The 249,087-nt window shown below is 49.5% G+C and overlaps 7 protein-coding genes, 2 long non-coding RNA genes and 1 pseudogene across 16 annotated transcripts; 6 read left to right on the top strand and 4 right to left on the bottom strand.

Moving 5' to 3' along the window:
• Window positions 1–7,651: 7,651 nt before the first annotated feature.
• TMBIM6 (transmembrane BAX inhibitor motif containing 6) lies at window positions 7,652–34,652 on the top strand. Its single transcript, XM_030939160.1, has 10 exons — window positions 7,652–7,758; window positions 21,517–21,602; window positions 22,351–22,459; window positions 25,261–25,381; window positions 27,939–27,987; window positions 28,099–28,196; window positions 28,402–28,481; window positions 28,948–29,048; window positions 31,415–31,490; window positions 32,589–34,652. The coding sequence occupies exons 2-10, from the start codon at window positions 21,547–21,549 to the stop codon at window positions 32,610–32,612; spliced, it is 714 nt and encodes a 237-aa protein (XP_030795020.1). The 5' UTR covers window positions 7,652–7,758; window positions 21,517–21,546; the 3' UTR covers window positions 32,613–34,652.
• Window positions 34,653–61,242: 26,590 nt separating this feature from the next.
• NCKAP5L (NCK associated protein 5 like) lies at window positions 61,243–100,101 on the bottom strand. Of its 6 annotated transcripts, none has more exons than XM_010385376.2 (13): window positions 99,996–100,101; window positions 76,130–76,191; window positions 74,085–74,243; window positions 73,271–73,339; window positions 73,132–73,170; window positions 71,997–72,116; window positions 68,471–68,584; window positions 64,811–67,440; window positions 63,795–63,957; window positions 63,413–63,494; window positions 62,751–63,059; window positions 62,531–62,673; window positions 61,243–62,133 (listed from the first exon to the last, which is right to left on the bottom strand). In XM_010385376.2, exons 3-13 carry the CDS (start codon window positions 74,205–74,207, stop codon window positions 61,921–61,923), a joined length of 4,005 nt encoding a protein of 1,334 aa, XP_010383678.1. In that variant the 5' UTR covers window positions 74,208–74,243; window positions 76,130–76,191; window positions 99,996–100,101; the 3' UTR covers window positions 61,243–61,920. The 6 variants fall into 6 exon arrangements, with proteins under 6 accessions (XP_010383678.1, XP_010383679.1, XP_030795017.1 ...); XM_010385377.2 differs by having other exon boundaries at window positions 74,085–74,213; XM_030939157.1 differs by having other exon boundaries at window positions 76,166–76,191; window positions 99,996–100,093.
• A 113-nt stretch (window positions 100,102–100,214) lies between these two features.
• LOC104679705 lies at window positions 100,215–112,947 on the top strand. Of its 2 annotated transcripts, none has more exons than XR_004059617.1 (3): window positions 100,215–100,417; window positions 100,607–100,757; window positions 110,192–112,947. It is a non-coding gene; the product is annotated as an uncharacterized LOC104679705 (long non-coding RNA). The 2 variants fall into 2 exon arrangements; XR_750360.2 differs by having other exon boundaries at window positions 100,215–100,421.
• BCDIN3D (BCDIN3 domain containing RNA methyltransferase) lies at window positions 108,112–114,908 on the bottom strand. Its single transcript, XM_010385374.2, has 2 exons — window positions 114,639–114,908; window positions 108,112–110,785 (listed from the first exon to the last, which is right to left on the bottom strand). The coding sequence occupies exons 1-2, from the start codon at window positions 114,870–114,872 to the stop codon at window positions 110,150–110,152; spliced, it is 870 nt and encodes a 289-aa protein (XP_010383676.1). The 5' UTR covers window positions 114,873–114,908; the 3' UTR covers window positions 108,112–110,149.
• Window positions 114,909–126,821: 11,913 nt separating this feature from the next.
• LOC115900074 lies at window positions 126,822–127,158 on the top strand (annotated as a pseudogene).
• Window positions 127,159–134,026: 6,868 nt separating this feature from the next.
• FAIM2 (Fas apoptotic inhibitory molecule 2) lies at window positions 134,027–166,502 on the bottom strand. Its single transcript, XM_010385373.2, has 12 exons — window positions 166,377–166,502; window positions 163,744–163,939; window positions 160,593–160,696; window positions 160,126–160,190; window positions 159,626–159,679; window positions 153,329–153,379; window positions 152,948–152,987; window positions 152,381–152,418; window positions 151,734–151,821; window positions 151,307–151,402; window positions 149,603–149,656; window positions 134,027–134,274 (listed from the first exon to the last, which is right to left on the bottom strand). Exons 1-12 carry the CDS (start codon window positions 166,389–166,391, stop codon window positions 134,125–134,127), a joined length of 951 nt encoding a protein of 316 aa, XP_010383675.1. The 5' UTR covers window positions 166,392–166,502; the 3' UTR covers window positions 134,027–134,124.
• A 3,999-nt stretch (window positions 166,503–170,501) lies between these two features.
• Window positions 170,502–173,433, bottom strand: LOC104679703. The gene is made up of 3 exons (XR_750359.2): window positions 173,384–173,433; window positions 172,782–172,915; window positions 170,502–172,661 (listed from the first exon to the last, which is right to left on the bottom strand). It is a non-coding gene; the product is annotated as an uncharacterized LOC104679703 (long non-coding RNA).
• A 39,931-nt stretch (window positions 173,434–213,364) lies between these two features.
• Window positions 213,365–221,509, top strand: AQP2 (aquaporin 2). The gene is made up of 4 exons (XM_010385371.2): window positions 213,365–213,814; window positions 216,778–216,942; window positions 217,268–217,348; window positions 218,044–221,509. The coding sequence occupies exons 1-4, from the start codon at window positions 213,455–213,457 to the stop codon at window positions 218,251–218,253; spliced, it is 816 nt and encodes a 271-aa protein (XP_010383673.1). The 5' UTR covers window positions 213,365–213,454; the 3' UTR covers window positions 218,254–221,509.
• A 2,466-nt stretch (window positions 221,510–223,975) lies between these two features.
• On the top strand, window positions 223,976–228,212 carry AQP5 (aquaporin 5). The gene is made up of 4 exons (XM_010385370.2): window positions 223,976–224,932; window positions 226,021–226,185; window positions 226,637–226,720; window positions 227,532–228,212. Exons 1-4 carry the CDS (start codon window positions 224,156–224,158, stop codon window positions 227,715–227,717), a joined length of 1,212 nt encoding a protein of 403 aa, XP_010383672.2. The 5' UTR covers window positions 223,976–224,155; the 3' UTR covers window positions 227,718–228,212.
• Window positions 228,213–235,697: 7,485 nt separating this feature from the next.
• Window positions 235,698–240,118, top strand: AQP6 (aquaporin 6). Of its 2 annotated transcripts, none has more exons than XM_010385369.1 (5): window positions 235,698–235,762; window positions 235,852–236,444; window positions 237,239–237,397; window positions 237,661–237,741; window positions 238,438–240,118. In XM_010385369.1, the coding sequence occupies exons 2-5, from the start codon at window positions 236,043–236,045 to the stop codon at window positions 238,648–238,650; spliced, it is 855 nt and encodes a 284-aa protein (XP_010383671.1). In that variant the 5' UTR covers window positions 235,698–235,762; window positions 235,852–236,042; the 3' UTR covers window positions 238,651–240,118. The 2 variants fall into 2 exon arrangements, with proteins under 2 accessions (XP_010383671.1, XP_010383670.1); XM_010385368.2 differs by having other exon boundaries at window positions 237,331–237,397; window positions 238,438–239,295.
• The last annotated feature ends 8,969 nt before the right edge of the window (window positions 240,119–249,087 follow it).

The following is a 249,087-nucleotide window of genomic DNA, read 5'->3' as shown; positions in this document are numbered from 1 at the left end:
ACTCAGGAGGCTGAGGTGGGAGGATCACTTGAGTCCAGGAGTTTGAGACTGCAGTGAGCCATGATTGTACCACTTTACTCTAGCCTGGACAACAAAGTGAGACCCAGTCTCAACAAATGATAGCAATTTTTCAAAAATTAAGTCTAAAATAAAGGCCAGGCGTGGTGGCTCACGCCTGTAATCCCAGCACTTTGTGAGGCTGAGGCGGGTGGATCACGAGGTCAGGAGTTCGAGACCAGCCTGGCCAACATGGTGAAACCCTGTCTCTACTAAAAATACGAAAAATTAGCTGGGCGTGGTGGCGGGTGCCTGTGGTCCCAGCTACTTGGGAGGCTGAGGCAGAAGAATCACTTGAACCTGGGAGGCGGAAGTTGCAGTGAGCCGGGATCGCACCATTGCACTCCAGACCGGGAGACAGTGCGAGACACCATCTCAAAAAATAAATAATAATAATTTTTTTGGCAGAGACAAGAGTTGCCAAGGTGGTCTCGAACTCCTGGCCTCAAGTGATCTCCCTGCCTGGGCCTCCTAAAGCTCTGAGTTTAAAGATGTGAGGCACTGTGCAGGCCTAGAGCATTTTTCATATACGTATTTGCCACCTGTACATCTTTTTTTTTTTTTTTTTTTTTGAGATGGAGTCTCACTCTGTCACCCAGGCTGGAGTGCAGTGGCATGATCTCAGCTCACTGCAACCTCTGCCTCCCGGGTTCAAGGATTCTCTTGCCTCAGACTCCTGAGTAGTTGGGATTACAGGCACGTGCTACCACGCCCGGCTAATTTTTGTATTTTTAGTAGAGACTAGGTTTCACCATGTTGGTCAGGCTGGTCTCAATCTCCTGACCTCGTGATCTGCCCGCCTTGCCTCCCAAAGTGCTGGGATTACAGGCCTCAGCCACCACGCCTGTCCACCATCTGTACATCATCTTTGGTAAGGTGTCTGTTAAGGTATTTGGCCCATTTTAAATTTTTTATTTTATCTTCTTTCAGATCAAGTAAACAAAATGGCCCATTTTTAAAAAATAGGGTAGTTTGTTTCCGTATTGTCGAGTTTTAAGAGTTTTTTGTTTATTTTGGTTAATAGTACTTATGTCTTTTGCAAATATTTTCTCCCAGTCTGTAGCTTAATTTTTCGTTTTCTTGACAGTGTCTTTTGCAAAGCAGAAAATTTTCGTTTTAATGAAGTCAACCTTTGTCAATTATTTCTTTCATAGGATTATATCTTTGGTGTTATATCTAAAAAGGAATCACCAAACCCAATGCCATTTACATTTTCTCCTATGTTATCTTCTAGGAGTTTTATACTTTTGAGCATTTATACCCTTTGCCCACTTTTATGTTTGTTTGTTTTTTTTTTCTTATTGATTTGTAGAAAGAACACTGTTTCAGGCCAGGCATGGTGGCTCACACCTGTAATCCCAGCACTTTGGGAGGCTGAGGTGGGCGGATCACTTGAGGTCAGGAGTTTGAGACCAGCCTGGCCAACATAGTGAAATCCCATCTCTACTAAAAATACAAACAACAACAACAATAAAACAGCCTGGTGCAATAGCTCACACCTGTAATCCCAGCATTTTGGGAGGCTGAGGCAGGTGGATCACCTGAGGTCAGGAGTTCAAGACCAGCCTGGCCAACATGGTGAAACCCTGTCTCTACTAAAAATAAAAAAAAAAAAAAAAAATAGCTGGGCATGGTGGTGGGCGCCTGTAATCCCAGCTACTTAGGAGGCTGAGGTAGGGAGAATCCCATGAACCTGGGAGGTGGAGGTTGCAGTGAGCAGAGAGTGTGCCACTGCACTCCAGCCCAGGCAACAGAACAAGACTCTGTCTCAAAACAAAAATAAATTAGCTGGGCACGGTAGCATGTGCTTCTAATCTCAGCTACTCAGAAGGCTAAGGGAGGAGAATTGCTTGAACCCTATAGGGGGAGGCTGCAGTGAAGTGAACTGAGATGGGGCCACTGCACACCAGCCTGGGCGACAGAGTGAGACTCTGTCTCAAAAAACAAACAAACAAACAAACAAAAACACTAAGAACATGAATAGACAATTCTCAAAAGAAGATACACAAATGGCCAAAAAAAATAAAAATTGTTCAATATCACTATCAGGGAAATGCAAATCAAAACCACTAATTATCAGGGAAATGCAAATCAAATCCACTAATTATCAGGGAAATGCAATACCACCTTACTCCTGCAAGAATGGCCATAATAAAAAAATCAAAAATAACAGATTTGGCATGGATGTGGTAAAATGGGAACACTTTTACATTGTTGGTTGAATACAACCATTATGGAAAACAGTGTGGAGAGTCCTTAAAGTGCTAAAAGTAGATCTATCATTTGATCCAGCAAACCCACTCCTGGGTGTCTACTCAGATGAAGTCATTATATGAAAAAGATACTGACACATACATGTTTATGGCAGCACAATTTGCAATTGCAAATATATGGAACCAGACCAAATGCCCATCGATCAACGAGTGGAAAAAGAAAATAATACACACACACACCATGGAATACTACTCAGCCATAAAAAGGAACTAAATAATTGTATTCGCAGCAACCTGGATGGAGTTGGAGACCGTTATTCTAAGCGAAGTAACTCAGGAATGGAAAATCAAACATCATTATATTCTCCCTCATAAGTGGGAGCTAAGCTTTGAGGATGCAAAGGCAGAAGAATGACACAGTTGGACTTTGTGGACTCGGGAAAGGGTAGGACGGGGTGAGGGATAAACGACTATACAGTGGTTACAATGTACACTGCTCTAGTGATGGGTATACCAAAATCTCAGAAATCACCACTAAAAAACTTATTCATGCAACCAAATACCACCTATTCCCCCAAAACCTATTGAAATAAAAAATAAATAAATACGATTTTTTAAAAAGAGAGTACACTGTTTCAATATCTATGCGACCCCAAACTTGGTGGCATAAAACAACCATTTCATTTGGCTCATAGATTCTATGCAACAGGAATTTGGACTGGGCACAGCAGGGTATCAGCTGGAAGGACTCAGATGACCAGAATAATCTGGAGTCTCTTTCATTCACATGTGTAGCATCTGGGCTAGGATGACTCAAAGCTGGGTTTAGTTGGGATTGTTGACCCGAGCACCTAAAGATGGCCTCTTCAAGTGGCTTGGGCTCACAAGTCAGTGGCTGGGTTCTAAGAGGAAGTATCCCAAGAGCAAGCATGTTCCAAGAGACTTAGGCAGAAACTGAATAGCTTTTTATGACACAACCATGGAAGTCACACAGCATCACTTATTCTGTAGTCTGTTCGTTGAAACAGCCACAAATTACCCACCTTCATGGAGAGAGGATATGGATTCAACTTCTCAATGAAATCTATGTCAAAGCATTGAAGATCATGTTTAAAAAACCATCTTGTTTGCCTGAGGTCAGGAGTTCGAGACAAGTCTGGCCAACATGGTAAAACCCCGTCTTGCCAGGCGCGGTGGCTCATGCCTGTAATCCCAGCACTTTGGGAGGCCAAGGCGGGTGGATCACGAGGTCAGGAGATCGAGACCATCCTGGCTAATACGGTGAAACTCCATCTCTACTAAAAAAATAAAAAATAAAATTAGCCGGACTTGGTGGCAGGCGCCTGTAGTCCCAGCTACTCCGGAGGCTGAGGCAGGAGAATGGTGTGAACCCAAGAAGCGGAGCTTGCAGTGAGCCAAGATGGCGCCACTGCACTCTAGCCTGGGTGACAGAGCGAGACTCCACCTCAAAAAAAAAAAAAAAGAAACCCTGTCTCTACTAAAAATACAAAAATTAGCCAGGCATGGTGGTGGGCACCTGTAATCCCAGCTACTCGGGAGGCTGAAGCAGGGGAATCACTGGAACCTGGGAGGCAGAGGTTGCAGTAAGCCAAGATCACACCACTGCACTCCAACCTGGGTGACAGAGTGAGACTCTGTCTCAAAAAATAAAAATAAAAAAGAAAGAAAGACGATTACAAATGTTGGCGAGGATTTGGATGGAGAAAGAATAATCCACATACTGTTAGTGGGAATGTATGTAAATTGGTATAGCCACTATAGAGAACAGTATGGAGATTACTTAAAAAAATTAAAATAGAGCTACTCCATATGACCCAGCAATTTGAAATCTGCTTTGTCTGATATAAGTATAGCTACTACTGCTGGCTTATACATCCAAAAGAAAAGAAATCAGTGTATTGAAGAGATATCTGCACTCCCATATTTATTGCAGCACTATTCACAATAGCCAAGATATGGAATCAACTTAAGTGTCCATCAATAGAAGAGTGAAAAAAGAAAATGTGGTACTAATACATAATGTAATATTATCACATCATAAAAAGAATGAAATTTTATTATTTGCAACAACATGGATGGAACTAGAGGACATTATGTAAAATGAAATAAACCAGACACAGAAAGACATTAAAAAAAAAAAAAAAAAAAAAAACCATCTCAAATGTGGCTTCTAATTCTACTGCTGAGAGAGTAACCAGGACTGGGAACAACTGAGGTACAGCATTTTGTATGCATAGTCAAAAGATGTTTATTATCTGTAGGACATTGTTTAGAAATTTGCTCTACTATTTAATTTGCGATAAATGATTAGTAAACATGTTTATCACTGTAAAACTCATAGAATGACAAAAACAAAACAAAACAAAACAAAACAAAACAAACTACCTCAAACAGTTTTAATTTCCAGAAGTATGCTTTCCCCCATTTGGGGGAAGCATTAGCCTTCCAAGTATTTTATTTTTTCCGTTTGAAAAATCGGTGTAAAAAACTGCAGTTGATGGCAACTCCATCCTTCTAGGTGCTCAAGTGGTGGCTGTAAATATGTTCTTAGATTCTTTGATACCCCACCTTCAAAAGGTATAGTCTAATTCCCTTCCCTTCAAAAGTAGACAAAACTCAGTAATGGAAACAGGGCCAGTCTTACAGTGTGTGGGTCCCCAGGCAAATTTTTTTTTATGAGATCCTATCTATATAAATAATTTGATTTGAAATGTATTACATTCTTAGATATGACACATAAAGCTCAAGCAGCACAGATTTCATCAAGCAACCAAAGAAAATGGATAAATTGGATTTCATCAATATTAAAAATGTTCTGGCCAGGCTCAGTGGTTCACGCCTGTAATCCCAGCACTTTGGGAGGCCAAGATGAGGGGATCACAGGGTCAGGAGTCAATATGGCGAAACCCCGACTGTATTAAAAATACAAAAAAAAAAAAAGCCGGGCACAGTGGCTCACGCCTGTAATCCCAGCACTGTGGGAGGCCGAGGTGGGTGGATCATGGGGTCAGGAGATCGAGACCATCCTGGCGAACACAGTGAAACCCCATTTCTACTAAAATACAAAAAAAAATTAGTTGGGCGTGGTGGTGGGCGCCTGCAGTCCCAGCTACTTGGGAGGCTGAGGCAGGAGAATTGCTTGAATCTGGGAGGCGGAGGTTGCAGTGAGCCAAGATTGCGCCACTGCACTCCAGCCTGGGTGACAGAGCAAGACTCCATGTCAAAAAAAAAAAAAAAAAAAAAAAAAGGGCCAGGCCCAGTGGCTCACGCCTGTAATACCACCACTTTGGGTGGCTGAGGCAGTTGGATCACGAGGTCAGGAGATCAAGACCATCCTGGCTAACACGGTGAAACCTTGCCTCTACTAAAAATGCAAAAAATTAGCTGGGCATGGTGGCACGTACCTATAGTCCCAGCTACACAGGAGGCTGAGGCAGGAGAATAGCTTGAACCCAGGAGGTGGAGGTTGCAGTGAGCCGAGATTGTGCCACTACACTCCAGCCTGGGCAACAGAGTGAGACTCCGTCTCAAAAAAAAAAAAAAAAAAAAAGTTCTCATTTCAAAGAATCGCTAAGAAGAATTTAAAAAACATCCCATGGAATGGGAGAAAAATATTTGCAAGCTATATATCTGATAAGTATCCAGAATATATAAAGAACTCTTAATGTCTCAACAATAAAAAGACAACCCAAGTAAAAAATAATGGGCAAAAGTCTTGAATAGACATTTCTCCAAAGAAAATATACAATGGCCAAGAAGATACTCAACATCAGCCGGGCACGGTGGCTCACGCCTGTAATCCCAGCACTTTGGGAGGCCAAGACGGGCGGATCACGAGGTCAGGAGTTCGAGACCATCCTGGCTAACACGGTGAAACCCCGTTTCTACTAAAAAAATACAAAAACCTAGCCGGGCGAGGTGGCTGGCGCCTGTAGTCCCAGCTACTCAGGAGGCTGAGGCAGGAGAATGGCGTAAACCCGGGAGGCGGAGCTTGCAGTGAGCTGAGATCCGGCCACTGCACTCCAGCCCGGGCGACAGAGCGAGACTCCGTCTCAAAAAAAAAAAAATTAAAAAAAATAGATTTTAAATAATTGATAGTCTCGAAACTTTATATTATCAGCTTTCCAACTCCTTACTATAATGTCTTGCACAGGTGGTGCTTCTCGCTGAAGAAAGCCCTGGGGAGAATTCCAGCCCTTTGACCTCCCTTGGCTTGGTCTCCAAAGGGGCTGCTAAGACAGCTCCGTCTGGTGGTCACTGCCCTCGTCCCCTAGCCCACCCACCCTAGTCCACCCTCAACTGCCACTTGGCCTGAGAGAGTGACCTCCATGCTGGGGACCAAGGGTCCGATGAAGAACTGGTAATACTTTTCTTTTTTTCCATTCCGGTGGAATGAGGTTCAGAGTATATATTAGGTCGTACTATAGCAAAAATTAGATTGCATTACAGAAAATTAACTTTTTTGGTTTTTTTGAGACGGGGTCTCCCTGTCTCCCAGGCTGTAGGGCAGTGGCACCGTCTCGGCTCACTGCAACCTCCACCTCCCCGGTTCAAGCGATTCTCCTGCCTTAGCCTCCCGAGTTGCTGGGATTACAGGCACACGCCACCATGCCCGGCTAATTTTTTAGATTGTTAATAGAGACGGGGTTTTACCATGTTGGCCAGATTGGTCTCGAATTCCTGGCCTCAAGTGATCTGCCCACCTCAGCCTCCCAAAGTGCTGGGATTACAGGCGTAAACCACCAATCCCGGCCGAAAATTAACTTCTGTTAATTGCATACCTGGGTTTGCGTACTGAGAATCATACCCTGGATATTTGTATTCCTTACTGAAAAGAACTGTTCTATCTTTCCAGAAAGTGGTTTTCTAAATTCTGGCTTTCCTCCTGTTCTCCTGGAATCCTGCTATTTCCTTCTCGCAGACTCTAGAGAAGTGCTTTCAAAGGTGCTCTGAAGCTTACGCTTCACTAGTTTCACAGTAAATCGCCCCCTGTGAGGGCGCTTTTTTTTAATGTGTTCTCTGAATCGCTTTCCCTGTTTAACACTGCATGACAAGACTATAAAGTCAGAATCCCGAAACTGCGGCGCTACCCCTTCAAAAGTCGTGGGGCTGTCCGGGGGGTAGCCTGCCCATTTTCACTTTCTCCACTAGAGGCAGCAGCGCACCGTGACCCTGGCTTACTACGGTAAGAAGGCGGAGACTTTTTGCTTCGACGGCGGTTGGTGGCCAGAGTCTTGATCGACAAGCTCAGGCCTCTGAACTAAGCAGCCGTTGTTTTTGCACGTACAGCCAATGGAAAGGCAGAAGTGCGGTCAACGGCCAATGAGGACTGGTTTTAAGCGGACCACAGGGCGGGGCTTCCCTCGAGAGGCGGACGCCGGATAAAGGATCGGGAGCGGACGTGGGTGAGTCAGAGCACATCCGGTGTTAGAAGCGCCAGTAGGCCTTGGAGTGGCTGGTTAGGAAGGTACGTCTGGAGTTAGTACTGGGCGAACTGGGAGTGAGAAATGGAAAGGGAGTTAGCAGTTACTGTCTGAGCAAGAGTGGGAGTAGCTTCCGTCTGCGGACAGATGGCACCTGAAGGAACGAGGCCCTGCTCGGAGACCAGACTCGGAAAAACTGGGCGGAGAGGGAAGCGAGGGAACTAGTGCTGCGCATGCGCAACAGTGCTGTAGCGGGGGAGGGGGGGGCGGAGGCGAGTCTGCGGGGTTTTGCGGGGGGGCGTCGAGGCTGGCGAAGGACCATTCTCAGCCCGCCTTTTCCTTTCTCCCGCTCCTCCTCCACTAAGTGTAGACACAGGACCCCTTGGCCCAGCTTCTTTCGTTCGAATTCAGACCACGTCCTTCCGAGGTGAAGGAACGCGAAACCCCACCCAACCGATTGCTGTTCGGCTGCTGGCGGGTCCTCGGGTCGGGCTGACCCTGGGTGAGCGACCCGGAGCCTTGTCTCGAGGTGGGGCCTGTCGGGCGGGTGATGTCACACACTGTGACACGCGAGGCTCCTTAGTTACTTCTTAGCCAACGGCAGAGGCGGGAGGTGAGAGGAGGCTGGGGCTGGGGCTGCCTTCCGAGGCCCATGAGGAGGCCCCGCTCTGTACGGATTGGTTACCTTTGGGCAGGTGAGGTGGCTTTGTTTGTTTGGTCTTGAGCTTTTGTGGGCGTCTAAGTCTGCTCAGGAAGGGCGTCGTTGGGCAGTTTTTATCTTGGGCCTATTTGCTGGATCTGTGGTAACAGATAGGCTTTGGTATCTTTGTATATCTACTAAGTGTAGAATTACTATCCCGTGCCAGCCCGGGCTGCTTGGGGTCATCAGCCTTTCGTTGACCACCCCCACAACAAAAATCACTATGAACTTGAGACTGTGTTCTAGCAATTTGTGAATGTGTAACCCAGTAGAAGGGCTGACTGTGCTTGAAACAGACAAGGATTTTAAGGTCAAAGGTAAATAAATGGTAAATGGGCTTTTCTAGTTACTTATTGATATTTACAGTTTCTCTTTTGTCTGTATGTGTGGTTTAAGAATTTAATTCTGGAACGATATCGGAATTGCATAAACACATTTCTTATGGCCTGTGTATACACATTTTTTTCCTGTAATTATTTACACTCTTTGGTGTTTTCTTATTCCTTTTTGTTGTCTAATATTTTTTGTTCTGGCCTAAAGAATATGTTAACGTGTAGATTGTCTGCCACTTTCCTCCAGTAGGGACAGAATAGTTGAACCCTTGAGAAATACAGTCTGTACTTTGGATCCAGAGTTTCCTTCTTCCGTTATTCATCTGGTTGTGGAAACATGGCTTAGTACCTTCCTTCTTTTTTTTTTTTTTTGAGGCAGAGCCTCACTGTCGCCCAGGCTAGAGAGCAGTGGCACAATCATGGCTCACTTGAACCTTGACCTCCCCTGCCTTAGGTGATCCTCCCACCGCAGCCTCCTGAGTAGCTAGGACCACAGGTGGACGTCACCAACTCCAGCTAATTTTTGTATTTTTTGTGGAGTTGGGGTTGCACCATGTTGCCCAGGATGACCAACTCCTGTACTGAAGCGATTTATTTATTGTTATTACTATTATGGTTTTTTGAGACATCTCACTTCCTTACCCAAGCTGGAGTGCAGTGGTGCAATCTCAGCTCACTGCAGCCTCCGCCTCCCGGGTTTTTGCAATTCTCATGCCTCAGCCTCCTAAGTAGCTGAGATTACAGGCGCACCACCACGCCCATCTAATTTTTGTATTTTTAGTAGAGACGGGCTTTTGCCATGTTGTCCAACCTGGTCTCGAACTCCTGACCTCAAGTGATTCGCCTGCCTCGACCTCCCAAAATGTTAGGACTACAAGTGTAATCCTTTCCTAAAGAATAATAGTCATCTCTCCTAAAGAATAAGAAAAGGTAAAATTAATCCAGATACTTAGCATTTTCAAGTTATTTCCCTGATTAAAGATATACTTCATGCTCTTTATACAAACGCTGAAAATGCAGAAAAAATGTCATAGGAATCAATGTATGTTTTGGGAGTTTTTTGTTTTAAAGATTTGTCTTCACCTGTGGCTGAAACTTACTTTTGAAAGCTTATATAAATGAAAACTTATTTTTCTACTGTAGGATGGAATAGTAAAAAGAGCACTAGACTATAGTGGTCAGAAGACCCCAAATCTGGTTCTGACTCTGCTATTTAACTTTCTAATGTTGGTCAAATCAATACTAATGTTTGTTTTAGTACTTTATGTTGATTTCACATAGATTTTCTTATTGGCATTCAGTAGAGCAGGTACTAATCATCATTATCTTACAGATGAGGAAGCTGAGATAACCTTAGGTAAAATGATTTTTCCTAGGTTATGTGGTTGAAAGTGGCAGCACTTGTGACACCAAATCCTGTCCTCTTGCCAGTATTGCATTGCCTTTTTGAACTTAAAAAAGATGTATATTTAAAGTGGGCCTAATCTTGCCCTTTCTTCGTGGGTTGATGTGTGAGGATTAAAAGGCATATGTATATAAGAGCACCTTAAAAGTTCTAAATTTTATATAAATGTAGTCAGGAGTATTAGTATAGAAGGTACTACTGCTGGCCTGACGAGTTTCATTTTATTTCGTAAACTACCCAAGGGTATTAATTTCCTTTAGGGAAACCATTGAATATTCTGATGCTCTAACTAATGTTTTTTCCTTTACTGCTTTGACCTGGTTGTAGAATCTGGTAGAAGTGTCTTCTACCACTCTGTTGTGTTCCCCCAGAGTTTCTAACCAAACTGCATGCAGCCCTTCGTAGTTTTTATACACATTTTGTTTTCCAAAGATGGTGTTCGAGACCAAGGAGAAGCCTATCTCCTTGACTTTAAGGTTACTTGAGTGACCCCTTGAGGTAGGTTCCACTCTGAGCCAGCTGGGGAATGTTGACTTAAGGTTACAGCACTCTTGATCTGCTAATAGGTTCTAAATTTGCTCTAGAGACTCTGTAGTGCTTATATCTTGGGGATAGCTGAGCTGAACCAGATGCAGACTCTGCCCTCAGGGTGAGAAGTTTCTGCACAATTAACTGGAATCCAAAATACTTGAAAAAGGAGCTTCAAGAGTGAGGGTGGGCCGGGCGCGGTGGCTCAAGCCTGTAATCCCAGCACTTTGGGAGGCCGAGACGGGTGGATCACGAGGTCAGGAGATCGAGACCATCCTGGCTAACACGGTGAAACCCCATCTCTACTAAGAATACAAAAAACTAGCTGGGTGAGGTGGCGGGTGCCTGTAGTCCCAGCTACTCGGGAGGCTGAGGCAGGAGAATGGCCTAGACCCGGGAGGCGGAGCTTGCAGTGAGCTGAGATCCCCCACTGCACTCCAGCCTGGGCGACAGAGCGAGACTCCGTCTCAAAAAAAAAAAAAAAAAAAAAAAAAAGAGGGTGAAGTGGGTGTGCTGTTTGTCCTAATCTGTGTGTGCTCCCATTTGGGCTAAATATGGTGTTATTGGGGAGGGATTATTGGTTTATAGTGGAAGAAGATTATTTAGGATTTTGGGGCCTTCTTAGGATTCCGTATCTGTCAAACAGTTGTTAATAGAGAAGGAGATGCAGTAGTGTCAAAGTTTGGTACAAAAAATAATTTACTGAAGGCGGTAGACATTTCATCTCCAGTTACTGTTTTGGTTTTGAGTCAGCCCCCTAGAGAGATGGATTCAGTATTAGCAAATCCAGGGATTTGGGTCCAAGTTAAGGGAGAGTCTCGCTGGGACATCTAAGGTGTCCACCTGGGAAGATGAAAGCTCAGCCTAGTTGAATGAAACACAATTCCTTGGATTGTTCCTAAACTGAACTGACCTACCTCCTGGGAGTGTCAGGGAACGCATCAAGCTATTAAGCATTTACTTCATCAAATCCTTTACCATATCATATTATCACTTAGTGGCTATTAGGCTGTCTCAAAATGCCCATGGCCCTGTGGGAGAAGAGCGGTAGTATAAATGTGCTAGAGGAAAGGTATGCCATTTAAACAAAAGTACAGACAGGCCCCAATTTATGATGATTTGACTTAAAGATTTTTTACTTTATAATGATGCAAAAGTTTTGCTTGTTTGTTAGAAACTGTACTTCAGGCCGGGCACAGTGGCTCATGCCTGTAATCCCAGTACTTTGGGAGGCCGAGGTGGGCAGATCAGTTGAGGTCAGGAGTTCGAGACCAGCCTGGCCAACATGGCAAAACCCTGTCTCTACTTAAAATATAAAAATTAGCTGGTCATGGTGGCACACGCCTGTGATCCCAGCTACTTGGGAGGCTAAGGCATGATAATTGCTTGAATCCGGGAGGCGGAGGTTGCAATGAGCTGAAATCATACCACTGCACTCCAGCCTGGGCGACCGAGCGAGACTGTCTCAAAAAAATAAAAACAAAAGAAACTGTACTTCAAATTTTGAATTTCCTTCTTTTCCCAGACTAGGGATATCTGGTATGATGCTTTTACATGAGATATTCAACACTTTATTATAAAGTAGGCTTTGTGTTAGATAGTTTTGCCCAACTTCAGACTAATGTAAGCGTTTTGGGCACATTTAGGGTAAGGTAGGCTAGGCTTAAGCTATAATGTTTGGTAGGTTGTGTGTAGTAAATGCATAAATTACAATATTTTCAGTTTACAATGGGATTATTGGGATGTAACTTCATTGTAAATCGAGCATCTGTACTTTTAACTAGTAATGAGATTTTTCAAGTGCCTTTACATTTCAGTTTATAATTTTCTTTTCTTTTTTCTTTTTTTTTTTTTTTTGAGATGGAGTCTCACTCTATCATCCAGGCTGGAGTGCAATAGTGCCATCTTGGTTCACTGCAACCTCTGCCTCCCAGGTTCAAGCCATTCTCCTGCCTAAGCCTCCTGAGTTGCTGGGATTACAGGCGCCCACCACAACGCCCAGCTTGTTTTTGTGTTTTTAGTAGAGTTGGGGTTTCACTGTGTTGGCTAGGCTGGCCTCGAACTCCTGACCTTGTGATCCTCCCACCTTGGCCTCCCAAAGTGCTGGGATTACAGGTGTGAGCCACCGTGCCTAGCCTATAATTTTCTACCACCATCCGCCTCTGAAGTTATTATTATTATTATTATTATTTTTTTTTTTTTTTTTGAGACAGGGTCTCACTCCCTCACCCAGGCTGGAGTGCAGCGGCACAGTCTTGGCTCACTGCAACCTCCGCCTCCTGAGTTCACGCAATTCTCTGGTCTCAGCCCCCTGAGTAGCTGGAATTATACAGGCATGTGCCACCACACCCAACTAATTTTTGTATTTTTAGTAGAGATGGGCTTTCGCTGTGTTGGCTAGGCTGGTCTCGAACTCCTGACCTCAAGCAATTTGCCTGCCTCGACTTCCCAAAGTGCTGGGATTATAGGTGTGAGCCACCACACCTGGCCCCTCCAAATTAATTTTACTTAATTTCGGGGTAAATTTTTTTTTTTTTTTTTTTTTTTGAGGCAGAGTCTCACTCTGTCGCCGGGCTGGAGTGCAGTGGCCGGATCTCAGCTCACTGCAAGCTCCGCCTCCCGGGTTTTACGCCATTCTCCTGACTCAGCCTCCCAAGTAGCTGGGACTACGGGCGCCCGCCACCTCACCCTGCTAGTTTTTGTATTTTTAGTAGAGACGGGGTTTCACCGTGTTAGCCAGGATGGTCTCGATCTCCTGACCTCGTGATCCGCCCGTCTCGGCCTCCCAAAGTGCTGGGATTTCAGGCTTGAGCCACCACACCCGGCCAATTTCGGGATACAGCTACCTGTGAGTTAATACAGCTTTCAGGATACAGCCTGAAGGATACATCCTTCAGGATACAGCTACCTGTGAGTTAATGGTTGAGTAATTTTTTAAAAAGTTAATTTACATGACATGTAAATTAGCCTGGGATAAATGTATTCTAAAACTAGACTTTTTTTTCTTTTCTTTTCTTTTCTTTTTTTTTTTTTTGAGACAGAGTCTTACTCTGTCACCCAGGCTGGAGTATAGTGGCGCGATCCCGGCTCACTGCAACCACAGCCTCTTGGGTTCAAGCGATTCTCTTGCTCCAGCCTCCCGAGTAGCTGGGACTACAGGCATACATCACCACACCTGGCTAATTTTTTTGTTTTTAGTAGAGACGGGGTTTCACCATGTTGGCGAGGCTGCTCTTGAACTCCTAACCTCAAGTGATTCGCCTGCCTCAGCCTCCCAAAATGCTGGGATTACAGGCTAGACTTTTAAAAGAGAATAATCTACCGAAGACATTGTAGTAATGAGTATACCAGTAATAACAATGTTAGTACACCAGTAATAACAATGGCTACCATGTATTGAACTCATCCTGTGTACAAAGAGCTATTTTAAGAACTTTATTTGTATTATCTCACCTAATCTTCAGCCTTATGAAGTAAGGAATGTTATATATTAGTGTTTTACAAATGGTAGGCAAAACTGAAGTACAGTGAGGTTGTGTGCCAGAAGCTTGCTGCATGTCCCACTGGTAAGGAAATAACTAGGATTCATAAGTAGCAGGCACTCTCAACCACTATGCAGGGGACATGGTTATACAGTGTATGAACATTACTCAGTAGTAAAAACTAATGAATGGAAAGCTTTCCTGGCCAAAAACACTGAAGAAGAAAGGAAGAGGAAGAAGAGGAAGAGGAGGAAGAACTACCGAAAAATTACTGACAGTTCTTCCCCCTCCTTTTGTTTTTTTGAGACTGAGTCTGGCTGTCTGCCAAACTCTGCCTCATGGGTTGAAACGATTTTCCTTTCCCAGCCTCCTGAGTAGCTGGGATTACAGACGTACACCACCATGTCGGGCTAATTTTTGTGTTTTTTTAGTAGAGACTGGGTTTTAGTTGGCCAGGCTGGTCTCGAACTCCTGATCTCAGGTGATCTACCCACTTAGGCCTCCCAAAGTGCTGGGATTACAGGCACGAGCCACCGTGCCCAGCCCTTTCCCCTCTTTTAAACCATGTGAGATTTTTCTTCTAAGTATCAGTTTGGTCCTTTCTAGATATGTGGGAACAAAGTTCAGGATGGTTGAATTAATACAACAGGAAAAAAGAACCATGTAATTGACAAACTAATTTTTTTTTTTTTAATTTTATAAAACAGTTTTGCTGTGTTGCCCAGGCTGGGATGCAGGGACATTTTTGCTCTGTTACCAGGCTGGAGTGAAGTGACATGATGATGGCTCACTGCAGCCTAAAATTCCTGGGCTCAAGTAATTCTCCTTCCTCAGCCTCCCAAGTAGTTGGGACAACAGGCGCACACCACCACACCAAGCTAATTTTTTAATTTTTTGCAGAGATGAGGTCTTGCTGTGTTGTCCAGGCTGGTCTGGAACTCCTGGGCTCAAGCGACCCTCCCACCTTGGCTTCCGAAACTGCTGGGCTCACAGGTGGGAGACACTGCCTGGCCTAATTTTTTTTTTTTTTTTTTGGGAAGTGAACATAACCTTGAGATTTTGTTGTCTTCATAATAAAACATAAACATATTTAATTAAATGTATGAACAGTGTTTCCTTGACTTGCTGTTTTAATGTTGCTGTACACACTGAGGCTATGTCTGTCCTGCCTCCAGCGTTGCGTAGAATGCATACTGAATCCGTGATAGTTTTGTTTTGCATAGCTTTTGGCTACTTCAGCATGTTTCATGTTGACTGTAGTTCCTAGGTGTGTGGGAATAGGATTGAAGAGAATGGTTGTGTGTGTGTGTGTGTGTGTGTGTATGTGTGTGTATGTTTTTTCTTTTAGAGACGTAGTCTCGCACTGTCTCCTGTGCTGGAGTGCAATGGCGCGATCTCAGTTTATTGCAACCTCCGCTTCCCTGGCTCAAGCGATTCTCCTGCCTCAGCCTCCCAAGTAACTGGGACTACAGGTGCCTGCCACCACACCCAGCTAATTTTTGTTTTTTTTTTGTTTGTTTGTTTGTTTGTTTTTTTGAGAAGGAGTCTCGCTTTGTTGCCCAGGCTGGAGTGCAGTGGCTTCATCTCAGCTCACTGCAAGCTCCGCCTCCCAGGTTCACGCCATTCTCCTGGTTCAGCCTCCCGAGTAGCTGGGGCTACAGGCGCCTGCCACCACTCCCGGCTAATTTTTTGTATTTTTTTTTTTTTTTTAGTAGAGACGGGGTTTCACCGTGTTAGCCAGGATGGTCTCGATCTCCTGACCTTGTGATCTGCCCGTCTCGGCCTCCCAAAGTGCTGGGATTACAGGCTTGAGCCACTGCGCCCAGCCTAATTTTTGTATTTTTAATAGAGACGGGATTTCACCATGTTGGCCAGGCTGCTCTCGAACCCCTGACCTCGTGATCTCACCTTGGCCTCCCAAAGTGCTGGGATTACAGGTGTGAGCCACCGCACCCAGCGTTTTTTTTTTTTTTTTTTAATTTAAGGCTGGACCCTTGATAATAGTCTTTCATTTTGGGACAAGGTAAGGGAGATACCTAGAACAAAACAACAAGGCATTTAACATAACCTAGGTGTCCACTGCTAAGAATACCTGTCTCCTACCAGCCCCTGCTGTCCCTCCCTTCCCAAGGAAAAGCAGACCGCAGGAATATCTAACTCAAAATAATTATGCTTACTTGAGTTTTTTCTTGGGAGAGCTGTGTATTAAACTCTTAGCTTTTTGTTTTTGCGTGGCTCTGGCAGAGGAGGCTGGTCATGGATACCACAGAATGACGACACTTCTGCAAAACTTTAGCAGTCTGTACATGACATGTTGACAGCTTCAGGTTTTCCTCTCCTGGGATGAAGGCATAACAGGAGGCTCTGAATACAATGAGAGGAATTTGGTTATGATTAACACCTGAACATTTACTTCTCATTTACAAATGCAGTATAGGCAAAATTTCCACAACTCCAGGAGGCACTACCCACACTGTATTCTGTGTAAATAACCCCTCTTTATTTTAGGGTTGAATTAGTAAGTAATAGGCTTAGTTAGAGGTGTGAAAGGACTGCTGTATTGAATTTTTTAGCAGCTTGTAATTTACTTTTTTTCTTTATTGTGGTAAAATACACATAACATTTTAATGTGTTTTTTTAGAAACAAAGATTTTCATTTAACTGTGGGTTCATCTGGGAAGTTAGTGAGTTACTTGGTTAATGGTGTTGAATATAATACTTCAAACCCTGTTAAGAGATGATTGCTCCTAGGATGGAAAATACTTGATATGAGAGCTGCTATTTTTTAGTTAAGTGCAACTTAATCTCGTTTGGCTGAGTTTGCACATCGGCCATTGAAAAGTAGGTATCTTTTCTGAGCTTCACTAGTTGAAGCTAAGATTGAAACTTGGTAAGTTTATTTTATCTGGCGAAACTTGTCAGAACAGTTTGATCTCATTACTTATCTGTATATTCTTGTCTGTTTGGAACAGATCTGGAGCAAACTATCCTATTTCTTTGGTTCTAAGACCTATGTATTCCCTCTCACGTTTTAACATTTTTGAAATTGTCATCTGTACATTGTATCATAAACATTAAATGAATACAGATGCTCCTCAAGACAGGGCTGCATCTGGAAAATCCCCATTGTAATTTGAAAATACCCTAAGTCGGCCGGGCGCGGTGGCTCAAACCTGTAATCCCAGCACTTTGGGAGGCCGAGGCAGGCGGATCATGAGGTCAGGAGATCGAGACCATCCTGGCTAACAAGGTGAAACCCCCGTCTCTGCTAAAAATACAAAAAATTAGCCGGGCGTGGTGGCGGGCGCCTGTAGTCCCAGCTACTCGGAGGCTGAGGCGGGAGAATGGCATGAACCCGGGAGGCAGAGCTTGCAGTGAGCCAAGATTGCGCCACTGCACTCCAGCCTGGGCGACACAGCGAGACTCCATCTCATAAAAAAAAAAAAAAACAAAACAAAAAAAGAAAATACCGTAATTCGAAAATGTGGAAAATACTGTAAGTCGAAAATGTAAGTCCTTTTCTTTTTGTAAGTCATTTTTGTTTTTTGAAACGGAGTCTCGCTTTGTTGCCCAGGCTGGAGTACAGTGATGTGATCTTGGCTTATGGCAACCTCCGCCTCCCGGATTCAAGCGATTTTCCTGCCTCAGCCTCCCAAGTAGCTGGGACTACAGGGGCATGCCACCATGCCCAGCTAATTTTTGTATTTTTAATAGAGATAGGGTTTTGCTGTGTTGGCCAGACTGGTCTCAAACTCCTGACGTCAAAGTGAGCCCTGTCTCAGCCTCCCAAAGTACTGGAATTACAGGTGTGAGCCACCGTGCCCAACCTGTAAGTCATTTTTGAGTTAACATATGTTTCATTTACAATGGGTGTATCCAGATGTAACCCATCGCAAATCAAGGAGTGTACTGAATGGGTATCAATTTCTCCCAGTGATAGGTCAACCCTGGTAAGTCAGGGACCATCTGTGCTTTACCAGGTTTCTTTTTTTCTCCATAAAGCTATTAAAATTGCTGTGCACTTTTGCATCTACAATATTTGGTAGTTACATGTTTACTTAAATTTTGAAATAGTGATACTGAAAAACAGAAGCTTTGGTTATTTTTTAATGATTTCAAACCACAAGCTTCTATTAAAGTGAAATTGCTATTTCACATCTCACTCCCGCCGCCCCGCCCCAACCGACACAGCCTTTGATGGTTTTGGATTTTCCATCAACAGTTGTTAAGAGAGAACCAGAAAGAGGCAGTCAGTACCCCCTGGGAAATGTCAGAGCGGTATTTGAGAAAGGGGAGTTTCTGCCATTCTCCCCTCGAACAGATTCCACTGAGCAGAGTCTGGTTACCTGAGCGTTGCCGCTTTCTTAGAATCCCCTGGGTGTTTGAGGATCCACCCCCTCCACCCCCTACCCTTCTTTAATTCTTGTAATTGGAAGCAAGAGGTTCTTTAGCGTTGCTATTGTGAATACTGAGAGAAACTTGGCTCTGAAGGTTACTTCAGTATTGTTGTAAGTGCTGTCTAGGGATGTCATTAGGGATGTTAATGGGAAACCTTAAACAAAGACACTTTCCAGGTGATGAATTCTGCCATCCTGTAAGTGTGCTCTCTAGAGGACATATTCATATTCATCTTGGTTTTGGAAGGCTGTGGGTGGCCTTGTAACAACCTGCAATAATTGCACCATCTAGATCAAGAGGGCCCAGATCCCTGTAACTCAGAGGAGAGAGCAACAACCTTAGTAGGTTCTGCAGCTTCTCACTATATCTGTCCTTAAAAACTGAACTAACAAAAGTTCTGAGATGAGTAGTGATGTTGATGAGAGAAGAAAAGGAGAGATCAGAGAAGGCAAGCCAGCCATTGTGAATGTTTCATTTGTGGGAGAGAGCCTCAGGAAGCAAATGATGTTTATATCTTTCCACTGGCCCAGGATTCCTTAGAAAATTTGTTTGGGACGCCTGTAATCCCAGCACTTTGGGAGGCCGAGACGGGTGGATCACGAGGTTGGGAGATCGAGACCATCCTGGCTAACATGGTGAAACCCCGTCTCTACTAAAAATACAAAAAATTAGCTGGGTGCGATGGCAGGCGCCTGTATTCCCAGCCGTGATCATGCTACTGCACTGCAGCCTGGGCGACAGAGCGAGATTCTGTCTCAAAAAAAAAAAGACAAGAAAATTTGTTTGGGGACTGTAACTTTTATTACCTGGATGAATTGTTCTGAGTGTTGCTCTAGGTGCTCATTGGAGTGCTTCATTCAGTAGGTGGCCTTTCACACAACTTATCTTTTGTGTTTGAATCCCTTCCTCCCTGCCCCTTCTTTTCTGGTAGATTTAAAGTGGATGGGCATTAAGGCCCTGATAAGACTTTGGAGGATTTATATTTAGAAAAGATGAAAGTTCTTGACTCAATCTTTAGCACTGTAGATTGAACATGTTTACTTAGGATTGCATGTGAAATGGGGGAGGGAGCAAAACTTAACTTGACTTTATGGTATTGATATAATCTAACCTGGATATAATTCAGTTTAAAAATACTCTTTTTGACATTGGGACACTTGGCAAAAATCTGAATAAGGTCTGTAGATTAGAAATAATATTGCATTGGTATTAATATCCTGATTTTGATCATTGCTTTCAGGATATACACACTGAAGTTTTTTTTTTTTTTTTTTTTTTGAGACGGAGTCTCGCTCTATCGCCCAGGCTGGAGTGCAGTGTCCGGATCTCAGCTCACTGCAAGCTCCGCCTCCCGGGTTTACGCCATTCTCCTGCCTCAGCCTCCCGAGTAGCTGGGACTACAGGTGCCCGCCACCTCGCCCGGCTAGTTTTTTGTATTTTTTAGTAGAGATGGGGTTTCACGGTGTTAGCCAGGATGGTCTCGATCTCCTGACCTCGTGATCCACCCGTCTCGGCCTCCCAAAGTCTGGGATTACAGGCTTGAGCCACCGCGCCCGGCCCACACTGAAGTATTTAGGAGCACTGTGTCTGTGTGGTTACAGAAAAATATTTTTACATCTCTCTATGTATTGCTATATAGAGAGGGGATGAAGCAAATATGGTGAAATATTAGCATTTAGGAAATCTGGGTGAAGGTTGTACAGGAATTCTTTGTACTGTTCCAGCCTTTCTGTAGGAAAGGTTCTGAAACTGTCAAAAAATACTCCCAAAAAATTCTCCTTTCTGCATAATTCCTTTTTTATGGAGGTAGAAACCTTTCTTTTTTTTAAAATTGTGAATCTTTTTCAGTTCAGTTCTTAAATGTATTAGGTGAGAAATTTTGATATGCATATATTTAAAATGGAAGTCTTAGTGCCAGACCCAGCTTTATAGATTCTTGTTTTGTTCTGTTTTGTTTTTGAGGTGGAGTCTTGCCCTGTTACCCAGGCTGGAGTGCAGTGGCGCGTCTTGGCTCACTGCAATCTCCACTTCCCGGGTTCAAGCAATTCTTCTGTCTTAGCCTCCCGAGTAGCTGGGATTGCAAGTATGCACCAACATACCCGGCTAATTTTTTGTATTTTCAGTAGAGACAGGGTTTCATCATGTTAATCAGTCAGGTCTCGAACTCCTGACCTCAGGTAATCCGCCCACCTCAGCCTCTCAGAAGTGCTGGGATTACAGGCGTGAGCCACTATGCCCGGCCGAGGGAATTCTTTAGTATCTTGAAACAATGACAAAATTGCTTTATGTGCCACTGTCTAGGTGCTTTAACTAGATTGTTTTTGTTTTTGTTTTTGTTTTTTTGAGACGGAGTCTTGCTCTGTCGCCCAGGCTGGAGTGCAGTGGCCGGATCTCAGTTCGCTGCAAGCTCCGCCTCCTGGGTTTACGCCATTCTCCTGCCTCAGCCTCCCGAGTAGCTGGGACTACAGGCGCCCGCCACCTCGCCCGGCTAGTTTTTTGTATTTTTAGTAGAGACGGGGTTTCACCATGTTAGCCAGGATGGTCTCGATCTCCTGACCTCGTGATCCGCCCGTCTCGGCCTCCCAAAGTGCTGGGATTACAGGCTTGAGCCACCGCGCCCATCTTAACTAGATTGTTAATTGAGAATCTCTCTTACAAACTTTCTGCCTTTTAAAGGGTCAAATTGCCTTCTGAAAGAACAGAAATCAAATGATAGTAACAAAATAGTTTGGGGGGAGAAGAGGATGCATTCAATTCCTCTGTCCTCTTTAAAATGGTTGGCTGTGATTGCAAATACATTGTAGGACACATAAAAATAAAAATTGTTGTGTTAGGGCTGTAGAATTTTAGGCAAGTTTTCATCTTTCTGAACTTACATGTTGCTTTTTTTTTTTTTTAATAAGCTGTTCGTGTGACTCCGTGTGACTTAATAACTCTAACCTTTCTTTGTTCTACAGAGTGGAGACTGTTGCACAGACTCTGGAACCATGAACATATTTGATCGAAAGATCAACTTTGATGCGCTTTTTAAATTTTCTCATATGTAAGTGTTTTGACCTTGACTGGTTTTGTACAGCATTTCTTGTCATATCTCTTTTTCCCTTTTTCACGTTTATAACTTCTGTGTGTATAAGCTAATAAATTGGCCAGAATCCAGAGGACCTGATGAAAATGTCCAGATTCTACAGGTTGCTGTGTGGTTATTGGAAAGGCATTTATTCTAGTTTGGGTACTGATTATTCATAATCTTGGGCTTTTGATCTTCCTCAGCATTTAAGATTCTGTTAATCTGTTTTCAAAATATTATTTTTTATTATTATTATTTTTTTTTTTTTTGAGACGGAGTCTCGCTCTGTCGCCGGGGCTGGAGTGCAGTGGCCGGATCTCAGCTCACTGCAAGCTCCACCTCCCGGGTTCCCGCCATTCTCCTGCCTCAGCCTCTCAAGTAGCTGGGACTACAGGCACCTGCCACCTCGCCCGGCTAGATTTTTGTATTTTTTTTAGTAGAGACGGGGCTTCACCGTGTTAGCCAGGATGGTCTCGATCTCCTGACCTCGTGATCTGCCCGTCTTGGCCTCCCAAAGTGCTGGGAGCTGGGATTACAGGCTTGAGCCACCGCACCTGGCCAAAATACTATTTTTTATTATAATATGCTTTCCTAAAAGTATTTCAGACTATTTGTAGCAGAACTTTTACATATTCCCAGAAAGGCAAAGAGATAAGTGATTCTTCTTAGTTTAGATATGAGATTGGTCTGGGAGTGATTGCTCTTACTCACATTCTTTTCGTAGAACCCCCTCAACGCAGCAGCACCTGAAGAAGGTCTATGCAAGTTTTGCCCTTTGTATGTTTGTGGCGGCTGCAGGGTCCTATGTCCATGTGGTCACTCATTTCATTCAGGTAAGAAAGATTTTCTCTCCTGGTTGCTGTGGTACAAATTACATTAGGAAAAACCAGCTCAGCAAGGTGGTCCAGGGACCCTGTTCTTCTCTTTAATCTTTATCAGTAGTTTAGGATTTAAATTCAGCCATTAAATCAGGACATGTAAAGCCATTTTAATTTTCTGGCAACCATGCCCCCTCTAAATACTGAAAACAGAATGCCTTAACCTTGGCACTGAATGGTGTGCTGCTGACGTACAAGACCCCCACCCACTGAGTAGATGCATGACGTGCATGCTGGGATTCTTTTGCACAGAAGCCTTTTTTATCTTTTCCACCATTCTTTAAAAACTCTGATTGTGTGATTATCAGAAGAGGCAGGATTGAGATCCTTTTTTTAAGGAATCGACCCCTTTTATTTTCTAATAACTGTTGTCGGCATGGTTGGGTAAAAACCTTCAACAATTTGTTTTCCTGTATTGAGAGAGAATTTGGGTTTGGTCAACAGGAGTAGAAGGTACAGTTTGAGGAATAACCAGAAAGTTTGAAGACTCCTAACATAGTCCTGTCCCTTTGTAGAATGTTCCTTTTAGCATAAATATATAGGTGGGCCTCTGTTGGCATTTGCCACTGCTGAGAACTATCCTTACGTTCAGGCATCTCCTGGCAGGGATTGTGTGAAAAATTACTCTAGACACTCAAAAGATAGGGCTTTGATCGCTTGAGTTTTAGGCAAGGTTAGCCCTTAAAGTAGTAAAATATAATCAATCCTTGTTATTCACAGATTCTATATTTGTGAATTCACCTACTCATTAAAATTTGTAACCCCAAAATCAATACTCATGGCACTTTTTGCAGACAGGCACAGAGTGGTGGAAAAGTTGAGTCACCCTGCTGTGCAGTGTTTTCAGCTGAGGTTGAACAAGACAGTGTTCTGCCTCCTTGTTTCAATTCTCATACTGTAAACAAATGTTCTTTTCATGGTCATTTAGTGCCACTTTCTTTGTATTTTTGTGCTTTTAATTGGTGATTTTGCTGGGTTTCTTTGAGTGGAGGTCTTGGTGTGTTGTCCTGACTGGTCTTAAACTATTGGGCTCAAGTGATCCTCGCACCTTAGCCTCCCAAGTAGCTGGAATTACAAGCACATGCCACCATGCTTGGCTTAATTTTGCTGTTTAGAATGCAAACAGCATAGTGCTGAAGTGCTGTCTAGTATTCCTGAGTGCAGAAAGACCGTAATGTGCTTTATGAAGAAAATGTGTTTATTAGATAAGCTTCATTCCGGCATGAGTTGTACTGCTGTTGTGACTGTGAGTTCAATGTTAAGGGATAAAAAATAATGTCAAATGAGGTGTCCTTAAACAGAAACACACATAAAACAAGGTATCTATTGATCATTTGATGAAAATGTTGTGACCTTAGGCTTGCAGGAACCTACCTACCTTTTATTTCCCTCAGGAACAAGGGCTTACTAATTCATTGTCCACTGTGACTTTATAACATAAACACTGTGAATAATGAGAATCAACTTCTTCCTTTAAAGGAAGGAAGGAACTTCAGTGTCTACATCCATCCTTAATGATTTCTCTTTTTTCTAATGCCTGTAGCTTGTCCCACTTGAGTTTTTAAAAAAAAGAAACACTTTTTTCTTACTACAAAGCTAATATGTATTCATTTTAGAAAATTCAGAAAACAGACTAGCAATGAGAAGGAAGTATTTTAAAAACTTCCATAATCCCATCATCCAGAAATAACTAATGTTAACATTTTAGTACTTTACAGTCTTCTGTATATGTATGTGTCTTGGTGTTTTGGTTTTGGGGGGGTTTGTTTGTTTGTTTTTGTTTTTTGGAGACGGAGTTTCACTCTTGTTGCCCAGGCTGGGGTGCAATAGCACGATCTTGGCTCACTGCAACCTCCACCTCCCGGGGTTCAAGCAGTTCTACCTCAACCCTCCCAAGTAGCTGGGATTATAGGCATGCGCCACCACGCCCAGCTGATTTTGTATTTTTAGTAGAGATGGGATTTTTCCATGTTGGTCAGGCTGGTCTCGAACTCCTGACCTCAGGTGATTGGCCCACATTGGCCTCCTTTTTTTTTTTTTTTTTTTTTTTTTTTGAGACGGAGTCTCGCTCTGTCGCCCGGGCTGGAGTGCAGTGGCCGGATCTCAGCTCACTGCAAGCTCCGCCTCCCGGATTCACGCCATTCTCCTGCCTCAGCCTCCCGAGTAGCTGGGACTACAGGCGCCCGCCACCTCGCCCGGCTAGTTTTTTGTATTTTTTAGTAGAGACGGGGTTTCACCATTTTAGCCAGGATGGTCTCGATCTCCTGACCTTGTGATCCGCCCGTCTCGGCCTCCCAAAGTGCTGGGATTACAGGCTTGAGCCACCGCGCCCGGCCTCACATTGGCCTCCTAAAGTGCTGGGATTACAGGCGTGAGCCACCATGTTTTTTTTTAAGCGATCAAAAAGGGATCGTTTCTATTTCTTCTACAGATGGAATCTACTTTAAGCACTTGTCACATTGATTCATCCTTTCTGTTTTTTGGGCAGGACTCACTCATAGTTTGACTTGGGTAGTTGTACTGTAGTTGAAGCCAGAAGAGCCTCCAGTATCCACCATGGTCCTGACTCTGTGCTTCAAGGCTTCTGGGTTCTCTCCTCAGCCTCATCCCTGAGAAAACACTACTTTTTCTCCTGCCTCCAGGTTATAAGCAAATGTTAGGAAGTTCAGACGAGTATTTGAACCCAATAAAGAGTCTTGCAAAATAAATTTGAAACTTTCAAGTGTTTAATGACTGATTGATTCTGACTCCGACAGGCTGGCCTGCTGTCTGCCTTGGGCTCCCTGATACTGATGATTTGGCTGATGGCAACACCTCATAGCCATGAAACTGAGCAGAAAAGACTGGGACTTCTTGCTGGATTTGCTTTCCTTACAGGTACATTAAGGGATTTGTCTAATTTTGAGGAGTGAACTATATTTTCAGTATCTCTGAACTCTCCACTCCTTTTTTTTATTTTTATTTTTATTTTTATTTTTATTTTTTTTTTGAGACAGTCTCCCTCTGTCACCCAGGCTAGAGAGTGCAGTGGTGCGATCTCGCCTCACTGCAACCTCCGCCTCCCAGGTTCAAGTGATTCTCCTGCCTCAGCCTCCCAAGTAACTGGGATTACAGGCATGTGCCACCACACCCGGCTAATTTTTGTGTTTTTAGTAGAGACAGGGTTTCACCATGTTGGCCAGGATGGTCATGATCTCCTGACCTCATGATCTGCTTGCCTCGGCCTCCCAAAGTGCTGGGATTACAGACGTGAGCCACCACACCCAGCTTTTATTTATTTATTTATTTTATTTTTTTGAGACTGAGTTTCACTCTTGTTGCCCAGGCTGGAGTGCAGTGGCACAATCTTGGCTCACTGCAACCTCCACCTCTGGGATTCAAGCGATTCTCTTGCCTCAGCCTCCCGAGTAGCTGGGATTACAGGCACCCACCACCACACTCGGCTAATTTTTTGTATTTTTAGTAGAGATGAGGTTTCACTACGTTGGCCAGGCTGATCTCGAACTCCTGACCTCACGATCCGCCCACCTTGGCCTCCCAGAGTGCTGGGATTACAGGCATGAGCCACTGCCCCGGCCCTGATTTTGTATTTTAGTAGAGATGGAGTTTCACCATGTTAGTCAGACTGGTCTCGAACTCCTGACCTCAGTAGTCCACCTGCCTCAGCCTCCCAAAGTGCTGGGATTACAGACGTGATCCACCGTGCCTGGCCTTCCTGGCCTGCTTTCTAATTTCACATAGGTTCATTTTGTTTCCCCATCCATTAGGGGAAACTGTTTGTGAGTAACCACTATAACTCTACTTTTGTGTCCAAAAATAGCCATTGTGTACCTGAATGAATGATGTTCAAGAGCTTAGGTAGCATAACCTGTTAATAGTAGACATAGAACTTTTAATAAACTAGACCTGAGAATCTGACTTAGTTGCACCCACACTGGCAATTATCTTCTGTTCTGAGTCTTACAGACAGTGCGTTAAAGCTATACATTGAGATCCATTGCGCAGGACACTTTGCTGATTCTCAAAAAAAAGAAAGACACAGCTCTTGTAGAATTGTCATAAAGGAAGCAAGACTCAAGCTATGTAATAAAAATACTTGCAAAACAACATTTGAATTGGAACAGCTTGTTCTGAGTGACAGTCTAATATATGTAGTGTTGGAGAAATTTTAGAAAGGAAGAGATTTAGGGATTAAGATTTTTGCATCAGGGCAAGCTAATTTTTGAAGGCATTAAGGGGTGGAATTATCAGAAGGAAAGAGGAAAGTAATTAGAATGAAAGAAATGTTGAAGCTGGAACAGGTTACCCTCCCGTTGGCAGGTGTCCACCTACAGAACCAGTCTGGCCTTTCTTTGCTACAAAGGGGAGTTGGTCCTCCATGACTATAAGGTTGCTGGCCACAAGGCACTGTTTTGCTCTTTATCCTTTTTTTTTTTTTTTTTTTTTTTTTTTTTTTTTTTTTTTTTTTTTGAGGCGGAGTCTCGCTCTGTCGCCCAGGCTGGAGTACAGTGGCCGGATCTCAGCTCACTGCAAGCTCCGCCTCCCGGGTTTACGCCATTCTCCTGCCTCAGCCTCCCGAGTAGCTGGGACTACAGGCGCCTGCCACCTCGCCCGGCTAGTTTTTTGTATTTTTTAGTAGAGACGGGGTTTCACCGTGTTAGCCAGGATGGTCTCGATCTCCTGACCTCGTGATCCGCCCGTCTCGGCCTCCCAAAGTGCTGGGATTACAGGCTTGAGCCACCGCGCCCGGCCTATCCTTTTTTTCTAATTCCTGATCTGGCCTATATTACCATCTCACATCACTCTAGCTCTGAAATGTTTGACATGCCTGCTTTATTTTCTTCTAATTTCTGTTCCCTCCCTGAGGTCATTCATGATTTTCAGCTAAGAGCACAATTTTGCAGCTACTTCTATTTAAAAAAAATAAAAAGCAAAAACAAAAAAACACAGGTATACGTTTATTTTTTTTATTTTTTTATTTTTTTTGAGACGGAGTCTTGCTCTGTCACCCAGGCTGGAGTGCAGTGTCCGGATCTCAGCTCACTGCAAGCTCCACCTCCCGGGTTTACGCCATTCTCCTGCCTCAGCCTCCTGAGTAGCTGGGACTACAGGCGCCCGCCACCTCGCCCGGCTAGTTTTTTTGTATTTTTTAGTAGAAACAGGGTTTCACTGTGTTAGCCAGGATGGTCTCGAACTCCTGACCTCGTGATCTGCCCGTCTCAGCCTCCCAAAGTGCTGGGATTACAGGCTTGAGCCACCGCACCCAGCCAAGTATACATTTTATTGAAAACAATTACAGCAGAGGGGAGAGAGATTTAACTCTTTAGTCCGTGTTAAGAGCATAAGTATGCCTATACTTTGGGATCAGCTTTTGGATGAGGATCCTATTCAAGAATTGATGGTAATACTGTTTTCTGGGTTTTTTGTTTTCTAGGAGTTGGCCTGGGCCCTGCCCTGGAATTTTGTATTGCTGTCAACCCCAGGTAACTCTTTTGGTCATGTCTTACTTGCTTTTATCTTTATGAATATACTGTCATATATATATACCTTCATAATATGTATACCCTTAATCTAATGGTCTTTTTCTCTAACAGCATCCTTCCCACTGCTTTCATGGGCACAGCAATGATCTTCACCTGCTTCACCCTCAGTGCACTCTATGCCAGGCGCCGTAGCTACCTCTTTCTGGGAGGTAAGTGTGAACTGGCAAACAGGGAATGGGGGCTCCTCTTTAGCCAGAATTCTCACTAGTACTCCTTCCTTACCCCTAACTCCTTTGCTACTATTGAGTTGAGGTTGAAAACCTTCATTCTGGGGAAAGTTAAGGAATGGCTTTAATGGGATTGCTTTACTTTGCTTTGGCTTTTCTCAAGACAGCTTTTTGCTGTGTCTTATAGGTATCTTGATGTCAGCCCTGAGCCTGTTGCTTTTGTCTTCCGTGGGGAATGTTTTCTTTGGATCCATTTGGCTTTTCCAGGTAAGACTTTTTGCCTAGAACTTTCTAGCAGCCGTTTGCCTCACACTTCTTTTCTTTTCTCTTTCTTTCTTTCCTTTTCTTTCCACTTTTCTATACTACTTTGGGCAGTGCTCTCTAAGCCTTCTTATTATCCTTCATAGGATGGAGCCTTCTGCCACAAGTGAAAACAGGCTGCACAAGTTTGGGCATTGTTAAGAGAAAATGGTTTGCTCAGACACCATTTTTGTAAGGCCAGTCTGGCAGTGGCTGCTTGTTAAAATGATTGAAACTCTTCCAGTGACCAGTGCAGTATTGTGCCTAGGGAAGTAATGTGGTCTTCCCTAGGCTGCAGTTCTCATGAATGGTAATGTTGATTGGGTTCACATTTGATGTACTTTCAAGTGGCCATGAGCCAGAAAGTATGGCTGTTTTTTTTTTTTCACTGCAACTTCTGCTATATAGTAATTTCATCTCATACATTTGTTAGGCAAACCTGTATGTGGGACTGGTGGTCATGTGTGGCTTTGTCCTTTTTGATACTCAACTCATTATTGAAAAGGCCGAAAATGGAGATCAAGATTATATCTGGTGAGTGTGGGAACTAGTCTTTAACAAGCATGAAGGTTGAGGCATACCGTTCCACAGCTGAACTTAGACATAGGTGGCCAAGCTTTGGGAGTGTATGTGGTAGGAAACCCACGGTTTTGGAACTGTGTACCATGATCTTCCTAAATTCCTGAAAGACTTCACGTTTTTAAAAAATCTGGGCTAATAAGCCCAGTGTGGTGGCGCACACCTATAATCGCCGCACTTTGGGAGGCTGAAGCAGATGGATCGCTTGAGCTCAGAAGTTTGAGACCAGCCTGGGCAACATGGCGAAATCCCATCTCTACTAAAAATATTAAAAAATTAACTGGGCACGGTGGCACATGTATATAATCCCAGCCACTCAGGAGGCTGAGGCACAAGAATCATTTCAACCTAGGAAGTGGAGGTTGAAGTGAGCCAAAATTGCGCCACTGCACTCCAGCCTGGCAACAGAGCAAGACCTGTCTCAAAAAAAAAAAAATACAGTGTGGGGGCCAGGCGCGGTGGCTCACGCCTGTAATCCCAGCAGTTTGGGAGACTGAGGTGGGCAGATCACAAGGTCAGGAGATCAAGACCACCCTGGCTAACACAGTGAAACCCCGTCTCTACTCAAAATACAAAAAATTAGCCAGGTGTGGTGGCGGGCGCCTGTAGTCCCAGCTATTCAGGAGGCTGAGGCAGGAGAATGGTGTGAACCTGGGAGGCCAAGGTTGCAGTGAGTGAAGATCGCGCCACTGCTCTCCAGCCTGGACGACAGAGTGAGACTCCGTCTCAAAAAAAAAAAGTGTTGGGGGGTGGCTGATACATTTACATATCCATAGTGGCTGCCTCCAGACAGAAGCGAGGGAAAGAGATCTTTATCTTTTTCCTTTCTATACTTCTGTATTCTTTAAACAATGAGTAGAAGATACACTCTGTTTTTAGAGGCAGGGTCTCGCTCTGTTGCCTAGGCAGTAAGTAATGTGGTGCTATGAACACAGCTCGCTGCAGCCTGAATTTCCTGTGCTCAAGCAGTCCTTCTGCCTCAGCCTCTTGAGTAGCTGGGACAACAGGCACATGTGACCATGCCAGGGTAATTTATTTTTTGTAGAGATGGGGTCTTACCATGTTGCCCAGATTGTTCTCAAGCAGTCCTCCTGCCTTGGTCTCCCAAGGTGTTGGGATTACAGGCTTGAGCCACCATACCCAGCTACTTTTTTTTTTTTTTTTTTTTAAGACAGAGTCTTGCTCTGTCACCCAGGCTGGAGTGCAGTGGCACAATCTCAGCTCACTGCAACCTCTGCCTCCTGGGTTCAAGCGATTCTCGTGCCTCAGCCTCCCTAGTAGCTGGGATTACAGGTGTGTTCTCCACCACGTCCAGCTAATGTTTGTAATTTTAGTAGAGACGAGGTTTTGCCATGTTGTCCCATGAGGACATGGTCTCAAACTCTTGGCCTCAAGCAGTCTGCCTTCCTCAGCCTCCCAAAGTGGTGGGATTACAGGCATGGGCCACCATGCCCAGCTCACTTTTTTTTTTGAAACAGTTTTGCTCTTGCTGCCCAGGCTGGAGTGCAGTGGTGCGATCTTGGCTCACTGCACCTTTTGCCTCTCGGGTTCAGGTGATTCTCCTGCCTCAGCCTCCTGAGTAGCTGGGATTACAGGCATGCGCCACCATGCCTGGCTAATTTTGTGTTTTTGGTAGAGATGGAGTTTCTCCATGTTGGTCAGGCTGGTCTCGAACTCCGTACTCTGGTGATCCACCCACCTCAGCCTCCCAAAGTGCTGGGATTACAGGTGTAAGCCCCTGCACCTGGCACTTTTTTCTTTTTTAATGTAGGGATTCTCTCAAAGTCTCATGACTAGTGGTAGTTAAAGGTTCAGACTTGGACCTCTGCAGAGTCTAAAGCTCTTGAGACAAGGCTTGCTCTGTCACCCAGGCTACAGTAGGAGAGGCACTGTCATGGCTCACTGCAGACTCAGTCTCCCTGGGTTCAGGTGTTCCTCCCACCTCACCCTCCTCAGTAGCTGGGATTGCAGGCGCATGCCACCATGCCCTGCTAATTTTTGTAGAGACGGGATTTTGCTGTGTTAACCAGGTTGTTGTCGAACTCCTGGGCTCAAGCAATCCACCTCCCTCAGCCTCCCAAGATGTTGGGATTACAGGCATGAGCCACTGTGCCCGGTCCAGTCTCTTTTCTATATGCTGCATGACTTCGATGAGTCTGAAAGGATCTCAGACACCCGAGTTTTACTTCCTTAGTTGGGGGTAAAGTGTGGGAGAAGCTGGCTCGTAGGGGTGGGAGTGGGGTTTATATTCTGCATCTTTGTGAGCTTGTGGATAAAAGAAAGTCTGAAGTACAGATCCTAATCTGGTTCTTGCCTTTCAGGCACTGCATTGATCTCTTCTTAGATTTTGTTACTCTCTTCAGAAAACTCATGATGATCCTGGCCATGAATGAAAAGGTTTGTTAGCCCTCTCACCCAAAGATGAGAGAATAATGGCTCCTGAGCTTAGCATATGTGTATGCTTCAGATTTGAAAACTTGCTCACACACTGTGTTAGGTCCAGGGTAACTGTAAGCAGGCCACTGAGTAAGAGGTAAACTATAAGTCTTCAGTTGTTAGAGAAAAAGCAACAAGTGAAAAAAAAATTTTTTTTAACTAATCCCTGAGCTTAGCATAAAAGGGAAAAAAGCTTCAGTGGCAGTAAACACAACCTACTATATGAATAATTTAAAGGCTATATAGTTGTGACTCAGAAAGGTATTGTGGAGGACACTGTAAATTTCAGAAGTAGACTAATATTATCCATTTGTTAGTCTTAGTTTTTTTTCCAAGGAAGCATTCTATATGGGGCTAATGAGTATCCAACATAGTCTAGTTCAGCAGTGGGGGAAACAACTGAAATGAGCTTTTCTTTACAGACCTTATGGAGCTTAGAGATAGCCCAGTGGTAGTGGGAGCAGCTGACCAGATAGGGTTGCTGGCTCTATCTGGGCTGTGCCATGGTTGGACTGAGCATTAGGCAGATGTGCCAGTTTCAGAACAAGCAAGCCAATTTTTATTCCTTTATACATTGGGCTTCCACCCAAGATTGAACGAAGAATTCTGCTGGACCAAATTATTTCTGAATGTCAGTTTATGCCAAAGAGTCATGCTCACTTTGCAGGGTGGAGCACTTCTCAGGCCTAATGGATGGTTGGTGGTCTTGGCCTCTAGTTTCACTCTTTTAGGATAGAGTGCCATCTACAGTCTTCACTGTTGGGATCTGAGCTGTGGTGGCTGTGAATAGCCTAAAATGGTCAGGCAGCCCACCTAGGCACTCCTGGGGTTGGGGTGGGGACATCTGCTTAACCTTTATTTTCGGTTGGTCTGTTGGCAACTTTGGGAACCACCAGTAAGACGTGGTTAAGATTCAGTTCTTGCTGAGCTAAGGAAGCATTTCTCATTTCTTTTTAATTGTCTGGCTCACTTCTAGTCCCTAAGTACATGCTCACTCAAGAGTTTTAGCTTGAATGTCAAATGTCAAAAATTAATTGGGTGATTTTTCTCTATTTCTAGGATAAGAAGAAAGAGAAGAAATGAAGTGACCATCCAGCCTTTCCCAATTTGACTTCCTCTCCTTCCACCCCTCATTTCCTTCTTGCACACATTACAGGTGGTGTGTTCTGTGATAATGAAAAGCATCAGAAAAGCTTTTGTACTTTGTGGTTTCCTCTATTTTGAATTTTTTGATCAAAAAAACTGATTAGCAGAATATAGTTTGGAGTTTGGCTTCATCTTCCTGGAGTTCTCCTCACTCCCTTTTTTGTCAACCCTGTCTGTAGCCTCTTCCTCTACTTAGGCAGTCGACTTGCTGTGATGAGGAGTGGGACCAGCAGAGGGCGCTAACTTCAGAAGTCGCTTTCCCACCAGGCTTCACCCAGTGGACCTGAACTGTTTGGTAGGGCCACCCGGCCCTTCCTTCCTCATCGCTGTTTGGTATGCGCACAGTTCCTGTGGGACTGGGCCATGAGTTTTCCATTGGAAAGAAATTCAGTGGTCCCATTGTTAACTTAGCCTCATATCTGAACTGTCAGGCCCTACAAAGAAAATGGAGAACCTCTTCTGGTGGATGCTTTGCTTCCTCTGAGCTGCCCATGCTGGTCTGGCAAACACATCTTTCTGCTTTGCCTTCACAAAAGTAATGTGTTCCCTTTCCCATCCCTTGCCTGATCCTCAGGGAGTCAGCCTGCTTCCATCCATGGGTGGGAATACTTCAGCACAAAGGGAAGACTAATTCTTGTCAGGCATTTTTGAAAAGGTTGATTATGTGTATCAAGGTACAGCATCGTAGGGTTCCCCTAAACTTGCCCTGTTTTTGTTTTTTTAGTTGGTTATCCCCTTACTGAGTGACCTCTACTAAGTGGCTGTGATTAAATGTCTGAGCAAGGATAGGGAAGGGGAATGGTTGAGCCTCTGGAGCTCATTGTAACCACTCCTGCCAGACCTGTTTGGGGCAGCAGGGAGCAAACCTAGATAAGGACCTGTTTGGGGCGGTGGGGAGCAAAATCTCCTTTACCAACCAAGCAGTTCCTCGTTCACATGAACAGAATGGGGCTGTGATAACTTAGGAGGCAGCAATGCTAATAGTCCTTCAGTGCATTTTAGTCTGTCCCCAACTGGACACCAGTAGGTAGTATCAAGCCAGAGACTCAGGGCAGTAGATAAATGTTCATTTTACTGATGCACTTTAGTTTTTGGTCTGTTACCTGTTTTCCAGAAATTTGTGGCCTTTTAGGCGGGAGTTAGGTGGCCAAACCAGTGACAGCCCCAATCTCTGCAGTTTTGTGGCTTCAAGTGTGGGTGGACAGTCCTAATGGGGATCTCCAGCTCCTTTCCTGTGGGCTGCCACAGACAGCTGCCCACAGAAGGGCCAGTGTTGGGAGTGGTTGTGGCTCTGAGCTGCTCTACAGAGCCTCAGTGTGAGAGGATTGAGCCATTGAAAGCTCATTACCAATAGGACATAATTTTTGGCCCTCTCTATTCACAACCAGTGCACAAATTGACACGGTGGCCTCAGGTTCACAGTGCACTGTGTTACTGTGCTATCCCATGAAACCATTTCTTCCTAAGTTGTGTTTATGCTTGAAGTGACATGCCACCCGGAAAAGCTCACTTTGAGGATGCTGTCCTCTGATGTAGCTGCTGCCTCCAGCCTCTGCCTTGAGAACTTACTAAAGGGACTTCCTTCCTGTTAAACCCCTGTTAACAACTCTCCATAAATTTGGTGATTCTCTGCCAGGCCTAAAAATTTGAGTTACATCTCCTGAAGCCAAACTCCACCTTCTGTGCTTTTTTGCTTGGGATAATGGAGTTTTTCTTTTAGAAACAGTGCCAAGAATGACAAGATATTAAAAAAAAAAAAAAAAAAAAAAAAAAAAAAAAAAACTACTTTTAAAGAAAATGCCTAACAGATTTTTAATACAGTTATCTCTAATTACCACTTTATTTTCTAGTTCCTTGATTTTCAGCTCAGGCTGCATTCTAACTCATACTGTGAAGACAAAGTTGTTTTTGATTCAGAAATATATGAAATCTACATAGTCTTAATTTGTAAAAAATAAAGAAAATTCCTTAACCTTTCCTGGTGTTTGTGTTAAATCATGGAACTTGCGATACTGCCAGGTTTGCTAGTGGGGGCTGGGAGTGGGACACAATTGAGTTTGTGTCCTAAGTATGAATAGTGACAAAGACCCCCACTTAGACCTCCCACTCTGTAGCCCCAACATGCCACAAATGTTGAGAATTTTCTCTGTCAAATATGTAGGCCAGTTTTGTTTCCAGTCCTCTCCACCCGCTGCCACCTTTGCTGTATGTTGTTTGTGGTGGTATGTGCAGTTGGTTCAGATGTGCAGCCAAGCTTTGGAATTTGAGGATGCGTAATGGAAAAAAAGGCAAATGATACCCACTAATTCTGCAAGTATTTTTGTTGACCCACTGCTGCCAGGCTGTATTTTAAGTGCGTTAGTTAATAAAAGTGTAAAAGTTGGCCAGTCATGGTGGCTCACACCTGTAATCCCAGCACTTTGGGAGGACAAAGTGGGCAGATCTCCTGAGGTCAGGAGTTAAAGACCAGCCTGGCCAACATGATGAAACCCCATCTCTACTAAATACACCAAAAAAAAAAAAAAAAAAAAAAAAAAAAGTGGTGGGCACCTGTAAACCCAGCTACTTGGGAGGCTGAGGCAGGAGAATTACTTGAACCTGGGGAGGTGAAGGTTGCAGTGAGCTGAGATGCACCACTGCATTCCAGCCTGGGTGACAGACTTCGTCTCAAAAAAAAAAAGTTGGCCAGGTGCGATGGCTCACGCCTGTAATCCCAGCATTTTGGGAGGTCGAGGTGGGTGGGTCACCTGAGGTCAGGAGTTTTGAGACCAGCCTGGCCAATATGGTGAAACCCTGTCTCAACTAAAAATACAAAAAAAAAAAAAACCCGGCGTGGTGGCAGGCGCCTTTAGTCTGAGGCAGGGGAATCGCTTATACCTGGGAGGCAGAGATTGCAGTGAGCCGAGATTGTGCCACTGCACTCCAGCCTGAGCGAGACTCCATCTCAAAAAGTCCTTGTCCTCATAGTTTAGATAGGAGATTATCAATTGGGACTTGCATTACAATCAGGTTGCTCAATTCTGTGTGTGTTTTTGTTTTGATTTTTGAAGACAGGGTCATGGTCTTGCCCTGTCACCCAGGCTGTAGTGCAGTGATGCGATCATGGCTCACAGCAACCTCAGTCACCTGAGATCAAGTGATCCACCTCAGCCTCCCGAGTAGCTGGGACCACAGGTGCATGCCACTGCACCCAGCTAATTTAATTTTTGTAGAGATGGGATCTACAACTCCTGTTCCTCACCTTGGCCTCCCAAAGTGCTGGGATTATAGGCTTGAGTCACCATGCCCAGCCTAGTTGCTCAATTTTACCATGCTTGTTCTCTTCTTGGCATATTCATTGTAGACCCAGGCCTTTATGTTAGAATTTCACCATTCTGACTGGTTCATCTAAGTTACTCCCAGTTGACCTGTTGGGACTCCACATGTGCCCTTGCCAACTAAGGATAGCCATTTTCCTTAAGCTTGGGAAATATTTCTTAAGCATCTTTTCTCTCTTGCTGACTTTGAGACACTCTCAAAGACTGGTCTTAAAGACTCTTTAAAGCCCCCATTTTATCTTTCTTGCTGGGGGAGAAGTACAAGGTGCAACACCTTTTAAGTGTTTACAAGGTCAGGCAGTGTACAAAGTGCCTTACATGGATTGCTTAACATCCCCAATAATTTAAGAAGATGGTGTATTTACTACATAACCGCCAGTTATTTCCAGGGTCATGCCGGCAGGGAGTGACTGGCAGATGTGTGTCCAGAAGGAATCTAGGCGCACTGTCTCCAGAGTCCCTACCCTTCACTGTTTACCTATGTAAGCAGCATTAAGGTTAGTCCTGCTGCGCTGGAGTCACCTTTTCCACCCTGACCTGCATCCTGGCTATGGCTCTGGCCAAAGGTGGAAAGGGGCATTGTGAAGGGGTTTGAACAAAATATCCCCACCCCAAATCTTTGAACCAAAGAAACGTAGAAGAGTGAGCGACCTTTAGTCTTTTTTCCCCCAGCCAGCCCACCAATTACCAATTAAATGGAAGAGGGTAATAAAGAGCAGCTCTTTCCATGTATAGCAGACCTGCAGGCCAAAACTAGACCAAGGAAGACCCTAGTGGGTGGCAAAAGTGGAAGGTCCTCTGGGTTGAAAGAAGAAACAGTATGGTTTTTTGTTTTTTTGTTTTTTTGAGATGGAATCTCACTTTGTGGTCCAGGAAGGAGTGCAGTGGCGCGATCTTGGCTCACTGCAACCTCCACCTCCTAGGTTCAAGCAATTCTGCCTCAGCCTGTACAGTAGCTGAGATTACAGTGCATGCCACCAGGCCCAGCTAATTTTTCATATTTTTAGTAGAAAGGGGGTTTCCCCATGTTGCTCAGGCTGGTCTCAAACTCCTGGCCTCAAGTGATCTCCCCTCAAGTGATCTGCCCACTTGGGCCTCCCAAAGTGCTGGGATTACAGGCATGAGCTACCGCGCCTGGCCAAGAAACAGTATGTTCTTTCTAAGCATGGTGAACAGATGAGGGAATCCGTTATGTTCAAGCTGGGGATAAAGATGTAGAAGACAGTTCCTGTTTTGTAGTCCTTCACCACTGAGCGGCGCTGGAGAGCCACATGTGACCATTACATGTGAATAGGAGTTAAGCATAGTGCGTCATGAGACAACAGCAGGAGACACAGCCTGGTCTGATGGGTCAGAGAAAGCGTTTTGGAGATGACACCTCAGCCAAGTCTAAATCTCAAAGTTTGAGTCAAAGTGAGGCAAGTGAAGAGATTAAGAAAGGCAGTGGTAGTGGATGTTTCTGATCAAGGGATTAGCACGAGAAAAGACAGGAGTACGCTCCAGCACGGGGAGTGCAAGGAAGGAGCTGCAAAAACAGATTTTGCTGACTAGGAAACTTGGAGGAAACTAGTAGGAAATGGAGGGGGTAAGTCAACAGTTACTGAAGACCCGGTATGAGGCACTGTTGCATCAAACCACTGATGAAGCTGGGCACAGTGGCTCACACCTGTAATCCCAACAATATGGGAGACCCCAGGCGGGCGGATCACCTGAGGTCGGGAGTTTGAGACCAGTCTGACCAACATGGAGAAACCTAAAAATACAAAATTAGCCAGGCAAGGTGGTGCATGCCTGTAATCCCAGCTACTCCGGAGGCTGAAGCAAGAGAATCGCTTGAACCCGGGAGGTGGAGATTGTGGTGAGCTGAGATCGCGCCATTGCACTCCAGTCTGGGCAACAAGAGCACAACTCTGTCTCAAAAAGAACAAAACAAAACAAACAAACAAAAAACTTTGATAATGAAGGTAGGTAATGATAATATAAGAAGGGACACTAGGCGGGGCGTGTTGGCTCACGCCTGTAATCCCAGCACTTTGGGAGGCCGAGGTGGGGGGATCACGAGGTCAGGCGATCGAGACCATCCTGGCTAACACGGTGAAACCCCATCTCTATTAAAAAATACAAAAAATTAGCCAGGAGTGGTGGCGGGCGCCTGTAGTCCCAGCTACTCGGGAGACTGAGGCAGGAGAATGGCGTGAACCTGGGAGGCAGAGATTGCAGTAAGTGGAGATTGCGCCACTGCACTCCAGCCTGGGCAACAGGGCAAGACTCCTTCTCAAAAAACAAACAAATAAAAATAAAAAATAAAAAAAGAGCCACTAATTCTGGGCATAGCAGCTCAAGCCTGTCATCCCAGCATTTTGGGAGGCAGAGGGGGGGGTGGATCACAAGGTCCAGAGTTCAAGACTAGCCTCACCAACCTGGTGACACCCCATCTACTAAAAATACAAAAATTAGCTGGTCGTGGTGGCACGCCCCTGTAATCCCAGCTACTCAGGAGGCTGAGGCAGGAGGACTGCTTCGACCCAGGAGGCAGAGGTTGCAGTAAGCTGAGATCATGCCACTGCACTTTAGGCGACAGAGTGAGACTTTGTCTCAAAAAAAAAAAAAAAAAATGGCCACTAACATCATATTGAGACAGACAACCTGACATCACATACCTCCTGATGGAAGTAAACACTACCAATGAAGTGTGTTTTTTTTTGTTTCTGTTTTTTTGAGATGTCTCACTCTGTTGTTCAGGCTGGAGTGCAGTGGCATGATCTTGGCTCACTGCAACCTCTGCCTCACAGGTTCAAGTGATTCTCCTGCCTCAGCCTCCCGAGTAGCTGGGATTATAGGCACCTGCCACCACGCCCAGCTAATTTTTTTATTTTTAATAGAGATGGGGTTTCATCATATTGGCCAGGCTGGTCTTGAACTCCTGACCTCAAGTGATCCGCCCACCTCGGCCTCCCAGTGTGCTGGGATTTACAGACGTGAGCCACTGCGCCCAGCCTACTAATGAGGTTTTCTTAACAAAAAAGAAAAAAAAATTGAATCTGGCCTGGGCACAATGGCTCACGCCTGTAAGTCCAGCACTTTGGGAGGCTGAAGTGGGTGAACTGCTTGAGTCCAGGAGTTCCAGACCAGCCTGGGCAACATGGCAAAACCCCATCTCTACAAAAAAAAAAAAAAAAAAAAAAAAAAAAATACAAAAATACACCTGTGGTCTCAGCTACTTGGGAGGCTGAGGTGGGAGAATCAGTTGAGCCTGGGAGGTTGAGGCTGTAAGGAGCCATAAACGCATTGCTGCACTCCAGCCTGGGGAAAAAATTGAATCTGAATCATATTAAGTTCTATGTGAGGTAATAATACATACGTCAGTTCACTAGATTTCATGATGCCACAATGTGTATACACTTTAAAAGATGTTGGACACATACATGGTTTTATCTGTCAATAATAGAAAGAAAACTTTAAGTTCAAACAACTGGTTTCTTTTTTCAAAAAATATGGCAAAGAACAAATCCAAAAAGAGAGGGAAGGAAACCTAGACATTAAGAGACTTATAAGCCATATCAAGAAAATGCAATCAATGATGTGATCTTGTTTGAATCCTGATTCAAATAAACGAAGTGTAGCAGGGTGCAGTGGCTCACGCCTGTAATCCCAGCACTTTGGGTGACTGACTGAGGCCGGTGGATCACTTGAGGTCAGGAGTTCGAGATAAGCCGGATCAACACGGTGAAACTCTGTCTCTACTAAAAATACAAAAATTAGCTGGGCATGGTGGTGGGCACCTGTAATCCTAGCTACTCAGGAGGCAGAGGTGGGAGAATCGCTTGAACCTGGGAGGGGGAGGTTGTAGTGAGCTGAGATTGCACCACTGCACTCCAGCCTGGGCGACAAAGGGAGACTTCGTCTCAAACAAAAACAAAAGTAAACAAAAAACCCAAGTGTGAAAGAAAAGGAAAAAGGGAGACAATTGGAGCAATTTGAACCCCGATTTACATTCTCCAAGATGGCCCCCAAGGATCCTCACCTTGGTGTGCCCTGGTAGAGTTTTCCACATTGAGGCAGGCTGGCACGCATGACCAAAAGAACACCGCAGAAGCCTGTGTGTCTTCTGAGGCCAGATCTTCAGAGGAATTGCAGCTTCCTCCTTGGCTCCTTGAATCACTTGCTCTGAGTGAAACTAAGTACAGGTTCTGAGGCCATTCAAGCCGCCTTGTGTGGAGAGCCTCAAAGTGAAGACTGGAGCCCCCTGCCCACAGCCAGCACCAACTTGCCAGCCAATGGGAAGGAGCCACCATGAAAGCAGATCCTCCAGTTTCAAACTTTCAGGTGACTGCAGTTTCATGAGACACTGAGCTGGAACTGCCTCACCAATCTACCAACCTGTTTCTGAATGCCTGGCCCACAGAAACTGTGAGCAATTTATTGTTGTTTTAAACTACCGTGTTATACAGCAATAGATAACAACTGAAACACTGACTACATGATAAAGAAATATTATTAATGCATAATGCTAATAATGTTATGATTGCATTCTTCAAAAGTTATCTTTTAAAGATGCATACTGCCGGGCACGGTGGTTCAAGCCTGTAATCCCAGCACTTTGGGAGGCCGAGACGGGCGGATCACGAGGTCAGGAGATCGAGACCATCCTGGCTAACATGGTGAAAGCCCGTCTCTACTAAAAAATACAAAAAACTAGCTGGGCGAGGTGGCGGGTGCTTGTAGTACCAGCTACTTGGGAGGCTGAGGCAGAAGAATGGTGTAAACCCAGGAGGCGGAGCTTGCAGTGAGCTGAGATCCGGCCAATGCACTCCAGCCCGGGCGACAGAGCGAGACTCCGTCTCAAAAAAAAAAAAAAAAAAAAAGATGCATACTGGCCGGGCGCGGTGGCTCACGCCTGCAATCCCAGCACTTTGGGAGGCCAAGGCAGGCGGATCACCTGAAGTCAGGAGTTTGAGACCAGCCTGGCCAACATGGTGAAACCTGGTCTGTACTAAAAGTACAAAAATGAGCCAGGCGTGCTGGTGGGCGCCTGTAGTCCCAGCTACTCGGGAGGCTGAGGCAGGAGAATCACTTGAACCTGGAAGCAGTGGTTGCAGCGAGCTGAGATCTCGCCACTACACTCCAGACTGGGCGACAGAGCGAGACTCCATCTCAAAAATAAAAATACAAAATAAAGATGCATACTGAGATATGTATAGATGAATTACTATGAAGTCTGAGATTTGCATCAAAATACTCAGTTGGGCTTGTGGAGCGCCTGGAGTGAGGGTTCTGGATCCCACCCGTGAGATTTAGGATTGTTAAAATGAGTCTTTGGAAGCAAACCCCTAGTGACTCTTTTTTTTTTTTTTTTTTGAGATGGAGTCTCGCTCTGTCACCCAGGCTGGAGTGCAGTGGTGCGATCTCGGCTCACTGCAAGCTCCGCCTCCCGGGTTCACGCCATTCTCCTGCCTCAGCCTCCCGAGTAGCTGGGACTACAGGCGCCCGCCACCTCGCCCGGCTAGTTTTTTTTGTATTTTTTTTTAGTAGAGACGGGGTTTCACCATGTTAGCCAGGATGGTCTCAATCTCCTGACCTCGTGATCCGCCCGTCTCGGCCTCCCAAAGTGCTGGGATTACAGGCTTGAGCCACCGTGCCCGGCCCCCTAGTGACTTCTTAAAGCAAATCATCGGACAACCAATTGTGGTAAAATTAAATTCTAGAGTGGATTATCGAGGGGTCCTGGCTTGCCTGGATGGCTACATGAATATAGCCTTGGCATAGATAGAAGAATGTATAAATGGACAACTAAAGAATAAGTATGGGAGGCTGGGTACAGTGGCTCATGCCTGTAATTCCAGCACTTTGGGAGGCTAAGTTGGGCAGATCACCTGAGGTCAGGAGTTTGAGACCAGCCTGGCCAAGATGGTGAAACCCCTTCTGTACTGAAAAAAAAAAAAAAAAGTACAAAAATGGCCAGGCGCAGTGGTACACACCTGTAGTCCCTGCTATTCAGGAAGCTGAGGCAGGAGAATTGCTTGAACCCGGGAGTGGAGGCTGCAGTGAGCTGAGATCACACCACTACACTCCAGCCTTGGTGACAGAGTAAGACTCTGTCTCAAAAAATAATAATAATAAATAACAAAAAGAATGAGTACAGGGTACATTTATCCAAGAAAAGTACATCAGTACACAGAACAGAAGGATGTGAAGGCACCAAGACGGCCATACTTTTTATAGTTGGATATATTTTTATGTTTTTCTAATTTTTGCTTCTTTGTGATATACTTCATCCTGTTTTTTATAATAGTTGGTGAGTTTTCACTGACATTTAAAATAAATGTATACAATTAATTGTGAAATGTTCTTTCACATTTAAGTTTCAGTCATTTTCTTTTACCACTGTGTCGGTGTACAAAATGCTAAAAGAAATTTTTAAAAAGACAAAAAAAAATTGAATCGTGGCAGGGAGCGAAGGAAGTAGAAGGTATAGATAATATGAATGGTCATGAGTTTATATCGGTTGTGGCTAGGCAATGGACATTCATTGTACGATTCTCTCTCCTTCTGTGTTTGAAATGTTCTATCATGGAAAACTACAGAAATAAAAAAGGTATAATGGTCCAGGCAAGAGAAAAGATGATGTGAAGTAGAGCAGTAGTCATAACAACAGGAGACAATGGACTAAAATATTCTGGAGGTAAAATCTCCAGGCCTTAGTGATTAATTAGACATGGGGAAGTGAGAAAGACAGGAGATCAAGGATGATTCTCAGGGGGTCGGGATGGTCCTACCAGCTACTTGCCAACTGTGCAAGCTTGGGAGAGTTACTCAGCCTTTCTGTGTCTCATTTTCCCATGTGTAAAATGGAAGTAATAACAGTACTTCCTGTATAGAACTATTGTGAGAATTAAATTAATAAAATACAGTCATGTGCCATATGATGATGTTTTGGTCAATGACACACTGCTTATATGATGGTAATCCTATGCTCACGCCTGTAATCCCAGCACTTTGGGAGGCCGAGGCAGGCAGATCACGAGGTCAGGAGTTCAAGACCAGCCTTACCAACATAGTGAAACCCCGTCTCTACTAATAATACAAAAATTAGCTGGGCGTGGTGGCACATGCCTGTAGTCTCAGCTACTTGGGAGGCTGAGGCAGGAAAATAGCTAGAACCCCGGAGGCAGAGGCTGTAGTGAGGTGAGCTGTGATCATGTCATAGCACTCCAGCCTGGGCAACAGAACGAGACTCTGTCTAAAAAAAAAAAATTATCATACTATATTTTTACTGTAGCTTTTCTGTTTGGATACACAAATGCTCATCATGATGTTACTATAATTGCCTATAGTATTCAGTATAGTCAGATGCCGTACAGGTTTGTAGCCTAGGAGCAATAGGCTATACCATAGAGCTTAAGTGTGTAGTAGGCTAAATGATCTAGGTTTGTGTAAGTATATTTTACCATATTCACACAATGACAAGATCCCTGTCTTACTGTATGTAAACAATTTAGAAGTGTGTTCAGCCCATAATAAAATTTCTAAATGTGAGTTCTTCCACTGGGGAGGCCCAGGCCTGCGGGTGAGATGGTAGTTATGGCTCTGACATGCTGAGATTGCAGTGGTGTGGGACACCCTTGCAGATGCCAGGGGACATTGGGATATGAATCTAAAGCTAAGGGAAGAAGTTAGGAATAGACATATGGATGACCTGGCACTTTTTTCTTTTCCTTTTTTTTTTTTTTTTTTTTTTTTTTGAGACAGAGTCTCACTCTGTTGCCCTGGCTGGAGTGCAGTGGCACGATCTCAGCTCACTGCAACCTCTGCCTCCTGGGTTCAAGCAATTCTCCTGCCTCAGCCTCCTGAGTAGTTAGATTACAGGTACCTGCCATCACACCCGGCTAATTTTTTGTATTTTTTTTTTTTTTAGTAGAGACAGTGTTTCACCATGTTGGCCACACTGGTCTCGAACGCCTGACCTCAGATGATCCACCTGCCTTGACCTCCCAAAGTACTGAAATTACAGGCATGACGCACCACACCCAGCCTGACTTGGCACATGTTTAAACCATAAAAATGTCAGCTCCTTGAAGTTCACTACTTCGCCAAAGAAGATACACAAATGGCAATGCACATGAAAATATGTTCAAAATGTAAAAATTAGTTGGGTGTGGTGGCATGGACCTGTAGTTCCAGCTACTCAGGAGGCTGAGTTGGCAGGATCACTTGAGCCCAGGAGGCTGAGCTGCAGGGAGCTGTGACTGCCCTACTGCACCCTTGCCTGGGCCACAGAGCAAGACCCTGTCTCAAAAAAAAAAAAAAAAAAAAAAAAAAGAAAAGAAAAAAGTTGTTTAACATTATTAGACATTAAGGAAACGCAAATTAAAGCAACAATTAAATACTACTACACACCTACTAGAATGGCTAAAATTTTTTTGAAGTGATAATGAGAGGTGACAACGTGCTAGCAGCCCTCCCTCTCGGCGCCTCCTCGGCCTCGGCATCCACTCTGGCGGCGCTTGAGGAGCCCTTCAGCCCGCCACGGCACTGTGGGAGCCCCTCTCTGGGCTGGCCGAGGCCGGAGCCGCCTCCCTCCGCTTGCAGGGAAGTGTGGAGGGAAGACGTGCGGGCGGGAACCGGGCTGCGCGCGGCGCGCGCGCGGGCGCGGGCGCGGGCCCCGCACACGGAGCGGCTGGCCGGCACCGCCGGGCCAGGGCAGTGAGGGGCTTAGCATCCGGGCCAGCAGCAGAAGAGGGTGCGGCGGGTCCCCCAGCAGTGCCGGCCAGCCAGCACTGCGCTCGAGTTCTCGCCGGGCCTCAGCTGCCGCCTGGCGGGGCAGGGCTCGGGACCTGCAGCCCGTCATGCCCCAAACCCCTCCCCTCCGCAGTAGGCTCCCGCGCGGCCCCAGCCTCCCCGACAAGCGCCGCCCCCTGCTCCGCGGTGCTTGGTCCCATCAACCGCCCAGGGGCTGAGGAGTATCGGTGCACGGCGCAGGACTAGCAGGCAGGTCGGCCTGCGGCCCCAGTGCGGAATCCACCAGGTGAAGCCAGCTGGGCTCCTGAGTCTAGTGGGGACTTGGAGAACCTTTATGTCTAGCTAAGGGATTGTAAATACACCAATCAGCACTCTGTGTCTAGCTAGAGGATTGTAAATGCACCAATCAGCACTCTGTGTCTAGCTCAAGGTTTGTAAATACACCAATCTGTACTCTGTATCTAGCTAACCTAGTGGGGACTTGGAGAACTTTTCTGTCTAGCATTCTGTGTCTAGCTAAAGTATTATAAAGGCACCAATCAGCACACTGTCAAAACAGTTCAATCAGCTCTCTGTAAAATGGACCAATCAGCAGGATGTGGGTGGGGCCAGACGACAATAAAACCAGGCTGCCAGCGCTGGCCAGCAGCAACCCGGTTGGGTTGTCTTCCGCACCCTGGAGGCTTTGTTCCTTTGCTCTTTACAAAAAATCTTGCTGCTGCTCGATCTTTGGGTCCAGCTGCCTTTAAGAGCTGTAACACCACGAAGGTCTGTAGCTTCATTCCTGTTAGCAAGTCCACGAACCCACCAGCAAGAAGTTCCAAGCACAAACTACGGACACACTATCTTTAAGAACTGTAACACTCAACGCGAGGGTCTGGGCTTCATTCTTGAAGTCAGCGAGACGAAGAACCCACCAATTCCGGACACAATGATACTGAGTGCTCCTGTGAATGTGGAGCAGCTGGATCTATTGTATGTCCCTGGTGGTAAGATAACATGGTACAGACTTTCTGGAAAACAATTTGGCAGGTTCTTCTTTTAAAATTAAACATATTAACCACACAACCCAGCAATTGTACTGCTGGGTGTTTGCCCTAGAGAAATAAAAATTTGTGTTCATACAGAAACCTCTACATGAGGCCAGGCGCGGCATGCCTGTAATCCCAGCACTTTGGGAGGCCGAGGCGGGCGGGTCACTTGAGGTCAGGAGTTTAAGACCAGCCTGGCCAACAGGGTGAAACCCTGTCTCTAATAAACGCGTAAAAATTAGCCGGATTTGGTGGTGGGTACCTGTAATCCCAGCTACTTGGGAGGCTGAGGCAGGAGAATCACTTGAACCCAGGGGGCGGAGGTTGCAGTGAGTCAAGATTGTGTCACTTCACTCCAGCCTGGGCGACAGAGTGAGATTCCGTCTAAAAGAAAAAGAAACCTGTACATAGAAGTTCAGAGAGGCTTTATTTGTAATAGCCTACAACTAGAACAAACCCAAATATTCTTCAATATGTGAATGAATGAACAAACTGGTATATACCATACAATGGAATACTACTCTGCAATAAAAGGAATGAACCACAGACACATACAACAACTTAGATGGATCTCAAAGGCTCCATCAGGAACCCAGGCACCTCACCACTTGAGTGTGTGGAAACTTATTCCACGGTTCTCCATCTCCTCCACCACTGCCTAGGTTTAGGCCCCACTGAATCTCACCTGGATGATTGTCCCAGCATCCTCACCAGCCTTGGATTTCTGCAGTCCATCTGAGAGGTTTGCAGGCCTGAAATGCCACTCTGTGGCGAGAAGACGAAATATGCAGAGTGCCATTCTTTCACCCTTTGTGAGCAATGCACCAAATCCTGACCGCAGTCCCCCCAACCCACTGCACTACTTCTAGAATGACCTTTCTACGCTGAACTTTTCAATGGCTTATCTTTGCTCTTTAGGCAAAATCCAAACTTCTCATCATACTTCCCAGGCTCTGGTTTACCTCTGTCCTCTCATCTTTCAGTGCCTCAGCCATGAGACTCATTTTTATGCTAGAATATTCCACTAGATCCCTTGCTGTTACACATTGATTGGCGTTTTTCGTTATCTGCCTAGAACTCTCACTCCACTCTCTCTCCCTAGGTCAGTCGTGCCCACCCTGCAGATCTTAGGTTGTTTTGTGGGGTTTTTGTGTTGTATTTTTTTTTTAGACAGTCTCATTCTGTCACCCAGGCTAGAGTGCAGTGGTGCAATCTAGGCTCACTGCAACCACTGCCTCCCGGGTTCAAGCAGTTCTTCTGCCTCAGCCTCCTGAGTAGCTGGTATTACAGGCGTCTGCCACCACGCCTAATTTTTGTATTTTTAGTAGAGACGGAGTTTCACCATGTTGGCCAGGCTGGTCTCGAGCTGCTGACTTCAAGTGATCCACCCGCCTTGGCCTCCCAAAGTCCTGGGATTATAGGTGTGAGTCACCTCACTCGGCCACAGGTCTTAGTTTTGATGTCACCTCATCTAGGAAGTCTCCTGCAAGCCCTCAAGACTGTTAGAGGAGCCTCTTCTGGGGCCTTCCTCCATCACAGCACAGCTGGAATAACCTGGGGGCTGTTGGCATCACCCACTGGAACTGGGAGCCACATTCACCTCTGAATTCCTGCTCTCTGGCTCAGCGTTTCACACCTACTTGGTGTGAAGGTTTGCGGATTAACAACATGGTTGGATGAGAAAATGAAGGCCTGAAAGTGGAGGCACAGCATGGGGAGGGAGGTCACCCGAAGTGCGTCCTGACTTCAGGAAGGCCAGGGTGGGAAAGTCAGACAAGGCTCACCATGCATCCTGCTCCCTTGCCAGTGCTCAGTACCTTGGGGCTGAGTGTAGGATAAGTGTCCCCCGCCCCCCATGCCAGGTTGTGGGAAGGACTGGCAGGGTTACTTCCAGGAGAAACAGATAAGGCCAGGGAAGAGTTTCTTTCCGTCAAGCCCATATATTTGTATTATCTGTACTTTGTCCAAGACCTGCAGTGGGCTAGGGAGACTGTGGTCAGGATTTGGTGCATTGGTCACAAAGGGTGAAACGAAGGTACTCTGGATATTTCCTCTTCCCACCACAGGGTGGCAGTTCAGGCCTGCAAACTTCTCGGATGGGCGCTGCCTCGGTTGCACCATCTGGTGGCTACATGTTTCACCATGTTGCACAGGCTGGTCTCTTGACTCCTGGCCTCAAGTGATCTGCTCACCTCAGCCTCCCAAAGTGCTGGGATTACAGGTGTGAACCACCGCATCTCGCCAACAATATGTATTTTTTTAAGTTGAAGGAATTGAAAACAACATATGTGGCAAACTTATATTTGTTATTTAAAAAAAAATTCCTGGGAACGCTCCCGCCTTAGAGACGGCCCCCAATGCTATCTTCTTGGCTTCCCGAGTCAGCGGGAAAAACCTGATTTCCTGATGGCATTTGCCACCTGACTGGGCCTGCCTGCTCAATCTCTCGCATGAACTGTTCTCTGCATTTATCAGACCTGTATCCAAGTGTCCTCTCCCTCCTCGTTCATGTCACTTGGGATGCCCCAGGGCTCCTGTGGCTGACCCTCCCCCATCCAGCTTCTTGGTCTCCTGCAGTGAGACTCATCTGCCCCAGCCCCATTTCATCATCTGCTCTCCTACTCTCAGGCCACAGCCACGTTATTCAGTTCTCACTTCCTCTGCCCCCTCCTCACCTACACTGGTTGCATTACAAGCCCAGTCCTGCCCCTTAATTCCTCCACTTGACCTTGCTTCCTTTCTTTTTTTTTGAGATGGAGTCTCACTCTGTCACTCAGTTTGGAGTGCAATGGCTGGCATGATCTCAGCTCACTGCAACCTCCATCTCCCGGGTTCAAGTGATTCTCCTGCCTCAGCCTCCCGAGTAGCTGGGATTACAGGCGCCTGCCACCACACTTGGCTAATTTTTATATTTTTAGTAGAGATGGGGTTTTACCATGTTGCACAGGCTAGTCTCAAACTTCTGGGCTCAAGTGATCCTCTTGCCTCGGCCTCCCAAAGTGCTAGGATTTCAGGCATGAGCCACAGCACCTGACTTGTGTTGTGATTTTGAATGCAGACTCTGGGGCTAAGCTGTCTGGGCTTGTCTCACAGCTCTTCCATAGACAAGCTTTGACATTGGGAAAGTTACTTAAGTTCTCTGATCCTCACTTTCTTCTAGTAAAACAAATAACAATAATACCTACCCAAAGACATTGTGGTGAGGATTAATGGACTTAATCTGTATAAAGTGCTTAGCACAGTGCCTGGCACATTGTAAATATTATATATGCGTTTGCGCCTAGATATTATTATTAGTATTACTCGAGCTGGAGGCTCTGGGTCACTCCACTTAGCCTCTCGCCAATTCCCTCATGGGCAAAGCCCGACCTTGGATTAATCCCGCAATCTTCCTTCTCTAGTCCTAGAACCAGGCCTTTGTACCCTGCTGGGAGAAGCAGCAGCAACCACAGAAGTTGGACTTTCCTGCAGTCTGGTGCTAAGGAGATGCCTGGACTTCAGCCTCCACTGGGCTCCAACCTCTTTTGAAAACCCTTGATTTGTCCTTACCCTGGCCCCTCTCCACTGTCTGCAGTGACCATCCCATATCTTCACCACTTCCCCATCCACACGGTGTGAAATTAAAATGGTACAGAGATATAGAATGAAAGTGAGGGCCCCATATGGTAAACTGATAGACAATGGCCATCATATTTTGTAGGTCCTCCATCGATGTGTGATGACCCCTCATCTCACATACTCTAATCCTTAAACTGCTCTGCACATTCCCAAGTCTGTTCCCAACTCCCGAAGCCCTTCCACTGGGCCCTCTGGAATTCATAGCCTTTCATCCCTAAAACTCCCCGTCTGGATCTTCACCCAGTGTTCCCTTTGCCTTCCGAGGCAGCAGGTTCCCGGCTCCCCCTGGAGGACACGGCCCTCCCTGCAATCCCCTCAGGTGGGTGCAGCTTTCCCTGCCTCACCTTTGTGCCTCAAGGCTCCCTCCTTGCTCTTCAGTGCTGTTTTCAGAACCTTCTTCCCTAAAATCCCTCAGCTCTGAGTCTCAGGTTGTTGGACGCTGCCTCCCTCTTTGCACGCACCTACCAATCCCTGGGCTACTTCCGTATTTCTTGAAGGTTTCATTCCTACCTCACTGTCATTCTCCCTGACGTGATTTCTGCCCTAATTCTTAGAGATTTATTTTTGTTTGTTTGGTTAGATTTTGGTTTGTTGTTGTTGTTGTTGTTGTTTTGAAACAGAGTTTTGGTCTTATATCCCAGGCTGCAGTCCAATGGCAGAATCTTGGCTCACTGCAACCTCCGCCTCCTGGGTTCAAGCAGTTCTCCTGCCTCAGCCTCCCCAAAAGCTGGGATTACAGGTGCGCGCCACTACGCCCAGCTACTTTTTGTATTTTTAGTAGAGATGAGGTTTCACCATGTTGGTCAGGCTGGTCTCGAACTCCTGACCTCAGGTAATCCACACGCCCTGGCCTCCCAAAGTGCTGGGATTACAGGCGTGAGCCACCGCACTGGCCTGTTGTTGTTTTTGAGACAGGGTCTCGCTCTGTCTCCCAGGCTGGAGTGCAGCACTGCGATCTCGGCTCACTGCAGCCTCAACCGCCCAGGCTCAAGCAATCCTCCCATCAGCCTCCTGAGTAGTTGGGACTACAGGCATGTGCCACCACGCCAGGCTGACTTTTGTATTTTTTTGTAGAGACAGGGTTTCACCATGTTGCCCAGGCTGGTCTTGAGCTTTTGGGCTCAAGTAATCCTCCCTCTCAGCTTCCAAAAGTGCTGGGATTCCAATCGTGAGCCACTGCACCAGGTCCTTAGAGATTTCAATATTCACGTAGATACATCTTCCCCATACCCTGGCCTCTCACTTCCATGATCTCCTCTCCTCCAATGACCTCTCATGGCCACACCCTGCTCCTTGTCATTACTGATAACTGCAACTCCTCTGTATTAGTTTGCTAGGGCTGTCATCAAAGTACCACAGACTGGATGGCTTAGACAGCAGAAATATATTGTCACAGAAATGTAGCCTTCTTCTGGAGGATGGAAGTCCGAGATCAAGGTGATGTCAGTGTTAGTTCCTTCTGAGGCTGTGAGACAGAACCTGTCTGTGCCTCTCACCCAGCTTCTGGAGGTTGCTGGCAATGCTTGGGTTTGCTGGCAATGCTTGGGGTTCCTTGGCTCATGGATGCATCACCCTGACCTCTGCTTTCATCTTCACATGGTGATACGGTTTGGCCATGTCCCCACCCAGATTTCAACTTTAATTGTAGTTTCCATAATCCCCATGTGTTGTGGGAGGGACCCAGTGGGAGGTAATTTAATTATGGGGGTGGGTAGCCTCATGTTATTCTTGTGACAGTGAGTGAGTTCTCACGAGATCTGATGGTTTTATAAGGGGCATTCCCCACTTTTGCTCAGCACTTCTTCTACCGCCATGTGAAGGACATGTTTGCTTCCCCTTCCACCATGATTGTAAGTTCCCTGAGGCCTCCCCAGCCATGCTTAACTGTGAGTCAATTAAACCTCTTTCCTTGATAAATTACCCAGTCTAGGGCATGTATTTATTAGCAGCATGAGAATGGACTAATGTACATGGTGTCTCCCTGTGTGCTTGTCCATCTGGCTTCAAGTTCCTCCTTTTTATAAGGACACCAGTCAAAATAGGAGTAGGGCCCACCTGAATGACCTCATTTTAACTTGACCCTATTTCCAGATAAGGTCACATTCTGAGATACTGGGGGTAGGCCTTCACATCTTAGGGGGATAGGGACACAATTCAACCCATAACACCCCATTCCCATTCCCATTCTCTCAATGTCATACAGCTCATCCCGTGACCACCACCTCATTTCTTCCCAACATCTTTCCAACTCATGCCCACTAGTACTCTGCCTGCAAAATTCCTTTGATCCCACCAGGACCTACAATCTGCTGTCCCTATTCCCCCATACTTCCCTCTTCTACTGTTCCTTTTTCCCTTTTTATCCAATTGAAAGACCACAGTCACACCTGTAATCCCAGCTACTCAGGAGGCTGAGGCAGGAGGATCCCTTGAGCCCAGGAATTTGAGGCTGCAGTGAGCTGTGATCTCTCCACTGCACTTCAACCTGAGTGACAGAGCAAGACACTGACTCCCCCCGCCCCCTGCAAAAAAAATAGAATCACTCCCCTGCATATACCTTCAATTCCTTTGCTTCTTTCCCTCTCCTTTCTTGCACCCCTGGCTAATTCAACTCACTGCATGGGAAGCATGGACTGGAGAAGAAAACCAATACGTTAATGTTAATCAGTCTCCCTTTAAATTCTTAATTACCTAAGGTGGACCCTTCAAGCTGCCTGGTAATCCCTACTACATTTCCCAGTCCATTCACTCTTTTGAGCTCCCAGATGAATACTCATGTGTTCTCCTGTCTTCTCAAGCCTCCAACATCTTCTCCTGCCATCTTTCTTAGCTGATGATCTTGAATATTTCCTTGAGAAAATAAAAGCACCCAGGAGAGAACTTCTATAGTTAGACACATCACATATACCCAACTACCTGCTTCTGTGCCTTCCTCCTTCCTGTACATATGAATGCTATTGAAAGCCACTTATGCACTGGAGTCCAACAATTCCCTCTTCTCTTTCCTGCGTCATCAGATTTTCTTTCTTTCTTCCTTTCTTTCCTTCCTTTCCCCCACACCTCTCCTCCCCTCCCCCTACGAATACAAGACAACCCCTACTCAGGAAACCGAAGAGAACTCTAAAAAAAGCACACAACCAGCAAAACCCCCCCTCCGCTAAGGTAAACCCACTAAGCAATACCAAAACATCGAAAACCTCAGAAAGAGAAAAATAAGAAAAGAGCAAACTCGGCCTCTCCTCCCCTCCCCTCTCCTCCAACCCCGCCTCATTCTCCTCACTCCCCTCCTCCCCCCCTCTCCTTCTCCTCTCCTCTCCTTTCTTTTGAGGTGGAGTCTCACTCTGTTGCCAGGCTGGAGTGCAGTGGCATGATCTCGGCTCACTGCAACCTCTGCCTCCTGGGTTCAAGCGATTCTCCTGCCTCAGCCTCCCAAGTAGCTGGGACTACAGGCATGTGCCACCACGCCCATCTAATTTTTGTATTTTTAGTAGAGATGGGGTTTCACCATGTTGGCCAGGATGGTCTCAGTCTCTTACCTTGTGATCTGCCCGCCTCGGCCTCCCAAACTGCTGGGATTACAGGCGTGAGCCACTGTACCCGGCCCCAGATTTTCTCTGTTTTATCATTCCGGTAAGTATAAGAATATGCTTTATTTCTTTTTTTTTTTTTAATTTTTAGAGATGGGGGACTCACTATGCAGCCCCGGCTGAACTTGACTCCTAGGCTCAAGTGATCCTCCTGTCTCAGTCTCCCAACTAGCTGGGACTACAAGCATGTGCCACTGGGCCTGTCTGGCTAACTTTTCCTGTGTTGAAGAAACCCACCCTTAGAGCCTGGGAGCAACAACACTCCAACAGCGATGAGCATACCCAGCCTCCAGATCTTTGTTTCTAAATACTCCCCACACAAATAAAACAGAGCTCTTCGGAAAAATGCTTGATTCCAGTGCTGGGTTAGGGAAAATCCAAGATGAATCTCGAGCATGTTATGACAGAAAGTAAGTATCCTTGAAGAATGATGAGGATTTGTCAAAAAGACACAGAAGCCAGTTTGAAGGGGCTCCCACTGGTCAAATCATGGACAGTTTGAGAATATAAACCACCGAACAAAATAATAAACCATAATTCTATACTGGTTTAAATAAATGAACACATAAAAACTTAAATAAAACGTAAATATTTATATAGTTTCAGAGTACCTACCTACAGCGTAATTATTCATTATAAAGGGAAAAGTAGTAAATGTGTGATGGAGAGACCTACCAGACAGCAAGTAATGAAAATGAGCATTCTTCATAATGAGACAAATCAATATCAATGTCTGTAATCTTCCAAAATTTCAAGGTCCTGTAAGTTAGGAAGGACTGAGGAATTGTTCCAGATTGAAGGAGACTAAATAAACATGACAACTGAATGCAATGTGTGACTTTAACTAGAAAGGACATTATTCTGACAATTAGTGAAAGTTGACTGTGGTCTGAGGAGTAGGTAAGTTTTTTATCAATATGAATTTCTGATTTTGATGGTGGTACGGTTTTGGGGAAGATAAGTTTCCTTGTTTGTAGTAAACAAACCTGAAGTGTTTGGGGTGATAAAACATCATGTTAGCAACCTACTCGTAAATAGTTTAGGCAAAAGACCAGGCGTGGTGGCAGGCGCCTGTAATCCCAGCTACTCAAGAGGCTAAGGTAGGAGAATCACTTGAACCCAAGCAGGCGGAGGTTTCAGTGAGCCGAGATCACGCCACTGCACTCCAGCCTAGGTGACAGAGTAAGACTCTGTTAAAAAAATAAATAAATACAGGAGGCTGAGGCAGGAGAATGACGTGAATCCGGGAGGCAGAGCTTGCAGTGAGCTGAGATCGCGCCGTTGCACTCCAGCCTGGGGGACAGAGCGAGACTCCGTCTCAAAAATAAATAAATTAAATAAATAAATAAATAAATAAATAAAGATAGTTTAGGAGAGGAAAAAAAACTTTGTACTGTATTTGAAACATTTGTGTATGGAATAGTTTCAAAAATAAAAACTTTAAAATGTTAAAAGTCTAATTTCTTGACCCAATCTCCTCTCCCATTCTCTTCTACTCATTTTTCCCTAAAGAAGGTGTCTAGGCTGGGCGCAGTGGGTCACGCCTGTAATCCAAGCACCTTGGGAGGCTGAGGCGGATGAATCACCTGAGGTCAGGAGTTCAAGACCAGCCTGGCCAACATGGTGAAACCCCGTCTCTACTAAAAATACAAAAATTAGCCACACGTGGTGGCACGTGCCTGTAATCCCAGCTACTCAGGAGGCTGAGGCACGACAATTGCTTGAACTCAGGAGGTGGAGGTTGCAGTGAGCTGAGATCGTGCCACTGCACTCCAGCCTGGGCAACACAGCGAGGCTCCATCTCAATAAACAAAAGAAGAGAAGAGAAGAGAAGAGAGAAAAGAGAAGAGAAGAGAAGAGAAAAGAAGAAAAGAAAAGAAAAAAGAAAAGAAGAAAAGAGAAAAGAAAATGAAATGACAGTGTCCAGGGAAAACAAGATCAGGATGGCCTCAAACCTCGAACTCTTAAACTCAGGAGATTCTCCCACTTCAGCTTCCTGAGTAGCTGGTGGGGGACTTATAGGCGTGTGCCTTTTTCTTCCCTATATCTTAAAATAATTTTTTTTTTTTTTGAGACAGAGTCTCACTCTGTTGCCCAGGCTGGAGTGCAGTGGCGCGATCTCTGCTCGCTGCAACCTCTGCCTCCCGGGTTCACGCTGTTCTCCTGCCTCAGCCTCCTGAGTAGCTGGGACTACAGGCACCCGCCACCACGCCCAGCTAATTTTTTATATTTTTAGTAGAGACGAGGTTTTACCGCGTTAGCCAGGATGGTCTTGATCTCCTGACCTCGTGATCCTCCTGCCTCGGCCTCCCAAAGTGCTGAGATTATAGGCATGAGCCACTGCACCCGGCCTAGGAATTTTCTATTTCTTAAATTATTTATTTTTCTTTTTTTAGAGACAGAGTCTCGCTTTGTCGCCCAGGCTGGAGAGTGCAGTGGTGCGATCATAGCTCACTGCTGCCTCGAATTCCTGGGCTCAATGATCCTCCCTCCTCAGCCTCCTGAGTAGCTGGGACTATAGGGATGGGCCACAATGCTAAAAAAGAGCTGTCTATACTCCAGTTCTTCCTTTCCCATTTGCTCTTGACCTACTCAAAGCAGCTTTCACTTCCATCACTGTTCCTGTTAAGGTCACCAGTGACCTCTGTGCTGCTAAATCCAAATGGCAATTTTTTTTTTTTTTCTTTGAGACAGGGTGTCACTCTGTCATCCACCCAGGAATGAAGTGGCACAATCATAGCTCCCTGCAGCCTCAACCTCCTGGGCTCAAGTGATCATCCTGCCTCAGCCTCCCAAAGCACTAGAACTAAAAGGTGCATGCCACCATGCCTGGCTCAAAAGGCAATTTTCAATCCTCTTTTTGCCTGCACATCAGCAGAAGTGACAGCTGATTATTTAATCTTTCTTGAAACATTTTCTTCACGTACATGCCAAGACCCCACATTCTCCCAGGATCACCCTGCAGCCTCCTTCACTGTTTCCTCCTCGTTTCCTCTGACCTCTAAAGAATGGAGTATGCAAGGGGTCAGGACCCAGACTTTTCCTCTTCTCACTTCTTTGGTGATCTCATCCAGTCCTCTGGTTTTAAATAACACCCACATGCTGATGACTTACTAATTTATGTCTCCAGCCAGGCCTCTTTTCTAAACTCTGGACTTCTATAACCAACTGCTTACTCCACATTTTCCCTTGGATGTTATCCAACAGGCATCTCAAATTTAACACGGCCAACACTTAACTCCTGACCTTCCTTCCCTCCCCCACATCTGCTCTAGCCAGTCTTCCCCATATCCGTGAATGGCACCCTTCCATTTGCTTCAAAACCCTTAGAGTTATCTTTGACTCTTCTTTCTTCACATCAATTATGTCAGCAAATCCTGTCATCCTGACTGTCTCCGCTTGGTCCAGGTCACCAGCATCTCTCACTGGGATTCCTGAAGAGGCCTCTTTACTGGCTCCTGCTTCTGTACCAGCCCTCTACAGTCTCTTCTCATCAGTCTCCACTGCTTCCCCATTTCACTTTGAGTGAAAGCCAAAGCAGTCCCGACACTGACACAAAATCCCACATGATCTCTTCTACCAAACTGGCTAACAAGAAGTTTGATAATAATGATGGGGAAGAAGTTCAACTTGTATGTGGCTCGTGGGAGTGCAACTTATGAATATCTATTACAAAATAAAGTTAAGGCCGTGTGCGGTGGCTCATGCCTCTAATTCCAACACTTTGGGAGGCCAAGGCGAGTGAATCACTTGAGCCCAGGAGTTCAAGACCAGCCTGGGCAACATAGCAAAACCTGGCTCTACAAAAAATACAAAAGTTAACTGGGTGTGGTGGTACATGCCTAGGTCCCAGCTCCTGGGGAGGCTGAGGTGGGATGGCCAATTGAACCTGGGAGGTGGAGGTTGTAGTGAGCTGAGATGGCACCACTGCATGCAAGCCTGGGTGACAGTGAAACCCTGTCTCAACAAACAAACAACAAAAACCTAAGCATACTGTATGACTCAGCAATTCCATTTATAGAAATTTATTTATTTATTTTACAGACAGGCTCTTACCCTGTTCCTCAGGCTGGAGTGCAGTGGTGGGATCATAGCTTGCTGTAGCCTCAAACTTCCGGGCTGAAGGGATCCTCCTGCCTCAGCCTCCCAAGTAGCTAGGACTACAGGTGTGTGCCACCACATCTGGCTAATTTTTGTAGGTTTTGTAGAGATGGGGTCTCTGTTGCCCAGGCTGGTCTCAAACTCCTGGCCTCAAGCAGTTCTCTCTGCCTCAGCCTTTCAAAGTGCTAAAATTACCAGCATGAGCTACCATACCTGGAGAATATAGGAATTTATTTTATGGAAATATACAAGTGGCCAAAGACACATATGGAATGTTCACTGCAGTGTTGTCATGACAAAACAAATAAATAAGGTATGTCTATACAATGAAGTACAACGTACAAAAGCGGAGATTCATGGGTTTTGGAAAAATCTCCAAGATACATTACTGAGTGCTAAAGAGAAGATCAGTAACTACAAGATAATCTCGTTGTCTAATAAAAGGTAAACATAAATATGCTTGCATATATGTGGATTTTAAAAACATCTGAAAGGGGCCAGGAACAGCGGCTCATGCCTATAACCCCAGCACTTTGGGAGGCCAAGACTGGCAGATCACATGAGGCCAGGAGTTTGAGACCAGCCTGGGCAACATAGTAAAACCCCCGTCTCTACTAAAAATACAAAAATTAGTTGGGTGTGGTGGTGCACATCTGTAATACCAGCTACTTAGGAGGCTGAGGCATGAGAATCACTTGAACCTGGGAGGCAGAGGTTGCACTGAGCCGAGATCCTGCCACTGTACTCCAGCCTGGATGACAGAACGAGACTCTGTGCCAAAAATAAATAAATAAAAATAAATAAAAACATCTGAAAGGATAACCACTTAACTCAGGTTGCCTGTGGAATGAAACTGACGGCACAGTATGAAGGGAATTTTTCCTTTTTTCTGTTTTTTATTATTTTTAATTTTTAGAGACAAGGTCTTGCTTTGTTGCCTAGGCTGAAATGTAGTGGGATTCTAATAGCTCACTACAGCCTCAAATTCCTGGGTTCGTGCAATCATCCCACCTCAGCTTCCCAAGTAGGTAGGACTACAGGCTCACACCACTATGCCTAGCTAATTTTTTACTCTTTATTTTTTGAGACAGGGTCTCACTCTGTTGCCCAGGCTGACTGCAGTGACATGATCATTGCTCACTGCAGCCTCCAATCACTCAGGCTCAAGCCATCCTCCCACCTCAGCCTCTTGAGTAGCTGGGATTACAGGTGTGCACTACCATGCCTGGGTAATTATTTATTTATTTTTGAAACAGAGTCTTGCTCTGTTGCCCAGGCTGGAGTGCAGTGGTGCGATCTCGGCTCACTGCAACCTCCGCCTCCTGGGTTCAAGCGATTCTCTCATCTCTGCCTCCCAAGTAGCTGGGATTACAGGCCTGTGCCCTACACCTGGCTAATTTGTGTATTTTCAGTAGAGACAGGGTTTCACCAGGTTGGCCAGGCTGATCTCAAATTCCTGACCTCAAGTGATCTGCCTACCTTGGCCTCTCAAAGTGCTGGGATTACAGATGTGAGCCACAGCCCCCGGCCTAATTTTTTATTTTTTTGTAGAGACACAGTCTCACTGTGTAGCCCAGGCTGGTCTCAAACTCCTGGGTGCAAGTGATCTTCCTCCCTTGGCTTCCCAAAGTGCTGGGATTACAGGTGTGAGCCACCATGTGCAGCCCCTTTTATTTCCCTCGTATAACATTGTTTCTTTTCCTTTTTTTTTTTTTTTTGAGACCAATATGGAGTCTCACTCTGTTGCCCAGGCTGGAGTGCAGTGGCGTGATCTTGGCTCACTGCAACCTCTGCCTCCAGGTTCAAGTGATTCTTCAGCCTCAGTCTCCTGAGTAGCTGGGATTACAGGCATGTGCCAACACGTCTGGCTAATTTTTTTTTTTTTTTTTTTTTTGTATTTTTAGTAGAGACAGGGTTTCACCATGTTGGTCAGGGTGGTCTCAAACTCCTGACCTCGTGATCCGCCCACCTTGGCCTCCCAAAGTGCTGGGATTACAGGTGTGAGCCACCGCATGTGGCCTAATTTCTTTTCAATTATTTATTTATTTTTATTTTTTGAGGCGGAGTCTCACTCGGTCACCAAGCTGGAGTGCAGTGGCATGATCTCAGCTCACAGCAACCTCTGCCTCCTGGGTTCAAGTGATTCTCCTGCCTCAGCCTCCCAAGTAGCTGGGACTAGAGGTGTGCGTCACTATGCTCAGCTAATTTTTGTATTTTTAGTAGAGATGGGGTTTCACTGTGTTGGCCCGGATGGTCTTGATCTCCTGACCTCGTGATCTGCCCACCTTGGCCTCCCAAAGTGCTGGGATTACAGGTGTAAGCCACAGTGCCCAGCCTCTTTTCAATTTTTTTTTTTTTTTTTTGAGACGGAGTCTTGCTCTGTCATCCAGGCTGGAGTGCAGTGGCGCGGTCTCGGCTCACTGTCAGCTCCGCCTCCCGGGTTCACACCATTCTCCTGAACTTGGAGAGGCCAGGGTGGAGGATCTCTTGAGGCCAGGAGTTTGAGACCAGTCTGGGCAACATAGTGAGACCCCATCTCTAAAAAAAATTTTTTTTTTCTTAAAGAAAACAAAGCACACTATTCGTAGAAAATCTAGAAAAGGGTAAAGAAGAAAAAATAAAAAAACCACTGGCTACCCAGAGAAAACCTGAGTTCACATTTTTGGGACATTTCCTGCAAAGGCAAAGTGCCCAGTGAAATTGAACCTGAAGCTTTGTCATAATCTTTTGCCGATGCCTTGATGCCATTTTGGGGGATGGAGGAGGTGGCCTGGCAGTTTTGTCTCCCTTTGTTTAGAAAACCCAGCAGAATGGGTCTCGCACATTGGAAAGGCAAACATTTACCTGTTCTTGGAGGAAACAGGGAATTCACCTGAGTTCTGCAGGAAGATGTTGCAAACTGAGATATGCAGTGTTCTGCCCTAGTAAGGATCAAATGGTCTTTTAGCCAAACCTTTCTTTGAAGTGCAAGAAATTGATTCCCCAGGAGTGTCTTTAAACTCAACTGCACATCCTCTTCCACAGAATTGAGATAAAATATTGGGTCTGTGTGGAGGGCACACAATTATGTGGGCTGTGGGGTGGCTCATCTGGGCCCAGGGGCCCTTAGCAGAATGCTGAGAGATTTAGGTTTCCCACCATGGAACAGTTGGTAGCCAAGAGCTGCCTCCAGGCGCCAGGTGTGAATGATGCCACCTACCCTGCCCTGGTCAGTCAGCCCACATTGCCCTGGAAACCAAGGTGATGCCCTGCATTTGCAAACACCAGAGAATAGAGCCTGGCGGCAGATGGATCAGACCCTGGTGGCAAGAATGTGGATGGACCCTCTGATCTCAGCTTGAAAGAGGTCCTATGTCAAACCCGCTATGCCAAACTCCTTCCCCAAAAGGAAATAGGAGAAATATCCTGCAGGCAAACAATTCTGTTCTAACTAGGAAATGAGGTAATCTACCAAGTTCAAGCAGAGAAGAGGGCTTGAAAAACCAAGAAATAAAAAGTGGGAAGGAGGTAGACCTCTCGAAGCCCACCTGGCACGAAGCAGAGATTTACAGCTTGGTGATATTATGCTTAAGCCCATAAAAGCAGTGGGATAGGAACCTGGAAGCAGAAGACAGAGGTAAGAAAATGGGATACCGACTTAAAAAAAAAAAAAAAAACCCAGACATCTGACTTGATCCTCTCCATCCTGTTAATTTCTTCAATGATGATATTAACTAAGAGAAGGAGTAGGAAGAGAATGCTGAGAAGAAAATCTGGCTGATGGGACCAGCTCGTCTGGATTAACCTTCTAATCTTCTGTAGAGGAGGAAAACCAAGGTCTGGAGAAGAGATGCAACTCTGCTCAGAGTCTGCATGTCCCATCCCGCCTGGGACACGTGGGGCCTGAATGCATGTCCACAGCCATCTCCCCCAGCTCCTTCTCCAAGGGGCTGCCCAGCCTCACGCCCTGCCCAAGTCCTGGGCCAGGAGAATCTCTCTGAGCCCAGGTACCCTTCCGGACCTAAGCAGGCCCTACCCTCCCAACCCTCTGTTACCTCCTGCGATGGCTCTAGCCAGTTGCCCTGGTTGGGGGGCTGTGTCACAAGGGTGCCTGGGGTCTCTCAACCTGGCACCCATGCAGTATCCTCCTACCTGGCCTGCCTGAGTCCTCCCACACAACAAGCCGAGTCAGGGGCAGGGAGGGGGCCTCCACATTTTATTAGGGATACGGCAGAAGCAGAGGCAGGAAGCAGAGCAGCCGCATTTTAAACAACAGATAAATTAACCGCAGTGCGGGGCTGGGGGCTGGGCCAGACGATTCAATATATAAAAACAACAACAAAAAAGATAGACGAATAGACCCCAAAGGCATGGGGCAGGGGAGGGCAGCACCATCCAGACAGCAGGGAGGACCAGGACAGAGAGAGAAGGCAACTTGTCCCCCGGCCCCCAAACTCCACAAGCACAGGGGCCTCCAGGAGGACCTTGCGAGGGCTTCGGGGCAGAGGAGCAGCCAAGTTGGGCAGAGATGGCACGGCTGGTGGGCAGGAAGCCCAGCACCACAAGATGGCTCAGCCTGAAGTAGGAGCTGGGGGGCTGTGACACAGTGGCCTTAAACCCCCAGTCCCTTCCAGGAAGAGCCTTACTCTGGGTGAGAGAAGGGACCAAGGGCGGGGTCTCTCCCTGAGCTGAGCATGGTCATCTCATCCGCAGTAGCAGTGGGTGGTAAGGTGTGCCAGGGACTCCCTTTTCACCTTCTTATCCACCTGCCTCCTTGGTCCCTTCAGGGAGGGCCCTGGCTCCAGGGGCATGAAGAGAGCAGATCCAGTCTGTGGTCCCCAAATCCAGCGGGGCCGTGGTGTGGCGCAGCCCCTCATCCCTGACTCCCACAGGAGGACAGCGAGTCGTAGAGCGAGTCACTGAGAGACTCCGAGGTCTCCAGCCCTGGGGGGCCTCCGCTGGCCACTCTGCCTTCCTCAGCCATGTCCGAAGTGCTGGGGGTGCGGCTACCCCCAAAAGCTGGGCCCTGGGGCATAGGGGATGGGCGGCTGGACTCCTGGCTTCGCTTCCGGTCCACGGGCAGGGCCTGGGAAAGGAGGGGCAGCTCGGGAGGAAGCTCCTCTCCACCTTTCGGCCCAGCCTCAGAGGCACTGAGCTCTGAGGGGTGTCTGTGCACCCGATGGGGAGCTGCTCCAGAGGGGGCCCCCCAAGGTGGAGTGTACTTCAGAGGAAGCAGGCTGGAGGTACAACTGAGAACAGTCCTACAAGGTTCTGGGGAGGGACAGAAACCCTTTCCCCACGAGAGGAGTGCAACGAGGGTGGGGGGAGGGCCGCTCACAGGGCATCCCGGCAGTCCTCCCCCCAGAGGGTGCAGCGCTGAGACTGTGCGATATACAGGCCATACCTCACTGGAGAAACTGGTCTCCCCACATCACTCCCTCCTGCTCCCGAGTCCTTTCCCTTTCCCCTGCTGCAATTCTCACCATGGGGGTCCTGGGCAGCCCCTCCAATTGTCGGGGTGGGCACATGAAAGGATCCGAGGAGCTGCCAGCTGCCCTAGTATTGGGGAAGGTCCAGTTCTTGGCCAGCTGGACAGGAGGGGTGGGGCCTGGGTCTTCACAGGGATCTGTCCAGGAACAAAGGGAAGGTGGATGGAGCTGCCTGGCTCCCAGGGGCATCCCACCCTCCCACCTGGACACTCACCATCAGGACAGGTCTCATGGCCCCGGTGGCCCGGAGCAGCAGGTAGCAGTGCAGGGAAGGCTGGCATGCTGGGGTGCCGCCCGCTCACCAGCAGCTCCTCTATGCCTGGCACCTCCCGCTCCAGTGTGTGGGCGCGGCGGGGGACTTTGGTAAGGGGTGGGGGCCGAGCTGGGGGTACCCCGGGTGGGGGATCCAGCCGCGCTGGCTTGGTCTTAGGAAGATTCTTGCTGGGGGTCCCACTGCTACCATGGTCTGGGGGTGGGAAGGTCCCAATGCCACTGTCCAAGGTTCGAGTCAAAGAGCCACAGGCTGGGGAGGGGAAGGTCCATCAAGAGCGTGAGGCTGGGCTCAGTAGCCGGCCTGCCTCCACTTCCCGCCCAGCCCAGGCTCCACCCCTACTCCTCCTGGCCCAACAGACTCATTCCACAGCACCTGTCCACCATCCCCACCTGCCCTGGGCTTGGGGAAGGGGTGTAGGTGGGGCAAGTACCCTGAGGGCAGGGAAGAATTTGTTCCTGTGTAGCTCCAGTGCCCACCTGGTGCTTGGCACCAAGATGGCACAAAAAGCCTGGCACCTGCTGCGGGGACAGGAATAAGTAAAGTAGGAAGAAGTGGGTAGAGGGGTTGGGGGCAGGCCCATCCTTAGCCCAGACCCTGCTGACCTGTGAAGTGTGAGGTGGGCACTGGCTCGGCCAGGCTGTCCTCCGAGGGCATCTCTTCCCGCCTCCCTGGCTCACTGCTCGGCTGTGTGGGGTACAGGAGACCTCACAGTCCACTCCTCCCCACTCCACACCCCTCCCCATGCCTCTAGGGGGTGGGAATGTGGCTGTAAATGTATGGGAGTGTGAGGATTAGGGCCCTGGAGTATGGATCTGAGAGCCTCTGCAGACTGGGAAGCCCCTCTCCCCTCTCCAGTCTCCCCTTAGAGGCTGTGAGTGCATCTGGCACTCATGGTCTTGGGGAAGGGGAACCCTCTAGGGGGTAAGAGACCTGGCAGGGCCAGAGAGCCAGGCCCTCTATCCAGTCCCTGTCCCAACAACTTACCTTTCCAGGAGGTTTTCCGCAGCCCTGAAGAGGGCCCACCAGGCCATTACGGGGTCCACAGGCTGGCCAAGGACTCTTGGGGTCAGAAGACACTGGCTGGAAATCCCCATACTCAGGCTTGGGCTCCCGCCAGCTCTTGGGTGGCAGCTCCTTGCCATCCACCCTATGGGCAATAGCACAGATGTAGGTGAGGGCAGCCTGACCTACCCAGACATTCCAGCCTTGCACCCGCCAATGGTGGTGGGTTTAGGGAGGCACTTCCTGCCACCCACCCCTGGGGAAGGAGACATGTCGCTAGTGATTGCTCCCACCAACCCTTCTTGACACTGGCAACAGGAAAGGACCCTAGGGAACCCAAGAGGAACAGAGGGCAGGGGAGAAGATGGGGGAACTCCCCCAAAGTCATCCAGAGTCAAGCCTAGAGACTGCTTGATGGTGATTCCAGGTAGACTAGCAGACCCGGTCACATCCTGGTCCATGAACAACACACTCCACCTGCTCTAGCTGAACTTCTGAGCACACCTGCGGTCCAAACCACACCCCCTACCTGGGGCCCCATTCCTGCAGACTTTCTGCCTCATCTGGCCCAGACAGAGCAACCCCAAGATAGGTGGGTCCCTTCTTTAAACCACAGCTCCTGTTGTGGCAGGTGTCAAAAGGCAAGATGGGAAGGACTCCCCTTGTCCCTTTCCTGAAGGAGACCTTTATCAGCCCATAGGTAGGCTCTAGCCTTCACTTTATGACATGCAGGCTGCCTCATCTGGTATGGAGACCATCCAGGAAGATGCGACTGTTAACTCTTCTCAAATGAGAAGCCAGAAACGAGGCCAAGCCCCTGATCTTTCCTCCAGGCCAAGTCACTGACCCCCCAGCTGCTTTGGTGGCCTTCTATCCCTTTTGAACTCTGGAAAGCCCCAGCTCCCAGGAAAGGCAGGCCTAGTTCCAGACCCAGGTGTGCCTACAAAGGGAAAAGTGCCCCATGCCCAAGCACCTGTTGACTGACCCCAGACCCTCACCTGTTTAGCAGCTGCTGCATGAAGGTGTCTGCACCTTGGTACATGCCAGCCAGTTGACCCTGCACCTGCCCCAACCCTGTGCTAGGCCCTGGGGCTGGGCCACCAGGCCGTGGCCGGGCCCTGCTGCTTAGGTAGGCCTTCTCCTCTTCCAGTGCCCGACGCAGGTCTTCCGCCTTGGCCATCAGCTTGGAGATGTTGAGGCTCTCGGCCTCCAGCTTCCGGGATTCCATCTTGACTTCCCTCCTGAGCGGGGAGCCCCCGCCAGCCCCCTCCTTGCTCTTGGTGGCCTCCGTGCGGCGGTTCAGCGCTGGCAGCTTGCTCTTCTTAAGGCCAAACCAGCTGGCGATGCTGCTGGTGTTGCGGTGCTTGACCTCGGCACCAGGGGCTCGCTCCTGGCCCTGGAGCCGCAGCACATTCTCCTCAATGCCCTTCATCACCTTCTCCTCGATGGCTGAGTGTGGGGCCAGCCCCTCAGGGCCCTGGCTTGGGTCAGTGGGGCCAGGTACTAGGGGTGTGGGCTGGGCCGTGGTACTACCACAGTCTGCCCAGGGAGGGCCCTTCCCTTTGTCAGGTTTGGGGGACTCCTTGGTGACTGGGGGAGCCCCAGGTCGAGGCACCACCTTGGTGGGTGACTTGGAAGGGAGCTTGGTGGGGCTGCTGTGAGGGCTTTTATTGGGCTTGCCCAGGCTTGGGGCTGAGGTTGGCACTTTGGCAGGGGTACGGGGTACCTGGGGGCACAGGGCCCCTGCCAGCCGGCTCTTGGCCAGCTCCACTTTGGTGAGGCAGATCCTTGGTGAGACAGGCTCCAGGTCCACCCTGGCCCCCATGGAGTGAGAGGAGTAGACTCGGGCCCCGGGATCCCCCATGAGTCCGGGTTCCTGCTGCTTCAGGCTGTTCGTGCCCAAGGCCACTGCCCCCCGTATCCCTCCCTTAGCTTCTAGCTGCTCTGGTGGCCTGTGGATGGGAGGCACCATGTCTCCAGCACTCTCCCCTGACTTCCCTGGTCCCCGGGTCTTTTCGGTGCCAGGCCTGGCTGGCACCCCATTCTTCTCTGGGCCCAGGGCCCCCTCAGGGCCTGTCTTCAGCTTCCCCAGGGCCGCCAGTCTGTCCCGCAGAGGTGTGCTGCAAGGATCCCCAGGTCGCCGCCCTGACCCCTGGCTGGGCTTCTTGGATGAGTTGCCTGCGGTCCTGCGGCCAGGATGGGGAGACTCCGAGCCTGCCTTGTCCAAACTCTTCTCCTGGGGGCTCCCATAGGGGTACGATTCTGGGAGGCAAGGGCTGGGGGGGACTCCGGGGCTTCTGAGGACCTCAGGGGCCTGTGGTACCTCCAGAGTTAGCTGTGGGTAGGTGGGCACCTGCAGTGGGGATGGAGGTGGCTCCGGGGAAGGCCCCCTAAAGGTGCTCCTAGAAAGGTCCAGGATGTTCTCATAGCAGGGAGACACCACTGGGCCTGGGGACAGCGTGGTGGACAAGGCTGACTGCGGGGGTCTGAGCTGTGTGGAGTCTGGGGTTGTGTAGCAGGGTGAAGGGCTGGTGGGCAGGCCTTGTGCCCCCTCTGGGGACAGCTCTCCTCCACCCAGACCCCTTCGGGCCAACAGTGGGGAGGGGCTGCCATCTGAGCCACTGTTCCGACAGGGGATTCGCGAGTTCCGGGGGAGCTGGGGACTGAGCTGTGGGCCTCCTGGGCTGGGGCTCTTCTCCGAGGCTGGAGGCAGCTTTAGAAACTTGAGACCCCTAGCTGGAGAGGGCAGAAGTGGTCCCTGGGCTTCCCCAGGAGAAGGGGGACCAATTTGGAGCTTGCTTTTCACCTGAGATGAGGAATGAGGGTGGCCAGGCCGAGAGCCCAGTGGGGCATCCCCAGCACCCATGAACATGCTAAGGAAGGGGAGGGGCCCCTGGCCCTCTGAGGTAGCACCAAAGCCTGGCCTGTGGGCCTCTGGGGTACCCCCACCCCAAGCTGACTTGGGGAGGCCTTTGGATTTGGACAGCTGTGGGGGCCCCTGGTCTGGGGAGGATGGCTGCCCAGGACCTGGGTGGTCCCCATTGAGCGGACCTGCAGCCCCGGCCAGGAAGGCCTGTAGGTAAGACTCTGTATCCTCAAGGAGCTGGCCCAGGTTCAACTGTCTGCGGGCCAGGGCACCGAGCAGGGTGTCAGGGCTGGGTGCCTCATTGGGGTCACCTGCCTCATCAGAAGAGGAGGAGGAGCTGCTGCCTGGGGCACAGTGTGGGCCAGAGCTGGTGCCCTGGGTCTGAGGAGGTCCCCTGCTAGGACCCCAGGGCTGCCCAGTACCCTCTGCCCCTCCCGGGCCCCCCAAGAGGCGCTCCCAGTGCAGCAGGCCTCCCAGGTTGCCAGGGCCTAGCAGCAGGCAGGGCGCCCAGGGTGAGGGTTCAGGCTGAGGCGGGCCACACAGCTCGCCGTTGATGGGCTCTGGGGAGCCAGGCCCCTGGCCTGGAGGCCGCCAGGGGGCGGCAGGTGAGCAGAGAAGCAAGGGGTCAGTCTCTTCCAGGGCTCTCAGCACCTCCAGAATCTGGGCCTTCTTCCGAAGGAACGGGGATAGGGCATCCAGCGCTGGGGGTGGGGTGGCTGGGGGGCCTGGGCCTCCTGGCCTCAGCTGCTGCTCCCAACATACCTTAGGGGAGAGATGACGGCATGAGGAGGAGATCACACACAGCCGGGAACCAGTTCCAGGCCCAGGCCCTGGGCTGGCATAACAGGGAATGCCAGGAACAGAGCTGGCCTGGTTGTGTCTATGTCCCCAAAAGGAATTCACAGCAACTGGGATATGATGGTTCCGCTTCCTCAAGGATTGCTGAGCCCTGGTTACCCCAGTTCTTCTTTCTGGCACACTTGGGGTTGGGTAGGCATCCTACATTCTTTTCTTGGTTGTCCCAGCTCTTACTCCCCACAGCCGTTTGAATCAGCAGGGCTGACCACCTACAACTCTGACCTCTGTGTGTCCCAGAGACACAGAGGGGAGGCAGGCCTGTCCATTTCTCAGGCCCAGAAAGAACACAGACTCCAGAAGGGAGTGTGATGTGGCCAAGTCCTAAGTCAGTCACTATAGGCAAACCGAGCCCTCCTCAGGGAACACAGCTGACCCCGCTGACCTCATCCCCAGCAGAAAGGGGCTGGGGGTGACGCCATGCAAAGCCTTCCCTGCTGTCTCCTAGCCCTTTCTTGGGTGTAGCATAGTGTGGTATAGTGGGCAACCCATAGGCTCTGCAGTGAGCTGGTGTAGGCTCAAGTTCCAGTTCTACCTATCGATAGGGGCTTCAAGTTATTTGAGCGCTAAGCTGCTTCATTGTGTCATCTGTAAAATGGGATAATTATTATGTTAACCTCACTAAAGAAGACAAATGAGATCCAGAGTGTTCTACACAGTGCCTGGCATGCAATAAGAGTTCAGTAAGTGTTAACCATGCCTCTTAATGCATTACTAATGCATTTGTTCACAAGGCCAGTGGCTAGGGTTAGGGATCTGCTTTTCTTGGCATTGGGCTGATAGCAGAGGGCTCACACTTCCAGCCTGGACAAACGTTTGAACACTGGGAAACAGCCCTTCCCCGGGGATTTGCTAGGAAACATCAGTGGAGTACTGACTGATGAGCCTCTAGCCAGTGGGGCCACGGACCACGGACCACAGTACCTAGCCCTCCTACCTCTCTCTGCCCAGCACAGTGCCCCAGAGGCAGCGGGGTGGCCGGTCCCTCAGTGGAGCTGAGGGAGGGGGAGGCTGGTGGCTCTGATGGCAGCTGGAGTGGAGTGAGTGGGATCTGCAGAGGGAGAGGCAGAGTTAGCACAGTAGCTGTCTGGCCCCAGCTCCCTACTCCCTCGCAAAGCCAGGCCTTCCCCTCTGAGTCCGCTCCTTCATGGAGGACTCCCAGACTCGGCCCCAAATGCAGCTCTTCCTGCTGCCCCACCCACTGGTAAGAGAAGCCTCAGGAGACCACAGAACAGGCAGATCTAGGGTCTCAGAGTGAGACTGGTCAGAGGGCTTTGGAGAAACATGAATGTCCTGGGCCCAGAGGGCCACGGCAGGTCTAAGTCAGGGTCCCTTTCTCAGCTCTAGGCCTGCTTTACTTTTCTGTGGGGCTTCCTCTCCTCTCACAAAGAGAGTTACCGCAAAGGTCTCTTCCTGTTCTGACCACCTGGGATCTGAGGATCATAGGGACAGCTGAGATAAATGGTCTTTGATGATCTTAGAAAAGAGATGGCAGGGAGTTATAATATTTCTGTCTTCCCTACCTGGTCTCATGTGGAACATCTACTCTGAGGACTGAAAAGGCAGGATTTAATCATGGGCACTTCTCTCTCAGTCCCTGAGAATGCAATTTCCTTCTCCTGAGCATCTTGTGGCTAGATATTAGTCGGCTTTAACTCCTCCCTCTCCCTCATTCTTCACAGCCTTTAAACCCTGTCTCTGCAGCACCCCTCAGGCCCCCCTGCCCCACAACCTATGGCCAACTACAGCAGCACCTCCAGCCCAGTTCTTCCTGACTCTGGCCTGCACTGTTCAGCATCTCAATCAGTCTCCTTGACCTGGTTTGGTGGTCTTTTAATCTCCTGTGCACAAGACAACCTAAAGCATCTTTTTTTTTTTTCTTTAAACTCTAACAATGAGATGAGTTTTTTGTTTTTTTTTTTTTTGAGACAGGGTTTTGCCTCTGTCACTCAGGCTGGAATGCAGTGGCATGACTGTAGCTCACTGCAGCCTAGATCCCCTGGCTCAAGCAATCCTCCTGCCTCAGCCTCCTGAGTAGCTAGGACTACAGGCACGTGTCACCATGCCTGGCTAATTAAAAAAAAATTTTTTTTTTTTTTTTTTTTTTTTTTTTGTACAGATGGTGTCTTGCTACATTGCCTAGGCTGGCCTTGAACTCCTAGGCCCAAGTCATTCTCCCGCTTCAGCCTCCCAAAATGTTGGGATTATAGGCATGAGCTACCTACCTTGCTTGGCCTCATTTTCTTTTCTAAAGCATTTTTGTACTCAAAAGCCTCCTATGCCTGCCCACTGCCCATGGAAACAAGTGTGAACTTCTCTGCAGGCATTCCGGGCCTGGCTGGCCAGCTCTTCCCATGCCACCGTCTCCACCTTGCTCTCTCCCTCACCGTCCCTTCACACGTCCTTTGCTCCAGCCAAGCTGCAGTTTGCTGCCCTCTGCGCTTCTCTGCCCTGGGATCTTTGCTCATACTATTCTTTCCACAGGGAATCCCTCCTCCCCAGTCCCCATTCCACTCTTAAAATCTCCCATCCGGCCGGACATTAACAGCTCACGCCTGTAATCCCAACACTTTAGAAGGCCGAGGCAGGTGGGTCACCTGAGGTCAGGAGTTCGAGACCAGCCTGACCAACATGGAGAAACCCCGTATCTACTAAAAATACAAAATTAGCTGGATGTGGTGGCACATGCTTATAATCCCAGCTACTCAGGAGGCTGAGGCAGGAGAATTGCTTGAACCTGGGAGGCGGAGGTTGAGATGAGCCGAGATTGTGCCATTGCACTCCAGCCTGGGCAACAAGAATGAAACTGTCTCAAAAAAAATCTCCCATCCATCCATTAAGGCCCAGTTTCAATGTCATTTCCATCCTTCTCTGATGGCCTCCCCTCACTGTCCCCTGGGTTCTTTGACAGCACTGTCACACTCTGCCTTGTGGCATGGCGTCTATACCTCCCTGAGCTCCCAACCAAGCTCCTGGGGTCCTGTTGGCCTGCAGAGGCCTCGGCCTTTAGACATGGCTTCGTGATGCAATCCGATTGCATATGTGTCGTCAAAGGCACTGCTCACGGTAAGAGCTTAATTGGCATTTGTGCGAAGGAGCTTCCACCCTAGCAAAGCACAAGCTGGGAATCACATTATAAACAGCTGCCACTAGCTATCTACTGTGGGCCAAGCGCAACATATCATCTCATTGAATCTTCACGTCAACTGCAATATGGGTATTTTTATCCCTATCCGTAAAGAAAAAACTCTAGTCTGTAAAGCTTAGTAATTTGCCCCAGGTCACACAGCTAAGAAGGAACTAAGTTAGGGATTCAACCCATGTTTATCCAAGGCCAAGCTTCGTGCTCTTTCTATTATGTCATGTGACCTCGGGGGAAGATAAATCTATTGGCCCAAACCCCATGAGGTTCCAGAATTCATTTAGGTAAAACGTAAATGATTTAAGGACACTCAACCCCTCTGTTATCAGCAGTCATTGAGAAGAGTGTGCTGGGGTGGGCTGATTTGGTGTGGTTGGGCCTCCGGGGATTCCAGAGTGAACCCTGCCACAGGGACAGATCTAGGGCAAGGAGAACTGCAGAGTCACTGCTGTGGACTCTGACCCAGCTCTGTGCCAACCTGGCGAGACGGGGGCTCCAGAGTGGCCATGGTGACAAGGGGCCTCCTCTGCAAGGGCCAGGCTTCCAGTGAGTGGAGAGGCTGCCTGCTCAGGGGCTGGGGGCCAAGAGCTGCCTACTTTGCATCAGACAGACACAAACATGTCCAAGCCCCTCCCCAATACACACACACACACGCACACAGAAAAGTGCTTCTATTCTTGTCAAAGTGAGGGGAAGGGGCTGGCTAACTTCAGAAACAATCTGCTGCTCACCTCAGGCATCTGGAGCTGCTCCTGATCCTCCCACCCCCATGTCTCACCCCATCCTTGGGGGTTCCTCACACAGTAACCTCAAGCAACACCTTAACTCAGCCCAGGAGTCACTCTCAATAGCCTCCTGCTTCTCCTGGGGAAGGCAGGTGTCAGGGCTCCCAGCAGAGGTTGTGAACAGTTATCAGACCCAAAATGTCCTTCCTGACCTCTCTGTGACACCACACCCTAGGCTGCCTTACACCCAGCCCTACCCCTGCACCCGGCCAAGAAGAGGCTGTGTCAGTGGCCAAAGAGGCCTCTTGGACACTTGAAATAATTGCATCTGCAGACTCCACCCATCTCCCCACACGAGGCAGGAGCAAGTGCAAAGCTCTGTCAACAAGAAGGGACACCCTCCTGCTGGTGGGGAGCACTGGGAGGAGGGAACAGCCAAATCCAGGGAACTTGGGCAGTTTCCATACCCCCAGAATGGAAGGGGGACAGCTGATGGCCTGCTTCCCTAGGTGCATTTGAGAAGAGAGTGATGGGGCCGATGGAGCTGAGGAGGCAGGAGGCAGTGCGATGGGAGTGAAAGGAGCACAGGTGCCTACCTGAGGGAGTGAGCCTGTTGTGAGCTGAAGTTTCTGCTGAAACAGGGCACTCAGCATCTGGTTCTGCCGTTCCAGGTCAAACACCCTCTTCTTCAGCTTGATGCACTCTTCTCGCAGGTCCTGCCACCCACCCCAGGAGGTGCAGAAAGAAGAGGAGAGGACGGTGGGAGAGTGTCACAATGCTCTTCATCAGAGTAGCGGCATGCACGGATGCTGTCTGAAAGGCCCCAGGACCCTTCTGGGCACACCCTTCCGCTGCAACCTCCTTCTATGAGGAATCTGAGTCTGCTGATGTTGGTAGCTATAGCATCTTCTAGAGATGGTAAATTCTCTAAAGTTTATCACCCCTGATGGGAGGTAAATCCTATTCTCTTTGTTACTTTTCTCATCCTTGGAATCGACCCCTGGACTCTTTTTTTTTTTTTTGAGACAGAGCCTCGCTCTGTCACCAGGCTGGAGTGCAGTGATGCAATCTCAGCTCATTGCAACCTCCACATCCCGGGCTCAAGTGATTCTCCTGCCTCCGCCTTGCTAGTAGCTGGGACTACAGGCACACGCCACCATGCCCAGTTAATTTTGTATTTTTAGTAGAGATGAGGTTTCACTATGTTGGCCAGGCTGGTCTTGATCTCTTGACCTCGTGATCTGCCCACCTCAGCCTCCCAAAGTGCTGGGATTACAGGTGTGAGCCACTACGCCTGGCCCTCTGCCTCTTAGAAACCACACATCAAAAAAGGGCCTATATAAGACAGAGTAAGGCCTTGGAGTCAAAGTGGCCCTGATGTCAAGAAGTTATGCACCATATGTTAGTAAATATTCAGATGCCATTTAGGCTGACAACATCAACACTGCTTTAAGGGCTATCACAACCTGGAAAAGACAGCTGGAGACAGGGTAAGGGAAGGAGTCACGCTCAAGTGACCATTGCTCAGAGACCTGGCCTTACCTAGTCCCACCCCTGCCTCTAGGCAGAACGGTATGGACCTGCACAAGGTGGAAAGATGGGGAATCACCGGAGGGCAACAGCCCATCTCCTCCAAGCCCTTAGTCTCCAGGAAGGGCCTCGTCTGCTGTGCCCAGGGCTTCTCCCCAGGGTGTCTGGGCTTGCGGGTGAATGTCTCCTGTGGCTACTCACCTTCTGGTTCAGCAACGCCTGCACCACGTGGTTGGCAACCTGGGGACAGAAAGCCCCGAGGCAGAGCCATCAGCTGACCCCAGCTTCTGCCAGGAGCAGATGAGCCACATCCCCCCAGTCCCATTGCAGACCCACAGACCTCGTCCAGACAGCGCTCATAAGTCTCCCGCTGGTTTTCGTTGGCCTGGGCAAGTGCCGAGTTCTCTGCCTGCAGGAGTGAGGGAGGAAGACGGCAAAAAGGTGGCTTTGGGGATTATTCTTCCCCCATGGCACATCCTTTTGGGGAGGCAACTACAGGGGTGCTAACTACACCCCACTCCGGCTCTTGGCTGTGAGCAGATTCTCATATGAGGAATCCTGCAGAGGCCAAGGGCAGCAGGAGGGCAGGGCTGACATGGGATGGTTTTCTGTAAACCCTGACCTCAATCAGTGGCACTGGGGGCCCTGGGGAGACACAGTGGCCAGGTAGACCTGAGGTGGGAGGTGCCCACAGTAACCCTCATTTCCCTGGGAGACGGGCAGAGGAGGCTGCAGGGAGGATGACAGGGTGTTAAGAATGTGGTGAGGGGTGTGGCCTGAGGATCCGCACCCTTGTCCCTTAACTCCTGAGCCCTGGGCCATCCAGCCTCTTCCTCCTGTGGCCTCTGACCACCCCCTTTCCTAGAGCCTGCAGAGGCATGAGAGGTAAGGAAGGGAAGTAGGGGTTAGGATGCTCATCCCTGTGCATGCTTCTTGTCCCTGAGCCGTCACTGGGCTAGGGAGCAAAGAGCAAGGAAAGGGCTTCTCAGAGGAGCTTTGCAAAAGAATCTTCTGTTAGCCTCCTGCCTGGCAAAGCAGGCAGAGAGGAAGGTCCATGGCACCCACAAACCCACAGGAAGCTCAGAGGGAGGGGCAGCCCCGCCTCCCCAGGGCTCTGGCTGGCACTGCTTCCCCCACCCTGCCCCATGCCGCACCTCCAGCTCCCGCAGTCGGTGCAGAAGCTCCTGGCAGGTGCCCGGCTCCATGCTGCCATCATCACTCTCTCCTGGTCTTGGGTTTCCAGGACCCCCAGCTGGCTGGTCCATGGCCTCAGACATCTGGCCCTGGGAACAAGGGAGAGAAGCCCCGGCAGGCTACTCCAAGGCACGAGAAGGAAGTGAGGAGGAAGAGGACAAAGATGAAACCCTTCAGTCTCCTTGGAGGTTAGGTCAGTGTGACCCATATGCATGACACTGTAACAACTCAGAGCCAGGCTGGGAATCTCCCGGTCACGGTCACGGGGCAGACACACAGATACTCTCCTCGTCTTAAGAACAGAGACCACTGTTTTAGAAAGCCCCACACTAGCACAAGAAACCTGACTTCTCCACTGGGACTGGCCTCAAGCTGGCGAGTCATTCAGCCTCCCTGGGTCTCAGTCCCTCTATTTGTAAAATAACACCAATATCCTCTAATCTCATTCAGTGTTTGCAAACAAAGATTAGGTCTGTGAAAGTGATTTGAAGACGTTAAAAAAAAAAACTACTTAAGACACAAACTGTTATTACTCATAACACTAACAATAATTTAAACTAATTTAATAAGTAAGACAACTGGGATTTTGTCCTGGGCATTGGTGGTCCCCTGCCTGAAGCAGGAACATGCTTTAGGTAGTGGAGACAATGGATAAAACCCTGGCTTTGTGGCCAAAAGCCTCTGCCTGGCTCTGCCTAGTATGAACTGGGTGAACATATGAAAATTGAGCTCATTCATTCACTTGGTCAACCAGATGATCCTCAGTTTCCTAGTTCTGAGAAATGGGCAGAAGAATTCTTCCTTCCTTACAGGGTCATTGTGAGAGTCAAATGTGACCACCTAGGGAACAGCACCCTGAGAACATGACTCGGCACATGTGGAGAATACAGTTGAGCCTGGGGCCTGGCGCCTGGCACCCTTAGCACTAGTTCGGGCTCCAGTGCTCACTTGTTGGGTCATCCCAGGGCAAGGTCCCGCTCCCTGAGCCTCAGGCTCCTCCTAGACAGAGTGGGAAGTGCCCTCCACCCCTCCAGGGCTCTTCTTTCTAGCTCCAGCCTCACTAGGTACCCACTGCCCTGGCAGGAGCGAGGCCCCAGCAGATCAGGCTCTTTGTGCACACTGGTCCTTCTGCTGCGGTCTCTTGACACCACCTGCTCCTTTCCACTTGGCCATCTCCTCCCCATTCATCCTTCAGGGCTGCCAGGCGACGCTCCTGCAAGATTGTATACCAGCCTCTCCCACCAGTCAACTCTGCATTTGCCTCCCCATCCAAACTCACATGCCTCCTGGTGGGATCCCTGGCATGTGGAGACAGACTGATGACTAGGTGAAGTTCATGACCACACCCAGCACGACCAGGGCTCAGACCTGCGTTGCACCACGGGATCCTCCCACCCCACCAAATCTTTGCCATTGTTGCTAGCTTGAACTGACTAGTCTTCATCTTCCAATTGAATTCCAATGTCTCTGCTAGAGAAAAATGCTGTCTTTTCTTTCATACAAATATTGTGAAGGTTTCCAGTAGATGAGCAACCCTTCCTATTATAAAAGGGTGGAACCTTGGTCCACCACTGACTACTCCTTGTGCCATTGAATCTCCCACAAAAGAAAAATGGGGTTGGGCGTGGTGGCTTATGCCTGTGACCTCAGCACTTTGGAAGGCCAAGGTGGGAGGATGGCTTAAGGCTAGGAGTTTAAGCCCAGCGGGGCAACATACTGAGACCGCATCTACCAAAAGAAAAAAAAAGAAGTGGGAGGATCCCTTGAGCCCTAGAGTTCGAGGCTGCAGTGAGCTATGATGGCCACTGCGCTCAAGCCTGGGCAACAAAGCGAGACCCTGTTTCAAAACAAAAATAAAAAGGGTTGGAGCTTTTGGACTATAGGAGAGAGGGGTCCTCAGCAGCTCACCACCCAGCCATCTGAGCGCTTGCTCCCCTATCCTCCACAGTGGAGCCCAGGGGTGCCTCTCCCACCCCCAGCATGCACAGGCCCCAAAGCCCCTCACCTGTCTCTGCCCCCTTACACAGGTGAGCACACTCACTCTAGCATCCAGAACGGTCACCTCGCCTGTGGAGGAAAAAAAGATGATGTCAGCCACGCACTTACTGGGCTCCTGCTATGCGCCAGGCACTGGGACATGGGATGAACAGCCAGAGAGAGCCCAGCTGCTATGAAGCTTCCATTCCATTGGGTGGGGCAGACAATGTACAGCGTTGGGTTGTGATAAGGCAGAGAGATGACAATTAAGCAGAGACCTGAATGAAGTCCAGATGAAATCCTGGAATGGGAAAGTATTTGGGACAGCAGAAAGAGCCAGTGCAAAGGTCCCCAGCTCTCAGCCAGGAATCATCAGATAACAGAGGAGACTGAACAGTCACACCTGATGCTTTACCACCCGGTTCTACAACATACATTGTCTTGTCTAGTGCTCAACAGTTAACCACAACAATGTTTTTTGGTTTTTTTTTGAGACGGAGTCTCGCTCTGTCGCCCAGGCTGGAGTGCAGTGGCCGGATCTCAGCTCACTGCAAGCTCTGCCTCCCAGGTTTACATCATTCTCCTGCCTCAGCCTCCCGAGTAGCTGGGACTACAGGCGCCCGCCACCTCGCCCGGCTAGTTTTTTGTATTTTTTAGTAGAGGCGGGGTTTCACCGTGTTAGCCAGGATGGTCTCGATCGCCTGACCTCGTGATCCTCCCAAAGTGCTGGGATTACAGGCTTGAGCCACCGCGCCCGGCCAACCACAAACAATGTTAAATGTTATTATCAGTGCCTGTGTTTCAGATGAGGAAGCCGAGGAACAGGAAGTTACACTTGCACACACTGTGTGCACCCAGTGTGATGAACAGCACAGGCACTTTCTTCTACACTATCCCATCCGGTTCTCCTAACAACCCTGGAAGGGGAGCACCCGCCTGTGGGAGGAGGCAGGCTCTGGGGCAGAGGATGTTGCCCAAGTCACATGGCTACTTCACAAAGCACACCAGACAGGCCTAGCTTTTCCCACTCCTCTGCACACACCCAAGCCGCACTGTAAGCTCCACAGTACAACAGACATTGAAGCTCCGTACAGCCCCAGTACTCCCCAGAGGCTAGAAACTTGGGCTAGAAATCTGACACTAAAGAATCTCTTTTCGGCCGGGCGCGGTGGCTCAAGCCTGTAATCCCAGCACTTTGGGAGGCCGAGACGGGTGGATCACGAGGTCAGGAGTTCGAGACCATCCTGGCTAACATGGTGAAACCCCGTCTCTACTAAAAATACAAAAAACTAGCCGGGCTAGGTGGCGGGCGCCTGTAGTCCCAGCTACTCAGGAGGCTGAGGCAGGAGAATGGCGTAAACCCGGGAGGCGGAGCTTGCAGTGAGCTGAGATCCGGCCACTGCACTCCAGCCTGGGCGACAGAGCGAGACTTCGTCTCAAAAAAAAAAAAAAAAAAAAAAATCTCTTTTCTCTTTTTCTCACTTGTAAAACAGGGATAAGAACACTTAGCCCAAAGGATTGTTGGAGGACAAAATGAGATAATATATGTAGAGTGTCTGGCACGAATTCCATAAATGGAGACTTTTCATATCATCACCTGCTGACACAGGCACAGTGCAAAGCTATGCGGTTGTTGTAGAGCCTGCTGCTACCTTGTCTGTTCACACAGAGGCCGACTCCGAGTCCCAGGGCCCTTACCCAGGGGTCTCAGCTACAGGGGTACCTGAAAATCTCAGAGTGCTCCCCGCCCACCCTGACCTCAGAGGCCTCCTCTCCAACTCCTCCCAGCCGGCTCTCCAGCCCCAGGGCCAGCCTCACCTTCCCTCTTCTCTTCTGATACCCCAGAAAGAGAAGCAGCTGGATGTTTGGGGACTGGGATAACAGTGAAAGGGGAGAATGCTTCTGTGTGTGTGTGTGTGTGTGTGTGTGTGTGTGTGTGTGTGGACACAACAGTGGGAAGGGGACTTCTGAAAACACTTGGAGGAAAAGGAAGACCTGTTTAATACTGACTTTTTAATTTTTTTTAAGAGACAGGGTCTCACCCCACTGCCCAGGCTGGAATTCAGTGGCACATTCATAGCTCATTGCATCCTTGGCCTCCTGGGCTCAAATGACCTCCTGCCTTAGCCCCCCAAGTGGCTAGGATGAGAGGCATGAGTCACTGTGCCTGGCCTCTAATGCTTATTGTTAATACTCTATAACAATCTGAAGTTGTTTGTTATTTTAACGTCATAAAAATGTATCATATTTAACTTGGTTTGTTCATAACATTATCATGTTTGATAGACTTAGAAATATACAGGCCTGGAAAAAAATGAAAAAATTTTAAGAATTATCCTCCTTCCCACAAATGTGGTGAAACCCAGACAATGTCTCAGGTCACCTCTAGCATCGGACCAGTGCCACCCTCACCCACAACTCTAGTCTCTGGGCCATTGTCCTCCCACAGCCTGGAGCAACCTGCCTGTAGGTTCCCAGCGTGTCCCTCAATCCCCTCACCATCTACTTCTCTAGTGAAAACTTCCATGGAAGAGAGGCTGGGGTGTGGCTGAGGTATGCTGTGGAGGAGGAGAAAAAAGTTGGGAGGGTGAGGGAAAGGAATGGGATGAAGAAGGCAGCATCCAGGGTCTGGAAAAGGATAATGCTAAGGACCGGGAAACCCTAAGGTTTGTGTTCTTCACAAGAAAGCAACAATGAAACAATGGGTGACAGTGGTTTAGTAGAATATCTTTTCCCAAAATAATAAAAAAGCATCCAGGTTAGGAGCAAGGCCCAGCTGTGAGGACTGGCTGTGGATTCTCTATGTGTGCACACAGTGGTTTTCTGTGCTGAGGAGCATGGAGACCCCACACACTCCACAAAGCCAGGCACGGCCCGGATCCACAGCTGAGCTCCTGTGAATCCCAGGCCGGGAGGCCTGAGTCCCACTGCGAATGGGGGAGACCCTCTGATTTATGAGCCAGCCAGTGGCCACAGTTCTTCTTCTCAGTGTGCCCCAGCTGGAGCAGGGCTGGGACTCAGCCCCACTTTGGGAGAAACACTTTCTGGCCTCACAGCAAGGGGGTCTGGGGTCAGCCCAGGATGAGGGGCCTCCTCTGCATCTGCAGGGCCATGACAGTGGAGGGCAGGAAGCTGTTACGGAGAAGAGACCTGCAGGAAAGCTTGGTGGTGGGGAGGAGCACGGGCCGTGAGAGTCGGCTCAGAGTCTGAGTTCAAGATTTCTAAAGAAAACTTCCTGTGTCCTTACCCTTCTCTAGGGAAGGTCAAGATCCAGAGAGAGACCACCACCACCAGCTCCAAATCAAAGCCAAGTCAGGAATGTGGCCCTGTGGAGTCTGGGCTTTCTGCCTGCATCTCATGAGGGACGCCTACCCAGGCAGGCTTCGTCCTCCTCCCTCAGGACCCACAGCTCTTGCTCACAGCCCTGAGCTCAGCCCGACCTGGGGCAGGGAAAACCCCAGGCTTGGGGTTTTCGGAATGGCTCTGGTTTCAAACATTCCTCTGGTGGCCCCAACACATCTAGGACGTTGGGTCTGGACACACGGTGCTGCCCAGGCAGGGGCTGGGAACTCTAACTTGAACTGGAGGCTTCTCCCGCCGGAATTGCCAGTGGAGGCCCCTCCCTCCACAAAGGCCTGATTCAGAGGGAGGTGACCTCAGTGCAGGGGGAGGGAGAGAAGGAGCGGGGAGAAGAGCAGAGTCCTCTCCGGCTCGTCCTTCAGAGGGGGTGGGGAGGGGCAGTTTTCAGGCAGCCAGGGCTGCGGAAGAGGGAAACTTGCTCAGGGGTCTCTGGGTAACCTGGGCGACTACCATCTCTTCAGCCAAGTCAGTCACAGAGGGCCCCAGCTCTCTCTTCCCCCTTAAAGCCAGGAGGGGACAGAGGCTTTCAGGGCCTCCAAAGAGATCTGACTGTCCTGGTCTTTCAGTTAGCCAGACCAGAGGGGGTCTGTAGCTCCTACCCCCTCTCCAGCAGGGCACAGGCAAGACCCCTCCCTGAACAGAGACCAGGCATGGGAGGAAGGGGCTGGAGAGGCAGGCGGCAGCAAGCCTGTCCTCATTCCCTCACCCCGGCCCTTAGCCAAGGCCTCCTGGCCCCTGGTGAGCCCCTCACTCACCAGCTGTTCCCCCCAGAGTCCTCTAGGGAGAAAAGCCAGGGAGCAGGAGTGGGGGAGGGTGGGCAGCTGTAGGAAGGCAGAGATGGAGAGCTCACTTAATCACAGAATCACCCGTAACGCCAACCGCTTCCCTCTGCGCCCTCCCCAGCTGCTTTCTGGAATCCCTCTTACTCTCCCAGCCCTTTTACCAGTCACACCCAAGAATCCACTTGTAAACAGCAATTTCTGTCCTCACAGCAAACACCCTTTCCAGCCAAGATCAGCCCCGGGCTGCTGAGGAGTGTGGGGAGGGACAGGAGGACTGAGGCCTGGCTCCCAGGGCACTTCTAGCCTGAAAGGGGCCACTAAATCCCTGGCCCAAAGCATCTTTCAGCCCTGAGAATTCCAACTGGTCTCTTCCCGCTTCAGGGTAAGAGGGCAGACAAGAATTTCCTTCCCTCCTCCTGACAACTGGTACTGGAGACACAATAGCCCTTCTGAGAGGCATCTGTCTTGGAAGGGGCCCCCTGCATCCCCCCAACTTCCTTTTCACAGGCATTCTAAGCACCTCAACCACCATGGCGCGGGTTCTTCCAAACCGGCTGCAGGATAGGTCCTCGGCCCTTCCAGGAAGGGAAGAAGGAAGGGCAGTCGTATTATGAGCCCCAAAGGCTTCCAGATTTCAACATCCCTCATCTCCCCTCCCTCAGAGCCCTCCTGCTCCCTGTCCACAGCATAATCCAGCAACAAAAATAGCAGCTGCTGGGGGTGGGGAGAGGGAAGGGGTGCCGACACAATGGGTTTATTTATAGGACCACACACCAGGGGCTCTGCAGCCAAGCAGCCCAGGCCCCACTCCCAAAAGTCCAGACCGTGCTGTCCTAGCCCAGCCGAGGGTACTGGAAACAGCCTCAGACCGGAAGGCAGAAGAGTCTAGCATTCAGTCCCAGTTCTAACTCTGCAATTAACTTACACGCTGTGTGACCAGGCAAATCATTCCGTCTCCCTGGGATGAGTTTCTTCACACCAAGTGGTTGTTGTTCTGCCACAGTGGTTCCCACAGTGGGGCCCAGGCACCCTGTGGCCCTCTCCAGGGGTCTGTAAGGTCAAAGCTGTTTTCCTAATACTACTAAGACACTATCTGCCTATATTACTCTCATTCTCTCCTGAGTGTACCGTGGCATTTTCCAGATACTATGCTGTGTGATACCACAAAAGACTGAATACCAAAGCAGACAGGAGAAGCCAGCTTCCTTCTATTAAGTCAGACATGAGAAATTTGCAAAAATAGAGAACAGTGACATTCTTATTATTTGTGTTTTGGAATATATATAATTATATTTTTAAATAAAATGTTAACATGTGATGGGTTTATTGCTATTTTTAAACAAATTAATTAAATAACTGTAAGTATAACACATATAAACAAAAGTTCTTCGGGGTCTTCAAGTTTTAAGTATATAGAAGTGTCCTCAGACCAAAAAGTTGGAGTTGTTTTTCTACAACAGTGCTGTCCAGTAGAACTTTCTGTGATAATGAACATGCTTAGTCTCTACTATCCAACATGGAAGCTATCTATTAGCTACACGTGGCTGCCGAACACTTGAAATGTGGTTAGTCCAACTGAGGAACTGAATTTTACATTTAATTTTAGATAGCCACATGCAAGCTCAAGAAGCTCCTTGGGATTCCTTGACTTGTGTATTCTAGGACAATGCTTCTTTCCACAAGGTGTGGATGTTGGAAAGGGGCTTCTGTCCCCAGGCTTGTGCTTACGCTCTCTCTCACTCTCTTCCCCACCACAGAAGGCCAGCTCAGCTCCACTGTCAGTCCAGCCTGGCAATCCTGGCCGGCTCGAGTAAGAGAGCTACTCTCTCATTCTCTGCCATGAGTAGTACACACCCTGTCCGCTCTCCTAAAACTTCTGGCCTACCACCCTCCTGTTTCCCCAGAGGATTAAAGCCAGCAGAAGGAAATCCCCTCACACATCCTGCCACCACCATCCCAGCCCCCTCGGAACCCTCCCCACCTCCTCGTCCACTATTATAGCAGATGAGTTGCCTGCTCCCAGCCAAAGCCGGTACCGCTTGTCCCAGACTTACCCCATTTACGTCTTCAGTATCTACCTCCTGAATAGTTTTCCCATCTACCCTTTAAAACTTAAAATCTTTAAATCTTAAGAACAATCTTCTTGCTGGGCACAGTGGCTCACACCTGCAGTCCCAGCTACTTGGGAGGCTGAGGTGGGAGATCACTTGAGGGACTACCAGGCTGCAGCGAGTTATGACCCGGCTACTGCTGCACTCCAGCCTGGGCGACAGAGAGGGACCCTTTTTTTTCTCTTAAACAAACAAAACCAACAATCTTTGCTTGACATTTTCCCAGATACTGCCAAATTTCAAAAAATACTCTAGATACTTCAAAGCCAAACTTCTCAAAAAACAAAAAAGAAAATCCCAAAACCATTTTCTCATTCCTCCCTCAACCTGGTCCAACTTCAGTGGTAACCACCACGATGCTAAATCCAAACAATATTTTTCAGTCCTCATTGCCGTCGCAGGTATAAGACCTCTGTGACCACTTCCTCCTGGACTTTTTTTTTTTTTACGGAGTCTTGCTCTGTCGCCCAGGCTGGAGTGCAGTGGTGCAATTTCGGCTCACTGCAAGCTCCGCCTCCTGGGTTCACGCCATTCTCCTGCCTCAGCCTCACAAGTAGCTGGGACTACAGGCACCCGCTAATTTTTTTGTATTTTTCTTAGTAGAGACGGGGTTTCACCGTGTTAGCCAGGATGGTCTCGATCTCCTGACCATCCTGGTCCCTGTCTCACACAATTCACCAACTTGAAGTATACAATTCAGTGGTTCTTGGTATACTCAAACATATGTGCAGTCATCACCATGGTTAATTTCAGAACACTTTTATTAGCCTTTTTTGTTCCTTTCCTTAACACTGCCCCCTCCCCACCCAGTCACAGGCAACCACTCATCTATTTTCCGTCTCTATGGATTTCCCTATTCTGGACATTTCATGTGAATTCAATCATAATCATTGGTGCCTTCTACGACTGGCTTCTTTCACTTTGTGTGATGTTTTCAAGGTTCATCCACGTTGTTGCATGTTTCAGTACTCCATTCCTTTTGTTTTGTTTTTCTTTTTTTTTTTTTAGACAGAGTTTCACTCTTGTTACTCAGGCTGGAGGGCAATGGTGTGATCTCAGCTCACTGTAACCTCTGCCTCTCAGGTTCAAGCGATTCTCTTGCCTTAGCCTCCTGAGTAGCTGGGACTACAGGCATACGCCACTACGCCTGGCTAATTTTTGTATTTTTTAGTAGAGATGGGGTTTCACCATGTTGGCCAGGCTGATCTCGAACTCCTGACCTCAGGTGATCCTCCCGCCTTGGCCTCCCAAAGTGCTGGAATTACAGGCGTGAGCCACCACACCCAGCCTCCATTCCTTTTTATGGGTGAACAGTGCTCCACTGTATAGGCCAGCCACAGTTTATCCATCCATTCTACTGATGAACATTTGGCTTGTTTTCACTTTTTAGCTATTATGAATATTGCTATGAGCATTTATGTAGTTATCCCTTGGCATCCCCAGGGGATTGGATCTAGGTCTCCTGCAAAAACCAAAATCTGAGAATGCTCAAGTCCCTTATATAAAAAAATGGTGCAGTATTTGCATATAACCTAAATACTTCATCTGGTATACTTTACAAATCATCTCTAGGTTTCTTATCATACCTAAACAGTGTAAATGCTATGTAAATAGTTGTTAGACTATATATATAAACAATATATGTATTGTTTTAAGCTTTGCATTATTTTTATTTTATTTTATTTTTTTTTTTCTTCCAAATATTTTTGGCCCACAGCTGGTTGGACCCTCCCTGCAAATGTGGAGCACCAACTACACAAGTTTTTGTATAGATGTATGTTTTCCTTTCTCTTGGGTATATATACTTAGGAGTAGAATTGCTGGGTTATATAATAACTGCAGGTTTAATCATTTGAGGAACTGTCAGATTGTTGTCCAGAGCAGATGTACCATTTTATAATCCCACCAGCAGTGTATGAGGGTTCCAATTTCTCCATACGGTCATCATTTATTATTTGATCTGCTGATTCCAGCCACCCAGTGAGTATGAAGTGAGATTTTATTGTGGTTTGAGTTTGTATCTCCCTGATGACTAATGATGTTAAGCATCTCTGCATGTGCTTATTGGCCATGTGTATCTCTTCCTTGGAGAAATGTTTTTCAAATTTTTGCTGATTTTTAAACTGGGGATTGTGTCTTTTTATTATTTAATTGTGAGAATTCTTTAAAAAAAAATTTTTTTTTTGAGATAGAGTCTTACTCTGTAGCCCAGGCTGGAATGCAGTGGCATGATCTCAGCTCACTGCCACCTCTGCATCCTGGGTCAAGCAATTCTCCTGTCTCAGCCTCCCAAGTACCTGGGATTACAGGCATGCGCTATCACACCTGACTAATTTTTGTATTTTTAGTAGAGATGGGGTTTCACCATGTTGGCCAAGCTGGTCTCAAACTCCTAGCCTCAAGTGATCTGCCCGCCTCGGCCCCGCAAAGTGCTGGGATTACATGCGTGAGACACTGTTCCCAGCCTACTTTTTTTTTTTTTTTTTTAAGAGACAAGATTTGGCTTGGCTCTGTCACTCAGGCTGGAGTGCAGTGCCACAGTCATAGCTTACTGCAACTTCAGACTCCTAGGCTCAAGTGGTCCTCCCACTTCAGCCTCCCAAGTAATCAGGACTACCACAGCTGGCTAATTTTAAAATTTTTTGTAGAGACAGGGTCTTGCCATACTGCCCAGGCTGATCTTGAACTCCTCCTAGTGATCCTCCTGCCTTGGCCTCCCAAAGCACTGGGATTACAGGGATGAGCAACTTTGCCCAGCCTAGTCTTCAGAACTCTTTATATATTCTAGATACAAGTCCTTTTATATATATATGTGTGTGTCTGTGTACGTATATATATGTGTATATATATGCATATATATGTATATACATGATTTGAAAATATTTTCTTCCATTCTGTGGGCTGTCTTCTCACTTTCTTGAGGGTATCCACTTCTTCCTGGATGACTTTTCCCTTTCCTATTACATTCCCGTGCTTCTCCCACCCCTCTTCCACCTCTTCTTCTATGTGCCTATGTGTTACTTTATGTATAAATACATACTTAAAAAAATACATAGTAGCACATTCTCATGGTTCCACATCTTTCTTTAGCAGAACAATTTTTAGAAAATGAAACTATAGCCTTTATATGGATCTTATCAGTTTTTGTACCAATATTCTGCTCCAAGATCCAATCCAGGATTCCACAGGGTACTTGGTCACCCAGTCTCCTTAGCATTTACAATTCATGACAATCCTTCGACATTTCTTTACCTTTCATCATCTTAACACTTCTGAAGGGACTAGTCAACATTTTGGAGAACGTCCTCCAATTTGGGTTGTTTGACATTCTCACTGATTAGACTGAGGTTATATGTTTTGACAAGAATACCACGGAGGTGATATGCCTTCCCCAGGGCATTATATCTGAGGACACACATGATACCAAGTTTTCTTGTTTCTGGTGATGTTTTAACCTCATCACTTGGTTAGGCAGTATCTATTAATTGGTTTCTCCATTGTAAAGTCACTGTTTTTCCTTCTGTAATTAGTATTTTGGGGGGCAATACTTTGTGACTATGCAAATATCCTATTTCTCCTTAAATTTTCACCTGGCAATTTTTAACCAAAATCAGTGGATCTTGCTTGTAGCAATTACTATGGTGTTCTAAAACATAATTTTCAATTTCCTATCTTCCTTCTATATTTATTAATTGCAAGTTTTCTATAAGGAAGAACTGTCCCTTCATCCCATTTAATCATGTATTTATATTGGTATGGACGAACTGGAGAGAGAGAGAGAGAGAGAGAGAGAGAGATACACACACACACACACACACACACATACACAATTATTATTTTTTTTTTTTTTGAGACGGAGGCTCGCTCTGTCACCCAGGCTGGAGTGCAGTGGCCGGATCTCAGCTCATTGCAAGCTCCGCCTCCCAGGTTTATGCCATTCTCCTGCCTCAGCCTCCCGAGTAGCTGGGACTACATTAGCTGGGACTACAGGCGCCCGCCACCTCGCCCGGCTAGTTTTTTGTATTTTTTAGTAGAGACGGGGTTTCACTGTGTTAGCCAGGATGGTCTTGATCTCCTGACCTCGTGATCCGCCTGTCTCGGCCTCCCAAAGTGCTGGGATTACAGGCTTGAGCCACCGCACCCGGCTATTATTTTTTAATTTAATTTTTTTTTTTTGAGAGGGAGTCTCGCTCTGTCGCCCAGACTGGAGTGCAGTGGCACAACCTCAGCTCACTGCAAGCTCTGCCTCCCGGGTTCACATCATTCTCTGGCCTCAGCCTCCCGAGTAGCTGGGACAACAGGCGCCCGCCACCACGCCCGGCTAATTGTTTTGTATTTTTAGTAGAGACGGGGTTTCACCGTGCTAGCCAGGATGGTCTCGATCTCCTGACCTCATGATCCGCCCGCCTTGGCCTCCCAAAGTGCTGGGATTACAGGTGTGAGCCACCACGCCCGGCCTGGATATTTATTTAATCTTTGGGCTATAATCCAATACTATTATCACATTTCATTGCTCAAATTCCAGCTATGGCCACTGGCCATTGAGAATCTTTCAGGCTGGGTCCTCCTTCCAACATGCTTCCTTTTTTTTCTTTCTTTTTTTTTTTAGACAAGTCTTGCCCTGTCGCCCATGCTGGAGGGCAGTGGCGTAATCTCGGCTCAAGCGATTCTCATGCCTCAGCTTCCTGAGTAGCTGGGACCACAGGTGTGTGCCACTACACCTGACTAATTTTTATGTTTTTAGTAGAGATGGGGTTTCATCATGTTGGCCAGGCTGGTCTCGAACTCCTGACCTCAAGTGCTCCACCCACCTGGTCCTCCCAAAGTGCTGGGATTACAGGCATAAGTCACCACACCCAGCCAGTGCTTCCTTTTTTTTTTTTTCTTTTTTTTTCAAGCACTCTCTTGCCGTAAGATGTTCCTGGCTTATCTTGTATTTTCCTTGCCACAACCACTTTTCCAAGGAGCTCCACCATAGCAACCTTCTAAAACTATAAATCTGATTGTGTTCTTCCCACTTCAAATCTTCCCACAACCTCCCACTGCTTTTGGGACCAACCAAAGCCCTCAACACAACCCTCGAAGCCCTGCCTTTGTCTGGCCCCTGAGCAACTCTTTGGACAAGCTTTCCTGGACTCATGCAGCCTCATTGTTCTATCTTCTTCAAGTGCCTCCTGCAGGATCAGTATTTCCAAATGCAATGCATCCTGTTATTGAACATTCCCTGTGAAGAGGAGGGGACTCCCCATACTGTTAAAAGGGGAGCTCCCCCAGGAGAGGCTCTTGCTTGTATTTCTGCACTCCCTGCCACACCCTCTGCCAGTGTACCACTCCTACCAACCAGACCAGGCCCTGAGCCACCCTGCCCCCTGCAGAACTGGTGATCTCCTTTCATTCTCACCAGAAAAAAAGGTTAGAAAGAAGGGACAGTAGACCATCCTGGCTAACACGGTGAAACCCCATTTCTACTAAAAAAAATACAAAAAACTAGCTGGGCGAGGTGGCGGGCGCCTACAGTCCCAGCTGCTCGGGAGGCTGAGGCAGGAGAATGGCGTGAACCCGGGAGGCGGAGCTTGCAGTGAGCTGAGATCCGGTCACTGCACTCCAGCCTGGGCGATAGAGCGAGACTCCGTCTCAAAAAAAAAAAAGAAAGAAAGAAGGGACAGCTAAGAACATACCTGGGCTCATCAGGTTCCCCGAAAGACCCCTAACTATCCTCCACCAAATGGCCCTTAAGGCCCACAGGACAAACTATACTGAGGGGTGAGGAAGAGACATTTTCAGATTTGTCCCTGACCCTTTCAAAGTCCTCAATCCTCTCAAAAAAAGGAAAAAAAAAAAAAAAAAAAAAAGCCAGAAGCGGTGGCTCACGCCTGTAATCCCAACACTTTGGGAGGCCAAGGTGGGCAGATTAAGAGGTCAGGAGTTTGAGTCCAGCCTGACCAACATGGTGAAACCCTGTCTTTACTAAAAATACAAACATTAGCTAGGCATGGTGGTGAGCGCCTGTGGTCCCAGCTACTCAGGAGGCTGAGGCAGGAGAATTGCTTGAACCCGGGAGGCAGAGGTTGTGATGAGCCAAAATCGCACCACTGCACTCCAGCCTGGGTGACAGTGAGAGTCCGTCTCAAAAAAAAAAAAGTTCTCAACCCACTCTTAGGCCTCAGTGACTCTCTCTGGCAAATAGTACTAACCTATTCATTCTACAGATATTTCTGGACTGACAAACTCACTAGGAAACGCATTGCTTAGGTATATAGCTGGGGGCAATTCAGAGAAGGGTCAGCTCTTGGGCTTCTGGGAGCTTTCAGTCTATAGGGGACATAAGACATGCAAGAAAAAAAATCAGTAGTCTTTCTGTATGTTAACAATGAACCACCTAAAAAATTACAAAATAATAAAATATTCCAGAATAAGTTTAACCAAGGAGGTGAATGATCTCTACACTAAAAACTATAAAACACTGATAAAAGAAATTGACATGAATAACTGGAAAGATGTCCCATGTCTGGGATTGGAATAATTAATATTTTTAAAATGTCCATAAATACCCAAAGCAATCTACAGATTCAATGCAATCCCTATCAAGATATCAATTATATTTTTCACAGAAATAGGAAAAAAATCCTAAAACTCATATGGAACCGTAAAAGACCCCAAATAGCCAAAGCAATATATCTGACAAAAGAATTACTTTGATAGAGTAAATAACAGAGGTTAAAATCCTCTTATTTCTAGAACATAGGAATTGAACCAACCCCTGAGAATCCAAAATTCTCCGTGCTACCTATCACACCACATCCTAGAGTAAAGCCAGGTAAATAAGCTGAGCAAAAGTTTGTTCTTGAGCAAAAGAACAAACTTGGAGACATTACACTACCTGATTTGAAGAACCTACTACAAAGCTATAGTAATCAAAATAGCATGGTACTGGCATAAAAACAGACACTAGATGAATGGTTCAGAATAGAGAGACCAGAAATAAATCCACGTTTACAGTTAATTGACGGCTGACAAAGATGCCAAGAACACACAACAGGGAAAGGACAGTCTCCTTAGTAATCAGTATTGAGAAAACTGGATATTCACATGCAGAAGAGTAAAATTAGATTAGACCCTCATCTCACACCATATACAAAAATCAACTAAAAATCTATTAAAAACTTAAACCTGGCCGGTCACAGTGCTCATGCCTATCATCCTAGCACTATGGGAGGCCAAGGCAGGCAGATCACTTGAGGTCAGGAGTTTGAGACCAGCCTGGGCAACGGAGTGAAACCTCCTCTCTACTAAAAATACAAAAATTAGCTGGGTGTGGTGGCTCATGCCTGTAATTCCAGCTACTTGGGAGGCAGAGGCACAGGAATCTCTTGAACCCAGGAGGTAGTGGAGGTTGTAGTAAGCTGAAATCTCACTGCTGCACTCTGGCCTGGGTTACAGAGCGAGACTCTGTCTTGAAAAAAAAAAAAAAAAAAAAAACAACAACCTTAAACCTGACCAGAAACTGTAAAACTACTAGAATAAAATAAAATACAGGGGAAAAACTCCATGACATTGGTCTGGGCAATGACTTTTTGGATATGACCCCAAAAGCACAGGCAAAAAGGAGATTACATCAAACTAAAAAGCTTCTGCAGAGCAAAGGAAACAGCAGATTAAAGAGACAATCAACAAAATAGTAGAAAATATTCGTAAACCACACTTCTCATTCACTCAGGCTGGAGTGCAGGTTGGTTGCAGTGGTACAATTATGGCTTACTGTAACCTCAAACTCCTGGGCTCAGCTGATCCTCCCACCTCAGCCTCCCGAGTAGCTGGGACTACAGGCATGCATCACCATGTCCAACTAATTTTTTGGATTTTTTTTTTTGTAGAGACAGGGTTTGACCATGTTGCCCAGGCTAGTCTCGAACTCCTGGGCTCAAGCAATCTGCCTGCCTCAGCCTCCCAAAATGCTGGGATTATAGGCATGAGCCACCATGCAGAACCTGACATTTCTTAAAAGACATACAAATGGCCAGTGGGTATATGAAAAAATGCTCAATATCACGAATCATCAGGAAAATGTAAATTTAACCACAATGAGATATTACTTCACACCTTTAGAATATTATAAAAAAGACAAAATAATAAGTGTTGACAAGGATGTGGAGAAAAGGGAACCCTTGTACACCATTGGAGGGAATATAAATTAGTATAGCCACTATGGTAAATGGTATGGAAGTTTCTCAAAAAACTTAAAATAGGCCAGACCCAGTGGCTCACACCTATAATCTTAACACTTTGGGAGGCCAAGGCAGGAGGATCACTTGAGTCCAGGAGTTCAAGACCAGCCTAGACAACACAAGACCCTGTATTTAAAAAAAAAAAAAAAAAAAAGGCTGGGCGTGGTGGCTCACGCCTGTAATCCCAGCACTTTGGGAGGCCGAGGTGGGCGGATCACAAAGTCAGGAGATGGAGACCATTCTGGCTACATGGTGAAACCCCGTCTCTACTAAAACTACAAAAAATTAGCCGGGCATGGTGGCGGGCGCCTGTAGTCCCAGCCACTTGGGAGGCTGAGGCAGGAGAATTGCTTGAACCCCGGAGGCAGAGCTTGCAGTGAGCTGAGATTGCCCACTGCACTCCAGTCCGGGCGACAGGGCAAGACTCCATCTCAAAAAAAAAAAAAAAATTAAAAACCCTTAAATGGAACTACCATTAAATCAGGATGTTGAAGAGATATCTGCACTCCCATGTTTATTCATTGTAGTCAAGATATGGAACCACCCTAAGTATCCATCAGTAGATGAATGGATAAGGAAAAGATGCTATATATACATAATAGGACACTATTCAGCCCTAAGAAAGGAGGAAATCCTGTCATTTGTAACAACGTGGATGAATTCGGAGAACACTATGTTACATGAAATAAGCCAGGCACAGAAAAATACCACATGATCTCACTTATATATGGATTCTAAAAAGTTGAATGCGTAGAAGCAGAGGATTGCTTGAGCCCAGGAGTTCAGGACCGGTCTGGGCAACATAGCAAGACTCTGCCTCAAGGGAAAAAAAGAAAACAGACATGTGGATAGATAGCTGTACTATGAAGGAAGTTCCATAAGAGGAGTCTGTTGAAGAACTTTAAAAATCAGGAAAGAAATATTGGAGTTTTTCAGATTTGGAGACATCAAGTGAACAGAAGGTAAAGACAGGTGGGGTTTACATACAATGAAAAGGGAAGGGTGTCATTCCACACAGAAGGAAGGGCAGAAACAGAAGTGAGGAGGCAGAAACCTCTGGGTGTATATGGAACCAGAATGACTCAGTGCTGCTGGATCTAAGGACATTTGAAGGTGATTGTTTCCTGCTCCCCGGCCCATGCCAATAACTAACTCCTCTCCTATCCCCTGGCAGAATTAGGGAGTTGCATCTTTTCAATATCCTGGGCATAACCAGAGACACATGCTGGGTCCCACAGGAGGAACCAAGGCAGAGAGGCTCCTGGAGGTGATGGCGAAGGTGATGGCAGAGCTGACCACTGAAATATCAGCTATTAGTATTTTCTTCCAGGTCTGAGATAATAGGGCCTAGGAGGCTGCACCTGCAGGTGGGGGAGAGCTGGGCAGATACCCTTCCAGCTCCTAGTACCCATCCCCTAAACTTTATCTCCTGGCTTTTTTTTTTTTTTGAGATGGAGTTTTGCTGTGTCACCCAGGCTGGAAGGCAGTGGCGTGATCTTGGCTCACTGCAACCTCCACCTCCCGGGTTCAAGCGATTCTCCTGCCTCAGCCTCCCAAGTGGCTGGGACTACAGGCGCGTGCCACCACGCCTGGCTAATTTTTGTATTTTGAGTAGAGACCGTGTTTCACCGTATTAGTCAGGATTATCTCGATCTCCTAACCTTGTGATCCACCCACCTCAGCCTCCCAAAGTGCTGGGATTACAGGCATAAGCCACTGCGCCCAGCCTCCCAATCTCCTGGCTTCTTTCTACAACAAGAATAGGCTCTGGCCAGCCAATATGCTTTCTGCATTCAAGCAACTCCAGTGCTCAGCTAGTGGGCACCATCCAGCCAGAGCCCAGAGGTGACACCCCAAGCTACCAGCTCTGCGCTGGGAGGAGAAAACAGCTCTGGTTTGCCCACAAGCCCCCACTGGGCTCTGCTCTTGTTTGTGATCACAAACAGGAGGCAGGCTTTTGGGATTCTGCTCCTGAGATTCATGCAGCCAAACCACATGACCCTAGGTGAAGCTGGCACCCCACTGGGCCTCAGTTTCCTTCCTGTAAAATGGGGGTCAGCCCTCTGACTCCTCTCCCCTGCAGGGCACAGGAGAGAAGAATATCCCATCTAGAAAAGGACTGCAGCTGAGGAGCCAGGTCCCTTGTGTGGGACAGGGGTGGGGTAAGGAGCTCCGCAGGGCCTTCAGGGATAAACTGCTGGCTTTGATGCTGCCTTGCTCCTTCAAGGCCTGCAGGCTTCCCAGGAAAGCAGTGGGGGAGGAGAGAGGAAGGGGCGGCAAAGCCAAGAGTTTTAGCCTTCTTCTAGCCTGGAGGACAGGAAGTGAGGTGCTGTCTACAGAGGAAGTGAGAAGCAAACCCCCATCCCCACCCCCCAACTTCCCCTCAGCCTGGAGTGGAAAGAAAGGCTCCAGCTTCAGGAGCCTGCAGGCTCACAGCTGGGGAAATAGAAGGTGATGCAATGCGGGTAGGGGAAAAGGAATGATCAGCACCATCTGGAAGAGAAGGGGGTCTCCTGTCTTAGACACAGTAAAACTCTAGGGACCCAGGACATCCCACAGACTGGGGGAGTGGTGAGAAGAGAAGCCACTCAAGCCAAGTTGAGAAAGCCAGTATTCCAGGCCACGTGGTACCCACATCTGCAGTCCTGGCCTGACTCCTGCTCCCAGCATGTGTGCCATGTCATGCGCCTCAGCACGGGCCACCCCCAGCACTAGGTGGGGCAAGTCCTCGGAGCACTTGCTCTTACAGCACGTGTCCTTTCTTTGCAACCCTTATCACGGCTATAATTATAGAACTGTTTAATTACTTGATTAACGTGGACTTTTTTGATCACCACTTATCCCTAGAGATTAGCACAGCACCCGGCACACAGTAAATTCTAAATAATCTGTTGGCTGAATAAATAGGCCGCTCATATGGCTTGAGAATTCCTCAGAGGCCAGTTTGGCCTGAATCCTGACATCTGAATGAAGTTCGGTATACAAAGGTGAATGAACACTGCTCATGACTTGGGGCCAACTGGGGAACCCTGGGATGAGTGGTCAAGGCCAGTGCTATGGTCTGAATGCTTGTATCCCCGCAAATCCACATGTTGAAATCCTAACACCCAAGGTAATGCTATTGCGGGGTGGTGGGGCAGTGGTGCTTTGGGACGTAAATAGGTCATGGAGGTGGAGCCCTCATGAAGGGGATTAGTGCTCTTATAAAAAGGGGCCTGGTGAGATTCCTCACCCCTTCTACCACGTGAGGACACAATAAGAAGCCTCTGTCCAGGAATCAGAAAGCTGGCCCTCACCAGACACCAAATCTGCCCTTGCCTTCACCTTGGACTTCCCAGCCTCTAGAGCTGTGAGAAATAAATTTCTGTTGTTTCTAAGCTGCCTAGCTTATGGTATGTTGTTATAGCAGCTCAAACAGACTAAGACAGCCAGAAACGGGAGAGCTGACATAGGTGGTAGGAGAAATCCAGGCACACCCGGTACTGCTAATAGGTAAGGCAACAAATACAGTAGACATGCTACGCTGTATTTTTGGGTAAGAATGAAAAAAAAGAATATATATTTGTGTGTGTTTGGTATTGTGTAAGGAAACTCAAGGGATATATAAGAAACTAATAAATGATTATGGGGGAAAAGGGGATGGAGGTGGGCGCGAGATTTTTTTTTTTTTTTGAGACACGGTCTCACTGTTGCCTAGGCTGGAATGTGGTAGCTCAATCTCTGCTCACTGCAACCTCTGCTTCCTGGGTTCAAGTGATCCTCCCACCTCAGTCTCCCCAGTAGTTGGGACTACAGGTGCACACCACCACGCCTGGCTAATTTTTATATTTTTTGGTAGAGACGAGGTTTCACCGTCTTAGTTAGGCTGGTCTTGAACTCCTAACCTCAAGTGACCCACCCACCTTGGCCTCCCACAGTGCTGGGCATGAGCCACAGTGCCCAGCAGAGATTTCAATTTTCAAACTAAATTTATAAAACCTGGTGAAAAAAGAAAACAAAACTGCAAAAAATATTAGAAGGAATCAAACTATTCAACAAGTTGATTTCTAAAGCTCCTCCCAGCTGTGGCATCGACCCTCTTCCAGGCCCCTAGGACAAGGGAGCAGGAGAGGCGGCCAGTCAGATGAATGTGGGGCCTCTAACCCATGGTTGCTGATGCCTTCACATCCTTTCTTCTCCAGCCATCTTGCCCTGGGTTAGCAGAGAGGCCCTCCTAACCCCAAGCTGTGGTGTGGGCATGGTAACACCACTATTCAGAAGTTGGTCATGGGCACTTCCACCTGGGTAAGAGTTGGGTTTATTCTAGGTCCTTCAGAAGGGGGACAGTCTGGTCAGGGGCAGAGGCAGAGGGCAGGGGAAAGTTTGGGGCCAGTGGGGTAAATGACTCCTGGAAGTGCCTGGTGCTGCTGTGGGCAGGTTCTGGAGGTGTCTCAACACATCCTTGTATAGAAGGGCCGATTATAGCCCCCACATCAAGCCAGCTGGGAGTGAGGTAAATCAGCCCCTGGGAATTGCAACTGTTGAGAACCCCAGAGACACACCCCAGGAGTTCCAGGGCCCCTCACAGCCCTGCCTAGAAAAACCTTGATCACTGGCCTACCAGAGTGTCTATGGGCAGGGACAATTTCAGGCTGAACTACATGAGAGTGAGGAGACATGCAGACCACAGGTTCTAAGCAGCACCTGTCACTCAAGCCCTGCAGGCAACAACAGGAGCAGCAGAATGGGGTCTTCTCTCCTTTAAGACATCTATACTTGAAAAAAAAAAAAAGCATAGTGAATATTGGAGAATTCCCAGAGTTCAAGGACCAGCATAAGGTACAGGGTGCTGTGTCTGACTGGGTTCTTCTCAGCAGTTGCTGGGTTTTAGAAATTGGTAATAACAGCAACAATAATTCACCTTAATAACAGCCTGGCCTCCTCTTTCATCTGCGTAACTCCCAGAGCTGGGAAAATGGTAATTATCGACCAGGTGCCACACCCCAATGGTGATGCATAATTAATACAGGAACACTGGCTGGGAAACTGAGGCCCAAGGAGAAGGATTTCCCCTCACAGAGAGCTACAGACACAGGTGCCGAGGGTTGCTGGGCGGAGGGGGGTGAGGGTGCCAGTTCCACACCTGTAGTGTTTTGGGAAGGTGCTGAAGACAGGGGCACTCATTCCAGAGTCCTCCAGACTTGGGTTTGGGGAGAAGGTGAAGAAAGACCCAGGTATGTGTCCCAAGCCCCCTCCTAGGCTGCGGCAGGGCCTGGGAGGCCCTCCCAAGCCCTGGCTGGGTTGAGTCAAGGCCTCTGTTCTTGAGCCCATGCCCTACCCTCCCAGAGTATCACAAAGCAGGCTGGCAGCTGCCTCAGGCACCTCCACATCTCTATAGTATGCCCAGGCGCCACAGGGTAAGTGAGCGCTCAGCCCTCCGAACAGCCCCACGCCACAGGCATAGTCCATGAAGTGGGAGTGGGGAACACCTTACAGCCAGGTAGGTGGATCAGATCAAGAAGAGTGAAGAAATGGGGGAGACTGCTTCTTGGGAACCCCAGTCCATCTCTGAAGCCCCCTTGCATCCTTGGTACTGATCCTAAAATAAAGAGATCCTTCCTACAGCAAGGCCTGTCTGGCTAGTGCTGTAGAAACCTGCCGGGGAGGTCCAGTTGGCGTATGCCCTCTAAGAAGGCAGAGGACGGTGGGCAAAGCATCCTAAGAGACCAAAGACCTTTTCCCACTGTGTCCACAGAGGGAACCAGTAGAGACTCAAACCAGGAGGGAAGGGTAAACAAAGATGGAGGCATTGCATATGTAGGTCCTTCCACAGCCTGCTGCGTGCCTGGTACTGTGACAGATGCCAGGACAGAAAAAATCTAAGTTCCCGAGAAACTACAAGAGCCAAGACAGGCAGCAACCAATGACCTTGTCCTCCAACCCTCCAGGTCAGTGTCTGGGGGAAAATATTATGGGTCTTGTTCTTAGGGATTTGAAGTTGTTTTTCCTCAGCATGTTACAAAGCTGACCAGAGCCCCTGGGGGGTCCTGCGATAACACTCTGACTCTCCAAGGGCCCAGCTTTCTGCTATCTCAGGTTCAAGAACTGGCCCTCTCTGCTTTAAATCTAGCCAGGCTACCTCATGCATCAAACATTAAGGCAGAATGGGACCACGTGAAACTACAGAGCAGAATCAGGAGGCCTGCCTCTGACACTCACCACCGCATGAATCACTTCCCGCTCTGGACTTCAGTTTCCCCATTTTTAACACGAGGGCGTTAGACTAGACTGTCTCTAGGATTCCTTCCAACCTATGCTCTGTATTGTTTTGATGTAGTGGCAGATCCCAGATTGATTTACATAAATTTGCATGTTCAGAAACCCCAAACTCCAAGTATAGAAAATCCAATCAGTCCATTAATGCAGCCAGACTGGGGCTCGGGGAACCTGCCAGGTTTGGGTGAGGGTTGTCGAAGGAGACGGTGGGAGCAGTGTTGAATTGGGGGAGGGGCTGAGAAGCAGGGGCTAGAAAGGGCACTTGTTTTGAGAAATGCAGCTCTGGTGACTCAGGCATGATGGGGTCAGGGACCCCACTTTGGCTGTCAGGCAAGGGCCCTTTCTCCTCCTGCTTCTAACGGGGCCTCTGGCTGGCCAGCCTCAGAGCCACACCCCAAGAGGGAACAGCAGCCTCTGCCTAGTAACAGCTGCATCCTTCAGTCTGACAGGGACTCCAGCATTAGCCACTTTCTGGGAAACTGACCTCCCTGGGAGCTTCCATTATCCATTCCAAGGGCTCACAGCAGTAAGGAAGGCTTCCCTGGGGTTTAACCTAAACACCTCCTGCGGCAGCTTCACCCTCATAGGCAGCAGGGCCCAGGGCAGAGGGCTTTCCAGTCCCAGGAGAGCCAGCAGAGGGAAAAGCAACGCAGGGAGAATGTGCCCCTACATGAGCAAACCCAGGGCTTCCTTAACCACCACCTCTCCTTCAACATTCCCCTTCAACTGGGAGACCGAGGATGAAAACAAACAAGAACTTCAAGACCTCTGGCTCTTGGGCTGGAAAGCAAGTCCCAACCTGGAGAGCCCAACTCCTGACGAAGTCCTACCCCGGGAGGGAAGGGGCTGGGAAAGGTGGGGTGGGTGCAGTTTCTCCTCACTGCTGCCACTGGCTGGTTTGGCAGGGCCTGGGAGGCTGGCTGGGCTGCATGAGGGCAGTGGGGAAGATTCCTTAGCCCCTTGCCTGGGACCTGGGGATGTGAGTACAGCAGTGAGGTGGGCAGGGCTGGGGATGGGATGGGCAAAAGCAGTGGGGCCCTCCTTGCCCTCCTCCTATAAGAGGGCGGGTGGGTGAGTGTGTTGTGCTCCCTGGCCCAGATCCTAAAACAAGTCCCAACAGCTGAGACTTAAACTGTCTCCTGGGAATCTGCTTACCCTGCTGGCCCTTGGCTGCCTCCTCCTCTCTCAGCTCCTCTTCAAAGGGCCAGGATGTCTCACCACAGGCGTGATGGGTGGGCCAAACCCAAGCCAGCAGGAGTTCATATCCCAAGGCACCAGGGGTGTGTGGGACAAGGTCTACTCTCAGGCACAGAATAAGGGAATCTGTTCTCTCTACACAGGGTTCTAATCCTAAGTAATTGCAATTTAAAGCACATCCAACACTTTAGCTCCCTCTAAATGGAACCATTCTGCCAGAGGACCTTTCTCCCCTATAGATTCACCCATCAGTGAAACCATTCAATGTCAAAAGTGGAAGGGAATATTAGAGCTATCTAGTCCAACTACTGAATTTTAAAGATGGGGAAACTGAGCCCCAGAGAGTAAACTGCCTCGGCCAAGGTCATACAGCAAGCTAGGAAAAGTAGGGACCAGAGCTTCTGACTCTGTCTTTATTGATACCAGCACTTACACTGGTCCCCAAACACTTAGGTCTTCACCGGCCTATCATGAAGATCCTTCTTCCCTGCCAACCACACGGCACCTGCCCCTCCAGGTCCTCACTCTTTTCGTGAGGGCCAGAGCTGGAGAAAGATGCCACCTCATGCATAGACCATAGCCTTTGAAAACAAGCTTGAACTTGGGAATATCTCCCCGGACAGGAATACATACGGTTTCTTTGGGATAGGAAACCCACTAACCCCAGGTTGTTTTTAGGAAGATGGGGGGACCAACTTGAGAAGTGAATTCCTGTCACACAAGGAGTCTGAGAGGGCCAGATGGCGTAATGTGTGCAAGGGAGGGTCTGCAACAAGGCAAATGGGCTATGTTCATTTTCCCCAAAAGTACTGACCATAAACCGGTTAGGCATTGACACCCTTTCTACCGCTCCCCAGGACCACCCCTGCCCGGGCTACTTCCTCTGGCTGACCACTGTGCTTAAGAAGGAGGACCCATGAAAGAGCGGGAGAAGTGGGAGGGAGGGATTGCCTCTACAGCCAGAGAACTACTTAGCCCAAGATCCCTAGCTCCTCAGCAAGGCAGGCCTTTAAGAAGTAGCAGCTGGACAGACTAGGTAGACTGGGCTGATCCAGCCCTAGGATGCCTAGAAAACTAGGCCTGTGGGAGGCGAGGGCCCTCTGTGCCCTTGGGGCCATGCCAGGACTGGAGACAACGTGGGGCCTTGGGCCCAGGACAAGGAGAGGGGAGCTAGGATCCGGGCAGCCGCTTTCTTAGTTGGGCTAAGCCAGGGGAGCGTCGGGCACAGATGAATTCTCTGCATTCTTCTGGCACCGCAGCCAGCACCCGGAGGGCCTTTTCTGCAGGCGCTGCCCTGTCCCTGCTCCCTGCCCAACCAACCCTCCTCCCTCCCTTAGCTTCTCTTCAGCGTGCAGCCCGCCAGGTCCTTCCTCCTTCCCGCAGCCCCTCAAAGCCTCTGAAGGGCTGTTCTCTAGGAGACCCGCTCTTTCCGCCTCTCCCCGCCTTCCCCAGGCCCTACCGCCCCAGGCCACGGGGACTGGAAGGAGTGCGAAAGGGAGCCCGAGGCTCGTCTCCGCGCCTGCGCTTTGGGGAGAGAGCCCCTCCCCCCGCAATAACCCGGCACCGCTAAGCGGCACCCGGACGGTGGGATGCGGGTTGGGTGGGGTGGGCAGCTGGGGCAAGGTCAGTGCTTTCAAAGAGGGAGGGGAGCTCGGCCCCCGGAACATCCCCCACTCCCGAAAGTTTCCCTTCCGGGGCCACTGAGTATGCGCGAGGATGGCGCGGGGGGCGGGAGGGGGTGGGGTGGGGGTGCACAGAGTCTCAGCCGGACCCCCGAGGAGGGTGCAGCTGGAGGGAGGGACGGAGGGGCGGGCAGTATGGTTTGGGCAGGAAGCCGAGACGCCCTCTCCGACCCTGTACTGCCACGAGAGCCTTACCCTCTACACCCCACTTCCCCCGGCACGGAGCTACAGATCCCCCCCGCACTCGCCGCTCTTTCAATTCCAAGTAGACCCAGAACTCACCGAAATCAGGTGTTGAGCTGGGCCAGGGCAGGCCGGATCCGCCAGGTCCATGGCCGCGGTTGGGGCGGGGGGCAGAGAAAGGGGGGTGCCGGAGCCGCCTCCTGATGTCAAGGCTTTAAAGGGGCCGGAGAGCCCCGCCCCTGGCTCTGACCCCGCCTCCCTCCTCCCTAGCAGCCAATCCACATTCACCCTGGATGCGCGCCCCTCCCAGCCCCCTCCAGATGTTCCCAGGACGCCAGCTAAGTCCGCCCGGCCGGCGCGCGCCGCTTCCGCTGTGGTGGGAAGGACCTCCCTTCCCCCTCTGTAGAAACACTTTCTCCAGGCCCGGCCGGGCTTGGTAAACCTCAGCCGTGCCTGGGTAGAGGACGCCGGGCTGGGCCGAGCGGGGGTGGAATGAGGGCGTCTAGAACAGAGAAAACTAAGTAGGTGCGCGCGGACCCACAGGCATGCGCGTTTGCTTCTGTGGGGCTGGGCGTGCACGTGTATGTGTGGTTGTGAGCGTCGGTGTTTGTCATTTGCCTTTCTGCGTATGTGTTGGGTGTAAATCCATAGGGAAAGTCTTGAGTGCCTCTTTGGCCTTAAATGCTCCCGCCTCTCTCTTCCTTATCCAGGATAGGGTCGTCCCCCCAGTAATCTGGAACACAGTGATAGGAACAGGCTCCGCTCATCAGACAAGCAGTGCTGGCCGTTTCCTCACTGGTTTGGGAGGGAAGGCTGGGCAGAAAATGGATACAACCTTGTTCTCAACCACTTGCTATCTCGGTGGGGATGAGGAAAAGCAAACAGCCCATCCAGGCCCCTGCAGAGCCTCAGAGCTTTCAATATCATTCCCATTAGTCCTTAATTAAACACTTACTTGCCCTCGCTTAAATACCCTATAAACTCACAACCTGCATTGTAGTGACTGCCCGAGAAATGTAGGTTCTCAACTGGGTTCTGCAGGGAAATACGAAGGAATCCCTAGGCACAGTCTCTGCCTATTCATTAAAATTTCTTTTGTTGTGAGTATACAAAGGAGGCAGCTTAGAGTATCATATTAGTCCAATAAAGGAACATAAAAAGTAAGGGAATTTAGGGTGCTCAGACTGGCTAGGATTAGGAGTTCTTTCCTGAAGGAGGCTTATTTAAACACGGGATTTGAAGGGCAGAGAGAACTTCAGTAGGGTCCAGGCAGGGTAAAGGCCACAAAGAGACTCAGATAGGAAAGAACAAATTATCTGCATAGGACCGTGAGCAGATCACCGTGGTACGTTGGGAAGTGGGAGAAGTTAATGGAAGAGGTTTCCTTCGGAGGAGAGCGGAATAAGGATACGGATGTGACAAGGCATAAGATAAGTCATTTTGGGTTCTTGAGCATAGAGGTAGCTTGATGAAAAAAGTGCCCAAGGACAGCTATTACTGGAACCTAAAAGATGTCTTGATGGTTACTCCCACCAACTTTCTCATTTATTTTTGCTTAAAAAATATTTTATTCTGGTTGGGCATGGTGGCTCACGCCTGTAATCCCAGCACTTTGGGAGGCCAAGGCAGGCGGATCACAAGGTCAGGAGGTAGAAACCATCCTGGCTAACACGGTGAAACCCCATCTCTACTAAAAATACAAAAAATTAGCTGGGCATGGTGGTGGGCTCCTGTAGTCCCAGCTAATTGGGAGGCTGAGGCAGGAGAATGGCATGAACCCGGTAGGTGGAGCTTGCAGTGAGCCAAGATCGTGCCACTGCACTCCAGCCTGGATGACAGAGTGAGACTCTTTTCTCTGAGATGGAGTCTCACTCTGTCCCAGGTTGGATGGAGTGCAGTGGCACAATCTCTGCTCACTGCAACCTCTGCCTTCTGATTTCAGGTGATTCTCCTGCCTCAGCCTCCCAAGTAGCTGGTATTACAAGTGTGCGCAACCACACCTTGCTAATTTTTGTATTTTTAGTAGAGACGGGAGTTTCACCATGTTGGCCAGGCTGGTCTCGGACTCCTGACCTCAGGTGATTTGCCCACCTCGGCCTTCAAAGTGCTAGGATTACAGATATGAGCCACCGTGCCCAGCCCTTAAACAATTCATAACATGCAATAAAATGCACACATCTTAGGTGCTTTGTTTGGTGAATTTCAAAATATACACCTATGTAATTAACACCCAAAACAAGAGACTGAACCATCACCCTAGAAAGTTCCCTCATGCCCCTTTATAGTTGATCACCCCACACCCACCACCACCCTCCCCTGGCAACTTCCTGAATTATAGCACCATAGATTTGTCTGCATTTGTATTTCACATATATGGAACTTTACGGTATATACTTGTGTCTGTATGCTTTAGCTTAGTAATGTTTTTGAGATCCATCCATGTGTATCAGTAATCTGTTCTTTTTTATTGCTGAGTAATATTCCATCACATGAATATATCACAATGTGTTTATCCATTCTTCAATTGATGGATATTTGGGTATTTCCAGTTGGGGTTATGATGAATATGGCTGCTATTAACATTCGGGTGCAAATATTTTCATAGACATGTTTTCATTTCTTCTTTTCACCTTGTTTCTTGATGATAATGGCATCTTCAGAAGCCTACAGCGTTGTGAACTCTTATTCAATCATCTAACATTTATTGAATAGGGATCAGTGGGATAGTTCTGGGATTACAACACAAAGTAGACATGGTCCTTTCCCCAAAGGGCTTGAAAGTCCAATAAAACTCCATGTACCTGTTGTATCCCTAATATTGCCTTGTATTCCTAATTCTGCATTGAGGTAGAAAACCTTAAAAGTCTGCCAGGCATTTCTGACTGCTTTTGGATGTTTCCAAATAACTGAATTATTGGAAGTAAACAGAACATCAAGATGATAATTTACTTTTTTTTTTTTTTTTTCTTTTTTGAGACAGAGTCTCACTCTGTCACCCAGGCTGGAGTGCAGTGGCACAATCTCGGCTCACTGAAGTTCTGCCTCCCAGGAGGCAATTCTCTTGCCTCTTGCAATTCTCAAGCAATTCTTCTGCCTCAGCCTCCCAAGTAGCTGAGATTACAGGTGGGCGCCACCACACCCAGCTAATTTTTGTATTTTTAGTAGAAATGAGGTTTCACCAAGTTGTCCAGGCTGGTTTTGAACTACTGACCTCAAGTGATCTGCCCGCTTCAGCCTCCCAAAGTGCTGGGATTACAGGCGTGAGCCTCCGCGCCCAGCCAATATTTTACTTTTCATTTAGATGTTTACCTTTGTTTAGTAAATACAGCCAGAACATCTGTATTTGTCAGAGCAAGCACCTGTGCTCCTTCCTTAAAGGCTATTGTGCATTTGATAATTTTGGCATTCAGATTTTGGCAGATTCTCTATGCTTCACAAACCTTCATCCTCACTGACAGGGGTTGAAAGAAGTATAACTACTATTGCTCCAAGATCCCTTTCAGTCTTTTGATGAGACTTAAGACTCTTTCATTCCTTAGTGCTATTATTTGCATAAATTAAAAATTACACAGAAGTCCCAAAGTTTGTTCTTCACTCTTATATCACTAATCATATATTGTTATTTACTTGAGTCGTCTGTGTAACACAACAGGCTAGGCCTCTTAGGTCTCTGGTAGCTGCAGGCTGTTACTACTGGTTTAGTAACAAACCAGTTTGGTGGTATTGTCTAACTATGCATGTAGTGCTGATGCCTGACAGATGGATTGTCAGAGAGAACCACCCTGTCACTGCTAACATCAGTACTTTGAATGGGGTTCCCTGCTTTAATACTGTGTGGTCATTCATTTAATGTTGGAGCATCTTCAATTCTCAGAGGTTGAAACTGTAGCCATTTAGCCATTGGTTGATAAACTGACTCTAGTTTAGAACTCCTGGCAACAGGAGATAGTCAGGTTGGTAACTAGCCTCTCAAAACATTTTTTCTTTTTTTTTTCTCTAGATTGGGTCTTGCTGTGTCACCCAGATTGGAGTGCAGTGCTGTGATCACAGCTCACTGCAGCCTTGACTTCTAGGCTCAAGTGAGCCCCCACCAACTAGCTGGGACTACAAGTGCACTCCACCATACCCAGCTAATTTTTTCATTTTTTGTAGAGACAGGGTCTCACTGTATGCTCAGGCTGGTCTTGAACTCCTGAGATCAAGCGATCCTCCCACTGTGGCCTCCCAAAGTGCTGGGATTATAGATGTGAGCTACCATGCCTAACCTCAAAACATTTTTGTAATATGGCTGTTTTCCAGACAGATGAACTCTGAGTGCAATCTCAATGTCTTTCCTGATCAGTAAGAGGAAGAAAGGAGCTGTTGTATAATGTTTGGTCCACTTGCTGTATAGGAATAGATCTTTACTGCTACATGTACATAATTCTGTACAGAACAGTCATGTTCCTTGGATTCTGACAGCATTGCCGGTATGTGCTTTGAAACCTCCTACCTGGCACAGATATGATGAATCTGCTCATATCCTTGAACCTCTTTTTCATCACTTTTCATCATTCAAACATTTTTATTGAATCTATATGCTAAGCACTGTACATAAAGTATTAGATAACTTGTACAGAGTTCATGTGGGGTATGATAAAAAATGAGACTGGAAAGGAAAGCACTGGGTAGATCATCCTTTATCCTAAGAGCAGTGTAGACTTTGAATGGTTTTAAGCAGGAGGGTAGCATAGTCAGATTTGCATTTTAGATCAGTGTGGTTGCAGTGTGGAGGATAGAGAGAGCAAGACTGAAGTCAGGGGGGCCAGGCAAGGTTTTTGTAGTACCTGAGGAGAAAAACGAGAAATGACATGGTCTGGACTAGGAAAGTGATAGTGGTGATGGGGAGGACGTTGAAATCCTCAGGGGGCATCCGAGTAGAAACATCTCTCCAACTCCTCAGAACTTCCCAACTGTGTGCCTCAGGAAGAGGTTAAGGTGGTGCTGCATATTGGGCTTCACAATTCTCAGGGCAGCACAAGCTTCCTGAGTCAGAGAGCAATCTTGGTTATGCCAGATTGCATCATCCAGCATATAAAACACCATTGTTTTCTATGTGTGTACTGACATGGAAAAGGTTGGGAAGCACTGATGTAGGCTGTGGGATAAATAATTCTGAAGCTCAGGAGAGGAATCGGGATGATAGATAAGAGATTTGTGAGTCTTCAGAATGTTGGTGGTTACTGAAGTCATGGAGTTGAGGAGATCATGCAAGTAAAGAAAAGAAAGGCTGGAGCAGAACCCCAAGGAACATCAACATTAGACGGGGGTCTCCAGAGAAGGAGAAAGAAAACTGAATGAACGTTGTCACCAGAACACAAGAAAGGGATTTCCAAAAAAAAAAAGACCAAATACAATCGGTCCTTCTTATTGGTGACTTCCACATCCATGCACTCAATCAACCTCAGATCAGAAAAACAAAAACAAAACAAAACAAAAAAAAAAAACTACATCTCTCTGAAGACTAGGTCAGAAAAAAAAAAAATACAGCAATAAAAATGCAAAATTTTAAAAATTTAGGCTGGGCACGGTGGCTCACGCCTGTAATCCCAGCTCTTTAGGAGGCCAAGGCGGGTGGATCATGAAGGCAGGAGATCGAGACCATCCTGGCTAATACGGTGAAACACCGCCTCTACTAAAAATACAAAAAATTAGCCGGGTGAGGTGGTGGGCACCTGTAGTCCAGCTACTCGGGAGGCTGAGGCAGGAGAATGGCATGCACCCAGGAGGCGGCGCTTGCAGTGAGCCGAGGTCGCGCCACTGCACTCCAGCCTGGGCGACAGAGCGAGACTCCGTCTTAAAAAAAAAAAAATTAGTGTTAACAATTTACATAGTATTTACATGATATTACATATTATAAGTAATCTAGAGATGATTTAAAGTATATAGGAGAATACCCCTAGGTCATTTGCAAATACTACACCATTTTATGTAAGGGACTTAAGCATCCTTTGATTTTTGTATCCTTGTGGGTCCTGGAACCAATTCCCCATGAATAAGAAGAGATGATTTTTTTTTTTTTTTTTTTTTGAGATGGAGTCTCGCTCTGTCACCCAGGCTGGAGTGCAGTGGCCGGATCTCAGCTCACTGCAAGCTCCACCTCCCGGGTTTACGCCATACTCCTGCCTCAGCCTCCCGAGTAGCTGGGACTATAGGTGCCCGCCACCTCACCCAGCTAGTTTTTTGTATTTTTTTAGTAGAGATGGGGTTTCACCATGTTAGCCAGATGGTCTCGATCTCCTGACCTCGTAATCCTCCCGTCTCGGCCTCCCAAAGTGCTGGGATTACAGGCTTGAGCCACCGCGCCCGGCCGGAAGAGATGATTTTTTTGGCCCCGACGTTGCTGAGTCAAGTTAGATCAGGACAGAGACATCCCTACTGACTCTGGCCACATGTCATTGGAGACTTTGATAAAACCAGATTTTATTTGTTTATTTAAAACAGAGATGGGGTCTCACTCCATTGCCCAGGCTGTTCTCAAACTCCTGGGCTCAAGCAGTCCTCCCATCTTGGCCTTCCAAAGTGCTGGGATTACAGGCGTGAGCCACCCCGCCCAACCTGGCAAAACCAGATTCTGAAGGATTGAGAAAAATGTACAAAGTAAGGAATGGAGACAGGAGGTGTTTAAAACTTTTCGGCTGGGTGCAGTGGCTCACACCTGTAATTCCAGCACTTTGGGGAGGACAAGGTGGGTGGATCACCTGAGGTCAGGAATTCAAGACCAGCCTGGCCAACATGGTGAAACCCCGTCTCTACTAAAAATACAAAAATTAGCTGTGCGCAGTGGCACATGCCTGTAATCCCAGCTACTCAGGAGGCTGAGGCAGGAGAATCGCTTGAGCCTGGGAGGCAATTGCCGTGAGCCAATTGTGCCATTACACTCCAGCCTGGGTAACAGAGTGAGACTCTGTCTCAAAAACAAAACAAAAACACAAACAACAACAAAAAACTTTTCTAAGATTTTGGCTATGCTGTGAAGGAAAAATTAGGCAGATAGATGGGTGGTACAGTGAGTTATTTTAGAAAACACTCACTAATTTAAAAAATTATTCATTTAAGATTCGTTTGTATAAAAAGTAATATGTCCATATGGTTTAATAATCAAATAATACAGAAGCAATTATTTGCTGCATTTCTTACCCCCAGCAATGAGCCATTTTAACTTTTTGGCTGATTCTTCTATATGACTAAATATGCTTATACTGCCATTCCTTTTTTTTTTTTTTTTTTTTTTGAGATAGAGTCTCACTCTGCTGTTCAGGCTGGAGTGCAGTGGCATGATCTCGGCTCACTGCAGCCTTGCTTTTCAGGCTCAAGCAATCCTCCCACCTCGGCCTCCCGAGTAGCTAGGACTATAGGCGCATGCCACTATGTTCAGCTAATTTTTAAATTTTTAAATTTTTTTGTAGAGATGAAGTCTTATTGTATTACCCAGGCTGGTCTTTAACTCCTGGGCTCAAGTGATTCTCCCGCCTTGGCCTCCCAAAGTGTTGGGATTACAGAGGTGAGCCACCGCACCCGACCTGAGGACCTCATTTTTATGGGCAGTAATTACACATCCTTTTTGAAACCAACTGCCACAGATGTGAAATACAGTGGTTCCTCCCAACAGGTCACGTAACTGCTCAGCCAATCTTTTACTAGGGAACAGGTCAGGTTCGGATGCTGAAGCATCTCCCAAAGCTTTTAGTTATTGAGGATTTCTTTTTTTAAGACAGTATCACTCTGTTATCCAGGCTGGAGTGCAGTGGCATGATCTTGACTCACTGCAACCTCAGACTCCTGAGCTCAAGTGATCCTGCACCTCAGCCTCCCAAGTTACCAGACTACAGGTCTGTGCCACCACTTCCAGCTAATTTTTTTTTTTTGTATTTTTTGCAGATTCAGGGTTTTGCCATGTTGCCCAGGCTGGTCTCAAACTGCCGAGCTCAAGTGATCCACCTGCCTCAGCCTCCCAGTGTTGGGATTACAGGCGTGAGCCACTGCACCTGGCTATTTCTTAATTAGCCATGTTGGACAAAGACCCTGTGTATCCTTCTGGTCACTGAGGTTATTTTCTGTTATCAAGGAGTTATCCGGGAAAGGTGCCACTTGGCTTTGTAAGCCAGTCTCACTGTAGTCAGAGCCCATTTATTAGTTTTGTAGTGCTGCTGTAAGAAATCACCACAAAACTTAGTGGTTTAAAATACTGATTTATTCTCTTACAGCTCTGGAGATCAGAAATCTAAAATCAAGGTGTTGGCAGGGCTGTTCCTTCTGGAGGCTTCAGGGGAGAGTACATTTCCTTGCTTTTGCTAACTTCTTGAAGTCACCTGCATTCCTTGACTTGTGGCCCTTCTTCACATCACTCCAACCTCTTGCTTTTGTCATTACATCTCCTTCTGTGGTCAGCTCTCCCTCTGCCTCCCTATTATAAGAACACTGATGATTGCACTTAGGGTCTATTCTGATCATCCAGGTTAATCTACCGATCTCAAGATCCTCAATCTCATTTGCAAAGCCCCTTTTGCTATCTAAGGTAACATTCACTGGTTTCAGGGATTAGGTGGACATCTTGGGGGACCATTATTCATCCTACCATAGCGCCACGTAGTATGTTTTTGTGCACTGCCTTGGTGGAGTGAGAGGAGAGAGCACCCAGCAGGGTTACAAGGTTTCAAAGTGTTCCTAAATTAAGATCTTGTGCGTAAACTCAGCTCTGTAACTACTGTGGTAACTGAGACCATCATAAACTGGCCTCATTTCCATTAGCTCCATATCCCTCCCTGCCAACACTGCTTCCTTTAAAATGTTCTGTAGCACTGAGGCTGGACTCCTTATTACTTCATTATCCTGAACAACAAGTTATCCGAGATAGTAAGATGCATGTTTTCTACAAGGGAGATGTTTTTCTCATAAGCCTCTGGTCTAACAAGTGCAATTGTGGTCTGCAGCATGCTCACACAGTGTAATAGCACCTTATTTTTCTTTATCACTCTATATTCTGCAAAATACCTTCACATCCTTAGGATATTTGGGCATAGGAAAAGGAAAGGGGTGTTATTTCAGTTGTACCGATGAGTAAACTGTGGCTGTAAGGCAGAGAATGGATTAGAAGGTAGATGACTTTAATATAGGAACCCCCCACCAGGCACTGGACACATGGATGGAATGAAACGTACATGTAATTGATAGAATTTGCTGCTGGACTTTGTGAGCATTTCAATGTGGGGAATGTAAGTGAGAAAATCAACTGAGGTTTCTAGCTTAAGCAATGAAGACTATCAAATGAGATAGGACTAGGTTTTCAATGAGGGTAATGAGCTTGCTTTTGAGATATGTTGAATCTGATGTACCTAAGAACTAAGGGATATAATGACAAAACAGGAAAAATGCTAGTCCGGGACTGTGGATGTAGGGCTACCAATATATTTGGGGACCATAAGCATGTAGGTAGTTGTTAAAGTCACAGGGAAGAATTCATACCAGGAAAAATACATAGAGGAGGGCTAAATGGAACCGTAAGCACTCAAAGTATGGTCTGCCTCTGCTTGCCTCAGAATCATCTGGGGGAGCTGTTAAAAACAGATGCCTCATTGTTAATGTACTTAATGTCACAAAAATTGTATACTTTTTAAAAAATTATTTATCTTTTAATTTTTAATCCAGTTTTTGATGGGATTTCCCCATGTTCTGAAAAACTATACTTAAAAACGGTTAAAATGGTAAATTTTATGTATATATTACTATAATAGAAGAATGCACAAACAAACAAAAAACAGAAAACAGATTCCTAAGCCACATTCCAAACCTGAATTACTAAGGTTTTGCCCAAAGTCAGGCCTAGCAAGTCCGAAAGCCTGAAGAAACCAGGTAAGATTCAGAGAGCCCAGGAACTGATATATTTTAAGACTGGCCTAGTTTTATCTTTATAAATAATCCCCCAAAGCAGCCCCCTCCATAACTCATAACCAGGACCACTTTTCCTAGGCCATCCCAATCCAGCTATCCTAGCTCACCACTCCACAGATTCATTCTCCACAAGATTTGTTCCAAACAATGGGGAACAGATACCGATTCTTTCAATTATATGCCTTGGACATTTTACCAAAAGCTCCTGCCAGGTTTTGAGGCTGCCTGATTGTTAAGGAGTTAAGGAGAATGAACATAATTCTCAATATAAAACTCTTTCAATATATCTTTCTTGGTCTTCTTGCCCTTCCATCTCACTGCTTCTAGAATCTTAATCTGTTCTTTTCTTTCCCTCTTTCTATCAGTGATTCAGGGATTGGATGAGTCTCTATGGTTTGTTTTGCCCTGAAGAACAGAAGGCTTCTGTCCCAACTGGTGTTGCCGAAGCAACATATTAATTCCATGCCATGATCCTGGGTCAAGATCTGCACAATCTGATTGGTCATATCACCTCGGATGGCAAGGGAGTGGAAGTGGTCAAAATCATGGAGTCCCAGCTTTCGGAGACGCCTTGCAGCTGCCCGGTAACACTTCCAGGGTTGGGGCTCCACAAGGAGGTAGTGGCAGAGGGAGGAAAGATGGGCCAGGAACTCCCACAGGCCATGGTCTCCGTGGTTCAGATGAATCCACATGGTTATTGACATACAGAAGCCAATGTCAAAAACTGAACGTCCAAATTGGCTTAAGAAAGAGCTCAAGAGAACCTTCCGTTTCCTTTGATTCATGAAGTCCAGGGTGATAAAGGTCAAGGCATCAGGAAAAGGACATTCTTTTTCGGCTCGCTTCACCAGGACTGGATCTATGTCACAGCAGAGAAGCCGAAGTTCTCTTGAGGCATCTGAGCAGGTCTCCCCGTCAGGTAGGGAGAGGAAGTGTTTGTATAGAGCCACACTCAGATCCTAGAGGAATCCAAAAGAGCTTTGTCACTGCAGTTCTCAACCAATGAATGGAAGAGAAATCTGTATCATTCTTCCACTGAGAATGCCACTTACCTCTGGCTGTATAGGATGTGAGGTTCCTAAACTGTAACCTAGAGGTTGTGCAAAAAGTTTTCCACAGAATAGGCTCTCAGTGCCCTCCAGGGGTCACATGCTGTAATGCATCATCCCCATATTTTCCTGACACTGATGATAGATTGGGTTGTAGTTCAAAGTTACAGCCAAATGGATGCAGCAAAGGAGCCTACAGCAGTATTTCCCAGCTTAAGTAATATGCTGATAAACTCACTCTTTTTCTGGGTATCTGAAGACCCCAGGGAGGAGGAAAGGGGTCCAGAGGCATAACCGTGTCTCTTACGAAGGAAGTGAGGAATACAGCAAGCACCATCTTATAAAAACCTGCTTCTCAGACCTGTGGTGGGGGAAGTCTGGATTCCAAAGTCCTCATTTAGCTTCAATTCACTACAGCTTCAATTTTACTGTCTTAGGATTCATCACCTCCTTCTGAGACATTCTGATTCTATAACCATCATTGCTAAAAGTCACTGCTAACAACCTTCTAGACAAGTCTAATGATTTATGATTTTTACCACATTAGCACCTTTTTACTCTTAAGTCACCATCTCCTTTCTCTAACTTTGAATTCCTTTTTTTTTTTGTTGGAGACAAAGTCTGGTTCTGTCACCCAGGCTCGAGTGCAATGGCGTGATCTCGGTACACTGCAATCTCTGCCTCCCAGGTTCAAGCGATTCTCCTGCCTCAGCCTCCTAAGTAGCTGGGATTACAGGCACACATCACCACACCCAGCTAATTTTTGTTTTTAGTAGAGACAGGGTTTTGTCATGTTGGCCAGGCTGGTCTTTAACTGACCTCAAGTGATCCACCTGCCTTGGCCTCCCAAAGTGCTGGGACTAGAGGAATGAGCCACTGCACCTGGCCTCTTTGATTTCTATAACCATTATAACTATAACTCAAATTTGTGTTTTTCCACATAGTATTTTCAAGGCATTTTTCTGTTTACTACTTTATTTGCTTGGTGTAACAAGCATGTGAGGAAAATATTTATTTATGCCTTTTGTGCAGGTGAAGAAAATGCACAATGGAAGCCACCCAGATGTCCAATGATAGTGGCATAGACAAATCAATGTGGTATAATCATGAAGATAGAATACTAAGTAGCAGTTAAAAATGAAGACACTCAGCTTGGTGCACAGCATGGACGATTCTCACAAATACATAATGTTGAGAAGAAAAAGCAAGCCATAACAGAAAATTTATGACAAGCATCCACTTACATGAAGCTCAAAAATGGGTAAAATTAAACTACATCATTCAGGGAAGAAAAACAGTACACTACAAAGAAAAGCAAGGAAACAACAGAAGGCTCACTGTTACCTCTGGATAGAGAATAGAGGTTTACGAACAGGAAAAGGCATATAGGGGAACTTGCAGGGTGCTGAAAATGTTTATTCTTTTTTTTTTTTTTTTTTTTTTTGAGACACGGTCTTACTCTGTTTCCCAGGCTGGAGAGTGCAGTGGCGTGAGATCACTGCAGCCTTGATTTCCCAGGCTCCAGAGATCCTCCTACTTCAGCCTCATGAGTAGCTGGAACCACAGGTGCACACCACGATGCCCAGTTAATTTTTGTGTTTTTGGTAGGGATGAGAGTTTGCCATGTTGCCCAGGCTGACCTCGAACTCCTGAGCTTAAGCAATCCACCAGCATCAGCCTCTGAAAATGTTGGGATTACAGGCGTCAGCCACTGCGCCTAGCAGTTTTTTGGGTTTTCTGTTGTTGTTCTATTTGAGACAGGGTCTCACTTTGTCACCCAGGCTGGGGTATGTGGCACAATCAAGGCCCATTGCAGCCTCGACCTCCTGGGTTCAAGCGATCCTCCTCCCTCAGCCTCCCTAAGTAGATGGGAGTACAGACGCCCACCACCACACCTGGCTAATTTTTTTTAGAGATGGGGTTTTGCCATGTTGCCCAGGCTGGGGAAAGAGTTTTTAAAATTGAAAAAAAAAAAAAAAAAGCACCCATAAATTATGGTACATCTATCCAATGAAACATTAGGACGCTGCTAAAAAAAGAATGCGGTTATATAATCTCAGAATTAAAAGCTACTAATAGTGTGTTACCATTTATAAAACTAAAAGGGGGGTATTTATACATACATAAATGCTGGTATACACACAGGACTGATACCTAAGAAATTATAAACAGTGGTGCCACTGTGTGGGGGAAAAGGAGGATTTAGGGTTGGGAGTAGAGACTTTTTACTATTTACCCCTTTGTAGTTTGAATTTTTTTGTTTTATCAAGCGCAAGCATTTTTTTTTCCCTTTTCTGACTACAAAGATCCAGAAGAGAAAGCATTTTTTAAAAAGTGCAAAACAGAAAGCTCCATAAACGTACAGCCAGGTTTGGGAACCACTACCCTAGTTAGCTGCCAACTATGTCTTTACCTCTCCTGTGTATACTACTCTTAACTTTAAAATCTCTGGTGGTTTCCTAATGCCTTTCGTGAAATCCCAAGCCTTAACCTCAGTCTCTCTTTTCCACTGTTTTCACCCTCTGACTTCCTGTATCATCACAGAGAAGAAATTTTGCAGGGGACACCGGACATCAACCCATCTCCTCATTCCAGTCTTTAAGACTGTATCCAAATGTCCTCCTCCTACTTATCAACTGAGTCCCACAAGGTCTGCAATCGTCCCCCAAAGTCTCTTCTGTGAAAGGACAGCAACCCAACAAAACTGTCCCCCGCCCTCCAGATGCTGGACTGGAGTGACGGAGGGAGCAGAGAGAGGGTACTAACTTTGGAAGCATTTGCCATGCTAAGTTCAGACTGCCTGCTAGTGTAGGATATCCCAGTGGCTATAAATAGGTGTGGGAGAGACATTTCCTTATTTTGCATGTGGTTTGATTATAATCATTATATTCCTAAGAATAGTTTGCAGCAAGAAGAGTGGCAGTGCCACCCTTCTCCATTCCCTCGGGCAAAATGCTCTGTTTCTTCGATCCTCTCCACTGTACTTTGTCAACTCACTGTTTTTGTTTTGCTTTGTTTTTGTGATGGAGTGTCGCTCTGTCACCCAGGCTGGAGTGCAGTGGGACCATCTCGGCTCACTCCAGGCTCCGCCTCCCGGGTTCACACCATTCTCCTGCCTCAGCCTCCCGAGTAGCTGGGACAACAGGCGCCCGCCACCATGCCTGGCTAATTGTTTGTATTTTTAGTAGAGACGGGGTTTCACTGTGTTAGCCAGGATGGTCTCGATCTCCTGACCTTGTGATCTGCCCGCCTCGGCCTCCCAAAGTGCTGTGATTACAGACGTGAGCCACCGCCCCGGCCGACCCACTTTTTTTGAAATAAACATGCAGGTCCTAGGGTCTGTCCTGTACTGCACACATGAGTCTCAATATCAGGCATTATTCTGTCACCTTTGGCTCTTCTCTCTCAGTAACCCAAACCTAACCCCATGTTCCCAAACGTGTGTCTCTGGAAGCCCCCTCTCCCCAGTCAAAGCGCCAGACACTCTGGACAGAAGCCACCCTAGATACAGGGACCGTCCCCATCAGGCCCTTAAAGAGAAGTGGGAACGTAGTCGACAAGGACTCCTCTCCAAGAGAGATTCCTAAGACAGATGGTGGAACCCTGGCGGACAGGCAGCAGCAGCACTGGCAAGGTCAACGCCACGCTTTATACTCGATTTGGGAAAGTTTTGATAGGTGTGAGCCCAGGCCAGAACCACAGTGGATGTGTAGGCAACCAACCGCTTGGTTCCGGATGCTCCAATCCCTCCCCTGTCACTCACCCCGGAGTTACACCCCACGTCGAGCCCCAGAATCGGCCCGTTCTCGGGACTCTGAGGAAAGAGCTGTCGAAGCAGCTCCGGGGGCAGGAGGCGGAGCCGTTGCTCCGGAGGGTGGAAGCGAGAATAATGAGGAAAATTTCCGAACGGGGCGGCGCCGGGTTCCAGAACTCGCGGTTCCTCTTCCGCTGCGGTCTCCTTAACACTCCCTCCATCCAGTTCCGTGGGCACCGCCATTAGCCTCAACACCGCCTCTGGGCCCTGGCGGAACCGGAAGTCGGGAACCTGCGGTTGGCGGGGGCGGGGGCGGGGCGGTGTCAGCGCGCGTGCGCTGAACGGCGAGGGCGGGTGGATCGAATTCTGCGGTGAATCAAAAAGCCTGGCCTGGCCGGGCGCGGTGGCTCAAGCCTGTAATCCCAGCACTTTGGGAGGCCGAGACGGGCGGATCACGAGGTCAGGAGATCAAGACCATCCTGGCTAACACAGTGAAACCCCGTCTCTACTAAAAATACAAAAAACTAGCCGGGCGAGGTGGCGGGCGCCTGTAGTCCCAGCTACTCGGAGGCTGAGGCAGGAGAATGGTGTAAACCCGGGAGGCGGAGCTTGCAGTGAGCTGAGATCCGGCCACTGCACTCCAGCCTGGGAGACAGAGCCAGACTCCGTCTCAAAAAAAAAAAAAAAAAAAAAGCCTGGCCTGACTTCCTCTCGCTGTGTGCCTGTAGCCGGCGACCGCGTGGGGCTTACCTTGTATTATTAAACCCTCATCACAACACTGGGAGGGGATTAGCAATATCATCCACGTTTTACAGGGATGAAACTTAGCCCTCTGAGGGCTAAGTGTCTTGGCCAAACTGACATAGTTTGAAACTTGGGCTGCTTGACCCAGAGCAAGTATAATAGTTTGTTGGGATCTTGGAAATCAATTTTAGTCCAATTTCCTTTCTTTATAAGTGCAAAAAGTGAGACCCGGAGAGAACTTACTTGTCTGGGGTCATACAGTGAATCTGTGACTAAAGAACTTCCACCCGGTTCAGGAAAGGGTAGTCAGGAGCTGCAGGTCACTTGCGAAGCCGGCCGACTCAGTCCTGTCCCCCAGGGGGAACTGTAGACCATGAACTCCTTGAGAGGCAAGGACCGCGCCTTAAGAGCCAGCACTTAAAGAGTGCTTACCGGGCACCAGACACCCTTCTAAGCTACTTAGTCCTCCCACTAACCCCATGATAAAATGACCGTATTATTATTCTTTTTATATAGATGAGGACACTGGAGTACAACAAAGTAACTTGCCCAAGATCCTGCAGTTAGAAATGATGGTACTAGGATTCGAACCCAGGTAGTTTGGATCCAGAGGATGTACTTGCAACGCTGTGTTATTCTCAACCTTGAGTCTTCTGTACTTACCATGGGCCTGGCACAAAGACGCTCAACAAATGTTGTTGAATGAAAACTCAATAGAGGATACAAGTAGGTGACGAAGGTCAGATCTGTTTGGGGAAAATTTAAATGGAAGGGAGAAAGGATGCAAACTGAAACACAGTGGAATGGAGTTGGGCAAGATGTGAGCTAGAGATTGGAAATAACAGAGCTGATAAGGAGAGGAACTGAAGGGTCAACCTAGGTAGCAGGTTCCAGTCAAAAGCCAGCATGGCCCAGAATATCTGTCAGGGTCAACCAAGCATCAACAGAGTTGTGCAGGAACTCCCATCCCCACCCCTGCACCTGGCCCACCCATCTTAAAGAGGTCTCCTGCTCCATGAGGCTGGCAGTTTGGTAAACTTCTTACAAGGCACTGAAGCATGACTCCTGCAAATAGTGCCATCAGGAGTTAAAATAAGCGCTGTTTTCCCCTCAGTTTTTACTTTCTATTTTCTTTTTTTTTCCCCCTTTTTTGAGACAGAGTCTCACACCGTTGCCTGGGCTAGAGTGCAATGGCACGATCTCGGCTCACTGCAACCTTTGCCTCCCAGGTTCAAGTCAGGTGATGGTTATATGGGTGTTTGCCATAAAATTATTTCAACTTGTCTATGTGTTTGGAAACTTTCATAACAAAATATTGGGAAAAAGGAACATTTAATGCACAAAAAAACCCTCTTGAAAATTAACAATATAATAGCAGAAATGAAACACTCCATAGAACAGTTGGAAAATAAGCTAGAGGCAATCTTCCACAAAGTAGAGCAAAAAAAGCCAAAAGATGGAAAATGGAAAACAGTAGACATAAGACAAGGTCCAGCCTAGGAGGTCTCACATAATAGGAGTTCCAGAAAGGGAAAGCAGACAGAACTATCTAATTATCCATCAAAGAACTACTATCAAGGAAGCAATTCAGTAAAATTTCCTAGAACTGAAGGGCCCATCAAGTGTCAAGTATAATGGATGAAAATAGTTTCACAAATGACAAAACATGGTGAATTTTCACAACACTGAGGACAGAGAGGAAATCCTCCTACATGTTTTCAGAAAGATTAAAAACAAACAAAAAGACAGATTTCATACAAAGGATCAGGAATCACGACAGCGGTGGATCTCTCACCAGTCACGGTGACAGCAGGAAGGCAATGGAACAATGCCTTGAATGTTCTGAAGGAAAATGATTTCTAATTTTCCCTTCTATACACAGCCAAATGATTAAATTAGTGTGAAGACAGAATGAAGGCATTTCCAGACATGCAAGAAACCAAATCCATTGTCTTCTATGAGCTCTTTCTCAGGAAGCTACTGGAGAAAATCTTCCACCAAAATGAGGTAGAAAAACCAGAAGTGCAAGTGTATGGAACCTAGAAAGCAGGTTTTTAACAGAGGAGAGTTGAAGGAAATCCCCAGGATGGAGATGGAAGGTTATGGAACAGCTAGCTGCTGGGCAGCAGATCTTCAGAGTGACCAGTGCAGGCTACAGCAGTCAGAAGATTCCAACAGAGAAGATGGCATCAACAAGATGAAATTGATAAAACATTTAATGGCCCAGGTGCAGTGGCTCACACCTGTAATCCCAGCACTTTGGTAGGCTGAGACAGGAGGATCACTTGAGGCCAGGAATTTGAGACCAGCCTGGCCAACATGGTGAAACCCCATCTCCACTAAAAGCATAAAAATTACCCGGGCCATGGTGGCACGCACCTGTAATCCCAGCTACTCGGGAGGTTAAGGCACGAGAATTGCTTGAACTTTGCAGGCGGAGGTTGCAGTGAGCTGGGATTGCGCCACTGCACTCCAGCCTGGGGGACAGAGTAAGACCCTGTCTCAAAGAAACAAACAAACAAACAACAACAAACCATTTAATGTATCTGAATATATTCAGAGAATATTTACCCACTTAGGGAAGAGTTAGAAGCTACTAATAGGCTGGAGGCGGTGGCTCACGCCTATAATCCCAGCACTTTGGGAGGCTGAGGCGGGCAGATCACCTGAGGTCGGGACCAGCCTGACCAACATGGAGAAACCCTGTCTCTACTAAAAATATAAAATCTGCCAGGCGTGGTGCCACATGCCTGTAATCCCAGCTACTCGGGAGGTTGAGGCAGGAGAATCGCTTGAACCCAGGAGGCGGAGGTTGTGGTGAGCCAAGATTGTGCCATTTGCACTCCAGCCTGGGCAACAAGAGCGAAACTTCGTCTCAAAAGAAAGAAAGAAAGAAAGAAATTATCAATAAGGACATGAAAAAACTAATCAATTGAACATATAACTAACAACAATGATCAGCTCCCAGAAAAGCAAAATGTTGCGCAAGGAAGAAGTAATCATTGTATACTACATAGTTCAGTGGTCAACAGGTTTACAGTCTTGATAATGTAAACATTGAATATTGATCAATCTGCAATCTTAGTTATAACCAAATCAGAAGGACAGGGTAGGAGTGGCGGGAGGTGGGAAGAATATGTGTGTGTGTGTGTATGTGTGTGTGTGTGCGTGCATGCACGCATGCATGCCCTTGATTTCCTTCTCTTTTTTTTTTTTTTTTTTTTTTTTTTTTTTTTTTTTTTTGAGACGGAGTCTCCCTCTGTGGCCCGGGTTGGAGTGCAGTGGCCGGATCTCAGCTCACTGCAACCTCCGCCTCTCCAGTTCACGCCATTCTCCTGCCTCAGCCTCCCGAGTAGCTGGGACTACAGGCTCCCGCCGCCTCGCCTGGCTAGTTTTTTGTATTTTTTTGTAGAGACGGGGTTTCACCATGTTAGCCAGGATAGTCTCGATCTCCTGACCTCGTGATCCGCCCGCCTCGGCCTCCCAAAGTGCTGGGATTACAGGCTTGAGCCACCGTGCCCAGCCCCTTCTCTTTGTTTTTAATCCCTTCTGATTTTTTCTCTGACTGACCTTTTGTTTTCTTGTTCAAACTAATGTATTTCCAGCTTTCTAATGCACATATATTAGTTTTATAGTCAGAAAAAAACCAATATAGGTTATTACCAAGAAAAGGCTAGGGACCACATCTCTGCATCCTGTTTCCCTTCTTAACTCACCATGGACTTACATCTGTGAATCTTTCTCTGTGTTTTTTGAGCCTACTTATGTTTTCAGCATGTGCCACTGCTTGGGCATAATGAATTCCACAAGGTCACCCTGCTGTGCAAAGTATTTCATAGAATCATAGAATCTTACATTTTCATTTATCATTGTTCAAACCCAAGGGATTCCTTGCACTCAAGAATTACACAAGGTGTGTTCAGGGCAGTGAGGCTGAGTAAAAGTCTGTGAAGACAGGTAGTGGATGGAGGACTGGAGTGTTTGGGGTTAGTGGTGGCAGAGGGGCTGATGAAGAAACAGGGAAGGAGAGGACTGGGAAGAGGATATGAAGAACCAAACCCTGCTGCGGACACCAAGGAAGGTGGACCGAACAACTGTGTCCTGCCCCTGCTGAAAGCCCTCAAAGGCTCCCCAGTGCCCATACAATAAAGTTTGAAGGTGTTAAATCAGAGCAGAGCTTCTTGAACTTGAATGCACAAAGGAATCACCTGAACCTCTTATTAAAATGTAGATTCTGGTTTTTTGTTGTTGTTTGAGACAGAGTTTCGCTCTTGTTGCCCAGGCTGGAGTGCAATGGCATGATCTTGACTCACCACAACCTCTGCCTCCCGAGTTCAAGCAATTCTCCTGCCTCAGCCTCCTGAGTAGCTGGGATTACAGGCATGTACCACCACGCCCGGCTAATTTTAGTAGAGACAGGGTTTCTCCTTGTTGGTCAGGCTGGTCTCAAACTCCTGACCTCAGGTGATTCACTTGCCTTGGCCTTCCAAAGTGCTGGGATTACAGGCATGAGCCACTGCACCTGGCCTAAAATGTAGATTCTGGCTGGGCACGGAGGCTCATGCCTGTAATCCCAGCATTTTAGGAAGCTGGGGCAGGAGGACCCCTTGAACCCAAAAATTCAAGACCAGCCTGGGCAGCATAGTGAGACCCTGTCTCCACAAAAAATTTTAAAAATTAGCCAAGCATGGAGGTGCATGCCTATATTCCTAGCTACTCAGGAGGCTGAGGTGGGAGGATCACCTAAGCCATGATTACACCACTGCACTTCAGCCTGGGCAATAGAGTGAGACCCTGTCTCTAAATAACTAAATACATGTAGATTCTGATTCAGAAGGCCTGTGGTGGGCCTGAGGGTCTGCATTTCTGACAAGCACACAGGTAATGTACTCTCTTTGAGCAGTGAGGCCTCAGAGGACTCAAAAGCTCCTCTGAGACTGACTTCCTGTCTATTCCTTCATCTTCCCCTGCACTCCCCACCCCATCCCAACATCTCTGTTCCAGCTGTACTGAACCACTCACAGTGCCCTGAGTGTGCTGGGTGGGAACTCCGTGTCCTCGCATGTACTGTTCCCTGTGCCTGGAATCTACCCTCCACGCACAACTCCCACTTTCCTCAAGACCCAGCTCATGTGTGTCCTCTTTTGTGAAGACTTCACCAGTTACTCTCCTTCAAAGAGAGTGAATATTTTCCTTCCTCTATCTACATGAATGTCTGTTACTGCATTTGTCACACAATACTGCAATGTTTGATTTACTGTGAACTCATGGAAAAGAGTGACCACATCTAGCCTTTGTATCCCCAGCATCTGGCACGATGCCGGGCAGCTAAAGGAATGCTACCTTAATGGGTGGAGGCTCTTTACACATAAAGAAGGAACAGGTTCTCAGTAATGCACAGTTTTACAAAGGGAAGAAAAATAATTCTCAGGAAAGGACATCTGATGTCTCAAGTAGGTGATACATGGTGAGTATCACTAATTACCTGTATTCCTTCCATCATCCTTCCCTCCTTCTTTCTTCCTTCCCTCCTTTCCTTTATATCTGTTTATTTTTTGAGTTTCTCTTTACAGTATATTTTAATACCCAAGTTATAGAATTCTTTCAGTATACAAAAATTAGTAAACCTAGATAAGCTACAAGAAAAGACTTACTTATTCTTATCCAAACTCTGGAGATAATAATTAACCTTAAAATTTAAAAAAATTTGTAGGTACATAGTAGGTGAATGTATTTATGGGGTACATGAGATATTTTGATACAGGCAATAATGATCACATCAGAGTAAATGGAGTATCCATCAATTTAAGCATTCATCCTTTGTATTTCAAACAATCCAATTTTAGTTATTTTAAAATATACAATAAATTATTGTTTTAGTTATTTGTAAGTGTACAATAAATTTTTGTCGACTACAGTCACCCTGTTGTGCTATCAAATACTAGACCTTGGTCATTCTAACTATATTTTTGTACTAATGAGTACCATCCCCACTTCCACATCCCCACTACCCTTCCCAGCCTCTCATAATCATCCTTCTACTCTATATCTCTATGAGTTCAATTGTTTTAATTCTCAGCTCCCAGAAATAAGTGAGAACATGCAAAGTTTGTCTTTCTGTGCTTGGCTTATTTCCCTTAACATAATAACCTCCAGTTCCATCCATGTTGCTGCAAATGACAGGATCTCATTCTTTTTTACAGCTGAATGGTACTCCATTGTGTATATGTACCACATTTTCTTTATCCATTCATCTGTTGACGGACACTTACTTGGCTTCCAAATCTTTTTTTTTTTTTTTTTAGACAGAGTCTTGCTTTGCTTTGTCGCCAGGTTGGAGTGCAGTGGTCTGATCTTGGCTCATTGCCTCCACCTCCTGAGTTCAAGCGATTCTCCTGGTTCAGCCTCTCGAGTAGCTGGGACTACAGACAAGCGCCACCATGCCTGGCTAATTTTTTGTATTTTAGTAGAGATGGGGTTTCACCATGTTGGTCAGGCTGATCTGGAACTCCTGACCTCAGGTGATTAGCCTGCCTTGGCCTCCCAAAGTGCTAGGATTACTGGCATAAGCCACTGCACCCGGCCCCAAATCTTGGCTATTGTGAAAAGTGCTGCAATCAACATGGGAGTGCAGATGCCTCTTTGATATAACGATGTCCTTTCTTTTGGGTATATACGTAGTAGTGGGATGGGTGAATCATATAGTAGCTCTATTTTTAGTTTTTTGAGGACCCTCCAGACTGTTCTCCACAGTGGTTGTAGTAATTTACATTCCCATCCACAGAGTATGAGGGTTCCCTTTTCTCCACATCCTTGCCAGCATGTGTTACTGCCTATCTTTCGGATGAAAGCCATTTTAACTAGGATGAGATGATATCTCATTGTAGTTTTTGATTTGTGTGTCTCTGATGATCAATGATGTTGAGCGCCTTTTCATATACCTGTTTGCCAGTGTATGTTTTCTTTTGAGAAATGTCTATTCAGATCTTTTGTCCATTTTTAATTGGATTACTAGATTTTTTTCCTGTTGAGTTATTTGAGCTCCTTATATATTCTGGTTATTAATCCCTTGTCAGATGGATAGTCTGCAACTATTTTTTCTCCCATTCTGTGGGTTGTCTCTTCACTTTGTTCATTGTTCCATTTGCTGTGCAGAAGCTTTTTAACTTGATGTGATCCCATTTTTCCCATTTTTGCTTTGGTTGCCTGTGCTTGTGGGGTATTACTCAAGAAATCTTTGCCCAGCCCAATGTGCCGGGGAGTTTCCCCAATGTTTTCTTTTAGTAGTTTCATAGTTTGAGTCTTAGATTTAAGACTTCAATCAATTTTGACTTGATTTTTGTATATGGTGAGAGATGGAGGCCGTTTCATTGTTCTGCATATAGATATCCAGTTTCCCAGCACCATTTATTGAAGAGAATGTCCATTCCCTAATGTATGTTCTAGGCAACTTTGTTGAAAATGAGTTCACTGTAGATGTATGGATTTATTTCTGGGTTTTCTTTTCTGTTCCATTGGTCTATGTATCTGTTTTTATGCCAGTACCATGCTGTTTTGGTTACTATAGTGGCTCTGTAGTATAATTTGAAGTCAGATAATGTGATTCCTCCAGTCTTGTTTTTTGATCAGGATAGCTTTGCCTAACTAACATTTTAATGTATATCCATCTAGAGGTTTTTTCTATTCATAAATAAACATAAAATATGTGTGCATATATATATATTTAGTCAACATTAAACTAATTAAGTAGTTTTAATATTACTCACTCAAATATTACAACTGTGAGGATAGCCTCCTTTGGAGGTACCATCAGAAACCTACATTTCAGAACATTTTTGAGGAATACAGGCCATTTAGTTTGCCGAATATCCTTCAGTTTGGTTTTTTTTTCTTGTTATTGTTTTTTTTTTTTTTTTTTTTTTGAGACAGAGTCTTGCTCTGTTGCCCAGTGGTGTGATCTGAGCTCACTGCAACCTCTGCCTCCCAGGTTCAAGCAATTCTCATGTTTCAACCTCCCAAGGAGCTGGGACTGCAGGCGTGCGCCACCATGCCCAGCTAATTTTTGTATTTTTAGTAGAGATGGGGTTTCACCATGTTGACCAGGCTGGTCTCGAGCTCCTGACCTCGAGCTCCTGACCTCAAGTGATCCACCCACCTCAGCCTCCCAAAATGCTGGTATTACAGGTGTGAGCCACTGCACCCACCCTCAATTTGGTTTTGTCTAATATTTCTTCATGATAAGACTCACGCTTTGCTGCTGCTTTTCTTTTCTTTCTTTCTTTCTTTTTTTTTTCTTTTTAGTCACTCTGTCGCCCAGGCTGGAGTGCAGTGGCATAGACTTGGCTCACTGCAGCCTTCACTGCCTGGGCTCAAGCAATCCTCCTGCCTTGGCCTCCCAAAGTGCTAGGATTACAGATGCGAGACATCCTGCCAGCTGGCTTTGCATTTTTTTGGCAGAAGTGTTATAAAGTATATTTTTGTCCTTCTCAGCATATCATATGAGAAAACACATAGTGTCAATTTGTGCCATTATTTGTGATTCATGATTAAGTTGGAACCTAACAGTTTTCTCTACTGTAGTGTTACCATTTTTTCCTTTGTAACTTTTTTTTTAGACAGGGTCTCGTTCTGCCCAGGCTGGAGTAGAGTGGCACAATCTCGGCTCACTGCAACTTCTGCCTCCCAGGCTCCAATAATCCTCCCACCTCAGCCACCCAAGTAGCTAGGACTACAGGCACGTGCTACTCAGCTAATTTTTGTATTTTTAATAGAGACAGGATTTCGCTATGTTGCCTAGGCTGGTCTTGAATTCCTGGACTTCAGTCTTCCAAAGTGCTGGGATTACAGGTGTGAGCCACCGTGCCAGACCTCTCCTTTGTAATTTAAAAGTAATCTGTGAACAAAAAGCAATCTGTGCACATGAAAAGATACTAAGCATCACTACTCGTTAGGGAATGCAAACCTAAACCATAATGAGGTACCAATTCACATCCGCAAATAGGGCTACAATTTAAAAGACAGACATCAACAAGTTGGCAAGGATGTGGGGAAACTGGAACTCTCATCCATTGCTGATGGGATATAAAATGGTGCAGTACCTTCGAAAAACAACTTGGCAGTTCCTCAAAAAGTTAAACATAGGTACCTATGACACAGCAATGCTTCTCCTGGGTATACACCCGAAAGAACTGAAAACACATCCCCACAAAAATCAGGAATGTTTATAGCAGTATTACTCATATAGACAAGTGAAAACAAATGTCCATTGATTGATGAATGGATACATAAAATGTCGTATATCCATACAATAGAATATTATTTGGCAATAAAAAGGAATAAAGTGGCCAGGCACAGTGGCTCACACCTGTAATCCCAGCACTTTGAGAGGCAGAGGTGGGTGGATTGCTTGAGTCCAGGAGTTCGAGAACAGCCTGGGTAACATGGTGAAACCCCATCTCTACAAAAAATTAAAAATACAAAATACAAAAATTAGGCTGGGTGCAGCGGCAGATGCCTATAATCCCAGCACTCTGAGAGGCTGAGGCGGGCAGATCACTTGAGTCCAGGAGTTCAAGACCAGCCCGAACAACATGGCAAAACCCTGTCTCTACAAAAAACACAAAAATTAGCTGGGCATGGTGGTGCATGCCTGTAGTCCCAGCTACTCAAGAGGCTGAAGGGGAAGGATGGCTTGAGCTCAGGAGGTGGAGGTTGCAGTGAGCAAAGATTGTGCCACTGCACTCCAGCCTGAGTGACAGAACCAGACCCTGTCTCAAAACAAAAACAAAAACAAAAATTAGCTGGGCACGGTGGTGTGCACTTGTAGTCCCAGGTGCTCAGGAGGCTGAGGCAGGAGGATTGCTTGAGCCCAGGAGGTGGAGGTTGCAGTGAGCTGAGACTGTGCCACTGCACTCCAACCTGGGCGACAGAGTGAAACCCTACCTCCAAAAAGAAAACGGAATGAACTACTAATAAATGCTACAACTTAGAGAACGCCGGAAAACATTATACTAAGTGAAAGAAGCCAGTTACGGAAGACTGTATTGTATGATTCCATTTATGTGAAGTGTTCAAAATAGGTACATTTCTAGAAACAGAAAGTAGATTTGTGGTTGCCAAGGCATAGGGGAAGGAAGGGAATAGGGACTAATACTAATGGGAGAGAGAGACAAAAACATTCTAAAATTAGATTGTAGTGATAGCTGCACAGCCCTTTGAATATACTAAGAAAACATTGAATTGCACATTTTAAATGGTAAGTTATACAGTATTTGGATTATATCTCAATAAAGCTGTTTAAACACAAAGAAAGGCCGGGCACAGTGGCTCACACCTGTAATCCCAGCACTTTGGGAGGCCGAGGCAAGTGGATCACCTGAGGTCAGGAGTTTGATACCAGCCTAACCATCATCATGAAATCTCATCTCTACTAAAAACACAAAAATTAACTGGGCTTGGTGGCGGATGCCTGTAGTCCCAACTATTCGGGAGGCTGAGATGGGAGAATTGCTTGAACCCGGGAGGTGGAGGTTGCAGTGAGCCGAGGTCGTGCCAGGGCACTCCAGCCTGGGCAACAGAGCGAGACCGAGTTTCAAAAAAACAAAAATAAAAACAAAAAACATGCACACAAAGAAAAAATTCTGTGTGGAGGTAAGTTTAAACTATATCAATATTCCGTTTCCTATCAAACTTGCACCTAAAAGTTTTAGCATTCACTGATGATTCTTGACTGAATCATTACTGTATTGCAAAATGGTGATTTTTCTATCATTGCTTCTTCATTTACTAGTTGGCATTTTACTATAAGGCAGAGCCATCAAATATATTTTTAATAATAAAAAATAGGATTATACTCAACATTAATGCTTCATAATTTGCTAATTTAATATTACTCAGTTCTGTGATTCTGTGTGTAAATATTTACCAATGTCATCATTTTTAGTGCTTGCTAAGTTTTTTGTTTTTTGAGATAGGGTCTTGCTCTGTCACCCAGGCTGGAGTGCAATGGCGTGATCTTAGCTCACTGCAACCTCTGCCTCCTGGGTTCAAGCGATTCTCCTGCCTCAGCCTCCTGAGTAGCTGGGATTACGGGCATGTGTCACGAAGCCTGCATAATTTTTGTATTTTTTAGTAGAGACAGGGTCTCGCCATGTTGACCAGGCTGCTCTCAAACTCCTGACCTCAGGAGATCCTCCTGTCTCAGCTTCTGAAAGTGCTGGGATTACAGGCGTGAGCCACTGTGCCTGGACTCTATGAATCTTACTGGAGAATTATTCCTATAGACAAAAATCACACTGATAAGTCTCTTTAAGATAAGGCCTTCTCTATCTTGGGTACCCCATGAGGCTGTGGAGGAATAATATCCTTAAGATCCTTAGAAGGTCTTTCTCTTCCTGCCATCTTGGATCCTGTGGAGGCCTGCTGGGAATAGGACTTCTAAAAGGAAATATGTCCGGAAGGCTGTGGTCCAAGGCCATTTTTGCTGGCTATAAGCGGAGTCTCTGGAACCAAAGGGAGCACACAGCAGTTCTTCTTAAAATTGAAGGTGATTTATGCCTGAGATGAAACAGAATTCTATTTGGGCAAGAGATGTGCTTCTGTATACAAAGCAAAGGACACCACAGTGACTCCTGGTGGCAAACCAAACAAAACCAGAGTAATCTGGGGAAACGTAACTCGGGCCTACGGAAACAGTGGCAAGGTTCATGCCTAATTCCAAAGCAATCTTCCTGCTAAGCCCACTGGACACAGAATCTGAGTGATGCTGTACCCCTCAAGGGTTTAAACTGATGAAAAGTCAATAAATAAAAGTGGATTTGTGGGGGGAAAGATCCTTAGAAGTCCTACTGTTTAACACAGTAGGTCTGCAACAAATGCCTGTAGGATCCTTAGGACTACTTCTGCCTGTCTGAAGGATGCTGAGGCACCCACTTAGGTCTTTCTGATGCTTAATGACTCTGCTTTTACAGTCCCAGCTTTGGCTTCATCTTTGCGTAGAGACTGTGTGTTCCTGACAGTGCTCTGGAGTTGATCTTTGCCCCGAGGCTTTTTTATTACTTTGACAATTCTTTCCTGGCTGGAAAGATTATCCTGGGCTTTTTATATCTCCTCCAAATTCTGCCTAAAAAAACAGATTAATTCTTTCTTTAGCTTTTCTCTCACTATCTGTATCTTAGGATGCAAGGCTCAAAAAAGTCAAACGTAACTTCCAACACTCTGCCTGAAAATCCTAGCCAGAGTCATCAGTTAATTAGACCTTTTTTATTTTTCACATTAGTACAGATGAAAGTTTCAGTCAACTGTCCACCACTATATCAGAGTCTCTGTTCCTCCAGATTCCAATAGTGTTTCCCTCACCTTTCCCTTGAGCCTTCGCCTGCAGTCTCCTCAAGGCCCTGCCAGCTTTCCCGCACAGTCTCACTGAGGCTGTCAGGTGCCTCCCACACGTTAGGTTCTGCTATGGCAGTGCCTTGCTTCCAGGTACCAAATCCTGTCCCAGGTGTCTGTTGCTGCACAGCAAATGACTTCAAGCTTAGTGGCATAAAACTACAACTATTTTATTATTCTCATGGATTCTGTGGATTAGGAATTCGGATAGGGCATGGAAGAGATGGATTTTCAATGCTCCATGAGGTCTTGGACCTCAACCAGGAAGACTCGGTGCACAGGAGCTGGAACAGCTGAAGTTGGAGAATCCACTTCCAAGATGGTTCTTCCTGCCTATAGCTGCCAGCCTGGCGGGCGTGGCTGGGAGGCTGGCTCAGCTGGGTCTCTTGGCTGGAGCACTACGCATGGCCTCTCTGGCATGGCGGCCTCGGGAAATTGGACTTCTTACATAGTGGCTCAGGAGAAAAAGAAGCCAACAGAGGGGTACAGCAGTGATGCAGGACAGGCAAGGCTGACTCCTTTTGGCAGGGTTTTCCCAGATAAAGCAAGCAGAGAGTGTGGAGAGGAGTGGAGGATGAGAAGCTGGGAAGAAAGCATCTTAGCCATCTATGCATGCACACTCACACACACACACACACAAAATCTATGAGGGCAAACAGGTTTGCTGGGAGTAGCCAGACTTGAGTAAAGACAGATGGTGTAAGTGAGCTGGATGAGGTTGCTCAGCTCTGGAATTTCTCCAGTCTCACTGGAGGCTGGGTATTGTATGTGAAGACTTTCCCATGAGTGGGGGATACATACAGAGGCCACCATGGGGCAGTAGCAGCCAGAAGAGAATGAATGGTGTAAAGGGTTGAATAGTGGCCCCCTTGAGAGAGATGTCCAAGTTCTAAACCCCTATACCTGTGAATGTGACCTTTTTGGAAATAGGATCTTTTTCCAAATAAAGATCTTAAGAAGAGATCATCCTAGATTAATGGTGAGCCTTAAATCCAGAGACAGGTATCCTTCTAGGAGGAAGGAGAGGGAATTTCAAGACACAGAGACACAGAGGAGAAGGCCATGTGAAGATGGAGGCAAAGACTGGAGGCGCCACTGCCAAGCAACACTGCAGATCGCCTGCAGCTGCCAGAGGCTTGGAGAGACCTTGCCACAGGCCCTCCCTCAGAGCCTCCAGCAGGAACCCACCCTGCTGACACCTCGATTTCAGGTTTCCAGCCTCCACAACTGTGGTGGAATGAATCACTGTTGTTTTGAGCCACCCAGTTTGTTGCAATTTGTACAGCAGTCCTAGGAAAGCTAACAGGCAGTCCAGGTAGGAATGGGTGGTGAGGCAGAAGGGATCTGGAGACAGGGGGTGGCAAGGGGACCCAGTGTGTACCCCAACCTAGACCACCCAGCCCTTCCGTCACACCGGCCCCTGCCCCTCAATGTTTTGCACACTTTGAGGCCTGATCCAGGGATTTTCCCTTTCCCTGGTGCCACGGCTCAGCACTGCTTCCCCCTCAGGGCTGCATCTTCTCAGGACCCACGACTGCACGGTCTTGAGCAGCGGTGCCTGGTTTCTCTCTTGCACCACCGTTGGTATCTTCTCCCTCCCCTATCTCTCACCATCTGAGGAAGTGCTTTGTATACAGTGAGTGCTTAATAAAAGTCACTTTTCTCTCCTCAGAGTCCCCTAACTCTTGCCCCAGCCACTTTCCCTGCTCCAACTGAATTTGTGCCCTAACCTTGTCAGAGACAAGGATAACGTCCCCATGGCTCCAGTGTGATGGCGTTCCCTCCCCTCCCACACAGCACCCCGGCCCCATGTTCCCCACAGGAGCTTGTGGGGTGATCATTAGCCCATGTGCCTCCTGACCCCACTCCCAGTCACTAATTTGTGTGTAAACTTGGACAAGTCGCTGCACCCTCTGCTCCTTAGTTTCCTCTCAGGTAAAATAAGAGGGTTGGAGGAGACACATTCACCCATGCATTCCTCCACTCGCTGTTGTTTACTAAGACTGTGCGCCATAACTCTGCCTTCTGAAAGGAGCTCTGGTTCTGTAGGGTTTTTGTTTTGTTTTGTTTTTTTGAGATGGAGTCTCGCTCTGTCACCCAGGCTGGAGTGAAGTGGTGTGATCTCCGCTCACGGCAACCTCCGCCTCCCGGGTTCAAGCGATTCTCCTGCCTCAGCCTCCTGAGTAGCTGGGATTACAGGTGTGTGCCACCACGCCCGGCTAATTTTTGTGTTTTTAGTACAGACAGGGTTTCACCATGTTGGCCAAGCTGGTCTCGAACTCCTGACCTCAGGTGATCCATCCACCTCAGCTTCCTAAAGTGCTGGGATTACAGGCCTGAGCCACTGTGCCCAGCCAAGGTTCTGCAGTTTTAAAGCTGCCACTTTGGAGAATCCGTCCAGGTGCAACGCAGGCATTCCTTCCTTCTGTGTACCCTTTAGGAAGCAGATTTTGGCTCAAAATAAGAAAGACCCTTCTACCAGAAAGGCTCACAAACGGACAGGCTTCCACAGAAAGGGGTGAGCCCCTGGTGCAGAGGAGTCTCTGGGATTGCTTCCAACTCTGGGATCCTGAGAGCCTCCGTAAAAGGTTTATTGAGCAGGAGAACCAATTTAACTCTGTTCCCATGAAAATAAACGTGGAGATTTACTTCAAATTCAGCAGCTCTGGTGAGAAGGCTCTCACACAGGTCCAGGTTAGACCCACACAGACTCCACGACCCTCTAAGGCAACTAGCACACAGCAGACGAAGGAAACGATTCAGGTGTCAGAATTGCTTTTATTTTTATCTCCAGTCAGTCACAGACCCCAGGAAGGTGAGGCCAGGGAAGGGAACAGGCACGGACACTGGGGAACTTGCAGGAGCTGAGGCCAGTGGACAACAGGAGTGTCTGGGGTATGGCAGCCAGGCTGCGTCCCTGGAGCTGTCTGCCGTCAGGGACTCAGGAGAACAGCTTAGGGAGGGCTCGGGATGGGGGTACACTGTGTCCAAGAGATGCAATCATCGTTCAGCAAAAGTGAATAGTGGCGGCTGATGAGCAGATAGGCCTGGGGGGGGGGGGTCTGAGGAGATATGGGGGCCAGATCCTGCCCCCAACCTCCAGCCACATGGGCCTTCGGTGACTCTCCCAAACCAGGCCCTGCGTTTCCTCAAACAGCCACCGGAGGGCAGCAAAGTGCTTGTGCAAAATTCCAACCCGTCCAGGAGAGCAGCCAGGACACCTGGGACTTGGCCTCAGGTGGGCCAGGGAGGGAGGCACGGAGCCTGTTGGAAAATGGGTGTCTGTCCCATCCTGACTCCCTTGGAAGGAAGAGTAGGGAATGGAAGAACTAAGATTCCGGAGCTTCCCCAGGTGATACAGAAGGAACCATGTGTGTGCCCAGGAATGAGTCCCAGACTCACATGTGCCTCCCTGGCCCCCATCTGCAGCTGCCAGCAGAGGACTTCAGGGGGGAGACCCCTCACCTCGCATTCCAGATGGTCAGATTCCTAGCTGCCTCCAGCTTTACAAAATCCAGCCCACCCCTTCCTGGGCCCAGCCCCACCCAGTCCAAAAATGTGAGGGGCCTTCAGGCTCCCTTCCTCCTTTACAGCTTGCAACACCTGCTCAGCTGCGGTTTCCTTAATCCTGCATTCCTGTTCCCCCACCCTTCCTCCTTCTGACGTCTCTCCTGGTGTTTCAGGGATCCTCACTGCCTGGATTGGAGATGGAACACACAGTCTTTGGCCCTGACGCTGCTGCCGACACTGTGGTACCCGGGACCCCCCCCTCAGGACCCAGAGTAGGAGGCTGCAGCATCTTCTGCCTGGCCTCCCCAGCTCTGCAAAGAAGCCATTTCTCAAATGGCTGTGATGCGTGTGTGATATCGTTTATAGCCGAGGGCCTGTCCCTCCTCCCCCAAGCTTTTGGCACTCAGCCCTGAATAAGCTTTTAAATCCCCAGTTTTTCTGCAATAACTTATCCCAGGGAGAGGAGAACTTGGACAAGTAGATTCTAGGAAGCATGACCAAGGCTATCTGACAGTGGCAGGAGAGTGGGGTGCTGGGGCTAACCCCTCTGGAACTGAGGCCAGAGATGAGGAGAGGAAACTGAGTGGCTTGGAGGAGAGGAGGTGGAGGAGGGTGGGAACCGGGTGAGGAAGTCAGTGGAGAGAAGTGTTCTGGTGCCTCTCCCGCCCTATCCTGGCTATGAACTTCCACGTGGCAGATAGAAAAACTGAATCCCAGACAGCAAGAAACCCTCACCTAACACCAGGAGCCCACTGGCGGTGAGGTTAGGAACCAGAAACCAGAAATCTTGCCTCCCAGTTCATGTCTGGAGGATAAAAACCTCAGAGTGCAAAACCTGGTGAGGGGTTTCAGGAGAGACGGGAGGCCGGGTGGCACTGAGGACAAGAAATCCCCAGGATATCAGGGCCTGACTACCCACCTCTCTGTGCCCTCATGTGGTCTCATTCCAGCCCCCATCCAGGCCAATGGACAAGAGTGATACCCCGTTTGCGTGAGGCAGCTGTGGGTCTGAACCCCAGGCCCACCACTCGCTAGCCATATGACCTGGGACTCATTACTGAGCCTTTCTGAGCACCTCGGCTTTTCCCTCTGTGACGGACATGAGCAGAGTGCTGTCTCTGGAGGATCACTGCAATGGATTAATTTAGACCAGCACACAGTGGGCATCTCACCCGTGCCCCCAGTGCCTTTGCTGCACACACACCACCCGCCAGTTCTTGGCTCCTTTTCTCTTCAAATATCCAAGATGGAACAAAACTTCAAATGCTTCTGCAATATTTCTTGAAAGCTGGGAGTAGGAAGGGTGGGGAGGGATGGGGTTGGGAAGGAACAGCACACCTCGTTACCCTTCCCAGGGCAGATGGAGCTCCCAGCACAGGGGAGAGAGAAGAGGAGGAGGGCGAAGCCAAGGGAGGGTTCTGCTATCCACTCAGAGCTTTCCTGTCTCCACACAGTAACTTTCCACTGGCCTCGAGCTGGCCACTGCACATGCTGGCTGCACGCTCCCCCAGTGTGGCCTCCTGGTTCCCTCCCCACAGGCGCCCCCCTGGGGGTTGGAAGGCTGACGCACACCCTGCCTGAGATCCCAGCCGCCTGGAAGCTGATAAGCAGCCCTGGCCTCCTTACATGGGACCAGCTGGAGGGACTGGCCCTGGCTGTTAGCATCAGCTGGATGGCTTCCAAATTGGAGAGATGCAGAGATAAGTGGGGGGGCACGTAGGGACTCTGGGCTGAGTGAGCGGCCAGTGAAGCTAGAAGAGATGTGGACTCTGCCAACTACGAAGGCCTCAGGAGGCCTGGCTGGGGACAAGCCAGCAAACAGCAGCTGACGGGAAGGGTTTAGGAAATAAGAGGTGCAGAAGGGACTCCCACACAGCCTCGGGTTAGGGCTGGGACAGAGCAGGGACTTCTTCCAGATGGGGCTGGCCTGGCAGCTAGAATGATTGCCTCCTCCCCCAGAACATCCAGCCAGAGGGCCCAACCACACCTCACTCAGCCTCAGGCCTGTGGCAGTAGCCTGGTGGGTGGAGAGAAGTGAGTGAGAGGATGTGGATCTTGGTTCTGCAACCCCAAATGCCTCCCAGGTGGACACGGGTCTGGGTGGATTGGCTCCCCGGCTCCCACTTCCCTGGGAGCCCCAGGACAGGCCCTCACTGAGGAGCAGGGCCCCCTGCTCTCACTCCTGCCCCAACAGTGCTCTGTCATGACCCGGGAGGGCCATTCACAGTGAGCAGCAGACAGCACAGGCTTCATGGCCCTTGGCCTTGGGGTCCAAATCCCTAGAACAAGCTGCTGGTCCCAGAATCAAGAGAAGATGGGCAGCCTGGGACAGCCATCCTGCCCACCCACTCCACCTGCCCAGCTATGTCCCCCACCCCCTTTCTTACAAAGTGTCAATGCCTGTCCTGCACGAGAAAGACAGGAGGACACAGACTGGACACAGGACAGTGTGCCCCAAGGCCACATGGTTGTGCAGCCCTAGGAGGAATTGTGGTGGGGGGTCAGGGCTCCCCTGGGCTTCCTGGGTCTCACTCCCGCATTTGAAATCCTGCTAGGCTTCTCCCCCTTGTCCCTTGGGCCCTCAAACCCAGAGGAGCCTTCAGCCTTGACCGTCCCAGTTTGGAAGATGTAACGGGGGGAACGGGGCGGCACAGGGACTGACATGGCCTCGGTTCCTCAGGGTCCCCATGGCGTATGTACAAGCGGCAGAGGGCTGGGCTGGGCTGGGGTAGACAGTGGCCTGGCCACAGCCTGGGTTGGCAGCTAGTTTTATATCTGGTCTTGTAGCACAGGGGAGGGACAGAGAACCAAGAGGGGTGCATTCTCTGGAGGATGGTGGGGTGGGGAGGGCTCCTCATTCCCGGTTAGTGCCAAAAAGCTGCAGGAAGAAGGTGAAGATATAGATGATGTCTAGGTAAATGTTGAGGGCTCCAAAAATATACTCCTCAGGGCTCAGCGAGTGGCGTCGGTTACCCATCAGCAACTGGGTGTCAAGTGCCAGGAACTGGGAGAAGTGAGGAGAGAGAGAGGGGTCAGAGGCCCAGGCAGTGTGACACTGACTATGGCAGCCCTGGTGCCCCCCTCAGCCCCGCCCCCAATTTTATTACCCTCACCTGCTGCCTGGCTGCCCAGTGGCCCTCCTGCGACACCTTCTATCCCTAATTCTGTTCAGCAGCTATTTACTGAGCCCCTGCTATGTGCCAGGCACAGGGATACAGCAGAGAACAAGACAGCCAAGGTCCCTGTCCCCACAGAGCTTAGAGTCTAGAGGAATTGTTAGGATGAGCATAACAAGGTTCCAGGCAGCGGTGGGGCTAATAACAAGGAGCCTCACCTATGTGAGTGTGGCAGGGAGTTAGGGAAGGCTTCCTGGGGGAGGGGACATTCAAGCTGAGGCCTAGACTTCTTGCCATTCCCTCAGGACTCTGCTCTCAGAGGAAGGCGAATGCTTCAGGTACAAGCAGGGCCCAAGCACTTGTGCTGTGCTGACATCAGCCCATCAGTGCTATACCGACATCCCCATCCAGTAAGAATCAGATTCTTCCTACAGGAAGTGAGGCCCAGAGACCTTAAATATTAGCCAAAGGTTACACAGCTGGAAAGTGGCAAAGCCCAGATTTGAACCCGAGCAGTCCAGCTCCAGAGCCTCAGGTGTAACCATTCTGCCCTGCTACTAACAGCACCCGGGGTTAATGCCTTTCCTCCCAGGAAGCAGGCTCTTCCCTGGGGACCTGCTTGGCCTAATGGACTAGGAACAGATTCCCTTTGAGACAGCACTGTGCCACCCTACTACCCCTGCCAGGTCTTCCCACTGTATACAGTGGCTCCTACCCCTCCCCATGTAGCTTTCCTCTGGGCTCCAAGCCTAGGGAGCAGAACCCTTGAGAAGCAGAATATGAAATTTGGCAGGCGTGGTGCGCTTTTCTGGAGGAGGCCAAAATGTCCACCTGTATCTCAAAGGTGATGAAGCACTGATCCACGTAGGATTGGAATTTTTTTTGTTTTGTTTTTTGGGGTTTTTTTGAGACAGAGTTTCACTCTTGTTGCCCAGGCTGGAGTGCAATGGTGAGATCTTGGCTCACTGCAACCTCCGCCTCCCCGGCTCAAGCGATTCTCCTGCCTCAGCCTCCCAAGGAGCTAGGATTACAGGCATGCACCACCACACCCGGCTAATTTTGTATTTTTAGTAGAGACAGGGTTTCTCCATGTTGGCCAGGCTGGTCCCGAACTCCTGACCTCAGGTGATCTGCCCACCTCGGCCTCCCAAAGTGCTGGGATTACAGGCATGAGCCACCATGCCCGGCCCGGGATTGGAATTCTTTTACATTGATTCACATTCTTGTTAACTGGGCTCTTCGGTCACTTATGTATGAAAGGCATGTTCCCTGGGTCCTCTGAAGCTCATTCATTATACAATAACTATGTATGGGGCGACAGCTGCATGACAGGGACTTGCTGAGAGTGGAAGAGACAAGAAACACAAAGCCATGCCTGCCTTGGGGAAGATCACAGCATCACGGGGGACACTTACAGGTCATTACAAGAAAATCCACGAAATGCACAATTAGGACTATGAAGGAAGGAGCTACTGATTGGGCCAGAGGAAGGTGACCCAGGAGAGGTGGCATTTCACCTGAGGCTTAAGTAGGAGTTTGCTAGCTAGGAAGGCCTAGGGAAGCCTGGGAGGCCTGACTGGTGTTGTGTGAAGAGCGGAGAACTCGGCCAGGCAGGAACTATGGGAGAGGTAGATAGAGGAGGAAGGGGTTGGGGCCTGCCCTTGCAGCTTGCACTCTGCGCGGTAGGCACGGGTCATGCCCAGTTCCCTTTCCTTTACCCGCCATGGACTCCTTGACTCCTAAGACCCAGACTTTAGAGTTGCTATAGATGCAGCCCTGTAGAATCCTAGTTGAATCCCAGCCCCGGTGCAATGCCCCCCATGCCCAAGAGGCCAGGGCTCCAACAGGGATTAATTCCAGCACACAGGACATTGAGGCAGGGCCACCCTCAAAGCTGGGGAGGTGGGGGCAATTATGAGCACAGGCTTGAAAGTCAGATCCACTTGGACTGCAGGCTCTGCTCTACCACTCATTAGCTGTAGGACCTGGCTGGGCAGAGCATTTAATCTCTTTGGGCCTGTGAGTCCCTATGTGTAAAAAGGAGATAAGCGTGCCTGCCTCCTGAGGTTGTTGTGAGAATGAGATAATGCATGCAAGGGGCCTGGCACGGTGCCTGACACATGGTAAGCACTTAATGAATGCTTGCTATTATATTAATGTGGTTTCATTGTTATTATCTGCAGAAGGAGAGGTGCCCTCTTGAGGACGTGCACATGCTGCTGATGAGACTCAGGTGTCTCTTGCATCTCATCAGGGAGGCAGCACTGTTCCTCGGGGAGCTCAGTGGCCTTAACAGAGCGAACATGGGGAGCCATGGCCAGAGCTGAGAGGAGCCCTGTGCAGGGTGTGTCAGGCTCCTGAGCTCAGTGGCACTGAGGAAAGGGCACTCCAGACAGGAACAGGAGTTGAAATGCCTGGGTTTGAGACCCGGCTCCAGTGCTCAGTAGCCAAGTCATCCACTTGACCTCAGTGTCCTCGTCTACAAAATGGGATAGTAGCAATGCCCACACCACGGTGTGGTTTTGAGGGTAGATTTATGACAGTGTATGTGGCATCCACTATTTGTATTTTTGAGTATGATTTCTCTCCATTCCGCTCTGCTCCTTCTGTGTTTGATTTGGATTCCCAAGCACATTTTCCTTCTGCAGAGAGAATGAGCAGGCAGAAGGCCCAGTGCAAAGGCTTTGGCCACTTGGCGGTCACAGCTGCCGGCATCAGTTCATAAACTGCTGACCTGGCTGATCCATCAGTAGCTTGCTTGGTTGATTTCCCAGAGCCTGGTCACCCCTGGGTGAGCTAATGAAATTGAGTCTCTTAATTTGGAAGGCTTGGATCTGTCCAGCTCTGGGGGTGGCCCTTTTGAGAAGCACCCATGCAGGAGACCCCCTAGAGCAGCCAGCTGGCTTTTCTCTTGGAGAGAAGAGGAATGAAATGATTTCTGCCCCAGCCCTTGGTCCATGCACACAGATGCTTATCTATGTGGCGTTCTCTGGGATGGCCTGCTTCAAATTCCAACCCCACTGCCCAGTATGACCCATCACTGCCACCTCATGCCTGGGAGTCAACCAAAGTCTTTTCATTCATTTATTCCCAACAATATTTGCTGAGCACCTACTATGTTCCAGAGAACTTGCCCTCATAGAACTGACAGTCTAACGAGGGCAAAAGACATGATCAGAGATTCTGCATGGCAATGCATTCATTTACAGGGGAAAGTCATCTGCTGCTATCTCCTTGGAGATGGAAAGCATTGTTAACTAATGTCTTGGTTATAGTTAACATCTTAGTGGGTTGCTAGGATCTTGGCTGAGAGCTAGCAACTGAGTTGACTGCAAACCCCTAAAAGGAGGGCAGGTACTTGAGTTAGTGGCCAGCTGAACAGGAGACTCTGCAGGAGGAGCACTTGGGATGGGGCAGGAGGCCCCCAGGGACAAGGACGCTATTAATGTACATCTGAAGAGTCCTTCCCTAGACCAACACTTGATCTCATCTCCCTCTCCCCATTTGCCCTGGGAGGTGGGCGTCCTCATGGTCTTACACATGAGGAAAGGAGTCTGAGAGCTGAGTGATTTGCTGATGGCTGCTTATCAAGTGTCATCTCCTACACTGGTGGAGATGGGGGAAGAGTGGGCTTGCAGGGAGGGAGGGAGCATGTGCAGAGGGCAAACTTCCCCGCCTCACCTTACTGGCCAGCGCTAAACCTCGCCGGGGCCCCCAGCCACACATTTGGCCTGACCCTGCCGTATCTGGGGCCCAGGCTTATGTCTGTTGTCCTCCCTGAATGTGGCCCCAGAGGTGACACTGAGGGGCTCTGGGCAGTGCATGCCATGGAAAGGCCAGCTCAGAGCCACCCGCAGGCAGGCACTGAATACAAAAAGCTGGGGTTGCAATGTGTTGAATCAGCTTAAACAGTGACACGTGGACTGTGTCTGTCCTGCAGAAATGCCAGTGTGACGGCGTGTAGAGGCAACCCCCAGGCTGTTGTTTGCAGTGAGATGCTGGAACAACCCAAACTCTACCAACACGGGGTTAAATAAACTCTGGGCAGCAGCGCTGGGGTGGAAACATCTGTGACAGACGCTACTGTGAGAAAAAAGCAAGTTGCGAAAAATCCGTATCGTATGATCCCATAAAACTATACATGTCAGAGGAGCCAACATAGCAAATATCTATGAAATGCATAAAGAAAGGTCTGGAAGGAGAGATAATTCATGGTTCCTGCTGGGGAAAGAAGTGAGGGACACGATCAAAATGACATTTGCTTTTTTCTATATTTAAGGTTTTCCAAAAGTGAAATATGTGAATAAATGTATATTATATAATTAGAAGTTTAAAATAGAAGGGTAAAATAGCACAAAAGAAGAGTTCATGAACTCTTTCACTGAATTCTCACCGTAAGCCTCTGCAGCAGGTGTCTCACTATCAGCTCCACCATTTGCTGAGGACACTGAGGCAGAGACAGTGTAAGTGACTTGCCCATGTCACACAGCCCAGGGACAGCTAGAGGGTGAGCTTGGGCTTTGGGGAGTCTTTGGAGAAGAGACTACCAGCCATATGTCCAGGTGCACCGGCTGGGCTGCAGGAGAGGGTGAGGGGGTGAGGGAGGGAAGAGAGACCACTGAGTGGAGATCTGGGGCCCATTTCTTGCCTGATACCAATAGAAGATATTTCTCTCCATTGACCTGGGTGTCAAAAATTTAGATGGCACAGACAACATTTGCACCCCCAGGAGGGCCACCAAAAGAACAAGGTCTGGCAGGCATTTGAATCAGAAAGCCTGGCCCAGGGTGAAAGGGGGGTAGTGTATGAAAGTGCATTAATGACACACGATTATCTATCAACTTTTTAAAAAGTAGGCCAGGTGCGGTGGTTCATGCCAGTAATCCCAGCACTTTGGGAAGCCAAGGTGGGCAGATCGCCTGAGGGCAGGAGTTCGAGACTAGCCTGGCCAACATGAGGAAACCCCGTCTCTACTAAAAATACAAAAATTAGCCGGGCGTGGTGGTGGGCACCTGTAATCCCAGCTACTTGGGAGGCTGAGGGAGGAGAATCGCTTGAACTCGGGGAGGTGGAGGTTGCAGTGAGCCAAGATCATGCCACTGCACTCCAGCCTGGGCAACAGAGTGAGACTCCGTCTCAAAAAAAAAAAAAAGCCAGGAGACAAAGTAGGCTTCAATAGCCTGTCGCAGTAAGTGGAATAAAATATTTTGTATGAAAGAACCATATGTGGTCATACGATAAAGGGCATGAGTCCAGTATAATACAGTGCTTAAGATCATAGGCTGGGGAGTCCCACAAACCTGGGTTCAAATCTTGGCTCAGACCTTAGGTAACTTACTAACAGGTAAGAGTTACTGATCACTGACCACACACCAGGCACTGAGTGTTTTACATATATGAATGCATCCAAGTCACAGCCACCTATGAGGGAGGTACTGTTCTTGTCCCCATTTTACAGCTAAAGAAACTGAAGCACAAAGACATTAAATAACTTGGTGAGTCCACACAGCTAGAATGTGGCGGAGAAGGGCTTTGAGATTTATAGTGAATGATAACCTTGCCATTTAGATCACCAGATTTTGAAGCCAGGCTAAATCTGGTGATCTAAATGATAAGGTTATCATTTACCATAAGAGTAAAAGCTGTCATCGACTGAGAATTGCCATGTGCCAAATGTGAGGAGGCTGTTTTCCCTTCATTTGTTACCCTATTCATCCATTACAATAGCCTGTTGAGACAGGCAGGTGAGCCCTATTTTAAAGATGAGGCCAGTGAGGCAGAGCGGTCAAGTCGTTTTGCCAAGGTCACAGAGTGGTAAGAGGAGCAGGGAGGCCTTGAATGTGACTTGGTGGGGGGCACTGGCCAGCTGCAGAGCCCCCTCCCCACTCCACACACCTACTGGCCCTGCCAGTGCCTCTTCCTGGCTCTGCTCTGAAGAACCGGGTCCTGGATATGGAAGCAGAAGTTCCTTTCTGCCCCCAGGCAGGTGTGGAGCTGCCTCTGCCTTCCCTCCCTCAGTCCGCCACCCCAGGGCTTTTCCACCTCCTCCTGTCAGGTTTGAGCAGAGTGTGGGCTGGGGGATGAGTGCCTCAGGAGTGAGACAGGCAGGCCTCAGGAGGGGCCTGCACATTCTCCCCTGAAGGAGCAATCACTGATCAGTCCGCCCACCCCAGGAGGAACCCACGCCATTTCCAGGTTGTCTGGGTGAGGCGTGGGGAGCGGGGGTGCGAGGAGGCCCCAGGGTAGGCATTGGGGCTGTTTCAGCGGCAGAGGGTGGGTGACCTAACAGAGAAGGTTCTCACTGGCTCCTTCAGCTTCACGTAATGCATTGAGGGAAAAGGGCCTCTAGGCTCTGAATGGAACGAAGATAAGTCTAAAAGTCATGCTTCAGCCTTGGATTTGTGTGGCCATTTTAACTTTTCGAAGTGTTTTCCTAATTGTGAGGAAGGGAGGGCATATATTGCTGTCCCACTAGAAAAGCAGGGTGAGGGGTTGGGGTAGACGGGCGTATTTTTCTTAAATCCCTTGGACACTGTGGGTCTAGCCCAGACTGGTCATGGTGTGTGTATGTGTGTGCACGTGTGTGGGTATGTGTGTGCCTGTGTATATACGTGTGTATGTGTGTATGTATGTGTATGTGTGCGTATTTGTATATATGTGTGTGTGTGTACGTGTGCGCATGTGTGTGAGTGTATGTATATAAGTGTATGTGGGTATATGTGTGTGTATGTGTGCATGTGAGTGTATGCATGTGCATGTGTGTATATGTGTATGTGTGCATGTGTGTATATGAGTGTATGTGCAAGTGTGTATGTGTATGTGTGTATGTGTATATGTGTATGTCTATGTGCATGCGAGTGAATGTGTGTATGTGCATGTGTATATGTGCGTGTGTGCGTGTATGAGTGTATGTATGTACATGTGTGTATACGTGCGTGTCTGTGTGCATGTGAGCACGTGTGTGCATGTGTATGTGTTTGTATATGTGTGCATATGAGTGTGTATATGAGTGTATGTTCACGTGTATATATGTGCGTATGTGTATATGTGTGCATATGTGTGTATGTGCATGTGTATGTGTGTATGTGAGTGCATGTGCGTACGTGTATATGTGTGCATATGTGTATGTGCATGTGTATGTGTGTATGTGTATGCATGTGAGTGCATATGTGTGCATGTGTGTATATGTGTGCATGTGTGTACGAGTGTATGTGCATAAGTATATATGTGCATATGTGTGTATATGTGTACATACGAATGTGTGTGCATGTGTGTATGTGTGTTTGTGTGTATGTGTGCATATGTGTATATGAGTGTATGTATGTACATGTGTATATATGTGCGTATGTGTATATGTGTGCATATGTGTGTGCATGTGTATGTGTGCATGTGAGTGCATGTGCGTATGTGTATATGTGTGCATGTGTGTATGTGCATGTGAGTGCATATGTGTGCATGTGTGTATATGTGTGCATGTGAGTGTGTACAAGTGTATGTGCATGTGTATATATGTGCGTATGTGTGTATATGTGTACATACGAATGTGTGCGTGTGTGTACGTGTGCATGTTCGTGCATATATGTGTGCATATGAGTGTATGTGCATGTGTGTATATGTGTGGTGAGTGTATGTGTGTATATTGTGTATGTGCATGTGTGTATATGTGCATGTATGTGTGTATGTGTGCATGTGAGTGTGTGTGCATGTGTGCATGTGAGTGTGTGTATAGGTGAGTGTATGTGTGTATCTGCATGTGTGTATAGGTGCGTGTATTTGTGTGCATGTGTGCATGTGTATATGTGTATGTGTGTATGCATGTGAGTGCATGTGTATATGTGTATGTGTGTATGCATGTGAGTGCATGTGTGTATGTGTGTATATGTGTATATGCATGTGTGTATATGTGTGCATGTGCACATGTGTATGTGCATGTGTGTATGTGTATATGTGTGCATGTATGTACGAGTGTGTATGTGCATGTGTGTATGTGCGTATATGCACGTGTATATGTGTGCAAGTGTGTGTGAGTGTATGTGCATGTGTGTATATGTGCGTATATGGGTGCATGAGTGTATGTGTGTATATGTGTCCATGTGTGTATGTGTGTACGTGCATGTGTCTGTGTGCATGTGAATGTGTGTATGTGCATGTGTGCATGAGTGCATGTGTGTGCATGTGTATATGTGTATGTGTATATGTGTGCATGTGTATGTATGTGCATGTGTGCATGTGTGTATGTGCATGTGTGTGTATGTGCATGTGTGCATATGTGTGCATGTGACTATGTGTATATGCGAGTGTGTATGTGTGCATGTATGTTTATGTGTGCATGTATGGGAATGTGTATATGCGCATGTGTCTGTGTGCATGTGAGTGTATGTGCATGCATGCATGTCTGTGTGCCTGTGAGTGCATGTGCGTGTGTATGTGTGTATATGTGGATGTGCATGTCTGCTTGCCTGTGAGTGCATGTGTGTGTATGTGCATGTATGTATATGTGCATGTGTATGTGTCTGTGTATATGTGTATGTGCATGTGCGTATATGTGTATGTGTATATGTGTATAAGTATCCATGTGACTGTATGTGCATGTGGATAGATGTGTGTATATGAGTGTGTATGTGTGCATGTGGGTATGTGCGTGTGTATATGTGAGTTTATGTGAGAGTGTGTATATGTGTGTATATGCGTGAATGTGTGTGTCTCTCTGGAAGTGCTGTCTTGGCTTCAGCGCATGCTCAGCTTCAGCAGCAGCTGCGTCAGGCAGGTCCCTGCCAGCTCTGAGGTCTCAGCCCTGCTTTCCTTCCAGCGACTGAGGACAGATAGCTCTATGTCTCTCCATAGTGGTCAACATCAGAACTGGAGGTCCAGCACCCCTACTGAGCATCTTCCTATTCCAGCTCTGTTCATCCAAATGCCATTAGGCTTGCAGCATCCAGTACTGACCATGCACAGTCTCCCTGCCCCCACCCCACTCCAGCTCTGGGACACTGCAGTGACCTCCTAAATGGTCTCCCAGCCTCTGGTCTGTCCACTCAGCTTCTCCCTAATCTTCCTTAAAGCACGACAACTGTGATGTTTCTTAGCAACTGTCAGTGCCAAGGTCCTCAAATCGGCCAGGCTGGGCAGGGAGTGAAGAGGTCTATTCTCACTGGGCCCATCACCTAATTTCTAATGTCTTATGCCTCATTACTTTCCGAGGACTCTGGGACTTGGGCTCTCGATTTAGGGGGCTCAGAGACCTTAGCTTCCCCAAGGAAGGACCAACTCCGAGATGCGGCAACCTGTCTCAAGTCCCGTGGGCCCTGGAGTCTCAGCTGCGGCTAGAAGCCAGCTGCAGGCATGTGCCCCCACCTCATTCCCTGCCCCATCACACCAGCCCTGCCTGACCCTCATGCTCCCTGTGTGACTTTCCATGAGTTTCTACAGAAAAGCACTCAAAGAGAGGGCACTAGGGGGAATGAGAGGATTCGGCCACTCTGAGGTCAGGGCTGTTCAGCTGGCTCACCCACTTCTCCTGGCACATTTGGGTTCTGGCATCCAGTGAGGGGTCTGGGGTAGGGGTGAGGCCAAAATCCCAAGGCTCCCTGAGAATGTACTAAGGCTGACATGGGTGAGGCCTTGGAGGGGCCTGTTCCTCAAAGCTGGACCAGAGCCCTGAGAAACCTTGCCTCCCATCGCCTCAGGTGCTGCCCCCTCCACTGGGCGGCCCTGCCCTCAAAGATGGCAGAATCTCAAGGGAGGTGCTGATGTTTCCGGGAGAGAAGCTGGATTCTCGAAGCTGGATTCTCACAGCGCTTCCAAAGCTCAGGTTGGTGGGAGTTGAGGGGAGGGTCTCCCTCGGGGTCTGGGGCCTCCTCCTCCACTTCTTTTCACCCCACTCTTGCACAGCCTCCTCAAGGCGGCACACATGGCAGGGACGCCTGCATGCAGTGTGCAGTGTGCAGCTCTGCTCGGCTACAGGGCTGGGAGTGGCCCCCACTGTGCTGAGAATTCCCCAAAGGGTATGGTGGGAGACAGCAGAATGGGGAGATGAGAGACTAGGGGGTGCTGGGTGCTGGTTATGGGATACACTGGAGCTAGGGGACCACAGAGTCTGCAGGCCTGAGGGTCAGGACGAGGTCAGCATGTTTCTGAGTTCGAGTTAATGGGAGGGTAAAGGGATTTAGTTATGGGGCTGGGCCTCTGAGGGCCTTCATCTACCTGAAACTGAGAGGAGGGAAAGGGAATGAGTCTCGAAGCCCCTCTCATCAACATTCCCCTGCCCCACGGGCCCCAGGGGAGCTGCAGATGAACATGGGCAGGGGATGGAGCCGGGGGAACTGGCCCTGTGCTCTCCATTGTTGTTTCTATAACCTGCAGGATGATCCCGACTAGGGCCCTTTGAAGTGTTGATCTCCTAATAAGATAATTGGCACTGCAGTTCCCCTTACCCTGTGACTCACAGAAGACTGATGGGCAGTGCTGAATTCAACCACACAGCCTGTGTGTTCTCTGCCTTGCTCTGATTGTACCTCTGTGGGCCTGGCCCTGGCCCCTGCCACACCTCTTGGGGATCCGTTCATGCCACAAACATCTCCTGGGCACGTACTATGTACCAGGCCCTGTTCTGGGCACGGGGGCTGCAGTGATGAACAAGCCAGACTACAATCCCTGCCCTTAAGGAACTTAGATTCTGCTGGAGGGAGACAGACAATGAGCAATACATCAAGAAAAATAGACAGTGTGTCAGAATGAGATGCGCTACAGAGAGAGGGAAATAGAGTAGGGAGGAAGAGGGAGGGACAGAACTGCACACACTTGAAGGATGGGAGAGAGGGCTATGAGCAGTCCCTAAGAACAGACAGAGGCAGGTGCAGAGTCCCTGGGTTTGGAGAGAGCCTGCCATGATCACACAGCACGAGGCCAGTGTGGCTACAGCAGAGGAGAGTGGGGAGGTCAGAGAGGGCCTGCAGGCTGTGGGAAGCGATTGCGGGATGCTCAACAGAGGAACAAGGGTACCTAACACTCCAGCTGCTGTGCCCCGCATAGACACAGGGCATAGGGGCAGCCTGCAGGAGGCCATGGCAACAATCAACCCAGGCTGGAGGCTACGGGGGCTGGGACAGGGAGTAGCCATGAGGGTAGAGATAAGTTGTCAGATTCTGGATAGGAGTAGGGGCCACAGCATTGATCTGGGGTGTGATGTGGGGGGTGAGGAGACGGGAGGAGTGGAAGGTGTCACCAAGGCATTTGTTCTGAGTTACAGGAAGATGGGGAAGGCTTTGGGAAAAGCAGGCATCCCGGGGAAGGGGCAGGAGCTTGGTTTTATACATGTGAAGTCCGAGGTGCCTATGAGACTTCCTCATGCAGACCCTCATTAGGCAACCGGAAATTCTAGTCTGGAATTCAAGAGAGATCCAGGCTAAAGATGTAAATGTTAGAGTAATCATCATAAAATATCGCATTCAAAGCTTTGAGGCTGCCTGAGGACCTGAGGGAGCAGGGTAGAAAGAGAAGAGTCAGCCCTTTGCAGGATCAAGAAGGCTGTAGAAACGCCTGATCAAGAAGACTGTAGAAAAGCCTGGGCCGTTGGTGGCCTGGACACCAAGGGACGAAGATGCTCTGGGGAGGGTGGTGGAGGGAAGGAACGGTTGTATCCAGTATTTCTGGGAGTCCATCAATATTAGGACTGAGACTGGGTCCCTGGATTTAGCTACACGGAGGTCCCTGAAACCTGGATGAGAGTGTGTTTAAGAGGATCAAGAGAGAATGGTCAGGCGCCGTGGCTCACGCCTGTTATCCCAGCACTTTGGGAGGCTGAGGTGGGCAGACCATCTGAGGTCAGGAGTTCAAGACCAGACTGGCCAAGACGGCAAGAACCCATCCCTAATAAAAACACACAAAAAATTAGCTGGGCGTGGTGGTGCCTGCCTGTAGTCCCAGCTACTCAGGAGGCTGAGGCGGGAGAATCACCTGAACCCAGGAGGCAGAGGTTGCAGTGAGTGGAAATTGTGCCACTGCACTCTAAACTGGGTGACAGAGCGAGACTCTGTCTCAAAAAAAAAAAAAAAAAAAAAAAGAATGGGTGGGAAAGGAATTGCGAGGAGAGTAGGGAAGAAGAAGAGAGGGAGGAGAGCCATTGGAGAAAGTCAGTGGAGGTTCTCTTAAAAGGAGTTTTGCTGTATATGGGGAGCAGGGAATGGGACAGGAGTGAGAAGGGAGATGTGGGTCAAGAGTGTTTTGTGGGTTTTTTTCAGGTGGGAGAAATTGCAGAGTGTTCCTATGTTAATGGAACTACTCCAGTAGAGAGGGCAATGCTGATGACTGACAGAGAGAGAGAGAGAGAGGAAAATTCCTGGAGAGACCTCCTCAGCCTCTCCCCAACTCCAAGCCAGCAGAACCACAGAAGGTGTCCTCTTTGAAGGGAACCACAGGGGCACTGGAAATGGCACCAGGCTGGGCACAGGACACCTGGGCGCTGGTCCTCAATCTGCCTGTTACTGGCCATAAGACTGTGCCGGGCGTGGTGGCTCACGCCTGTAATCCCAGCACTTTGGGAGGCTGAGGAGGGTGGATTACAAGGTCAGGAGATCAAGACCATCCTGGCTAACACAGTGAAACCCCGTCTCTACTAAAAATACAAAAAATTAGCTGGGCGAGGTGGTGGGCGCCTGTAGTCCCAGTTACTTGGGAGGCTGAGGCAGGAGAATGGCATGAACCCGGGAGGCAGAGCTTGCAGTGAGCTGAGATCGCGCCGCTGCACTCCAGCCTGGGCAACAGAGCAAGACTTCGTTTAAAAAAAAAAAAAAAAAAAAAAAAGACTCTGTGCCAGCCCCTTAACACCTAGGGCTTCAGATGTGGAAAGTGAGTCTTACAGCATCAGGGCTGCCTGCCCCCACTCCCTGGCCAGACTGTGGTGGAGATGCAGGGAAGTAACAGGTGTGAAAGTGCTTTGTAAAACATCAAGGGTGGAATAGAGGGTGGGGACTATTGCTATTATTTTAATAGCACTAGGGCTTATCAAACAAATATAAGGGATTACTATTCACCCAGCCTTACTTGCATGCATGGCTCCCTCAGGTGGTTCACACACTCACTGCGACCTGATCCACGGGAAGCCAAGTAAACTCCCCGGCCGGCCCCCATGGGTGCTCACTGCCTCCAACATCACCAGCCTGTCTGCCCTGGCTTGACCCCTCTTCTCTCCCCTGCAAATGCCTCCCTCTAGGGCGTCCAGGTGCTGTTGCCCAGACTAGCTCTCCCGAATGTGGCCCTCCTCTTTCTCACCTAATTCAATTCCCCACCATCCTTTGAAATCTTTCTTTAGGAAGTATTGCCTGGAGGGAAGAGCATGGTGCAGGGTCTGAGAAAAGTTAGTCTCTTCGGGTGACCAGGCTCCCAGTTTGCTCAGGATTTAAGGGCTCCTCAAGAAGTGAGGCTTTCAGTGCTGAAACTGGGGAAGTTCTAGGTAGCCTGGAATAAGCTGACACTTTAGTCTTGATCAAGGCCACATCGACCCATTATCTTGCCAGGAAACCATGGACAAATCATTCCATTTCTCTGGAGGTCAGTTTTCTCATCTGTAAGAAGAAGGCTGGGAGTTTCACTAGATCCCAGCCCTCCAGTTCCAAGCCTGGAGGTCATTTATTCATTCTACAATACTGGCTGTGTGCTACTCTGCACCATGCACTGCTCTCTCCCTGCTGACCAGGCATCTGGGCAGCCACGCTGCACATCACACACAGTATGTGCTCTATAAAGACCTGTGGAAAGGACACATGAATGAACCTGCCACACCCCCACTCAGGCTTGATCCCTATCCAAATCCCCCAAAACCTCTGCTCACTGCTCTCTTCCCATCCCGTGCCCCAATTCAGCCCCGCCAGCCTGTTGCCCACAAGCCTCCGGAATCTGGACTAAGCTGCAACTCTGGCCACTTGTATTGAGCTGAACGTTCCAGCTAGGGAGGGGAGAGTCTGGTCACTGCTTCCATTGTCAATAAATGTTGACCTTGAATGCCTTCCCAAGAGGACGTCACCAGTACAAGCTTGCCCACCTGGGTGGGTCCTGGAACACGATCACATTCGGGTGCGTGGAGCCCACCTGAGCAGAAGGCTTGTGTTGGGCAGCTCCAGGCAGGTGTCTGTCCCTGGTCATCTCATCTCCTGGGCATCTGCTTCCAGTCACTCCCCACTTAGCCTCAGACCCCAAGGGGGACTCACACCAGACAGTCCAGGTTCCCAGATTGGCCCTGTCACTTCCTAGGATGCTGTGTGACCTTGGGCATGTTATTTGATATCTCTGAGCTTCAGTTTCCCCATCTTAATTAATTAATTAATTAATTTTGAGAGGGAGTCTTGCTCTCTCACCCAGGCTGGAGTGCAGTGGTGCGATCTCAGCTCACTGCAAGCTCTGCCTCCTGGGTTCACACCATTCTCCTGCCTCAGCCTCCCGAGTAGCTGGGACTACAGGCACCTGCCACCATGCCTGGTTACTTTTTTGTATTTTTAGTAGAGACGGGGTTTCACTGTGTTAGCCAGGATGGTCTCGATCTCCTGACCTTGTGATCCGCCCTCCTCAGCCTCCCAAAGTGCGGGGATTACAGGCGTGAGCCACCATGACCGGCCTCCCCATCTTAATTTATTAACAGTAGAACCTATCTTATAGACTTAAGACGACGATTAAATGCATATGGAGAGCTGGCTGGGGGGAAGCAAGTGTTCAATAAATATTAGCTGTTACTGTTATCCCAACCATAATCATCATTATCAACATTCTGTTTCGTGAGAAGAGCAAAGAACATGCTCAATCTAACAGTGTCTCTCTCTCAGGGTGCTTAGAATCCCCCTAGCTCCAAGAAGTCTTTCCCAGTTGCCTCTAGGAGGGTAACTACTAACTTGGTCCACATGGCCAGGATACACCCACTCTCCTGCGTCCTCAAGCACTGCTGCCTCTCCCCTGAAGGAAAGGGTGCCTCTTCCCAGCTCTGCCTCTGTCTACAGCTTCCAACCTGCTGTTACAATCTTCTCTCCTGCCCAGGTCAGCTGGTCTGTCCTGGAAACCAGGTTGAATTCCCCGAACAAACAAACAAATGCAGCGCTGGACCTAGCCCTACCCGCAGGTGCTCCCAAGGATCCAGGGAGGAGGGCCGTGGGGAAGATGGGAGGAGAAGGGGACTGGGGTGATGGTCAGGATGCTGGGAAGGCGTCTGCCAAGGAGCCAGACCACACTCACCAATGTAAACACACCCGCTCCCAGTGCTGCATAGACTGCATGGAGCCAGGGCACCTGCGGCAGAGGAAAAATGGGCTTAGGGATGACAAGAAGGGGCAGCAGTCAGAGGGGCAGGGAGGAGGGCTCAGTCTAGAGAATGGAGCACATGGGGTAGCCCCGCCCAGTGCTCCCTAAGGAGCCCCAGGACTGACAGTGGACCCTGAATCTCTGTGTGCCCAGGGTGGGTGAAGTGCGGCATGGGATAAGAGTGATCCTGGTGGGACTGGTGGGAGAACTCCCCGCCAGCCTGGTCCTTCTTCCCACAGCACATAGCCCCGGGCTCAGGGCTGATGAAGATGACTCTCGGTGGGCCCTGTTCTCCCTCTAGCCTGGGACTGCTTGAGGCTGCTCCCACCTCCCAGGGTGCGTTCATCCCTGTCCAGCATAGGATCTGTCTGTCCTTGTGTCAGGGCGCTCCTGGGCTGTGCCTTGGAGGCAAAGAACTCAGGACGAAGGGGACAAAGACTTGACCTCAGGGGTGTGTGTGGGGGCATCTGGAGTCTCTGCCAGCTGTGATGGTGGGCTTGCCTGCATAGGCTGGAACAGCACCTCCCCACCCTCTGCCCCCTGAGTCTCCCTCCAGGTCTGGAGTAGCCAGCTGTGGGGAAAACTCTGCTGGAGGCACCGCACTAGGGCCCTCCATGGGGCCCTCCTCCAGAAGACTCGGAAACAAAGGCATCCCATCAACCAGACCAGGATCAATAAAGGGTTCTTTGAAGTTCTGTGGCCCCTTCCTGTAACACTCCTCCCCATCCTAGACACACAGAGGGCCCCCAGGCCAGCTCTGGCCCCTCCCTTCGTCAACAGGATCCTGGGAAGAGCCAAGGAAATGCCAGCACCAATCCTGACATCCTGGAATGGACGCCAAGTGCCCGGAGGCTGGGGCTGGGCAGGATGGAGGTGGGGAGGGGGAAGTGAGGACTACTGCTCACAGCCCTGCTAGAAAAGGGCAGTGGGGAACCATGCACCACGTGTGGCTATAGGGGTGAGGGGTGTAAGCACTGGGCCCCTAGCAGCAGTCCAACAGCTCATCTCCTGGGTTCCCAGGATTCAGATCTCAGGGCCTTCCTGCGATGCCCCCAATCTGCCCCTTCTCCACATGTAGGGGCCCGGGTGCCTGCAGAGTCTCAGTTTAAGTCCCCAGGGCAGGCTGGACACCTCTAAAAGAGCCGAGATTTGGCCACCAGCTGGTGGACGTTCTAAGGATGTGGGTATGCCCTACTGCCCCACCTCCCGCCTACCTGGCCAGCTAGATTCTACCTCTTTGGACTTGGCTGATCCCACAGGAGCCCCCAGAAGACCCTTCCTCAGGCCCTTCTGGGTCTGGTGGGCCTCATGGAGCCCCGGTACTCCCTTCCCTGCCCAGGGTTTAAATGCTCCACACCCTACCCTCAATCTCACCTCCACCCCACAGAGGAGGATGGGAAAAGTGAAGCCGGATGTGGCTTGTGGAGCCAGGCAGGTACCCAGGCCTGACAAGAAAAGCCTCCTTGTTTGCTTACACTGCCAGCACGCCTGTGACAGGTGCCAGGAGGGGCCGCACAGGATGGTAGGCTGTGGGGCCTTGGCTCCTGGACTTCCCTGGTGGGCAGGGGAGGGAACGGCACCTTGGGCCAGTGGGGCCCCTTCCTCCCTGTGGGGCCTGCCGGGGACCCAGAGACTCACATATTGGAAGGGTAGGAGAATGGCCAGGATGAGTCCGCTGAAGAAAAGAGTCATGAGAAGCACGAAGAGCACGCCCTGGCAGGAGGTGAAGTCGAACTGCGGGGACAGGATGGGGTCAGCTGCCAGAGCGGCCTGACCTTCCTGGGACCCCAACTACAGCCAAGCCTGTATGGGCCAAGCTGTATGGGCATACAGGCATACAGGCATACAGGCATACAGCAGGCCACAGTCTTGTGCTCACTCCAAGAACCTGGCATTCCTTCCCCTCCTCGCCCTCACCAGGTTGTCTCCCTCTCCCCAGACCCAACTCACCCCTTTACTTCTCTCCCCAGCCCTGGGTCCCAGCTCTGAGCCCCCCCACACCCTATCTGCCTTCCCCTGCTCAGCCTCAGGCCGGGGGTCCCTGCCTGCAAGCCCCAAAGCTGACCTTGGTCTGGAAGCTGAAGACGGTGACTGAGAGGCAGACAAGGGCTGTGATGCCCAGGCACAGCAGCACGGAGGTGGTGTTGTAGTAGCTGAGGACCGTCAGGCCAAGGGGTCAGCTCCCAGGCAGGGCGTCTGGTCTCCCCCACCCTCCTAGCAGGGCCCCCTCTTCTGCCAGGACCTGGTCTTGGGGTCCCTGGCCCTAATCTGGTGCCCTTTCCCCAGATCCCTCTGTCTGCCTCCCCAGCCTTTCTGCTGGGCCCTGCCCCTCCCAACAGGCTGACTCCAAATCAAATTAGAAGGATCTTGAGGAGGTGGGAGTGGGAGTGGGAGTGGGGAGGGATTTGTGCCGGACCCAGAGGTGGTTTACAAGTAACTGCAGGTCATGAGTCTGGGGGCTTGTAAGCTACAGTTTGGGAGAAGCCACCTTGCTCCCCTCCCCCTATCCACCAGGCCAGGTCTTGGGGTCACTGTCCAGCTGAGTGCTCAAGGAGAGGACCCTAGGCCAAAGCCTCCTGCATGCCTGAGCCCGGGCCCCATCCACATGCTCCCAGGAAGTATGGCGTGTGGGGCAGCGCCCCTTGGGTGTGGCCAGTGCCTGGCTCCAAGCCTGGCCTACGGTCCTCCTCTCCTTCCACCTGCTCCCTTTACCTGGACAACATCCCAGTGAGGTAGGCCATGGACAGGGTCTGAAAGGAGAAGCAAGGTAAAGGAATGCTCCAAACTCAGACTGCGGGGGCCCAGGCACCCTCAAGGTCCAGCCCAGGTCCCTGTCCCTTGCAGGTACCCCTCAACTCTTTGTCTCTGTCACCCCCACACATACTGACTTTCAGGAGTCAGGCCTGGCTAAGGAGTGTCCCCACTGCCAGCTTCAGGCTCTGCGCCAGCTGTGCCTTTCTTCTGCAGCCCTGCTCCCTGCTTCTAAGACCCTCCACTCTTCTTCATTACCATAGCTCTAGAATGCCTCAGGCAAACGCCTTAAAAAAATTCACAATGAAAAGAGACAGTGGATGGGGAGCGGGGCGAGATTAAGCCCATTTGGAAAGAGAAGATGGAATATGTTTGTGGAAGAAGTGGGGTGAAAACACCCCTGCCCCATGCCAGGGACCTCACATTGGACATCCCCAGCCCAGTCTTCCTGGTCCTCAGTCCACCCTGCTTCCCTTCTTTCTCCATCTCCACTCAGCATCTGTCCTCAGCACACCCCAGATCACTTACAAAGACGGTCAGGAGAATCAGGTTCCAGGGGAAATGCCTCCTGCAAGGCAAGCCACAGAGTTCAGGGGAGAGTGGGGGGTGGGGGCAGTGGGAGCAGGCTGTGTCACTGCTGCAGGGAGGGGGTCTCTGACCAACCCCCTCCACACTCCTCAGAGCCTCTTCCTTCAGCCACATCCCCATTTGCTCCCTTCTCCATCCCCCTTCTCCCTACCTCAGAGACACAAAGTAAAGGAGGGAGGGGCCGCCTGCTCAACAGAGGCCCAGAGAGGGATGGGGCCCTCTCAGGGGTGCACAGCTCGCTGGTGGCAGGCAAGGCTGGGGCCAGAACTTTCATGATCCTGCTCATATTCCCACAAATTCTTCCTCAAGCCATTAGCATACCTGGGTCCAGAACAGCAAGCCAGGGTCAGGTAGGTTGCAAAGAACACAGCACTGGAGAGACAGACGGATGGGTGAATTAGCCAGCCTCTCTTGGGCTCTCCCCCGAGACCCCTTGTTTATGCCACTCTCTGCCACCCCCACCCACAGGGCAGCCAGACGGGAAGGGATGGGGAGGCCACGGTCATCCTAGAACCTAACAGTGGGCAGGGTGGTGGTTCAGTTCCAAAAGAGAGCAAAACGATGGGACGAGCCTGCTTCTAGAAACAGGGAATGAGATAGAAACAGGTCACATGAGATAGCTGTTGCTGACCACTCAATCCAAAGTGGCCTCCCCAGATGCTCTTGTTATTTTAAAAGCACATATACAGCATTTTCCACGTGCTAGGCAGTTTAAAGTGTTTTATGAGTATCAATGAACGTAATCCTCACATCTTTACTTTACAGCTGAGGCACGGGGAGGTCAGGCAACTTGTCCAAGGCCATCCAGCTACCATGCTGCAGAAGCAGGATGAGAACCCAGGCACTCTGGCTCCAGAGTCCCTGCTCATAACCACTGCCCCACACAGGCCCTTCTCAGCCCTTATCATTTACCTGGAGAGATCTTGTTAGTTATTTTACTGTTGGTCTAGCCTATTAAATTGTAAACTCAGCAAGGGTAAGGCCCTCGTCTGTCCTGCCAGCACCTGGCACAATCAGGAAGTGGCACCTGTTGGATGAATTTTTATATCAGGTGGCCATGTCCAGTGAGAGGCTAGCAGGCAGCTTGAGGGCAATCCAGAGATAGGGATGGAGGATTGAGATTTTCTGAGTAGTGGAGGCAGAGGCCAGTCCAGGAGGTGGGAGATGATGGCTGGGGACCCAAGGGTGGAGCTTTCCCCTGCCTACCTAGGTTAGCGGTGCCACCAATGCATAGTTTCCAACCCCCAATGGGCCTTGAACATGGCACTGCCATCCTTTCCCCATATCCTTCCTCAGTTCTCTCACCCACAATTTCAAGCTTCCTCCTCCATCCACAAACCTCCCAGGCCCCCTCACTCTTCATGCACAGTCTGCCTCCGGTGTTCCAGAAAGACTGGAAATGAGGTGAGCTCCCTTGGCTCCCTGCCTGCCACCTGCAAATATCATGTGGTGCTACTTGCCCTCCTGTCCCTCCTGTCCCTCCTCCCATCCCAGGCCAATCCTCCCACCCCCTTAATTGCCTGGGGATCTCCATTACTTAAATCTTTCCACTGGTACCTCTCCTCCCACACAAGCCTCCTCAGCTGTTTTCCATCTTTAACCAACACCTTCCCTGGCTCCAGCTACTGCCACTTCATCCTCTCTTGCAGCCAGGCTTCTTGAAAAAGTGGTCTCCATTCACCATGCCCCCTCCTCCATCTTCCCAACCCAACAAACACAGTTTCAGCACTACTCAACAGGAGCTGGCTTTGCCACATCACTAGGACCTTATTGAGTCCAGTGGATACTTGTCAGTCCTTATCTTGCCTGGCTTCTCAACATCTGGTCACTATCATTGTTTCCCTAGTTCCTCATGACCCCGGGTCCCTCCTACCTCCCTCACACTCCTCAGTTCCTCCAGGGTCTCTCTCAGTCTGCGTGGTTCCCTCGATGTGGGGTCCTCTCCAGCTCTTCCCCCATGCTCTCCCTAGGCGGGCTCACTCAACCACATGACTTGCTCACCCATATTTCTGATCTATATTTTCCTTTTCAACCCTAGTTTCTAATTTCCAACTGCCTACTGGGCAGACGTGACTATTCAGACACAAGTAATGCTCAACATTACTTGTTGAGCATTACTCAACAAGAGGGGAACTCAGCAAGAGGGGAACTCCCTGTCTCCCCTTCTTCGTCTCCTGCATTCCCTCCTGCAGAGGATGTCATGCATCCTCTAAATCACCCAATCAGAGACCTCAGCATCATCCTTAACTCTCACTCTGCTACACCCAATTAACCACCTGGACTTGCTGATTTTTCTACCCAGGCAGTTAGCAAAGTTGCCCTCTTCCCTCCACCCACTATCACTCTTTGCGGTCAGGGCACCTCTTTCTCTCTCTGGCTTGGAGTATTGCAGGAGCCCCCCTGCCTTCCACCCTCCATGCTGCAGGCAGATCCAATCATGTGACTTCCCTGTGTAAAATTCCCAAAGACCTGGCAATGCCCTGTCTGAGCAATCAGGCAATGCATTCCCACCCACCCCTCCAGCCCTTCTCTCACTGCACTCCGCCCCTCCACTACACCCCTCTCATCACAACCTGCTCTGCTGCCTGGAAACGTGCCTGCCACACTCTACTCCTGCTGGAAGGGACTGACTGGCAAGGACACTTGAGGCCTTGGTTAGAGGGGGGCACCTTCTGTGCACCGCAGGCATACCTCAACCAAAGCCTGAGCCGCCGCACCCTTCGGGCCAGCTCCTGTGACTTCCCACCCAGGTATAGCATCTGGGGGCCAGCCTGCAACTTATCAATGTTCTATTCCCACCATCTGACCCAGAGCTTGGTGCCTGGTACATGCTCTTCAAATATTTCTGGATGAAATGCAAAACAAAACAAAACAAAACAAAAAACTCAAAAAACAAGAGATGCAGGAGTTGAGACAAGCACATTGGATTTGGTGAGTAGGACCCCTTCAATTTAACCCTTTCCTGGTCTTCAGTGGTTTTCAAATAATGAGGAACTGTTGTCACAGTGACTGGAGGGCTCTTCTGGTAGTTAGTGCCAGGGGCTGCTGAGCATCCTGCTCCGTGCAGAATGGCAGAGCCATCCTGCCCAACTTAGGAAACACTCGGAACCTGCCCTCTTTCAGTCTCACTTGAGTCACTGGTCAGCCACCTCAGCAATAATGCTAATAATAATACCCTTGTCCATGTGGGTGTGGGTTCTATCTCCCCAGCCAGAGTGGAAGCTTCCTGAGGGCAAGAGCCCAGTCTCCTTTTCTCTCTGGTTCATAGCTCTCTAACTTTCAAGACAAGGGGTCCAGAGGAAGGGCAGAGGGGCCAAAGACCCTGGGATTGTGGTACAGCTTGGGAGCCTGACACCCTGAATTCACATCCCAGCTCTGCCACTACTGTTGTGTGACCTTGGACGATAGCCAAGACCCAGTTTCCACTTTAGCGAAACAGAAATACTGGTACCAACTCACTGGACTGTTGGGAGGACTGATGAGACAACAGTTCAAGCGCTTCGCGTGGGCCTGGCACAGGGGTGGGACTCCCCACTAGAGTTATGATAATTAGAGGCTGGCTGATGGACGGCTTCCTGGAAAGGCTCTGACCCACCTCCACCCAGCTCTGGTCTCACACTTTTCCTCCTCTGCCTGGATTTCTCCTGGCCCACCAGTTTTCCACCACCGCAGACACAGTGGCTCAGTGGGCGCAATCAGACAGTAAGGTGAGAACCGATGGAGGGAGGCAACGAGGGCCTTGAGAAGCTGGGCTGTGGGTCGGGGAGGGGGAGGCTGGCAGCCCAGGGGGCAGGGAATGAGTCACTTAAGAAGTGAGAGAGAGAGAGCCAATGATTTATGTATCAGAGCCCCAGCCCCAGGGCCTGGGCAGGAACCACAGTCTGTTTACAGAATGTCAGGACAGGGAAGTAAGGCTCAGGTTCAGGCCAGCATCCAAACCTAATGCCTTCCCCCAGCTTGTCCTGCTCTAAGACAAAGGAGGAAGCAGAGCACAGAGGGCAAGTACATGGGTTTCACCATCAGAAAGACCTGGATTTCTACCCTGGTTATGTTACTCTGAGCCTCACTTTCCTCATCTGTAAAATGAGGATAATAGTAGTGTCTGCCTGGCAAGGCTATTGAAAGATCAAGTGAAAAATACATGTAAAGTGCTTAGCACGGTGCCCTCCATACAGAAAAAGAGCTGTCTGCTTCTCAGTGCTCCTATTGTTATTCTAAAAGGAAGAGACCCGGATGGAGTCCTCAGGGAGCACAGGATGTGTTGCACGAGGTGAGACCCACCAGGACTCAGACAGGAGGCCGACTTAGGGGGCAGGATGGAGAGAGTTGAGGGGTGTGAGGGGGCAGGGCAGGACCCCAGGCAGGGTTTCTGGAGGAAAAGGGCAGCATCCCAGTGGTGAAACTCCCAAGCACCTTTCACACTTTGGGACACCCTATGAAAAGCGCCCAGTTCATGCCCACCTCACCTCCCACTTTTGCCAGCACCCACCCTGGTAGAAGCCAGAGAAAGCATCTCTGTTTTCTGCCCAGAGACGTTGAAGAGGAGGGACTCCAAATCTCACCATTCAGAGGTCAGATTCTCACACTCCACCCTCCCAATCCCCCCATCCCACCCAATGGAGTAGACTCTGCCCCCACTTCCTGGGCCTACTCCCTCCTGGGCTGTCTCCCTGCCACCACCTGCTCAGAGCATGGAATCCCACAGACCCTCCCCCAGAAGGCTCAGAGAGGGGCCTAAGAATCTCTTCCCAAGTTCTCAGGGGCCCAAAGCTGCCAGGACATGCTGACGTGCCAGAAGCCATGCCAACCTGCCACATGGGCTGGCCCAGGTGGTAGACTCTGGGGCCTCATTAGTTTTACTGTACAGTGCCTCCCAGTCCCCCAAGACACATGCCTCCCCACCTGCCTGCAGACAGGACCTCTGTCCTCTGCTCTAGGAAAGACTCTGGAACCCCCAGAGGCCAGGCTAGGGTCCTTACCGTCAGCCTCTGGTGGGCCTCTGTGAACTCCAGGCCCATCTCTGAGGCTACTCTGGGCTCGACGTGGTGCACGGGGCTCTGGGCTGAGCCCACCTCCCCACCAGAGCCCTATCCAGGAACAGACTTGGGACTGCCACAGTGTGTAAGCTCCTTGGCCAGGCAGTCAGAGCCTTGACCCCACAAGGCCCCACTGCTCTCCAAGATGCCTGGAATTCCCCTGCATGGAGCCTTCCACCTCTCTGTCAGAGAAGTCCCAGTTTAGAAAATGCACCATGTGGCCGGGCGCAGTGGCTCAAGCCTGTAATCCCAGCACTTTGGGAGGCCGAGACGGGCGGATCACGAGGTCAGGAGATCGAGACCATCCTGGCTAACATGGTGAAACCCCGTCTCTACTAAAAAAACACAAAAGCTAGCCGGGCGAGGTGGCTGGCGCCTGTAGTCCCAGCTACTCGGGAGGCTGAGGCAGGAGAATGGCGTAAACCCGGGAGGCGGAGCTTGCAGCGAGCTGAGATCCGGCCACTGCACTCCAGCCTGGGCGACAGAGCGAGACTCCGTCTCAAAAAAAAAAAAAAAGAAAATGCACCATGTGCATTCTTGCCCCACGCTTTTGCTTAAGCCACTTCTCTCCTGAGAACGCTGTCTCCAGTCTTCATGGCCCATCCTTTGGGGGGCGCCCCTGATGTGGGCTGCATGCGCTGGTGTACAGGCTCACTCCTTCCCTCCTCCCCTCTCTGAATGCTGCACCTGTTCATGCTACCTTGGGCCACCAATAACTTTCCCTGCAGAGGCCTCCTCTCCTGCAGCCCCTGTACGGGGCTGGGCTCACAGTGAGTGCAAGAGCAGTTCTGCTCTGAGCCCCACGATGGTTCTGGTGTGGAGATATCCAGGATGACTCCTTAATTACCCAGAAAGGAGGATCAGAATCATCTACACCTTCAAACCTTCTCTCCCAAGTTACCAGCTGGTTTCCTCAAAGAATATAGGACAAGCAGGAGCCAAGTGGCTCGAGGGCTGCAGGGAGCCTGCCAAGTAGATGGATTAAGAACACAAGCCTTAACCGGAATTCTGGGTTTGAATCCCAGTTCTACCACTGACTAGCTGTGTGACCTTGGGCAAATTCCTCATTTCTCTGAACCTTAATTTTCTGAAGTAGTCATACCCAGTAGATGTGAGGACCGAATGCAATACTACACATCAAGCACACAGAACAATGCCCAGCCCTAATTAAGCACTCTTTAAGTGGTAGCTATTATGATTAATATTTCATAAGCATTACTAACAACATTAATAAGAGTAGCAACATTATCATTAGTGTGGGCCAAAGTGTTCCAGCCTCACTGCCTCTTAAGACCGAGGTCTGGGTCTCTCCAGCTACAGCCCTGGCCCAACCCTTCCCAATTTGTGCAGGCAGCAGAACCTACCCCCATCTCCTTTGTGCTCCACCAGATTTAACACCCCAGATAGGTCCTTCTGGCCATGCTCTGAAGCCGGCAGAATGGGGCAGGGCTGGAAGGGATCTGTGAGGACAGTCCCTATGGGGGTGGGGGAAGCTATGGGCTCAGATTAGGTCAAGAAAGACACAGAGATTCCCTCTTCTGGCCACTAAGCCTTCTCTGGAAGGGGACTGGGATATACTCACTAGGATGCCCAGTACCAGGCTGGGTTGGCCTGGACGTAGTCCTTGACAGGGTCACTGTAGAGAAGAGAGAGGGGGAGAGAGAGTCAGAAAGTACCCTAGGTCTCCATTTCTGGTTCAGCATCTGCATCTGTCCCACACAGTTCACAGGACTTGATAGGAAGCCGAAGGAATGCAGCCCCTGGAGGCTCGGGGAGTCCCAGCCCACAGTCCCTAGCTGGGACCTGCAAGTGCCTGGGCATGCAGTTAGTGGTTCGGATCAGAAGGACTGCCACACAGACACCCAGAAGGCACCCCGGGTCCACCCCACACTGGACAGACAACCCCTCGCCTGGTGCACTGTCTAAGGCTCTGTCCCAGCAGGAGGAGGCCCACTGGCATCTCTCCAGGCCCACTGGCATCTCTCCAGGCAGCATTCCAGCAGGAGTCTGATCATGGGTTCCCCGGTTTCAGGCCTGGCCATAGCCACCCCTGGAAGGTGCTGGTCCATGCTGCCAACTCACCAGAAAGTAAAGAGAGCCACGACAGCCAAGGTCACCAGCAGCTGAATCAGCAGGATGGTGTAGACCTGAGGGTGGGAGGAGATTCTACTCAGCTTGGGGAGCCCTGTTAGGGACCTGTCAGCCCCTCAGCGACTCGTTCACCTCTCCAGGTCCCCATCCTGTGCACTCCACCCTCCTTCTTGGGGGTCATTGGAGTGAATCCAGGACAAGGTGAAAGGAAAGCAAAGATGCTGCAGAGCCAAGCGCACCCCCCTAGCATTGGGAGAAAAGAGGGGACAGTGTGTTTAGGTGTAGCAGGGGGCACTGGAGTGACACCTAAGGAAGCAATTCCTAGTGCGTGCCATCAGCTGGGATCACAAGAGAAGCGGGTAGAGATGGCTTCTGCAGGCAGAGGGTTGGGCCAGGGGCCTCTACAGGGGCTCCCCCACTGAGCCTCCCAGTCCCAGAGGGCTAGAGAGGGGCATTACCTTTCTGATGAAGACTCGACGAACTTTCTGGTCGTCCCAGCTGAAAGTGGTGAAGAGCTCATGGTCTCCGGTGGGGAAACCGTTGTCATAGCTGGAGCTGCTGCCTGTGTGGCATGTGGAGGAGGAGGACATGAGGGTTCCCCCTACATGGAATTACTGTCCCCAACAGCCCCCAACTCAAAGCTGCCTCTTTGTCAACCTGGCTTTCTGGACCCTGAAGTCTCTTTGCAGCCCCATTATCAAACACCCAGCCCTGGCCCGGCCCAGCCCCACTCCAACCCCCAGCCCTGGCCCAGCCCAGCCCCACTCCAACCCCTAGATCTCTCTCCCTGGTCAATTCTCCCTTTTCCTGCTCTGAGTCCTGGGAAGAAACTGTCATCCCCTACTTCTCCCTCCACCCCGGTTGGGGCTCCCCAGGGACCAAGCTATGCCATACAAATGTGAACCTCCCATCTTCTTCCCCCCACCCTCCTCCTTGGACATTCTGGCTCCCTTGCAGTCAAGGATCACAGAGGGCCAGTCACTCTCTCTGGGCCACCCAGCAGCAAAGATCCTGACCCTGGCTCATTCTTTTTGTTTCTGTTTTGTTTTGTTTTGTTTTTTTGAGATAGGGTCTCACTCCTGTCACTCAGGCTAGAGTGCAGTGGCATGAATGCGGCTCACTGCAGCCTTGACTTCCCCTGGCTCAGGCAATCCTCCTACCTCAGCCTCCCGAGTAGCTGGGACTACAGGTGCGCACACCACCATGCTTGGCTAATTTTTCGTATTTTTAGTAGGGATGGGATTTCACTATGTTGCCCAGGCTGGTCTTGAACTCCTGGGCTCAAGCAATCCACCTGCCTCAGCCTCCAAAAGTGCTGGGATTACAGGTATGAGCCACCGTGCCCAGCTCTGACTCTGGCTTGTGCTGAGGCCCTTGGGCTGGGAGCTGGGGACTGGTTGGCTGTGGTGGACTGCTGGTGCTCCAGCTGGAAATCAGGGCTTCAGTGGGGTCAGGTGATGGAGGGGAAATAAAGCCAGGACATGGGCAAGAAGTGGGGGTGAGGATGACAGTTCCAGGCCTAGTCCCAGAACTGAGTCTTTTGGAAGAGCATGGACTCCGCAGTCAAACAGACCCAGGGGTGGATCCCTCACCTAGAACGTACTAGATGTGTGACCCTGATAAAGTTACTGGCCTTCCCTGAGCCTCTTCTGATACTGGTTAGTGATACCCACCTCCTGGGGTCCAAATGAGATAAACATGAAAGCCTCCAGGTCTGTGAAATGAAAGCCTACGCTCTCTGGTGGGAACTACACTGCCCCCCCTCCTTGTGTCCCTCATCGTGGCCATTTCCAAGTCCTCCACTGTGTTCATTCTGTCCCTCCACTGTCACCACTAGGTTTCCATGATCTCCTTTGCCCCGAGCAGTAGCCTCTGACTTGGTCTTTCAAAGCTGACCATGGCATTGCCCTGCTTTGAGCTCTTCAATGGCTCCCCACTGCCCTTCACTCAAGTTCAAGTTTCTTAAGAAAGCCTCCACGGCCTCCCTGAGCAGCGCCCTCCAGCTCCACTACACATTCCTCCCCCCGACCCTGTTCTCAACCTGAGTATATATTTTCGACCATGTATTCTCTTGCCTGTGGGCCCCTGCACATTCTATTCTTTCAGCCTTAAACACTTATTTTCCTGCCTTTTCACCAGGCTAACTCATGCCTATCCTTTGGGACTCAGTGTGGATACCCCTCCTTCCAGGAAGCCTTCCCTGACTGTCAGGTGGGTTAGGTAAGGTGCTCAGGCACCTGTCACTGTGTTTGTGTCACTGTGTGGTAGTTGTCCAATCACTTGTCTATACAGTCAGCTCTCCAAGGACAGAGATCCCAGCAGGTCTTGCAAATCAGTGCATTCTCCGAAACAAACCCAGACGCAGACCCTGTGCCCTGGCACACACTTAGTCAATGTCTGTCATAGCTGCCTTCCTGCCTCGACAGTTCCTCAGAAAACATTCCTTAAAGCGGCAGTCCTAGCAACCAGGATATGGGAAATGAGGAATGGGGAGAGAGGTAGACCCACTGCTAACCTGAGGACCAGAGACCCTTGCCCTCTTGACTTTCGCTTCTCCCTCGTGTCCTGTCTACATCCTCTGCCAAAGCCCACGTGGCCAGGACACAGAGAGAAGGGAAAAAGAGAGGGAAAGTGGGCCAGTGGGCGTGTAGGGAGGGGAGGAGGACACCCACAAACACCAGACCTTCATTGACCCTCCAGTAGGTCACGGTGGGGTGAGTCTTCAGGGGTCTGCGCCCAGGGGGTTTGTAGTGGGAGGTGTAGACCATGGTGGCTACTCCCTGTGAGCAGAGGCTCTGTCTGGGGCATTGTCTCTGGGATCTCTTCTAGAATCCTGCTGGGGGTGGGGTGATAAAGTAGGGGAGGGGAAGGGGCTGCTGAGGGCAGCCGAAGGGGCTGAGGAGGATTTTCTCAGAGCTTTTGGGAAGCTGTACGTTCCTGGCCCCAAGGTAAAGCTCCCACAGGCTGCTCGACCCAACAGAGCAGCTCCTACCCACTGAGATTCTCGGTCTGCAGGAATCTGGCATCCACCTGGGTGAGTGTGCCTGGCTGTGGGGGACACTGAGGCTGGCAACCACACTCCCTCGCCGTGTCATGCCCCCCTGCCCCAGCACGGGCCTGGGGAAGGGAACACAGATGAGGAGAGTGATTGGTGAGGTGGATTCCCAGACCCCTATCCCCCAACAGCCCTGGGCCTCCATGGGGACCTGTCCCCACTGAGCCAGGCCCAGTGAAGGCTGTGGCCAGTGGCAGTTTCATACACCCACTCCTTCTCTGTATCTCTTTCTTCTAGGAGGTCTTTCTTCACTAGCCCTTAGCTTTTCTCCCTCATCTGTCCCCTCCATTTACTCTAGCATGGTGACTTGAAAAAAAAATGCCCTCTTCCCTATTGAGAGCACCCTGATGCAGACATTGTGTCTCTTTCCGTTTTCATGGAGTCGTCTCTGACCTATCCTCAGAACAGTTCTCCAAATCCTAAGCATCTAACAAGACAGCTTCATACAACCACACAGTGTACCTCTTTCTGGACAACTTCCTCCTACTCAGGTTTTCTCTCCGGGTCAACCCCCACCCCATGATGCTCCAGGTTCCAGGAGCTGAAAGACTTACTGGGGTCCACATAGGCCCAGCTTGGGTGGAGAGGCACCGCCGTGGGGGCTGGGGAGAAGACCCCTGCCTTCATCCCCTCCCCAGAGGTGGCTTCCTCATAGGAGGGTGGGGCTGAGGGCACTGCTGGAGCCTCCTTCTTCTCGACGTGCACCTGCTGCTGCCCCTCGGTCCCAGGGGCCTTGTTAGCCACGGAGAGCTGTGGAGTAGAGGCAGAGAGAGAGACAGTCGCCAGGGAAAGGGAGCCTTCCAAATCCTCCTCACCAACTCCTCAATTCCTGGAACTTTCACGGGTCCTTCCTTATCTGCACTCGGAAGCCAGGAGTGCAGACGAGAATGTCTCTATTTTATAGACAAGAGAACTAAGCTCCAGAGGGGTCAGAGCTAGCTGGGGCACATGGTGGAGCTGGGATAGGAACAGAGGAGAGAAAATTCTTAGGAGTGCCCACCATTGGTTGTCACTGTCACTATCCCTGGGGTAGGGGCAGGGCCTCTACGGTTCCAGAAAAGGGCCTGGCACATAGTAGACTGTTACAAATAAAAGGTCCTGTCATTTAATCTTCCTGAGACTTGCTAGTTGTATTTTGACTCCTGCTTTAAAATGAGAATGAGGATCAGAGAGGAAGAGCGATTCATCCAAGGGCACAGAGCTGCATGTGGGCCCACTGAGAGGCAGGGCCTAGGCACCATCCACTGGGATTGGTCTCCTTCTGTTGGGCTGGAAGTGATGCAAGGAGGATGGAGATTAGGGAGAGAAGGGTAACAGAAAGGGAAGAGGAGAGGGAGAAAACAGAAAAGAGGAAGGGCCTTCAGGATGGAGGAAGGGCAAGAGGATCCTGGCTAAAGGTCTGTTCTGGCCTCATCCTGTAGGAATCTCAGCCTCTCCCCTAAACCAGAACAGACTCACAGAGTGACCCAGTGGAAGGGGCCTCAGAAGACATCCAGTTGAATCTCTTCCTTCACTGAACAGATGAGGAAACTGAGGCTCAAAGGGAAATGTCCCCATGGCAGTTTGGAAACGCGAGCCCATTTACACTCAGATGTGCCCCCTGCCCCCCACCCGTGGACATGTTTAACTTTGGTGGGAGGATTTGAGCTGGGAAGTGAATGAGGCAGCCAGAGAAGATTGGGGTGGAGGGGGTGGTGTGAAATTGAAACATCAACAAAAGGTCCGGCTCTCAGAAAATGGGATTTAGGTCTGGTTCCCAGAAGACTGTGTTAGACCCAAAGGGCCACTGAGGAAGACTGCGGACTTCCTTCTTTGCAGGGGGCGTCTGGCTGAGGCAGCCTGGTGATGGGCACGCCAGAAGACTTCTGGTTCCATCCAGGCCCAAGGACCACTGATCTGGAGCGGTCTCCTCCGTCACCCAGCAAGCCTGCGAGTGAACTGGGGACAAGGGGCAGAGAAGGCAGAGAAGGCAGAGGTCCCCCTCATGCCAGGAAGGGAACAGCACCACTAAAGGGCCTGGTGGAGGTGGGGTGGGGGTGGAAGGAGACTCAGCAGAAGGGATGGGTTCTCCATGTTTACCAAACTGAACACTCCCCAGGCCTCCCACTCCCTCCCACTCCCCAGCCCCCGTCATCACCCGGATCTGAAGGATCATGCCCACCAAAATCGAGTTCAGCCCCCACCCTGCCACTCCGCCCCTCAGAGCCTCCTGAACCCTGATGTCCAGCCCCCCCGACACACATACGGCACTCCCAAGTGAGGTGTGATCAATGGCAGGAGGTGGTATCATCCAATGACATCATTTGAGGCCCAAAGAGCTTGCACACAGGGAGAGGAGGGTCTGAGGGTCCAGGGAAGGATGCCATTGGCTCTGAAGCTCCTCTCAAAGAGAAGAAGGGGGAGTGTAGGGTAGGTCCTTGCCCTGTTTTCTCTGCCCAATCCTTAGCAACCCAAACAGAGGGCCAGAGGACCCTCCCCCTTAGCCCCAGGCCCTAGTGGTTGTATAATTCCACAGGCTATTGATGTTACATAAGCCTACTAGGCCAGCCAAGTCTCTGCCCCAGCCCCTCCCCTACAATTCAGGCCTAAAACTGGAGAAGAAGAGATGCTTCATCCGGACCCATCCATGCCTGGCCAGAACCAAAACAATTACAGCATCCCGATGCAGGGTTGTCATAGCAAGCCCAAAGCACAGGGATGGAGCCAAGATGCCCAGATGCGGAATAATGGCAGGGAGCGGGGCGGGGGTTGTTTCTGTGGAGGGTGGAAAAGATAAGCATAAAGTGGTTGGGTCTGGGATTGGAGGGCTGGGCCAGAGGGGGTTGCCCTATAGGCACTGCCCCTCAGGACTCAGCCTGGCACACACATACCCATGCACACACATACAGTCACACTGGACGCCTGGGCTGACTCCTCACAGGGGGCCTGGGTATCCGGGAGGAGCCTTGTGATGCCAAAGCAGGGGTGGGAGGGAGACGGGGAGGAGAGGCGCGCCTGCGGGCTGGAAGAGGCCTGGTCCATTCCTTGACACAGGCCTTTCGGTCCTCTGACTTCAGCAAGGACCACTGAGGACCTTCAACCTAGGGCCAGGGGAGGACGCTTTCGTGGTCCAGAGGGTTTGCTGAGGATGACAGGGAGCCGGGAGCCGGAGGATGGAGGATGGTGCAGGCGGGGGAGATGGCGGTACCTTTCCCTGGGTCATGGTGCCGTCTCTCGGGGAAGGGGTCTCTGAGGCCGGGGCGGCCGCTTGGGTAGCCGCAGCCTGCTTGCGTCTCTTCCTTCCTCCGCGTGGGTTCTAGCAACATCCACTGCAGCCGGGCCGGGCCGGCGCGTACCATCGGCGCGGGGGGAGGAGGGGGCCGGGCCTGGGAAGATGCTGCGGAGGACGCTGCGGATTTGCAAGCCCTGGAGGAGGCGATCGCGCACCGCCCCCTCCCGCCGCTCTCCCCACTGCGCCCCCCACCGCCGCCCTTAGCCCTCCCCCGGGATGAGAGAGCGTCGCGCTGTGGAGCAACCTCAGTGGATGGATCCGCGGGGGCTGAGCGGGCGGGGGACGCGGGAACTCCGTGACACCGACCAGCTGACGCTGCCCGCGTGAAACCAGAGCCGGGCGCCAGGGCCTCATCTCTCCACCGTATCTGCACCTCTCTGCAGCTCCAGCTGCGCCTCTGCCCTTTCCCCCTCCCTCTTTGAATGCGGCCCTGATTTCTGTCTCCATCTCCACCTCCCCTCTCATCATCTATTTCATCATCCACAGTGGAGGGGAAGGTCTGGAAGTCTCGCTTGTGCTACCCGCTGCTAACAGGGCCCCTGGGCCCTGCGCTTCTGTGGGTCTGGGGCAAGCCAATAGCCACCTCTCCTTGCTCCTTTTTCTCGCCTGTGAAATGCACACAGTAGGTCCCTCCCTGCCTTGGTTCACAGAGACATGGGGTGGGAGGACACCTCTTATGTTTCCTTCAACCCTGCTGGGACATTTCATGGGGTCTTTCTGGAGACACCGCTAGTTCTGTCTCAAAGCCTCTATAACCCCTGCCAGAGCTCTCTTCCTGCCTCCACGCTTAGCTTCCATCACCCCGTCTCCATCTTCCCCACGGTTCCCTTCCTCCCATGCCAGAGTTCATTCTCCTCGCTTCCCCAGACGTGTCCTTGGGACCCAGCCATCATTAGGCCCCGTTTTCTGTAGCTGCCGCAGTGTCACTGTGGGGTTTGCAATCTCAAGAGCTGGGATCAAGTCCCAGTTTAGTCACCCACTGGCCACGTGGCCTTGGCAAGGCCCTTAACCTCTCTGAGCTGCAGCATCTCCTATGAAAAAGAGGCTTAGAACAGAGCTCTGTCCATCCTAGACTGACTGTCAGACGCACAGATTATGGCAGTAAAAGCACATAAAAGTCCACGAAGTGCTGGAAGTATGTGAGGTATTATTAACTGAGGAGTCTCCTACCAGAATGTCTTGGGTTGCCCCAGAGCGAGGACCCACAGATCTGCCTAAAAGAAGGATCTGAACCTGCTATGATAGGATGAGAAACTAAGACCTGGGACAGGTGGGGGTGGCCACTTACCTTCTGCTTCCCTCTCACTGCCCAGGGACCCACCTAAAGACTTTGAGAAAGCAGGGCCCGGGTGGGCAGACAAATTATAAGCCTTTTTTATTTTTATTTTTTCTGAGACAGAGTCTTGCTCTGTTGCTCAGGCTGGAGTGCAGCGGCACAATCTCAGCTCACTGCAACCTCTGTCTTCAGGGTTCAAGTGATTCTCCTGCCTCAGCCTTCCGAGCAGCTAGGATTACAGGTATGCACCACCACGCCCGGCTAATTTTTGTATTTTTAGTAGAGACAGGGTTTTACCATGTGAAATGCACTGGACCAGGCTGGTCTCCAACTCCTGACCTCAAGTGATCCGCCCACCTCAGCCTCCCAAAGGGCTGGGATTACAGGCATGAGCCACTACGCCTGGCCTAATTATCAAAGTCTTTATCCCATCCCTTTTTGCCCTTTGTCCCCCACTCCATAACCACCAATTTTGTACAAACACACTTAAGCCTGGGCCTCCATGTCCAGAGGCTCTCTCAACTCTGCAAACCTGAGCTCTTCTTCCAGCAAGCTATGCCCTGGTCCCCAGCACTGCTCCTGGAGCTCTGGCCAGCTGGTCCAGGTTCTGGCCTTCCTTCCCTCTCTGCATCTGCATCCTGGAAGTGTTTTCCTTCTCCTGCTTGACAGCTTGAATACCACCTCCTCCAGGAAGCCTCCTTCCCCCCAGTTGGAGTTAGATGCTCCTCTTCTGTAGTTCCCTAGCCTGTCACGTGGCGCTGTGAAGTTTCTTTGACTGACTCCCTCTTACACTCTAAGCTCCTGTAGCAGTTTTGGTGTGAGTTGGACTGAATGCAGTGCCAGGTGTGTGGAATGCACTCCATCAATTGTAGCTATTAATATTTCCCAGACGTGGCACTACGCAGAGCCTGACTTTCATCAGCCTCAGCACTTTCATGTTTGTGAATCCCTCCTATTCCTTCTCTCGTGCTCACTCTGCTCCAGTCACACAGGCGTCTTGGCCATTCCTTAGACTGGGCTAAGCATGCCCTTAGCTGAGGGCCTTTGCACTGGCTGTGTCTTGTTTGGAAATTCTACAGATCACTGCGTGGTTCCCTCCCTAACTAACTTCACTACTCTGCTCAGACATCGTCTCAGGGGTGGTCTTCCTGATCTTATACAAAGTAGCAATGCCACCCACATACCCCCATCCAGTACATTGGACAGTACCTTTTTTCTGATTAAGCTTTATGTTTTCTGTGTCAATTGTCACCTCTGACATGTTTTTTGTTTGTTGGTTTGTTTGTTTAGTTCTCTCTCTCTTGCTCATGAGAATGTCAGCTACAGAAGAGGAGGAGTTTTGGGGTGTTGTGTCATTGCCCTATACCTGTGGGTTAAAATAGTGCCTGACATGGATGTAGTGGGTTGATAAGTATTTGGTTGAGTAAAGTACAGCATTATACAAAATCATTATATTCCTCAGACATGTTGACATTGTCAGTGCTATGATGTTTCTCAGATGTTGGACTCTATTACCTTGATATTGCTTATATGTTCCCCCAACTATTTTTTGGAGACAGGGTCTCTCTCTGTTGCCTAAGCTGGAGTGCAGTGGTATGATCATGGCTTATTACAGTCTGAATTTCTGGGCTCAAGCATCTTCCTGCCTCAGCCTCTCAAGTAACTAGGGTATATGCTCCCATGAGGTGGTCTTTGGACATTACTAAAAAAAAATTTTTGTTTTGAGGTGTAGTTTTGCTCTTGTTGCCCAGGCTGGTGTGCAGTGGCACAATCTCAGCTCACTGCAACCTCCGCCTCCCAGGTTCAAGCGATTCTCCTGCCTCAGCTTCCTGAGTAGCTGGGACTACAGGCTCACGCCACCACTCCTGGGTACTTTTTGTATTTTTGGTAGAGACAGAGCTTCACCACGTTGGCCAGTCTGGTCTTGAACTCCTGAACTCAGGTGATCTGCCCGCCTCAGCCTCCCAAAGTGCTGGGATTATAGGCATGAGCCACCGTGCCCAGCCAACATTACTCAAATATTAAACATTCATGTAACATTCCTCTGGGATCTGGTGATAGTTAGGTGTGGTAGTTGAAAGCCCAGGCTACAGAGTCAAGCCGCTGTGCTCCAGATCCCGGCTCCTCTATCTAAAAGCTGTATGAGAGCTTGTGAGAGATGAGTTGTGAGAGTGGTGAGAATGACAAGAGGTAGGATTTGCAAGACACTTAGAACAGAGCCAGGCATCTAACACGTGCTCTATGCATGTTTGATGGCCATAAGCACACAGTAAGCTCTTGGTGTTAGCTATTAGTGTTAGCCTTAAGTGTTCCACAAATATTGTTTAATGAAGTAATTTCCACCACATAAGGCAGCTCAGTTCCACAGTTACTCATTTGTTCATTCATGTGTCATGTCTGTCATCTCTGTCCCTGTTGACACATTTGGTAGAAGCCATTCTTTTTGAGGTGAACTCTCACTCTGTCACCCAGGCTGGAGTGCAGTGGTATGATCTCTGCTGACTGCAACCTCTGTCTCCTGGGTTCAAGCGATTCTCCTGTCTCAGCCTCCCAAGTTGCTGAGATTACAGGCACCCACCACGACGCCCAGCTAATTTTTGTATTTTTAGTAGAGACGGGGTTTCACGATGTTTGCCAGGCTGATCTCGAACTCCTGACCTCAGGTGATCCACCTGCCTCCGCCTCCCAAAGTGCTGGGATTACAGGTGTAAGCCACCGCACCCGGTCTAATTTTTCTATTGTTAATAGACACAAGGTTTGCCTTGTTTGCCCTGCTGGTCGTTATATTGTTTTCTTGAATCAGAAAGGAAGAAGATTTCATCTGTGAACATATGGGAGGGATGGAGAGAGGAAGAGATTGAAGGTGCAGGGGTAAGTGAAACTTTAATGATGGCTCTTGTGGAGGGTCAGAGCCCAGCTCTAGAGCAGGCTGCTTGGGTCCCAATCCTGGCCCTGCACAAGATGCTTGACTTCTCTGTGCCTCAGTTTCCTCATCTGTAAACTGAAGGTTATGAGAATGAGGAGAGCTAGGATTTGTAAGGCACTAAGAACAGAGCCAGCCATCTAACTCATGCTCTATGCGTGTTTGATCACTAGAAAATAAGACAAGTGATCCAGGGGCAGAAAAGATGGAAAAAAGGGACAGCATGGGACAGGACCGATGGAACTTGGGAAGAGAGTAGAGGTGAGAGAAAGGCAGAAGGGACATCAGAAAGGGCAAAGGTGTGAACACTGAGTCCCTGGGAGAAAGGTCCCATTATGAAAAGGGAAAGGAGCTGAGGTGCTCGGGGGTCAGGTTGAATTTGAGGGCCTGTAGGACATCCAGGTGGAGATGTCCTGTAGGCAGTCGGCCAGAGGTTCCTGGTGCCCAGGAGAGAGGTCTGGGCAAGGCCTCCTCCCTGTGCAGCCCCAGGAGGCACCATGTGCTGTGTTCAGGGGGAGGACCACATCCCTTCCCACCCTGGTGCCCAGCCGTGGCTGGGCACCCCGCTGGGCTGGTGGTGGAGGTTTGGGACTCCTTAGCTCATTAGCAGGTGGACAGTGGCTGAACCCTGGAGTGAGTGAGCCCCCCACTGCAGAGTGAGGCCAAGGAGAGAAGAAGGGGATGAGTGGATCCCAGGCAGCAGCTGGGGCAGGAGAAGATGGAAGAAAGTTCTGTCCTCCCTGTACAATCCGCCTGCCATCTTCATCACGAGGCTGCTGTGAGTGTGGAGAGGCAAAGACCAGCTGGGAATATTTTCAGGGCTGCTCTGGTGGGGAGCGAAGATCTGGCTGCAGGCTTTGCCTCTCTCCTCCTTCCAGGCCCATGCTATGGCAGGCCCTCCCACTCCACACTCTGCTCTTGTTGCCAGCTCTGTCTGGGACAAGTATGGGTTGGCGGCGGGGAGGGGCAAATGTGTGGACGGAGGCGACTTCTCATTTTACAGACGTGGAAGCACAAGGCCAAAGAGATTGAGTGACTAACAAGGTTACATGACACGTTGGGACCAAGGCCGGTGAGAAGAATGCATTTGGCCCCGTGTAGGCACAATCAGCTCGAGGGTTTCAGCGACAACACTGAGGTTGGAAGTTGGGGAGGAGCTGGGAGGGCCTCAGATCTCTTAGGTGGGTAGAATCAAAGCTATCTAGGCACCTCTCCCCAGATCCTCACCAATACCCCCTGACACACAGACCCACACACCCAGCCTGGACCATTCTCTGCCTCCCCAGAGTGTAGGTAAAGAGAGAACCTGTGCTTTTGAGGCCAGTGATGGGGGTGCAGAGGCAGGGGCTAGACAGGGCCCAGCTCACCCACAGCAAGAAGGTTCTCAGGGTGGGCCACAAGAGGCTAATGGGCCAGGCCAGCTCAGGCATCAGGCTGCTTGCTCCCTTCTGAGTATAGCTGGGCCTCAGCTGCGGCAGCCCTCCACACACTTCAAAGCCTGCCATCACCCTGCAAGCCCCTGGCTCATACCCTTCTCACTGTTCTTCACAGGGGTTCTTCCTGCCTCTCTCATCCCCAGCAGCCCCACAGCAAAGAACCTGACACTCCTGTGCTGACCAGCCAGAGGCTGGTTGCAAAACCCCTCTCTGCTGCGGTCCCATTCCTGCCTCCCGATGCCCCTCACACTATGCCTCTCCAGATACAGTCTCCAAAATGCAGGCCATGAAGCCGCAGCCTCTGGCAGGCGTTGGCATCCTGAGTCGCCGTGCTTTCCAGTGGCAGGAATTGCTGGGCCAGGTGTGAAACCACATTTCTGTCCCTCCTCGTCTCTGTCTCACCTCCCCTGCTCCCCACACCTGGGCTTTGCTGAGAGTTGGGGCTGAGGCTGGAGCAATCCTCACTGAGCGCAAAAGAGCCAGGCTCCAGGCTTGTCATCCCAGCCTCACATTCCAAAACTCTCAGCCACATCAGCTCACTCCTTAGTAGGCCTGGTACAGGCCCTCTGCACATTAGAATAACACACAAAAAAATCAAGTTTTCAGGAAACTAGTGTTCTAGGCCAGGCTTATCCCCTCCCTTGCAGCAGGCTCTTGAAAAGTCATTTCTTTCCCCAGGGTCTCACAGGTTCTGTTGCCATCGCATGTGCCGCTGTGTGCGTACATTTCTGTTTCTCTACCAGATGGAAAGTGCCTTAGATGGAAAGTGCCTTAAATATATGGATTGTGTATCTCAAGCCTTCCTGCTCCATCTCTTGACCTGGTAGAGTCCAGTATTGAAGAATACAGGGTTTGGGGTCAGATCAATCTGGGTGCCAATTCTGACTCTCCCGGTTACTAGATGATACACCTTAGGTAAATCTGAGCCTCAGTTTCCTCATCTATACAATGGATACCCATTAACTGACTTACTTATTCACACAATATTTATGAGGGCCAGCTCCATGTCAAGCACTGATATGTGTACAACAGTGATCACAACAGACACAAATCCCGGCCCTGTGGAGTTACTTCTTAGTGGAGACAATTGGTGCCTGACCCAGAGAGTGACTGTGAAAACTCAGTGAGATGACATTTGGACAGGGCTCATATTGTGAACATCCATTCTGAACCACAGAACCTTTTGTTGAGAATTTACTGTGTGCCGGCACCATGCTAGGTTCTAGGGAGACAAAGACGTGGAACTCTCCTCCACACCCTCGAGGAACTTACAGTCGAATGCACCTACTGAATGTCAAATGGCACCATCCTCATCATTGTTCAGAAGCTTATAACCAGCACCAACTTGTATTACATGCAACAAAGAACCATAACATTCTAGAATGTCAGGTACAACACAGACAGCTTTTGTCCCCCAAAATCCTTCAGACAAAGCCATACATGATTGATGGTTATCAGCACTGTGCTTTTGGAGGATTCAGAAGAAGGAGACGTTATATCTGATTGGGAGATCCAAAAGGATTGGCTTAAAGGAGAGGTGGCTTTTGAACTGCATCTTAAAGAAAAGGGTAGGTTTCGACAGACAAGAGACAGTGGTGTTGGGGGAGGAGAAGGAGGCCCTGCAGGGGACCAGAACAGCATGCAAATGAAGGCATGGAGGAAGAAAAATGTGAGGTACCAACTTGGAGCTGAATCCAGGAGGAAGGTGGCCTAGCCCAGAGGGAGGCTGGAGGCTGATCCAGGCAAAGCAGCTGTATTCACAGGGACAAGAAGCAACTGCCCAAGAGGTGAGGTTTGAGGGACCCCCTTCCCAGCTGTCTACCCTTGGCCGAGACTATAACAGGTTCAATATTCCACCACTAAAAATTCATTTCCTTGGGTAAGCCTCTGGTAGGATACAGACCATTCCCAGAGGAATAACGTGAAAGGATGGGTCTGGGCCAAGGAGGGAGTGATGGGGAAAAGACACTTGGGAACAGTGGAGAGCCAGGCGGGGCCAGGGGCCAGAGCCCTTGACATGCCAGGCCTCTTGCTTGACCCCAGCTGTCCAGGCTATCCATACTGATGGAGCCCTGCTTGGCTGTGGGAGGCAGGACTGGGTCACTGGGAAGGGGTGGGCAGGTGTCGGTGCTGTGTCCATGAACTCCCCTTGCCTGGCCAGGGCTCCTCAGCCCTACCTGCTGTGCCTGTTGGAGGTGGGCAGGGCCACGTCCACACAGCAATGCCATTTTTCAGTGCAGTTTGGCCCGGCAGCAGTGTGGGTCACTCTTTGCGTGCTTGGGTGGGGACCAGAATTCATTTATTCAACAAAGTGTTTCCAGCCCAGCCTGAGAGGCATGCAGTGAGCTAGGAGAGCAGAAGCAAGCAAGAGATCCCCTCCCCACCCTCCAGGAGCTCACGTTCTAGAGGGGGAAGCAGGTCTTAAGTAAATAGCCACATGCTGGAATGCAGAATCCCACATGGTGAGTCCCTCAAAGCAAAAGCCCAAGCTGCCTTATGGAAGAATAACAGAGCAGTAATGTAGATGGGTGGAGAAGCGCGTCCAGGGGAGGCCTCCAGGAGCCCTGAATGATGAGGTGGGGTTGGTGAGAGGAAGAGTGTTCTAAACAGAGGGAACCCCTGTGCAAAGGCTGTGAGATGGGGAAGTACCTGGGGCATCAGGCAGATCATGCCAGCCTTGTGGACAGGGGAGGGCTTTGGGAAGTCACAGAGTAAGGGAGGTTGAAGGGGTGGGCACCCACACCGAGTGGCCATTTAATTAATTTATTTATTTATTTTTATTTATTTATTTTGAAACAGCCTCACTCTGTCGCCCATGCTGGAGCTGGAGTGCAGTGGTACGATCTCAGCTCAGTGCAACCTCCGCCTCCTGGGTTCAAGCGATTCTTGTGCCTCATCCTCCCGAGTACCTAGGATTACAGGCATTCACCACCATGCCCAGCTAATTTTTGTACTTTTAGTAAAGACAGAGTTTCACCATGTTGCCCAGGCTGGTCTCGAACTCCTGACCTTAAGTGATCCACCTGCCTCAGCCTCCCAAAGTGCTGAGATTACAGGTGTGAGCCACCATGTCCAGCCCAGATTGGCCATTTTAGAATTCCCCCTGGCTGCAGGACAGAGAAGAGACACGAGGAAGCTACCACTGCCGTTGTGGGAGAGGTGACGGTGGCCTGGGCTTGCGGGGGGCAGTGAAGGTGGAGAAAATTCACAGATTCAGGGGCTATTTAAGGGGGGATCTGGTGAAGGGCTGCGTGGCGGTAGAAGGTGAGAGAGAGGGAGAGGTTCCAGCTTGAGTGGACATGAGGAAGACAGAGGAGGGTCCAGCCCATTCCTGGAGGGTTGCCATTGCTAGTGAGTGGCCTTGGCTCCTTCCCAAGCCCTTTCACTCTTGTTTGACTGGGCTGATAATGATAAGAATTGCTGACATTTATGGAGCACTTAACATGTGCTAGGTCCCAAGCTAAGAATGCTACATTGATTGTTTTGTTTAATCCTCCCAACAGTGGCAGCTCCTCTTTCTCATTTCCATTTTATAGACAGGAAACTGGGACTTGGAGAGGTTAAGTAACTTGCCCAAGGTTGCCCACAACTGGCAGGTGATGGGGCCAGCTGCCCAGCCCTGCAGTCAGCCCCCAGAGCCCAGCTCTCAGCCTCTATGCCGTCCGGCTTCAGGGACTTGGGGTCTCAGCCTGCCAGTGAGGTTAGATGAGGTTAATGGCAGCTCCTTCACTGAGCCGGGAGGCTCCCTGCACGGTGTGAGGCATGACACGTCCAGGTACTTAACAAGCGCCACATCGCTTCCCTTTCTCCCCAGCCAAAGCTGTTTCACAAGCCAGCAGCCTCGTAAATATTTCAGCGGTGTCTGTGTAGTCGAGGCTGTGAAGCCTGTCCTCTGCAGCACTTGTGACAGCAAGATCTGGGAGATGTCTCAGGGCCTGTTGCAAGTGTTTGATCAGTTGCATTTTCAAAAAGACCTTTCCCTGAGCAGCTGACAGTCTCTGGGGTGAGAGAGATTTGCAGACTTTTTCTGGAGAGAGGCCAGAGCATGAGTTGGCCCAGGGGCCCAGTTGGAGCCTTTTGACTGTAGCTGGCCTCAGTCATTCAGTCCACAACACAGAGAGAGCCCCTACTGGGTGGCTGACACTGTGCCGGGCCCCACCCTCAAGACACTGGAGAAGAGATAGGACAGGCCCAGGTTAAACTCAGTACCAGGCAGGCTGTGGAGTAAAGAAGGACCACAGCAGAGTAAAGCAATGCAGACCGAGGTCCCAGAAACCCTCAGGGGAGTTGGCATTTTAACTGGTCTTTGAAGACCACGTAAGGCTTTTAAAAATATATATTAAACAAATTAATTTTTCCAGTTATATATGGGCTGAGGCTGGGCCAAGGGTGTGACTCACTAACCAATCAGAGAGCTAAGAGGTGGGGGGTCTGGGAAGCTCAAGGGTCCCACCTGAGCTTCGTCCAGAAGTGAGTTCCGTCACTTCTGATTTGGGTTGGTAAAGAGCTTGTAGATGCCACACCCTTGCTCTGCTGTCTCCTCCATTCTGAATGCCTTTCCACCCCTTCCTTCAACTGCATCTGCCAACATGTCATCCTTCAAAATGCTTAAGCTACAAAATTTAGTGAACAAAGAAAGAAGTGTAACACAGAGAAAAGACCAGAAGAAAACACCTATGTTTTAGCCATGGTTTTCTCCGGGTGTTGGAACTAGGTAGCTTTTTTTTTTTTTTTTACTTTTTCTTTTCCTTCCTTCCTTCCTTCCTTCCTTCCTTCCTTCCTTCCTTCCTTCCTTCCTTCCTTCCTTCCTTCCTTCCTTCCTTCTTTTCTTTTCTTTTCATGTAGTTAAGACATGTTCATAATTTTTTTTTTTTTTTGACAGTCTCGCTCTGTCACCCAGGCTGGAGTGCAGTGGCTCAATCTTGACTCACTGCAAGCTCCGCCTCGTGGGTTCACTCCATTCTCCTGCCTCCGCCTCCCGAGTAGCTGGGACCACAGGCGCCCGCCACCACGCCTGGCTAATTTTTTGTATTTTTAGTAGAGATGGGGTTTCAGCGTGTTAGCCAGGATGGTCTCGATCTCCTGACCTCATGATCTGCCCACCTCGGCCTCCCAAAGTGCTGGGATTACAAGTGTGAGCAACCGTGCTCGGCTGACATGTTCATAATTTTAAAAAATTTAAAGAAGCCTGGGCGCAGTGGCTCACACCTGTAATCCCAACACTTTGGGAGGCTGAGGTGGGCAGACCACGAGGTTAGGAGCTCGAGACCAGCCTGGTCAACATAGTGAAACCCCATCTCTACGAAAAATACAAAAATTAGCTGGGTGTAGTGGCATGCACCTGTAATCCCAGCTACTTGGGAGGCTGAGGCAGGAGAATCATTTGAACCCAGGAGGCAGAGGTTGTGATGAGCCAAGATCATGCCACTGCACTCCAGCCTGGGCAACAGAGCAAGACTCCGTCTCAAAAAAACAATTTTTTTTTTAAGAAAATGTAGAAAAGTAAAAAGAAGAGGGACTGGGCACAGTGGCTTAAGCCTGTAATCCCAGCACTTTGGGAGGCCAGGACAGGAGGATCACTGGAGCCCAGGAGTTTGAGACCAGCCTAGACAACACAGATAGACCCCGTCTCTACAAAAAATAAAACAAAAAATTAGCTGGGTGTGGTGGTACACGCCGGTGGTCCTAGTTACTCAGGAGGCTGAGGTGGGAGGATTGCTTGAGCCCAGGAGGTCGAGGCAGCAGTGAGCTATGATTGTGCCACTGCACTCCAGCCTGGGTGACAGAGGGAGATCCTTTCTCCAAAAAAAAAAAAAAAAGAAAGAAAGAAAAAAAGAAAAGAAAGAAGGAAGGAAGGAAAAGAAAAAGTAAAAAGAAAATAGTTATCTAGTTCCAAAACCCGGAGAAAACCATGGCTAAAACGTAGGTGTTTTCTTCTGGTCTTTTCTCTGTGTTACACTTCTTTCTTTGTTCACTAAATTTTGTAGCTTAAGCATTCTGAAGGATAACATTTTGGCAGATGCAGTTGAAGAAAGGGGTGGAAAGGCATTCAGAATGGAGGAGACAGCAGAGCAAGGGTGTGGCATCTACAAGCTCTTTACCAACCCAAATCAGAAGTGACGGAACTCACTTCTGGACGAAGCTCAGGTGGGACCCTTGAGCTTCCCAGACCCCCCACCTCTTAGCTCTCTGATTGGTAAATGGGCCACAGCTTTGGCCCAGCCTCAGCCCATATTCCTGCCTGGCACCCCAGGCTGGAGTTATGGGCAGGGAGAGTTATGGGCAGGGACACAAAGCCGCAGCCTCCCTTCCTCCTGGCAAATTCTCCCAGGGAGGTGGAGCCTGTTGCTTGGAAAATGGAGTTGTGTTTCCAGCTCCGAAACTAGGTAAAGAGGACCAGATCCCAGAATTGATAATCCAGATCTGTTCTGTCCAATGTGGTAGTCACTAGCCAGGTGTGGTTAGTTAGCACTTAATATTCAGCTAGTCCAAGTTGAGATGTGCTATCAATGTGAAATGCACACTGGATTTCAAAGACAGTATGAAAAGCAGACACAAAATATCTTATTTGTAATTTTTATATTGATTACATGTTTAAGTGATCACATTTTAGGTATATTGGGTTAAATAAAATGTTATTAAAATTAACTTTACCTGTTCTTTATGTATTTTCTTATGTGACTATTAAAATTATTTATTTATTTATTTATGGAGATGGCCTTGCTCTGTCACCCAGGCTGGAGTGCACTGGCATGGTCACGGCTCACTGCAGCCTTGACCTCTCTGGCTCCAGTGATCCTCCTACTACAGTCTCCTGAGTGAGTAGTTGGGACTACAGGCATATGCCACCATGTCCAGCTAATTTTTTTTTTTTTTTTGTATTTTTTGTAGAGGCAGGATCTCTCCATGTTGCCCAGGCTGGTCTCGAACTCCTGGGCTTAAGTGACCTGCCCACCTCAGCCTCCCGAATTACTAGGATTATAGGCCTCAGCCACCACGCCCAGCCCAAAACAATTTAAATTATGCGTGTAACTCACATTTATGTCTCACGTTATTTTTCTTTCTGTTGAACTATGCTGATCTAGATTGAACCATTCCCCGCTCTCCAGAGGGCAAACCCACAGGAAGATGTTATGGGGAGACTCAGATGGGGAGGGATTGTGACATGTGGGAGAAGGATCAATCCAGACCAGGCTGCAGACAGAAGGAATGTGAGGGGGCTGCACAACTAAGCCTGACCAGGCTCCTGGGAAGAGGGGCGCATGAAGCAGGTATTTTCTCCTTCACCCTCATATTTCCCTGTTAATAGACTGTGAGCAATGTGAGGGAAATGAGACTGTGCTTTCTTCATCGCCACGCCCTCAGGGCCAAGCGCAGTGCCTGCCATAGAACGAGTGCTTGCGAACATGCACTGAATTAATGAGTGAGTGAGGGATAGAAAGGGGACAGAATCCAGACAGCAAAGAACTGCTGAGACGGTGCCAGGTCTGCCTGGATGGTTCCAGGGCGCAGGGGGTTTGGAGACTTTTTGTTGCTGTTGTTGAGACAGAGTCTTGCTCTGTCGCCCAGGCTGGAGTGCAGTGGCACGATCTCGGCTCACTGCAAGCTCCACCTCCCATTCTCGTGCCTCAGCCTCCCAAGTAGCTGGGACTACAGGTGCCTGCCACCACACTCGGCTAATTTTTTGTATTTTTTTTTTTTTAGTAGAGATGGGGTTTCACCGTGTTAGCCAGGATGGTCTCGATCTCCTGACCTGTGATCTGCCCGCCTTGGCCTCCCAAAGTGCTGGAATTACAGGTTTGAGCCACCATGCCCGGCTGGAGATTTTAATCCTTAAATCCTTTAGGCTATAATCTCCCAAAGAGCAGGGTGGCCACACTGTTTACCCACATGTGCACTTCCCAGTAGCTAGAGACAGCTGGGAACAGGCAGTGAGGACACCTGGGATCATCACATCCAGGCTCCTGCCCCTCTGAGCCCCTTCAAAGGAGTAGATTCTTCTCCCTCCTACAAGCAGCCTTGGAGCTTCAGCCTGCTCCTTCCCCAGCACACACACACACCCCTGGGAGAAAGTTCAGTGGGTTTCTCCGTACTCAGGCCAGGATGGTAAAGGCTCCCCAGGCAGCCCGGGGAAGGAGGTAAAACATGCAGCTGCCTCCACCTGGCCCGGTTCTGCCCGCACATCAAGCTGGGACCCTACCCTTGCCTAAGTCATGGGTCAGCAACTCTCAGGAAACCTTCCTCACCCACGTTGACTCAAGGTGAGGTACCACAGGCAAGCTCCCACAGTCCTCACCCTTAGCAAGCCTCTTCTGGCCCAGCAGTGGGCAAGGTAGGGATGTGGCAGGATGGAGAGGACCTGTGAATGCAGAAAAGGCACCACAGTGGCTCATATGGACGCACGGTTAGCTCTGCACTCCAAGAGGCAGCCTATTGTACAACATTAGCACCAGGGCTCTGGAGTTCTGGCCAAGTTAATCAGCTTCTTTTTTTTTTTTTTTTTTTTTTTTTTTTTTTTTTTTTTTTTAGAGATGGGGTCTTGCTTTGTTGCCCAGGCTGGAATGCAGTGGCATGATCATGACTCACTGCAGCCTTGACCAACTGGCCTCAAACAATCCTCCTACCTCAGCTTCCCAAGTAGCTGGGACCACAGTATGCACCACCACACCTGGTTAGTTATTTTTATTTTATTTTTTTGTAAAGGGCAGGTCTCTCTACATGGGCCAGGCTGGTCTCAAACTCATGGGTTCAAGGGATCTTCCCACCTGGGCCTCCCAAAGTGCTAGGATTACAGGTGTAAGCCACCACACCCAGCCCACCACTAACTTCTTTAGACCTTGGTTTCCTCAAAAATGGGCGCAATACAAGTCCCCTGCCCATAGTGTGGTTCAGAGATTGACTGAAAACAAATCAAGTTCTTGAAACAGTGCCTGGCACCCAGTGAGCATTGGGCATTGGCGATCACCATGAGACAGTTTAGTTCCCTTTGCAGTTGGGGAAATGAGGCTCCAAAGGGATCAATTCCTAGAAGCAGTTATAAAGACAAAATGGTTTTACATCATTCAGATTTTTCTTTAACTTTTTATTATGGAAGTTTTCCAACATATACGAAAGTGGAGAGAGTAATATAATAACCCCATGTGCTCATCACCCCACTTCAATGTTTACCACCTCATGGCCAGCTGAGCTTCATCTCTAGCCCAGCCATGCCCCTGGGTTCTTTTGAAGCAAATCTCAGACATCACACCATCTCATCTGTAACTAGTTCAGATGTGTCTCTAAGAGAAGAGGACTTTAACAAATAGCTACACTACTATTATTATGCCTAAAAAACTAACAATAATTTAATATTAAATACTTAGTCACTGTTCCAATTCTCCAGTTTTCTCATTTATAAAATTGTTCAAATTAGGATCCAAATAAAGTCCATATACTGTATTGCAAATGATTAACGATTCTTCAGTCTCTCTCTCTCTCTCTCTTTTATTTCTTTTCATGCCTAGCTAAATTTTTTAATTTTTTGTAGAGACGAGGTCTTGCTATGTTGCCCAGGCTGGTCTCAAACCCCTGGCCTCAAGTGATCCTCCCACCTTGGCCTCCCAAAGCACTGGGATTACAGGCATGAGCCACTGTGCCTTAAGTCTTATTTATATATTTATTTATTTTTGAGATAGGATCTCACTCTGTCACCTGGGCTGGAGTGCAGTGGCGTAATCTTGGCTCACTGCAACCTCTGCCTCCCGGGTTCAAGCAATTCTTGCGCCTCAGCCTCCTGAGTAGCTGGGATCATGGATGCGCACCACCAAGTCCAGCTAATTTTTGTATTTTTAGTAGAGACGGAGTTTCACCATGTTTGCCAGGTTGGTCTCAAACTTCTGACATCATGTGATCTGCCTGCCTCAGGCCCCCAAAGTGCTGGGATCACAGGCATGAGCCACCAAACACGGCCTTAAGTCTCTTTTAAATTATAGGTCTCCCTTTTTCTCTTTTTCCATCCTTACAATTTATTTGTTGAGGAAACCAGGTCATTTCTGCTGTAAAATTTCCCACAGTCTGGAGTTTCATTGCATCCCTAGATCTAGAGGCTTGAAAATCCTGTAGTTTTCAAAATAATGAGCAAGTTCCTTAGCATCTCTGAAAGTGATCATTAATTTTTATCATGAACTCATGGATTTACATATATTTGAGATGTTTCAACCCATTGCCATTATAGTTAGGGTATTTTGTTTTTCTTTTTTCTCTAGATGGTGTCTTGCTCTGTCATCCAGGCTGGATGGCGATGGCGCGATTTCAGCTCACTGCAACCTCCGCCTCCTAGGTTCAAGCGATTCTCCTGCCTCAGCCTCCCGAGTAGCTGAGATTACAGGCGCCTGCCACCACGCCCGGCTAACTTTTCGTATTTTTGGTAAAGACGGGCTTTCACCATGTTGCCCAGGCTGGTCTCGAACTCCTGACTTCATGATCTGTCCTCCTCAGCCTCCTAGAGTGCTGGGATTACAGGTGTGAGCCACTGCGCCCAGCCAGTTAGGGCATTTTTTTAAAATTGCTTTTCCAGCTTAAATTTAGGGAGTGAGGGTGATTTCAAGGGACAACATAGAAAAATGGACAGAACTCTGGCTTTGGAGGCAAACAATCCTGGCTCCACCACTTACAAGCTGGATGGCTTTGGTCAAGTTACTTAATTTCTGTTTCCTTCTATTTCCCCATCCCCCAAATAGGGAAATGATTAATAATAGCTAACATTTCCTGAGTGCTTACTATCTTCCAGGCATTGTGCTCAGCGTCTTAAAGACATGATGGCAATTTAATCCTCCTATCAGTTCAGTGAAGCGGGAGTTGTTATTATTGTCCCCACTTTAGAGATGAGGAAGAAACTGAAGCACAGGCGGTTGAGCAATTTGTCCAAGGTTATACACCTAGAAAGGGGCGCGGCAGGGACCTGAACCAGGAGCGTCTGACTCCACAGCCCACTGTCCTCTAGCGGTTGTTGTGGAGAAGAGATAGGGTGATGATGATGCCCTCCTGTAGGCCCTGACAGATGGGAAGACTATGCCAGAAGGTGAGCAGGGTCCTCCCTGGCACTTCCTCTCAGGAATGGAGTACAGTCAAGCCTCACGTGTGGAGAGTGCAACCCCTACTGCAGCTGCAGTCTCTCCCCTTCCCCAGACTCCCCCCTCACCTGCTGTGACCCAGACCCTTGCATAAGAACACAGCTGTTCTTGGTGAGTTCTGTTTCCATTGCCATTATGGTTCTCCTCCTAATTGTTTCATTAATCAGAAAGGGCTGATTGATGCTGGGAGGCCAAGGTGGGAGGATCGCTTGAGGCCAGGAGTTCAACCTGGGCTACATAGTGAGACACCTCACTCCCCTCCCTGCCTCTACAAAACATTAAATAAATACAATTAGCTGGGCACGGTGGCACGTGCCTATGGTTCCAGCTACCCAGGATGCTGAGGCGGGAGGATTGCTTGAGCCCAGGAGGTCAGAGCTGCAGTGAGCTGTGTTCACACCACTGCACTCCAGCCTGGGTGACAGAGCAAAATCCGGTTGTAGTTGGGGGTAGGGGCGTGGGGGCAGGATGCAGGGAAAGAGAGAGAGAAGGAAGGAAGGAAGGAAGGAAGGAAGGAAGGAAGGAAGGAAGGAAGGAAGGAAGGAAGGAAGGAAGGAAGGAAGGAAGGAAGGAAAGAAGGAAGGAAAGAAGGGAGGGAGCAAAAGAGAGAGAGAAAGGGCTGACTACAGGAAAGCTCCCCATCCCCATGCTTCTCCACAATCAGCTGGCCTGGGTGGTCCTTGGGTCATCTCAGAGGGCAGAAATTCTGAGTGCAGCTGGGCAAACTGAGGTACTGATAGGAACAGTGCAGCACTAATAGTTATCATTTATACCTCGTGTGTGCCAGGAAGGGGCCAGGTCCCACATGATCTCAGTTCATCCTTACAATATCCTGAAGGATGGTCTTGTTATCTTCTCCATTTTGCAGATGAGGAAACTGAGGCTAAGAGGGTAGAGAATTTTGCCTGAGGTCACTCAGCAGGTAGGTGGTGGAGCCAGGGGTGTAACCCAGGCTGCGGGCCTCCACATCAGATACAGACAGACCAGGAAGAAGGTGTTGCAGAGGTTGGTGATGCTGCGATTCTCTGGGTAGCAAAGGGAGGGGACATTCCCAGCAGAAGGAACGGTTTGTGTAAAGGTGTGGAGGTGTGATATGGTGTGGCCTGTTCAGGGTGGTGACTAACTGTGGCCGGAGTGAAGGGTGTGTAGAGAGGAGTGGCAGCAGATGAGGCAAGGGGCTGGGGACTGGGGCCAAGGTGGAAGAACTTCAGGTTCCAGGCCAAGAAAATGAACTTTGTCCTTGGGTGGGGAGGGGGGGTGCCACAGGAGGCATTGACCAGGAGTGCAAGGTTTGTATGATGAGCCTCCAGCAATACCTTAGCAGGTGGGATCCTCATGTCCACCCCGGGTACCAGCCACATTTTACAGGCTGAGAAACAGAATGGTTATGAGACCAGCTCAGGCCACACAGCAATAGACAACTGGCCCCAAGCCAGTTCTCTCACTGTCACAGGACGTTGCTTCAAAACTCAGGTCATAGTGAGAGAGGCAGGGGCATCCTTCTATTCCTCAATTCTCCAGCCCTGTGCCTACTCAGCTCACTGGAGAACGTGAGATGAAAATCAACTGGACTGAGGCCCAAGCATATCTGCTCACCAAGAATAAGACAGAAAACAATAAAAGCAAACATTCAAGGAACTGCAGCTATGTGCTAGGCACTAGGCTGGGAGAAAACTAGACACAGAACAATAGTACCAGGCACTCTCTCTGACAATGAGTGTTCTGGACTGAGGGTCCCCCAGATTGGCCTAGGAAGTGCTGTTCAATCCGCCTGAAGAGCTGGAATGGGCTCCAAGTGGAGAGAACTATGGGATTGCTGGCTCAGCCCCCAACTACGCAGTGGCCTTGGAGAGAACGGGCCCTCTGGGAGCCTTGGCAAGCCAGTTGCTAAGAGGGGAGACTGCACCAGAGAAGGGATTTTAATATCTGAAACCTTGGGGAGCTCCTCAAGCTGACTTGGGAGGTCTGGGGTAGGAACTCTGGTTGGGGTGTTTTGAGAAGTTCCACCGGAAACGTGGAAAGCACACCTGGTTAGAAATAACTAGATGATCAAGGTCCTTCCAGATTCAGTTCAACAAATTTAACACAACACATGTTTGCTGAGCACCCACCATCCAGGTGCCATTCTGCCATGTCAGGATACATCAGTGAGCAAAATAACAAATAACTTCTAGAAGTTAGAGATGCTATGGACAGGGGAAAGCAGTGCTAGGCAAGGGGGTGAGGAGGGCAGGGATGGGGCAGTTCCAGGAGTCAGCAGGATGTCTTTGTTGAGATAGGGCTCAACAAAGCAGGACTGGCTTTGTTGAGAAGGGGACTGGAAAGAGCAAGGGAGCCAACTGAGTGACATCTGGGGGAAGAGCGTTCCAAGCAGTTAACGGCAAGAGCAAAGGCCCTGATGGGGAACATGCAGACAAGGTGGCCAGCGTGGCTGGAGCGGAGTGGCCAAGGGCTGGGGTGGGGTGAGGGACAGGGGCCAGCTGTAGAATGCTGCTCCTACGTGCTGGTGTTCTAAGACTCATTCAGCACTGCCCTGAGTATCTTGACTCTGAACCTGTCCCTGCCCTGACCCCTTCCCCAATCAACTTTAATTTTAGGGATCCACCCATCACAGTAAATGCCAGCACTGCTGATGCCAAAACCATGTTATTTGTGTAGGTATGCGTTTTGTATTTTACCACCTTAATCCTGTCTTCAACCTCTCCTCTTCTGTCCCACCCAAGTATCTGCCCTTCCCTTCTTGACTCCTTCCACAGGCCCTTGGCATTTGTGACCTGAAGGAAGAAGAGCAGGGCCGTGGAAAGTATGTAACCAGTGTCACGCCCCTGTTCCCAAGGAAGTAGTGGCTCAGTAAAGATGGGACCCCTGTCAGTAACTCCTTGTGATTACTGGGCACCCACTCTGAGCTCCTCAGTGGAATCCAAAGGTTAATAAGACTGTCTCTAGCCACTGGGGCTCCCAGCCTGGAGTGAGGTGAGAGGAGTGGAGCCAGCTGCAGAGGAAGACGAACACATACGCAGAAGATTCAGACACACCTGCAATGTATTGTTGGGGATTCTCCAACATTGGCATGATGGAGAGGGCAGAGAAGCATTTGACTGCCTCTGCCTAGGATTGCAGAGTTGGGCTGGCCACCATCCACCAGCCAGGGGACTCTGTGCACATCAGTTAACCTCTCCTCTCAGACCTTGAAAAACACCAGGCTTAGTACATGTTTGTTAAATGAATACACTTCAGTTTTTTTGCTTGTTGAATGCAGGTAATAATAACGATATTGCTGTAAGAGCTCCCATCCACTCCCAGTGAGCCCGCTGCCCCCCACCCTCCTCAGCAGCTCCTGCACGTCCCCTCGCCACAATGTCATGTGCCACCTCTTCAAAGGAGGGAGGTACCAGCTGGTGAATGTAACCTTGACTGCAAAGGGCGGCATGCAGCTGATGTAATGGTCGCTTAAGTGTTCACAAACGTAAGTCGCTACTATTATAAGTGGTGGGTGATCAAGTGGCTGGGGTGCCATCTTTAGCAAATAAAAATACAGGATACACAGTTAAATTTGAATTTCAGATAAGAATTTCTTAGTATAAGTATGCCCTATGCAATATTTGGGACACATTTATACTAAAAAAACATGTGATATTTATCTGAAATTCAAATGTAACTGTGTGTCCTAGATTTTATCTGGCGGCCTTATTGATGGCAGCTTATTGACTGGCTGGGAATGACAGGGGTGTAGGCCAGGAAATGGCTCTGTGAAGGCTGTCTAGAACTGAATTGAACATGAGGATGAGTCAGTGTCAAGGCTCCCAGTGAGGCCGTTGGATCATTACTGCGTGATCGTCTTAAGCCTTTATTTGTTAGTGAATCCCTCAGACTCAGGCCTTCCTCCCTCCAGGCCTGAACACCCTGTCCTTCCTGATCCTGCCTGGATGCTGGCCTCATCATTTGAAAATGAACCTAGCAGTAGTATTTACACCACTTATTGTGTGCCCACTGTGGGCCCGGCACCATGCCGATTGCTCTATGGATGTGAGCTAATGAAGCTGCATGGGTGGGATTCGAATGCAGGGTGGTCTGACCCCAAAGCCAAGATCTTTTTCTATTGCACCATGCTATGGCCTGATCAAAGACTCAAGCATCTAAGACAGAGAAAGAGGGAGCAGGAGTGGACGTGGGGTATCCTGAAGTGGCCTCCTACTGTGTCCCAGGCACTGTTAGGATTCAGAGTTGTCACAAAAATCCTGCGAAGTTCATTCACAAGGACGCTCTGGAAGTTAAATACCTTGCCAAGGTCACACAGATTAAGTGGTGGAGCAGGGATTTGAACTGAGGTCTGTCTCACCACAAAGCCTAAGTAATTTTGCCCCCCTTTGTGTGTATGCATCCTGGGATGATGTGTGCATGTGTGTGTGTGTGTGTATGCATGTGTCCGTGTGTGTATGTGTGCATGTATGCATGCATGTGTGCGTGCATGCATGCATGTGTGCGCATGTGCGTGTATGCGTGCATGTGTGTGTATGCATGCATGTGTGTGTGTGTGTGTGTGCATGTGTGCATGCATGTGTATGTTCCTACAGTCACATCCCACCTTCAGAGTGGCGCTTTCTGGTCCTACCCAGCCCTTCCTCTCTTGGGATGGGTCTAGGGCCTTGGAGGTGGTTAGACCCTAGTGGTGCTGGTACAGCGCTGGCTTTCTCAGCCTTTTTCAGGGGCCTGTGTCCTCTGCCTGCTGTCCCCCAGTCAGTAGCTTCTCTTGGGTCTTGCCCTCCCCTGCCAGGGCTAAGGTCTGGTTGGTTCCCAGGCCCCTGGGCCTTGGACAGGGGAGCTGGGAGGTGAGGGGTGGTGGATGGTGGGAGAGGGTAGGACCGGCAAAGAAGAGACTGACAAATACCATGGATGCCTCGATTTTCAGTTCCTGCTCTCTCACTCCCGCACACTTGCTCTCTGCAATCTCTAAAATCAAACAGTGTTCAAACTGGAAGAGGCCTTAGAAAACAACTAGTCTTCTCTACAGAGAGAGAAACAGAGGCCTAGGAAGCAGAAATGATGTGTTAAGATCACTCATCAAGGTGATGGTACAGAAGGGTTGGAGCCTCTGCTCCCTGCTCTACCTCTTTCCCTTACTCCACATCCATGCCTGTCTCTTCCCATGGGTCGGCATCCATCCTGACACATTACAGCCAAAAGGAACCTTAAGCTAGGGAAAGCGCTCCGGAACTTCAGTGAAAGATTCAAACATGTCCATTCAACTCAATGGAGAAAATAGAATATTCAGTCGATGGTGTTGGGATGCCTGGATTATTGTTAGAGAGGAATCATAAAAATGGAACCAAAACAATTCCATTTGGATTAAAGATTTAAGTGTTATAAAGCCTTGTAAATTCTATAAGGAAGTATGGGTAAATTGATTTACATTTTGGAATAGGAAAGCCTTTCTTTTTTCCCAACTTTTACTTTAGATTTAGGGGGTATATGTTCAGGTTTGTTATAAGGATATATTGCAGGATGCTGAGGTTTGGGGTACAATCAAACCCATCACCCACATAGCATAGTGGGAAGGCTTTTCTAATCAGAATGGAAAACCCAGAGTCACACAGGAAAAGACTGATACATTCAACCACATAAAAAAATTTTAAACTTCTGTATGGAAAACCATCATAGAAATGTTTTTCCAATAACTGAGAAAAATATGACATGGGGATATTTCCTTAATTTACAAAGAAACTCATACTAATGAATACAAAAAAAAAAAACAATTGTTTTAATTGCTAATACTTAATGATCATTTACTATGTGCTAGACACTATTTTAAGTATATGGATTATTTCATTTAATTCTTACAGTAAGTAACCCTATAAGGTAGGTGCTATTATTACCATCTCCATTTTATAGATGAGGACACCAAAGCCGTTTTTTAAAAAATAGCTGCCGGGTGCGGTGGCGCACATCTGTAGTCCCAGAACTTTGGGAGGCCAAGGCAGGAGGATCACTTGAGGCCAGGAGTTCAAGACCAGCATGGCCAACATGGTAAAACCCCATCCCTACTAAAAATACAAAAATTAGCTGGGCGTGGTGGCACACACCTGTAATCCCAACTACTCAGGAGACTGAGGCAGGAGAATTGCTTGAACCCAGAGGCGGAGGCTGCAGTGAGTCAGGAGCACGCTACTGCACTCCAGCCTGAGCAACAGAGCAAGACTCCGTCTCAGGGGAAAAAAAAAAATACAAAAATTAGCCAGGCATGGTAGTGGACACCTGTAATCCCAGCTACTTGGGGGGCTGAGGCAGAAGAATCGCTTGAACCTGGGACGCATAGGTTGCAGTGAGCCAAGATTGCGATTGCACCACCGCACTCCAGCCTGAGTGACAGAGCAAGACTTCACTCCCCTCCAAAAAAAAAAGTCAAAGAATATATATTAGGTTGGTGCAAAAGTGTTTTTGCCAATACAAGTAGTTTACAGAAAGAGAAATATCAGTGGCCCATAAACATAAAGAAAGATGTTTAATACCACTCATAATTCAAGAAATGCAAAATAAAACTAAAATTAAACATTACTTTTTCACCTTTCTGCTTGGCAGAAATGAAAACATTTGCCAATACTCAGGGATGGTGATGGTGTGAGAAAAACTACTTATATAACTGTTCCTCTGTAGATTCTGAGTTCTATCCTAGTAACAGTTCATGTCACTAAAAAACTACACATTAGAACCACCTTAGCTTAGCTGCCCAGGAGAAATGCCTTCAGCCAAGTTCCATTTTAATGTTATATGCTTGGCGTCTCTTGATGTATGGCAGAAGAAATGACCACATGAAAACCTGCATTTTTTTGTCCTGGAAAAACCACCACTAAAGGCATTATAATCTACGTTAAATATATAAGGAAGGACCCACAAAGTAAATTATCTTCGGTGTTTACTACCAGGAAAGATTTATTTTCTCCTGAAGACCTGATGTTTTATTTTGCCATACGATGGTAATCATATAAACCCTCTGTTTCTCTTTTCTCCTTGGCTGCCAAGAAGCTCAAAAATCACATCTGATGATCCACTAGAGTGATAACGTAGCCAGGGCGGTTGGCATCTGACTTCTCAACCCAACCTGACCTCATATTAGCTTTTTTCTTTTGTCACCTCTCCCCTTCCATTGGTATCTCTTCTTCCACTTGCTGTTTAGTTTTCTAATTCTAGTTTAACAAAATTATTATAAATGTGTGTTTTTGGAAGCTATTTCAAAGTCTTTTGGAAGTAGATAGGATATGTTACAAATAGTCAAACTCCCTTAGTTTATAGATGAGAAAACTCAAGTTCTTTGGAAGTTAAATGACTTATTCCTGTGTTAATCAGTTCATATCTGTGTGCACACGTGACTCTCACTTTACTGTAAGTGTCTTAGAATTATATTTATCTCTGAGACTCTGGTGGCCAGCTTTGAGCCAAGTACATGGTAAATTGTCAATGCATATATATTGGTTGAAAAAATTGTAAGTGCTGTGAGGAGAGGGACATTTTGCAGGGAATAAGGTCGTAGTAGGTGTTCATGAGAACTGAATTCACAACAGGGCATGGCCTGAGCCCCTGACTTCACCCCACCACACCCTAGCATCTCCACCACCCAGGACTCTCAGGGCTGGGCCTTGTGCAACCCATCTGCCCTGCACCCTTACCTCTGCCTTTGTCTCCACTATTCCACCTTGGCCCTCCCTCTTGCCTTGTCCAGTGAGTTTCCAAATATTTCTCTTTTCTTTTCTTTTCTTTTTTTTTTTTTTTTTGGGACAGAGTCTCGCTCTGTCACCCAGGCTGGAGTACAGTGGCATGATCTCAGCTCACTGCAAGCTCCGCCTCCCGGGTTCACGCCATTCTCCTGCCTCAGCCTCCCGAGTAGCTGGGACTACAGGCGACCGGCACCACGCCCGGCTAATTTTTTTGGTATTTTTAGTAGAGACGAGGTTTCACCGTGTTAACCACGATGGTCTCGATCTCCTGACCTCGTGATCTGCCCGCCTCAGCCTCTGAAAGTGCTGGGATTAGAGGTGTGAGCCACCGTGCCCAGCCGAGTTTCCAAATATTTCTGATTTCACCCAGGTGAAGACCGGCAGGCACCTATATCCTTGAGGTATCCTGCCATGAGATGCCTGCAGAGTGGAGAATGGCATCACCTTTCTAACCCTGTGCAGCACCCAGTGTGAGCTGATTAGTGGGAACTGGAGAGGAAGAACCGGAAAAGGAGGACCCATGGCCATGGCTCTTTCTGTCCTTGTAACCCTCAACTGATGTGTGTCCCATACTCCTGGTTGGGCAGAGGGGAAAGCAGAGGTTGACAGGTCACATTTCCCTCAGTTTTCCATCCTTCCTTCTGTGCTGGGAGAGAAAAGCATACGACACAGACAGGGAGGTCAAGCTCCACCACACAGATGAGGTGCAGGGGACCGGGCTTCCTCTACCACATCTCCTTCTGCAAAGGCAAACCTGCACCACCTTCCTATTGGCTGCCACCCTGCATCCTCTACCCATGGCTCTCTAGGTTGCTCTTCACCTGAGCAGCCTGTAGAAAGACAGCTGAGGTCTGGGCAAAGCCTGCTGACAGGTTTTCTTGGGCAGGGGAGTTGGGGCAGGGGATGAATGGTGGGAGGGAGAAGGACCAGATATCCTGGCCTGACAGGCAGCCTGTGCTGAGAAACCATGACTGGGCAAGTCGAGCTTTGTTGGCCGAACCTGTCAAGCCACAGGGTGCCTCAGGCTTGGAGCATCCCGGAGCCAGTTACAACCCGAGACTTCAGCCCTCTAGAAGGTGTTAGGTCAGCCACCCTGAAGGACGATCCTGCTCAAGTGACTCGCCTTGCTCTTCCTTCTCACCCAGGACTTCACATTCACCCTTGCAATCCATGTGGGGACACTGTTGGATAGGAGGCGTGGTCCCAGTGTGGTCTCCCTGTCTGGGCCTCTGCATATGCCAAATGTTTGCCTTACACTGCACACTCAAGAGGTTCCATGTAAACAGATGGGAATTCCAGAGCTACAGAAAAGGCAGCAAGCACCATGATTCAAGCTGATCAGTGTGGATTCACACCTTCCTGTCTCTTTCTCCGTGGCAGAACTACCAGCTAGAGTAAGAAGTGGTTGGTCCAGGATCTGAACATTCTGGAAACTCTTGCCCACTTCTGGGAGAAATGACCCGATCCATAGTAGTAGGCACACCTTAACTTTCATAGGACCCAGGCAGGTTGTCATACTATGTGACTAAATATTGAAAAATGATCCACTGGGCTAATAAAGTGTTAAATAAAATATGTCCTGACTGTACTTTGACAACATACTTTCATAATGACAAAACTTAAAAATGTATAAAGCTATGGTTTTTATATAGCTGAAAATTGACAAAACATCAGAAGACTAAATTTAGTTATTTTGCACATGATGGGCAGGCTATGTTTGGTTGAGTAATAAATATATACATACTTCATAAATTTGTACATGTTTACTCAACAAAATCTATTTTTCTTGCCTTTGTCATAGCAACGCCACCAATTATGCAGTTATAATCACAATTTTATATAATTTGTGTTCTGTTGACAGTCATACTGAATTAGATAACTTTTCTTGAGTCATTATTGTTTTTAGTTTTTTATCAATTTCACGCTGGAAAAATTGTGAATTACACTATTCTAAGGCTGGAAATTATCATATAATTCTCAAAGCAATACTTGGATACAGAACTAAACCATGGATTTTATATGCCACGTACAAACTAAATAATGGGATGATGTATGTTAAATTATCACTGTCACAACAAAATTACAAAAACGTTTTTATTTCATCTTATAAAGTGCTATCCCGTACATCATGAAAATTTCTTAAAGCAATATCAAGCAAGTCTCAAGTTTTCTGAGGTTGGAACTCCTTTATGCTCTTAAAAGTTATTGAGGACCCCAAAGACCCTGTTGAGGACCCTTTTGTTTATATAAATTATAATTATCAATTTTTGCCAAATTAAAAATTAAAACGGATAACTTTTAAAACCCAGCACACAAGCACACATCCCATTAGTCATCAGAGTGATGATGACATCACACACTGAGTAGCTTCTGGAAAACTCCACTGTATACTCATGAGAGAATTAGCCTGAAAAGGGCAAATGGTATCTTAGCATTACAGATTAAGTATCCCTTATCCAAAATGCTTGGGACCAGAAATGTTTTGGTTTTCAGATTTGTTGTTGTTGTTGTTGTTGTTGTTGTTGTTGAGACGGAGTCTCGCTCTGTCGCCCAAGCTGGAGTGCAGTGGCCGGATCTCAGCTCACTGCAAGCTCCACCTCCCAGGTTTACGCCATTCTCCTGTCTCAGCCTCCTGAGTAGCTGGGACTACAGGCGCCCGCCACCTCACCCGGCTGGGTTTTTTTGTATTTTTTAGTAGAGACGGGGTTTCACCGTGTTAGCCAGGATGGTCTCGATCTCCTGACCTCGTGATCCACCCGTCTCAGCCCCCCAAAGTGCTGGGATTACAGGCTTGAGCCACTGCGCCCAGCCCAGATTTTTAAAAAATATTTGCATATATATCACGAGATATCTTGGGATGGGACCCAAGTCTAAACACAGAATTCACTTAGGCTTCATATACACCTAATACACATGGCCCAAAGGTAATTTTATAAAATATTTTTGATAATTTTGAGCATGAAACAGTTTTGTCTGGATTGTGACTATGACCTGTCACAGGGGGTCCTGTGTAGAATTTTCTACTTGTAGGGTCATGTTGAGTCTCAAACAGTTTCAGAACTTGGAGCATTTCAGATTTTGGATTCTCCGGTGAGGGCTGCACAACCTGTATTAGGAAAATGATTTTGACCCCCACAGACTCCTTAGAAGAGCTCAAGAACTCCCAGGAATCCTTAGACCATACTTTGAGCACTGCTGCTATAGAGTGATGGAAAGAACTGGTAGCATGCTGCTACATGTTATGTCTAGACCTATAAATGTGCAAATATATAAGAGTTATGAGAATCAGTCTTACAAAGCATTCCTCAAATGCCACATATAAGTTTTGTGAATACTGCAACTAACTCATGAGTATGTCCAGGACCATGAATTGGAACAGGAAGACATACAAGAATAGGGACACTCAGCATTTCTGGGAAAGGATACTTTGTTAGGTAGGAGTCTATTACATTCATTGGATTTGAGAAGAAAGCTTGGATGAGCTAATCCTGAATGCTTCCTGTGCCCTGCCCTGAAAGCAGAGTTGTCTCCCATGTGGCAGTTGTACAACCTACAAACCTCCCCAGCATTAGGGTTCCAGAACTTTTGGCTTTGAGAACATGAGGTAAGAGGTGTGAAGAAGCATTTCCCTGGGGCCTGACTGATGTCGGTCACGAGGGTGGATGTTTGGGTTCCAGGCAGTGCTGTGTCCTGAGAGTCACTGGTCTTTCAGATGTCTCTGCTGTGGATATACATGATATGGCAGAACCCTCTAAAGCACTAGGCCAGAGCAGGAGCCCCCTGGCCTGCTTCTAAGTGCAGTGCTCCTGCATAGACTTTAGGACACAGAATCACAAAATCTCAGTCTCCTAAGGGACCTCGGTGGCCAGCCAGCCAGCCCGCCATGCGGGTAGCAAATCTTCCACATGTGGTAGCAGAAGTGGTCTTGCCACGGAGGTAAGAAAGCTTAAGCTTCAGGGCCCAGCTTGTATGAGCTCTTCTAGGACTCTGGAATAGGCCCTAGCCATGCATTCATATGGCTATATATTTTTGTATATTTTATAATGTTTATTTTTCTTAAAGAGCTTGCCACAAGTTGTGTAAGCTTCAGGAACCACACAACCCAAACTCACCTCTGCATAGCCAGGCTCTTCCTTGCCGGGCACTTCTCTTGAAGGAACATTGAGTTTTGAACCAGAAGAGCTGGATTTGATCCACAGCTTTGTACAGACTAGCTGTGTGACTTTGGAAATAATAACAACAGCTGACATTTATCAAGCTTTACTACATGTCAGGCATTGTGCTAAGCTTTTGCATGCTTCATTGCGTGTCAGAAATGCCTCTCGACCTCTCAAAGTGTCAGTTTTCTCTTTTGTGCAATGAAAAGAACAGCATCCATGTGTATTTCCCACCTCAGTTCTGTGCATGACCTGAAGGTGGGCCCTGCCTTAGTCACCACTGTGTCCCCATCGCCCAGCCCAGTGTCTGGCCCACAACTAAGTGATGTCGAGGAGGTATGCAAGTGCCTCATGGCCGTGCTGACAAAGGCAGTCATCATGTGCACTTTGGAGGCTGGCAGCTTAGTAGTATGAGCTTGAAGGTCTTTTCTCCTGGGGTCAGAATCTCTACCATTTCCAAATCTAGAAACCTGGGTAAGTTGCTAACCTGTATAAGGGAGTAATAACACTGGTAACTACATCCTAGGACTGTTCGGAGGATGCAATAGGTAATCTACCTAAAGCACCTAACACATGACACATAGAAAGTATTTAACACAGGGTAACTATTACTTACTAGGCAGGCAACTTCACTTTTGGACAGACAGATTTATTATAAATCACCTCCTCCTAACTTGGCCATGGCAAGGGCAATGGCAAGGGCAAGGACTGTCTTGTCCAACTTCGTTTTTTTTTTTTTTTTTTTTTTTTGAAACAGAGTCCTGCTCTGTCGCCCAGGCTGGAGTACAGTGGCACTATCTTGGCTCCCTGCAACTTGTGCCCCCTGAGCTCAAGTGATCCCTCAGCCTCAGCCTCCTGAGTAGCTGGGGCTATTGACTCACACCACCATGCCCAGCTAATTTTTCTAATTTCTTTTTCTTTTGCAGAGACAGGGCTTTCGCCATGTTGCCCAGGATGGTCTTGAACTCCTGAGTTCAAGTGATCCAGCCGCCTCAGCCTCCCAAAGTGCTGCAATTACAGGTGTGAGCCACCGTGCCCAGCCAATTTCTCTTCTTTTTTAAAATATTTGTTTCCAAATTTACCATGGTAACCATGAATTACTTTTTTATTGCATGTCTTAGTCCATTTTGTGTTGCTATAAAGGAATACCTGAGGCTGGGTAATTTATAAAGAAAAGAGGTTAATTTGGCTCATGGTTCTACAGGTGTACAAGAATCATGGCGCCAGCATCTACTTCTGGTGAGGGCCTCAGCCTGCTTCCACTCATGCGGGAAGGCAAACGGGAGCTGGTGTATCTGGAGACCGCATGCGGAGAGAGCAACTGAGAGGAGAGAACCAGGCCCTTTTTAACAACCAGCTCTCGTAGGAACTGACAGAGGAAGAACTCCCCGCTTTACCGCACCAAGCCGTTCATGAGGGATCTGCCCCCACGACTCAAACATCTCCCATTAGGCCTCACCTCCAACATTGGAGATCAAATTTCTTAAAAAAAAAAAAAAATTTTTTTTTTCTTTTTAGTATCTTTTCTTCAGACCAGAGGGGACTGAATTTCAGCATGAGATTTGGAAGGGTCAAATATCCAAACCATCGCACTGGGACAAAATTCATATAATGTAAAATTTACTCCTTTTTCTTTTTTTTTGAGACAATCTTACTCTTGTCACCCAGGCTGGAGTGCAGTGGCACGATCTTGGCTCACTGCAACCTCCGCCTCCTGGGTTCAAGTGAATCTCCTGCCTCAGCCTCCTGAGTAGCTGGGATTTACAGGCGTGTGTCACCACGCCTGGCTAATTTTTGTATTTTTGATAGGAACAGGGTTTCACCGTGTTGGCCAGGCTGGTCTCGAACTCCTGACCTCAGGTGATCCACCCACCTCGGTCTCCCAAAGTGCTGGGATTACAGGCATGAGCCACTGCGCCTGACCACAAATGCACCCTTTTAAAGTGTAATTCGGTGGTCTTTAGTATATTCACAAAATTGTGCAACTATCACCACTACCTAATTCCAGAATATTTTCATCACCTCCAAAACAAACCCCACACCCATTAGTAATTATTTCCTGTGATTCCTCTCCCTGGCCCCTGCAACCACAACTCTACTTACTATCTCTGTGTATTTGCCTACTCAGGATATTTCATATAAATGGAAACATTAAATATGTGACCTTTGGTGATTGGCTTATTTCACTTAGCATAATGTCTTCAAGGTTCTTCTACGTTATAACATGTGTCAGAATTTCCTCCTTCTTAAAGCTAAATAATATTCCATTGTATGGACATACCACACTGCTTATCCATTCTTCTGTTGGTGGACACTTGAGTTGCTTCTCCCTTTTGGCCACCGTGAATAGTGCTGCTATGAAAACTGGCATACAGTGATCTGCTTGAGAATCTGTTTTCAGTTCTTTGGGGTGGGTACCCTAGTACTGGAAGTGCAATATAGCAATTCTATATTTAGCTTTTTGGGAAAATACCACATTGCTTTCCACAGCAGCTGCACAATTTTACATCTCCACCAGCAATATATGAGGGTTGCGATTTCTTCACATCCCTGTCAACATTTGTTAGTGTCTGTTTTCGTTATAGTCATGATAGTGGGTGTGAAGTAGTATCCTATTGTGGTTCTTATTTGCATTTTCCTAATGACTAATGATGTTGAGCATCTTTTTATATGCTTATTATTATTAGCTATTTGTATCTATATTTTGGAAAAATATCTATTCACATCTTTTGCCCATTTTTAAATTGAGTTGCCTTTTATTTTTGAGTTGTATGAGTTCCTTAGATATTTTGGAAACTAGATCTTTATCAGACATATGACTTGCTAATATTGTCTCCCATTCTATCAGTTGTTTTTTCATTTTCTTGATGGTGTCTTCTGAAGCACAAAAGTTTTAAATTTTGACGAAGTCCAATTTATCTTTTTTAACTTGGGCTTTGGATGTCTGAATTGCCTAATTTGCCTAATTAAAGGTAAAATATACTTACCTCTATGTTTTCTGAGAGTTTTATTATTTTTATTTATTTAATTTTTGTAGAGATGGCGTCTCACTATGTTGCCCAGGTTGGTCCTGAACTCTTGGCCTCAAGTGATCCTCCTGCCTCAGCCTCCTAAAGCGTAGGGATTACAGGCATGAGTCAGCAAGTTTGGCTGTGTTTTCAGAGAGTTTTAAGTTTTGCCTCTTACATTTAGGTCTTTGATCATTTTTAGTTAATTTTTGTTTAGGGGTCCAGATTCACTGTCATGTAGATATGCAGTTTTCCAGGATCATTTGTTGAAAAGACTACTATTTCTCTTTTCTCCCATTGCCCTGGCACCTTTGTTGAAAACCAATTGCCCATAAATATATTGGTTTATTTCTAGACTATCAATTCTATTCCATTGATCTATGATATCTATCCTTATGCCAGTTACACACAGTCTTGATGCTTGATACAGAGTATGAATATAGCTTTGTAGTAAGTTTTAAAATCAGGAGCCGGTGTAGTGGTGCACATCTCTAATCTCAGCTACTTAGGAGGCTGAGGTGGGAGGATCTCTCGAGCCCAGGAGTTTGAGACCAGCCTGAGCAACATAGCAAGACCCTGTCTCAAAAAATTAAATTAAAAATAAAAATAAATTCACATAGTTGGAAAGTGGCAGAACCAGGTGTGACCCCAGGACCCTGCTATAAAAAAAGTTTTAAAATCAAAAAGTGTGATTCCTACAACTTCATTCTCCTTTTTCAAGATTGCTTTGGTCATTCTAAAGCACGAATTCCTTTCATAGAAGGGAAAAAATATGTTGCTATTAACAAAATCCTGCATATTCAAGTCATTCCAAGCCAATTGCTATGTCCTCTAGGGAACTTTCCCCAGGCTCACCATTTGGAATATGCCTTCCTCTGGACATTTTGTTAGTATTCCTCTTAGAGTGTCTTGTATTCAAATGAGGCTGCTGGGATCTCCAATCTTATTGGAAGGTAAGCTCGTTAAGGGCAGGGGTCTTGTTCACTTGAAAGTATTCCCCAGGCCAGGTGCGGTGGCTCACACCTGTAACCCCAGCACTTTGGGAGGCTGAAGTGGGTGGATCACCTGAGGTCAGGGGTTCGAGACTAGCCTGGCCAACATGGTGAAACCCCATCTCTACTAAAAATACAAAATTAGCCAGGCATGGTGGTGCATACCTGTAGTCCCAGCTACTCGAGAGGCTGAGCCAGGAGAATCACCTGAACCCAGGAGGTGGAGGTTGTAGTGAGCCAAGATTACACCATTGCACTCTACCCTGGGGGACAGCCTGAGTGACAAGAGCGAAACTCCATCAAAAAAAAAAAAAAAAAAAAAAGAAAGAGAAAGAAAGAAAGAATTTCCTATGGCCCCTGGCATGAAGCCTAGGACTATGGTGGGGCTGAGGATTTGGTAAATGAATGAATGAGTGGATAACTAAATGAATGCTATTGCATCATTCACACCATTTCTATTCTGGTCAGAACCTAGGCAAACATCCTTAACAAAGAAGCACTTGGGAAATGCATTCATTAAATTAATGGTTACACCTTTATTGACAAGCATAGTCATGTGTTGTTTCACCGGAGGTTTCTTTGGTTTATTATAGTCATTATAACACTCGTCAATAAGAGAAAAATGTGCCCAAATCACTTGAGGAATTATGTGTGAATTGCATACTCAGGCATTCCATAGCTAAGGCTCAGCCTCAATCAATACGGTAACCCAGTGACAGGTCTTATCAAACATTGGATCCTGCTTAAGTTAAAAGATTTTTAGCCTTTGAATTAGCACTCTGAACAGGACTCTTAATTAATCTGCTAATGATTTTCTTTGTTTAGAGGGATAGTCCTAATTGATTCTAATATGTGCTCCTAGAGATATATGCACTTATATATTCCCTTAAACAATCCCGACAAGAGAGCTGGAGTGTCGTAACCCCTGTCCTCAGGGACGGCACAGTCCAGAATCGGAGGCAGCACACCCTACTATTCTGATTGGTGGGGTGAGTGCTAGGTCATATGGTGGGTCCAGAGAAGGAGTAAAGGATTCATTCTGCCTGGGAGGCAAGGAGGTGTCAGGCCTCAGACCACATCACACATTTGAACTGAGCCTTGAAGCATGCCTAGGATTTGACCAGGTAGAGACAAGGCTGGAGGGTTTCAGGCAGTTGGATAAAGTGTTCCAGGCAGAAGGAACAGCTAGAATGAAGGCATGTTCACAGGCACATACTTGTACCAATACACACTCATACACTCAGCTGCATTCTTCACCCAAGAACTGGGCCAGTACGAAACTGTCTGAAAGATGTCATTGTGTCCACCTGAGTCAGCTCACAGTTCCAAGGTCCACCAGGCCCTGGGTTGCAGCTGTTCTTTGCCCAGGAGGGCATTTAATATCTGCTGTCTCCTGCCTGCCTTACTACCAGTGCAGGCCCTCTCCCTGTCACCAGGTTGGACATTCCCCTCAGGGTCCTTACTCACTGCAACTGCAGCTTAAATCCCAGGAGGCTCCATGTGACTGGGCCAGAGATTACTGGTCCTGATGAGGCTTGGGTATTGCAAGATGCAGAATTTTCCACCTCCCTGTGCTGGGGCCTTTGACTGACTGGCCAAGCTGCAGCTGTGGGGAGGGAGGGCCTCCACGGCACTGTGGACGGCTGATGGTGGTGTAATTCCGTCCAATAGTCAACACATTGCTTAGAAACAGGCCCAAGGTGCTGTCTTCCATCATTTAAGATGAGTATTTATTGATCGTTTAAATTTAACTTTTTAAAAATTTTAATTGAAGTATACAAACATACTTTAAAACGCACATGTCATTAGTGTGCAACCTGATGCATTTCCACCCACTGAACATATCTGTGTAACCAGAACCCTGGTCCAGAAACAGAGCTTGGCCAACACCCACACTCTACTTCCCCTTCCAGGTGCCACCTTCTCCAAGGGTGACCACTGTCCTGGCTTGTGACAGCATAGATCAATTTCTTCTGGTTTTGTACTTTATACAAATGGAATCATATAGTATGGACTCTTTTGGCACTTACTCTTGAACAAACAGGTTGGTCAAAGACTCTGGAGAGAGAAGGCAAGGGGATATTGAAAGACCGCTCTCATGAGGAATAGGAAACTACAAATGTGGAACGGAGTAAATCACATGTATGAGGGTCTCTGTGGTCCCCGGGAGAGTGGGGAAGGCAGGTGGCCTGGTAGAAAGTGCTCTGGTCCAGGAGTCAGGGACTTGTGCTCACATTTAGTATGTATCCATGGTTTGCTGTGCAGCCTTGGGAAAACTTATTTCCCTCTCTGGACCCCAGGTACATCCCCTGCAGGGTTGGGGTGAATCAGTTCCTATCTTTTCACCAGAAGAGACACTGTCTTTTATCTATCTCCACCTCCATTGCTGCTGTGGATGTCATGCTTTGAAAAATGTTTCTAGGCCAGGCACGGTGGCTCACGCCTGTAACCCTAGCACTTTGTGAGGCCGAGATGGGTAGATCACGAGGTCAGTAGTTCGAGACCAGCCTGGCCAACATGGTGAAACTCTGTCTCTACTAAAACTACAAAACTCAGCCAGGCATGGTGGTGCATGCCTGTAATCCCAGCTACTCAGGAGACTGAGGCAGGAGAATCATTTTAACCTGGGAGGCAGAGGTTGTAGTGAACCAAGATTTCAAAAAAAAAAAAAAAAGAAAGAAAGAAAGAGAAAGAAAAGAAAGAAGAAAGAAAGAAAGAGAGAGAGAGAAAGGAAGGAAGGAAGGAAGGAAGGAAGGAAGGAAGGAAGGAAGGAAGGAAGGAAGGAAGGAAGGAAAGAAAGAGAGAAAGAAAGAGAGAGAGAGAGAAAGAAAGAAAGAAAGAAAGAAAGAAAGAAAGAAAGAAAGAAAGAAAGAAAGAAAGAGAAAGAAAGAAATGTTTCTGATGGAGCAAAGTGAAGATTAATTTGTTTCCCCATTTCTTATTAACTAGGAGGAAGACTCATGGAGCAGACTCAGATTTGCAGCAGATAGCAAGCGGTGCCCCTGGGTGCACAGAATTCCAGTCAAAAGCAGAGGCTCTTTCTGGCTGAGTTACTTGACTGCAGCCTCATATCAGGAAAGTATTCAGAGCCTAGTGTACCCAGTGAAATATAGCAAATAGTTCGAGAACACTTAAACTATTGTACAGCCCTGGGCCCTGGGCCCAGGAACCACTGAAAAGACAGACAATCAGTAACTTTCTTTCCAGTTCTGATAAGTCAAAGGTCTGGGGTAACCCAGCTCTCCTTGAAATTGACTGCAGAGTTGTGGGGTGTGAAACCCCTCCCTTAATCTAGACCCCCAACCCCATCCTACGCCCTTCACCCCAGCAGGCCCCCTGCCCAGCCCATTGCTGGAGTCCTAGAGGACCCAGGGCTATCTCATGTTGCTCTGGGGGACTATTGGGAAACTGCTGATGGAGCCTGAGTCAGTAGAACACTTGACCACTGCTCCCTACAGCTCCATGAAGCTCCCTCCAGTCCAGGGAGAGAACCTCGGGGGGCTCTATAGGAATGTGACCTGGCCCCCAGGAGCTCCTCCTCCTACAGTCCTGGTTGCCCAGAGTTCAGGCTCCAGGGCCTCATTCCCCTCTGTGCACCCCCGAGAGTTCTCTGCTTTCTAGTCCTGTTTCCATTTCTGTCCATGATCCTAGGATAGGGTGAAGTCTGCTTGAGGACATTAAACCCCCTGATTGGGAGCCAGAACCACACCCAGAATAAGTCAGAATCTGACTAGAGCTGAGAACAGGGAGGAAGAAAGCTTAGGGGAAAAGGACTTGGTCAAGGAGAGCTTCTCGGCCAGGCACGGTGGCTCACACTTGTAATCCCCAGCATTTTGGGAGGCCGAGTCAGGCAGATCACCTAAGGTCAGGAGTTTGAGACCTGCTTGGCCAACATGGCGAAACCCCATCTCTACTAAAAATACAAAAATTAGCCAGGCATGGTGGCATGCATCTGTAATCCCAGCTACTCAGGAGGCTGAGGCAGGAGAATCACTTGAACCCAGGAGGCAGAGGTTGCAGTGAGCTGAGATCACCCCACTGTACTCCAGCCTGGGCAACAGAGTGAGACTCTATCTCAAAAAAAAAAAAAAAAAAAAAAAAAAAAAAAAAAAAAAAAAGATTGCTTCTTGGAGAAGGGAACTCATGGATGGATGCAGAGGAAGGGGCCAGAGCTCTATGGAATGAGGGTATCCCAGGCAGGGATGTCGCAGTTGGGACAGTCTCCATGCAGTATTCTGGGCAGTATGAGGGTGTGCAGGGGACCCAAGAGGTCACCTCTGGAGGAATGAAGTAGCCAGAAATTCCCTAGAGTGATGAGGTGGGCAGGGGTGGCATGCAATGAGTCTGCTGAGAATTTGGAACTTGATATCAAGACACCCAAAAGCCTCAGTTGGATATTTAGACATGCCTGGGGCAGATAACTGAATGTCCAAGGACGAACAGCCCATCAATCCAGCATCTGATCCATTTTCAATGTCTTCAGGGCAGGTGGTGGGTCTTTGCATAGTGAGATGTAAAGTGGATTGAGGGGTGAGGCCAGTGGTGTCACCTTGGGAGGAAGAAATTCTTGCCCACTAGTCCATCTGGGTAGGCTTCTTGAAAGAGCAGCAATTTTGGAACAATGTGACAGGTGCGACAGAGGGTTTGGTTATAGGAAACGGTTATTGAGCATGTGCTCTGGGCTGGTGGAGCTCTAGAAAATAAGGGTGAAGAGTGGTAACCCCTACCCTGATCATGCCATTGTACTCCAGCCTGGGCAACAAGAGTGAAACTCTGTCTCAAAAAAAAAAAAAAAAAACCATATAATGTTTTTCAGGTTCATTCGTGTTGTAGCAAGCATCAGTATTTCCTTCCCTTTTATGAACGAATAACATTTCACTGTGTGGCTATAGCACAATTTGTTTATCCATTTATGTATTGATGGACATTTAAATCGTTTCTACATTTTGGCTATTGTGAATAATGTTGCTACGAACATGTGTGTACAAGTTACTGTTTGAACACCTGATTTTGATTCTAGGAGTGGGATTGTGGGATCACATGTTAACTCTGTGTTTAACTTTTTAAGTAATAGCCCATACTTCTAATTGCATTACTTAAATTCAAGCAGCGGTGGTAAGACAGGGGTAAAGATGACGTCTGAGAGTTCACACTGTTATTTTTCAATATTTACAATTTCTTTTCATCTCTTTTTCTTCAGGTTCTTTAAAGTGGAGGAGAACAAGCTGAGATGGGCCATCATCCAGTAAACTGCCCCACAGACTGAATAAACTCCTTTGTACTGTAAGCCCCACCAGGCCAGGGATCTTTGTCAGTTTCAATTCCTGACATATTTCAACTTTAGAACAGTGAATGGCATATGGTTGGCGGTCAGCACATGGCTGGTGCTCAATAAATATTTGTTGCATGAATAAATAAATACAATGAACTGCCTCAAGTGTGCTAAAATCTCAAGAAAACAGACATCCATCAAGTAGAACCAGAGGAGAATGGGCCGATTTTGTAGCCAGAGGTGCATGGTTAGACATGGTAAAGGACTTCCCAGAGCTATGGGGCCCTCAGCCCTTGGGGAAGCCTCAACTCCTATTCTTTTAACACCTGCCATGTGCAGGTCATTTTACATATGTTTATACGGAAGCTCTGAGAGCCTGGATGGCTGTGGATTCCACAGCCAGGCAGCCTAGACAGTGAAACCTGAATCCACCCCCAGGCTGCTGGTCGCAGGCCTTGCTCCCGCCGTGGGGACGGTGGTCCCTCCATCCCAAGGCCAATGCCGAGCCTTGAGAAGGCCTGGGGGTGAGGTCAGCCCAAGGGTACCCAAGAGGCCTTCATAAGAGCCGTGGAAAATACACAGTGCAGCCAGAGGAGGAAGGAAGGATGGCAGCAGAGCGTGCAAATTGGAGGCTGATATTGAATTGCAGCAAAATGAGCAGAGGATTAGATGCCCCACCTGGACCCACCCCAGAGAATACCAAGGCCTGGGCTGGCCCTTGTGAGAAGCCGGCAGGCCCAGTCCCAGGTGGAAGCCTGGCCCCTGGCCCAATGAGCAGGGACGATGAGGCAGGGTGGGTGATCCCAGGCAGGAAGACACCACTGGTTTGGCTGAGGCCCTCCTTCTGGGGCCCTCCACCCTCAGCCCAGGCATCCCACACTCATAGAGCTCCTCCTGGTTCTGGGGGCGGAGCAGGATCAGAGTCAAGCTGAGACCCTATCCCAAGTTTATGCCTTCAGAGAGTGCAGGGGAGAGGGGAATAGGAACACATCCAAATGCCCAGGATTCTGAGGGGGTTGGGGGAAGGGGAAGCTGCCTTGACTGAGTAAGTCAGAGAAGGCTTCCTGGAGGAGGGTGAAGGGTGTGGGGCTGAGATACAGGAAGATCTGGGTTTGAATTATAGCTTGGCTGCTTCCTAGCTGTTTGATCTTGGACAAACCTTTCGTTCATTTTACATTTTTTGGAGTGTCTACTCCATGCCAGTCATGTGTGAAATGTTGGGACAACAAAGGCGAATTCGATCTGGCTCTCGTCCTCGGAGCTTCAGCAAATCATCTGGGGTGGCGTGACCCGTGCTACGATGGAGGTGAAATACGGGGCTGCAGGGCGGGGCCACGGGACATGGTGGGCAGCTTAACCTCCTTAAGCCTCCCTATCCCTAATTCACGTGATGGGGTTTGTAACCACTTCTCACATCGTTGAGAAAAAAAGGTGAGCCTGACTCAGAGCTGTGGCAAAGGAAGGGCAGGGCAGGCTTTAAGGAGAGGCACAGGGCTGTCAGAGGCTAGGGAGGGGCAGGAGGGGGTGTGAGGCAGGGTGGGAGAGAGCACAGCCCTGTGCAGATGCTGAGCCAGGTCCTGCAGGTCACCCAGTCACTTGAGTCCCTGAATGCTGGAGGCAGGCACTGGAGAGCCAGGGCGGTTCAGCCGCAGCTCCTCCGAGCAGGGAGTCAAACAGGTTTGGGTGACCCTTGTGAGCAATGTCCCGGGGCATCACTAATTTCCACCCCCTTCTCTGGTAATGACCCCAGTGCAGCCTGGCCCTGGCAGTCACAGCTCCTCCCTCTCCCTATAGGGCTGAAACAGACATTGGCTCTCCAGGACCAGCTGGTAAGAGCTTCTCCACTGGCCCCCAGCCCTGAGAGAAGGAGTCCCACAGTGTGTATGGAAGCCCAGGGAGCTGGGAGGCTACAGAGGCACCATTGGCTCTGGGGCCTGCAGCCCAGACAGCCCCGTCCAGAGGTAATGGGGGAGGAAGCCAGGGACTGGGAGGAATTCAGAGGTCAGAGGAGGAGCAGTATCAGGAGATATGCCCTCCTGCAACTCCTCCTCCCAGCTGCTCTCCCCTCCTGCTAGTGCCCACAATGGCTCCCAGCTGCCTCCTATAAGGAAGCTTTATTAGCCTGCAGCTCCTCCACACAGCAGAGCTGACAGGACCCCCATTAGTCAGCTTATTCAACCCTTTCCCTGGTGCACAAACCCTTGCCAAGCTTTTCTGGCATTTTGCTCAGCCTGCTTGGACCCTCCAAGCAGGTAGGAATTCACTATTTCACAAAGCAGTGTTATTAGAAAGGTTTCCCTGACCCTAGCCCCCCACATCTAATCTTTGTCAAATGTGGGCAGACTTGTTCCCGGCCCCTTATCCCACCAATTCACACATGCACAAGCTCCCTCTCTCCCTCCAAGCTCCAAGAATCAACCTCTCCCCTGAACCAGGTCCCTGAGGACCACCACGTGGCTGCAACACAGCAGGTGTGGGGCAGGGCGCAAGTGGGCTTAGGGGAGTATAATGGCTGGCAGTTTGCTCATTGATTCACTCGACAAACATATACTGAGCACCTCTAAAGGGCCAGGGCCTGTGCTAGGCACTACGGTGCCATAGTGAGCAAATCCAGAAATGGACCCTGCCCTCTAGGAGTTCACAGTCCAGAGGAGAAGCCCGACGCTGAACAGAGGTGAGCAACACAAAAGGCAAACCCTGGGCAGACGCTCCCGGGACTGTGTGTTACGGGCTACAGGAAGCCTCTCCCAATGGAAAAGCAAGTTTTCAGCCAGAACCTCCACCAGTGTCTCTCAAACTGTGAGTGGCAACCCATTCGTGGGTCTTAAAATCAGTTTAGTAGTTGTGACCTGAATTACTTGTTAGTGAAATAGAGAGGAATTTACAACATCACATTTAGGAAATACTGTTTTGTGAAATGTTAGTTTCAGTTATCTAACTATCTGTCTTTCTGAGAGATCATGTTTATTAGTTAGGATATTAAATGTATTTCTCACTACAGATCTCAATCACAAAGGTCTGAAAGCCACTGGCCTAGAGTTTGAGGAAGAGTTAGCCATGAGAAATGGTGGTGACACGGGTTCCAAAGAGAAGAAACAATAGGTATCAGGCTCACAGATGAAAGGGCTAGAAGGAGGACACGCCAAGTTCAAGGTCTGGCCTTGTCTCGAGGGCAATGGGTAGCCATGGGAGGTTAGCAAGATCCCATCTTCTTCATCCCTGGGTCTCACCCAATGGGCAGGAGGGAAATGGCAGGAAGCTGTCTTTGTGTCTCCCCAGGAGCCTGGACCTGTGACCTTCCCTGCCTCCACCTGGGCCTCAACTGTCACGACCACCTGGGCTTCGAGGTAGGGTTTGGAGGAGGAAGTCAGCCTATTGTCAAGAGAAGGCTTGAATTTCTATATTCATAGCTTGTTTCTGTCACGTACTAGCCTTGTGATGATGGGTAACTTGTCTAATCTCTTTGTTCCTCAGTTTCCTCCTGTGTAAAATAGGTCTCATAGAACTGATTCCCAAAAGTCCTTGTGAAGATTTAGTTTGTAACCCAGAAGTCTGCAGACCTCCAGTGAAAGAATATGTTTTTAGTATTAGTATGTATGTCCCAAACATCGCTTGGAATATGCCTATACTAACAAAATCATTTGTTTTTTATCTGAAATTCAAATTTACCTGGATGTCCTGTATTTTATCTGGAAACCCTATACAGAAATCAAACGGCTCACGCTGTGTCTCAGAGCTGCAAGGATCCAATGCCCTCCATCCTTCGGTGGCTGTCTGAGGCCCCAGCCACGACTCCCACTCTCCTCTCCTGCCAGCCGCAGCCAGGGGCTGCTCTCTTCACTCCGTCCCGCTTTGCCCCGACTGTGGATCTACCCGCTCCCTTCTCCCTCAGTCCCCAAAGCACCAGACTCACAGGCCTGCTGTAGTGACCCACTTTTACCGACCTTTCAGGGAGAGTAGAGGGCATTTGTGACTCAGCTCAGAGCAGGAAACACACCTCATGTCAACTGTCAGACAGCGCTGCTCCGAATTCCATCACAGTGCTCCAGCAGGGGGCGTCCTCACCGTCCATGGCCACAGCCACTGGTCAACCAGGCCCAGCTCCCAGACACCCTCCTTCCACCTCCTCTTTTCCACCGCCCCCGTCTCCTCTTTCAAGCCACCAGCAAACAACACCCTAATCCATGTCTTTATTATTCAAAGAACTTAAGCACTCTTTCCCACCGCGTTCCCATCTTGATTATTTCAGGGAGTGAGTTAGGGATTCACCTTTACAATCAAAAGTTCTCTCAAAGCCAGGTTACTGGAGTTCTAATTCTGCCTTCCCACTTACTAGCTGTGAAATCTCAGGAAAGTTACTTGACCTCTCTCTGCCTCATTTTCCTCATCTTTAAAAAAACAGGATGACAATATTTAGCTCCTAAGATGGTTGTGAGGGTTTAAGTGAGCTGATATATCCAAGAATGTCTAGAACAGTGCATGGCAGAATGGGCATTGCATATGGGTTTAATCTTGTAACTGCCATGTTTCACCAATTCTGAGGTGTATCTCGTTTCTCATCATAAGAGCTCTTCTGCTCGTGTGGCAGCTGGGAGTGGCCGTCATTGCCTGCACATACCTAAACTTGGTCAGGTGAGTTCCGCTCCTTCAGCTTAATTGCTGTTTAAAATGTCTTCAAAAAGGTTACACTGTGGTTTAGCATTTAAACACAGTTATTGTGTATGCAGAAAGGCGGGCAAACAGAATAGTGTAGCAAGAATTTGATATTAGTGAAGCAGTTATCATTGAAGAATGACCACAATTTCATATTTTCTTGCAAAACAGCAGCCAAGTGTTTTATGAGACCTAAGAAAGGAAGAGCCTCGTAAGTAAATGGAACTGTTGTGTTGTTTTATTACCGAGAAAAGGGCAAAATGATTGCTAGTCACACATGAAGCAAGAAAATACCGGCAATAAAGCTTGCAGAATGAGTAGCTGAGGCTTGAAAATAAATGCTGGAAACAATAGTGGACAATCTTTTAAAGAATGGCACATTGCCAATGCTCCTGATGGCACAGAAGATGATACCATGCAGAAAATCAAGGACTCTGAGTCAAAGACGGTTTCAGGAAAATTGGACTCTGAATGTGAAGAAATTTGGAAACTATTTTAGCCAATTTGTTTTACCTATAATTTCCTTTTATGCATGCAAAAGAGCAATTTTGACTTTAAAGACTGATATCTAAATAAATTTAAAATATCTTTTTTTTTTTTTTTTTTTTTTTTGTGATATAGTATCTTGCCCTTTTGCCCAGGCTGGAGTGCAGTGGTGTAATCTCAGCTCACTGCAATTTCTGCCTCCCAGGCTCAAGCAATCCTCCCACCTCAGCCGGGACTACAGGTGCACACCACCATGTCTAGCTAACGTTTTGTGAGTATTTTTTGTAAAGACAGGGTTTCACCATGTTGCCAGGCTGGTCTCAAACTCCTGGGCTCAAGTGATCTGCCCACCTTGGCCTTCCAAAGTGCTGGGATTACAGGCATGAGCCACAAAGCCCAGCCTATAAAATACGCATAACATAAAATTTACCATCTTAACCTTTTTTTTTTGACACTAATTTTCACTCTTGTTGCCCAGACTGGAGTGCAATGGCACGATCACGATCTCGGATCACTGCAACCCCTGCCTCCTGGGTTCAAGTGATTCTCCTGCCTCAGCCTCCTGAGTAGCTGGGATTACAGGCATGTGCCACCACACCTGGCTAATTTTGTATTTATAGTAGAGATGGGGTTTCTCCATGTTAGTCAGGCTGGTCTCAAACTTCCGACCTCAGGTGATCTGCCAACCTCAGCCTCCCAAAGTGCTGGGATTATAGGCATGAGCCACTGCGCCTGGCCCTCATCTTAACCATTTTTAAGTGCACAGTTCAGTGGCATTAAGCACATTCACATTGCTGTGAATTCATCAGCAATTTTTGTCATGTTCTAATTAATAGTGCATGATAGATGAATAGATTTCCTAAGACACAGCACAGTGACCATTTTAGAAAAAATGCAGCCATCCCTTCAGGGGAGCAGAGCTGCCAGCCAGAAGCACAGCCAAGCCCCACCAGCTTTGATGGGAACAACTTCTTCCTCCCTGGCATGAAGGGCAAATGCAAACACAGGCACGAGCCGGGTCATCGTTGGCCCCTTCCTCTCCTCCCAGACTAGGGGCCAGATCAGAATGTGAGTCCTGACTACTAGTTGTAAGCTGTGCGGCAGGTCACACTCTGGAATTCATGTTCTTATCACGGCAACTGAAATCCATGGGCAAGATGATCTCCAAGATCCCATCAGGTTCTAAATGTATGATTGTGTGGCTGAACAACCACACAACACACACACCACAAACATATGCAAATTCGGGTTGGGGCTTTGTGGTCTCCAAGGAGAAGCTGTCATACCTATCCTGGTGTATTGGGAAGCAAGAGATTTTACCTGACTGGGTTAGCGGTGGTTCTTCCCAGAATCAAGGGTCAGTGGGCCACTCCTCAAGATCGTGAATACCTTGACAAAAGAAGGAGAGACCAGAAAGGATGTGCGGCCCGTCCGAGAGCACACAGCAACTAAATGGTTGGGTGTGGATTTAGAAGCCACTGTCACAGCTTCAGTTCACATGAGGCCCAAAGAGAAGGTTTTCCAGGGACCCTGAGACTCAGTCCTGAACTTGGCCAGTTGGGGTGGACAGTATGTCCGAAGGTCAGGAGAAGTGATACATGAAGCCACAAAAGAAAGGATTAGGCCAGGCGCGGTGGCTCATGCCTGTAATCCCAGCACTTTGGGAGGTCGAGGCGGGTGGATCCCAAGGTCAGGAGTTGGAGACTAGCCTGGCCAATATGGTGAAACCCCATCTCTACTAAAAGAAATATAAAACTTAGCCGGGCATGGTGGCGTGTGCCTGTAATCCCAGCTACTCAGGAGGCTGAGGCGAGAGAATTGCTTGAAACTGGGAGGTAGAGGTTGTAGCAGCAGTGGGGAAGGCATATTCCCTGGGTGGGGGCAGAGGCACACCCAAGCCAGACCCCTCTGGGTCCTTGTCTCTTCCCATGTGCAGAGTCTGGAGGTGGGTCCCAGATGCCCTTTATATGACAGGGATAGGGGTCCCCCTCTCCCTCGATCTTCTCCCAGAGGACCCAGAATGCCTGAAGTTGGGAGGGATGGCTGAGGGAAGAGTGCTAGGGTGCCAGGTGTCTATGTGTCAGGCCAGGCGTTAGGCACTGGAAATACACTGGAGAACAAACCCCACAGGAATCCCTGCTCTTTTGGAGCATCCCTTCTGTATGGGTAATTTTTATTCTTTCTTCCTCCCCTTCCTCTTCCCCTTTCTCCTCCTCCTCCTTCACAATAGCAGGAGTCACGAGTCCCCATATATATGTGTATGATACATTCTCAGTTGCAAAATACTTTCCCGTTCATTATCTTACTGCATTCTCAAAACAACTTTATGGGGTAGGCATCTACACTCCCATTGTCCCGACAAGGAAACTGAGGCACAGAGTGTGGCTCTGTAGTGTGGGGTGTGGCAGAAAGCTCCAGACCAGGCTCAGTCCCAGCTCAGCCACTAACCTGCTGGAGCACCCTAGATGAGTCACTCCCCTCCCTGGGCCTACACACACCCCACATCCCCATGATACAACATAAAGCGGTCCACTCCAGTCTCCAATCTCTCCCAGATTCTGTTGCTGGGACTGTGACTTGCCCAGGAACCTGCTGGACAAGAGCTAGGGCAGGTTGCAGAAGCCCATCCTTCTGCCCCCACTCTGAGCCCAACCCTGCTGTGAATGCCCAGGAGGGGGAGCGAGGCTGGAGGGATTAGGGAAGGGCCAGTGAGTGGGACTGGGGAAACTTCTAGAGTTGAATGCCTCCAGGACCCCAATGGCCACAGTGGCATTGATAGCAGGAGGCAGCACTGCCCAGGTGCTGGGCTGAGTGGGCACCAAGGCCAGAGAGCTGCTTATCAGCCATCATAGCCGCCCTGAGCCTGCACAGCTCACTGCCCCACAGAAATGTCTTTCTCTTGTGGCCAGAGTGGCCCTGAGCTCCTTGGGGTTCCTAGGACCTGTCACAGCTTCTGGGACCCCAACACGTGAGTGTGCAAAGACCTGTTCTCCTCAAAGTGTAAATAATACTGTAAGGAATGGCTGATATTCATTGACCACCTACTGTGGACCAGGCACTGCTCTGAGCACTTGACATACATTGTTTCATTCAATCCAAACCCCAATCCACTAGGTCAGTTTTATTCTCCCCATTTTACAGAGAAAGACAAGAAAGGTTAAGTCACATAGATGGAACAGGCTGATATCAGAATGGACACCCTCAGCTTCCTCAGCTGCCCCCAGGTTGACTCCATCACCGAGGGCCAGGGTCCCAGTGCCCCCAGGCTCTAGGAGCTGCTATTTGGCTGGGGCTCCCAGGAGAAGGCGAAGCTTAATGATTTATGGGTGATTAGCTGCAAGAATGCGAACACAGAAGACACAAACCTTTATGTCCTGGAAATTTGTCACAAGCCAACCAGTTGTTTTCCATCCCTGTGAAGCAGGAGTAACTGGAGGTCTGACAGAAGAACTTCCCAGTTACCAGAAGGAGCAGCACTCATGTACTCTCTTAGTTTTGTATGAGGTATTGCCCCTGCCTTGGTCAACAGTTTGAGTCAGAGAGAGGGGCACTGGGCACAATCCCCACCAGAGGTTCCCATTCACAAGACCCCGTGGGGGCTGGGAGAGGCCCTGGGGCAGCAGCCCTGGGGTAACCAAGGGAACAAACACGGAAAACCAGGGACGTCAGTCCTTATCTGGAGCTCATTAAATGGGGAACATTAGTCAGCTGTGAAGGCTAAGATAGGGTGATAGGCACGTGGGTGGGCTGGGATGGGGCATGGGGGCAGAGGCTGCCATGGAGAAGAGGTACTGGCCTCAACGACTCCACCTCCCCACCACGTGCCCAGATCCGGGATGGAAGTACCCTATAAAGGCCCACAACCCAGCCTCCCCAAAGGCCTTGAGAAAGAGAGCAGTAGAGAGCGAAAGAGAGTGCCCAGAGCCTCCTGGCCCTGAGACGGCCGGGCCAGCCACGCAGGACTCCGCAGCATGTGGGAGCTCCGCTCCATAGCCTTCTCCAGGGCCGTGTTCGCAGAGTTCCTGGCCACACTCCTCTTTGTTTTCTTTGGCCTCGGCTCGGCCCTCAACTGGCCACAGGCCCTGCCCTCTGTGCTACAGATCGCCATGGCATTCGGCTTGGGTATTGGCACCCTGGTACAGGCTCTGGGCCACGTAAGCGGGGCCCACATCAACCCAGCCGTGACTGTGGCCTGCCTGGTGGGCTGCCATGTCTCCTTTCTCCGAGCCACCTTCTACGTGGCTGCCCAGCTGCTGGGGGCTGTGGCCGGAGCTGCTCTGCTCCATGAGATCACGCCAGCAGACATCCGCGGGGACCTGGCTGTCAATGCTGTGAGTAGCCACAACTTTGCCATCCGCAAGGGGCAGATCCTGGGGAATCCCTTGTAAGGGATGAGATGGGAGGGATGGGCTCTGGGTGAGGTGGGGAGAGAGATGGAGACAGAGGCAGAGAGACAGAGAGAGACAGAGCCTGGAGTCAGGAACATAGCCACCATAGGAGGGTCAGGATGAAAGAAGCAATGATACCAGAGCAAAGGCAGGATGCAGACAGATTGTAGGCCTCTTCCACCCTGACCATCGTGCAGGAAGAGCCTCCTCTGGGTTTCTGTTGGACTTAATGCCTACATTACAGTAAGGAGCAGGATGTACCTCAGCAGGGGTTAGTGTCCCAAGCAGACATGCTTTTCAAGCTGCGGGGAGCCTTGGAGTGCTCATGACAGGGTCCTCAAGAGAGAAGAGGGGCCCAGCCTTTCTTCTGCTTTGAGGGTTTGCAGGCCCCATGGCAGGTGCTCCTTCCAGGCCAGGCTCAGACACACCACAGCCCTACAAGCAGCAATGGGCATACTTCCTTCTCCAAACCCTGAGGAGGTCCCTGGAGCCCATAAGCTGGCTGCTGATTACATGATACAGGAGCTAACTGGGCCCCGTGGGCCCTTCGGGAGCTGAGGGTGGTGCCACAGTCCCTTCCCCCATGTCCCACCCCCTTCCCCTCTCAGGTCTGTGTGGGCCCTGTGAATCCAAGAGACATGAGTGTGGAGGAACGACCTGTGCTCCCAACAGACCAGCTCTCACTCTGTACCCCCATCCTAAGCCAGGACAGCAAGTGCCTCTTTTGTGCCTCAGTCTCCAGTATTTCCTGGCCTCTTCCATCCCTGGGCCACTGGACAAGAGTCCTGATGTCTCTGACAAGTCCTGCACAATCTCTGTGGCCACCCGCGTCTCTGCACAGGTAGCCCTTCCTCATTTGTGGGACAGGGGTATCCCAATTAGGGAGCTTCTCTGTTTTGTTTTGTTCTGAGATGGAGTCTCATTCTGTTGCCCAGGCTGGAGTGCAGTGGTACAATCTCAGCTCACTGCAACCTCTATCTCAAGTCATTCTCTTGCCTCAGCCTCCCAAGTAGCTGGGATTACAGGCATGTGCCACCATGCCCAGCTAATTGCTGTATTTTTAGTAGAGACAGGGTTCACCATGTTGGTAAGGCTGGTTTCGAACTCCTAACCTCAAGTGATCCACCCGTCTCCACCTCCCAAAGTGCTAGGATTATAGGTATGAGCCACCACACCCAGCCTCTGTTCTTTAAAGAGGAAAATGTGACAAGGTCGGGGGCCAGGGGCCAAGGAAAGGCTAGGGGGCAAGCAGAGGAGTGGGCTCATCTCCTCAGAGAACAAAATTAGTTCAGTTTACAGCAAGAAGAGATCCAGTTAGACTGAGAGCATGACCAGGAAGTTCTCCTGTAATAGCAGGGCACTGGCAGTGAGAGGCCATGGGAAACGCAGTCCTCCTCCTCCATCATTTCACAACTGACTGGGGCCCTCAGAAGAGAAAGGTCTGGGAGGACTCCTCCATGCCACTTCTCAGCATTTACCACCTTGAGGACCTGGGGAGAACCCTGCCTGGATATAATGGGGCAGTGGTGGGACCAACTTGCCCTGAAGCTAAAGAGAGCCAGATGATCCTCAAGACCATCCCACATGTCCTTTGAGGACACTGAGAGCCAGCCTGGCCACCAGGAAGTTAATCATTGACATGCACCCGCCCTATGCCAGGCCAGCTATCATCTCATCATTGGTACAATGCTATAAGGGAATTTCTGTGGTTCCCCCCTATTGTGAGTGGCAAATTGAGGCTCAATAGTCAATTGATCCAAGTCACAGAACCAACAAGTCATTTCCGGTCCTCCCACCGTCCTCCAGAATCCATTTTGTTATCTCATTTCGCAGAAGGAGAAACTGAGGCCAAATTAAATAGTCTCATGTCAAGTCAGAGGCCTCTAAAGTGTCTGCTTCCAAAGCTCTTTTCACTGTCCTCTAGAGACTCTGCATTGGACAACAACAGAAGGGATTGAGGTTAGACCCTAGAGAGACCCAAGGGTTCTGACCTGATGTCTCGGACCCAGGGGTGGGGGTTCAGGGCCTGGAGAAAGAGCGTGGGAGCTGAGAGCTGTCACTGTTCCACTCAGTGTAGTGCCCAGTCCCAGAAGGCAGGGCGTAGGGCACAGGGTGACAAAACCCAAGGAGAAATCCAGTGCTGGGTGTGGCCCAGTTATGAAATCACCTCTTTACTCAGCCCCGAGTTCTCTCCTTACCCAAGGCAGGGTCTGCTGAGACCATGGGCAACCTACATGGGTGTGGAGGCATTGTCTGACACAGCTCCGGGGCCCTCACCCCAACCTCCATAGGACCTGCAGGGAGCAAACCAACAGGGCAAAACTGAGGCCTGAAAGGCAGTGGAGAATAGACAAGGGTTAGGGAAAAAGGTGTATGGTGGACTCAGAGCAGAAAGGGGCACACTAGGACCATCCCCCAGACCCAAGTCCCTAGACCCTGTCCCTGGGAGCCATTTGACCTCAGGAGGAAAGACCACGGGCCTCTCATTGCACCAGGGTCTGATGGTCTAGAGAGGGAAGGTCTTCCTGCTAACCAGTCCAAAGCTTCCTGAGGCAGCTGAAACCTCTTCTCTTCTTGTTCTTCAGGAAACAGAAATTCCGGATCTCAGCATCCTTTTCCTCTCACACTGCAGGCTCCCAACCTCACCCCCCAATCTAATGGGCTACAGAGTCAGTTTTCCTACCTCTGGCAGGGAAACCACAGGCATCCTGGGGGATCATGGGCTGCCTTTGGGCCAGGGCCCAAGAAGAAGGGATCAGTTGTTCCAGTTAAGGTGTCTGGCAAGCCCAGGTGTTCTGGTTCCCAGCCCAGAGGCCCCCCTGGTGCCTTGACTGCAGGTGGACAGGAAGATGGAGCCAGAGAGGAGAGTGTTCTCAGTGTTCCCCTACCTGCCTCTTTGTCCCCAGCTCAGCAACAGCACGACAGCTGGCCAGGCGGTGACTGTGGAGCTCTTCCTGACGCTGCAGCTGGTGCTCTGCATCTTTGCCTCCACCGATGAGCGCCGTGGAGAGAACCCGGGCACCCCTGCTCTCTCCATAGGCTTCTCCGTGGCCCTGGGCCACCTCCTGGGGGTAGGTCATGACCATAGGTCCCAGCCTCCCTGGAGGAACAGACACACAGACCATTCCAGAGACAGATACAGAGACCCCAAGAGGGACACATACACAGAACTCTCAAGAGGAACAGACACCCCAGAGGTTTGACTCCCAGATACCCCAGAGGGACAGATATGACTCCAGCCCCAAAAGAATACAGAGCTCTTTAAATAAAACGTGAAGTTAATTGTCCATCACGTGGGTTCCCTTTAGGCTGAGGTCAATCACTGCAGTGCGGGACAAGGACTTTCTGCCCTGTCCTCACCTGCCTTCTCTCTGTGATGCCCTCCTCCCACTGCAGATCCACTACACCGGCTGCTCTATGAATCCCGCCCGCTCCCTGGCTCCAGCTGTCGTCACTGGCAAATTTGATGACCACTGGGTAATGGCTGAAACCCACTGCCCTCCCTTTCCCTAAAAACCCATTTTAAAGGGAGAACAAGAGCTGGAATAGCATGGGATGGGGGCTCAGCAGCAGTACCTCAAACCCTCCACACTCCTGCTGGTCCTGGGGAGCCTTGGGTTCCACCCCTCAGATCTGATGCCAAAGACTCAGTTTCCACAAGTGTGAATGAGGATGACAACAGCTTACCTCATTGGCTTCTTGGGAACAGTAAGTGAGGCTACCGGTGTAACCCAGATAATGCAGTGTCTGGCACTTAGAACTCTACAAGTGATAGTATTTAGCACTTATCTGGTGCTTAGTATGTGGTGAGCCTTGTTCTGAGTGTTTTGCAAACATTAACTCATTCAATTTTCACAACCACCCTAGGAGATAGGCATTCTTATAGTGAAAGGCACAGAGACGGTAAGTAACTTGTTGAAGTGCACACAGCATCTAAGTGGTGGAATCAGGATTCACACACAGGCAGTGGCTTCAAAATTCGCACCCTTAACCTCGCACTGACAAGGCTTCCCCAGCAGCTGGCGTTGTCGTCGCTAAATACATAAATAAGCATTTCACTAGATTAATGGCGGGGAGGAGGGGTGCGGCCGCAGAGTGTGCCACCGGGGCCTGTGGGCTCCGCGTGCCGGTGTAGGCTCGGGTGCCAAGCCACTCTCTCCGCTCGCCCCCAGGTCTTCTGGATCGGACCCCTGGTGGGCGCCATCCTGGGCTCCCTCCTCTACAACTACGTGCTGTTCCCGCCAGCCAAGAGCCTGTCGGAGCGCCTGGCAGTGCTGAAGGGCCTGGAGCCGGACACCGACTGGGAGGAGCGCGAGGTGCGGCGGCGGCAGTCGGTGGAGCTGCACTCGCCGCAGAGCCTCCCACGGGGCACCAAGGCCTGAGGGCCGTCAGCGGCCTCTACGGCCCCGATGGACGCTTGTGAGGCCCGAGGCTGAAGGGCCCACCCCGTCCCTCCTCTCCCCCAGGTCTGAAGTTGGCTCCCCAGCGCAGAGTAGCTGCTTCCTGTACGTGCGCGCCGAGGCCAGTGCTGTGAGCAGGCGTAGAGGAGGCTGCGGGAGGGAGCCCTGAGCCTGGCAGTCCTCCTGCCCTGAGGCGTGAGCAGCCAGTAGTGGATCCTCCAGCCTTTTGCAGGGAACTGGGAACTTGGGGGACTGAGCTGGGGAGGGAGGCAGGTGGGTGGTAAAGGCGAAACTCTTGAGAGCCTGCACCCAGGTACCGGGTGGGGAGTGTACAGACCCTGCCTTGGGGGTTCTGGAAAGAGTGCAACTGATTTTACTAGTGTGCAAGTGTGTTCATCCCCGAGTTCTCCTTTGTCCTCACGTGCAGGGTTGTGCATGCCCCTGAGTGTGAACAGGTTTGCCTACGTTGGTGCAAGTGTGCACGTCTGGGGACTTCTCACTTCCCCTCGCACCCCTTCCTCCCCAACCTGCAATAAACCCACTTCTACAGTGGATGAGTGTGGGTGCCAGTCATCCTCAGGAGAAGGGAAGGAGGCCACTTTGAGAGGGCTGAAGGGAGGGCCTTGATTTCCAGCCGCAATCTGGCTCCTCCTGGAAAATGTCCCCCACCTGCAGCTCTGGGCCCCAAGGCTTGCCAAGACTCATTGCTGGAGGCAGAGAGGTGTCAACCAGAGAACAGCTCCCCTAGAGATGGCCTCTGGAAAAAAGAAATCTTTGGTGACCAAAGATTTCCTTTCTGTGGTGAGGGAGAACCTCTCCAAAGAGGAAGCAGGCATATGAGTGTGCACGCCTTCACGTGTGTGTACGCTGTGTGTGCCCGGGACCCCCGTCTGCAGGGGTGCCCCAGATCCAGAGATTAGCCTCCCACTTCAGCAGAGAAAACAAAAGCCCTTTGTGGGACCCCGGCCTTTGTCTTGGGAGAGGCGGAGATTTGCAACTAGATACTTCTTGAAAGGAGACACTCGGTTTCGAAAGTTAGCCCTCTTGCCCAGCACACACCTATGGCTGGCTGGGCAAGGCACTCAGGCATGCAACCATGGGCACCAGGCAACACCCCTCCATCACCCATCTCATTCTCCCCAGTCCTCAGGCAGCAGCTCCTCTGCCCCAGGAACCTCTGTTCCTTCTCTCTCTGCCTCTCCACAGCCTGTGATTCCCTGCTTCTGGCTCCTACCACTGAATAGTCATTGTGGATAGAGCAGCCTGTTGCGCTCAGGACCAGGGAAGAGAAATGACTTGTCCAGGCAGAGGCAGATCTGAGTCTAGAACCTAGGCTTCTAAATTTCTAGGCCAGTACGACTGTTCTCAAATGAGATTAACTGGGATTAAGTGAGATGACGCATGTAAAGATGCTGTGTAAACTGTAATTCTTAATATCATTAACACGCATTACTAGAATCATTTTCATTATTTCTGCTTCCTGGGGGAAGGATGCAGAAGGAGTTTGATGCTCAACATCCCTTACCTCCTTTCACTGATGGCCAAAGCAAAGGAGAGTCCTGAGAGCCTGCAAGATCCAGGCAGAAGGAGATGGGTTTGGGGCTGGCCCCATCCTGGTCCAGCCTCTTAACCTCTCCTTACCCTGCATGTATGCCCTATCTTTTCTCCCACCTCCTTCCTCCCACCACCGAGCCCCATCCATTCTCTCCTTCCCTCTCCAGCCTGCTGTATAAGTAACATGTGGGTCATACCTTGAACCCCCCACCCTCATGCTCTCTGTGGCCTCCATGCCTTCAAGACTTCTGTCTGTATCTATCTCACACTGCACCAAGCACCCCCTGTGCACCAGGCACTGAGTCTCTAGCCTCTTTCTCCCTTCTGCTTCCATCCAAGAAAGACAGTGTATAAGAACATCTCTGTAATTGTGTCCCCTCTGATCTATGCTCTTTACTGTCTTCCTTGACCAAAGCTCTCTTTGAGGTCCAAAAACGGCTGCCCCAGGCCATAGGTGCTATGGAGAGGACTCTCCCAAACCCCCAACAGCCAGTGACAGCCACTTGGCCTCACTACCAGAAGAGGGGGGGAGTCAGAAACCAAAGTGACCTCCACAGCTGTCCTCCTAGCACCTGAGTATCCTTGCTCTAGAGGTTCAAAGGCAGCAAGGCAGTGAGCTATGAGCCCATCATGGATGTGTCTCAGGCACCTCGTCCCCACCCCACCTACCCCAACAAACTCCTCTAGAAGAAGCCAAGAATTTATCTCTATGTCTGTTTCACTTCTTGGATTGCATCTCCCCCAAAACTAAATACGAAATCCCTACCACTTCCAGCCTCTATTGCCCATTGGGGTCAGAGGTCAAAAAAGGATTCCAAGTGATAGAACTCCAGGAGTGAAGGGAAATTGGCAGTTCCTGGCATCTCTTGTGTACCAGCTGCTGTGCTGGGTACCTTGCATGCAAGGGTTCATCTAATCTTCCTCAAACTTCAGATAGGTTAGGGAAGGACAAAGGTCCCCAGCCATAAAGGGTTTTGCTATTTCCAAAGCTTCCCCTTATCGTCCCCTGTGATTATCTCCCAACCCTGTGACAAAGGTAGAGCAAATATTGTTCTTCCCATTTTATAGGTTCAGAAACCAAGGCTAAGAGACTGGTCTAAAGTCTCACAGGTAGTACATAGTGGAGCCAAGACTTGAACTCAGAGCTTTTTATGCAAAATCCCACGATTTTTCCACTGAGGCAAATCCTAGGCTCCTCCTGGGAGGCCCTTGCAGAAGCCAGAACACATGGCTGGACCTTTCCAGGCCAACCCACTGTCTTGCAGTGGACAGAAAGCCTTGGTGAGGGCAGCAGGGTAGACAGGACAAAGAACGTGGGGCTGGTTTCTGCCCTTGAAGAGCACTGGTTAGTCAGAGAACGGAGATCACTCACACCAAAACATACAGGCAGGGTAGCGTGGAGACAGGTGGACAGACCTCCAGGTCCCCAAGCTGGGGACAGAGAAGGTTGTGAGCTGTCCCATACTCCCACTTTGTGCCAAATGACTTTGCACCTGCAAATGGTGCTTCAATGTTGTTTTGTATCTTTAAGCTGTGATGTTGTATATATACAATGCCTCCCAGCTAGACTGTAAGCCCTTTGGGGACAGGGCTGCTTTCAGGTCTTAGATGGCATTCACCTATCTACCTTCCTTCAACTGCTCTGCATATAATAAGCACTCAATAAATGCTCATTTGCCAATAAGTAGTGTTCTTCCACAACGTGGCAGTGGTCAATACAAATACAGTCCAAGGTACCAGAAGACAGGCGGAACTCCCTACCATTTCTACCCCAGCCCTCAACTTCTCCCAGGGAACTCAGAGGTCCCCATATCAGGAGAGGAGGGGAAGGGCTCTCCCTGAGACATTAAAATGCCCCCTGCCACAAATGGGGAGACCCATCTCTCAACTACAAAAGGTCCCGGGCATTCCTCTGGAGGTGGCAGGGCAGGGCCTGAGTGCTTGAGCAAAGATAATTCCAAGCCATAATAGGAGTTTATTGTGATGACTTAGGGACAGAGGGACTCTATTGGTTAGAGAGATGGAGGGGCCTCAGACGCAGGCCTGGGAAACAGAATCAGCTGCCCAATGTGAGTAACCTTGACAGATGAAGTCTCCTTCTTTGGCCTCACCAGGCCCACTTCTGGTGACCAAGTCTGTGTGGCAACCTGTAGTTCCTATCTCAGGTCACTGTGTGACCCTGGGCAAGTGACCTCTGAGTCTGGGTTTCTTCGTGGGTAGCTTGGAATGAAATCACACAGTGGAGGCCAATTATAATCTCTAACTTTGTAGATCATATTCTGAATCTCTAAAATGGCAAGAACAAGGTCTTGGCCTTTACAGTCCCTCATTAGCTCAAATCTTCAGGTTGGAGCTTCCCCTGGTAGCCTAGCCTCTTGCGAGCACTTGTGAGCACTTGAGAGATGATGAGAAAGCAAGTGGAATGGTGAAAACTGGAGGCAAGTTCAGCAGCGAAGAAGCCTGGCCCCCAGTGAACTCTGGGGTCATCAGGGTCATTGTCCAGCCCAACCCCCAGACCCAGAAGAAAATCCTGCATACAACTGGCATGATTGGCTGGGGACAGAGCGCTGGGACCCATGGAAGAAAGGACAAACGGACCTCTGGCCTTAAGAGGAGAGACTTGGGGGAGGAGCTGCTCCAGCAGGAAATGCCAGAACTGGGCAGGAACAATAGTGGGGTTTCTTTGGCCCTTGTTTTCCTTGGCATCTTAGCTGCCACGGAGCCCAGAGCCCACTCTTCCAAGTCCTTAGCATTCCTGCAGGCTCCTCCCCTCAGCCCTGCCTGACTGACAGGGGAGGCACCTGTTCTCTGCTCCCTCTTTACCCTGCCACTGGACTCTTCCTCCAAGCTTAGCACCACACTAAACCCTCAAGGGGCTTTTAAAATTAACAGTCACAATGTAAGGAGACTTTACTGAGCCTTATTCTGTGCCAAGCACTGTGCTAAGGGCTTCTCTAACACACATGGGGATGGATCTCCTTTAATGCAGCTCCTCTCCCGGGATCCTAGGGGTCTTCCCCCTCCTCTAAGCCCTGGAGAGCCCTCCAGTCTCACTCCCACATGCCCGACCTGGAGTGGGTGGGAAGAGGGAGGGGGTGGTATGGAAGGAGGTAGCAGGTCACAGAGGGGCTATAAGCTCAGAGGGAAGGGAGATGGGAACTGGAAGAAAGTGTCACCCAGACCAGGGGTAGAAAAACTTGACTTTGGGGAAACTAAAAAAGACCACATGTAAGACAGCGACATGGAAAATGAGGTAGAAACAGACAGAAACAAAAAAAGGCACAGAAATTAAGAGGCAGAGGAAAGGTGAAAATAGCCAGGAGGCAGAAACTGCAGGATGAGATAAATGAATAGAGAGAAAGAGGCAGAGACACTAAGACAGCAAAAGGCAGGAAGGAAAACAGAAAATGAGAAGGTGTGAGAGAGACAGAGAGAGGGAGAGGTGGAAAACAGAGAGACTGAAATGAGAAAGAGACCTACGGAGAGAGACCGAGAGGAAGAGGCTGGCAGAGGGAGAGGGACAGAGACTAAAGACAGAGACAAAAAGAGAAACAGGATTTTGCAAAGACTGGCAGAAACAGATTTCAAGGGGAGAGAGACCAAGACCAAGTGAGGGTCTGAAGGAGACTGAGGGGAGGTGGAGGAAGAGAAAGAGAGTCTTAGATCTAGGGTGAGGGGCTTCTAGCAGGAAGAGGGGAGACGCCAAGACCGCGCTTGGGAGGTCAGTGGTGCGCCTCTACCCTCCCTGCTCCGCCACTCCAACTCCCATAGTCTCAAGGCTTCGCGTAACACCCCCCTCCCGTCACGTCGACAAGGGGAACCCGGCCTGGGAGAGGGCGCCTCCAGGGGTCCATTGCCTAGTGCAGGTACTGCCCAGCTACCGGGCGTCGAGGATTGCAAAGCATCGGGGCAGGCTGGCACGGTGCCCACATTTCCCAAAACGCCAGCCTTCCAAGCCTAGAAGCTCGCCCGGCCCAGGCCGGGAGAGGCCCACGACGGCCAGCCGGACCGCCCTGCACGACCCAGCCTGGCCGCCCGCCCCCGCCGCCGGCGGTGAGGGAGGTGAGCGGCGCCGACCTGCGGGACGAGCATCACTCCGACCCAGCCGGTGGTGAGGCGGGTCAGGATGCTCCGGTCGCAGGAGGAAAAGGAGGAGCTGGGCCAAAAGCCCGAAGAGAAGAAAAGGGGAAGCCCGCGCGTGGAGCGCGGTAAAGGCCGGCGGAGCTAGACGCCCTGAGGTAGGAGCTAAGCGCCGGGACCGAGCCCCGTCTCCCAGGGAGTCCGGGGCGCACGGCACCGAGGAGAGTGCGGGAGACAACCTGGGCGCATCATGCGCGGGGTCCGGGACGCGGGGCCCGTCTACACCGCCGCCTGGGTCACGTGGCCCGGACGGGCAGGCAGCTGCCCGGGCCGGGGGGCGGGGGTCGCGCCGAGGTTGCGCTGGGCGGCGGGAAGCGGCGGGCCCGCGGCGGCCTGGAGCCTCCCAAGCCGTGCGCCGCGCTGGCCCCTGAGCGTGGGAGCCGCCCCCTTCCCCCCCGCGCCGGCCCCGCGCCCGGCCCCCCGCCCCGTATATAGCGCGCCCCAGCAGGGCCCGCGCCAGGCCGCCAGCCTCGCAGTGGGCGCGGGACAGTGCGCGGCGCCACGCAGCCAGGCCCCCGCCCCCGCCGCCTGCACCTCCTCAGCCGCCTGCGACCCAACGGGCGCCCCCCGCCGCGGCCGCCGCCGCCAGGCCCCCGCGGCCACCATGAAGAAGGAGGTGTGCTCCGTGGCCTTCCTCAAGGCCGTGTTCGCCGAGTTCTTGGCCACCCTCATCTTCGTCTTCTTCGGCCTGGGCTCGGCCCTCAAGTGGCCGTCGGCGCTGCCCACCATCCTGCAGATCGCGCTGGCCTTTGGCCTGGCCATAGGCACGCTGGCCCAGGCCCTGGGACCCGTGAGCGGCGGCCACATCAACCCTGCCATCACCCTGGCCCTCTTGGTGGGCAACCAGATCTCGTTGCTCCGGGCTTTCTTCTACGTGGCGGCCCAGCTGGTGGGCGCCATTGCCGGGGCCGGCATCCTCTACGGTGTGGCACCGCTCAATGCCCGGGGCAATCTGGCCATCAACGCGGTGAGTGCCCTGAGTGGTTGGGAGTCGAGACCCTGGGGTGGGCTCAGGACCAGGCCTCTTACCTCACCTGGAAAAAGGGGTGCCGTAGAGTGGTCCAGCCCACACCCTTCACCAGGAAGGCAAGAGCCTCCGGAGGCCAGGAAGGCGACTCTCCAGGCTGCCCACCTCCTCTGCCCCTCCCCACATGCTGGCCCACCCTGGTCTCTCTCCAGTGTCTGCTGCCCCTCCTTTCCTGCCAGGAATTTCTGCCTCCTCCTGTCTCACCTTTGAGCGCCACCTTCCTCCTGGGCCCCTCACCTCTCCCATCTCCTCAGTGGAGCCTTTGAGTAGAAGCACCGGAGAGAAGCGGGCTGTCATCCCGGCTTTGGGTGACCCTGGCCTGTCTGTGCTTCATTGTTCTCAGCCCCTCCATGGGGATGGTCGTGCCTGCCACAGCAGGTGTCAAGGGGCTCATATTTAGAAACCATAGATAGGAACCCCCTAACGTGATGCCAGTGCAGAGCAGTCTTTGTAAGAGTATTGGTTCCCGCTTTCCCCAACCTGTGCTCCTCCCCGCAACCCCGCATCCCTGCCTCCCTCCCACCTCCTGCAGCCCCAGAGTCAGCCCCCAACCCCATGCAAACTGGGTTCATTAATCAAACATAGAGAAGGATTTGCTTGGCCATTGTCAAGCCGTGAGTCAGCCGCACTGGAGAGACGGGTTTAAGGTTGGCACTGGCATGGGGCCAGACATGGGCAGGAGGTGGGGATGGGGTGTGAGGCAGGCAAACTGGGCAGCTGCCCACAGGATGGAGGGTAAATGCCAGCTTATGGGGGCTGGGGGTTGGGCAGAGCCATTGATAGGACCATGTCCAGGAAAAGCTCCCCTGACACTCTGCCGTTTGGCTACAGGCCTGAGCTTCAAGCCTGTGTAAATTGTGAAATGTAGTGTCTTTAACAAATGACTTCGCTGGGGTGATGTCCACGGGGCTTGGCTTCCAGGTGTCAAGATGCTCTAAGTGTCCCTGAACGCCAAAAGCCCTGCTCCCAGAGCCCCTGGCTATACTGCCAGAAGGTGGCCAGGGTCCTAACACGCCATCCCCTTGCAGCTCAACAACAACACAACGCAGGGCCAGGCCATGGTGGTGGAGCTGATTCTGACCTTCCAGCTGGCACTCTGCATCTTCGCCTCCACTGACTCCCGTCGCACCAGCCCTGTGGGCTCCCCAGCCCTGTCCATTGGCCTGTCTGTCACCCTGGGCCACCTTGTCGGGGTAAGCAGTACTGACACTGGGCTGTGGTGAGGGTGGGGCAGGCACTCAAGGCAAATAATGGAGCCCCAGAGCGGAGCCCACTGCAGATTGATGAGTCCAGCAGAGTTTAAGGCCTGGATTTAGGGCTGCTGGACTCTGGCCCTACTGGGCCCCAGAATTGATCCCCCCAGAACCTCTGGACTGAGGAAAGATGGGAGTTAGTAGGAGGTGGGATGGGACAGGAATCAAACCCAACCTCACAGCAGAGAAGAGAAGAGGGCATAATTAAGGGTCCATGGTTAACCGGGCAGCTGGGATCCTTGGAGGGAGGGGTTACCAGCCCAGCAATCAGGAGACCTGAGTTTGAGACCTGGCTGAGCCCCTGGACTGCAGTGTAACCTTGGGAGAGTCTAAGTTCTGTGGGAGTGGACTGGGATGTTGCCTTTCTCTCCATCACCCTGTCTCTATCCAGATCTACTTCACTGGCTGCTCCATGAACCCAGCACGTTCTTTTGGCCCTGCAGTGGTCATGAATCGGTTCAGCCCCGCTCACTGGGTGAGTCTGTTCCCTCCCCTGGCTCCCTGGAGAGGAGGGCCTGGAGACCCAGCAGTGGCAGCTCAGAGCTCACCAGATCTTCTGGATTCTGTGGGCCCAGAGCTTGGGGGTGAGCCAGGGAGCAGTGGCTGAGAGAGAAAGGGGATGGGATTCAGCCTTAGGGGCAAAGGTGGCTTTGTATGGCCTGAACCCCTGGGGACAGGGAGTATAAGTATCTGTCCCCTTAGGGGAGAGGTTCTTCCCCCTTAGGGAAGAGGCTGGAGGTGCAGAGGGGCTCTGTGTCAATTCCCTTGAGGATATGGTATCTGTCACTCTGGGTGTCTGTGTGCTGGTCCTCTCTGATGTTTTATTTATCTGTCCCTGTTGAGGGGGTTGGGAGAGTCTTCTTGTGGGTCTGCCCCTGTGGACAGTCTGTCTGCCCCCTCCTTTGAGAGCTCATGGTCACTCTCTCTAGGGTCTGTTTCTATCCCTATGTGGAGGGCAGAGGTGCTCTGTTCTCTCTCTCTGAGGATCCACGTGTCCCCTCTGAAGGTTTATTGGTTTCTCTTTCGGGTGTGGTTGGAGGGGGCCTGTCCCTCTGGGAATCTGTTTGCCTTCTTTGAGGGTCTGGGTGTCTGTGGTCCAGGCCTCTTTCCCTGGGAGTGGTGTATATCCGTCCCCGTGGTGGGAGGAAGTCTTTCTTCCTGAAGGTCTGGAAGTCTGTGTGTCTGTCCCCTCTCAGGGTCCATGGGTCTGTCCTCTGTGGGGTGGGGGGCATCTGGTCTTCGAGGCCTGGGGCTCAACGCCCTGACTCCTGCCCTGTCTCCACCAGGTCTTCTGGGTAGGGCCCATCGTGGGGGCAGTCCTCGCTGCCATCCTCTATTTCTACCTGCTCTTCCCCAACTCCCTGAGCCTGAGTGAGCGTGTGGCCATCATCAAAGGCACGTATGAGCCTGACGAGGACTGGGAGGAGCAGCGGGAGGAGCGGAAGAAGACCATGGAACTGACTGCCCGCTGACCAGTGTCAGGCAGGGGCCAGCCCCTCAGCCCCTAAGCCAAGGGGGAAAAAAGAAAAAGTACCTAACACAAGCTTCCTTTTTGCACAACCAGTCCTCTTGGCTGAGGAGGAGGTGCTGGTCCCCACTGGCTGCACAGTTAGAGAGGGGAGAAGGAACCTATGGTGGAACTCCTGGGGTAGGGGCCAGGGGCTAGGGTCTGCTGGGGATGGGTCTCTCTGAGACAGACCTCAGAGATTGTGAACACAGTGCCAAGCTCACAGGCTGCAAGGGCCAGGCTAGAAAAGAGTGGGTCTGCAGCCTGCATCCCCCACCCCTCCTCAAGAGCCGAAGGGATCCCAGCCCCTAGGTGGGCAGCAGCAGACCCTCCCCAGAGCTCCTTAGGAAGAAGACAGACTGGTTCATTGAATGCTGCCTTATTTATTTCTAGTGAGGATGCATGCGTGGGGCTGCTGGTGTTTGGAGTGGGGGCTACCCAATAAATCTCTGATACTCACGTTCTGCCTCTGTCTGTCCCCAGAGTGCCTTGAGACACTCTGGCCCATTGCCTCTCCTCTTTGTCATCCCACATCCTTCACCACGATCTCCGTGGGGTACCAGGGGACCCCAGGACAAGTGCTCTGTGGGAAGAAAGAGAGGCTGAGGCCATGGGAGGCCCAGAGAATCAGAGAGATGGGAACAGAGCAGGGAGAGACTGAGAGAGAGAAGACCGAATACCAAAATAGAGCTAGAGGCCAGGAAAGAGGGGTCCTCACTGCAGTCACCCTCCACCCCTCCCCCTCAGCCATGTCAAGTCCCTGCCACTTGAGGAGGGTTTGGCTGGCACTTGAGGGGAGTGCCAGGGTGTGACAGGCAGGGTGGAGGAGGAGTGAGTCAACCGTAGCCCCTCGAGATGGCAAGGGGGTGACCAGCCAGGTTCCATCACAGCCCTGGGCTCCTTTCTCTGCACCTTGATGTTACAAAAAGGTGCCCTCCTGGGAGCCTGTGCCCAGAAGGAGCAGCTCCCCAACCCCCCCAAAAGCCACATGTGGCCCAGCCCCCTTTTCCAGGGCTTCTCTCTCATGCCTCGGCCCACCAGTGTCCCCACCGTCCTCTTCTCTGGGCCTGAGCTCTGCCCTAGCCTGCTGTTGTCCCACTGTCACAGATACTCCTTGGGTAATCTCCTTAAACTCTCAGAGCCTCCATCTCTTCATCTGTAAAATGGGGATAAAATATCACTTTCCTCACAAGATAGTTGTGGGGACTGGATGAGGGCATGAGATGCCCGGGACTGGTCAGCTTTCTGTGAGGAAAAGGCGGAGGTCATGCAGTGAACAGCTCCGCACAGCCCAGCTTCGCAGTGAGCCCAGCCCGGAGTCAGTAACTACCTGCATTCCAATCCGGCCGCGGAACTTGGGGCAAAATAAGCTCTCTGAGCTTTAAGGACCTTCCCTGCAAAACAGGGGTGCTTTTTCCGACCTCACGTGCTGTCGTGAGGAGAAAATGAGAATGAGACCATGTCTGGAGGTAAAACGCTTGTACAAACGGTCAGGCGCCTTGGAGTGAGTGCTCAGTAAAGTCGTGTGAATAGACACCCACACGTACCTGCCTAGTCTGGGGCCCCAGCCACATGCTTCTGCCCTCCTGGGGGTGTCTGGACCTAAGCACCTGTCCAGCAGGGCCAGGAGACGGACTGAGAAGGGATGGGGGAAGCCATAGGTCTTGGCCATTGAGAGGCAGTCCCAGGGGCTGGGGTGAGGAGCGGCAGACACCCAGCTTCCTCCACACTTAAAGTCTAAGTATCTACAAGTGAGAGGTCAGCCACTCATGCCCGCCCCATAGGCTTACAGTAAACACCACATGGCAGTGCGTGAGAACCCCGGGAGCCCAGGGAAGGAGCAGCCCCCGACCCACCGTGCCCCTTCCCACTTCTTCCAACCTGCCCCAGGCTGGGGGAGCCGGGCTGCAAGAGCCAGCTCTGGCCAGTAGGGGGAGACGTCGTCCACCGAATCCACAGGGTGGCGCTTCCTCGTCCACAAGTCCTGGGTCTGGGCTCTAGCCAGATGGGGGTGGGGTGGAGGACACAGGGAGTCCCTCATGCTTGAGTCCCCTGGAGCCACCTTGAGGCAGCCTATCCCAATGCACCCCCGCCCCACTATCCGGGTGAGGCGCAGAAGAGAGGGGGGCCCGTCCCCGCTCAGTCTTCAGAAGACTCAGGTACAAACACAGCCATGACCAGAAGGCTGGGCTCTTCCACCAGCCCAATGGGGACCACGGCAGGTTGGACAGTGAACCCTTGGGAGACAGACCCGCGGGGGTGGGCGAGGCACCCAGTCAGAGGGGGCTACCGGCGCTGAGCTTCTTGCAGGTTGCCTCGCCTGGCCCTCGAGCAAGTGTCCAGCTAGGGGCTTGGGGCTGACAAGTGCCGTGGTTGGGGCGGTGTGGCCAGCAGGGGTCGCTGTGTCTGCGTGTCGGATCTTGCAGGAGCGACAGGTCTGCGGGCTCACAAAGTCCCGTGCACACGCGCGCGCGCACACACCCCACACAGACCCGGGCTCGCGGCCACACACTGACCTTCAGTCGTGCCTGAGGGCTGCATCTTCTGGGTGTGTGCATCTCCTTCCCTCCGCACGCTCACTCGAGTGTGCAAAGCCACATCAGCCCTCCTCCAGCATTCGCTTACAGGGCCACCGTAGGCCCACACCTATGAGCCTGGCTCCACGGGTTCTCAGAGGCACACCTGTGCGCCGTCCAACACAAGCACACACAGGCCCCGTCACCTCTGCTGCACCTAAAGAGGGAACCCGGGGAGAGTCTGGATTCTCCTGTGGGAGGCTCCCTTCCCTTTTCTCCCCCTCTTCCTCTCCCCAGGGGCTGCCAGTTCTCACTAGCTGGGAGGTGGACAAGGTGATATGGGGAGAGATGGAAGAGGACCCGGAGGAGAGGTGGAGAGCGGACAGAGGGGGCTGGTTGTTGAGATGGGTGGACAGGAGGAAGGACGGCTGGGAGGACCAGGTCTCTCCGCTCCTCTTGGCCTCAGCTTCCTCCTCCGTCACATGTGGATGAGGACATCAGACCTCCCGACCTTTCCAGGTTTTGTGGGGATCGGTGAGATGAGGCACGGGAAGCCACCTTGAAGTCCCTCCCCATCAGTTTGTGTTCTCCCTCCTCTTCTCTCCCGGTACCTTCCTCCTTCCCCTCCCCTTCACCCCCCTTACTTTCCCCAATCTCTGATAGGACCTCAGTCAGAGCTGCATTGACAGGCAGCCCTAGGCAGCCAGGTATGGAACCTCGGCAAAAGGTTTTTGAACATGAGTGAGCATGGGTGAGCTTAAAGCTTGGCACTAGGCCGGGTGCAGTGGCTCAAGCCTGTAATCCCAGCACTTTGGGAGGCCGAGGCGGGCGGATCACGAGGTCAGGAGATCGAGACCATCCTGGCTAACATGGTGAAACCCCGTCTCTACTAAAAAAATACAAAAAACTAGCCGGGCGAGGTGGCGGGTGCCTGTAGTCCCAGCTACCCGGGAGGCTGAGGCAGGAGAATGGCGTAAACCCAGGAGGCGGAGCTTGCAGTGAGCTGAGATCCGGCCACTGCACTGCAGCCTGGGCGACAGAGCAAGACTCCGTCTCAAAAAAAAAAAAAAGCTTGGCACTAGAGCCCAGTGCTGGCTGGGTCTGGGCAGGTGCCGTCTAGGACAGGAAGCCAGGCCTGGAGCAAGCCCTGGTCAATGCCCACCTGGCCTCAGGAGGTGAAGGACCTTGTCCCAGGCCCAGCAGAGGTCAGGAGACTCAGCCCCAGGCTAGCTGGGGACAAGGGCTGCTGCTGCACTTAGTGCTTTCAGGCTCCAGGGCCCAGGGCAGGTACTGAGGTGCCTGTCTTGGAGCGGCCATGCAGCCCCGTCCCCACAGCTGTCTCACAGCAGGGGACGGGGAAGTTACAATCCTAATCATTCACATTTTCTGACTCGGAGGCCCTCTCCTAGGTATCAGCACATTTACTCCTAACTACACACAGGGAGGAGGGCATTATTAGCATCATCCCTATTGTATAAATGAGGATCTTGAGGTTAAGCAACTGCTTAGGGTGCAATACACATGGCAGTGTTCACAGTCCTTTCACTGGCCTCATCAGCAGCTCTCAGGTCAGCGTTACTGCCACTTGGCACCCATTTAACAAGGGCAGAAACTGAGGCTAGGTCAGATGAAAGGACTGGTAAGTGCCTGTCCACCAAGCCCTCTACTGGCCCTGCTTGAGGTGAGGGAAGCAGACAAGCACCCTTGAACTACCCTGGAACAGCCCCCAGCCAGGGAACCTTCCGTGCCAGGGAAGAACAGTGCCCACGCTGCCCCCACAGCCATGCCCTGTCATCCCCTGAACATTTATTGAATGACTCCTCTATGCCAGCCAGGGATGGAAGTCTGTGCTGGAACAGTGGAGGCATTGAGGAGGCAGAGGCTACAACAGCCCCTGGCTTTGCTCAAGTCCTGCTTCTCTAAGAAGCTTGCCCTGATTCTGCTGGAGAGGGAAATCAGGGCAGGCTTCACAGAAGAACTGCGCTTGAGCAAAGTCTTGAGAGACAAAAAGGAGAGGCATCCAAACTCCATAGCAAAGGGCTCGTTCTGGGGAACTATGTCTGGTTGTTTGGAGTAAAGGGTGCAGGGTGGGCAGTGGGAGGGGAGGCTTCCTTGCATGTTAAACATGGGTATTCACACCTGATTCTGAGGCAATGGGGAGCCATTGAAAGCTTTTGAGCAGAGGAGTAACGTGATGAGCTTTGCATTTTGGAAGGATCTCTCTGACAGTGAGTGGAAAGGAGAGTGGTGTGGAAGGGCACAGATGTGTAGTGTTGCCTGAGAGCCCAGGAAGGAGGTTAATGCAGTCATCCTGGAGAGATGATAAGGGCTGCACTGGGCCAGTGGCAAGTGGGGATGGAAAGAGGTGTCAAATACGAGAAAGAGCTACCAGGAACCTGGTACCAGGAACCTGTTTCCTGCGGGCTGGGGGAAGGGGAAGCATCGATGATTCCTGTGTTCTGGCCTGGGCAACTGAGTGACAGTGGGGTGAGAAGGAGCAGACCGGAGGGTCCAGTGAGAGGTGAGTGGGTCTGGAGTTCAGGAGAAAGATCTGGGCCAGAGGCAGTGTTGAGAGTCGACAGTATCTGCAGGGTGTGGAAGTCACAGGTGGGAACAGGGCTGCCCAGGCACACTCATCAGGAGTGAGGGGCCATTGGCCAGGAGTAGACAAGGCCTGGGCTTAAGGATCAGCAGAAGAGGAGCCAGCCACGGAGGCAGAGATGCCCTCACAGAGGTGGGAGGACAGCGAGGAGATGTGCCTCAAAGGCAGGGAAAAAGGTGTCAGGAAGGAGATGGCCAGCATCCACAGTGGGCTGGAAAGGAAATCATGCTGGCCTTTGCCAGAGCGGTTTCAGTAGCCGGGGGCTGGGAGCTGTTGTGCAGTTGATATGTGACTGGAAACTTGACTCCAAACCATGACCTTCCACTGCTCCGCGACTACGCAGGCACATTTGTAGGGAAGAAGTCAAGAGAAGGGGAAGCCTGAAAGCCACAGGTGAGACTGGGAATGGCCAAGAGAGGGTCCCAGTCACTCAAAGGGAGCCAGAAGTCCAAGGAGGGTCCCCTGACCCCGACTTGTACACCGGAGAAGGGCTGCCTCTACTTCAAGGCCACAGGGCAGCTGGCAAGGACACGGGGCAGTTGCAGGTGAGTTTGACTGGGAGGGAGGATGGGAAGAAGTCTTGCCTGGTAGCTTGGCTTTCTAAGTAGGGTGGGAGGCAAGGGTGGGTGCTCTGCTGAGAGAAAGCCAGAGTGAGCCGAGTACTTGAAGAGAGTGGGGGAGGTTTAAAGAATGGGGGGAGAGCTGTGGAAGGATTGCTGAGCAGAGCTGCGATCCCTACTGGGGCCAGAGACCATGAACTTGTCATGGCAGCAGTCCGCACGGCTGGGCGAGTTTCTCCAGCAGTGCTCAGCAGCGCAGATGGAGGGCAGAAAGGCATGGAAGAGGATGAGAACAGAGACATGTAGCAGGGACGGGGTGGAGAGGACAGGGAGCCAGGACCATGGGGTGCTGGCAAGAGCCTGCTCAGGGTGAGATGCCCAGGAGTTCCCTGGAGAGGACAGGGTGAAGTCGAGACAGCAGGGAGAACAGAAGGGAATGGGTGAGGGATGTTACTGGGACTCAGACAGGGATTGAGGAGGAACAAAGCCTGTGGTCCAGAGTTGAGATGTTTCTCTTGAAGATAGCAGAGGATCAGTCCCAGGTGGGGGAAGGTATGAGTATAAGGCTGAAATGAAGCAGACATAGTCATCTGCCCTGGGAAGTCAAGAAGTGTTTGTTCATTCATTCATTCATTCAACAAATATTTATTGGGCCTTTACTGTGCCAATCTCTGTGCAAGACACTACATGCAGGGGTGAACAAAACTTGGTTCCTGCCCCACAAAGGCCTTCCTGCCTTGCCTCACTGGGGAGACACATTCACATCATGACAGCACCCTGTGGTGACTGCAGTGTAGGAGAATGCTTAGGTGTGGTGGGAGCACGAAGAAGGGTCCCCACCCAGGAAAGGAGCAAGCGATGTCAAAGCTAAACCTTTGGGATGGGAGTTACCCAAGCAAAGGGAGTGCAAGGGATCTCCAAGAAGAGGAGAGAGCTTTCTCCAAGGAGAGGCCAGCAAGAGTGTGCATTTGGTGAAACCAGAGGGTAAGGTGAGGAGAGGTGAGGTAGAGCTGCAGGGTCCCTGAAGGCAGGCACAGAGCTTCCAGAGGGATGGGAGGCTTGGAAAGGATTTTAGCAGGGGAGCAGCATGATCAGATTTGCATTTTAGCACTTGGGCTGCAGTATGGAAAATTGATTGGAACGGAGCAAGGGAGCAGACAGAGAGACTGGTTAAAGGCTGCAGGGCGGCAGGAGTGGCAAAAAGAGGGCACAGTCAGGAGATATTTAGGATTCAAAATCAGCAGGACTTGATGCTTTTCCTGGATGGGGGAAGGAGGGAGAAGAGGGTCAAGGATGCTTCCCAGATGCCACCAGCTGAGCTGGAGAAAACAAGAGGAGAACATGGGGGTTGCGGGGGGCGGGGGGGTACCAGGAGACAGGAAGATCACATCTGAAGACAGATTGCATTTGAGGAGCCTGAGAACAACCAGGGTACATCTGTGGGCAGGTAGATATGCCAGGGATGAGGTCAGGACACCCAGCTGTGGTTAAGAGGGGAAGACTGTTATTTCAATAGCTTGCCAGACTCTTCTTAGGGAGGAACTTTTGTTTGAGAAAATACCTTGCTATCTGCTAGGGTTAAAACGGGAAAGCCTAGGGCATGCGTGACCGTAGGGCCAGGGAAAGCCCAGGGCATGGGTGACCATAGGGCCAGTGTAGCCACAAAAAAATGGTTAAGCTGCCTTGTGTGAGAAAGGAGTGAAATCTGTTTGGCTCCTGAGAGGAGGAGAGCAGAGAGAGAGGGGCTGAGAAGGGAGGGGAGCGCGGGGAGGGCAGGGAGGCAGGAGGAAGTGAGTGAAGGGCCAGTGGAAATTCCCACCGGTGGACAGCAGAGGTGCCCATGGCCTTGTGATCTGATGTGGTTTGAGTCACTGTGGAATAAACCCTTTCTCCACCTGCCCCTCTGCAACCCCATAGGCCGCAGTGTCCACAGTGTCCTTGGTAAAGTGGACTCTATTCACATTTGCATTCTGTGAGTGCGGGTATAGGTGGGAGTGGAGGAGAGGACTTACTTTCTGGGTTTACAGGCATGGTGTGGTGTCAGCCCATTTGGAAGCAAAGCCTAGATATGGAGGGGGCCAGACGAACAGGACCTGGGAATGCACAGGACCCCCTGAAGCAGGCTGGGGATCTGAGGGATCTTGCTGCATCTAAGCTGACATTGGAACATAAACAGTCTGAAATCCCATGACCCCCGCTGCCCTGAACCTGCGACCCTCAGGCCACATCTTGGACTGTCTACAACACGAGTCAGGCCCAACCTGCCCTGGAAATCGTCCTAGGAGGTTCCAGCTCACTGCCCAGAGACAGCCCCCACATCCCACCCCATCAGGTAAGTGCAGGCTGGAGCAGGCATATGAGCAACACCCCTCATTCCACCCCTCTACACACGCATAACCCTATCCGCCTGCTCCCTGCCAGTCTGACCAGCCCATTCCTGGGGACAAGAGCGTGGTGGAGGAGCTGCAGGTGGGGGCCAGAGAAGCCTCCACAGAGAACAAAAGCCAAGGTCAGCCAGAGACAGGAGACCAGAAGAGACAAAGGAGATCGGAGACCAGAGGAAGAGACAAGAGGCCTCAGAGCAAAGCAAGGAACAGCCAAGGCACCAGGATATGGATGCAGCGGATCTAGGGGGATGTGGCTGGGCCAACGTGTTGGCGTGCAGGCTTTGGAAAGCCATCAGCAGGGCGCTGTTTGCAGAGTTCCTGGCCACGGGGCTGTATGTGTTCTTTGGCGTGGGCTCCGTCATGCGCTGGCCCACAGCACTTCCCTCCGTGCTGCAGATTGCCATCGCCTTCAACCTGGTCACTGCCATGGCTGTGCAGGTCACCTGGAAGGCCAGTGGGGCCCACGCCAACCCCGCCGTGACACTGGCCTTCCTCATAGGCTCCCACATCTCTCTGCCCCGTGCTGTGGCCTATGTGGCTGCCCAGCTGGTGGGGGCCACGGTGGGGGCTGCTCTGCTTTATGGGGTCATGCCGGGAGATATCCGAGAGACCCTTGGGATCAACGTGGTAGGTGCAGGGAGGGGCACCTGGAGGGTCAGGAGGTGGGAATGTGCACAGGTGGTGAAGGTGGAGGCCAGGACAGAGGCGAGGGAGCAGAGGAGGAAACAAGTCAGCTGCAGGCTCCACATCCCCCCAGGCTGGGCCCCAGGACCCAGAGGACTGAGATTTTGACCTCAGTCTAGGCAGAATAGAAATGGGATAGTGGCACGAAGAACAGGTGGAGAAGGAAGAAGCCACATAAAGGAGAAGGAATAGAAGGACCAGGCATTTAAGGGTAGACGCGGCCAAGGGAGTGTGGGGACTGTGGGCAGAGAGAAAGCCTGAGAGAAAGCAGGCTTCTTCACCTTGACTTTGGGGAGGACTTTCGAGGGGAGAGAGGACTTCATTTTTCTCCCAGATTCCACCCACGTCCTCTGCTCTCCGATTGCTCCCAAGTTCTTCCCTCCACCTCGAGGCCTGCCTCACTCCCCCCTTCCCCATTTCCTAACCTTCTGTGTTCCACCTTCTTCCCTCAAATCTCCTTCCACACCTGCTGCCAGTCTCCTCTCAAGCAAGCCTCCTGAACCACTGGCCCCAACCAACCCACTGGTGGGGTGGGAGGAGTGCCACTCACTTCTACAGGGAGCAAGGGTCCAGAGCAGTTATGGATTCCTCTGCACAGACCTCCTGAAGTCCTGAAGCTGGGTGGCAGTGAGGTGTCACCCCCTTCCAGCTGAGGAGACCAGGCCCAGTGGCAGGGGTTTCTCTGTCTGTCCGTGGGCAGAGCCCACGTCTGGTCCAGAGTAACTCCCTCTGCCCAGGTCCGGAACAGTGTCTCAACTGGCCAGGCGGTGGCAGTGGAGCTGCTTCTGACCCTGCAGCTGGTGCTCTGTGTCTTCGCTTCCACTGACAGCCGTCAGACATCGGGCTCCCCGGCCACCATGATTGGGATCTCTGTGGCACTGGGCCACCTCATTGGGGTAAGGAGCAGAGGGGACACTGTGCACATGCACACACCGGGTCCATTCCTGAGGAAACTGTGGAGCCCTGAAGGCTAGGCAGTGTCCCTCCCTGAGCCCCTTGTGCCTTGGAGCCAAAGTGGTACCCCCTGCACTCTAGGCCCAGGATATGGCACTACAGAGGCTGTGGCTGCGGCTAAGGCTCTGAGCCAGGACTGAGAAATGGTCCCCTCTCAGGCCTGCCTTAAACCTTCTCCCACCCTGACCCTGTACTTGCTCCCCAGATCCACTTCACCGGCTGCTCCATGAACCCAGCCCGCTCCTTCGGCCCTGCCGTCATCATTGGGCAGTTCACAGTCCACTGGGTGAGCCCCTCTGCCAGCAGCCCTGGGGAAGGGAGAGAGCCTGAGCTGGCGATAGATGGTGGGTTTCACTCGCAGCAGGTCCACACAGATGGGGTGATGGGCGCCCCAGACCTTTCTGAGCCTGAAGTGCAGCCTTCCCTAAGCTCAGAAGGCCAGGGTGAGTGTCCTGGCTGGGACTTCCTTTCTTTTCAGCTTCAGTCGCCCAGGATACCCAGTAGACTGGCAAGAAATGGGCCAGGGCAGGAGCTGCAGCCTTGGCCCAGACTTTTAAGTCCTGGCTCTTTCCTTATTCACTTTCTCCAGCTGGACCAATTTTCAAACTTGGATAAAGATAAAGACAAACAGAAATAGACACACACACCAGCAGAGACAGAAACAGCAATAGCCAGGACTCATGGCTAAAATGGGGGAAGCGAGAGGAAAGAGGCGGGGGCGGGTAAGGAGATTGGCCCCAGGCCCCAGCCATGGCTGCAGAGCCTGGGCTCAGCCCCAGGGAGGGCAGGGAGAGCAAGGGGCAAGGTCCCCTTACGTTGTGGGCTTGGGAAGCATGACTTGTGGTTCTCAAATTTAGCACCTTACAGACAGTTGAGGGAGACCTGGGAGATCAAGTCGGCACTAGGGAAGCAGGCAGCGGTCCCAGAGCCACCCTATGGTCCTGATAGTTCCTGGGTGGGGTGACGACATCCTTCTCCTCAGGTCTTCTGGGTGGGGCCCCTGATGGGAGCACTCCTGGCCTCACTGATCTACAACTTCATCCTGTTCCCCGACACCAAGACCCTGGCCCAGCGGCTGGCTATCCTCACAGGCACTGCAGAGGTGGGGACAGGGACAGGGACAGGGGCAGGGGTGGAACCCCCGAAGAAGGAATCCCAACCCGGTTCGGGAGCCGTGGAGATGGAGAGTGTGTGAAACAGCCGAGGCCTGGCTGTGCCCTTGGGCTTCCTGCCTTGCAGGGCCTGCATGGAGGTTCTCCCTGGGGGTGGTGGGAGGGGAGGCTTGACCTCTAGTCCTGACCAGGTGTGCCGGAGGGGACAAGCCCTGTCCCTGGCATTACATTTCTAGGTAGAATCTTCGAGTGAATTTGTCCCATTCCCTCTCTATAGGGCTTCCCTGCCTCTCAGTGGGACAGAGCAGGGGAAGGCAGGGGACTTAGGACTGCCTTCCCCTCCTCTCACCCATTGGACCCTGTGGGAGTCCTGAACCCCCAGATGCTCGAGTCCTGGGGGAGAAAGGAATGGGAGCCCAGACAGCCACTCTGCTTAGACATTGGAGCTATAGGGACCTCAGGGAATCCCAACTTCTTACCCACCCAGGAAACCCTTGGTCCTGAGGGGACAGGCTCTTCTGGAGGAATCAGGCCCTGGGACAGCCTCTGAGCTTCTCGGGGGATTTCTCTGCCCTTGGGTGTGATTTTGGGGGCTATATTTCCTCCTTCAGACTGGGGGCTTCCTGAGGACAGAGACTGCTCTACCAATAGATCTTTATTTGTTTGTTTTGAGACAGAATCTTGATCTGTCACCCAGGCTGGAGTACAGTGGTGTGATCTCGGCTCACTGCAACCTCTACCTCCCGGGTTCAAGGGATTCTCCTGCCTCAGCCTTCCAAGTGGCTGGGATTACAGGCACCTGCTACCACGCCCTGCTAATTTTTTGTAATTTTAGTAGACACGGGGTTTCGCCATGTTGGCAGGCTGGTCTTGAACTCCTGACCTCAGGCGATCTGCCCACCTCGGCCTCCCAAAGTGCTGGGATTACAGGCGTGAGCCCCCGTGCCTGTCTTTTCCCAATAGGTCTTTATTCCTCACTCCTCCAAATGCTCTGGAGAGGGCCCCACCCTTGAGAACAGCTGACACAGAGAAGAACATTTTCTCAGGCTGGTAGAGGGGTGGGATAGAGGAAGGGAGGTTTGAGCCAGGCAGGCCTTACCCAGGGAAGCCTCCTCTCAGGTGCTTGCCCCAGTTCCCACCCCACAGCCCACTCTCAGGCAGGAACAATCCTTAGAGGGAAGCGCCTATCTAGCCATTGACTCATGACCTGGGTCAAAGAAGCCATCTCCAGCCTCTCTGTCAGTATTACAGGATCCGCAAAAAGCTGTTGAATAAGCCCTAAGGGTGGTAGGAATCCAGGAGGGACCCAGGAAACTGATATTTGAGATTCAGTGCCTCTGAAAGACTACCAAAGTCTCAATTGGTTTAATATTTAAAGGCTGCTATAGATTTATTCTGCCCACAACTTGGGGGTCCTGTCTGGGTCTCGGCTTCTCCAGCTGTAAAATGGACACAATCCTCCTCCAGGGACTGCTGTGAAATCAAGAAATTGGAAAATACTTTTTGGAAGTTAAAATGCTAGAAAAACAACCCCAATAAATGATGATTGTTACAGTTACTGTAATTATTGGGTTTGAAGACAATTGCTGTTGGTAATGAGAGGGAGGAGGGAAAAAGACAGTAAGATGACTGAGAGGGAAGGAAGAGAGACTGGGTTTTCTCTCACATCATTGGATCTACTTAACCAAGGACCTGTCTCCTCTTCTCTGGGTCTGCTGACCTTGGGTCTTTGTGGGTGTGAGGGGCTGTGGGAGGGCCCTGGAATGAAGAGGCGAGCCAATAAAATCAGTTCTTATCTCTATGACGCCCATCACCACGGTACCCTAAGATGCAGCAGCCAAAGTCATTTAGAAGATGGGTCCTGGCGGCCAGGCACGGTGGCTCACGCCTGTAATCCCAGCACTTTGGGAGGCTGGGGGGTGAGATCACGAGGTCAGGAGATCGAGACCATCCTGGCCAACATGGTAAAACCCTGTCCCTACTAAAATATAAAAAATTAGCCAGGCATGGTGGCACGTGACTGTAGTCCCAGCTACTTGGGAGGCTGAGGCAGGGGAATCACTTGAACCTGGAAGGCAGAGGTTTCAGTGAGCCGAGATCATGCCGCTGCACTCCAACCTGGTGACAGAACAAGACTCTTATCTCACAAAAAAAAAAAAAAAAAAAAAAAAAAAAAAAAAAAAAAAAAGATGGGTCCTGGCCTGGTGCAGTGGCTCCCACCTGTAATCCTAACACTTTGGGAGGCCAAAGTGGGAGGATCGCTTGAGGCCAGGAGTTCGAGACCAGCCTAGACAACATGGCAAAACCCTGCCTCTACAAAAAATTAAAAACAGCCAGGTGTGGTGGCTCACACCTGTAATCACCAACACATTAGGTGGCCCAAGCAGGAGGATTGCTTAAAGCCAGGAGTTTGAGACCATCCTGGGCAGCATAGTGAAACTCCATCTCTATTATTTAAAATGAAAAATTAAACTATAATACAAACAAAAGATAGATCCTTTTTAATGATATCTCCTGAGGGACTGGGGATGGGGAAAAGGCTGCCTAAGTCTTCCAAGGGCAGCGTGACAGGCCCAGCCTGTGACCAGTGCAGTAGCTGAATCCCTGGTGCTCATGGCCCCCGTAGCTGTGCTAAGCATTCTGTAATATCAATGCAGATGCTACTCCTATCTCTCCAAGCTGGGCCCCACTCATCTGTGTTCACAATCTCTCAGAGCCCAAGGCTGCCTATGTCCTTCTATGAGCAGGGAGAGCGGGGCGTCTGTATGTATGCATGTATGAGAGCGTATGTGTACACAGAGGACATGATTGACTTGCTCAAGGTCACCCGGTTCGGGAGCACAAACACTTAAGGTCTCCCCAGCTCCCAGTTTATAATCTTCCAAAACAGAGTTCCTGGGGGGCTCATACAAGCTGCAGCCCCAGGAAGGAAGGAAACAGGAACTAGAGGGTTGAAGGGGATGGGGGTGTGGAGCTCCTACAGTAGGCTCTTAAGCTCCTTGACAAATGGTCACTGCTTTTTGTCCCCAGAGCCAAGCACACACTGGGTGCTCAATGTAAGTTTGATGAGTGAATAAGGCTGGGCAGTTGGGGAGGAGGGAGGCAGTAATAGATCAAGAGGAGAAAATTTCAGGAGTTACAGTTCCAAATAAGCCAGTATGACAGCAGCTGAGAAGCCTATGCTTCCAGGTTTGGGCTGGGGAGAGGGTGCATTGCCAGATATTTGCTGTTCCACCCACAATTTCAGAGCAGGCTTCACAACGTCTGTCCCAGGAACTTACAGGTCAAAATATGAGGGGTTGCCTGAAGAGAAAGTTGAGGGGCTGTTTTCACTAACAGTTCTTCAAAGCAGTTCTCTGTCAGGACAGAGCAGGAGGAAACAATGTTCCTGAGAAGTGGGGAATTAGGTTAGCCTCTGAAGAGCATCCAAGGTTAGATGTGGAAATAAGTAACCAAAGGTTCGCTTCCCCTTCTCTGGAGCCCTTTAATAGGACAGCAGGCCATCTGTTTGAATGAGGGAAGGACTGGCCTTTGGAGAGCTGAATCTCAGTGGCTCCAGCTGGGGGAAGCAGGCTTCATTGGCATAGCCCCTGAGCCTGGGTGGGGGCAGGGGACATGGGGAGGACAGAGACCCAACCAGGCCAGCCCTTGGTGTGCATTCCCTTCCTCCTGTTCGTCATGGAAGTTTTTAATTAATGGTGTGTAATCTGATCTGACCCTTTTCCCTGCTGAGCACTGCCTTCAATCAGTGGAGCCATCTGCAATTGCAATTCATAATTCTCCCAAAAGGGAGGGGGACTCAGGCCGGGTGCCTTGGTGATTAATACAATTAGCCTTTTATGTTGATGATTGTCTTAGCAGGAGCAGATGATGCTGCGCTGGGAGTCTGGGCGGTTGCGTCCCGATTGGCTGGCGGGAAGCCCCTCTCCACTTCCCACCCCCACTGCTCATCTTCAACCTACTACCTCCAGATATAAAGAGGACAGGCCTCATCTGGGGCCATACTGTGCAAGGGGGAAAAGGCCAGGAAGGGGTCAGGCTCTGAGCCACATTTGGTCTCCTAGGACTGAAGGAATAGCAGAGTCACACCATGATCTGGGCACTTTTACATTCCAAAGAAAATCACTTTCACCTAAAGGATTGTGCAGACCAAAGTTAAAAAAAAAAAAAAACTGCATAAACATAGACTAGGGGTTAACAGAGTTTAAATATAGGCTCAGGCACTTAGCAGCTGTGTGAACTTGGGCAAGTTACTTAAGGATCCTGAGCCTCACTTTCCTCATCTGGAGGATGGAGTACAGTCAAAAGGGAGCTGGAAGAACTACATGAGATATGTGTGTGTTTCGCACCATGACTGACATGCAGTCAGATCTCAATCAGTGGTAGCTATTTTTACCACCATCATCATCGTGGTAGATTGCATTCTGTCTACCATAAGTTCAGCTACTTCCCCTGCAGTTTCTAATGAGGCCTGGGCTATTACTAAAGAAGGGATCACATCCTTCCCATAACCCAGGCTTAGCGTGAGCTGGAGGGGGGACGAGAGGAGAAAGTGTATGTGTGTATTTGGAGGAAAGGGGGAATGACAGAAGAGGAGTCAAGAATTAAAACATCAGAATTAAACACAAGAAAGAGGCCGGGCTCTGTGGTTCACAACTGTAATCCCAGCACTTTGGGAGGCCAAGGTGGGTGGATCACTTGAGGTCAGGAGTTTGAGACCAGCCTGGCCAACAAGGTGAAACCCCATCTCTACTAAAAATACAAAAATTAACCAGGCGTGGTGGCGCACGCCTGTAATCCCAGCTACTTGGGAGGCTGAGGCAGGAGAATTGCCTGGACCTTGGAGGCAGAGGTTGCAGTGAGTCGAGATCATACCACTGCACTCCAGCCTGGGCGACACAGCAAGACTCAGTCTCAAAAAAAAAAAAAAAAAAAGAGAGAGAGAGTGAGAAATAAGGGCCTATCATAACGGAGAAGTGGAGCACTGAAGTGATCACACTGGGAGAGTTGGGAGACTCCGGGAATGGGGGTAAGAAGTCTGGGTGGAGTGGAAAAGAGGTGAAAAGAAGCAGAGCTTTGAAGATTTGAAATTTCACATGAAAGCTAAGTAAACAAAAAGGGAGCTGACATCGGAGCTGAGAATTAAATGGGTAACACAGACCAAAATCACTGTGATCGATAATGAGGTCAAATGATCTGAAACAAGCAGATCTGGGTTTTGATGGAAGACTCTACCGGGTCAGGGAAGGGGATCAGCTCAGTCCCTCTGGCCCCACAGTGCTGTTTTCTGTGACCTGGAGCAACACCCGGGAGTGCAGGAAACAGGCCCAAGGAGAAGAGAGCTCGATGCTTATACTGAGAGGGATTTTAACCTACAGCTTAGTGCCAGGCCCTCTCAATGTCAGAGAGGAATATGGGGAGGGAAGAAGTTAAGGGCTAATCAAGATGAAGCATCCGGCCAAGCTGTGACCTCTCTGGGCAGCTGTGGCAGGGGGTCAGCTCAGCCAAGATCTGTAATCACTTCTCAGGGAGAGGCAGCTACACTACAGCGCAGTCACGTATTTAGCAAAAGCTGGGGAGGCAAGGCATGGTTAGTGAATGGGGTTTATGGGAGTGGGGAGTCCAATAGCACTAATTAATAGGCTGCAGTTAATTAGCGGAAAAGGGGGAAATGGAAAACAATGTTTCAGAGCTCTGATTAAAACCCATAAAGGGGCAGCTATTGCCAGAGCTGCAGGTGGAGGAGGCCAGAGACAGACGCAGGGACAAATAACTCCCGCTCCACCCCCATGGACAGACGAAACAAGCTCCAGCCAGGCCAGGGTGTGGCAGGCCAGGTCTCACTAACGCAGGCCTCCATAACAACTGTTTCGGTACTCACTGACTGGTTAAGTTAAATATTAAAAGCTAAGAGAGGCAGTGCCCTTATACAAAGGCTGGAATATAACAAAAGGCCACCAAGAGTTTTGCCTAGGTAGCTGGGAGTGGTGGCTCACGCCTGTAATCCCAACACTTTGGGAGCCCGAGACGGGCGGATCACGAGGTCAGGAGATCAAGACCATCCTGGCTAACACGGTGAAACCCCATCTCTACTAAAAATACAAAACATTAGCCAGGCGTAGTGGCAAGCGCCTGTAATCCCAGTTACTTGGGAGGCTGAGGCAGGAGACTCTTTTGAACCCAGGAGGCAGAGGTTTCGGTTAGCTGAGATCTCATCACTGCACTCCAGGCTGGGCAACAAGGGCGAAACCCCGTCTCAAAAAAAAAAAAAAAAAAAAGAGTTTTGCCTAGGCCTTTCCTAGGCCTTAAAGCATGACAAAATAATGAAGGAATTCTTAACAGGACCTGTTTAGGATTAAACAAGTTTATTGGGGATCTGAAGGAATTCCCCAAACCTCCATGGTTTAGCAGGAGAGTAGGGTAATCACCCCATCACCTGGACCCATTTAGATTAAGTAAATTTACTGAGGTTCCAGAGGAAGGTCTTCAGGACTCAGATCTCAGTTGTAGATTAAAAGAAGTTATGTCTTTAGATGAATGCACACTTACAGACAAACATCTAGCTTAGAAGGTACATAAGTTCTGGAAAACTTTGTAATTTTGAGTCGGTGTGGTGATAATTTCCAGGCCTTCTCCCTGTAACCGGTTACAGAAATGAAAACTCCCTTCTCTCCCAGTTCGCCTGCGTCTCATTATTGGGCCACGAAAATAAGCATCCCGACCCTGGGTTTGATTCGGGAACAAGGGCCCAGCCTATAGTGAGGGAAGAGGCCAGGATGGCAGTTAGGGGCGTTTGGTTCTGGAGCAGCAGGCTGGAGGGGCTTTCTCTGTCTGGAAATACGCTCTGTCCCTCCCTAGCTGCCTGGCACAGCCCGAGTCCTAGCTCTCCTGTCAGGACCTGAAAGCTCTCTGAGCTCCCCCAGCACTCTGCACCACGTCTATCCCGGCACTGAACACTTGACTTCAGAGTTATTTGAACATCTGCTTCTAACAGGAATATCTCCTTAAACAAAATGATATGTTTAGTCTACTTCTAATTTCAGGGCAATATATTCCTTAACTATCTGTCCTATGAGACAGGCTTCCTTTTCCCCCCAAATCATGGCCTTTCGGTTTCAAAAGAGGAAAGACCTTCCTCTGATATTCTAGACTTGATGAGTAAGATGGTCAAAGGATTGCAGCATACACTCCCAAAACTCAGCCAAAACAGAAAGTCTAAAACCTCTCATCTCTCATATGTTGAAGCAGCCTGGCATCCACCAGGATGTACTGTTATTTTGGTCAGATCACTGATTCACAGTGGCTTTCCCCTGATGGCTCTGGGGTCGACTGGGTCCAATCTTGATGCTGCCCCACACATTGCTTGTCTGCTTCTTCATGGTATGTGTCTTGGACTGAGCCTTGGTTTCTCTGCTTTTCCTATACTGTAACTTCCTTTCAGACCAGGGGGAACTTCCTGTTTTAATCTCTCTTTGACCACAGCAAAGTCGCTGTTTTCTTGGCCTGCACAGCTAGTCCATCCAACAGCCTATCTCACGTGAATAGCTAACACTTCCAACCCAAATAACATTGATTACAAGATGCACTACTATATCATGAGCTACTGAGAAACACTGCATTATATTAGTAAGATGCCATTGATTATAAGATGTCCCAATTCTCAGAGATATTAACAATATTTTCTAAACTGCATCTTTTCAATCAATGAAATGATCATTTCTTGGCTCTTTTTTTTGAGACGGCATTTCGCTCTTGTTGCCGAGGCTGGAGTGCAATGGCGCAATCTTGGCTCACCGCAACCCCTGCCTCCCAGGTTCAAGTGATTCTCCTGCCTCAGCCTCCCAAGTAGCTGAGATTACAGGCACACACCACCACGCCCGGCTGATTTTGTATTCTTGATAGAGATGGGGTTTCTCCATGTTGGTCAGGCTGGTCTTGAACTCCCGATCTCAGGTGATTCGCCTGCCTCGGCCTCCCAAAGTGCTGGGATTACAGGTGTGAGCCACTGTGCCCGGCCTAATCTTGGCTCTTTACATCGGGTTTCAATAAAAAGAGGAATGGAAGGCTGAAGTGAGGACCATCTTAGGTGTCTTCCTCCTCCCAGGGGAATGGATACATTGCCCCCATACGCTCTCAACTCTGCACATCTGTTGCTGTACCAGCTTTTAAATACCCAGGCCACCCTTCACAGTGAACGTCTCCTCTCCCTCAGTGCCAGGGAGTCCACTGAAGAGAAGCCAGCCCCCTTTTTCCACAGAGGCAAAACAAACACAAATCACACCAAGCTGGGACCACAGTTTTAAGGAGATAGAGCCTAGCACTCCAACACCATTTATCCAACCACTTCCCACCCCACTGGGTTATTTTCCCCGGAGCCTCCAGAGCAATGTCATGAGAAGATGCAGAGATTAGTCATTTCCTCCTAATCGGGCTAAGACAGCTCCACTAAGCTGCCGACTGCAGGCGATTCCCGTTAAAGCAAAGCAGCTGGAAAGGGCTTAGCCCTTTAATGCCAGCAGCTGTATCTTCACAGTGCGGCTGCTCAGCTGAGGGGTTGGACTCTGTCCAGAAGCACCAGGCGTTTAGCCCCATTCAATGTATATTAACCTAGGAGGAGAGAGCCAGCTCCCTGGGAGGAAGGGAGGTGGTTCCTTTAAGCACCTCCACCCCCGGGCTTTGCTTTCTAATGAGAAAGAAAAGTCCCAGCCCCTTTGAATCTCCAAAATCCGGACAAACTATCATCTCACTGGCAGAAAGAGCTTTCTCTGTGGTGGGAGCAACTCAATTTTAAAAGCTAACCTAGCCGGGCACGGTGGCTCAAGCCTGTAATCCCAGCACTTTGGGAGGCCGAGACGGGTGGATCACGAGGTCAGGAGATCGAGACCACCCTGGCTAACACGGTGAAACCCCGGTCTCTACTAAAAAATACAAAAAACTAGCCGGGCGAGGTGGCGGGCGCCTGTAGTCCCAGCTACTCCGGAGGCTGAGGCAGGAGAATGGCGTGAACCCGGGAGGCGGAGCTTGCAGTGAGCTGAGATCTGGCCACTGCACTCCAGCCTGGGCGACAGAGCGAGACTCCGTCTCAAAAAAAAAAAGAAAGAAATAAAAGCTAACCTAATAACAGATTCACTTGCTAGTTTTGACAACAAAAAGACTTCAGGTCACTAACCATGGAGACTCATTCTCCCTTGAGCTGGTTTTTTCCTTTGAGGTCTAAAGCAGTCTTCAGATCCCAGGTATGCATATGTGTGGACACAGCACACTGACCTCCCCTTCTTGGAGAGCACTGGGCCCTAGGGTTGATGAGGGAGAACGCTGCACAGCCCTCGGAAAGCCCTGGCGCAAAGCAGGCTGTGAAGAGAGATCACTCGAAGACTTCTTACTCAAAGCCAGATGGTGAGCATGAGACAGGGTGAGAGCTAATGCCACTCAGGGGGAAAGCTAGTAAGTTAATCCACTGACACGTTTCTAGAAGCAGGCTGATGGCTTTGGCTAAGACTTGCCTATCCTTGGCTTTGAGCATCAGAGCACACAGGATGCACAGGGGTGGCCTGGAAACAGACTGCCACCAGGAGCAACCTCAAGCACTCACACAGCTCATCTTGCTCCTTCCACACAGAAAACAGCTCTACATCACCAAGCCCAGGTCTTCCACTCTCCCAGACAACCATTAGGAAATTCTGCCCCACATGCCTTCTCCAGCAGTCTGGGCTTCCCTGCTCTTTCTGGGTCATCTGCTGAGAATGCATAATGAGAATGCATACTACATCCACATACATACAGTCCTCAGTGCAATCTGCGGCTCTAGGTTGGGTGTGACTTAAAAATTTCTTAGGATAATAGGGAGAACTCCTGCAATGTAAATGATCATCTCTTTCTACAGCCTGCTCATTTTATAGTTGCTCATTTTGCAGGACAAGATCCTTCCTTGCATGGAATGTGAATAACACTGGCTCCAAGCAAAGGCCATTTACTAGTATTTAAGTACCTAACAATACACTTACAGGCCCCACAATGCTCTCTGAAGTCTGAAATAGCAAGCACCAGGGCTAACCTTCAGACTAAGCTATAACTCCCAGATTCTAACCCCAGGTAAGCTACACATTAGTTGGTAGGAGTTTGGGCCAAATCACCTCTCTGAATTTGTTAACTGGGATAGTATCACCTGTCCTGCCCCACCTCCCATTGAGTGAAGTGAGATCAAGTAAGATGATAAATGAAAGCGCTCTGTATATGGTAAATCACCATATTAAATTCCCTAAAGACTTTATGGGGAATCAGTTCCTAATTCCATCTTCAGTGATGACCAGAGAAGATTTAACTGGTGCTTTATTATAAGTCTAAATCTCCATTTACATGTGTTTGAGCCTAGCACACAGATGGTACCCAATTGTGTGAGATATGAGAGTAATGCTGCATAAAAAACAATGCAGCTAAATGAAGCCTGGCAAGAGTTATAGAGGGAGAAAGGTAGACAAAAGGAAAAATTCCTGCTTCCAACTAGGAGTCCCTGAAAAGTA

This window comes from Rhinopithecus roxellana, chromosome 10 (assembly GCF_007565055.1).
Source record: "Rhinopithecus roxellana isolate Shanxi Qingling chromosome 10, ASM756505v1, whole genome shotgun sequence".
Taxonomy (NCBI): domain Eukaryota; kingdom Metazoa; phylum Chordata; class Mammalia; order Primates; family Cercopithecidae; genus Rhinopithecus; species Rhinopithecus roxellana.
The sequence above is the reverse complement of the archived record's forward strand: the minus strand, read 5'-3'. Positions and strand labels throughout refer to the sequence as shown.

Bases quoted from the DNA above. Each gene is read 5' to 3' on its own strand.
- TMBIM6 (XM_030939160.1), top strand. From the start codon at position 21,547: ATGAACATATTTGATCGAAAGATCAACTTTGATGCGCTTTTTAAATTT. The intron at 28,197-28,401 runs GTAAGTGTGAAC...TGTGTCTTATAG, and splicing joins TAGCTACCTCTTTCTGGGAG to GTATCTTGATGTCAGCCCTG. The intron at 29,049-31,414 runs GTGAGTGTGGGA...CTTGCCTTTCAG, and splicing joins GGAGATCAAGATTATATCTG to GCACTGCATTGATCTCTTCT.
- NCKAP5L (XM_010385376.2), bottom strand. From the start codon at position 74,207: ATGTCTGAGGCCATGGACCAGCCAGCTGGGGGTCCTGGAAACCCAAGA. The intron at 67,441-68,470 runs GTAGGAGGGCTA...CTCTCCCCTAAG, and splicing joins ACTGTGCTGGGCAGAGAGAG to GTATGTTGGGAGCAGCAGCT. The intron at 62,674-62,750 runs GTGAGTGTCCAG...GTTCCTGGACAG, and splicing joins CCATGAGACCTGTCCTGATG to ATCCCTGTGAAGACCCAGGC.
- BCDIN3D (XM_010385374.2), bottom strand. From the start codon at position 114,872: ATGGCGGTGCCCACGGAACTGGATGGAGGGAGTGTTAAGGAGACCGCA. The intron at 110,786-114,638 runs GTGAGTGACAGG...GGATTCCTCTAG, and splicing joins ACGTGGGGTGTAACTCCGGG to GATCTGAGTGTGGCTCTATA.
- FAIM2 (XM_010385373.2), bottom strand. The intron at 151,403-151,733 runs GTCAGCTTTGGG...CTGTCCCCGCAG, and splicing joins TCTTCAGCTTCCAGACCAAG to TTCGACTTCACCTCCTGCCA. The intron at 149,657-151,306 runs GTGAGTCTCTGG...CCTCTGCCGCAG, and splicing joins TTCTCCTACCCTTCCAATAT to GTGCCCTGGCTCCATGCAGT.
- AQP2 (XM_010385371.2), top strand. From the start codon at position 213,455: ATGTGGGAGCTCCGCTCCATAGCCTTCTCCAGGGCCGTGTTCGCAGAG. The intron at 213,815-216,777 runs GTGAGTAGCCAC...CTTTGTCCCCAG, and splicing joins GGGACCTGGCTGTCAATGCT to CTCAGCAACAGCACGACAGC. The intron at 217,349-218,043 runs GTAATGGCTGAA...GCTCGCCCCCAG, and splicing joins GCAAATTTGATGACCACTGG to GTCTTCTGGATCGGACCCCT.
- AQP5 (XM_010385370.2), top strand. From the start codon at position 224,156: ATGCGCGGGGTCCGGGACGCGGGGCCCGTCTACACCGCCGCCTGGGTC. The intron at 224,933-226,020 runs GTGAGTGCCCTG...ATCCCCTTGCAG, and splicing joins GCAATCTGGCCATCAACGCG to CTCAACAACAACACAACGCA. The intron at 226,721-227,531 runs GTGAGTCTGTTC...TGTCTCCACCAG, and splicing joins GGTTCAGCCCCGCTCACTGG to GTCTTCTGGGTAGGGCCCAT.
- AQP6 (XM_010385368.2), top strand. From the start codon at position 236,043: ATGGATGCAGCGGATCTAGGGGGATGTGGCTGGGCCAACGTGTTGGCG. The intron at 236,445-237,330 runs GTAGGTGCAGGG...TTCCACTGACAG, and splicing joins AGACCCTTGGGATCAACGTG to CCGTCAGACATCGGGCTCCC. The intron at 237,398-237,660 runs GTAAGGAGCAGA...CTTGCTCCCCAG, and splicing joins CACTGGGCCACCTCATTGGG to ATCCACTTCACCGGCTGCTC.